This window comes from Syngnathoides biaculeatus, chromosome 8 (assembly GCF_019802595.1).
Source record: "Syngnathoides biaculeatus isolate LvHL_M chromosome 8, ASM1980259v1, whole genome shotgun sequence".
Lineage (NCBI taxonomy): Eukaryota > Metazoa > Chordata > Actinopteri > Syngnathiformes > Syngnathidae > Syngnathoides > Syngnathoides biaculeatus.
The window spans coordinates 25490917-25779274 of NC_084647.1; the positions used below are offsets into that span (position 1 = coordinate 25490917).

A 288358-nucleotide genomic window follows, 5' to 3' on the forward strand; every position below is an offset into this window, starting at 1 on the left:
TTTAATTCGCAAGTCATTAAAATGAGGTAATAATAATAATCACAATTACACTTCAGGTGATTTATTTATATATTCAACTGTGTTTATTATGGTCATTTGCATTAAGGCCTCCCTTTATTTAAGCACTTTATCCAACTGTACGAGAGGGAAACAACTTTAGAAGCGAGGATATTTTTATATTTCATAGATTTTACAACTGTGTTCAGAGTAATGTATAATAAAAAAATAAAAGTAGTGTTTGAAAGTAAAAGGGAATAGTGCAATGGAATCCACTGGCCCTGAGAAGCGTGACGTCGCAGTTGTAAGACACATTATTTTCGGGAATTATTTTTGAACATCCTAATCTCTTCTCTCAGCTTTCTGCAAAGGAATACGGCATATTAATATTTTCACTGGTCACAGAATGGTGGCGTGTTCACAAGGCTTTGTGCTTATAAAATCTGCTTTGGTCACGCTGCAATTATGGGGAACATTACTCTTGTGTCTTCAAATGTTGTGGCATCGGAGTTCAGCCATGTGATAACCGCATGAACATGAAAGATATTGATTATGCGTTGACATTTTCGAAATAAATGCAGAAATATGATTGACTTGCCTGAACGAACTCCTATTCAATCTGCGTGGTGGCATTCATTTATTGCAGTTTGTCGTCCTTTAGTGGAAAACTAGAGTATTACTACATAGGGGGTTAAAAGTCTTGATTTTACTTCAAATTCTAATATGAATGGTAAATCCGTCATACACGATTAAAAAGTGCTAAACCAACATGTATTTTTTCGATTTTTTTATAAGAAGGGTAAAATAAAAATAACATGAGTTTATAGTTGCAAAAATATAATCGATGCAGCAACAGCAATCTTGGATTGAAATTATGTTAAATTTCTTCCCTGCATTTACAGGCATTACATGCTGGGTTTAATCAAAAATAATGTTTTGAGAGCTTCACAAATAAATCAAGGTAAAAAATTATTTTTTATGCTTGAAATTAAAAAAATATATAATTTTTTTAAATGTCAAAACTGATTTTTTTTGCCAAATTTCTGTTAAACGTTGCATGAATTGTGGAAATTTACCTCGTAATTTTCTGTACCTCTGAAACCTCATTTGCAACATGGCGAAACCTACACAAATGGGAAATAATGAGCAAATTTGCCACCGTTCATAAAAAGATAGCTTTATTGCACAAGGTGTTGAGTACTTTTTTTTTTCTCCTGCTGTTTATTTATTTTCATAGAAAAACAAAAAGTTGAGTCAAACACAAGCAAGTGCAAATCGAAGCAAAAGTTTGCCCGTGAAATTGGAAGTGAGGAACCATTTTTGCGTTCTCACGACGCCCTCTTTTTGGCATTTGCCACTTAGTGACCATCAAAAATGTTCACAACATGCAAATGTTCCTTTCCTCGAGTGGGATTCAAACCAAAACAAATTGAGAGAATTAGAACAAAAGGAGACAACGCAACCTGCAAAAGAAGAAACCATATTTTAATTGTGCATGGTCCACCCTGACATGTTTGATTAAATCAAGACTCAGCAATTTCCGTATAATTCTATCTTTTTTTTAATATATATATATATTTTGAAGTTCTCTTCTGTTTCATTACAATAATTTCAGTTTAAAGTTTACATTGTGCCCTGGTATCTAGTGACGATGTTGAAAATAGTACTCATTTATACAAAAACACTTTCCTATGTACACAGGGTTTTGAAATGAAGTTGGACTGTATAGCAGTGGGAAAGAGGAGCCTCTGATTGGTTGAGCTAATGACAAAATATTTAGTGGGGGGAGGAGACGGACTGTCAAGTTGACACTCAAGTCTGTCAGTTCAAACTTTTTCCTTATATGTAAAAAAAAAAAAAAAAAAATATATATATATACATATATATATATATATATATATATAGTTTTTTAAATCCACCCTTTGAACTATTGAATCAATTTCAATTGCACATGGAACGCAATTAAATCACCAAAATCTTTTCCTCCTGTAATTATTGTCAAGATACTAATTCTCCTCTCTACAGTTTTTGCACAATTTGAGTAATAAAACTTTTGTAGCAATGAGATTTCATCATGTCCAATGAAAAGCATGTACAGTATCCATCCATCCGTTTTCTTAGTCACTTATCCTCACAAGGGTTGCGGGAAGGGCTGGAGCCTATCCCAGCTGTCAACAAGCAGGAGGCGGGGTACAGCCTGAACTGATTGCCAGCCAATCACGGGGCCCATGTACAATACTGTATTGCAAAAAGTGTGAATATATTCTTTTTTGTTTTGTTTTGAATCCAAAACAAATCATTTTGGGGCATTATTTAAAAGGTTAACAATGCATTTTGAAAGAAATTACGTATTCGGCCATCATAACGACCAAAATTAAAATTCAATAGCGGGCTAGCAAATGTAAATGCAGGACTTGTGTAAGCCACAATATGCATTTTAACATTAACGCTGCGTTTAAATGTAGGAAAACAAAAACTGCACTTAAATAATGATTACATTCAAATTTATTGGACATAACAGCTCAATTTTTTTTACGCGGCTAAATGTTAAAAACAGACAGTTCTTAAAGATGAAATAGAAATGTATTGTACTTAAAAGCTAAATACAGCTAAACTCTGCTAAGGTACCGTACTGGAATAATAATGATAATAAAAAAAAGTTTAGGCTACTGTAATATTCTGCACAGTTTGGCCATTTCATTCAGTGATTCTTTTGTGTGCCACCAGAGGGAGCCCTCATACCATATGTGGTACTCACGCACCAGGAAGAAATGAATTTCAAACTGTAGGCGTTACTTCTTTTATTGCTTTTAAAGTAAAATATAAAATCATTTTTTCAATTATAATAATTATTAATTTTCGATAGTTACAATATGTCATAAAACAAAAAGTCTTTTGGTTGAGTATTTTGATCCAAATCTGTATTTGTTGTAATTGTTTCGATGGCAAAAACACCCAATAATTTCTATAATAATTATTCAATAATAAAAATTTGAAAAATATTGGAGGTGCATGTTTTTCATTGGACACTGACAATATGCCGCAGACAGTACCATAAACCTATTAACAATTTGTCACAAGCAGGCTGCAAAACACACCCAATTAGCTTTGATGCTTGAACAAGCTACATACAAAAATAAGATCAGTGCAGGATGAAACGTCATTATGGGTTGTAATTTGTTCTGATAATAGGGTAGACCTTGCCGCAAGGAACACTGCATTTACTTTGAACAAACTGACATAGTGGTCACCCTGACCTGGGTGCTGGTTTAGTTTAGCTACTCCATCCAATATCAATGGAACGGAGTCCAAACAGGCTCGTGAAAAGATTGTTTCCGAGGAAACATATAGAAGTGGAAATGTAAAGGCCAAAGCGGTGCAGAAAGTAGTCTGCTTGGGCGGGATGGCATATGGAGTCGGTGAACACACCTTCGGAAGGTACTGTACGACATATCAAAACAGGCTTACTCAGTATACGGTGGGTATAAAAAGTCTACACACCCCTGTTCGAATGACACCAAGATTAATAATTATTTGAATATATACTTGTGCACCTCAACCATGATTGTTTTTTTTTTTTTTTAAACTAAAGAATTAAGCTCCAATTATGTGATTGCACAAGTGCACACACCCTCTTCAAACTGAAAATGTGACTGTTCAGATTAACCAATGACATTTAAGCCCATTTTGAGTAAGAGTCAGCACAAGTCTGCCACCGATTAACCCCAACTCAAGCTAACATGTTCTAGTAGTCTTTTTGGGACTATTTTGTTTTTCAACTTACCATCAGGACCCTGAAGTTTTGTTGCTTACCAACAGAAGCTGGAAACACTGACTTCTATTATGAACTGGACCATAACAACGTTTCCTAAACACATAGGAAAATGTGTTACGGTCCCTTAAAGCCAAGGCTGAACTTTCTGGCCATGATTGTAAAAGGGATGTTTGACAACACTCTTCATTATATACACAACACCATGAACACACTTTTTCTTCAGCTGGAACTGGGTGCTTTGTCCACGTGGAGGGAATTATGAAGAAAATGTACGTAGCAGACCTCTTCTGGAATGCTCACACATTTAAAAAACAAACTAAACATCTCAGTAAAAGCCCGTTTGACCATCTGAACTTTATTTGTGGTTAATCAGAGACGACGGGTCTGTGATGACCCCCATAAAAGCTTAGTTTAAAAGTCATTCAAGTCAATTCTGAACACAGCTAGCCAAACCTCCAGTTAAAAGAGGGTGTGCAGACTTGTGCAACCACAGCATCTCTGAAAGAGTAGAGTGCATCGGTCACAATAATGGTGGAAAAGGTTTTGAGTTTGACCAAATGTATTTGAGTCTCATTTTGTTCCCCAAAAACCTACTGCAGAATTCGAACACGGCCGTGCGGCCATTTTATAACCACCGTACGCTCTGCTAAAGTTGGGAAGTTCTTTGTTTTTCAACAGCAAGCTCACCACAACACGTCCTGCCACCATTCTACTGTGCTTTGTCGTCGTCCGAGCCGCGTCGGCGTGCAGTCGGAATCCCGAGCGGGGACACAAAAAAAACAACCAAAAAAATGGTAGCGCTTCAGCACTCCCAATTTGCCCTCGCGACGCTTGTGGTACCCGTTCAAGTCCCTTGCCTCTTTGTCACGCACGCCTTCTTTTTCTCTCTATCTCCACCTCAGAGCGATTGTCTTGTGATCTTTTCCAATATATTTTCAATTAGAACGGCTTTGATAGTTATTTGTTTTCCCTCAGTAGTCATATAATTGCTATATATTTGAATAGAAATATATATGTACATATTATTTTTCAAAACAAACGTATATCTTTTTCTATTGCGAGAGCCCTGATGTTTATTATGTTTGATCTTCGCAAAAACATTTTGGAGCAACTCTTATTTTTAAACATTTTTTATTTCTATTTTTGGAACTGATTCTTTGTTATGGGATTTTGCTTGAGGAAGAAATGGTGAATAAATAAAAAGTCAATGAAAGAAAGCGCACCACGTGTAAAATGAAACTTAATTTACGGAGAATTTCTTTAATACAATAACAATACTATAAGGCTGTGTTTGGAACCATTTATCTATTCCACACTCTAATTCGGCAAATTTTATTTATCTATTTATTTATTTTAATAGAACCAATTCTCCATTACTAGCTGAAAAGTCAAGGCCTTGTATAAAATACGACACGTTGTCCTTGCCAACTTCTTGTTCGCACAATGTTGGAGCGGGGAGGGGGGAAAGAGCTTCATAGTCGGGCCACAGCCAAAAGTAGTCATTTGCTGGCATCTTGTGCCATCTAGAGACATTTCTAAACCTTTGTTTTGGATTTTCACTCATCAGTCACATCAGTTTTAGAACACAACTGGCACACCGTTAATTATTTATGTCAGTGCTTTCGCATCGTTACGACATACCTTATCAAGGGGCGGAGGTTGAAGAGTAAATATTGAACAAATAATAAATTATAACATAATCTGATTGTTTTCATTGTTTTTGTTTCCGTACTTATATTAAAGACCAAAGCAAATTCAGAAGTTTGTTTCTACATACATGACTCAATTTTGGAGAATTAGTCAGGGTTGTCAACAGTCTCCTCCATCGTTAGTTTCACTTAGCAGGGAATTTCAAGGTATTTACCATACATTGAATAAATTTAAATAAAATCTTTCCATAAACTGAAAATATTGTTTTTTCTTTATAGGCGCAATGCATCATGGAATACATATATTGAGTTTCTAGTGACTGTCGCAGTTCAGTAAATTTCAAAATCCATCGAGGGACTTTTGTGTTCTCCTGAGAGAGCATCAGTCAACCAATTTCTCTTAATCATTGACTACAAATCATGTATCTTGGTTCAACTATCTATGTCTGTAAAAAGGTGACAGAACATTTAAATGCTGTTCCATTAGATGGCAGAAGGTACTTTATGAACCTGGTGACCCCAATTTTTGTGACATATTTACTCAGTGGTGTTTTCTGACATTTTTTTTTTTCTTGAACGTGAAGGCCTGCCCCAGTAAAGGTTGGAAAATCCGACACTGACTTCACTTCATACTGAATATGGGGCACCGTGTGGCGGACGGGGAGAACACAGCCTAGCCGTGTGCCGAGAGGCACACCGTGAGAGTTGTCTGGTGAAATGACAGCTTCCATCGTCATGGGTCTCAACGCGCCGTACGAATATGACGCCGACGGAAGATACAGTACGAATGGAGAAGGCTGCTTGTAGAATGACTACAGCACTGGATTACAGTTGTGGCACCTTGATGAGAGAGTTGCATGGTACCGCTTGCCTTTCTTTCAATTGCAAATAATAAGACCGTTAAAAAATAAATCCAAAATGCAGCTTCTTAAGTTAAAAAAATGGACTGCGAGTTTTCGTATTTAGACGCTCAGCATACAGATTGACTTTTAAAAAGGTCCACCATTGTTGTGTGCCTGCCACACGTGCACATATATTGTATATATTTACACATATACACACACACGCGCGCGGTCTTGAGAATCCTCATATGTGAGATTATATTCCCCCATGCCAGAAATGAGGATTCCCTCACTGACATGTTTTTTTTTTCATGATACATTTTACGTAAAAGACATTTCATGGAGCAAACGTCACCGAGTCGGGTGGCTAATGCATACAGTCAAAGCATCGTGATGTGGCACAATGCTGTGATATGAGCTCCCTTCCACCTCAATAACATAACCGGAGGGAAATTCAAGCAACCGCGTCTTGCAGCACGTGGAGAGGATTTTGTGCATACCTTGGATAAGTGGGGGTCCGAAGCAGAATGTGAAAAAGTGGACAAATAAATGGGGTTTTGGCAAGTGATGGCGTAAAAGAGATAGGGAGAAAAGCAATCAGGCAGAAAGAAAGGCAACCCCTCTGTGCTGCGGAGACCCCCCCCCCCCCCTCAACTCCTTTTTACTGCAGTGTCGATGGGAGCCCGAGTGGCCCCCTGCGGCGCGGCACAGCGCAGCCACCTTGCGGGTGAGGAGCCGGGAGTCAGTGTCTTCTTCACCCCGCATTTGACCACTAATCATTTGAATTAGCCGCAAGCATGTCAGGCTACACCAGTGTGTATGACTTGGAGTAGGCCCCCGCACCTCCATCCCTCTGCTTCTGTAGTCTGCCCAATCCTGATGAGCTGCTCTCCAAAAGAGAGTCTCTAGATCCTCCCATCTTGGAGGAGGAAGAGGAGGAGGCCCCGCCGGGTGTGCCTCCCGTGGCCCCCACGGCCCCACTGGAGGATGATGACGCCCCGGCGGCGGCGGCAGCGGTGGCGGCGGCCGCGGTGGCCGCGCTCTGGGCCCCCGTGGCCGAGGAGCCCGGCATGGTGAGAGTCCTCTGGGGGAGCGTGGAGCTGCTGGAGCTGGCGGACATGCTTCCTCCTCCTCCACCTCCCCCTGCGGCTCCTCCGGCGGACGCGCCAGAGGAGGTGAGGCTGGACAGGCCGGCGTGGCCCATGGTGAGGGCCTGCTGCTTTGCAGAGTCCATAGTCATGTGACGGCCCTGGGTGTGGTACGCCCGCTGGGCCAGGCCGCGGATGGACGCTTCGCGGGGGGGAACCACCGGACACGGGTCACGGTGCTCCGACTGCTTCCGGAAGAAGGGGTCTGACTTCATGTAGAGGGGAATGTTGCAATAGTCACCTGCAGGGGACAAGTCAACAACAAATGAAAAAAATATTTCAGTGGGGTGTGTGCGTGTGATTTATTTGATCTGATTATTTAGAGCGTTGGGAATTAGTTGCAGTGAGTCCTCAGTTTACTTAACACCACTCAACTTTATTTATCGAGCACTTGTAATTGTCCTGAGTAGGGTTGCAGTTGTGCTGGACCCTATCCCAGCTATCTCCAGGCGAATGGCAGAGTACACCCTGAAATGGTCGCCAGCCAATCGCAGAGCATATATAAACAAACAACCACTAACAGATTCACACCTACGGGCACTTTAGAGTCTTCAATTAACCGGTGATGCATGTTTTTGTGATGTGGGAGGGTATAAGGGTACCCAGAGAGAACCTGCACAGGCGCGAGGAGAACACGCAAGTTCCACACTGGTGAGGCCGGATTTGAACGCCAGTCCTCAGAACTGTGAGACGGATATGCAAAACCATTGTTTCAGCTTTTGTTCATATTTTTTTACGTTTTGTACTTTCTTTTTCCTTTTTCCATTTTCTCAACCAACCCTGAAAACACTGCATGGCAGTTCATCCATGTTAATTTGAATAAAATGTAAATATATAGACAACATTCAAAATTTATATCCAGCCCTGCACCTACTCATCTAAATTTTGTATTTTAAATGCAGTCTAGTTTTCTTCTGCTGTGCTGACGTCATTCAATGCATCGTATGTGTCAGTGGGAATTGGGCACGAAAGCAAATTTTGTCACTGAGAGCCGTGGTTATTTTTAAATCATTTCCTTCCTAATTGATGACTCAAAACTAACATGATTATTTGGTGGTTAGCACATCTGCTTCCCAGTTTTGCAGTTTGGTGTTTTTTGTCCCCCACATTACACCACAGACCATGTGGAAACCATGTCCCTTGCTCAAGGGCACAAGATCTGAGAGGAACGTGATTAGCGCCTTTCTTTCTAATGCTCCAACTACAGAGGAGCCTTGAATCAAGAGTTTCATTTTGTTTTTTGACCAAGCTCTTAACTCAAAACACACGTATCGCAAATCATCTTTCCCCATTGTAATAACTGGCCAATCATCACTTCCAGCCCCACATTGTAATTCTTCTGGAATGACAATAATATTATTATTAATTTTTCACATTGGCTAAAGAATATATACCTGTGAGTATTGTAACATTGTCAGTCTCCATGTGTTGGCATATTTTTTGTGTTCAAGTATTTTTTGATTTCCCGAAAACAAAAGTTTGTCAAAATGCTGAGTGTGGGTAGAATAGTCTGGGTACCATTCACCAAGAACTGTGAAAATCAAATAATGGGTCTCAGAAGAAATGTATTCTTTTTCTCACGTTTTTTTTTTTCTGATAGAAAATCTGGTCCAAAAACACTTTCAAATTTGTAAGACGGTATAACTCATTTGTCAAAGTATCTCCTTGACCCTTTCATAGCGTCTGGTACTTGGCGAACCCCTTCTGTGATTGACTGACAGATCTAAACTAAAATAATCCACCACTAAGCTTGTACAGGCCCAAATTCTGAGCGGTCAAAATTACTGTGATGTTCCAAAAAGCGTCGCTTGCCCTAAAACCTCATCTTAAATAGCACAAATGGAACATTATTCGTAAGCAGAGCAGTTTGGGTGGGAGAACAGGTAATCTACTTCTCTAGTAATATATAATAATCAATAATTTTTTTATTGGGAATTTATTTGTTATGGAGTATTTTGTAGGCATTTGAAGTGCTCATGTAATGCTTTTTTGAACAAAAGCTGTCTGTGACTTATCATGTTGGTATTGTAACACTGTAAGATTCATTGGATTCTCCTTGACAGCCCCTTAAGGGTATTTATATTGTGTGCAAGCATTAAGCAAGTGGAGATTCAAAGTGTGCCATTCTCTTCATTTTATGTTTAGCTTGACAGGAAACTTCAACTGGGAGTGGCAATGGCTGGGTTGCACGTGACATAATGCTTGTTCATCCAGGTACTTGACCGCCATTGTTGCAGACAAGCAGTCAGCTGTCCATCGTTATCACGCCAGATTTTCGTTGCGTCTTCGGATGTGGAAATCGCGGAAAAAGAGACATTGGGAAGCGATTTTTCCATGTTCCAAAGATTAGATTGCATGAAGGAGAAGATACAATCGAGTTATCAAAAAAAAAAAACGCAACAAAAGTGGTTTGCAAATATACGATGTGCAGATCTGAACGAAGCTCGAGTACACAAGGCAAATGGTTATTTAAAAGTTTGTTATGATCATTTTGTAAGCGGTAAGCATGTGTAATTCTAGTGTACGGATAGTCTACTTCAGGGAAGTCTTTCAGATCCTCTGAAAGTACGTCGTGGAGAGTATATGGATCGATATCTTCACAGAGTTTAATATTCTGTACATATCTAGCTTTGGTGACATCATCGACACGTAGGTCTGTGGACGTTGCCATGCTGATGTCGTCTGCAACGCCTAGCTTGTCTGTAGAAATAGCGACAATTATCACGTGACTGCAACCCAAGCATAAAAAATTTTAAACTTTTTTTTTCAAAGGATTTTTCACTATTTGCCAAACTGCTGCTTGCTGTGAAGTTAGTTGAGTTGAGCTCTCTGCCAACATGTAGCACTTGTATCTCAATTTTTTTCTCACAAACTCATATGTTAAGATATTAATATATAGTATTTTTCTTTATTTTTACAGTAAAAAGAATAGAAAAACACATACTCTTGGCGCGGTGGGGGATGGGCACGGCTACATTCTTGCCACGATCATAGTCCTGGGGCTTGGGCGGCGAGGCGGTGAAGCGACATATGCCGGGCTCCGAGGGCGTGCTCATGGATGTCATGCTGTCGCCGTTGTCGTTAGTACCCGTGGTCATCTGGTCGGAGGAGCTGTCAGAGATGAAGCACTCGGTGATCTCGAATTTGGCGTGCTGTAGGTGCTCCTCCAGCTTGGCGTGTTCGTACGCCCTGGCCAACTCCTCGTAGGTGGACGAGGCGCTCTCTGTTGACACCATGCTGTTACGACCCTTATCTGCAAAAAGGGAAGACGATCACTCAAGTGTTACATTATGGACGAAAATGTCTGGATGCTGATTTGTGGAATATGGATGATTTTTGATTAATAAAAACGCGCGAAGCACTGAAGCCACAAAACGTGAAGCAGGAAGTGACGAGGGAACCCTGTGTGTTTGTTATCCGGAAAACATACTGAAGATTCCTTGAAGAATTCTAACTGTCCGTTGCTGTGCATTTGTGAATGAATTTACGTGTGCGGGGCTCAAAATTCAGTGCTTGCTTGACGACCTGGCTCTGGATTTTGTAGTATGACCGATTCATTGCTTAAAGTAAAGTACTGTATCTCCAGGAACAGACATTGCTCTTATCTAGACATTTGTTGCTAGACTGGTGAAGTGGCATCGGTGAGTTGTATCAGAGCGTGTTTGGAAGTGCGAGTAAGGATGTTGAGTATCCGCACAAATACATATACTGGTATTGGTATTTGTGTATACATTGCTAACACCTACTTCCCAAAATGATCTGGAATTGGCTCCAGCTCACCCGTGACCCTCATGAGGACATGGAGTATATAAAATGCATTGATGGATGGATAAAAAAAAAAAAAAATCTGTGGGTGAAGTACCATTATACTACACATGAAAAATATTGGAAAGATCATAACAGGAATTTGCTCCATGAAAAATTCCAAGAGTATCTGTCCACTTATGCCCTTTCTGTGACTCTTCCAGTGTGATTGTATCCCTGCTGCAACCAGCTAATGACACTGTGACATGCTAAGCTCAGTGCCTGCTTCTTTGTGACGCGAGCTCGTCTACCTCAGCTGGAATTGGAATCGGTGTTGCAAATAGGACAACATGATGTGCAAATTTATACTTGGAGATCCGTCAATCTTTTTGCAGTTCAGTCACTTAAAAGTGACATCCATGCCCTAAAAGTATTGGTGCTTAGTCTTGGAGCACTGTTGTCAGGACCGAATACTGTGTAGATGTACACTATCGGCCAGATACTGGTACTGGTATCGGTACATCCCCGATTTGATGCCTTGCAATGGCAAGATACTGTTGATTAAAGGTTAGATGTCTAGGACTCATGATGAACAACATGAGGAGGACCGTTCAAATACTAATGCTAATTACACTGGGAACTTGCTTGAGTTGTGATTTTTGCCATTTTCTCCTAGTTAGAGAATAAGTGCAAAAAGTACCAAACCAGTAAACAGTTGAACACATGCATTCGGAACGACTAGAGAAGGTCAAATCAAGTTCACTTGTAAAGGTTATTGTGCATTTTACTGAAATCTCACTACCCTGACCTTGTGTGTGAGAATTAGCGCTGGGTAATGGCAGGTAAGTGTCAGCTGTGTGCCAACCTGTGTCCTGCGAGAGGCTGGCACTGTAACTGTCGCTCTCGGTGACGGTGATGCCGTGCTGCGAGGTGACCGTGCGCCAGTCCGAGGCGAGGACGCGAGCGGGTGTGGAGGCCTGACATTTGGTCAGAGTCCACTGGCTAGAGTAGCGGTTCCTAATGCTGTGGGCGGATTTGACACTCTTCCTCGAAACTGGATCTAGTGGATGAACATAGAGGAGTTTTCAAGTCAGGGCCAAAGATTTGCAAAACAAAACGAACACAAACAAACAAGAAAACAACAACAACAACAACAACACTCTAGACACATCTAGTGGGGTTCAACAAACCAGGAAGACATGTGGGTCATATTGACACTTTCATTATCGCTCACTGCTTCAGTTAGTTCAAGTTTGTCTCAGATGGTGAGAAGGCCCAACGAGGAGAAGGATCACTTACTGGTTCCTGGTCTGATGTCTGACATGTCAATCAAAGGACCAGTGTTCTGGATGAGAGCAGGGTGGTGAACGGACACACCTGCGCAGAAGCTTTGTGGGTTCCCGGTCTGATTGAACTCGGTGTCTGTCACAGGTATGGTGGCCTTGTCCTCGCCTGTCCGAGAGGCAGGAAACAGCTCAGAGAAGCAAGTACTGTGTTTATTATTCCTGTGACACGGACACAGATCCAAGCAAAACAACTCTCTATGTCTCCTTCTGCCTTCCTCTCACCGATCTGCTTGATGCCCTCTTTGTCTTCGATCAGCAGCTGCACTCTCGGGATGTCGATGTGCAAGCGCGGGCCCTGAGGCGGCCCCTTCACTGGGGTGTCAAAGCTTCTGTTGTTTTTACTGCTCCACACATATACACACATATACACACACGCACACAAACATTTGCAGTGTTGGGATTTGACCAAATGTATTTTGGAGCATGATATTGAGAGGGAGGATAGAGGACAAACATTACCTGATCAGCATCTCTGCTAGACTTTTGGCATCTAGAAAAAAACAAAACAGGATATTTATTCAGTAATACGAATGGTGTATGAATTGTGTGACATGGCCTGAATTAAGTGCACTGACAGAATGTTGAAATTGTTTGATTTTACAATAGGGTAGCATGGTTGCCAGACAGTCAAGCGTTTCTGGTTCAAATTTTTGCTGAGGTTCTCCTGTGGGGTTTGGCGTTTGAATTCCAAAACATGCATGTTAGAATCATAAGTGTGAATGCGAGTGAGAATGGCTCTTTGAAGAGAAACATTTAAGAGACAGGTGAAAGATGAAGCAATTTAACAAAGGTCAAATAAGAGGACTGGAAGGCCCAATTCTGCTTACTGTGTTAATTTTCAGTGCCGCAATGACTTCTTTTCGACTTTGGTGAGAAAGAGTCCACATTTGTCTTTTATCATTAGAGTTGGGTTGAAGAAGATGGGCCAAAAAAAACTGGCAACTGGTAAATGTAGATGAGCCAAAGTTGTCCATTTACCAAAAAATATATAATAAAATGGGGAACAGCATTCTCAGGCAGATGATCCTTTGTAATTTTTTTGTTTAGTAAAGGCAAACATTTTGGCAGATTGCATTTTATAAATTGATGGATAATCCAAATTGTATTATGTTGAGAAATAGTGTTAAAATGTTACATGTTCCATCATAGAAGAAAATCCCATTTTTAGCTCACAATATGTCCCTATTTGTTGGTTTTTTTGTCTTTTGAAATACATGTATTACTGTTGCACTGAAAAACTATGTCAAATATACTGTATGTACAGGTACTTCTTAAAAAAATGAAAAAAAAAACAAAACATCAATGTGTCTTGCTACATTTGTGTCAGTTACAGAAAATGACAAATGCTTCAGTAGTTTTTCTCTTTTTTACCTCACAAGGAAGATTTTCGTGGTATGCGATTGAGTGACGCCCAGTCCAGGGCCAAAGTCAACTGGAATGAGCTCCAGCTCACCAGTGACCCAAGTGAGGATGGATGGAATTAAAAATGTCGGAAAGACCCAGCGTACACACGATGACTTGGGCGATATGCGCCAATGACATTTGAAACACGTAAAAGGGTGCAAATTGGTGCCCTTTGCGGCCCTAGGAAATAAAATGTAGAAATGGACAATAAAAACAACTTCACATTCGTCTTCAATTAATTAAATAATTAATGCGATTTGAAAGATTCATTTAAACTACCTTTAACAGTGGGAAAATAGCATTTGTTGCCTGTCCCAGGTTTACAAAGTTGGACTCTATTAAATTAATTCCTTAAGAAATGTTACATAGTTTTTTTTACATATTTGTCTTACCCTTATCCCAACTTAGTTTGTTCACACACACACACTTTAGTTGTGCCCCTAGGTTTTTAGTTAGTCCTGTAAACCTAACACATTAACCACTCTAAAAAAGTTGAGTATTCGACTAGTCACATGGTCCATCGGAGGTTGCATCATTCAGATTGTCTGCAGACCATTGGAAGGCCAAAATGTATTTTATTTACGTTTTATTTATTTTTAATGTGTATTTGATGACATTTCTACTGTTACCGGGTGGGTTAATATCTCTGCAGAGTAATATGATTCGTTAATGTTATCCGCTAATTGTATAAATGTGAATCACTGTAATGTGCCCAACATATTATTAGCATGAATGCCTTCAAGTATTGTTGCTAAAAATCCATTCTTGTTACTTTCAGTGCTGTTTTGCCAAATGAGGAGTTTCAGTACAATAAAACTGCCAAAAAAATGTTTTTTGATGTTTGTAGTGCCAATTGTGTATCCAAAAGGAGACTTGCCAACAAAAACAACAACAAAAAAAGTGATATATTTTGAGACTCACAACAAGCAAATGCCACTGAGTTGAAGGAATGGTCCATAAGGTTGAAATTAGATGGATGTTATTCAATATAGAATCAGGTTTAAATGTAGATTAAACTTGGTTTTGGCTTCTCATGCAACATACGTTCTTCAAACCAATCAGATTTGACGTTTCATGTCTCCAGGGGTTATTTAAAATGAGATTGTATCGTGGGGGTATTAAAACGGGTGGGCGGAAGATTTCTACAACTCTAAACAGGAAGTTACACCGAGCAATACAAACAAACAAAGCATCCTCCTTGGCAAAGGTAAAACTTCATTCCAAAATCTGTTTGAAGTCCGCTCTGGCTTCAGGCTCTTTTGTTCTTATTGCCAACTCATCACACACCCATGTCCTACTTTACTTCTCGTCTCACCTCGAAGTCTCTTCAGCCTCTTTTCTTTGCGTTTCTTGCGTACGATGAAGAGGAGCGCCACGCCAAGGGTGACCAGGATCACGGGGCAGCCAATAGAAAACAGCTTCTTGACGTCGTCGTTCTTTTCCAAAGGGGACTTAATGGGGGGAATTGTGCCTGAGCATAAAAAGAGCAGAGACGATGCTCAAAATAGCCCGTTTGATGTTGGAGGCTAGTCAGCGTGGCCGGCAGTCAACTCACTGCCGTCGTAATCCAGCGTTGCAAACTGAGAGCTCTGGTTCCCGCATCCAGCACTGTTACAGGCTTTCATCTTCAGCTCATACCAGGTGGCCTCACGCAGCTCAGCCAGGAACACGTCTTTGGAGGCGTTGGTCCGCACGTTCTGCCAGGCCCACGTGCCTGAAGCAATGCGGTCACGTTGAGACATTTATCAACATATATACCGTTAACAATCATAACCACAGGGATGGAAGTGACTCACCTTTCGGGCGAAACTCGAGTGTCACGGCGCTGATAGGACAGCCGCCGCTGGCCCAGCCCTGCAGGTTGAGGCGGGCGTGGCTGGAGTTGATATGGGTGAATACAGGCTGGTCCTTATTAAACTGGGGCTCTGAGAAATAACCATCATAGGATGCCGATAAATCACATGCGGGCACCGCTGCAGCAGGACTACATACTACATACTACATACTACTACATTTATGTTAATATTCCCAAAGTACTTCATGTAGAACTCAAAATCACATACAGTTAGGTGCATAAATATTCATTCCCAGGTCAGATATGGCATCAAAGGGAATTGTTTTTTGTTGAAATTGAGATTTTTCTGTTAATGGGTATTGTATACTGTTTTGTTTGAAAAAAAAAAAACAAAAAAAAACCAGTACTTGTTGCAACACTAAGCACAGCCATAATTAGCTGGGGTAAAGACAAAAGATTTTAATGTAGGCATTCTGTTTGTTGTAAATATTAGTAAATATCACCAAGGCCTTTGAGACATTCCCATTACTCTTCCCCAAAATTGAGATTTTCAAATGAACTTCACATTCATTGTTTAAAGTATATGTTGTGGTGTTAAAAAGTAGAAATATACATTGGTTAATTCCCCACGCCTATTTTTTCAAAGTATAAAAACTGAAAGCAGATATGCAAACAACCCCAAATGTACACTTGCTGACAGCCTGGAGAAGGACAGGTCGGACTTTTTTGGCCAATGTTAGTATTTAAGGAGGACATGCTGTACTTTGACCTAGCAACAGGATAAATTTAAGAAGCGCTCTAACAAATATACTTGTCTTTTCTGCAAGGTTTTTTATATCATGATATTTCAATATGACAGAGTGGACATGTTTAGAACGACAAAACTCAACTGCATACATTTAAAAGAAGATGAAAATTATGAAACGTAAGGAAAAATATTCATTTGTTCAATATGATAATGAAAATAGAATATTCATGATGAAAGTGACTCATCTTCTCAAATAATATTGTGGACATCAAAATCACAATTTATGGTTTTGTATCATTTCACCACCTACGACCCACATTATAGTTAGCAGAGCAATGCGTGAAGGATGCCAACATCGTCTACATCCAGTGAAAAAAAACATAAGGGAAGCATTTGAAGAGAATTGTCATTGTACAGTATTGGTTTGCGTGCAAAGGTTTCCAGAGAGAGAATCTATGTGATGTACTACATGACACTAAGCGGTCCATTGGACAACTGGTTAGAAAATTTGCATTACACTTACGAGGACCTGGGTTCAAATCCGGGGTCACCTATGTGGAGTTTACATATTCTCTCTGGGTATTCTGGTTTTCTCCCACATCCAAAACATATGCATGGTAGGTTGATTGAGGACTAAATTCCATGTAGGTGTGAATAGTAATCTTGTTCATTTATATGTGCCCTGAGACTGACTGGCAACCAGTTCAGGGATCCAGCATGCCTGCGACACTCGTGAGGATAAAGGGTACAGAAAATGGATGTGTGAATGAAGAACTGTATAACACAGATGCACAAAGGTTTTAGTCCAACAAGATGAGCATTTGGACAATGTGTAAATAACAGGATAAGGGCCAATACAAGGGAAAAAATGATCCTCACGCAGATTATTTTTGATACAGTTCCTGGACCGTCGTAATTAGAATTATTGACGACGGTATATTGTTTGTGTGTTCTTTGAGGGGTGTCTCACCTCGACCGTGGGTCTTGGCTTCGATGATCTCGCTGATGCGTCCCGCTCCGACGCTGTTCTTCGCCGCCAACTTGACTTTGTACCAGGTGCCGCAGCGCAGGTTGTCCAGTTTGAAGGATCGTTCTGTGGAGCTGATGAAGACATCTTTCCACTCCTCTGTGTTGTCCACGGAATACTGCAGCACAAAACCTACATAGAGTGCGCACAAAAAAAAAAAGTACTGGACATTGACAAGATTTTATGGTCTTAAAAATTCATACAAACTAACTCTGAACATCCTTTGACTTTAACTTAGAAGCAAGTGATAAACGGGTACGTCTACATTCCACTAGATGACAGTATTAATCTGTTCCAGTGACCCCCAACAAAACTCAGTTTGAAGGGCAGCCTAATCTTTCTGCAGGTAGCTTTCAGAAACAAGATCTTACTGATTATCTGTGCTGAAGACCCTGATCAATTTATTTTAATATGTAATGTTAAATTAGCTCTATCAAAGAAGAGCACACTTTCTCCTCTTTGGTGACACTTTGAATGAGTCTGTTAAAAATGATGTTAATGTCTGACTGAAAAGTGATTTGTACTTGTTTTCTTCATCTTTTGTTACCAGGTTCAGTTTTAGTATCATTTGTTGAGATATCAAGCACTGTAAACACACTTAGCAGACACTCCCTCATATTGCTAGGCCCGCAGAAACTAATGAGATCCAATATATGAGTTGCCTTTAAAAAGACAATATTTCTCAATTATGACTAGAATTCCCTGAAGAGTATTCATTTAACGTTATTATTATTATTCTTGCAGTGTTATAAAATATCTCTACGTCAAACTTGGAGCTATATATCCAATATTTTGGTTAGATGGCTACAAAAGAGGGGTAAAAATTTTACCAGTGAGTACATAAAGTTGGGAATTATTAATTGTAGACTGTCTTCCAGTTCTCATCTAATTACATTTTACCACTAGGTACTTTTGAGCTAAGATGTTTATATGAGTAGATTATACTCAAATACATTTACTTTTGAGCAAAGTACCATCGTAAAGTAAAAATACTTTATAATGACTAACATGTCGGACCATCAAGTTTCACCATGAGTGCAGTATAAAAAACAACGAGTTAAATGCTTTCTGGTGACTACCCCTATAAAACTCTCAGACTGAAAAAAAGAAACCAATTGATATAAAAAAAAAAAAAAAAAGGCCATCGATTCATACCCCTGATAGAGCTTCCGCCATTATCGCCTGGTATCCAGGCCAGAGTGATGGAGGAAGTGGAGGTCGTGGACACTGTGAGACGAGGCTGGTCTGGAGGAACTGAACATCAGACACACACAATGAATAGACGAGCAAAAAGCTGGGATAACAAAAACACCAAACGGCAGGAACTGCCGGTTCGCCACCTTGCACTAAAAGATTGACGATGATGGTGTCAAAGCCCAGCGTGTTGGTGGCTGTGCAGGTGTAGTAACCAGAATCTTCTGCTTTGACGGTGCGTAGCACAAGGGTGCCGTTAGCCATGATCAGACGCTGTCCATCTAGAGACACTGGGATAGCTGTGTTGTCACTACCCAAGAGAAACACAATACATTTTACATCGTTGTTAATTTTACAACACTGTTCGAATTTTGCCATAGAGGATTCAAATTATTGCCGTTTCTCACCTGTCTTTGGTCCATTTAATGGTTGGTGTTGGTTCTCCAACAGAGCTACAGGGCAGCCGTACCTCTTTCATCCACGGAGTCGTCACTGTACCCCCAAATGACAGGATCTTTGCAGGGGCTAATGGAACATGGGCAAGAAGATATGATTACTTGATGTGTGGAAGGACAACACACTTAATGTTAAGGTCGCCGAGGTCCACAGCGCACTGATCCACATGGCCAAATCAGACTGAACCGCCGTGCAGTCTGTCAGGTTCTGCAACTAGTTTTCATGACGGCAAAGCCTTAGCCACTACTTTCAGTGCAATTTGAAATTTGAATGGCATTTCAATAGCATTTGCTACTTAGCAGGTGAAACGGCAAATCAAAAATCCGTTTTTGTATCACATGAATTGCAACCATAAAATTATATATACATATATATATATATATATATATATATATATATATATATATACACATATAAATAAAATGTGTTTTAGAATTATACTTAAGTGTGGTGAGTCTCTGTCACCAGAATGTATGAGTGAATAGGATGGTTGCAGTTTTTCTGTGTGCATGGGTGAATTGACAGGTGTGTGGGGTGCGACTGTACTTTATTCGTGATTCTCCACTTAAGTTGCATCACTCTGTGTGCTGTTGGCCTGAAACAAGCCTGAGAAAGCTTTTTTTTTTTAACATTGGCTATATGTGCAGCATTATTTGTCATTGAGGGAAAGGAAGTTTAAATGTTCATGTAAAATATATATCAGAATTCATTTTACTACTACAAGGGATTCTGATCTTAAATTATTTGTAATAATTTACAATTCAGTGTTTGAGGTTAAGATGGCCATCTTATTCCTCCACACGAAACTCATCCAAAACCCCGTTTCAAACTATGCTTGCTGCACTGGGGGCTCTGTCATATTGAACAGTAAAAAGGTCCTTCTCACAACTGTTCCCATCTGAAAGGAAATATGTGTCTTGGGAACTGTGTACTGAATAAATAGATGTAAATATGTCTCCCTGCACTATATACGACGGCTCGTACCTTGTGCTAAACCGTAATGTAATGACATTCCCCAGCAAAGTACAGAATTTGAATAATACAAGACGTGACGGAGAATGAGCAGAGAGGATATGATGGGAAAAAAAATCCATCCAATCCGAGGCCTTGTCACCCTCCCACTTATTTTCTCTCGCTCTTAACGCCAGCACTCTAGTGCACTTATGTTCAGGTTGAATGAAGTATCGAGTGGGCAAGTCTGAGGACACTGCCATTTACAGCTGCTTTTTTACAAACACACACACACACACACACACACACACACACACACACACCTGAGCAAACCTTTACAACAAGCAGTCAAAAAAAGAAAAATTAACATAACAGACAGTAGTCCTTCTTAATCTCAATTCCATTATTTTGCCCACCTTTTAATCCAGCTCCCATTGATTTAATTGGGCTCTTCATTGTCTGGTGTATTAAGGCTTTTCCTATCATGGCATTTTCTCTTAGCATTATGCAAGCCCTCAATCATTTCCCTCAGTTCAGAGCAGTTTATCTGGTGCCCTCTGAACCTTTGAGTCAATAGCGCACCTTGCTAAAATGGATGAAAAAAGCCAGTCGCAGACAGTGGTGGGAAGTGCTGTGGAGAAAAAGATTGCGGTAAATGTGATTCAGCCCCCCTGAGGTAATGCTCAATGGTAAGCCTCCAACAATAAATAACTTATCTACCCCCATTTTTAGATATTTAGACGTGTTTTTTTAAAAATACACAATGTGGAATTATTTTCGTTTCATATTTAGCCTAACAGTAAACTTCAACTTTGAATGTCAGTAAACAGCTTGAAGTCTCTTTTTTGAAGAACTAATCACTAGCTGACAAACTCTTTCTTGTAAAAGTGAGTTGTGTGGAGTTTTTTTGTGTTGATATTTAACAAAAATAAAATTGAAAGCTTTACTCTGAGAGTGTTGTACTCTCTGGTGGTCTTCATCGACTGAACGGTGGCATAAAATAGTTGCAGGTTAAGATTCAAAAGATAAACAGTCAAGTGTTTGGTTTGTATTTGTCGTTTTTTTTGTGAAGTGTGTTTTAATTGCCTATTTTGCTGTTTTGCTGGCGTTGGTTTCATCCATCTCATCTGTCAGTTGATTTAAATGTTAAAGGGTTGACTCTTTGTGCCACTTCTGTCTCTTCGTATTCCCCTCAATTCCTCAGCAGCATCTCAGTCATGCTGCAATCACTAAATAATGTAAATAATTAAATCACGAATAGTGTGTGACTACTGTTTTAAATGAGCTTCATATTCACTTGTCAAAAACTCTGTTTGCTCGTCGAATGACAGGTTGCTGTGCATTATATTGGGAACAATGTCATGATGTTTTGACAGGAACTACATGAGACAGTCGAAGGGATGGAATTTGAGCCAATCGGAATTGAGTATTCCCTACGATCTTGCTATAATCATGTGTGGTCTCGACAAACAAACATTGTAGATGCGCTTTGAAACCTTGCAAACATGAATATTTCCCCACACAATAGTTTCAGTTTACAATACATTTCCAGACATGGAGATTTATCAAATCAAATATCATAACTTTCCGTACTTTCCATTCTTGCCTCAGAAAACCCTGGATGATATTGAGTTATAACTATTGATAAGAGTAACTCTACTGTATTCGGCCAGTGGGCTGGTCAGTTTGTCCAAGGTTGAAACCCTGTATCACACAGTGGGACCTCACCCTTGGCGGCGGGCTCAACTGTGACCTTGTCGCTGAAGTTTCCGCGACCTGCAGTGGTGACGGCTGCAGCCCAGATCAAGTACTGCTGCCTGTGGTTGAGGTGGCTGATGCGGTAGAAGACGAGCTCTGGGTTAGCTTCATATTCGCTGGGCATCTGAGTGAATGGGAGAGGACACAGGGAGGCTGTAAGACACTACGCAAGTGACAAATCCTCTCAACAAAACACGTAAACAGCACAATCCAAAGAATTGCACCAAGATTCCACCTTCAAAGACATAATAGGAATTGCAACTATACAGCAACCACCAGTCAGGTCACACAGACCTTCATGCTATTCCACTCCCGATTTTTTTTTTTGTAAGTGTATGATATTCACTGCATCTGATTGGTCACTGACTTTAATATGATTTTTGGGAGGCTAATGAATCTAATATTTGTGTTACATTTTGATGGATACAGGACCACAGATAAAACTGAGGGGGGTACACACACACACACACACACACACACACACACACACACACACATACATATATACAAAGATATATAATAAAATGTCAGATGGGCAGCATGGTGGATCAACTTGTACAGCGCTGGCCTCACAGTTCTGAGGTCCAGGGCTCAATCCCGGACCCGCCTATGTGGAGTTTGCATGTTCTCCCTGTGCCTGCCTGCATTTCCTCCGGGCACTCCGGTTTCTTCCCACATTCCAAAAACATGCAACTTTAATTGGACACTCTAAATTGCCCCTAGGTGTGATCGTGAGTGTGGCTGTTTGTCTCGATGTCCCCCTGTGATTGGCTGGCAACCAGTTCAGGGTGTACCCCGCCTCCTGCCTGTTGACAGCTGGGATTGGTTCCAGCACACCCCGCGACCCTCGTGAGGATAAGCGACAAAGAAAATGGATGGATAATGTCAGCCTGCATTTAATGGAAAATACTCCACTCTGTTTGGCTCTTAAGTACTGCATGTAAATCTAATTGTGATGTCAGTGGTTCAACAAATTGACAGACTGGTCGCCAGTCAATCACAGGTCACAATTAGATAAACAACCTTTCATATTCACACTCACACCTCTGGAAATTTGTTCAATGAACCTAAAATGCAGGTTTTTAGTTTGCAGGAGGAAGTGGGAGTACTAGGAGATAAAAAACAATGTGCAAGCTCTCGACTGTGATTACTTGAACTAGTTTTTAAACATGTATTGTTTGTTGTGGTATGTAAAATTGCACTACATCACAAAGGTGTTTGACTGTGCTCTAAAATATAAGAACAGCTATGATTCAATTCAGTTGTTGCAAACCACTGCAATCTACAGCATAGGATGCATAAAAATAATGATACAATTCTTAAAAGGTTGTATATGGTCCTTATTTGAAGGTATTTACGTGTATTCAAACAAGATGCCGATGTAGGTAGAAACAATGACTAAATAATAAAATAGAAAGGCAATGAGGGAGAGAGAAATATCTTTTATCACAGTATTTTATGTTGGCATGGTAACAAAATCAGTGAGTAAAATCTGGTGGGGTTCCAAACACCGGGTCATACTGTCACTTTACTAGAGAGGCAGAAATAATGTGAATGACTCAGTGAACATCAGTTTAATGTGAACCAAGCCCTCAAGTCCCTCCTTAAGTCAAAAGCGAAGCCGGGTGGGGGCTGGGGTCGCCGAAGGTAGGCTGAGGCTTTTTTTTTGGGGGGGGGGGGTGAGGGGCATAATCTGACTAAACAGAGGTGTGTGCGTGGAGGGATGAGGCTGTAGGGAAGGAGAGGAGTGGGAGAAAAATAGGTCCTCCCAAGGCAGGGTGGAAACAGAGGAAGACAATGGGGAGAAGGACAAATGAATCCGTCAGATATCAAAAACAGTCAGACACTATTTTGACCAATCTATAACAGCCACAACGCACATAAATCTGCACTTGCACCTAAATAGCAACTGAGAGAGAAAGCACACATACAGTGACATAAATTACCTGGAGGTGGATATGTACATAATTGCAGTGTGTTTAACCCAGCCACGTGTCTGCTGTCTTGTCACATCACTGTTTTCTCCAAAAACACATATACTGGGGCGATATGGTGGTGCAGCTGCAGAGTGTTGGCCTAACAGCTCTCAGGACCGGGGTTCAAAACCAACCCTGGCTGAGGGGAGTTTGCATGTTCTCCCCGTGCCTGTGTGAGGTTTTTTTCTGGGCACTCCGGTTTCCTCTCACATTCCAAAATTCAGAATCAGAATCAGCTTTAGCACAACTATAACTCTTATAAGGAAGACTTCCTATTAATTGAATGTCTATTGTTCTTCATCCCTGTTAGTTTGTTTGTTCTTCTCAGTACTCAACATGAATGTTGTACTAGGGCGGCACTGACTGTCGGATACATATTCCTTGTGTGTTGTTACATACTTGGGCATTAAAAAAACATCCATTAATTGGAAATGCCAAATTGCCCTTGGGTGTGATTGTGAGAGGGTGACAGTACTTGTGAGGATAAGCGGCTAAGAAAATGGATGAGTCTATATATATAATGCTATAATGTTCACTAATGTTTTGTACAGCGCAATTACTTTTTGTCCAATTAACTGGTCGTGCAAACAACCTCTCGGAAACATTTTCCACGAGCATTTAAATGTCACCACACCCACCAGTTTGGCACTAATTTACATTTTCGGCGGTCCAGTTGTTTTCAGCCTCGTCAATAAATTTGAGTCTGCTGGCTTTTTTTCAATTCCTGCAGGATACTTCATTCATGATAACATGCTCACATACATGTATGAGCGGAGGAACCCACAAAGGCACGTTTCCTATCCCTCAAACCTCTGTTCATTAGACATTCCCTTCTGCGTAGCCTTCCCCCTGACTGTAACATCCCTTCCCTTCTTCTCCTTTCGTTTTCCAGACTCTGCTCGCATCCATTCGACAGCACAGTGAACCCCCCCCTACACAAACTTTGTACTTTACAACCTCTCACTGACTTACATTTAATTCAATGACTCTCCTGCCTGTGCATTTGTCTCTATACTTGCAGGTGGAGGGTGAGAGGGAGGTACAGGGGGAGTCATGAATGGAAGGATATCAGATTGGAAACAGTACTAGTCAAAAACAGCAGTGGGGGTCGTGAGTGAGCTGAAACGGATATTAAAATATTCCTTAGGCGTGGGGATAGCGGCGATCTAGGGAACAATAGAGCGAGATAATGAAAAGAAGAACAAAAGTACTCCCCGCGCGGTGTGTATACAAACCCCACTTCATACACCGCCCCACCACCACCCCATCCTTCCTTCCTTCCGTCACTCCAGTCGCACTCATTTACATAATAATCATCCTGAACTCTGCATGGGGGCTTCAGATGGACGCATAGATAGATAGATAGATAGATAGATAGATAGATAGATAGATAGATAGGATAGATAGATAGATAGATAGATAGATAGATAGATAGATAGATAGATAGATAGATAGATAGATAGATAGATAGATAGATAGATAGGATAGATAGATATAGATAGATAGATAGATAGATAGATAGATACTGTTGATGTGTGAATGTTAGTTGCATGTGTGTGTGCGCGTGTTTTTCTACTCTGCTTGATGTACAGATGAGGTTGTCCTGGCAACGTGATGAGACACAGATATGCAAATAAGGCAGGAGGGTGAGCTTGCACACGCGCGCACTGCGGTACGAGCAGTGCTCATTTCACACACACGCCTCGTGCGGAGACTGCAGCAAAAAAGTGCACGAACGCATACACAATCCATGCACATTATAATTGAATCAATTGACCTTTATCTTTGCATCATACGGATTACATACAAGATAAAATGGAGGGGAAAAAAGCATTTCCTCCAAACATATGTCATGCTCTAAAATGGTGTCTTCACCCTTTCATTCCCTTTTAACTCACCGGTTGGCCTGATCCGGGGCTCGAGCAGTAGATGGTGTACTTGCGGATGATTCCATTTGGTTTATGAGGAGGTAACCAGGATACCACAACACTGCTGGCAGAGGAGGGCACAGCTTTGATGCCAGCTGGGGGCCCGGGGTCTGGATCATTGAGAGAGCCAGAGACCGTGTCAACCAACTGATGATTGATAAATGTATGCTTACAAAGAACACAAAAACAAAGAACCATCTCAATGTTTTGCAGAGTTTGTCGTTTCATTAAACAACAGTAATTAAATATGCAGTAATGAAATACATACAATTAGACTCCTGTGCAGATTGATCCTTTTAAGTGTAGTGTCCAAGATAATTTATTCACTCATCTGCAGAGAGTGCCTGACAATTAATAAGGGAGGCCTTCATTTTTATGAGGGCAGCACAGAGGCGCAGTTGTTGAGTGATGGCCAAACAGTTCTGAGGACTGGGGATCAAATCCTGGCCCCGCCTGTGTGAAGTTTGCATGTTGTCAACATGCCTGTGTGGGTTTTCTCCGGGCACTCCGGTTTCCTCCCACATCCCAAAAACAGGTATTAATTGGGGACTCTAAACTACCCCTCGGCGTGATTGCTAGCGTGACTGTTGCCTGTCTCTGTGTGCTCTGGGAATGGCTGGCAACCAGTTCTGGGTGTACCCCGCCTGCTGCCGGATGATAGCTGGGATAGGCTCTAGCACTCCTGCGACCCTTGTGAGGATAAGCAGCTCAGAAAATGGATGGATGGATATAAACAAAGAAAGTTAGTAAGCTCCTTTACTTTGCTCAAGATGAGGTCATTCATATCTCAAGGTACCACTGTTTTTACTCACAGTTTAAGTGTTGTTGAACTATGAATCACAACACGTTTAAACAATACTTTGTACTAACAGTTACAAACGAGCTTTAAGACTGTATCTCTATAAACCCCAGATTTTCTATTGTATTCTACTGACTCGATGGTTCAGGTGTACGAATTGAGATACTCAGTGACTTAAAATGGATGCGAGGGCTCAAAGAGGACCATTATGTACCCAAAGCACTGTCACAAGCACGCCCAAGTAAACACATGTATGCACATTGAAAGGGAGCCTCGCAGAAGGCGGTCGTGAATCTCTGTCATCTCGCCTTTTGCGGCAGAGGGGGGCGGGCTGACGATTGCTCTGTTTGCACAACTCTACTATAAACACTTTCGCTTATGACGCACATGGCACCGAGGGCAAAGGGATCAGAAAGATAACGGTGAACGTATGTGAAGAGGTTGCCCCTGGACACAGTGTCGACCCGCATCAAGGGGAAAAAAAAAACGAGCCGCTCAGCCTAGGCTGTTATAAACACACACTCACGCGGGCCCGTGCACATATTTGAAGAGCTACTGCAGTCAGGATAACACAAAGAAAAGGAAAACGGGAAAACAGAATAAAGGCATTTTTTTGGTCTGAAATGACACTTCTTAAAACTCGCTTATACCCCCGCCTGCCTCCTCCCTTGTCGGGGCCTCAGGGAAAGAGCGGAGAGGCGGATCCGGATGTAATCCACAACCCACTGGTGTAAGCACAAAACTAATTCTCCCTAAGCCACAAAGAATTAATCTCTCTCTTGTACGGGGTGCCAGGCGAGAAGTGCTAACAAACAGTAGTGCATTTTCACACGCTAAGACACACTTACTTGCACATGCATCCCAAAACTGGCAAATGTGCTCGTACACACAGGCACACCTCCAATGGACAGATACACACCCCTAGGCTCATCTCTCACACACACACAGAGCCACACACGCGCACACACTTTTTGGCTTCTTAATTCTCATTAGCACTGGTAATGGCACATCAGAGCACAAAGAGGTTTTAATCAGCTACCTCAGCCTTACAAAGAGCCTTTACCCCCCCCCCCCCCCCGCACAAATGCACCTCCCACACTGCAGCTGAAACATCTTAAACCCTTGGATAAAATTGCTTTATCCATGTATGTGTGAAGATAAAACGCATCAAGAGCATACTCACAGTCTTCGCGTGTTTGGATGTACAGGACATTGCTGCGCACGCCATCGCCAGCCTGTGTGTAGGCCAGGACCTGGATGCTGTAGTTGGTGAACTTCTCCAGGTCCCTGAGCTCCACCTGCTCCTTGGTTGTAGTGATGTTCTGCATTTCACCCCACTCTGAAGAGCACAGGTGACAGACTGATGTCAAGAGAGGACACTGGCCACATAGTCAATTGATTTCAAATCACTGTACTGTGTCGTGAGAGAAGAGAGCTGCAGGATAATTATCCAAATTCACATTGTTGATCCTAACTAAAACAGTTATAGTCATGGCTACAGGTGCCAGTATTTTTGGCCATAACTGTATAAAATGACATATACTTATTTCCAGCTAACTGACATGAAATATGATCAGGCTTTTCCAGTTTAAAATCAACTAGGATTACCAAAAAATATTTTTACGTGCTATCTGCTACAAAAATGAGAGAACGTTTTTTTTTTTAAGCAAGTGTGTACGATAATGTGCAATACAAATGGCACTCATGGAGTACTAATGATTTTAGCCATGACTATATAAATGCTCTTTCTCTTGATGGCAGAAAGTACAATTAACCTGTGTATTCATGCGTTGCTATTTGTACAACAGAATAAGACACAGCTCACACAATGAGTAAGTAGTAGTGAGTAAATATATAAGTAAATTGGAACAAGATTTTCTTTAATACAGTAAATACATGTGATATTTTCTTTGGTGGTACGTCATAAAATATTCATGATGTAGCGGCGACTGGTCAATAGGGTTGCAGGGGTGCCACCCTATAACTCAACTCAGTCACACAAAGAAAAAAAAAAAAATAATAAAAATGAAAAGTTAAAATAAAATGACCTATTTTTAGATGAGGAGGATACATATACTGTATTTAATGATGTGTAAAGCTTCATTCATCTCTGTTGTCTGGTTTTTTAATGAGTCAGTCTGGGGCGCAAAAATCTTTATCAATTACCTTAAGGTTGGAAAACACTGGTTTAAGCAACACACCTCCATCAGGGAAGACGGCCCAAAAGACGACACGGTAGCCCTTTAAAACTCCATGTAGAGTCATCCTGGGGGGTTCGGCCCAAGAGATGACAGCCTCATCCGATGTGACAGAGATGGCGCGCACATTCTGAGGAGGCTGGCTGGGAACTGGGAGAGCAGTGGGAAAAGGACAGGTTGAAGAACTCAGGCATTTTAAGTTTAATGTTATCTTAACAATTAGGAACAGCTTGTTTGGTCATGACTTGAATCAAATGCCCAAAACATTACCTTTCAAGGTTCTCTTTTTATTGAAAGAAAACAGAAATTTTAAAAAGTGTGAGCATCTATTGTACACTATCATGTGGTATTTTCTTTTCAAATCCAACAAAGATGTAACTTAAGAGTGGTGTGTGTGTGTAAATAACTTTAGAATGTCTGCTAGCCTAATGCTAACACAAAACATCATAGACATGCTGACAAAACTGCCATCAGTGTCGCAGTAATAATAACCCTTTAACCAATGGATATTTGAAAACAAACGGAGCCACAACCCATGTAGACAGAGAATCTAACAATACTCACAGGATATATTCTCAATCTTTTGTATAAAAAATGAGTAATGTGTGTACCTGGAACAGATTAATGGCATTTCTATTCACTTAAAGTAAAAAAAAAAAAAAAAAAAAAAAGTTCAGTTATGTGAGTGAAATAATGCATATAGTACATTTCGGCATGTTCCCACTAATACATTATACTTGAGTATGGCGTCATCTTAATGAAAAAAAAAAATTAAAAGGAAGTCTTGGTCAAGGTTTGAGAGTAAATCAAGAGAGTGTGTAACGAGTGACAGATTGAAGTATAATTAGAGAATCCCTAATGGACGTTTCCGCTGCAAAGCAGTGGTGATTCAACAAGCTTGCAAAATGTATCCCAGTTTTTTTCTGAGCACAAGCCTCGCTCTCTTCTAACTTGTCCAGGTGTCCCTTCTGAAGCATTGGCCTTTCAGGGGTTGAATAACGCACAGCGTTGATAATGAACAGAAGTCGACTTGTGCAGGGACGTTTTGAGGGGCAGGAAGAGAGGAAGAGCTCGGACTGAAAGACACGAGATTGGGCCAAGTCCGCCAGGGCCGTTATTCTGGGCAGCTGGCGTGGAGGGCGGAGGTGGGGAGGAGGACGGAGGAAGTGATGAAACTGGGCCTTGCATGAATAGACCTTTGGGCTACAAGTGTAAATAATTTGGATCCAGGTATAAATGGTGAGGGCCGACGAGCGTTTACTTAACACTGGATAAATGAAGGAAAAATGTTGGTGAGGAAGAGTAAAAATTAACCGTGATTATTTGTTGGATTTTTCAAAAGACAACAAAAAATGAAGAAACGCTGCAAAACGTCAGGCATTTTTTTGACTGCAGGGAGGAGGGCTAGAAGAAGAAAGGAGGAAGGGAGGAAGAGAGTGAAAAGCAGAGGAAGGAAAAAAGATGAAAAGAAGAGCAGGGAGACAAAGCGCTCAGCTGCAGATAATTACAGCAGGAAGCAGGCTGAGGGAGAGACGGACCGACAGACAAGCTAATTATAATTATTTTTAGTATGCTTGTTGTTATCACTATTATCATAATGGCCATCAATATCACTGTCGCCACGGTGACAGCCACAGGGAAGCGCTGGAGGGCTTGGCTGCTCTGGACCAATGGGGCTCAGCCAACTGTTCACTGTGTGTGCGCTTACTGTATATGTCTGTGTTTTCATAAGGAGATGGCCTGTTTTGGGGGAAAAAATGTTTTTAATGCAATATATAAACTATGGATGGAATCTGAACAAAGACACCTCTTGTTTAGTGGGAGCAAAAGTCAAAATACTGCAACTACAGGACCCGTGGTGGGTCGCGCGTGATTTTACCTAACAACAACAAAAAAGGTTAAAAAGGAAGCAGCAGTGGCATGATGGTGGTCCCCTTTTAAATCTGAACTTTAGGCTCAATTAGAATTCTTGTGTGTTTCTAGAACACAGGACTACGTACTTTTATACTCGTTATGCATAAAGACCAACAAAAAACTGACCTATTCTGATGGTTTGTTGCTCCAAAGTGGGAGGTGACATCCCACTGATATTCACATGAGCATGAAATAATAATAATCATTTTCAACAGGTGTTTGTGTATTTCTACTTCTTCCTGACTCACAACTAAACCATTTAATTCACTATCGAATCAAATTGAATCACCACGGAAAGAATCAAAATCAAATTCAATCGCAAAGTAAAGATTCAAACACTGAATCGAATTGTGAGGTTCTTAACAATAATCACCTCGAGTGGATATCATTTTTTTTCCTGCTTGCTTGTTGGAGGCGGAAATTTCTGTCTAATTTTGGGTCACCCCTAGCTCTTAAAATTAACATCATGAAAACAGTTATTACTGGACCATTGGTGCATTAGTTGGGTGATATTTTGAACTTCAATTGTGGTATTATGCTAAGGGGAGGCACGCGACAAGAACCATTTGGAAGTTGGTCCAATAAATGTTCAAGACAAGAGCTTATCAATTTATTTTTTAATGTGCTTTCCTACTTCTTATCCATTACGTCGGATGGAAAATAGAGTGGATATAAAAGGTCTGCACACCCCTGTTTAAATGCCAGATTAGGGGTCAGGCTGTGACATAAAAAATGAGACCATGATGAATAATTCCTACACATTATGTGACATTAATTACATTATTATTATATTGAACAACTCAAGTGAAACTGTTTTTTTCAATATTTTCCAAGGGAAGTAAAAATGTGGTTGCACAGTTTTGCACACTATTCTCTTAAAACTGGGACAATACTGTGTTCAGAATTAACGAATCAAATTCAAACTCATGTTCAATGGGAGTCAGCATACATCTGACACAAATTAAAGCGCTTACTATTAACCCCAAATAAAGTTCAGATGTTATAATGGGATTTTCCTGACTTTGTTTTGCTTTCTAGTAAAGACGCTTGAAGATTTTTGTGCTGACACTGACTGCTATTTGCTTAAGGCCTCAGTTCCACCTGAAGGAAAACAGCCCAAAGCATGATGCTGCCGCCATCATGTAGCATGGATGCACCGTGTACTGTCGGTATCATCACCTTTTAGTAATGAGCACTCTTGCGTTTCTGGCTAGCATACATTTTGGAATTACAGGCAAAAAGTTCAACGTTGGCTTTATTGAACTAGAAAACATTTTCCAAGATGTGTTTTGGAGATTTTGCTGTGCTCCAATGTGAGGGGAGTCACGAATGTAGGAGAGTCTGCGTAGATTATTATAGGTAGTGTAAAAAAAAAAAGTTAGAATACACAGTAGTGATAAGATCTGTTGGGCTTTAAAGAACTAAGAAAAAGTATTTGTTTGAGTCAGTGGCAGATGCGACAAATCCACATGATTGAATGATCAGAATTGTACCACGTCTGCTCCACTTTGAGCCAAAACCCTAGTTACAGTCCATCGCTTCCATCTTAAAACACACCTCACCTATTGCAATAATTATTGTTGGATTGAATAATTTCCATTAATCAGTTCAACTTTTAAAAGGTATTTTCAGTAAAGCATCGATCTAATCAGCTAACAAAAAGGAATCAGTTCACTAAAGAGTAGCTTGCACATTACAACATCTAAAGTGAGCAAATGTTTGGCCCTGTTGAGCTGAAATAAAACCATCAATAAGATCTGTTGTAGTTGTTTATTTCCATCTAATCACACAGCTCTTTATCGCCGCACTCCTTTGTGCACCGCTTGGGTACGAAAGCTTTGGTTTACAGCAGGCAACATTCATTCTTGTTAGAATGTAGTGAACGCAGTGATTTTTCAGTGAAAAAAAGATGGAGCAACGTGACACAGTTCAGACGGCGAGAAAGCGACACGGAATGTGCAGTAACTGTGAATCAAAGCTGGTGGATGGGTGACAGTTTACTCTTCCACTTGCTCATGCGGCACCGTGCTGTTAGAAAAGCATCAATTATGGCGGCTGGTCACCAAAGCAGTCCATTTTTACACTTGAAAAAAGCAAACATTTCCTTTTTGTTATTGTGCCGTCGTTTGCAACAGTGCAGAAGTGCACTTTATTATACTGAGAGGTGTTTGGCTTGTAATGTAGCACAGTAAATTGACTGAATGACACTACAAAACAGTATCGATTGTAAAATTGGGCTTTTTTTGTTGACACATTACACTGTGCATGTGCACCCATTGTTATGGTCTATCAATGATGATGGGTCCTTACCGTCTTCAAGTGTGGTCGCGTTGATCTCAGAGCTGGAGGGCCCGGTACCAGCTCTGTTGAAGGCCTGAACCACCACTCCGTACTGTGCAAACTTCTTGAGGTTGTCCAACGTGTACACCTCACTGTCTCCGGTGGCCTTCATCTCCACAATGCTGTATTGGCCATTGCTGCCTGGGCCGTTCTCTCTGTAACCGATTTGGTAACCTCGGATCACTCCGTTTTGGAGTTCCTTTCTGGGAGCCTGTGGGGTGGAATGAAGTGAGGTAAAGCTACAATCTGCGATTCCTGGCCTGGCACCCCCTAGAATTCAGTCTTATAACAAAGCCATTGTCACTTCGATATGACGTAGGCTCGATTTCTGCTTTATTTGTGGTTCAGTCGACCTGTGCCCTGTCCATAAATGGGACTGCATGTTTGTAGGTAAAATACATCATTTTAGAGTGCCACCAAGTGATCCCGTGCAAGAACGTATAGGATAGTCATTCAATATATTAAAAAAAAAAAACTAAAATATTGAAAAATATAGCAAGGTGCGAGAACCTGATTGTCCTAACCAGCATTTTCTCAACTATTCTTGTTAACTTGACTTTCATCACAATAACATCAACTAAAAAAATATTTGTTAATGTGGCTTTTACTACTAGTACTACTTCTATTAGTACTTCTACTGAAGGTACACAATGAGTAGTTTTGCCACCTCTTCAGTCAACAAAAATCATTACCTTCCAAGTAACCCTGATACTCTGAGAGGTCACCGGCTGCAGGATCACATCCATGGGAGGACCATCAGGCTCTGCAAAAACAGAGAGGGCCCCATTTGTCACACAGCCACACTAACATTGTAATGTTCCGCACGTTCCCATGTACTTACGAGCTTCTTCCGTGCTAATGGTGAGCTCCTTACTGGCCTCGCTCTTGCCGATGGCATTGTAGGAGTACATGCGAATGCTGTAGACGGAAGCCGGGTGGAGGTCCACAATGTTGGCCTGATTGTTAGTGGGGGAGATGTTTCGAGTGGCATGCTTCAACTCCCAGTTATCTGAAAAAAAGATGGCAGTTTCCTTTCAATCTACAGATTCAATGATCCCATTTTTCTGCAGTACTTGTACATACCAGTCTTGTTCTTATACTCAATGTCATAGGAAGTGATGACGCTGTTCCCGTCAAACCTCTGCGTCCATCGCAGGTTCATACTGCGATCTTTCACTTCTCGCACCTCCAGCTCTGGAGGGTCTGGGGGCTCTGAGGAATAAGCAGTGTGAATGGAACCAACGGAGATGTAGACACATTTGATGTTCATCTGCACAAACAGGAGCACCTTGCACAGTGAGCTGAATGAGGCCTCGTCCTTCGCCGTACGAGTTGATGGCGTGACAGGAGAAGAAGACTGAGTCCTCACGCTCTGCTGGTTTCAGCTTTGAGTAGACATGTAGACATAGCAGAAATCAAACCAACTGCCTCTGAGGATCTAATGAAGGTGGTGTGGTTAAGATCTACACGGCAATGCAAACATAAAGTCCTTTCGTTTTCTGCTTGCTTTTTTGACTGGGCCAGAGTTGGAAGACGCTTTAGCATCCGTATCAATACTGATTTTTCTGATTTCAAATACTTGCATATCCCCACCAAGACGTATTTTTCCCCATCACTGTTCAGTTACAAGCAACTAGAGGGTTGGAACAAGCGTGCCTAGCAAGAAACGTTTTAAATAAGGAGTGGTTCCAGATAAAGATGCAAACCCATGGGATACTTTTCACTTTGTTAACATTGCAGAATTAGGAACTTGGTTCTCGGTAGAAATTTTCAATATTATCAAATCATGTGCAACATGCCTACCAACAACAGCATGCGCAATCTGCAAAAGTGAACATGCAATTTAGCTCCCGCTATTTGGGATCGTTGTAAACGATGAAAGTCTTGGTAAATCACATGCAACAAGCCCACAAAGTAGCATTCACCATCTGTAGCGTGAGCACGCAATTTTGCGCTATTTATTTGGCATCTGAGTAAATGAGGCCCTTTACGCTGAGATAATACTGACCATTTCTTTAGCTATAAGTGATGTCAAAGCCTCACACTTGAAAAGCATCCACTCAGTGTTTTGATGTCAACTCTATACTGCTCGATCCCTCTAGGGAGGATATTCGCATAGTATTTGAAGACTACCGAGATGTGTTAAATTATTAATTATATTTGGCAATTCATTTCGTTCTTTGCCACATCACCCCAGAAACATCATCTCTCAGCATGCACATGCAATCACTTGGGGAATTGCAAATGCCAGTTATTTTTCTAACAATGTTGAAAAGATTTTCTCCAACTTGAAGAAAACACTTGAAGTGACTGAGTGATTTCGCAACTTGCACCCTCACTTGTGAAAACAAAGTGCAAAGATTTGTCAAGCGAGAGTCACAAAGTCGCCATTGTCTGCATTCACAAGCCGAGCCCTCAACGAGGCCGAGGGTAACCGTTCCTTACCTTGAGAGTGGATAAGACCTCATCAGTCTTCTCGTTGGGGCTTGTGGTAATGGAGTAGCGGGGATTGCGGTCAGGGTCAATGACCGTGTCGCCTCTCTCCCAGCGAATGATGATGGGCCATTCTCCCCTGGCTGTGCAGTTCAGCTCCTTAACGTGACCCTTCTTGGCCATAGTGGTGTTGGGGTGACTTGTGATCATGGCTGGGACTGTAGCGAGGAAGGCAGAAAACAAGGAGACAGGATGAAACGGTGGCAGTGAGCAGTGACGGTAGAATGACGGACAGACAAGAAAGTGAGTGGATAATAAGCAGGGTCTTAAAAGGAGGTGAAGGAGCAGTGAGGGCCAAGGAAGGAGAGTGAGCCTTTAAGCGGTGGAGTCGAGAGTGGCCAAGTTCCAGTGATGAAGAGCAATGATCAATGAGGTAAAGTCAATAAACCTCCTCTCTCATTCTCCGATAGTTAACATCGAGGTCTCGGTGAATGAAGAGGCAAAAGCGATACACTCTGCCTCCCTCTGTACACACAGTCAGTTGCGCACTCAATCTTCTTTCACACACAATATCGACCCGAGGACGGAGGTTCTGGTGTTTTGTTTTCATCACTTATTCATCTCACCCTAGCCTCTTTTGCCACTGAACCAAACAGACAACAGTGAGGGAGGCAGAGGACAGGAACGGTTCAATCAATAGCACTAAAACCCAGAGTAAAGCAAGAGGCGGGTGGGTGTGGAGTGACCCCATGGTAGAACACGTATTCATACACTTGTGCCAGCGTGCCGTGGTGTCAAATGTGCCAGGAATCATCCGTTAACATCTCTTTTCTCAGTGGCGCTGTCAGGTAAGGTCATTGTCCGGCACGATGAATCTAATCTCAGTCACTTGTTCACTTCATAATGGCGGCTTGAGTGCGGCGTGTCGTCCTCCAGCACTCTCCTCATACTTTTTCATTATGCGGGCCGTTACTGACGGCGGGGGCAGGCCGTGCTGATGGATTGCAGATAATGATTATGCTCAAAGTGTTTTTGATTGTCTGTAGACAGATCTCGTGGGTTCAGGGGATCAATTGTTCACTTGCTCGACATTCTTCCAACCGATCCGATACACACACACACACATACATATACACGCACACACACACACACACACACACACACCACACACACACACACACCACACACACACACACACACACACTCACTCACGCAAACTCGTTTTAAATTAGCTGTCTTAGCAGGTTTCTTCCAACCTGTTTGTCTTATTCTTTGCCTTTTGAATCTCGGAAAGAATTGGTTGTCTTTTGTAAGACACATTTGAGGTAGTGAGTTCACTATAGATTTGTCTAACATGTGGTGTGCATAAAATGTCCAACAAAAACACAACCAGAAACAGTTTTTTTAGCTAAAGTGTTGCCTTGAGATACTAGTTTAATTTTATCAGTGACCACACTCGTAAAACAGTTGTCTCTAAAATCATCTCTCTCGACATGAATTCAAATGCCTATAATTATTCTATATAATCTATTTTATAAAATAAAAACAAATAAATAAAAAAGGTAGTGTTTTTAATAAGGAAAAATAGGCACTTCATAAAATTGTATTTTATGAAAACATACAGCTAAATAAATAGACTGATAAGAATGAATCAGTTTTTTTGCTTCAATTCAATAGATGTACTGACACTTCTTGTGTGCGTATTTGGCCACCTTGAATTATCTGTATACATGTGATGTTCCACTGTTTGTGTTCAAACATCCGCTCCTTAATTGGTTATAACAGTGCGACACCGATGCTATTTGTTTGCTAGTCAAAGGCATTTGGATTTTTGCAGCTTGAAGGTAAAACTGGCTTACAAATCAAAGATGTGTTAGTTTTAAATGTGCAAAAACCCCAAATTTTTCATTGATTTACACAAATGGGTCAAAATCATTCTGTGAGAAAGTTTAGGGTCAGTTGAATGCTAAGTGCAAAAAAGGCAAAACACTTAAAAACCACCGGATGAGCTTCCAAGGCGTTTTAAGCGAGCCTGTCTCACCTGTTGCCAAGCCTTACAAATACAGTCAATAAAATATGCGCATAAAGTGGTTTACAACAATACTTAACTGGAGAACTCTATCTTCTAAATGTATGGTGTAACAGTGGATGAAATACCAAAGCTTAGAGTTAATGTTGCCAAAGTGTGCATGTACAGTGAATATAATTTTCAACTAAATGGGAGGGTAGGATGAGCCTAAACCTCACAATATCCCCCTCTCTTTCATATTTTAATGAACGTCCTTCCATGACCCTTTTCCTATTAGTGGGCAAATAGTCCAATGCTTGGCTAATAGTATTTCCCAATGATAGTGACGTATATTTATATATAATTTTACATATCAATGATTAAAATGAAATCTTTTAAACACGAGGAAAAGACATATTAGAATAGTTTGAAAAGGGTCATTCTGAACATTTCCAACCCATATTGACTTGGAAACCTAAACCTAGGGACATCAAAGATTTAAAACAAATGGTAAAAAAAAAAATATGCAAGGGGCCCTTTAAATACACAAAGTGAAATTATCATTGTTTTGTTTTCTTTTTTTTTTTTCCATACAGCGCTCAATGACCGACCACACCTGGAAAAAACATTTAAGTTGGGTCACTTGTATTTCAAGGCACCGCTTTATATACCCGAGTGGGAAATATTCAAATTGCAGGGAGACTTATTGCATTTATTTCATACTTGAGATGTACTTAAAAGTTATCTGAGTCAATATTCCTCAGTCACTTTTCTTTATAATACTGTCAACTGCTGCAGCTGATATGTACTATAGGGAATTTTATGGCTGTATAAAAAATATTGTCTCCAATGGGATACAGGAAAGTGAAGCAGAGTATTACGCGATTGCAGACACCGAGAGAGAGAAAGAGAGAGAAGCTACTCTACTAGCACTGTGGGATTGTCTTAGTCTTCTAAGGGTACTTTTGGGTCTGAGTAATTGAGTTGAGTTTATATAGTTAAGAGTTTATATACTCACTCTTAACAGTGAGCACCATGCTCTTGCTGATATCGGAGCCCACCCCGTTGGAGGCCTGACACAGGTAGAAGCCTCGATCCTCCTCCAGTACGTGACGGATCAGCAGCGAACCGTTGTTCATGATCTGTATCCGGCCCGTCAGAGGCACAGGGTGGTACTGCTGTGGGTTCCCGATACCCGCTGAGCCAAAATACAAAGGATAGAGAAGTGGAAATGTTGGAGTGCTCTCACCTGACATAATAGCACCTTGACTCTTTGGAAAAAGATAGGAAAAGGTTTTTGTTTGGTGAAAGTGTAAAATTGGGGCTTGCAAGTGCCATTACTGTGTGTACAGTGAGTTTGAATGAGCTGGTATATTGCTTTTATAGAGCCCAAGCTGAACTTGACAAAAGATGCAGGTCAAGGGTTTAAACTGTTAGTTTGATTAGTTATTTAAATAATATAGGCTACTGTGTTTTGTTTCCAAGCATACACTGTAAAATGAAGCACGAAAATTGTGAAGACTCAAGCCATTGTGGCTGCTCTCAAACAATGTGGGCATGTCTATTGAATGTGCAGGAAACACAACCTGCTTAACAGTCAGCTTTCAATAAAATACCAGTACTGTACAGGGACCTGTAAAAAAAATAATAAAATAAATAATGCTAGTTTGTCTCGCATCTTTTTTACACCTACAAATAGTGACGTCTGAGTCGTGAAAATCTATTCACTTAAAGCCTATTGTGGCTGGATTGTATTGTGACAATGAGGCGCCACATCACCATGGAGCCCGCCTGACAATTTTTCCCTCTTGCTCTCCTGCTTTCTCTGCGTGACATAAGCAAACTCTTGGCCTAGAACGAGACACTCTGAAGTGGCCAGCAGACTACCTGAAAGCAATGCAATGTGACAATGCAAGGACGCGCACAGGTAACCAGCTAACTGTATATCGCAGCTGCACTGGATAACGACTGCAGCAAATAAATGTGCTTGAGTTCTTATAGAGTAGTGGAGGGGAGACTCATGCTGGACTCCAATGTGTGCCACTTAGCAGCATTTTAACCACCTCCCCAAAATTTGGAAAACTAATAAGACTGTTCAACAAGAGATCTCCACAAAAGATTACTCAACTGTTTTCAGCAATTATCTTCAAACATGCATAATGTATTTTGAAAAAATCTTTGAATGCACTTTACATGGTTTTTAATTGAGCACCTCTCTCTCACTGTCAATCAAACCCAAGCGTTATCATCTTGAGGATAAAATCTCATTAAATGAACCAGGTGCAGCTCATGCTGTGGGCGACAAATGCAAGGGAACGATAAGAACCTGAGCATGTACCTAGTGCACTTTTGGCGTGCTTCCACATGACTTTGGGAGGTGGGTATCCATCAACTGAGCAGTTTAGAATACCAGACTTCCCGTAGATCCCATCCTGGTTGTTGGGCTGCACCACAAAACGGGGAGGCACTGTCGGCAAAAACATAGTTTTCGATTCATCATTTATAGTTTTCGATCCATCATTGATTGATCTCACTTCAGTCAAAAGCATCACTGGTTGTTCCATGTGAATTTATTTCAAGCATTTTTTTGCACACAAAAGGATTGAGGTGATCTTTTTTCTTGCTGTGTCTGTGTTGGTGAACGGGACTATAGAAAAACTAATTAACCAGTTCCACAGAGATCTAGTGGATGGGTCAAGGAAGAACTCAATCAGTTTTGCTGCCTTTTCAGCTATTTTCTCTAAGCACTAAGAATAATAAATAGATTCTTTAAAATGAGGAATAATCAAGGTTAGATGGCTGATTTATTTGACCCAGAGAAAATTCTGGTCAGCGAGAGTGAAAGTATTAAATTTCATTTTCAAACTTGGTGGAAATCTACTCAACTTCTGGTTTTTCCTCACCTGTGACAGTGAGCTGCCTCTCAGTGCTGACAGTGGCAGCGTCGTTGCTGGCGATGCAGGTGTAGTTTCCGTTGTGCTTCAGTGACACCTTGGAGATCTGCAGGGAGCTCATGAACTCTTTGGTGTCGATGGTGATGCCCGACGAAGGCACGATCTCCTGGCCGTCCTTGCGCCACGTGATGCGGATGGGCATGTCGCCGGACGCCACCACGCATGCGATGTACATCAGCTTGCCAATGGAAGTTGGCGGGAAGTCAAATGGCTGGATCAGCGGAGGAACTATGGCGGGATTACAGTGAATGAATGTGAGGGTGAGGAAGGCGGGAAGAGAAATAGTGACATGCGTATAATAGTGACGGCAGTGTGAGATGAAAACAGAGTGGCGTAGAGACAATGCAAGGGCAGGCAACAGGGTGAAATACAGGGCAGGGGAGTGGGAGAAGACAGGCAAACAGAGTAATGGAAATAAAGGGGAGATGAGAATCAAACAGTTTGATGGTTGTTTAAATGAGCAGGGTGAGTAAGAGGTGAAGACAGAGATTCAAAGTCAGATATGAATAAGTGAAGGATGGAGTATAGAAGGAGGATGTGAGGGCAAAATATGGGGAGACGTGCCGATTTGGAGATGTGAGGGCATTGAAAGGACACGAGGTGGAGAGTCAGCGGTGTGCGGGGTGTGCGGGGTACAGGTTTCATAAGAATGGAGCAGAGAAGGGAGAGCAAAAGAAGACAAATACATAGGTGAAGCTCCACCTAACGTTGAGACCCTCAGACCCTTTGTAGACACCACCCCAAAGCTTCCAAAGCATTTTAACCTGCCTATCTATGTGAACTAGCCACTGCGCCTGTGCCCCTCGCCAACCTCGCCACTCCAAACCACCCTGCCCTGATAAAGCCAGCCCATAATAGCTGCTCTAATTAGAGCCCCATCCACAGGGGAAGAATGGTGTTGCTATGGAGACCAATGGAGGTGATTCACAGTTGGAGAGGGTGGCGGTGGAGGGGGTTACATCTGAGACATCTGGGGGATTTAATCTGGACCTCATTAAAATTCATCTAATTAAATCAGAGACATGCCGAGCACACATTCGCACGCAGGTATACTGACACCCGCGCTTTGTGAACGTACGTAGGCAAACACGCAGCCACGCAATTTTTCAACACGTCCGAGAGCTTCGAGGAAGGATGCACGACACGTACACAACGGTGCGGATGTAACGGAGGGCGGAGGGAATAAACACCCCACGCTGAAGGTGGAATGCAAATACATCCACTAAGCATGTTCACATCCTTTTCAATAGCACTCGGGCTCTCTGTAATTGCTGAGTGGATCCAAGAACACACTTGGCCACTCCACCCCGTAATCAGGGGTTATTAGAGGAAATGCATACACGCTTTATTGTCTTCCTTGCTTCCTTCCTTACTTGCAGCCTACCTGCTTTCCATTCATACTGCTATGGCTTACTCATAATTGTTCCTTATATTCTTACATGCAAGAACCTTTTGAATTTTGCTATGTTCCCTCACAGTATTGAAAAGTCGGGTAACAAAAATACTGGGGACCGAATATTTTCTTTGGAATATGTAGAAATTAACTTGGGGAACGTTTGTACAGCTGTCATTGAAAACACTGTATTTTTTTTTTAAATGATAATGCAGTAACTTTATTGAAAATTACGTTTTTTGTTAGTGAAAGAAAGAACTTAAACTTGAAGGACTATTCACAAAATACATCTCAAGTTAAAATCATCACATTAAAAAACATATGTGCAATCATTCCTATGAACTACCTTGAAAAAAAATTGACCTCAATTTCACAGATGGGATTTTGAACCCCTTTGCAAATTTAACAAATAGCCACAAAAATCCAAACAGTATACCACTGTACTACACTGAATACAGCTCAGTATTAATCTTGCTAATTCAGAAGTTGACACTTCATAGGACAGAACTATGGCTTAAAAAAAACTTAAATGAAGCAGTAAAAAAAACCCACCATGTTACATGTAATTAATTTAATGTTAGTTATTCTACAACGGGGCTACATTCAAATATTTCAAAACTGCGTATTTTCCCTTTAATTTGGACAATATATTCCACAAGTAAGAACAATATTGTTAAAAACACTTTCAGAAATCTATCCAAATGTATGGAGAGACTGAGTGTTTTAGCTATTATAAAAAAATTATTGGCAGAGAATATCAGCACTCGCAGAGCTTTTTTCACCTCTAAATGCTACAAGTAATTCTGCTTCAAATACATATGATGCTGGAAGCTTTAGGAGTTATTTTAAAAGAAAAGAAAAAACATGAAAATTTATTGAAAAAATAATAACATACATGCCGCTGCTGTTACACTGACTAATCTTTTTTTTTTTTCACAAATGAAATTTTGTTGGTTTGACTAGTGTTGGCATATACACTGTACTGCCTATATCCATCGATTTTCTGAGCCGCTCATCCTCACAAGGGTTGTGGGAGTGCTGGACCCTATCCCAGCAGACAGGCAGGGCAGGAGGCTGGGTACTCCCTGAACTGGTGGCCAGCCAATCACAGGGCACAAAGAGACAGAGAACATTTGCACTCACAATCACACCTAGGGGCAATTTAGAGTCTCCAATGAATGCATGTTTTTGGGATGTGGGAGGACACCGGACCACCCGGAGAAAACATGCAAACTCCACAGGTGGGGCCGGGTTTTGAACCCCGGTCCTCAGAAAAGTGTGGCTAACGCGCTAACCAGTTGCATCACGGTGCCACCCACTATACTGCATTCTAGAGTTAGTTTTTTTGAGCTGTAGTTTAGTACAGAATTTTTTTTTTCACAAAGTTTAAGTGCGGCCATAGAGGTTCTGCACATTCGGGCTGACCAATTACACACTTCATCTGCAACAAAAAGCATTTTTTAATTTAAAGCAGACATTTTGGCCAAACCAACTATTTTGAATATTTGTGATGTAACATTGTCTCTATGTTGCCTCAGTTAACGTGAAATATGAGTTAAAGTCGTCTACACAGTCCAAAGTGGAAGACTGAAATCAGGTAATTCGAACTGCTCAAGATTGTCTACGTCACAATCAAACAATTCTGCCTTCTTCTCCGCTCCCAAGCCAGGGTGTCAACGTTCCAAACTCGTGTAATCTCTCAAGTGGGTCTTCTACATGGAGGAAACCAATCAGAAGAAAGGGGGTGGTCTCACCCACATATGGACTAAGAGGATACGAAACTAGGTCAAACAGAAGGAGCTGTCAGAGGAGCCTTTTCTATACACTCATATGACAAATCCAAGGTGTTCATTCAAAATCAAATTGAGGCTTTTCTACAAAGTCACTCTGTGGAAGTCTTCCATGCAGCATGCAGCACGTCTTTGGCGTTTCCACATACAGTCACAGGTTACCAATGGCGTTTAGACGTCTATCCAAGAATACAAATATTGTAAATGATAATTGTACAAGTCCAGGTGCTTAAAATAGGCACAATGTGACCATAATTCAATTTTCTTGCCTAATCACACAAAATAACTAGAAACCAAACATGTGGAAGTGAGAAAAAGGAAACTTTTGATAGAAGTAACAAATAGCCAGTCATGATATAAAATAATACATAAGCCAAAATTCAATAATGTTATTGTCAGGAGATCTTGTTTAGCTTTTGGAGTATCCCCAAAATATACACTAGAGCAGTTTATTGTTAAATAAATGACATTTCTTTTTATATGAACTCCTGCTGAACTGTGAGAATAAGCATGCACACTTTGATTCAGAGATATGAGCCTGCCAAAGAAAGGCACGACTCACCTTTGACTGTAATGTATACAGTCTGCTTGATGAAAAGCTGAGGTTGTATGAGCACACTACAGATATACGCCCCCTCATCCATCCCCTTCTGGACATCGGTAAGCTTCAGGGTGCCGTTTTCAAACACCACCTGTAAAGAGTTACGCAATGGTTGTCGTCAGGGTCAAACACAGCCTTTCTAATCCAGTGTAGTGTTCAATTTGAATTTAATAATGATGACTCAAAACAATCACACATCATTGCGACCAGCATTAATTTGAACTATTCAACCAATTTAATTGCATTTGATTGTGTGTACTGTTCATTAATCACCTTCCCCAATGTCATGATAGAATACACAATTTGCCCCCACACCCCAAGACTTAAAAGATCACAACAACTCAAAAATTGGGGAACAAATCTAACTTAAATTATTGAGTTACTCCTTGTGATGCAAAAGACAAAGCAGAAGTTTGGGTGGCCACTTGTTTTTCTCGCTGTAAAACCCACGTTTGTCTTGAAATCTTATCTGAATGTGTCTGACTTCACCTGACGATGGTTGTCGGGTAGCAGAAGCCCCTCCTTGTACCAGTTGATGGAATAATACGGGTAGCCGATCACACGGCAGTTTACAAAAGAGCTGCGTCCTGCCACAGCCGTGATGTTTTTCATCGGCCGAATCCTTGGATTGCCTGATCAACAAAGAGAAGCCAAGGGCAGGGAGACAGACAGATAGCGGAATAGAGAGAGAGATTTGACCAGCAGAAAAGGAGAGGAAAAGAAGATGATTAGTCAATGGCGCCGAACCTAGGTGGGGAATTTTTGGAGGGAGGGAATAACAGGGGAAGGTGATTGTGTTGGGATGGATGAGGGGGATGAGAAGAGAAAAAGAGAAAAAACAATGAGCTTGTTTGAGTCAAGTTTTTTTGACTCCTAATGCTTGGACTCATAGCATTCCTTATATGCACCATCTATTGTACACAAAATCATTCATGCTCACATTCTCACCTGTGGACAATTAAAAGTCTTCCATTAACATAACATGCATGTTTTTGGAATGTGGAAGGTTGCCTTACAATCTGTAAAAACAAAACGTGCAAACGCGATGAGAACATACAAACGCCATACGCCTGAGCTGAGATTCGAAATCAGAAGACAGCCTAAGCACCTGTTCACCGTGTTGTTTGTATCAGGGGTCTCCAATGACACGGAGCCAGGCCTGGAGGTGGGGTTTGAAAGTGAGCGGCTAGTGGCTGGGCCTGCCCTTATGGGGCCCAGCCCGGCAACGGTCGGAAAGGTAATGTGGGGCGGGCCCCGATTCCAATGGGCTCACACCATCTGTGAGAGAGGTCATAGGCGTTGGATGGAGTGTGAGCTAAGCGGTGGCGGAAGGCAGGGACCCTTGGCAATCCAATCCTCTGTGACAAAAGCTGGCTTTAGGGGCATGGAACATCACCTCTCCTTGCAAAGAAGGAGCTCAAGCTGGTGTGTGAGGACGAGAAAATCCGACTAGACATAGACGGGCCTGCCAATACACACAGCTTGGGCTCGGGTACCATTCCTGGTACTAAAAGTGTGGGACTCTCTTCCACTATGGGATTGCCCAAAGTGAGAGGCATGCTTTGGGGTTCACTCCGGTGGACGAGAGGGTAACATCTCTCTGCCTTTGGGTGTTGGGGACAGGTTCTGATTGTCGTCATCCACTCTCACTATCATAAGTCTTAATTTACATGTCACCCCACAAATTTTATTCTAAAAGGTCTTTTTTAAAAAAAAAAAAAAAGAAATTCTCCTCCATCCAACTAGCCATCAATGCTCTTTACCAATGATCCTCACAAGGATCATGGGTGAGCTGGGGCCTATCCCAGGTATCTTCAAGCGAAACACAGGGAACACCCTAAACTGGTCACCAGCCAATCCGAAGGCACGTATAAACAAACAACCATTCACACTCATTCACACATAAAAGCAATTCAGCATCTTTGATCAACCTACTACACATGATTTTTGGATGTGGGAGGAAAACAGAGTACCTCTTCCCAGCATGGGGAGAACACGCAAACTCACACAGAGGATAACGGTAGAACTTTAAGGCAGATGTGGTAACCACTTGCCCAGCGCTCCACCTTTTTCCTTCTCATTCATTAAAACCACGTTGAATCACACAAGTTCTTGAGTAACCAGATCCTACCTGTATAAAGTCACAGACAGATTGAGAAATTTCCGAGACTTATGCCACATCAAGCATCAGTAGTTCTCTTTGAGAACCAGTCCCCAATAATTTGATTCCCAAGAATTGTTTGTCAGTTTTATTGACTGAGGATTTCAGTTGTTATTTCCACTTGGAAAAAAAAGGAAAAAGATGTGCTTGGCTTCTGGTAAAGGCACTTAAAGCGTGTCGTTCTTCGGTGTGATTCGACCGACAGTGGAGAGCACAGCTGGGAGATTTGGCGGAGACACGAAAAAACCAGGAAAGAGCTATCCAGTGAGAAAAATCTACCTAGTCTATTAAAAGACTTGATGTCCTGGAAAAAGTAATGAAAGTTAGAAGCTCTCCTGTCTGTTCTCAGTCAAAACCCAAATATTTTCTTTTTTCACCATCAATAAGAGTGGAACTGGACAGTTGTGATATCTGTGATATCTTTTAAGTATGCAAAAACAGCATTAAGCTTTTAGTGTCTCTTGTCATACTTAGAGAAGAAAATTGTGTACTTTCTTCCTCCTTGCTCACTATCTGTGAAGTAAAATTATGAGTGCATTCCGAATATGATGTATCTTCTGTCAAAGATGAAAATATCAACAAACTAAAAGAAACAACCCCTTTTGTATTATATCATTCCGTCACCCAATGAGTATCAATAAAAGAAACAATAAGGAATCAGTATATATGGAAAAATAATCAGTATCAATAACGGAATCAGAATTCGTGTTTCACTGTTGAATGACCTTCAAATGAATATCTTCATATGCCTGAGCTTTCAAACTCCTGGATTGGATCACTTTACATTGTCCAAGTGTACCAAGAGCTGTGGACGGTGAGTAGATGGGACCAAAAATGTCAACGTTGGCCACTATAGTTCTAGCAATATAAGAGAAAGACAAATAGACTCAAGCAGGAATGTGATTAAGAAAGTTAGAAAATGTCTCGAGTTAACAGAGGGCAATAGTGGCCATCCCTCAGTCATCCTTCACCTGCTGGCTGACATTCTCTTCTCCCAGTTCATCTTATGTACATCTTTGTTTTTGTCTCTCCATCAACCTCTCTTATGCGCCGCCCTGCCTCACATGCCCCCCTCGCTCCCCCTCCTCCATTTCTCAGTGTGTGCCGAGCTTTGAAGTTGCAGCTTTGACGAGCCAAAGATGTATTATTCAGCAGTGCCGTCTCAATGGCGCACACCCTGGCGGACACGTGCGCTCACACACACATATATACAGTATACCAATGTGTGTTCTCAACAATATCCGTAGCTGTTGGCCCCCTAACTGACTGTGTTATGCGTGTCCCATTTCTGTGAGTGAATAAGCAGCGCTTCTTTGGGAAGGTCTACGGTATTGCATGTGTGTCTATGTGCTAAAGTTCTCTGGCAAGGCTGCTCATTGTCACTGCCGAGATTATTACACCATATCTCTCTGGAGAAAACTCGTGTCACAGCGGCACATTTTGCCAAAGGATGGAGAAAAATCACGAGTGTGAGAAAGAAAGAACAGGATACTGAGAGTGAGCCGTATAGAGAGCGACACAAGCGCGTCCATCAGGGTCACTCATCATCCTGATAGCACCGGTCCTGTCACCAGAATTTACCATCAGTCTATCCACACACTGGCACTCCTCTTCTCTCATCACATCCATCTACAGGACAACCATCTGCTTCTTGCTTTTCTTCCTGTCTTACAAACTGCATGTTAACTGAACTTCATCCATCTTAAAATACATTAGAGCACTCCATTAGGTATACCTACATAATCTGATGAAAGGCAGGACATGAGCTCTATTAAAATTTATGCTTTCACAAATTATTATTATTTATTATTGGGGGAAAAGTACAATATTTTGGGAGGAAATTTTCTGAATGACACTGACTACAACAATGAATATTATTGGATTATTATCTGAGAGATTATACATTGTATTGTTGTTGCTGAAACTCTAGTATATATGTCCAAGTATGGTCAATTTCAGAAATTATTACTAAATGATTAGATCACAACATGGACTGTTATTTTCAAAAATTATTAACAAATATAAAAAGTTGAAAATATCTTGGGAGCTAATCTATTAACTTTGTTGGGCACTCCAACTGTCTGAGCTGTCCTATTGAACACCACCTTTTTTTTTTTTTTTTAAATCAGTAGGAGGCTTGTGACATTATGCCGCCACAAGATTGAAAATATATATTAGATACTGCTTTGTTTGAGATATTGGATTTAGATATACTGTGCAAGACGGTGCTGCGGAGTAAATGTTTTTTGTGGACCCGATCAAAGATGTCATTGATGAGATCAGCGCATTAGGACATTAAAACCGATCAAACAATCAGAAAAATATCCCAATTAGCATCAGATTCTGATGAAGCTGATCAAATTGGTTTAAAGTCTCGTGGCTACACTTTGTTTTTGTACGTTCTGTCACCTAGTAGAAGATGATTTAACCATGACTACCTATCATGAGATGAATAGATGAGTAAAGTATTTGCAGTAAATAATTTTCACAGATCACTGCCATTCACGGCTGTTGTATTCAAATACCCATGTTGATACGGAGGACTGGCAGTGAATGAGTTCAGTGAAATTGAATATTTTCCCACAGTTTACTTGATGGGGACATCTCTCACGGCACACTAATGTCACATTGATTGGACTGTTTAATCAAGAGTTTCCTCTAGGGAAAAAAAAACAGCTCAAGAAATGACATTATAAAGAGATCATGTCAGATTTCAGGAAAAACATTAAACATATATAGAAAGAGAGGTAAACAAATAGAAGGGTAGAGGAAAGGATATGAGTGGGGGTGAGGCCATGTGAAGCCTTGATTATGACTGATATTGAAAAGAAGACAGGCACCTCTTACGTTTATGCGCGCTTGGTACTCGGCGCTACCGGCCGAGTTTCGTGCGGCGCACCGATACAATCCACCGTCGCGGATCTGGGGGTTGCTGACGTTGACGTAGCTCACGGTGCTCCCGTCGGAATGCGTATACTGGCTGGCTCGCACGCGGGAAAGGTCACGGGCCACGGGCTCATCGTCCAGGGTCCAGGTGATGGTCGGCGGAGGCGCTCCTTTGGCAGTGCACATCAGGGAAAACGGCTCGCCTGGGACCACCACCTTCTCACTGAAGGAGGCCACAATACGCGGAGTGCCATCTGAAGGAAACAGATCAGTACATCTTTCTGTGTCTCAACATTTGCATACAGTACATTAATGGTCTTGATGAACCTCACCTTCCAGCAGTATGATGGAGAAGTCCTGGGCGGTTTGGGCTTTGCGTGTGGCAAAGCACTGATAAGCGCCCGAGTGTCTTTTCTGGGCCGCCGAAATGAACAAGGTCTCGTTGTGAGCGCCTTGGATGGAGAAGTGTTGGTCGGGCAGAACAGGTTCTGTGTTACGGTACCACGACACGGAATAGTGGGGAGAACCCTGGACAGCACAAGATAGGATGACCGTGCTGCTGATGCCCGTCTTGAGGTTCTTGGGGGACAAGGTTACCCGCAGGGGTTCTAAAGATGGAGAATCCAAAGAAGAGAGAGATAAAAAGGGGATTTGGAATTGTTTAAAGACTTATACTAACTATAATGGTACAAAGAGATACAAGTTTAAAATGTTCAATGACCACTTTTGGAACTCACCTATTGTATTGTAACTGATTTTTCTCTACTGAAATTACTGGAAATGCAATTAATCCATTACAAACACCCCCTCAAAAAAAAGTACAAATATTTTGTTTGTGCTTGTAATACGTTTATTGAAGCGTATTAACATAACTCAACAGAATTAAATGAGACATTGAGAACTGAGATCCGATTGGAAGAGACACTAACATTACGTGTCTCCTGGAATTGTTCGATCAGTTCCGCACAAACTCCCTTTTAGTTGATAGGTTTGAGATTGGTTCATAGGATTTTTATATTGATACATGCTGTAAATAAACCAGTCAAATGCTCATTTTAGATTATGCTGCAGTATGCTAAGAAAATGGATGTTCATAATTTGGACGAGCTATATTTAAACCATGAAACTTTTTTGGCATTTTTTTTTTGAAGAATGCCACCATACAGTGCTCATATCTCAAGTTTGCACTCCCAAGGCCAATCAACAAAAATTGGCCGAATGAGGGTTTGTATATGCATGTGTATGAGTAAGTTCCTTTCAGCTTGTGCCTTTCGGGTCACCACAGAGTGCCATCTCAGATGAACATGCATATATGTTTGGCACAATTTTTACACCGGATGCCCTTCCTGACGCAACCCTTCTCAGGGAGTGGAGGCCCCAGTGGGATATGACCCCACAACCCCTGGTTTACCAAACCAGTGCTCTAACCACTGAGCTAAAGGGCCTCTTGTATATGTATGTGTATATATATATAAAAAAAAGGAAAGTTATGTCACCTGCATCTAAATATTGATAGAGGGGCAGTAGAGAGTAAATACATATTCCTGGGAGGCAGGTGTAGAGTTTACATCATCATGGTACAGTTCAGGAAGATGAGAAAATACATTCAGCAAAGAAGAGGGATAAAGGACAACAGTGGAGTACATTTGACATTATGTGCTCTTTATTTTTGGAATGTGGCTGTTTATTCACAGTGGAGCCTCATTTTCCGCAGGGTATAGTGACTGGAGTGGACCACGAATTATGGACATCTGTGGGTAACTGATGTCCATTACAACTGTATTGGGAAAATAGATACAAGTCCTTATATTTTTGACCCCCCCCCCCCAAAAAAAAAAAAATATTGAATAAGAGGGGGTAAACTGAGAAAGAAAAAAAGAAAGAAACTTAAAGAAACATTATTGGGATTGGATTGACCTCAAAAAAGAAATAAGTGGGGAAAAAATAAAAAACAACATAAAAATATGAAAACAAGGGGCCAAACTGCAAGCATGCGAGGGGTCCAATGTACAGGATTCCAAAAAACCTCTGCTCCACCCTATACTTTGGTACTATACACCAAAGGATGGCTGCCTGAAAGTAATACCCGTTTGACAATTAAAGTTCAAAAGACGATGACACAGAGCTGAAAGTAGGGCTTTTTTTTTTTTTACACCTTTTAGTATCTTTTGTGTCTGCCAGGTTGTTTTGTTTTACGATTACATACTGTGCATCCTCATTGCATTTGTATGAATATGTGTGCGTGCGCGCGTGCCAGTATGTGTACAATAAACAACAATGAAAATCAGACAGTGACATAAAGGGGGAGAAAATGTCAGCGAACAATAAAGCAGCTGGTGTTAGATGCTCTGGGCTCCTGAATATGTGTGTGTCTGGGTGAAAGTGGCAGTATGTACGTGATGACTCTCTTTATAGGCTTATAGTTTTTATAGGCTTATAGTTTGTGTGTGTGTGTGTGTGTGTGTGTGTGTCCTAGCTCTTATATGTCGTGCCACTGCATGTTTGTAGGCAGTGTTGTGATTTGCCTTGGAGCCAGTCTGCCCAGTGTTCGCGGACTTCCCCATTACCACTCCACCCCCCCCCCCCCCCACTTGCCCTCCTGGCTACTCTACAAGTGCGACAGCTCCTTTGCTTGCATCACCTTCTCACATGGACAAAAAGTATCAGTGAATTCAAACATGGCCTCTCTCTAAAGGACAATTTCATTCTAAACTTGCCATAACAGTTTTGTAAGTGGACATTTTCTGTTCCAACATAGCTTTCAGTAAAACAGCATCCAAAAAAGGCACATTTGGATGAGTTACATCTGTACCTTAATCTCATTAACAATCAAAAATGGACTATAGGACAACGAAGATTTTTAGCATCAGTGTGATCTGATGTAATATATGGAGACACACCAGTGGCATGACCTGTTAAAAAGTAACATTTCTATATTTTAATTATAATATAGGGGATGCACTGATGCCACTTTCAGACTGAATATGAGTTCAAGCACTTCCACAAGCAGAGTACTCACCAACACCGAAGCAACTCACAGGGTGGCAGCTTCCATCGCTGCCACAGTTTAGTTCATCCAATTTGTAGAGCACAATTTGCAGTGGCAAACAAAGTGTTGTCATCTATGTTTGCCTTAAAGTATTGGTGTTGTAGTATAGGAATATTATTTCAGACAGAGTACGAGTACAAATGTACACAATTCGCACTAATACTTGAACATCCCTACTGCAATCTATTACCAAGAGTGTTGCTCTAACACAATACTGTAAGGTCCAATTTTTATATTTTGGTAACACTATACCTGGTCCAATCTGAGATGTGTAATAACATGCATTTTAAAGTTAGTTGAATTGTTTTGCCGATTAACGACGCAGAGAGGAATTAAAAGTGTCCTAATTTGCCAGACAGGAGCCTTCAAAATACAATTTTGGTATGACCCACCGATGACGTTGAGGTGACCCGTCACCTCTTTGGAGCCGAAGCTGTTGGTGACCTCACAGATGTAGTTGCCGCTGTCTTCCAGCCTCAAGTCAGAAATCGTGAGGCCTGTGATGCGGCGCGTCCAGCGGGAGTCTGCCGGCAGTGGCCGCCCATCCTTTAACCATCTGATGGTGGGGTTTGGGTACCCTGATGCGATGCAGGGCAGCTCCACACTATGCCCTACCTTCACCTCACCGGATTGGAAACTGTCCAGGACTGACGGGGTGGACTCCGTAGGGTCTGAACGTTTGAAATGGGAAGACAAATAAATGCAAGGTACAATACTTCTTGATCGGAACAAAATGTGCCTGTTGAAGAGGTTGCGTACCCATAACAGAGAGCCTGGCTCCATTGCTCTGCCGAGTCTCACCACTGTACTTGTGCTTTGTGATACAGCGATAGGTGGACAGAGCATCTTCCTTCTGTACCTCTGAGATATACAGAGCTCCAAATGAGGTCAAGAAGAAACGGTTACCTGTGGTAGACAAGAGAAAAGAGAAAATACATTAGTTGTAATCAGATAAAGACTTTCATTCATCCATTTTCCACAGCTTAACCTCTTCAGGGACTGAAGAGTTTTTTTTTGTTCTTTTTTCAATAAGCACACACTATTAGCCTACGCCAGGCGCAAAAGCATTGTATGGGGGAGAAGACCTAGGATAAAAGAAACTAACTGACAGGTGTCCAAGGCAGTAGTATTTTAAATTTGTGGCATCGAAGTAGTGGGGCCCAAATTGTTTCTTTTTTCTTTTTTTCCCAAGGTGCCCCAAATCAGCCCATTTTGAACATGTGGTCACACCTGCTCATACACTACACTGTATAACACACAACAATAATCCAGACAGACTTCTAAATAAATGGCAAAGCACATTTATTTGTAGAGCACAATTCATTCTACCCTTATTGACGGAGCCTAACTGTATGGTTGCCTCGGTTATGTGCTCTCTAGTATCGTCTATATTTTTGTGTTTTTCATTCGACTATGGATTTATCATAAGACTCAAGGGAAATTTGGTAAACAGGGAGTTTACTCCGGACTTGACTTCACCAATTTTTACTCATCCGCTCAACTGCTTACCAGAGTGGTGCTGCGATCTACGGGGCATCGAGGCAACGCCACAGAGAGAAGCAACTAGGAGAGTTTGTGAAGATCCATAAGAGAACATTCCAAATGCCACTTCTGTTGAGCCATTTCACAAATTTACACTCCCGACCCAACAAAATGGACGAGCTTCATTTTCTCAGAAAGACCAGTAAGTAAGGACTTTAGATATTCTGCCCTCCTGTGCTTCAGAGACTTGGCTTTGTGAACCCATCACCGAGGATTATCAGGATGGTTATCAGGAATAACAAAAGGCTGTGGGATATGCTGCTATATCAACAAAATGGTGAAATGACATCATAGAGCTTACCACACACTGTAGCCCGAACTTGGAGTCGCGAGAGTTTTTGAACTGTAAGTCATTGTACTCGCAATGCAGGTTCACTTCATTCATACTTGCGGGTGTCTACATTCCTCCCCTCAAGCCAACACAAATGTCGCGTTGGTAATGCTCACTGAACAATTAAGTGAACTTGAAAAAAAGCAGATCCACTCCTCATTATTTTTGTGAACTTTAAACAAAGCTCAACTCAACCACGAACTCTCCAAAAACAAGCAGCACATTGAGTGTCCAATTGGCGATAACAAAATTCCATAGAACACTGCTCTACAGCAGTATGCTAAAGGATCCATACCCTGCTATCCTTTGTGCAGTTCTGGGCTCAGAGTTCAATACATTCCTTATCAGTCTAATATGAAATGTACTTTGGTTCTACACCATGAATTGTACACAAAGCAGGGCTGTTTTGACATACTGATCTGTCTGATCCAGTGAAAGAATGAATCTACAAGCCCGTGCTCTTCTACCATTAATGACACGTAGATCTGTGTGTAATCTGCATGGTTGTGGGAGGACACATTATAGTTCTGTATTCGCCGGAAAGTTGTACAGCATGAACAATAGAGGCTCCCAGGACTAACCCCTGAAGAACCTCACAGGGCATAACCATTTGGTCTGAGACACAGGTGCCAATATCAACAAAATGAATAAATCAATCAGGAATTGGAAAAGACTCCTTTCATGAACTTGCCCAACAGGTTTATTATAGTTAATAGAGTATAGATTATACACTAGTTATTAAAGTATAATTGTACACTTTGATATTTTAAGCATTTATTATGGAAGCAGAGAAAATGATGTCAAAGTAATGATTTTTTTTTTTTCTAAATCGAGACAGCAGACAGATTTGATTGCGGTAATGGGAGCGCTCAAATGGGAGTGGCATCGTCATGGGTGTATGACTCATGAATGAACATCCTCACTATGGCAACAGTCAAGCTACCCACCCCCATTCACTCTCAACAAGATGCACAAATTAAGTTACATTTATTGTCATATTTTTCAATTAAAAAAGAATTCCCTCAAGGGAAAACAAGTGTATTGATTGCAAGTAAGCATATGAAGGATACTGAACTTGTGTTTTTTTTTTTTTTTTGTGGGATTTTTGTTCTCTTCTTTTTAAGACTCTTGAGAAATGAATAGTTGAATTGGAACAAAAAGAGTCGACCACAGCACTCAACTAAACACATGAGAGCTTTTAAAATGTCCCATCCATCCAGAGAGATTTGCACCACAAAGAAGAAAAGGAGACCAGGGAAGTCATTGTAGGTGTTAATAATTGATACTGTAAGTGTGTAAGTGTGTGTGTGTGCGCATGTGTGGGTGTGTGTGTGTGAGAGAGAGAGAGAGAGAGAGTGAGAGAGAGACAGTAACCGCAGATTAGTGTCATTATCGTTCCAGATTTGGCTGTGATTGTACTTGTCACTAAAAAACTGTATGTGTGTGTATATGTGTGTGTGCGTGTGTGTGTGTATGAAATGGAAGAGGAGGGGAAGAGAGTGACGGGGGGGGGGGAGATGAGGAGAGTGAATTTCAGTGTTTGATTCTTTACGCTTGCCTGACTGCTTTTGTATTCCATCCAACCCCAAAGGGTTATTTTAGATAGTGCACACTTCAAGCTTTCTTGTAAATTGCACATTGTTTGGTTACGCCGATGTGACCGCAAAGTGCGTGAGTGTGTGTGTGTGTATACATGCTGATTGTTGTTTGCCTTGCGTGTTCCTATTTCTCTTTACAAGGCTGACAAGAGAAGAACACAGGTAGAACACAGGTGGACTCAGTCAAAGCAAATACAGTGTTATTAGAGATACACAGTTTTATTCATTTAGCGCAAACACACACACATAAGGAGGTACTCCAGCTTCCTCCGATATTTCAGTAACGTGCAAAAAAAGGTAATTGACGACTAAATTGCCCATGTGAATGGTTGTTTGTTTATGCGCCCTGTAACCGTACACCGGCTCTTACCCAAAGGAGGCCGCATAGACTCCCGCTCATTCACCATCAGGAAGACGAGCACAAAAGAAAATGGATGGAAGGCTTTTTTTTTTCTTTAAATGGGATGGACCTACCACCTGTTGGTTTTACTGAGAAGTCAAAGAGGTAAAGTCGACACATTGGTCATTAGCTCAGTCAGTTGGTCAATTGATCGATCGATCGATCGAGAGATACTGTAGATTGAATTTCAGAAGGACAGACACACACACACACACACACACACACACTTACGAGTGCGTGCATGTTTCTATGTGACTGTTGTACTGAGTGCTAAAAGGACGTTAACTGTAATTTCCAATCCTGCCCTTTAATTCCAACCTGGGTATTAAGCCTTACAAGATAATGTGCACTTGGCAACTGTAACTCTGTATAACACACTGCTATACCCTGTCACAACATGCCTGCAGAGAGAAAGACAGGCAGTGAGGGCGGACGAGGGAGGGGAGGAGTGGAAAATTCAAAGATGGCGACGGATGGGAAGTGAGAGGGAGAGAGAAAGAAAGAAAGAAAGAAAGAGAGAGCAATAGGGGGCAGATTAATGAGGATGAGCTTTTCAGGAGACATAATTTCACCTAAACTGTCTGCATCTGTTCACACTTGCACTCATTCCACACTTGTTTTTAACTTGTATTTTTTTTACTATTCTCAATCATCCACCATTTTGGTCATTATTCAAATCGTGGTTGGTGATGTTTTCCTATGAGGGTAAATATCATAGTGTGCAAAGCTTGTGTGCGTATGTGATTTGTCCAAAACACAACAAAAATCCCAGTTGTTAACAAATTATCAGTTCAACTGAAATTTGATTAGTAGTAGTAGTGAACACAATTTTTAAAAATTGCAAATACAATAAAAATGATAGAGGACTAATATATTGGGAGGAAAAATGTGAAACGAATGAATGTGAAAATTCCTAGACAATCATTATTACCTTTGTAAAGGCAGAATTGTAGACCTTGCTCTAGCTTTGGCTCTCACTGGTGTACCTATTTGATGTGGCCTGTTGTGACTTGAGCAGTAGTATTAATTGATAGCCATCCAGCTCTTTGTGCCTAAGATTTGACATTCTCCTCCCATGCCTACTGGAGGATGTGACCCTACAGGTAAGGAGGGCAGCAGATGGAGATTGATGAAGGGAGTGAGGGGGAAGATAAAGAGCAACATGCCGCCAGGAGTGACAGGAGGACGCAGAGACTAAGTGAGAGTGAGCCACGGGCCTGAGAGAGGCAAACGGGCAAAAGCCATTCGTCCTCGTCTTCCTGTGCTAACATCTCGTGGAGCAGGAATCAATTCCCGCTTAGTCCGCAGACGCCTCTGGGACTGTTGCTGTTGTTGTAGAGTTCGTCTTTCCCATGAGGCTATGCATCACAGTTTGCTTTCCTCTAATAGTTTATCATTCCACCAGGGTTTGTGAGGAGATTTTTGAGCTTCAGCCCAGCGTGCCCTCCCAATTTCAATATTCAATATTTCCTGACTCCAGACTTAACCTTTTTTTTGTCTTGTCTTCATGCCACTCCCCCCCCTTTGCCCACTACCGCTTTCGACGTCTGCCGTTTTCCATTCTCGTTTGTTCTTCTTTAGTAGGAGGGTTTGTAAGTAATGGAGTTTGGTTCAGCTGATTGGCCCGAGGCGATGAGTCAAGCCAAGTGCAGAGAGAAGCCCCCGCTGGATATCTGTATGTTTATGTTCACACACACACAGATGCACACACACACACACACACACACACACACGCTAAGATAGAAAGACAATTGAGTAGAAAAAGGAGAGGAAAAGGGATTGGGGAACCCTGGAGCATCACTTGTCTTCCCTAAAGTTCCCAATGAGAGACAAAGGAACCATTTCTTAAAACATAGGTGAGGGGAGATGGATGGGATGGATGGGGCGAGAAATGGGTGCTGCTAAATATAGATTACTCTATTTGCTGTTTTCAAAGATTTGCTGCCAAGACAAGGGAGACATACGGCGAGGAAGTAGAAAATGGTCACGTTAATGAAAGGATACAATGAATATTGCTAGCACGCAAGCTCCAGCCAAAGAAATTAAGAGGTAAAATCTATTTATTTTAAGCTTACAAACTAGTCGACGGACAGAAGACCAAAATAGATGAAACGGTGCGTGCAGGCGAGCGAGGAAAAAAAGGGAGAGGAAATGGCGTAAGTTGGTGAGGGTGGGGGGTGTTGGCAGTCCTGCCATGCAAATGAGGGCGGCGCTGCAGCAATGCTAACTCACAGTAATTCACACTGTTAGACTCATCACTTATTAATGCTCTAAGGCCCCCAAACTCCTCCCTTGCTTCTGCTTCCCTGATTTTTTTTCCTCTGCATCCCTTCTATCCATTCCCTTGCTTTTGGCAGGATCTCTTGATTTTTTTTTTTTTGGTCCGCTTGCTGTTGCTAGGGCCCACGCGCCCGCATGACAACAGCTGGGTAGGGGGCGCTGCAGTGGCACGGCGCTATGTGTGCCAGTGTGTGTTCCACAAGCTTGGCGACAGACTGTGCGACAAAGTACACTTCGTGTGTGGTTCAAACTGAATCAATCGTTTAAATATTGGTGATAGGCATCCAAGGAGGGATGAAAAACTGCTGAATTGCTCCATAATTGACTACCAGGCCTGGATTAGAAGAACAAAAGAGGGGCTGAGGGCATCTTTTCTGCTTTGCCTAGTAATAAAAACATTTTTCAATTTTGATGTCACAGCGGACCACTAGCTTAAGACACAAATGCACATGAGCACCCATGCAGTGTCCGTCTCCTGATTTCTCATGACACAATCTTACACCCACTGTCTGGCAATCCACATTTGCAGAGTGCACAAACAAATTGTCAGAGTGTGTGTTGCAGTGCAGAACTTGCACTCAGTAGGATGGTGCAACGATAAGCAGACAGTGGAGAAACTCCTACAGGGTCTTTATTTGTTTTCTCTCACATTTGACTTCTTATTGTGGATTTTTTTCTTTCTTTTACACCTTTTGTCTTTCTGCGCAACATAACAGTGTTATGGAACTATAACAATTCAAATTGATGGTAAAAGAATAGATTGTGTGCATTTACTCAGCTCACAGTGAGCATTTGTTGACTCAAAAGTGCAAAAAGATTGCACATCTTTGTTTTGGAAATATGACAGCTATGTTTACCACTGCTGGACTGGTCTGTTACTAAATTGCATTCATGTTCACATGCTCAAACCCAACCACAAATATATAGATACTTCATTTTGAGAAAAATGGTGAGAAAAATATATAAACCTGCTCGCATGAATAAAGGGAGTCACCAGGATTGCATCTTCCAATGAGAGATGGTGGGGGGAACATTTCCACTCATGTAAACATTTTTGAAATACCCGAAACAAAAATAATTACAACTTACAAAATAGTCAGTAGTGATATTTTGGAGTATTTGATTGACACTAGAAGTCACAAGAAGGAGCCATGCCACATTCAGTAAGATGTGTATATCCATGCATGTGGGTAATATTTGTGCACTGTGACAATTGGTGCTTGCCTCTGTCGGTGCAATTTTTCATGTCTGCTGTCTCAAGCTTCAAACGCAATGCTATGCATGCTGAGCAGACAACGTACATATCAAATTGCCACACACTTAAGATGAGTTAAATCAAACAAAACTTGGCTTTTGTTGTGGCATGGATTTATTTTCTGTACCTCAGTAATATAATTATTTGCTTTTTCCATGGACACTGAACCATTCCATCATTTTAGAGGTGCTAGTAATGCTCTTCCAAAAGTTGAATCCTCAAACCATCAGCGCTAGCTAGCTATGGCCAAAACCCTCTTTAATATAAGGCAGTATCCTCCACTTTTATACCTGTCAACAGTGGCATCTGTTAGCGAGTGAAAACACAATTTAGCACCTGAATCTTGTGATATCATTCCCCAGAGTCCCCTGTTGTTTTTTTTTACGTAAGGCTACAAACCCATATGAATGAGACAAAGAAAATAAGAAGCAGATAAGGCTGGTTACATCAAATCTGCTCCATGTGATGACTGAAATGTAAGATTACAGGAGGCGGAACAACAACTGAAATGTACTAGCATTGAAATACATTGGAATAAAAACATTCACAGAACAGTCTTTGAAAACTGGATTAAGACTCATTGTTTTGTTTATTTTGGATCTTTTTTTATTATACTTTGTAGCCCTCTGCAGGCCACTGAAATCTTTTTAAAACACACCAGGCAGAGCCTTTAATCTGACAGTACTCTCACCTCCCAGTAATCACGCACAACAAGGAGGCCCTATGAGAGCATATAAAAAACAAAACTCTAATCTGGGGAAGTATGTTAACAGTTTAATTAAATATATATTTTACAACAAATATATTTTGTGTCTACAGTCATCAAATGGCACCTTAAAGAGGGTTTTTGCTTTTGTGAAAAGCCTGCACGTTAAGTAAAATTGTTATGTGCATTGGCGAAGTGCTCTCCGATTCTGAAGATGTTACTGAGTTTTTAACAATGCTGGTAATTTTTGAAGTAACAAATTTCATTCAGCCTGAATCACAGAATGAGTGAACGTGCAAAGCGGTGTACGAGAAATGGCACTCACTGACACATTCGAGGTCTGCAGTCATTCAGCACCAGGGACAGCGACGTCATTGCCTCGGATTGTAACCCTGTACGATACTGAATTGGGAGTACTTAAATTAAAAACATACCGGCTAGCTGGAATATTAGCCACACTGGAAATAATTGCAGTCACGAGAAACAAATTAAGATGATGTACAGTATATATACATCTATCCATTTTATTTGCCGCTTATCCTCACTAGGGTCGGGGCCCTATCCCAGATGTCAACGGGCAGGAGGCAGGGGGAAACCCTGAACTGGTTGCCAGCCAATTGCAGGGGACATGGAGACAAACAGCCGCACTCACAATCACATATAGGGGCAATTTAGAGTGTCCAATTAATGTTGCACATTTTTGGGATGTGGGAGGAAACCGGAGTGCCCAAAGAAAACTCACACTCCACGCAGGCGCGTCCGGGATTGAATCTGGGACCTGAGAACTGTGAGGCCAAAGCTTTACCAGCTGAGACACCTACGTACCTACATATACATATATATATATATATATATATATATATATATATATATATAAGTAAGTAGGTTTCTTTCGGCTTGTCCCTTTCGGGGTCGCCACAGCGTGTCATCTCAGATGAACGCACAAAGAGAGAGAGAGAGCGACTGTCAGAATAATGAGACGCAAACTCATAATTATAATGTACTAAATCAGAATTACAACATAATTATTACAAGATAATATCTCATGAATATGACTTAGGTCAATCGCCAATTACAAAGTTTGGGATTCAAAAATCATACAGTCCGTCTCCAAGCAGGAATTTAAGTCCTGGTAGTTCTTTTCTTTTTTTCTTTTGTCGCTACAGGGGTCAGAAAAGTTCCTTAATACATGAGATTGACCCTCTTGCTAAGTTGGCAGCACTGACTGTGAGTTTGTAAATAAGCACTTCTCTATTGTCAGCCAAGTTGTTTGAGTCAGCAATGCACATCAGTGGATAAAAAAATAACTTTCTTTCGGCTTGTCCCGTTAGGGGTCGCCTCAGCGTGTCATCTCAGATGAACGCTCATATTTGTTTGGCACAGTTTTTATGCCGGATGGCCTTCCTGACGCAACCCCTCTTGGGGAGTAGAGCCCCCAGTGAGAATTGAGCTCAACCACTGAGCTATTGGGCCCCAGGGGATGAAAATATAACATTAAAAAAAAAAAAATCATTTTGACGAATAAAATTGAGAATATTGATTAAAGGTGAACCTGTGTAGTTTTTATGGTTAATGTTTTATTAAGCTGACATTGTGATGTGAAAACAAATTAAGTTAGTTATTTCCGATGAGGAAAAACTCTTGAAGTAAACCAGCATCACAACTGATTGTTTGACTTGGGATGTTTTCACTCTACTTAGATAAAATAGAAACTGAAAATAGTTGGTTGGGAGCTGTGCTCTCTCCTGCTTCGCTCCTTCTCGCTATTAATTTACTTGCTAATTACCAAGGGTCCATTATGGCTGATTTCAAAGAGGCACTAGGAAGGCCTAAAAGCTATTTCATTTGTGCTGCTCATAACCAACCCCCCCCTTGCATTAATGTGCATGTGCGCATGTACCCACCCAGCCATGCACACGTACACACACATACACACACACACACACGTACACACACACACACACACACATACACACACACACACACACACACACACTCTTATGAAACATGAGTAGTGCAACAGTGAGTTAATTCAGGCCCAACATGTAATTAACACCTCCACCCTCCATGTGCATTTGCATGCGTGTGCATGCCTGTGAATCTAGCTAATATGTCAGTAAGGGAGAGATATAAAAAACATTTGAATAAAAGGTGGATTCTAATAAAATACACACCTCCCCCGACTATAGAACCCCCCCCTCCCCACCCTCTGCCATCTCCTCGCAACCAACCCCCACATTAACAACCCATTACAAGGGCAGATGAATGAAAATGAACAGAGCTGCTGTAATTCCCCCGCGTGTCAAATCAATAGCGGTGCCTTCCTCGCCATCCCCTCCGACCTTCCCTCCGCCGCTATCATTTCCTTATTTTGCTCTCATCTGTTCTGTTGTAGGGCCGTGAAGGAGAGGCGCATGTTTGACAAAGGGAAATTGACACCTCGTGACAACAAGCTCAAACCTTCCTCCTCCTCCTTCTCCCCCCTCGCTCTGGTATGAAATGAACATTTGCTCCTATCTCCATTCTATTCACATTCAAAACAGTCTATAAAAGACGAGCGGTGCAGGGAACAAGTCGGCTGCAGAAAGAGCCACCAGGACAATAATATTACTGCCACTTTTTTGACACTCTATGGCGGACAAAGGCCTGTATGGGGACTCGGAAGGTCTTATGTCCCAATAACAGAAGGACATTAAATAAGTTGTGGCCATTGAACAAAAGAAGAAAATAGAGAATACATGATAATAGATACAACTCTTTCTCCTTTCCTCTCTCCGTTGGCATGTTTTTCAGGTGCAGCACGATCCGAGGTAAGCAGAGGCCTAATTCTCTCATTAAAAAGGCATGTTTCACTGTCAAATGCCAGCTGCCCACCCCCGCCAAGTGCACCCATGGCCCCTGTTCTCATACACGAGTTCCCTCAAACCTCCACCTCTCCTCGGAGGGCTGGTGTTTTCCTTCTTGAACACACTTTTTTATTATCCCTAGGTAACCTTTCATCCTCATTGAAAATGAAGAAAGGATGAAGGAATACAAAGCGCGAATTTGAAAGTCAAACACAATCATGCCCGGATTGCTGATTGATTTGTTCGGATTCCAAAACCAGCTTCCATTTGGAAATAATGGTCTTCCACATACCATGACCAACTCCAATGTCAAATTGATCACCTCCTCCAAGAGAGCTGTGTTTCCATATTCAGGTTGCTACAGTATTTGGCTACTTGTTAACATACTAATGCTTAACATGTGGGCATTGCAACAATAAGTATAGTTGTACAAGTAAGATGTAAGACACTTTATTTATCGTACCTGGCTTTTTTGCAACACGTTAATATCTTGCGATGCTGTATACCAGCAGACCAAATGTATGCATGATAGCATTTTATCAACTGTCTTTAGAAATAGCAGTTTTAATACAGAGCAAGATGTAAAACTTAACCAATCCACCGTAATGTTTCACTACAAGCTACATGTTGGCATACAACTCCAAGCATGTAAACATTGTACGAATACAAATAAAGATAGTAACTGATGAAAGGTTAAAATAAAAATAAAAAAAAAACTCATGAGTCTGCCTTTGTGCTTTTTGTACTTGTAAATTTTTCTTGTTACATTATTATTGTAATAGCATATCATTTTTTTAACGTTTACGGAAAGGAAGACAAAAACAACTGATTGAACAAATGTAATGTAAAGAAAATTCATTTTAGCCAGCACATTGCTATTTTTTAAATTGATTTGGGGACAGTAAATGATGTACTGTAGATAATCATTCTCTGAGGCCAGAGATAAAGTCGCATACCACTTCTTATATAACTATAAAATACATATAGAACCGTTAACTGTCCTACAAGCTAACAGCTCTTAACTAAATTGTGTTCTCAATCTCAACTTTAAGTGATGGACGTAGGGAAGTGGAAAGAGAAATAACTCCTTGTAGATTTGACTCTTTAATCACGTTTCACTTTTGAACAGAGATTACTGTTTTGTGTTTGCCAGTCTCGTCACATTAATAATTAATGCAGAATTATTCAAGTGTTTTCTATTCTATTCTATTCTACTATTATGATTGTTGACTTAGCTGTAGTGTACTGAAATGTGGAGGGGGCCGATTACTACACGACTGCTGTTACACAATAATTTGTCATGACATTGTTTTGACATTCGCTACCACTTGTACTCTATTGTAGTGTATGAAATGCGCCATATATATAGATTTGCTTTGTTTTGCTTAATGCCATAATAAAAGAAGCCTTGTATCTAAATGAAATATCTGGATTTATGAGTGACTTTAGTGATTTTCTTTTTTTCACATTCATCTGTTAAGGCAACAGGCCCATTAATATATAATATCTAAAGTTCTATATATTATTATATTATTATTATATTATAATTAAACAGCATGAACTGTTCATCTGGTTTTGATCTGGACTATCCCTTGGAGCATACTGGTTAAAAATGTCGGCTACGTACAGTGACCTTAATTGGGAGGTACATAAATATTAAAAACTAGGATGGGTTTAGTGGAATATTTTGCACGGCAAGGAAAATGTGCTGAAAGTTCAAAGTACAAGAGCAGCAAGGGTGACAAAAAAAATAATAATCCTCTTTGCTTTCTATCCTCTTTTCTTAAGACTGTCAGTGTGTATTGTATCATTTCTAAGTCCCACAAACACACCACCAGACACACAAAAAACCCTCTCCCCCCTCGATACACACACAAACATATTTGTGGGACTTGTCAACATGCAGTTTATTGTGTCGCTTTTGCTTTTAATTATTTAGCCTCATATTTTATAGATGCATACATGCTCGCCAGTCATGAGAAGGCTAACAGGACAAAGCTAATGCATGATAAACACAATGCACACACATCGCAAACATTGCCTACAGAGTGACCTTGATTTAGCTGAGTGGGGAAAAATAACAAAAAAGAACAGCAACAACAACAAACTCAGACACACGTCTGTTTTTGCATGTTTGTCATTCATTATGTAGAGGAACGTATTGTGCTGTGGGAAAATCTTCAGGAAGCAAAGACTCAACAGCTATTGTAATCAAAACCATCATCCAGTTGAACATTTCTGCATAAGCATTATGTTGATGTCTTGTCTCAGAATAAACAGCCCAAACCCGGATGTAATTTCAGTCGGTTCCAGGGGAATGCTTCGTCTCTACGTAAAACATGGTGGCGTCATCATTGACGCACGGTGGACATAAATATGGCAGGTCCCAACAGTGCTCATATGTGACAGAGATGTTGCTTTTAACTACTGGGTGATGCACATGACAGCGCACCACAACAATGAAAATTTATCGAGTCTGAAAAAACAAACATGTCCATTCCAACGATAAGTTAATATAGGACAACACTGTGGGGCAGCTGTAAAGCGTTGGCCTCACAGTTCTGAGGATCGCGGTTCAAGATCAGCGTGGCAGTTCTTTTGAGTATAATAAATCACTCGAATCAGTTCCTTAAAAAGATTTGTTCAAAAGATTTCTTCACTCAATTGTTCAGTTATTTTTAATAAAATAATTTAAGTGCTCCCTCATTCCGTTAACGATCCATCCCTGAGGTTCAGTTCAGGGTGTACCTCACCTGCTGCCTGATGATAGCTGGGATAGGCTCCAGCACGGCCACAACCCTTGTGAGGATATGTGGTTCAGATAATGGATTATCAATATTATTATTATTATTACATTTTAAAAGGCTTTAATAATTGCATTAGATACACAAAGGGAATGATATACACACGTAAGAACATACATTTATTAATAATTAATGTGTGCTGCTTTTTTGTGTGCTTGACTGACTCAAAATTAGCCGTTAGCTTGAGGAAATGTCTGCTAGTGCAAGCTACCCACCCGAGGATGTCAGAACTTATGGTTACAATCACTAATGAGTACGCTCACTCAGCAGTATGCTGTTCCTCTGGCTAACAAATCACTCATTGTACTAGTACATCACGCCTTAGCAGATCACACATTGATGAATTACTCTTCAGTTCCTCAGTACACCAGTATCCCATTTTGCTGAACAAGTTACTCAGTTCACTTAAGCCCCTCCCCTGAATGGATCACACTTCAGTTCCTCAGTACAACCAGTTCCGTGAACGAATCACACAGTTCACTTTGAGTTCCTCCTCTGCCTGCACAGCCCTGCCTGATGCTGGCTCCTCATTGGTCATTCGGTAAAGTGAGCGACATCGCTGGTGTCACTACAAATCAGTTCCACCTGGCCTGCGTGTTGGCTGCTCATTGGTCATTCATCCATCCATTTTTTACCACTTCTCCGGTCAGGTCGTGGGGGAAGTAGCTTCAGCAGGGATACCCAGACTTCCCTTCCCCCAGCCACTTCTTCCAGCTCTTCCGGAGGCATCCCGAGGTCTTCCCAGGCCAACTGAGAGACATAGTCTCTCCAGCGTGTCCTGGGTCGTCTCCGGGGTGTCTTTCCGATGGGACATGCCTGGAACACCTCAGCGGGGAGGGATCCGGATCAGATGCCCCAGCCACGCCCCTCTCAATGCGGAGGAGCAGCAGCTCCACACTGAGACCCTCTTGGATGACCGAGTTTCTCACCCTCAGTAAGGGAGAGCCCGGACGCCCTGCGAAGGAAAGTTGTTTCGGCCGCTTGTATCTGGGATGTTGTTCTATAGGTCACGACCCACAGCTCGTGCCTATAGATGAGGGTAGGAACATAGATCGATTGGTAAATTGAGAGCTTCGCCTTTCGACTTAGCTTCCTCTTCACCGCAAAGGACCAATACAAGGTCTGCATTACTGCAGACACTGCACCGATCCGTCTATTGATCTACCACTCTGTTCTTCCCTCACTTGTGAACAAGACCCCAAGATACTTGAACTCCTCCACTTGGGGCAGGATCTCATCCCCAACACGGAGAGGGCATGCCACCCTTTTCTGACTGAGGACCACGGTCTCTGATTTGGAGGTGCTGATTCTCATCCCAGCTGCATCACACTCGACTGTAAACTGCTCCAGTGAGCGTTGGAGATCACGGCTTGATGAAGCCAACCGAACCACATCATCTGCAAAAAGCAGAGATGCGATGCTGAGGCCACCAAACCACACACTCTTAGCTTAGCCTTGGCTGCACTTAGAAATTCTGTCCATAAAAGTTGTGAACAAAATCCGTGACAAAGGGCAGCCTTGGCGGAGTCCAACTCTCACCGGAAACAAGTCCAACTTATTACCGCCAATGCACACCAAACTCTGACAGCGGTTGTACAGGAATCGAACAGCCCGTATCAGGGGGCTCGGGACCCCATACTCCCGAAGAACCCCCCACAAGACTCCTCGCGGGACACGGTTGAACACCTTCTCCAAGTCCACAAAACACATGTGGATTGGTTGGGCGAACTCCCATGCACCCTCGACGGCTCATTGGTCATTCACCAAATATTCAGAAGTGAGTGACAGAAGACTTCAACAGTTCGGTTTCCACTCTCAGGCGACTCGCTCGCCTCATGCCAGTAGACGTAAAAAGAAGGAATAATTTCATAAAGTAATTCAATTTAATTTGTTTACTAAAAAGATTTGTTCTTCTGAACGAATCGTCCATGAACGTAACACACCTCTAATCAATATGCAGTATGAGAATGAGACTTTGTGTGAATCATTGCTTAAGCACGTACAGTATCATAACATGTATAGTTTAAGTACTTTTTCACGTGCAAATGTGCACACGTGCAGTTAAAAATGAGCTTCTTTGGGAGATGAGTTTAGAAATGCCTGGATGAAAATGTTTGGGTTGTGTCAGACAAACAAGTTATGCAAGTGACGCGCTGTGGTGGAGAGTCCTGACAGTGAAACGCTGAAAGTCACTTCTTTAGTGAGATGTAAGCTACAAGGTCATTTGATGCATGCTAATTGTTGGAGACGGAATGCTGATTGTTTCTGCAGAGTAATGCTAGCCTCATGTACTGTACAGTAAATTTCCTTGTTGTTTTCCTACTGGATGAGTGTTAAATGAGTAGCTAATTTTAGCTTCTATTTTTCACTTACTGTCGGTATTTATGACATACAGTAGCTAATCTTTATTTTGTATTTTTTGGTTGTTTCAGTTTGTATTCATTTGCAAGGCAAGAGGATAACTGCCCTTTCATTGTGAAATGTTCCCATTTTAATTTGTCTGGTGTGACAAGTTAGTTGAGCCTTTCTAGAATTCCCAGACGGATGTGGAAATTCATTAAAATTCAAAATGATTTCAAAATAATTTTTTTTTTTTTTTTTTATAAAAGTTACATAGTTTTTACATCTACTGTGGTCTGCAAGTTGCAACTCCAAACAAATGAAAACATGAATCATAGCATTGTTGAATCGTGCAATTTTTATGACATTTGAGATTGCTTAAATGATTCTACGTACACGTATTTTGTGTCACTATAACAATCAACAAGTGTTATTATTTTCCCAAATCTAGCTATAATAATGCGCTTTGAATGTGTTCCTATTGAATTCTCTCACCCCAAGCCACCTGGGTAATGTAGTAGATGTATAGAACTCATGCACGTGACGTCATCATTTTCACGGCGCCATATTGCCGGTCAAAAAGAGCTGCTCGACAGTGTGGAGGACATTGAACCGTAGCAGAATATACACAATGACTGAAACTTGCTGTGCTCTGGTTGTTACAGCAGATGAGGCATATATTCGAAGAGATCATTCTATGGAATACCATCTGAAAAGACGAGAAAAGATCGATCGATTTTGGCAATTAAATGTGATGGATGGTGCCCAACCAAATATACACGCGTAGTGATCGTGTAGTGATCACTTCATTTTAGGTAGGAATTATTCTTAATCTCAAATTACCAAGAAGTATTTATAATCCCATGTTGGCTCATTTGACAACAATCCGTAAAAAAAAAAAAAAAAAAAAAAACAGGGAGCCACCTCTAACGTACACGGAAGCGTGTTGTGGCCACATATTAAACTTCGGTAAACCTCTCCCCGACAGATGTTTTTTTTTAATATGCATTATTCTCAAATGTATATTTGTAAAAAAGGCGTCGGTCACAGTGGTGTTTACGTAGGTGAATGTGTGACTTCAACATGCTTCCGTGTACGGGGGCTGAAGCCTATCCCAGCGGTTTATTTTCCTTTTTTAAATACGCATTGGACTCATTTGAGAACAATATTTTATATATATTTTTAATATAGTTTTTATATTAAAAAAATGGATGTCACAGAGATGTTTACTGAAGTTTAACATGTGGCCACAAAACGTTTCGTGTACAGAGCAGACAACTCGCTGTCTTTTTTTTTCCAATCATAGTTAATGAATGCAAGGTTCTGTAAATCCAGTGCTCATTTATTTAAATATTGGTATTTGTATTGAAAAAATCTGAGTGGCTCCATCACTATCCTTGTGCAGATCCAGTTGTCCAAGACAAGTGCAAGTGGGTTAACAGTCCACTTTCTTATCGGCGAAAACATCGACTTCAGCATTAAATATGGGTCCTCTATGCCAAGTGTCTCTCATTTTTCCATATACCTTCGTTTATTATCACCTTCTAAATGTTTAACAGTATCGGACAAAACTCTCGGGGGCATGCTATAAGATATATTTTCGTGCTGTCTCCAACAGACTTAGCATTAAAGAATGCTTTGCTAGACCGTCAATATGGCCAGTCACTTGACTTCGGCGACGTAGGTGCATGAGCTCTACTGAAACATTTACCAACACAGCACAAACTGTATCTGTGTGAGCATATGAAAATATATATAGTACATAATATCACATGGGAGATCCATCTATATATCTTGTCAACTCTTCCAAATTGACACAAGGGCAAAGAAACTTGAAAGTTTGGATTCATTACTACTAAATTTGTTCCTGGAAAAAAAAAAAAACATTGACAGTATTTTCAATTTTTTTCCTCTTCTTTTTTTAACATGCTCTCCATCAAAGTTTACGCATTAGTCAAAACTGTATACAACCAGTCTGATAAAAAAAAATCACTTAAAAAAAGGTATTTTCATCTTCAACATCTGCTTTATACTTTATTCCTTATCAATGTCACCGACATTGGCAAGTCTCAGAAAAACTCCATGCTCCAAGATTTACATCAAACCTCGGAATAATGAATAATGCCTCTTTACCGTTTGTGAACTCCGATTTAGTGTTTTAAAGATCCTAACATGCATATTTTTGGAATGTGGGAGGAATATTAACATATGTTGACCTCAGCATATCAAATTGGTTTTAGCATGTTTCTTAACCACAAGGTGAAGTTTATTGCTTCTGGTTTTCTGGATGCGGCACTCGTGGAAAAAAAGTTTGGACCTCTCTGGTTGAGACGGAATGCCTGTTTATAACTATTTGTTGTGAAATTTAAAACACTTTAACACCCTGACGCCAGCATTTTAAGAATTTTAAGCATGCATAGGAACCCTCCCAATGCTGCTGGTTGTTGCAGCTCACTTGTGATAAATTTGCCTTCGCCCTTTTGCAGCGCCGTGTTGCCATGATGTGCCACAGCATGTTAGCAGTGCCACGGTGACATGTACACAGTGTCGGGGAGCGGGAGGTCACCGGGGAGAACGGCCAGCGCTCGCATGGTTGCACCTTGCGTGGCAGGCGGACGCAAGAGAGGAAGGGGAGGAAGGGGAAGGCAGGACGCTTTTCTCTTTACTGTGCTCCTTGCCTTGGCTCACTTTGGTTAGGCATGGCTACGCCGCTGTTGCTGGGCATCTTGGCAACACAGACCCAAAAAGAGGATGAAAGGGGAGGAGTTGAGGAAGGAGGATGTAATGAGGGGTGATGGGGAACGAAGGGGCTCCAGACACAGATGTTGCCAATTGGGAGTGGAGCAGTGGTGACATGCTAAAAGCAGCTACAGACGAGGAAGACGAAGCCTGAGGGTCCAGGAGGGCCTGAGGAGAAAGCGGCGGTGAGGCGAAGGGGTGGGGGACTCGATGGCGTAGCGCAGATTTGCCTTCCTTCCTGCCTGACTGTTTCTATGTCTCTTCTGCCTCATTGCCCCCCTACACTCTGTCCCACTTTAGCCCAATGTCACAGGCAGTGCAAGGGGGAGGGGACAGAAAAAGCGAGAGGGCTAATTGAAGGAGACCAACGAGGAACTAAACCAGAGAGAAGAAAAATAAAAGGTTTTGATGGCAACAATGAGGATGAGGGAAGCTTGTTCCGCACGTTTAAGTATGCGCAAACAATCCCTTAACAGGGAATTCTTTTGTCTTAATGCCATGCAAACACACTTAGCATATGTGGAGTCGAACATGCAACCAAGCACAAACGTCCCATTGCTTATACATGTTGGCTTGTGAGTGCTCGCATACGCATACAGAGCGGCCAGCCAGGCGTGTTTTGAGGTCATGTCAGATGATCCAGCATCCCGTGGCGGCCTGATAGGGACTCGTGGAGATAAACACTGTGAGCAAACCATGAGCTCATGTCCCCTTCCCTGTCTCTAGGCTTTGTTTTGTCGTGTCTTCAGGAAACGTCGGGCATCCTCTTTACCATTACAGATGGCCGCCTCTGTCTAAACAAACAATTTGGCTCTAGCCCTTAACAGTCCAATAGCAAACGTGAATCAAAGTTATTAAGAAAGCAAGGATGCGGAGGGTGCGGAGGGTGCATTTGCTGTGAGGAGAAACAATTATGGGTGATGCCAATGAAGGATTGAAGTGTTTATATAATGGATGAGCGCAGTTCCACAGAGGCCGGTGACATCTGCTGTAACATGGCTAATGCTCTGCCTCCTTATACAAGAGTCAGGCATGGAGACAAAGAGCAAAAGCGCAAAGCCCAAGTTGTCCTAATACTCAGAAATGACATTTCTGCTTACAAAGATAACAGCTTAAACTCAGCCTAGTCAAACTTGTGGGCTAAAAACTGCCACCCTCCTTAATGTGTCCCCTGGAGAGAGAAATCGAACATGCTGTCAAAAAAAAGAAAATGACAACAGCAGGCTGAAACCAAATCAAACTGCAAGTACAACTATCAATTCATGGTTCTACAAGGCCACAATTTATGCCACCAAGCCTTCACAGGTTTATGATATATACAAGCATGTACGCATTTATACTGCAGTAAAAAGTGTGCATCAATGGATGATGACTTACAAATATACTGTATAAACATGGTCTGTCGTTATTTTCCACCATATCGCATCACTGTCCAAACCCTGTACGGTTTGCCAACTCTTCTGTAAATAGCGGGAGGTTTCAAAGGGCCAGATATGGTGCTTTGGTGTCACTTGGAATTTGCTGTGTGCATGCTCAATACAGGTTAACTTCTATATGTCAGTTTGCAGTTTGGAGAGCAGAGGGCATCTTGCGAAGATGGAGGAAGGCAACATTTGCTGCTTGATTTTAATGGGCCAGCAACTGAAGCCGAAACCGAAAATCAGCATAATGAGGGAGAGCGAGCTACGCAAAGGAAGGAGGCATGCGTGGAGGAAGAGAGGATGACATGAAATCGGGTGAACGGGGAGAAAGGAGCTGAGATTGTTATGAAGGTGGAGCGCTGAAGATATAAAAGATGAGCAAGAAAAACGAGAGTGAGATTCCGCCGCATCTCTGATTTGCTGAGCTGAGATTCTGCAGAACAACAGAGCGGTGGGGAGGGGAGGAGGATGAAAAACGGAGGAAGAGAGACGTGGCCAAAAAGACACAGAAATCAGGTGTTTTCTGTTTCCAGAAGCTATTTATTTTGAGGAAGCTGGCTGACCTTGCCATTTCCTGTGTTCTCCACTCAATCATCTTTGTTTATGTTGGGTTACAAGAGCTCGGATACAGTCATATTCACAAGTGTGAAGCAAAGTGTTGAAGCCCTGAAAATATGGAATTCATTTAATGCTAATACAAAAAGGGTGGCACTTCACTGCAGCGCCAACTCTATTTGGAAACTGTTCACTATCACAATGAAAGAGAGTGCGGCTGTGTGATCTATTTAAATCAGTCGGTCTGGTTTAAATCAAATATTTTTGTCCCATTAGTAATTTTTACTTGAATTTTTTCATTCTTTTCAGTGATTTTTTTTCCAGACGATTCCAGCTATTACTTGCGGTCCAAAAATATTTAGTCAAATTAATTTCTAACTCATATTCCAGCTGTTATGATGAATTTATGCCATGCTCTTGACCAACATCTATTAGTAAAAAAGTCGATGAGTGAATAAAATCTCTTGCTTTAGTAACATGTGCTAGAATCTACAAGAGTTTAGTTCATTCTGTAAAACTCACCTCAGTTCAAAACACTCATATCTCATATCATATCATTGTGATAAATGGAAATATTAATCTTTTCTAGCCCCTACCTCAAAAAAATGGGAATGTATCTTATTATGATGAAAAATAGAACTCCATATCATATGAAAAAAACAGAAATATTATAAATAAGTACAATGAAAGGGAACTGAACATTTTTTGTCAAACTGCAGAAATTGAATGAGCTTTGTGCTGCTCCTTCTGGTGGTCCAGCTTTAGTTCTCTGGAAGCAGTAGAAAACAGACTGGTGGCTATAGTTTTCATTGACATGTCGTGAATTCTTTCAGTGCATCAGTACGGCACTAATATCAATCATTCTTAAAAGATGAAGAATTCATGACAGTAAGTATGTTATACTGTCTGTCCATGTGTTGCTGCATTGTTTGTGTTCATCCCGTTGCTTTAAGGGTCAAAGGACTGTAAATTAGCAGAGATGTTATTTAGCTTTAAGATAGCCAGTGTAGTTGTTATAAATACACAAAGTGTAATTCTATTTATGTTTGGTTTGACAGTTAATTTCAATTGGGAGTACAATTAAACAGCTTAAAGAGTTGTTCACTATCTGCCAAAGTGCTGCTTGCTTTAAAGTGCGGTGAGTTACTGCCACCATACAGCATTCGTATCTCAAGTCTATGGTCACGTCAAAGTTAAAAGTCAGTCGAACAATGGCTTGTATTGTGAAAAACTCAAATCACTCGTATAAAGACACCACAGGATATGAAGCTCGTAAAAAAAAAAAAAAAATTGCCCATTGTCTTGCTCAATTACACAATCAATGTCAGATGAAGAAAGATCAATCGACAATTATGATCCATCTTTAACTGTATACGTCACGAAGAAAAAGGTTTGAAGCACTGGTTTAAGCGGCAAGTAGGCAAGTTAAAACGTACAGAAAAGGTTGAATGATGCATTATTTCCTCAGCAATATTTATAATGGATGTGCCCTATAAATTCTAACCGTGTGTGGAAGGAAAAAAAACAAATTGGAGAAAATGCAAAGAGGTTGAGATTCAGAGGGGGATGCAGAGCGGGTGGGTGGCTGTGCACTTGCGGAAGAGAGGGGATGTGACAGAGTGGGTGACAGTGGGAGAGAGTGGAGCGCTGTGTGTGTCAGGACCGTGTGCGTTTGCTCTGCTCGTGTCCCCAGGCGCAGGCAAACATTAGCTGCATTAAGTGAGCTGACAGGTCCCTCCCTATTACCAGTGCTGGTGGCCCAGGGAAGACAGAAACAGACACAGAGTGGAGACATGGAAGACGCTCCGCTTCTGTTTGTGTACATATAACACCGCATATTTGCAATGACAGCACCTTGCTTGCTGACCACAGGTTCACAACACCCGGGTTCGACTTGGCAAAAACACCAAAGTGTTTACTCCAGCTATGCTGCACACGTTGCAAATTCCCCTGATGTGCAGAAAGACACTCTCCATTCATCACATGCACACTGACAGCGCTGCCGCCCTGCTTCCTATACGAATGCGAACGTACGCGTGTGCGCAGGTGTTTGTGTGCGGTGCGGGTGCTCGTATGTGGTGTATCATGACATCTCTGCTTAAATATTGATTGTTGTCTTGTATGGGGTTCAGGGTTAAAGAGCAGCTGCTGCCTCCACTCTTTAATAATTTAGCTGCACCAGCAGCCCTAAAACACACACACACACAACATTAGTCCCTGAGGTTGCATTCATCATATTACACACACTGCTCATCTATTTCATCCTGATGGGCTCTCCTTCTTCTTTATGTTGCGCCAGCACAATCCCACAGCACGGCACACGGAAATAAAAAGCTTATACTGTCTCTATTGGCTCAGAGAACCATGGGAACTGATCCCCCAACATGTTAATGTTGCGTAAATGTCATTTGCAGCAACTCATCATGAAAAGAACACCAAAACTACAGTGAAACAAGGGGGTGGCACTGCAGCATCATGCTATGTGGCTGTTTTTCTTGCACTGTAACTGGGGTCTTAGTCTAGAGCGAAAGAATTATGAACAGTTGAAAAGAGCAGTCAGTGTGAGGGCAAAAGTGGCCTTCTGTTAAAAAGCAGAACAATTTGAGGAAAAGCTTAACAGAACAGCAAAATTTTATGTCTATTTTTTCAGCTACAAATGGGCTCTTAGGCATGGTAGCGGGAGTTATTAACAGTTCCAAGTACCAGTCAGTATTAGCAAAAAAACCTTCTGGCTTCACCTAGAAAGCAGAAAAATGTCATAAAAAGTCGAGTAGAAAAGGTAAACTTCACCTGTATTCAGTGTTACTGAGTGGTCTTTTAAATGGTGGCAGGTGTGTGCCCCACTTCCATTTGAGCTTGAACGTGACATTGCCACATTGCCAGTTACAGGGTGTGCACTCACGATGTCAGTTCTTTACTTTTACATCCATTCTCAGAGATGTCCTTAGTTTTTATTTAACTTATCTGAGGATTTCTTTTTTTTTCATCTCACAAAAAGAAACGGCACTTTAACTGGGGTGTGTAGACTTTTAGATTCACTGTAAAAATTAATTTGGCTTCAATGTCAAATAAAAAATATTCAATTTATATTAGATCCATTTATTTTTTATATCGCTTATCCTGTTCACTGACAAAGTAGGGGATGACCAATGTACTACAAGTAACAGTGAATAATTCACAATATGTCTCCTTTAATAAATTGTGTGTGTGGAGTGGGGGGAGAAATGACGTGAAATTACAGTGAGAAATAAAACCACCTTCTGTGAAGCCAAAGTCATAAACACAGGATGACTCTATAGCCCTGGCCTGTTATACAGAAGATCCGATTATCCTTTGTGTCTGTTATCCCGACTGTTATGACAATAAAGACAATTTGATCTTATCATACATGAGTTTAGGGGCAAACATCCATTGCAGAAGCAGGAGGTCAATTCCCTACACGCTCAGTGGCGGTGCTCAAAGTGAACATCACGTTGTGGCAAGGCCTTTGACCCCCACTGACAATAACCAGGAGAATGGGATGTAGAGGGAGTGAGATGGGTTGACAGAAGAAGACATGTAGCTTAATGTGGTAGTAGTACTAGAGAACCAGTGTGTGGGAGAAAAGAAGAGGTGATTTGGTGAAAGACAGCCAAAGCAATAGATGCTCTTGACCTCTAGGCTATGGAGCTTGTCGCTATAGTGAAGAGTGGAGAGGGGGGGAAGGAGAGAAGGATGTTAGTGAAGATGTTTTTCCTCAAATGCGACATCTGTGTGCTGCAGTGTGAGTGTGTGCGTGTGTTTGTGTGTAATCTCCCCGGGCAGATCCCTCTTTAACTGAAGCGGGGAAGAATGGAGAAGAAAAGGAAAAGCCATCTTTATCCAAATCCAATTGCAGCCGCAAAGAAGGAGGGGGGAGGAGAGGACGTTGTAATTTGTCTGAGGGATTACAAGTGAGTGCTGGCAGACCATGACGGCTGACTGTGTGTGTGTCTGCGTGTGTGCGTGCGTGCCTGTGCCATGACTTAACCCATAAGAAAATTGGTGACAGAATTCATGCAACAGAATTGGAGCAGAGAATTGTGAATATTTCTACGCAGAAACACTTGTGTGACTCAGTCCCTAATAATGCCTGCAGGTTGGCTCAGAGGGCACAGGATACCAATTATTGCATATTTGTGTCTCTTCGAAATTGGAGCTACTTCAACTCAACAATCATTCCATTGGTTTATGGAATACAACAACATACCCTGAGGATGGCACTTTGTGACTTTGAGGCTTTGAGATGATTAGTTGACTTGTCGACGAGTCAACTCTACTGCTCTACGTAGACATTTCTTGAAGTCAACTAATCGCTAATCATGGTTTTGGCAACCGGTCTTCCAAATTTAGGAGGATTTTCATCTCAAACGTCAGATGCTATCATCGTCGGATTATAACGTGGTGTATAGCAACGATATGTAGGGTCAACAAGGCAATAGTAAATAAGATGTCAGAGTGTAAAGAAATACGCTTGAGGGGGATGACAATAGCCTGTCTAGATTTGGCTATCCCACTCGCTGCATGGGTAGTCTTTAAATATCCAGACCTCAATAAATGGTATTTGTTTGAAACTGGACTAAATTCAGTTTACCTAATTTTACAGTTTCTGTCAGTCAAAGCCACGGTCCTCATGGTCCATTGGCCAGACTGCACAGAAACCTGGATAAAAACAATGTTTCTAAAAGTATGTGTATGTTGTATTTAAATATGCAAGGTATATAATTATTTTTGTTGTGTCTTTATTTTTAGAGTAAACTCCACAGAGAGTGAGTGTAAATAAACAGCTGAATGTACGTTTACGGATGATAGAACAGGTACTAGGTAAAGGTATCGGGCGCTACTGTAACCAAGTGCATTCAGGTGCTTTTACAATGTAGGAACTTCAATACACACACTGCGCTGTTCAGAATAGTAATGTTTTTTCTTTGATTCTAATGTTTTATGATCGTAAGCAGTCAAAATCGAAATCATGATTAAATTTGGATCAAATTGTCCTTCCCTGCGATGCATGAGCTAGCGCTGCACAGTTTTGCATTGTTTGATGGTCTAAAATGTGTATGATAAAATGAGAGCGTCCAGTACATGTATACCAAGTGGCTCGTGCACTTAATATTAAGCATAAATCGGTCACATTTAAGTGGATATAATTCAGATTTTATTGATTTCTTCCAACCTCAACAAGCTGACATTCACACACGATGAAAGGTTAAGTGGCCTTGCAACAACCAGAAATAAAGCCATCCCGGTCCGCTCACTCACATTTTTACATTTTACGAGGCGTCGAGATTACCGCGGGGACCGAGACAGTTTCAGAAGTAAGAGACTGAGAAGAAACAAAAGGAATTTATAGCAGAGGGGGAGAAACGGGCTTTAGGCCATTGTTTGGGTGCCACACTTTGATGTGATGCGATTCCATGACACACGAGAACTCAAATACTGTATGTGCCCGGAGCGGCGGAAGCGTTTCGGACTGTGGAGTCAGACAAGCGTCAGTGTGAAGCGACATCAGTGTCTTTCCACGTCTGGGTGAGTGATAGTGATACAAGGCAGCCTGTCCCTCACACAAACACTCACTCATGCCTAAAGGCTCTATGCAGCTATTTTGCTGTGACACATAGCATACTCTGCAAATCACATTACATACACAGCAGACCCTTACCCAGAAAGTGAGAGACCGCAGTGACACACATACAAACGATCACTCGCACATGCCCATTTGCTGCCGCCCGTGTTGGCAAATGCTGACACATTCTTCCAGGCATTTAAGACTGTCAGGTTACATTGAACGGATACCATACTCAAGCTCATTGGGAGAGGTGCAATATTGTCTCACAGTATTCTCAGGGGATATGCAACAAAATGGTTGCACCTTTTTACGGCGATGCAATAGAAGACGTGATACATTTAATAAGGTGATACGTGGGTTTTACTTTGAGGTAGGTTCTTCAGTTGATTGCAGTCTGAATGCAGCGGACAAATGAATATAACTAATGAAGTAGCAAGGTACAAGGAACAACTTAGTAAAAACCTACATGGTCCTTTTCTTGAGGTGACGGGCTTTTCAGTCAGATCCCATGCAATGTCCTTACAGCATGAATGTACAACCGTCATAATAAATAAGTGTAACGTGCCAAATCCTACCAACAGCTATACAGCAGGCATGAATCAGTCACATTTTAATATGACTTGTAAAAGAAGAGTTGACAGTGAAAAGGCAAGAAGAAGACTGAAAAATAAGTGCACATCCTCCCACGCAGAGTTGCCTTGATTCATAATGGTTTTGAAGCTCTTACACCATCACAGAGAATGCATAACTTGTCCAAGGCCAATATAATACACGTGTTTAAACTGTAATCAGTGACTACAGCACCTGCATGGGCCTCATACATTTTAAACAAGTGCTCGATTCAGTTAATTCCCTTGAACAAAATGGAAGAAGCTTTCGCAGTGCTTGCTTTACTTGTCAAGGTTTGTTAGTATTCAATGATGAAAGCTGACGTTTTGCATGGCAACGCTTTTGGGATTTTCATTTTCACAATTCAACCAAAGATTCCCTTATTATAAATGCCAATAAACAATGAGATCCATGTTGTCTTTTGCAGATCCTGTTGCTGAATCTCCCACCAAGCCACAGGTGGTCTTCGCAAATCGCGGCAGAGATTCTAAGTGCTTTTTTATGTTCAGCTCACCCCTACCAGCCCTCTATCAGACATCAGGATGAAGAACCGAGAGAGGGAACAACATAGTGGGAAGACGAAGAATGGAAGCCCCCCCCCCCACGACCACCACCACCACCACCACCACAGCACTTAAAGTAAGTCTGCATTATTAATGAAGAGACAAAGCGAAACATTTATTTATCACTGAGGAATAACAGGGCTCGTCTCAGTAGAGCTGTGATAGAGATAAAAAAAGGAAAGAACGGGAGGGTCAGGAGAGAGACTCAGTGTGGAACGAAGAAAATCCAAGGGGGTCTGAGTTCTGTGTACATATGTAGGGAAAAGTGAAGGCTAAAATGTTCCTGCATTGTCTATCCGATCAGTAGTGGGATTTCCACCAGACTCAGCGATCAAGACCAGCCCAAAGAATTATTTGTGAGTCCTAGACAGGCCGCTGAGCAACAATGTGTGCTAGACCTCAAACTTCACTCACTACCTGGAAGTTATGTCCATCTCTAGACATGCGCCACCCATGTCTTCCTTGCAAACATATTAATCTTCTGCTCATTACAGACAGTCATGATTCACCCAAGCATATTTTTTATGCTGGATGGCTTTTCTAACACAGGAGTCCTATTCAATAGATTGGAAATTTGGTGAAAAATGTAAATGTATAAAATTAGCTAATCCAGGGTCACATACTGTAAAAATTACACAGATGCTGCTATTATAGGTCAGTGTGCCTCACCAATTGTTTTAAGGTGTTATTTAGGGTCAAATTACGACTATGTCTTGCCCTAAACCCCAATAAATACACTTTTCATTGTCCTACAATCTTAAAACCAGAACTGAGGCACTGGTGGGAAAATCCCCATATTAAGACAATGACTCAGTGATAATGGCTCTCCAAAGTTTATAATTGGCAACCATAGAAACGTTACAAGTTACAACGGAAGTTTTAAGACTGCTTTCAGTAACAGGAGCATACAAAGTGTTTGTAGTTAAAATACAGCTAGCATGAACGTCGGTCGCTGCAGTGATTAGGCAGCCGGGGAGTGCATGAGTGGATCAAAGCGTGTTTTCCTTTAATACTGCACATTGCTCAGCTGTGACTGATGGGTTTGTGGGTGATTTGACATGTGCATGTGGCTGAAAATTAATGCATGAAGTTTTATGGACGTAGGTATACATTGCATGTGTGCGTGTGTGTGTGTGTCGTGGGTGTTAGAGGATAAGCACTCAATAACAGCTGACACTGAGTCACCCTTTGCACTTGCTCACACAAAGGACTATGATTATATTACTACTATGGCTACTGCCTAACCCCCTGCCAACCCCTATGCCCCACCCCGCCCAGCGACATCACACCCTATACTGCCAAGCGCTGTGTGCACTCAACAGCTAAGATAATGATCATCATTGTGCTTAACACAACAGTCTCATGCAAGTGTGCCACATGTGTCGTCACCATCATGTCCTCTACTCTTTGTTCATTCTGCAGCATTTTGTCATTTTAGTTAGTGAGTTGTATAACATTTTTTTACATAAATCCAACATAATTTTTGAATCAATAATTTTCATAGAGTGGGAAGCAGCAGTGACAACAATATGTTTCTTATTTACAGTATGTCTGCCCCTATTTTATCTCTCCGAGCAAACTGATGGCTGTAATCAAATCACTGTTATCCACTAAAATAAAATGTTACTTCATACGTAGATCCTCTTATACACTCATAGGCATTTCATGGACCACTTTAACTAATTAACGAAATTAACAAATCAGCCATTAGAACAAAAATCTCTGATTCATCTTTATTTACCCCACCAAAGGGAAAAGGGTTTGAACATTTGGATGAGACACACTAGCTGATGCACATGCCTGACATTACAACATTAAAATGATCATACTGAAAGACCAGATAATAATGCCAATAAAAGCAGCAGCACTTAAGTACCGTAAACAGTGTGTGTGAGGAGTCTAATCACGTGTTGTTCACAAGTTCGCTGTAGAGATGACCTTAAGTGATGATCTGCCATTTTATTTTGTTTGAAACTTCATTTTTGATTGATGCAAATTGTAACATTGCATAAGGATAACATTGTTTAATCCAGCCATCCATTATCTGAGGCACCTTTCCTCTCGCAAGGCTATCTTCGGGCAGGAGGCGGGCTACACCCTGAACTGGTTGCCAGTCAATAGCAGTGCACAAAGAAACAAACAACCATTCACAATCACAATCACACCTAAGGGCCATTTATAGTCTCCAACTAATGCATGTTTTTAGTATGAGGGAGGAAACCGGAGTGCCCAGAGAAAACCCACGCAGGCATGGGGAGAACAAGAGAACTCCGCATAAGCAGGCCCAGGATTTGAAGCCTGGTCCTCAGAACTGTCTAGCAGAAACTCTAACTAGTCATCGACTGTGCGGCCACATTGTTTGATATTATTTTTTTAAAATGCCTTTGAACAAATCGAACACTATAGAAGTTTCCCTGATCTGCAGTTGCGTAAGCGCATCTGCCCATGTTTGAAAAAAGTGAAATAGGTGATAGAAAGGGAAAATGTGGCGTGCAACAGTATAGTGATGTGGACCCTTTTTTTCATTACTTCTTCATTTTTTCTGCTCTGTGCTAAAACTTTAATGTGTTTTCCCACTCAAGTACTCAAGGAAACTAGTCAGAAATGGCTTGAGTTGCAGAAACACCAGAGTGGTCTCATTGTGGTGGCATTGTAAGAGAAACAGATTTAAGTGGTTAGCGGCTGGCTGACTGCGTACGTTGGTGTGTAAGTGCGTGGATAGCGAGTGAGTGAAGCTGTGGACAAATGTCACAAATAATACCAAAACCATCTGCTCAGTTCTTGAGTGGAACAAACACGCAGACACTTTGTCTTGGTGTGGAAAGTTAAGGTGACCACCTTGTGTGCTCGTAATTGTTTAACAGTCTGAAAGCCCCCCCAGAGCCTCATTGAGGCTTGCTGGTGATCGATCAAATGTTGCGCCCCATGACAGCTACGGTGTCCATGCACACGTCTCAAGGTGTGGCTGGCAAGATGGACAAACGACTTCAAACGAAAAGAGAGCATGAGTGAGAGAAAAGAGGAGTACCTCCCCTGGCTGCTGCCATGCGGCTTTAGCCATCTGGTGGCAGAGTCTAAATTAATTAGCTCTCCTCATTACTAGTGTGTAAGAGGCCTGCAGTCTGAACCATGCAGGCACCAGCTCTGAGAGTTTCTTTGAAAAACCTTCTCAGCCCAGTTTGAAACTATTATTTGGTATTTCTGTGCAGCGTATATGGATAAATGATTCAACTGCATCACCTCCATAATACAAAGTCATTAATTGCAAGCACTAGATCAAAAATATCACATTTGACAAAGTTAAACAGTTTGGACTAACAATACAGTGGTACTTTTAGATTCAACTTTATTCCACTCTATTGCCATGCTTGTAACTGAAAATAACTCGTAATTCCAATATCATATCTTTTCCCATTGAAATCATTTTGAAATGCTATTAAGGACATCACCACTCTAAATTGCTCCTAAGTGTGATTGTGAGTGCGGCTGTTTGTCTCCATGTGCTCTGTGTTTGGCTGGCAACCAGTTCACGGTGTACCCCGCCTCCTGGCTGTTGACAGCTGGGATAGGCTCCAGCACACCCCACGACCTTTGTGAGGATGAGTGGCAAAAGATAATGGATGGATGGATTAAGGACATTACACACTTTGGTTATCAACTGTTTGAGGTCCTGCCATCTGCAAGACAGTATAGATGTGCAAAAGCAAGGACCAACAGAGTGAGGAACATTTTGTTTCCGAGAGCTCTCCCCACCCAGAACAACATCTTTCCTCTACCTCCACTACTAATGCAAAGGCAAGCTGATTTCAACATCTTGAGGAATACTTTTTATGCATTCCATTTTGCACATGTATTTTTTCATCCATCCATCCATGCATCCATTTTCTACCACTTATCTGAGGTCAGATTAAGTTTACGGCCATGCTACCCTGAGAACGCCCGATCTCGTCAGATCTCGGAAGCTAAGCGGGTTTTGCCCTGGTTAGTACTTGGATGGGAGACTGCTTGGGAATACCAGGTGCTGTAAGCTTCTCTCCCCAGCTAAATGCAGAGGGGTTGCATCAGGAAGGGCATCTGGTGTAAAACTGTAAGATCTTCAGTAAGATGACACGCTGTCGTGACCCCTAACAGGACAAACTAAAAGGAAAAGAAGAATAGCTGAGGTCAGATTAAGGGAGCAGTAGGTTTAGCAGGGATGCCCAGACTTCCCTCTACCCAGCCACTTCAACCAACTTTTCTGGCAAGATGTAATCCATCAAGCATGTCCCGGGTCATTCCTGTGGGTTCCCCCCCGTAGGGACGTGCCCAGAACACATCACCAGGGAGGCGTCTGGGAGGCATTTGAATCAGATCTCCCAGCCACCTCATATGGCTCCTGTCAATGCGGAGGAGCAGTGGCTCTACTCTGAGCTCCTCCCAGAAGGTCGAGCTTCTCACGCTATCGCTAAGGGAGAGCCTGGACACACTGCAAAGGAAACTCACGTCAACTGCTTGTATCTGGGATCTTGTTCTTTCAGTCATGACCCACAGCTCGTGACCATAGGTGAGGGTACAGACCGATACAAAGTCCGCATCACTGCAGATGCTGCACCGATTGCCTGTCGATCTCTCGTTTCATTCTTTTGCTCTTCACATCTGCCCTTTTGGCTCTTTTTATTCTTTAATGCTTATTGTCCTCTGAAATTACACAGAAATTCCAACGATACAGTTTGATACAAAAACATTTTGCTTGTTAAAGTTGTTGTCAAGTGTCATGAAATGGATGATTTTTAGTATGTTATTGATGAAAACACAGCAGCCGGTATGGACCCATCGGTTTTTTCACCACAAAACATGATTTTGACGTATATGGCTTTTTGTAACTTCTGCCATGAAAATCCTCTGAGGGATTTGCTTTCGACAAGAAGCAGGAAGTGATGTTGCAGGCAGGTGCGCGCTCAAGTGGACTCGTCTATTTCTATCAGTTTTACCTGCAGGAAGATAGCTCATTGTTCCTTCGTATTGGCCAAAATGCCAGCTTGTTACATTGGTGGATATTGCTTGAACACTCGGGAAGATGGATTTACCCTTCATATATTTCCAAGAAACCCAGTTTGTCGTGAAAAAGGGATTGCACAGGTGCAAAGGATGAGAGCTTTGTGGGTTCCAAATGACAGGTCGGCGTGTATACAGCGACTAAAAAAAAACCTAATAGTTTGGGGCAGACCACGTAATCCTTCTCTTATAACGTAACAAGAGATCCGCGTACGTATGACAGGGGTGTTAAATGTGTCAATTTGCGTGTCGGACGGCCTCTGCGTTGGCTAGCTGCCGAAGGCTGCCACATCTGCTTCCAGGCGAAGGCTGCCACGTCACGCCTCACGGACGAGCACGGCTTCGGCTGGGCTGGCTCATACATACTGTCTGGGAGTCTGTCGCCGCCGCATCCGCCGGTCATCGCTTCGGTGCCATGTCCGCTGATCACGGCTTTGGATGGGGTGGCTCATTTTCGGTGCCGAGTTGGCTTATCAAGGCGCCGAGCCGGGGCGCTTTACAGTGTTGTCGTCGCATGCAGCTGAGTGCGCCATTGCCAGCAGTGTTGTTCATAGCCACCACCGTCCACAGCGTTGTTCATAGCAGTTACTAGTTACTTATAGCATAAGCACTCATAGCAGTTAGTTAGTTACTAGCAGCAGCGATAAACATTGGCGCACTCAGCCGCAAGCAACGACAACGCCGTAAAGTGGCCCGGCCCAACGCCACGATGAGCCACCTTGCTGCCACCCCGGCCGAAGCCGTTATCGGTTTGTCGCAACCGGGCCACAGCGTTGTTATCGCTCGCGGCTCAGTACGCTACATACTGTCATACTGTCGGGGAGTCTGTTGTTAGTTAGAAGTGATCTGCATATCATCTAAATATGGCTCGAAACAATAGGGTAATATTGTCCCTGTCTGAAGGGGCGTATCCCACAGTAGAGGCCACAGCGTCAATATGGCGACCAGTTGGATGTCGAATGAAACTTGCGCAACTTTGCGCATGGATGACACGCTCTTCGCTCATATTTATTTACAATTTAAGTTATATGATACGTGCACTATGGAGATGACACTTCAGTCTGTGATTGGTCAACAAATATTTGTCACTTCTTTGCTCAAGGAAATGGGAAGAAAGTATAAAAGGCCCATTCTAAAAATATTTTTACAAAGGTGCATATTATGTGGTTGAAGTTTAAATGTCTTTATCAGACAGAAACAAGCATTACATTGAAGAACCCTGAGGGATCACGCTTATGTTAAGAAACACAGTCCCAACACTCCTTTCCTCTCTGCCCTCTTATCCCACATTTTCTTCTCCTTGGGGAGTGCGCTATGTCACCATGGAGATGACAGATGGGGCCCAACATCATTGGGATAGGGAGACTGAGAATAGGAGGTGCTTCAAATTCATTTTTTACATCACTTGCTATTAGAATATTAATGCTAAAAGCAATCGGGCAACCCTTCATTAAATTAACTGGAGATGCAAGGAAGGTGGAGGGGGACGGGGGGCAGTGGGAGCCACATTCTGTTAAATGGGCCCTAAAATTTGTGAAGCAAAAACATCTCCATTAAGAAAGCCCACGCCTCCACTCACTTTAGGTCTCTTTTCGAATCTACTCTCCCCACTCCATACCTCTTTTGCCTCTTCCACAGATCCCCCTCACCACCCAAAAAAAATAAATGATTTGCCCACGTGAGTCTTCTCTCAACCTCTTTGAGAAATATGCATTTCTGCACTGTCCCTTTTAAGTGGCCCTGCAAAATTTAAATATATTCTGGTGACGGAATACATCTTTAGTCCCCTTATCCATCTCTCTGGAGAGTAAACGGCTGTCATCACTCTCACTATCACTCTTTTCTGAGAAGACAAATTTCTCTCATCACTTACTCTTCATACATTCATGTTCACACACACACGGATGAGTTGATGGCAGAATGGTGACTCCTGCACAGCAACACATTGCGTATATGCAGCACCACTCTTCTTATTAGTGGAACGCGTTGTCGACTTTTAGAATGCAAACACTTGTCACAAAACCATAGAAAGAAGTTTACCACTGTAAAATGTGAAAACAACAAACCAGTGAACCACATCTTTGATGACAAGGGACATCTTGCTCAGCAGAGCGTCAAGCGATGTGACTCAATGGCACTGAACTGTTGAGCAGTATCCAGAGTTCTTGAACTAGTTTTCCTGAGGAAATGCTGCAACCCGGAACTTTAGTCTCAGGTGAACGCCGCCACAACATTGCAGATGTAATGCTCTATCAAAAAGGCCAAGTCATATCACGTGGGTAAAGAAGGCAACGTGATTCAACTTGATTATTTTCAGAAGTGGAAGAAACCCGGTGTACCCTAGGAAAACCCACACAACTACGGAAAGAACATGCAAACGGCACACAAGAAATTGAAAACCAGCACCCCTTAAACTTTGAGGCAGAATTGTTTGACTTGGAGTTTCCACTGGAATACTGTTTTAGTTACGGTCCAGATAATATTTTCCATGAAATAAAAGGGACGAGTGTCAAGATGACAGCATAAGCGATGCAAAGTATTGGTTTTATAATAAAGACCCCATCAGTGTTTATGACCACTATTCAATGAGCTTCACTTTTGATCGTTTTTTTTTTTTTTTTTGAATGGAAGAAAGCATGTAATTTAATCTGAACAATCTGAGAGAGATTCCCAGAATCCCAATCACATGTCAGTTTTCTGGGACCAGTTACTCAGTGACTCCGGTTTACCATCTCAAATAACCTCACATGGAAGGAATATTAGCTCAATCCCATACGAAGCTCCATAATTGCCGTGTTTGTCTGTATATGGAGAGGAGGATTGGTGGTATGGAAGCAGGAAGGCAAGCAATGGAATAACTATCAGCCTGTTTTGCCCTCAACAGAAATAAACAAGGCACTCACTTGTCAGCCTGTAAAAGAGAGGAGCTCACTGTTTATGCAAACGCGTACACACACAAAACACATACACACACAAATACTCACAGATAGCAAATGTGGAGTAGGGTGGCTGTCACAAAGGATGGAGGTGCTTGACGAGGGACACAATTGAATAAAAATGTTTGTGAGGCACCAGCTATTTACATTTATCACTCACATTGTACACATGTGACTTCAGTTTACAGTACACACCGAATCAGAGCAAGCTTGGCAAGTTAAGAGCCCATGCTTTTATTTCTGTGTAAAAATGACAAGTGCAGTGACATATTGTGACCGGTCCAGAAAACGTACTACAAATGTACTGTACAGTAGTAGTGAGAAGAGTTTATTTTCCTCAAGAGATGAAAAATACTGGACAGTAGGAAAACATGCCATGGTGAATCAGGTTAGAGGCTGTCATTATGCTTTTTTCCCCCCTCTTTCCATTCTTTGTGCTGAAGTGCTTCTAATGTTGTTTAAGTGAGCCGAGCTGCTCCAGTGCATTTTACCTCGTGGAGAGGCGGCATCTGACATACATTGTATTTTCTACTTGGCAGCAGTGATGTAGTCAACAAGAATGAATGATCTGCAGTGCAAGTACTCAACTGTCAGCCTGCACACGAGAGCCTTTCCCGTGTGTGTAAATGCACGTGTGTATGTGTGTGTGTGTACGTGCGTGTACGTGCACGCCTGTGTATGAGTTCAAATCCAGAAAAGAATGCATCAAGGCTACAGTGTCTTTCATTTGAAATGTATATGAGGTTGAAATGACATCCTTTTATTCCTCTAGGCATCCCACATCCATTGTCTTATGGACGCCTTAGTCAGCTCAGCTGCGATACAAAAAAATTAAAAATAATCACAGCTCATCTGCCCTTTGTTTCTGTCAAACACCAAAACAAACATTATACTGTACAGTATTGTGAGTCTCAGGTCAGTTGGATGTGTATACTGGTTAAAAAAAAGGGGATACCGTATTTTCACTGTATTTTCAATACATTTTCTCTGTGTCTCATTACGTGTTCGTTTTAGCAAACAGTACCGACCAAAACATACAGTATACTATCGGTTACTTAGCAACAATATTAATCAGTTTGCATTGTGTAAACCAACCACTCATCAAATTAGTGAATTCATTATATGTTAATTTAAATAAAGAAATACCTATGTGAAAGGGCGGCACGGTGGATCACCTGGTAAAGTGTTGGGCTCACAGTTCTGAGGATCCGGGATGGATTTCGGCCCTGCTTGTGTGGAGTTTGCATGCTCTCCTCATGCCTGTGTGGGTTTTCTCCGGGCACTCCGGTTTCCTCCCAACATCCCAAAAACATGCAACATTAATTGGAGACTCTAAATTGCCCCTAGGTGTGATTGTGAGTGTGACTGTTTGTCTCTATGTGCCCTGCAATTGGCTGGCAACCAGTTCAGGGTGTACCATGCCTTCTACCCGTTGACAGGTGGGATAGGCTCCAGCACTCCCCGTGATCCTCGTGAGGATAGGCGGCAAAGAAAATGGATGGATGCATGTGTGAAAGCAGACTGTTCATATGGTTTTGACCTTGTCATATTGAATATTTAGTACAGAAAGCTAAGGTACCAACCACAGCACTTGCCTAAATGAAACATCTGTTTAGATTTGCTGTCAAGATGTTTGTTCACAGCAACAGAAACATACTTTCATCATGATAAAATAGATATGTCTCCAATATATATATATATATATATATATATATATATATATAAACTGTATATTTTTTAAGGATTTATCATCAGAAACTAAAATTGTTATTTTCAAACAAGGTCTCTAGTGAGACAGAGTAAGAGAGGAGAGGAATAGAAAATTTGCTTAGCCGTGGGCATTGTAAGACACTGGCTATGCACATGAACAAAGCATTTTCCAAATAGCAAGAACAAACGTACATAGAGTAAGAGCAGATTGGGGGGACATAAGAAGTCACCTATACGCTGATGAAGTGTATGCATTTGGAAGATGCTTTTATCCACAAGCAGGAGTAGCGGATGTGGATAGTAAGAGTGGGGAATATCTTCTCTTCTCTTCTCATTTCTTTCGCTATATGAACTGTATATTTCCATACAGTATACAGTATTTATAATTATTTCAAAGGGAAATGAATACAGTAAGAAATGAGATAGAAGAAAGTCTAGCTAAAACCAAAAATTACGCAACCCAAAGCAATATTTTGCATAGGAAATAACATATATCCAATTAATCTGTTCCAGACAAAGTCATTGCGAATAATAAATTTTATAGTGAGCAATTATAGCTTTGCATGCAAAAACCGAATATATATGAATGACAAATGAAGTGTATAAATGAACACACATCAAGTTACCCCTTGAATTCTATCGTACCTCTTGACTGTTGTAACTCAGATCGTTCTCTGTTACTGTGTGAAATTATTTCAACAGATGCGAATAGATATTACACAGTCATCTTTTTAAAAAAGTGTTAACCTTCTGGTCTACTCGTCAACATTCGGACAAGTTGGGGCAATATTTCCGTGACATCCTAGCAAAAATCAGGTCTTCAAAACAAAAGCATGGCAGGGTGAAAACATTTTCACCAGATTTTATTCGGCTCTATGGTAGTATTTACCACTCAAAACAATTTTAATCTTGTTTATTGAGTGTACTAAGAGTAACAAATGGCAAATTTATAGGAAATTTACAGGAAACTAAAACTGAGGTTCAACTGTACTTCAAAGGTGAACATTTGGACAGTATACATTTTGTGACACCAATCCAAGAATTTTGACACATCTCATATAATAATTCAGCAGTAAGAGCTAAAGCACAGCAGAGCAAGCCAATGCTAACAAACAATATTTTTAGCTGTGTGATAAACAGTTGTTTATGTCACCCATACGCCATCGGCTCAGCAAGCTTGGAATCCAGATCCTGCACTAGAAGTAGCACCTGGTTTTGCAAATGTAAAATGGGCAAAAGTCCCATCCCCAACTAGTAGCCAGATCTGAGTATTTCAGCATTTCCAGTTGCTTTTGCTGTCTGTGTAACTGTAACTGGAGGATTGCTTTGACAGCACTGTTGTTTGTTTGTCCAAAAATGCAGGGGGAAAATAACCCTTCCTGTTTTTAGAATGTCATTGTCATGTAAATTTGAAACCCTAAAACTGTCTACTAGATTAGAGCAGATTACAGTTTACAGTTACGCATGTGTCTGTATGTGAGTCAATTAGACCTGCCTGTCTTATGGGAGTCCTCAAGGCAGCCTATATATCTTGGCAAGCCCATTGATTAGCTATTAACAAAGCATAGAAATGCAATTGCTCATTGGGGAGGTCAGAAAGGCCTCAGTCCCTCTCACGCAAACATACACGCAATCACACACGAGTGGAGGCAGCTATGCAGTTTAAATTGCTGAGGTCAGAACAAGTGGTCATGAGAGAGCAAGGCGAGGGCAAAAAAACGAGAGTGCGCTACCCTGTAAGAGAGAGAGGGAGCGATGAGTCAGGTAAGGCACATTAGGAATACATTGCTGTATTTGCTTCGTTTTTTCATCCATTAATTCCAGGCTCTTCACTGCGCTGTCGCCCACCTCCCACTCTCCACCTCCTCGTCTACTTCCTGCACGCCTCCTCCTCCCCCAGCCCTCCCTCGCTCGCATGCACATCTTCAGGTCACGGGTCATTAAGTACGCTCCAGAGGGGATGTGTTGGAACAGGATATCTCTCATATTGCCCTGCCCCCTAAACCTCACTAAAAATCCAAACCCGAACAAATACATGTATGACTGTAAGGCACTTGTTAAAAATGCACTTGGAGCCCAAGCAAACAAATGCTTGGCTTGCAGGTGAACTTTTTCCTTGGATATTAAAGTTCCAGTTTGCGTGACCCTCTACTGTGGTCCAATAAAGAACGATTGTACTGTGACATACAACAACTGCTTTTGCCTGTGACTCAGGCTCACAGAAGACAAAGAAATAAGCAGAACATAAGCAAACCTGTCAGATTTGTATTATTTTCCCTTCGATTGTCTATGAAGCAGATGGCTGGAATCATTTCATATTATCAGATGTAATATAATAACATACAGTATCAGCCACGTGACATAGTGACACTAAAAGAACAATCATAACTATAATAATAAAGAATCAGTTGAGTGTGGAGTCATAATAACAATGCCTGGTGCAGGTGTTGGGAAAAAACGAACCAGAAATATATTTGTCAGATATCATTTGAACGCATTTCCCTTTTTGCTTGGAGGAAAAAATATATATACATTGAGACACAGAGGAACATGGTTTCATGAGAATTTCATGGTAAATATTACGAAATGAACACTGGGTGAGTGCACCGTAAACTAAAACATGTACATTTACTTTATTATTGCAGAATTTTCCAATTCAACTGAAATATCCTGTGTGGGCCCTGGATCTTGTTTTGGTGCTGTCTATCTTCCCCTGGAACTAGCTTAACGAACTTAGCCAAGGTGGAGGGAATTACAGTGAAGAAACTAAGTATTTGAACACCCTGTTATATTGCATGTTCTCCCACTTAGAAATCATGGAGGGGTCTGAAATGTTCATCGTAGGTGCATGACCACTGTGAGAGAGATAATCTAAAAAGATAAATACAGAAATCACAATGTATGATTTTTTTCAATGATTTATTTGTGTGATACAGCTGCAAATAAGTATTTGAACCCCTGAGAAAACCAATGTTCATATTTGGTACAGTAGCCTTTGTTTGCTATTACAGAGGTCAAACGTTTCCTGTAGTTGTTCACCAGGTTTGCACACACTGCAGGACAGATATATGCAGGCCCACTCCTCCACACAGATCTTCACTAGATCAGACAGGTTTCTGGGCTGTCAATGAGAAACACAGAGTTTCAGCTGCCTCCAAAGATTTTCTATTGAGTTTAGGTCTGGGGATTGGCTATGGCACACCGCAACCTTGGTATGCTTCTTATGGAGCCACTCCTTGGTTTTCCTGGCTGTGTGCTTAGGGTCATTGTCATGTTGAAAGACCCAGCCACGACCTTTCTTCAATGCTCTGACTGAGAGAAAGAGGTTGTTCCCCAAAATCTCACAATACATGGCCGCGGTCATCCTCTCATTAATACAGTGCAGTCGTCCTCTCCCATGTGCAGAAAAACACCCCCAAAGCATGATGCTACAACCCCCATGTTTCACAGTAGGGATGGTGTTCTTGGGATGGACTCATCATTCATCTTCCTCCAAACACAGTTAGTGGAATTATTATCTGTATCATCCAAATGGTCATTGGCAAACTTAAGACGGGTCTTGACATGTGCTGGTTGAAGCAGGGGAACCTTCCGTGCCATGCATGATTTCAAAGCATGACGTCTTAGCCTATTACCAACAATCACCTTGAAAACGGTGGTCCCAGCTCTTTTCAAGTCATTGACTAAGTCCTGTCGTGTAGTCCTGGGCTGATTCCTCACCTTTCTAAGGATCATTGAGACCCCACAAGGTCATATCTTTCATGGTGCTCCACTCCAATCGAGATTGACTTTCATGTTTAGCTTCTTCCATTTTCTAATAATTGCTGCAACAGTGGACCTTTTTTCACCAAGCTGCTTGGCAATTTCTTCGTAGCCCTTTCCAGCCGTGTGGAGTTGTACAATTTTGTCTCTGGTGTCTTTGGACAGCTCTTAGGTCTTGGCCATGTTACAAGTTTGAGTCTTGCTGATTGTATGCGGTGGACAGGTGTCTTTATGCAGCTAACGACCTCACACAGGTGCATCAGATTCAGGATAATACATGGAGTGGAGGTGGACTTTAAAAAGGCGGACTAACAGGTCTTTGAGGCTCAGAATTCTAGCAGATAAACAGGTGTGCAAATGCTTATTTGCAGCTGTGTCACACAAATCATTAAAAAATCATACATCGTGATTTCTGGATTTTTCTTTAGATTATCGCTCTCACAGTGGACATGCACCTACGATAAAAATTTCAGACCCTTCCATGATGTCTAAGTGCGAGAATTTGCAATACAGCAGGGTGTTCAAATACTTATTTTCTCCACTGTATTAGCAGTTCAAAGTACCACTCAGCAAACCTTCAAGCTTCCGTAAGAAAGCAAAGAAATCTCAAGAAAAGCCCACTAAAACAATTGAACATTATTCATGGTTAATTAGAGGCACCTAAAATGGTGGCAGGTTTCCGCTGATTCCCATTTAACATGATTTTTGAATGTGACGATTAATTCAAAATAGCCAGATTCAGTGTTATAAGAAGGTTGTGCACACCAGTCAAACTGCACTCTCATCTCAATTTTATTAACTTGCCTTCTCCAAAATTTGTTTCAATTGAGTTATATATGTATATTATATATTTTTTTTAAACAAGCATTTCAAAAGGGGGGTATAGACTATTTGCTCTGTACCTCATAGTCCCTGGTTGTCCAGACACGGAAATGTCTTTTAACGCTGACCAACAGCGCAGCATTTGAAAGGTCACATGCACTTGACAAAAAACGTCAAAGACTCCTCCAAACGACCGTTGACACGATCAGCCATTGTGAACACACAACGCCGCCATATTTGTTGTACTCTGCCACACAACGTTAGATTGTCGGGCGAAGTCAGCGGAATAATTAGAATAACACATCCTTTCTATTCTACATGATGTATGTCATCTTCCCTGATTGGCTGCGCTCCCTCACGGACGCCACATCCCCCAATCCTCCAACCGTTGTCACCCTCAAACCCCTTTCTTACAAGTGACGTCTTTTTTTAGGCAAGTCATGATCTCCATTAGTGATGGATTTGCGTATTGAGCTGATTGTACAAAGCCCCCACCTCCATCATGGATTTTCATTCTAATTAGGTCCTCTGGCTTAAGGAGGAGCAGGAGGGAGGTGGGGTACAGCAGTGGTACACGCATTGAGGCTGGGGAACAGGGTGTTGGCGAGGACATCGCGGCAGCTGATGAGTAATGCACGACGTCGGCTGTGCACTTGGTGAAATATCTGACAGAGATTGGGCTAGCGTGTACTTACACTACTATCATTAGCGCATGTGTTCAGCCAGCCAGGCAGGCACATAAACACAAGCAGTAATGATCTCTTGCATTAAAAGACGAGGGCCGCGCACTGTAAAAGTGTGCCTGCGGGCAGGTCAGAAACAAACAGGAAAGCTCCTTGACGTTGGGCGGCCTCTGCACCCGCCGTACCACCACCCCATACGCACCTTGACCGTGTGCAGCTTATGAATAACTAACTAGCAAAGAGGAAAGGGAGTCATCTTCTCTGAGTAAGGCCAAATGAATTTGCCCAAGCACTATGCAAATGTTCCCTGGGCTAACGAGACTGCCTGCATGATTGGAGTGCCATTGAAATTCTGCTCGTGCGCAGCCCCCCTCTCACACTTCCTCTCTCTTATCTCGCTCCATCGCTTCCGCCATTTCAATCTGCACACACAACATCCATGTTCCCATCCGTCCTTCTTTGTACCTGTGCCTGTTGTCTATCTACCTGGATGCAGTGTGGGGAAGATTTCTTTGGAAATGTAGTTGGTTACAATTTCAAGTTAGCTCATTGAAAATGTAATAGTCGTGTCACTCTTTCAGTTAAAGTAATATAACATTGGGCGGCACAGAGGCTCAGCTACAAAGCGTTGGCCTCAGAGTTCTGAGGTCTCAAGTTCAATCGCGAACGTGCCTATGTGGAGTTTGCATGTCCTCCAAATGCATGCGTGGGTTTTTTCCGGTTTCCTCCCACATCCCAAAAACATGCAAGATTAATTGAGCACTCTAAATTGCTCCTAGCTGTGATTGTAAGTGTGACTCTTTGTCTCCATGTGCCCTGCGATTGGCTGGCAACCAGTTCAGGGTGCACCCTGCCCCCTGCCCGTTGACAGCTGGGATAGGCTCCAGCACTCCTTGCGACCCTTGTGAGCATAAGCAGCTAAGAAAAAGGATGGATGGATAATATAACATTCCAGTTAATTACATTTTTATTACATTTTTCCCCCCATCTATTTAACTTTCGTCTGTATGTCTATAGTCATCGCTATCTGCTTGATTCTCATTTTATCTTCGTACCTGCATGTGTGTGAAGCTACAGTATTTTGTTGTCCTCATATCTACCCTTCTGGTTCTAACGCTGTCTACCAACCCATCTTGCAATCACTCAACAGCGATCCCACATTCATTGCAGGGGATATGTTACAGACTCATCTGGTTAAACTTGATGTAGACATAAAATTAACTGCTGTGAACACATTTAAAGTTATTAACACCGCAATAGTTGAAAACATTAACATATATGAACAGAAAAACAATCCAACCATAAAATGTATAGACAATACTGTGTATATTTTAGTGTGGGCTGTGCCTTGAAGTTGAGTCTGCGTGAGTGTCGGCCGTGAGCTGTAGCCAACAGCAGCTCTTTAAATGAGTGTGCTTATTGGTGTTTATGTTTTTTATTGATCTCCTGGGGTTCAAATAAACAACTGAAAAGTGCATCAGAGAATGTGGGTCTCCCTTCCCGTATGCAACGGCATCACATAAATTGTCTGTAGCAAAAAAACATGAAAACAAACCACATATTTAGGCAATACAGCAGAAATTCAGCTATATCTACATTAGCATGTACAGCTTCTATAGATTCATCCAGCCCATCCATGATGTTGCCTCTGGGAGCTACATATCATCCTTTCAACACAAATACGGATTGCGGCCTGATCAGTGGCTGGACAGCAGTCTATATCTCCCATTCAAATACACACCCGACCCGCGTGCACACCCACTCACACAAACAAACACACACACACACACACACACACACTCAAACAGAGCGCACTCAAAGTCACTCTGCACCTGTTCTCTCTGTAAAATATCCAAACAGAAGTGCTGAATAAATAACCCCAGCTAACACGCATCATTGCCAGATTTACAGACACACGCGCACACAAACACACACACGCAGACCACATCCCATAATCAGAGATCAATAAGTAAACACCACCCATCTCCCATCCACAGCAACCCGACTGCCCTCGTCCCCGCGTCCGAGGTGAGGAACAAACTGCTCCCATCCTAAAGGCAAACACACAGAGAAGCTTACTGGTCAAACACTTGCACAGATAAATGGAGAAGCTCCAAAGGAGGAAGAGAGACGGAGGGTGGGGTGCGATGGGGTGGGCATTAAGCTCTCGTCGGATGCATCTTTAATGAAAAGACAAGGTCCCTTTCAAGCCCCAAGCTGCCTCTTTCTCCCTTGAGGGGGCAGGGGACAGCAAAAAAAAAAAAAAAAAAAACGCACACATACGTACACCTCTCTCATGGTCTCTCCCTCAAACGGCAGTCAGTCCATCATCGTTCCATTCTATGCCCACTTTTCCACCTGCATAATTTAACATGTAGCACGCTTTCGTACCACTTTGTCTTTCTTTTCTGCTGATTTTGCCATTTTCCTTACTGCACCTATCTGTTGTTAACGTTAACGTGTCTGACGGAGTGGAAGTGAAAAGATGATGTTTTGTCACTTTATCTTCTAATAGGTGCCATTCCAAGAGGGGGTAGTACACTGAAAGGGGTCGGCTGAAGTTAAAAAGAGTGGAAGGCAAGAGTACATGAGGCCTCTGCAGAGTGGCCACAAAATGGAGACTGGGAAAGAAGCCGCGGCAGCTGTGGTGATGCTACACTCCAACACAATCTGAGAGGATCTGTGTGTGTGTGTTTGTGTGTGCATGTAGATGGATAAAACAAGGCCAATCAATGAATGCAAAATCACGCACCCACCCACCACACTTCTCTGCACTGTTCGCATCCGCAACTCTCTCTTCACTCCATCAGCCAATCAATGCTGATGTAGAGTCCATAACTTAGCAAAAATCAATCCATTTACATAACCATCAGTTGCCTCCCCCTCCCGCTTCTTGTCTTCTACTGATGATTTTGTCACGCAGGAGCAGCAATGTTGTACACCCGCACTGTTTGAGTAGACAAGGAGGTGACAGTGCTTCATCGATTCGTAATGGATTTAATTTTTCATGACCAACACTGTGTGACTATTATTTTACAATCAATTATTATCAAGGCAATACCTCGACAGCAAAAATGTTAATCCATAATTTTGGAATCCACCTTGAAATGTACTTGGAATGTGTTCACTCAATGGAATGAATAACCACTGTGGATGAGGTAAATAAAATAGTATGCATAGCAGACTGGGCTCTCCTAATGGCTAAAATTAACCAATTGAATTAGACCCCTTCAGATAAACAAAAATATTCATTTTTATTTAAAAAAAACTACATAGGCAAACAATACTGTTTTTAATCATGTGTAATTCTCTTTTTTATATTTACTGCAACTAGGAGAAGAATTAAACAGCATTTTTCTGCGAAGAATTATTCACTATCTGCAAAACTCCTACTTGTAAATTTTGTTCACAAGTCAAAGCAAAATATAATTTGAGGAAATTATGAATTGAGCTCATACCATGAAAATCTTGTAAATTGGGTCCCTTGTACGTCAAAATATTACTGTACCACTGCAATATTTTGCCTCAAATGTGCACTTCAATCCTATCCATCCATTTTCTGAATCACTTATCCTCACTAGATCTTTTTAATGTTTTCACCTAGGAGACCCTCATTACTGCCGGAACAATTTACACGACGTTGATAACACTGCAACTAATAATTGAAAAGGTGGATAATTAATACGCGGTGAGTTCTAATGTGACCTATAGCCACTGTGGACCGATATGGACGCATGAGGTTCAGTTTACAACACTCCCTTGCTCCCCGCATTACCCGTTTATCAGCATCCTGATGAAAATCATCACTGCAAGATTAAAAATATGCCTAATAATACTGTAATACAAACAAAGCAGTACATATCTTTAAAAAATGAATTTACCCAACAGTATCTAACGTGAATGAAATTAAGTGTGAATAAATATGCACTGGCCGGTACATGCAGCGCGTGTGTGTGTGTGTGTGTTGTGGTGACGCACTGATATAAATCAAGCAACGATGCATCCTCGCACCTTCCTCATTCCGCCTGCCAATTCGTATTCGTTACTATGGTGACCAGATGATACTCACACTCGTTTTTAAAGTTGGAGGAGGAGATGGTTGCTAATAACTAAATCACATACACAGATGAACATAGTTCCTTCAGGCACATGCTTCAAGACTTCCCAGCTGACAGCACACAAATGATAACTTTCTAACCAGCAAACCATCAATTACAGCACGAGAAAGCAAGAGGGAAAACCACCACGGCGAGGGAGTAGTGACAAAGATGGCGGGCACCTCTATCTGTTGACTCCCCTCCTCACACACACACACACACACACACTCACATACATTGTGAACACGGTGAATTCTCCAACGCAAACAGATTTGGCTGTCAAAAAGTGACATATGACACCCAGGCGGGGTCATCTCGCAGTGAGGGCAGCTGTCAGCAAATACCCACCTGCCTCTTCATCAAAGCCCATTCAAAGTCAGCTTTATTGACCAACACGGCCACTCGTGTGACGCCTGTCATCCTGTCAAATCCACACCTTGGGATACATGGACCTCTTAATAGATGGCAAACCAGTGGAGCATCTCGGGTGCAAGTGAAAAACACAAACCTGGTCATGATGGATGGATGGATGGATGGGTGGAAGGTGTGTGGTGGAAAGTCATGTGATAGCCTAATTCTATGTGTTCAACAAAGGGCTGACACGGGCCATCGGGCTGTATAAGAGAAACAAGAATGGGAAGGTCAAAGATGGACTGAGAACAAAGAAGAAGAATTGATAACAGATGTAGAAAACCAAGAACATAAATCCCGTACCACTCTACTACTACTACTACTCATGAGCGATTTTAACTGCTCATCCTGACGTCCTTGCGGGGAAAGCTTTCACTGGCTAACGGCTAATGTTGAGTCAGTCAAGCGCGTGAAAACAAGCGCACACACAGGACATGGCTTGGACGATGTCTCCATGATCTAAACAGATGACATGTAAAGTCATGAGAGCACAGGAGACCGACATGTGAGTTGGATTCGGCAGTGCGAGGCAAACTGAAGGGACAGCAACACCCAGTCAAAGGAGTGGGATTGTGTGGATGTTGACGGGTAGAAGAGAGGAAGGTGAAGTTTAGTTTTTTTCCCTAAATTTTCCCTCTTTTCCAGTTTACAATAGTGTATTTCACAACAATGCATAATCTAATCCTTCAGTGGACATGTTGAGTAAATGTGGACCTCAGGTTGTCATTAAGTGAATGAGGAAGCATTTGAATGACTGTGAAAAAGAACGGAATGATTCTGAGAATTAATATTTTGAAGAAAATTATTCAGTGCACTCAAAAGAACTGCCATGACCATTATTATTCCTGGTCTGTATGACAACACTTGGACAAGTTGGGGTGACATTGTTTTAACAACTTGTCAAAAATGAGGCTTTCAGAATCAGAGCATGCCAGTGTAATAACAGTTTTATCTCGTTTTTTTGCCCTATAGTGACCCTTGTGAGGAAATGAAAGGATATAGGGAATGGATGAATGGTTGGAAAGAATTCAGCCATTACATTTAAACTATATTTTGCTTATTTATTGAGCGCAACTGTGCAATTGTTAAAGAAGCTGCTGTGAAAAAGCAAGAAAGAGTGGTGAAATTGTGATTTTATTGTACGTTTTGTTTTCAAGGTGTGACTGCTGACAGGATGTGTTGCGCAGATGTTGCCTGAGTGTAGCAGAGCAGACCGGGAGGGTTATTACTTTGAGTTGTTAAAAAAAAAGCCTGCATTGTGGAATACGCCTTGCCATCTGCTGAACCGTTTATACACAACTGACAAACCGCTTCGATTTGGGTAAATGGCTGAGTCAAGCCACACAGTTGTGGAAATTTAGGCGAAAAAAAATTATCAAAAACTAAATCGTACAAAAGGCATTGAAAATGAGATTGTTCTGTGTCAACATTTTGGCTGTGGGGAGATTCTGTCGCTTTGCTCCTGCAGGGCAAAGTGCAGCACAGACACAACAAACCCTTGCACACAAACACACGGACAAGCCACATGCAGCATTTACGCTCACTCCGCGACTAACAGTGAGAGACTCCATTTCAACTCCATTTTAACATGTGGCTGTAAAACAATATACCAATAAACTTGGTAAACATTAACATTAATATCCTCATGCAAACAATTCCAAAACAATATCCTCAATTGCTTCAAGACGCGAGTAATCAACGTTCAGTTTTCGTTCGTTCGTCAGAATGTAGAGGTCACTCACAAATCTCCATTGTAGCTCATCCCAAAAGCATTTGATGGGGTTGAGGTAAGGCCGGTCCGGCTCCTCCACACCAAACTCAGCCCTACCAAACATCTATGGACTTTGCTTTGTATGTGATACAATTTTTCACCCTATTGAAAGTGTGGCATCTGGAGCAAAACATAAATGAATTCATTCATAAATGTGACTCAATTCATTTGTCCAAAATCTGTGTCAAATTTCTTGTCCATAATGTGAAGGAAATCTTGCCTTATGTGTTGTCTCAAGGAAATAATTGAGTTCTGAATAGGAATGATTACGAATCTACAATTGTATTCTTCATATTCTTCCAATTAATGCATTACTATTCCACATTAATTCATCCATTTTCTTAGTCGCTTATCCTCACAAGGATCGTGGCGAGTGCTGGAGCCTATCCCAGCTGTCAATGGGCAGGGTTACACCCTGAACTGGTTGCCAGCCAATCGCAGGGCACATCGAGAAAGAGAACAATCACACCGAGGGGGAATTTAGAGTGTCCAATTAATCTTGCATGTTTTTGGGATGTAGGAGGAAACCGGAGTGCTCGGACAAAACCCACGCAGGTACGGGGAGAACATGGAAACTCCACACAGGCAGTAGGGCTGGGATTTGAACCACGGTCCTCAGAACTGTGAGGCTAACGCTCGACAGTTCCGCCACCGTGCCCCACTCTAATTCATCATGGTTGAATGTTAATTGCCGTACACTGTTGTACGACAACACTAAGGGACACTTATGTTTATCCAGCAAGCCAGAGAGTAAAATAAACTGTGTGTGCCTGTGTGTATGGCCATGTTTTTTACGTGTTCATATGTTTATGTGTTAGTGAATATGTCCAACAGCAGATCAATAACATACTCCCACAGAGCTCTTACCACACAAAGCAACGATACAGAGGCTACAACAGGTGCACGCACACACACACACACACACACACACGCAGACACACACGCACAGAGGTTCTCACCACTCTCACACTGAAGAATCCGTGACAAGAGAGAGGGGAATCCAACAGCAAGCTTTATCGATCCAGACTGGAAACCCCCCTCAGGCCACACACACACACACACACACACACACACACACACACACACACACACTGGCTCACACACATAAATGTTTACACCCACTGACCCAACAGTGCTTTGCTGTGCTGGATCAATGAGTGCTTCGAGTGAAGGACAGAAACAGCACCATACAGAAAGTCATATCCACGCACACATGCAAGTGCACATTAAAACACTATTGCGAGATGAATGGGATGCTCGGTATCAGAGCTAGAGATAAAGGGTGAGCCGGGAGTCCAACATATCATCTGACCTAAACAGTTTCATCTGACACCCAACAATTTGGCATTGCTGCACAGAGCAAATGTTAACTGTGCCCCACACACACTTACACACACACATACGCAGTGTGGAGGAGGCCTTCACACGGATATTGTCCGACAGAGTGTGAGGGCCGCGTATGCTCACTTTGTGGTGACCGTGATGAGCAGCTAAAAGGATCTATCACTCATCAAATTACATTCCCATTTGAGTCCACGCACACACACACACATCCACACGCACCCCCACATGCCCACACACACACATAATATATCTAAAGCTTGATTTATCCTCAGAACATGGCTATTAACAGCAGCAGCATCCGTTAACAAGTGAGGAGCCAGCAACATGGCAGGCAAAGGCCATTTCATCTTCTTTTTGACTGAGTGGTTCATTTTTTAAATCCTGCCCTCCATCTTCCTGCTCTGACAACACGGGATACACCAGTGACACAGGAGAAATTCATTACAGGAACCAAAGAGTGTGAACATCTCATTTCAGTGACAGGGTTTGATGAAACATCCCATTTTGTAATTGCTGATCCTATTCTCTCTTTCTCCGCGAGTAAACACTGTTTGACGCCATCGCTACTTGAATGATGCTCAAGCACACCAGGCAAATCTGTAGTGGTCGTCACGATGGACTAACGCTGTAAAAGTAACAGGATCGGCTCCCTTACCTGGCACAATGGAAACGGTATCTTTCTCCCAGGACACCACACTGACGTACTCCTGGACAGCAGAGGGGATGAGGCACTTGAAGACAGCGACATTACCTCGCATGGAGCGCTGGTCAGCCACACGGACTGTATATGGCTCTCGGAAAACTAGTGTGAAATAAGGGAAAAGGACACCATAGACTTTAATAAGACAAGATAATTCTCTATTAGCTTAACAGCGACGATATTCACAATAGACATCAGAAAAGATTTTATTCACGAAGCGAAAATTTACTAATGACATCTACGTATATTTGATAGTGTAAATTGTGGCAAGGTGTACGTTTTTAAGAAATTAACTTTTGACTTTCTGGAATCCAATATCTAAGAAAATCAAAAGTATGAACTCTTAAATCTACTTTTTTTCTTTTTGTTTTTTTTTTTAGCAAACTTGGCAGAAAAAATTGTGTGACTTCATTTGTGTTGCATCTGTCTATCATATTCATAATACATTATTCGACAATTATATATTAGGTAATGAATTTTGCATTATTAAAGTAACTACATGTGCACATGAGGTGGTGATTTTGTTGTTGGTGGGTAAGTGATGTGGGAGTCAGTGAATGAGAGTGTAGAGTTGGCTGTTGTGAGCTCAGGTGAACGGCTAACCATTAGGTTAACTGGCGAGGACTCAGGTGTGGCAGTGTGTATGAATGTACTTATTACGTCTTGATTTTGTTACCGTTTGTTCAATAAACCGACTGAAAGTACACTAACTGGCGTCTTTGCCCTTGGCCATGTTATAACATGTTTAAACCAGCAGTGCTATCGGCAGGCTATATTGAATTAAGTAACATTGATAACTTGTGTTGGTGATTGTAGACAGGCTGCTAACTGCTTTGAAGAAGACACATGGCAGATTGTTATCTTCTTTTTCAAATGTGGAATCACCACAAACTGTGAACATTGTCTGTCTTTTACACACACTTTCCCTTGAGCTCGCCAGCATCGCAAGAACTTATTTCAATACAGAGTGATGAGTAAATCTGCAGTAACATTATTGTCTATGTGGAAAATTAATCATGAAGTTTTGCTGCATAAATTTTGCTTTGATTTTTTTCTTTAATATACAGCATATCAAAATTCTTTATTTCATTAGATTAATTGTTTCAGGACAAAACTATATTATATTTGAACTGTTTGTACAATTATGGTGTATATCCCCCAATAAAAATATGACCAAGTAATCCAATAAAATTGGGATGTATTTTACTATAATTTCAAAGTGACATCCCAGGTGTTCTGTTCAATGTTTTTTCACAAAGAATATACACAGTGTTGAAATGTTTTCTACTTATTTTGTAATGTGCATTAGGTATTGCGTGAATATAAAGCACACAGCAAAAATGTACAGTTACTCAAAATGTATGATTTTAGCAAGACATGTTGATGTTATTGTCAAAATGATTGAATCAGAAAAAGAAACTGAAAATTTTATTGTGTGTCTCGTGATGTGTGGCTATGGATCATCTTCGCTTAGTTAAAAAAATGCAATTAAATACCAGTTTCTCTCAGTTCATTAAACTAACACTAAATACGAACAAACATTTGAAAGGACAAGTTCAGGGCTGTCTTCATGTAGAAAAATCATCGACAAAAGAGCTGGTGTTGCTGCTTTGCCACATCTAAAATCCTACGACTTGATGTCGCTATGATTGTAAGGCGAACTGACTGGGAGCTGCGTTAAAGGGGATGCACAATGAATGGCCTTTAGCATTTCAAAGAACAACAGCGCAGATGCTTTGAGACGGCGAGGGGCGCGGCGCGGCTCACGGCTGCCGCGACTGTCACATGCAGGCATCGGGCTTCAAAAACACGCGGCCTGCACTTGGCACGGCGGGCGTGGGGCGGTGAGTTGGTGCCAGGGTGGCGGGGATTAAGACACGGCTTAATGATGAAAACAGTAGCCTGTAGCTAACCAAATTATCTCCGCAGTTAACGCTATCACATTCTGAGCCGCCTGAAATGTGAAATACTGAATCATGAAACTGGAAGTCCTTCACATTAATAAACAAGATTAGTAGTAGTAGTAGTGGAGAATTAAAAATGTTGGTACTGCACTAAATTGTCCCTTGGTTTGAATGGGAATGATGTTGGTTGTTTGTCTTTATGTTTCCTGCAGACGCTAGTCAGAGCACGTATAGACAAACCAAAAAAAGTGGATAGGCAATTGAGAAAATGGAAATATGGATTTATAATTTTGCTTTAGGAAGAGACAGGTGGATGCTCGCTTGAAGCGAAATGAGCGCTGTTCTCAAATTCAAATTGTGCAGGCCAACCCACCATCCATATGAAGGGTCAACGATATTTCCTCCCAACAATTTAGACATGGACACAAAAACAAGTTCGATGAGTAATATGTAAGATGAGGAAAACACTATTACAGAAATGAAATGGGGCCCAAGAAAGGCTGATGCTGGCGTGTGTTTCTGGCATCCCAATCTATCAATGCTATTCAACCAGCGAGGCCTCCCTCCAAAATGAGGACAGTAATGGCTTAACAATGCAAATCTCTCTCTCTCTCTTTCTTTTGCCCTCTCTTTCTCTTTCTCTCTCTCTCTCTCTCTCTCTCTCTCTCTCTCTCTCTCTCTCTCTCACTCACACTCACAAAAACATAGGGAGAGGCCCCGCCCACCGGAGTGTTCTCACTCTCCCCCAGCTCTCCAGTGATATAATTAACGCCTAGCCTGAAGGCCAGTTTCCTTGGTCATTAATAATGCTTTATGCCCACAACTACTGTCACTGGAACCCAATGGAACCAAAGGGAATGTCCTTGCCAAATGTTTGAGAGTCTTTCACCTCAAAGTAACTCCACTATTTAACCTCTTTAACTCTGTTCTACTTTTGGGGGGCTAAATCAACAAACTTGTAACAGAACCACAAAACAATGTCACGAGCCGTAGAGGAGTTGTTTGAATTGAAAAATTGTTCTTCAATGCTTTAAAGGATATTCCTATTTGTATAAAAGTCTGTTTTTACATGCCTGGGCCTGTGAACTTTTATCTACGTGTACTCTGCCGTCCAGACTTGTGAAACACCCAATACGTGTAACTAGGGACTGAGTGTGCAAACACCAAAGAGGTGTGTTTGAGGCTAGGTGCAAATAATAGAGGATGGACGTTTCCTGCGAGTTGTGAATGTCATTAAAATCCATAAGAAAACTATTGCACAATTTAACGAGGTAAATTCCAAAGATAGCAGATTTGTTGTCCGCTAGTCACTTTGACTGCTCCAGGTAACTCACACTAACACTTTGAGGTAGACTTGCTTTTATTATTATTATTATTATTCTTTATGAAATAAATCCAATAAAGGGGCATGGTGTAACAACTGGTTAGATTGTTGGCTTCATCGTTCTAAGGACCAGCCTGTGTGGAGTTTGCATGTTCTCCCCGTTCCTGGGTGAGTTTCATCCAGGCACTCCGGTTTCCTTCCACATTTCAAAAACATGCATTAATTGGAGACACTAATTGGCCCGAGGTGTGATTGTGAGTGTGAATGGTTGTTCATTTCTATGAGCCCTGCGATTAGCTGGGATGGGCTCCGGGACTCCCACAATAAGCTGCTCAGAAAATAGATAATAATTTAATAAAAATACTATGCTTATGACTGAATGCATTTTTCGAGTTTCATCATTCAAAAAGGGTGGGTGGGGGTTTTATATAGATCAACAGTGCCTAACCGTCTTTGGGTCATAAACTGGATGATTCACATCATTACATTTTGATCTCCGGTATATAAGCAAATGAAGACACAAATGAATAAATATCAAACTCAACATTGAGCTATTAAGATGGCTAGTTGCTGTAATAGTGCACTGCGATTTCCAAAAAGGCTTGCGTTTTGATGCCGCCCACGAGCACTATGTTTGAATCGAGATTGCTTATCGTACCTGTAGGTGAAAAAGTCACCTCGCGCCAATATTCTTCACCGATGAATGTAACAGCTAAATGATGGTAATAGGAGACTCCCAGAGCCTCTTTGATCAGCTCAATAAAATGTCAGTCTTTCGACATACATTTGATAGCTTTTCTGTGGCATACAAAATGGCGACCCCTGTTGTAACCATTCACTCACATTTGAAAAATATACGGATGTGGTCCACCAGTCATAGCCGCAGATATAAAGTTACGGGTGTGGTCCATCAGTCATGCCCACAGATATAAAGTTGCGGGTGTGTGTTCTGATTGTAATTACGAGTGTACCCCTTTAAGAGTGGAGGGGGTGGTTTCAGGTAAACTAGGATGTAGAAGTAGGCTGAGCAGAGACCATGTGCTTCCATGTTAAAAAAAAAAGACGTCAGGCTGTAGTTCACTGCACTGGATCGGATTTCATGTGCGCTGAGAGTGTGGGACAGGTGTGCAATTACACAGTGGTGCATCTTATTTTTGTGCATCTTATTTTTGTGTAGTCTTGAGTCAAGACTACACAAAATAAGTGACATCTTCTACTCGTAACAAATTTTAGGCCCGTGATTTTTCGTGCTTGACTGTGCAGATTTGTAAGTGCGATGGCGCACGGGCCCGCCTGTCAAATCACAGTGATTGTGTAACTGAAGTCAAACTTCAAGTGCAGTATAGTACATATAGCAGAAGTTCACCTTCATGGCATACTGCATAAGCCAAATTTGACAGGTAACGCCCATTTAGAGGTGCTTCACCCAAACGGCGAATCTGGCATGAAGGTGCGGAAGTGACAGACTTAAGAGAATGGGAGAAGTTGCGGAGCCAGAAAAATGCACTGTTTGTCTTTTATGACTTAAGCACCTGAAAGAATATGGGCCTAAATGACTAGCAGCCTTAAAGGTACCATACGTTCCATAGCACTGTTTATCCCCAAGACGTGAGAAAAAAAAACAGTTGAAATGAAATGTTAATTAAATGTTGATTAATGGTCTTATCAATTACAGTAAAAGTGTCCTGTATTTTGGCTATTTAGACTTCATTGAGTGCATCTCTGATGAGGTTATGTCCATTTCACTGACAAAAAAACAGTAGAAAGCAGAAAACGGCTATTGCTGTTTGACCCATTTTGTCTATGCTTTGTCTATATTTAGCAAAGACCACCCCCTTTGCTGTGATTGGTTTGCCTTTTTGTAGAAGACCCACTTGTGAGAGCAGACGTTTACAATCTGTTTACAACACTCGCTCAGAGCAGAGAGGCAGGGTAAGATCTTCGATAGTAATCGATAGTATCCTCGAGAATTTTGAATGATCTGATTTCAGACCAATCCATCCATTTTTTTGGAGCCGCTTATCCTCAGTCCTGGAGCCAACCCAGCTAACTTCAGGCAGGAGGGAAGGTACACCGGTACAACTGATTGTCAGCCAGTCGCAGCCGTAGAGACAATATTACAGACATATTACATCCCACACAATCGGAAAAAAATGGTGTGGCAAACTACAAGCCCTTCAACACATCCTCTGGAGAGCAGATCACTTTTTTGGTTTAAGTTGGCAGACACATGGCCCACTAATGTGAGCTGACGGCTCATTTGTAAACAATTCAAAGCTAAAGGACATATTACTGCAATCAAGTGTTGAGCCCAGCTCTTCATCTAAAGCTGCCACTGCCTTTCACTGATACCATCTACATACAGATCAATAGCGCCGATCGACTGAGTAGCTTCAGCTGCCGCGGCACGGCTAATTCTTTCAATCATTTATTTACTCTCTGATTGACCCGGCTGCCACTCGTCAACAGAAAGGAAAATTCCAGATCCCCTTCTGAATTCATCATGAAAAAAAAAAATCAGCTTGACAGCGTTTAAATATTTTGGCGCAATGACGCCAGCCACCAGTCAATGTCACTCCAGGATTGGACTTTTTCTGTCACAAACCTCTGAGAATATTGTTTAATTTCAAAGAAAGAATGTTATTTTTGTATGAATGTCAAAGTACTGTTATCCACTAGCTGCAACCGTGGGATATTCTCGAGTAAATGAATGCAAAGATGCAAATGGAAGCCCGGCTGATTTGTGTGTAAATTGCACTCCCCCTCATCGTACGCACCGCAGAATCATTAGGATGTTACTGATGCCTGACTATATGCGGCCCCGTTGCCTAGGAACGCGCTAAAACATGGCTCTGGTGCACGGGGCGCACTGGGAGGCAAGTCCTGTATCACTGTCACTTCAATAATTAACGCCAGGGAAACCAAATACTGCATTTACTTATTCATAAAGAGGAAAACACAGCAAAAACACGGGGAAGAAAGAAGAAATAAAAATGATATACACAGGGAAATGAACGGGTGCGGGTTATTTTACTAAATGAACGAGAAAGCAGTTGCCGTCATTGTGTATCGTTTTCAGGGCGCAAGCTCCTGCCTGCTGTATTAGTAAATTAATGTGGGCTAAAGAAGAGATGGGGAGGACAGATGGAGAGGAAAAATGATCTTAACACCTGCTGTCTTGGACTGAGCCTGGCTGGGTTTTGTATTTTGGTTGGGACAAAAGGGAAATGGGGTGAGTTCACTGAACAGGTGTCCTCATTCCATTTTATTAAGTGCCTGTAAGAAGGTGCATGGTGTACAAAACATGAAACCTTGTCTCAAAAGCAGCATAATAGGTGTGTTTACATTAATGATGAAAATTGGATCCTGTCTTTCTGTACTTTAAATATATAATGTAAAAGGACAGATTTCATTCCTGTCAGTCCTGCAGCTACTGACTCAGTGAGGCTGTTACACCAACATTTCATCTCCTGAATCTTCACGTTAATGGGAAATAGAATTTCTCCTCACTCATACTTTGATATTTCCACCACTGACAAGTGATTATGGTTTGTAAAAATGTCCTCCCTAATCCTCTTAAAGGAAAACGAGGTGGTTGCCATGTGCTTACATTTTGGAGAGGGTCCATGAGGCAACACAGGCCAGAGGTCTGAGGTTCAAGCAGCATGGTATATGTGAATGAGGCAAATATCCATGAGACATCTATTTCATATAACACTTAATTAAAAACAATCAGATATGCAATTTATTAACAATGAAATAAACATAAAAGTGTTGTTAGACTTCAAATACAATGTGCCCTTGCCCATTCACAGTTCAGCGTTCGTGGCCCGCATATTTTCGGATTTTGCTCTCCAAGGTTTTTTTTTTTTTTAATGTACCATATTTTCATAATTATTGAGGTCTTAAATTGTCTTCTAAATAGACGAGGCGTCACAATAGATATGACGCCTTACAATGAGGTGCGCCTTATGTGTACACTTGAGCTCCAACATTTGCAAATGATGCTCTGTGACTTGTCCAATAAAGTAAACTTAAACACATTGGTTACACTTTTAGAATGTAGGCTGGCAGAAGTTTTAGCGTGTACGTAATCTAACATATGATGGCGCTCACGAGGCCGTGAGGAACAATGGCATTTACATCTGCATGGAAAAGAAGCTTACATTCCCCCACACAATGCCTGTGCTGGCAAGTCATTACTTGAGAAAACATTCATTTTAAACACTATTTATATGCTCCCAGCATATGTTGGGGCAGATTTTGCGTCACTTGTTTCTTGTGTCATTCGTTTATTTTCTTTATTATTTGCTAGTTATGCTATTCTGTTTGCTGTGTTGTGATCATTTTAGTTTCGATGTGACACCGTGAGTGTGTACAACATCGTCGGTAATGACCTGCCTACGCTGTTAGCACGTGTGTGCAAATGTAAGCTTCTTCTACTTACAGATGTAAAAAACAAAAACATTATTTCTCTCAACCTTGTGAGCGCCATCATATGGTATCTTACATACACACTAAAACATGTGTTAGCATACATGCTAAGAGTGTAACATACATATTAACAACATAGTGTAGCATACATGTAAGAGTGTGTGTTCACGTGCACTTCTTTGGACAACTCACACAACAGTTGTGCACATAAGGCATGCTGTGTATTTTAGATGAAATTTAAAACTTTTACGTGCATTTTGTGGTTGCAAAATTATGGTACATATCATGTTTAGGTATATTAATAGTGCATCCATTATTGGCAGATTTTTATCATTCGCTGGGGTTGAAGGATCGTAATCCCAGCGAATAACATGGGGAACACTGTATTATGGTTGCAAGGAAGTAGTTCAGAGGTATTTTCTGATGTGGGCAGTATAAGCAGCTGTTGGGGTGATATTCACTTGTCGAATAAACTCATGTTAAACCAGAGTCAGCACACAACTTCCATAATTTCAAGTGATTCTCGTGAACCCCAAATAAAGTTCAGTTGTTCAAGTAGGCTTTTCCTGACTTTTTCACGGTAACCCTACATGAAGTTGAGTTATTCTAATAGGTTTTTGCTCTGACTTTCTGAAACTTTTCTGTGAACCAAAATGTTCAAACTTGGTCTTGGACAATAACCCTTCCTCCCATATACAAGCATGACCTTCTTTTTCTTTGTCTTTTTCTTGCTAACCCTACCATACCCTGCATATGGAAGAGAGACTGCATATGGAAGAGAGAAGACTATCGTGTATTAAATATCCACCCAGTACTTGTCTGAAATTCCGTCAGCTCTTTCATTTGTCGGCCTCTTGACAGCCTCCCTGACCAGTTTTCTTCTCATCTTTTCATAGATTTTGGAAGGACATTCAGTTCTGTTGTGCCGTATTTTCTCTCTTCACTGCGTTCCACAGATTTAATGCCTTGGAAATTCTTCTGGTCCCTTGTCTCGACTGATACCTTTGAACAAAGAAATTCCTTGGTTGTTGTGGTCGCGCTCGCTACAGACATTTGTGTTTTAAGATGTGACTACAAAAATGCAAGGAAAAGCCAAGTTGAACTTTATTTGAGGGTTGATTTAGAGGCACTTTAAATGGTGGCAGGTGTTAGTTGAGTCCTATTTAAAATGAATTTGAGCATTTTTGGTTTATTCAGTTCACGTAATAATAGGTTATAGGTTTTGTTTTTATTTTTAGTTTGTTAGTTTAAAAAGCATACTTATCTATTTTTGCTTCCCCTCTCAAAATCTTTATACAAAGTATATTGGACAGGTCATAAATCACATTAATGGTGGAAATAATAATGAGCTAATTTATCTCACTCTCATTTTCCGTAACACAAAAAAAAAATAGACATTTGAATACAGATGTCAAGTCTTGATACGTATGTACTGTCGGTTGACACAGTATGGAGAGATTCGAGACATCATCGTAATCATCATCATTGAGTTTTACAGATTTGGAAAGAAGGCTTTGTTTACAGTGAACAGTAATTTGGTTGAGTATAAAATTAATTTCAAAAGACTTTGAATGATTATCTACATCTTACGATGACTATATAGTAGTTTAATTGGACCGTACGTCCACTTTCAAAGTTCGATATTAACATTGAAATATACTCAATCTATATGTCAGAGATGAAATGTGAGATTAATATGCAGAAAAAGGTTAACAAGAAAATAAAACAAGAATGACAGGGAAACAGGCAGCCCACACATTGACTTAATGAAGAGTCATTCAGGCAAGTGCTATTATTGGACCAGCAGCAGCACACGTGGAAATAGGTGTGAAAAAGGGGGGAGGGGATGGTGAGAGCTATGATGAGAAGGAACAGAGGAATGTGGAACAAGAGAACGACAAGAGGAAGAAGGCAGTGAGGGCAGGGCTGCTTTTTGTCTTCTTTTTGGCTGTGTCAGTCTGCCGTACCACCAGAGCCACGCCTAAGCTCATGGGTCTCCCATGGCAACCGCATGCCTGTCCATCTACGCAAGCTCGGAGGTAATGAGGTGCACACTCATGCACGTGTACCCTGCTTACGGAGCTGTAGAGACGCAGTCGTCTCAGCATTTAATTGATTAATAGTTGCAGCTATTGGCGCAAGGGAAGGTCATCACAACATGGAGGCTTGCGAGAAGGTCACACAGAAGGGACTGCCCCCATCTTGGGAACACGAGGGTCATATGGACACGTTCATACTCACATACGTGCATTTTGTAGCCTGACTGGGAAGTGCTGAGTGCCTCTTCGGGCAGGATTCATCATTACACTCCAAATCATTTTTCTTCTTATTTTCACGATTGTGGTTGCATCGTTCCATGTCTGCATCTGACTCTGTCAAACTGTCCTTGCCAAAACACCTCGACAAAGAGCTGGCAGCAACACACCAAGAGCCAGCTTGACGAAAATGGCTCTCTCTCTGTGTGTATGAGTGTTTTTGTGCGAGTGTGTAGTGTGTGTGTGTGGTTAGGGGACTTTCCAGTCGATGGACAGATGGAGAGACTGGGAGACTGGGAGGCAGGAGGCGTGCTGGCATGAGTTACTGTTTGTGTGAGTGTGTTTGTGTGCATGTGTGCATGTGTGTGTGTGTCACACCTTCCTTCTCTATCTATGACCTTGACAGCAAGTGCACACAGGTCACCAACACCCAGTTTTACACCCAATACAAAAGTTTGGTTTATTGGAATGGTACACATTTTGGGGGGTATTCATCAAAAGCTGTGAAAGCTACCACTTCAAGATTTTGGCTCCATTCCGTTGCAATCCTAACCATTGTGCGACAGAACCAAAAGAGTGGCGCTAAAACACGTTGCAGATTGAGAATTGTAACTTCCATGTCTTTTTTTTTTTTTACACATTTGCTGCTGTGGATGTTTATTGGTTTGAAGCTGAGATAAGCACAATTTTTGAGTAGAAGATAATGAGTAGGTAGTGAATCTGCGTTTGTCATGTCAATTATGAGGGAGATACATTGGCAGTCAGTCAAGTTAAGGCACATCACATTCAAAGAGAGTATTTTCAGGATATGTATGGTATGCATAGAGAATGTGTGTCACAAGTAAAGATGACACAGTTCAGAAAGTGAAGATCTCACATTTCATCTCTGACATGTAAAAAGCCTGAGCCATTTAACCAGTCATGGGATGATTCCTAGTTGTATATCAGTAAACAAATTATTTTGCCATTAAATGCCCATTTTCATCCTTGTTTTTATTTTTATATTGTTTAAGTTGTCACGAAATAAATAAATAGTTACTGTTCTGCTTGACATCTCTTTTCAGAAAAACACAATTTGCTCTCCTTTATGGTGAGAAATTGTTTTTTTTTTTTTTTTTTTTTGGTGAAACCAAGACATGTTTTGTTGTTGATTAGATCAGAAATAATCTAGAAACAAACTTTGCCGGCTCTTTTCGTATATAGGTAAGGTGCATATATTGTGGCAGAACATGGGTGTTGAAAGATCTATTAGAATGCTCTTGAACATCTGACAATATTGGGAACTCCACTTTGAAAAGGGTTGGCCTTGAATGAGTTAATAGGCAGCAGGGGAAAGTCTACCACCAGAAACTTGTTCCTCTGGGCCTGTTGTGTTGAAAGCGATTGACTCTGTCGAGGTTAACTGAATGGAATAGTGAAAACAGCTTGAAAATGAAATAGGTTAATTCAGGTTGAGGATTCTTCTGAGTATATTCTGGTGGCAATAGAGGCTGCCTGTGTCCTTATAATTTCATAAGTGAGTCAAGATGCACCATTTTGCATCCATTTTGCCATCACTGAAATGAGTTGTAATACACACACAGCACAATTTTAGTCCAAAGTCAATACCTGGAAAGAACACCATGTTCTACTTGGTTTGTAGTAAATTATACTGTAGTTGTTGAGTGAAGGGGCTACATTGGAAAGACGTTTAACTTTGACAACTTTCTGAATGAAAGCTCTTGAAATGGCATTCAAATGATGATGATGTCAGTGTTCATCGTGTTCACCCTCACCTGATTTGATGTGAATGCTGGGGCTCCGGATTTTTCCCGCCTGGTTCTCTGCGGTGCAGAAGTACTCGTTGTCGTGGATGATGCTGTTATAGGCGGAGGGAGAGAAGGGGTACAGCTGGAGGGTGCCATTGGCGTGCACGTGGCGGATGTGGGGCACGTCGTAAATGTCGTCTCCGGCGGCCAGGTACCAGCGCAGGACGGCATGGGGGGCGCCGCCCGCGGGGCAGGGCAGGGACACCCCCACCGAGCTGGAGAAGGTCACCCGCTGCAGGGAGGCGTTCACAAAGTACAGCCGTGTAGAGACAACATCTTCACTGTTGACTGTTTGGATGAGACAAGACAGGACAGATACATTACGAGTTGAGAGGGACGAAACAAAGTCTAACTGTCAAAAACATTTAGAAAACAACAGCTGAGTTTCTGACAATAGATACATCTGCACTAATAATAGTGTCAATCCACTCGGCTGTCAAAGAGTTATTCATTTACCAATTATGAGGTGTGTCACCAAATATTTATTCATATTTCTATTTCAACTCCAAACTACAATTTTTCTCCTTCATTGTGGGACAGACAATGAACCAGCACGTCTCCAAAAAGATTCTGTGAAGTTTAGTGAGAAGAAGAGAGTGAGTTCCTGGCAGAGAAGAACATCGCCGTGCTGGAGCAACCTCACTACTCGCCGAAAGACTTCCTGAACTATAATTTTCTGACCCGCAATTGGCATTTAAGGTATCGGCAACGTCACTACGCCATGGGCACTTTTGCCACTCATGTATGTATTCAGGTCATCGTTACGGGATATCTACAAATATGTCACATATATATAAATATATATATATATGTATATGGGCGGCAAGGTGACTCATCTGGAAAGTGTTGGCCTCACAGTTCTGAGGTCCCGGGTTCAAACCCTGACCTGCCTGTATGGAGTTTGCATGTTTTCTCCGTGCCTGCATGAGTTTCCTCCGGGCACTCCGGTTTCCTCCCACATCCCAAAAACATGCAACATCAATTGGACATTCTAAATTGCCCCTAGGTGTGATTGTGAGTGCGACTGTTGTTGGGTTCCATGTGCCCTGTGATTGTTTGGCAACCAGTTCAAGGTGTACCCCGCCTCCTCCCCGTTGAAAGCTGGGATAGGTTCCAGCACTCCCGCGACCCGCGTGAGGATAAGCGGCAAAGAAAATATGTGTAGATATATACACTTAGGTAAGTATATTTTTAAGAGGTGAATACATTCCCTAACCCCCCAGTGGGAATTCAATGATAGAAAAGTTTTAAGAGTGACTGTGATCTTTTGCATAGCAAGCTAGGGTATAGGTTATAATGTCCACAGGCATCAAGGCCCACATTTTGTGCCAAACTGCCTTCATTTATCTCATTCTTTATGCATTTCTGTAATATTTGATATCTTTTTGGTGTACATAGGAAGCCCTCCAGAATTCTACCTCTTGAACAGGATGGACGCACCTTTTAAGAAGGTATTTCTTGATGATGAGCTAATAGGAGAATTGTGGCAAGGTAGGTGGGTGGGGGGTCGAAGAGGGAGCCAAAGAAGTGCTGAGCTAAGCTCGGCTGGGAGCCACAACGGGGACCCCCCCACCCACAAGCCAGAGAATTCTCCTCACAGACCAAGATACTGAATTAATCCCTTTGTGCCAACAATGCCTGGATTAGCGCTATCTTTTCAATTCTCAATGTCCCGAGAGAGAATAGGGTGCTGGCTATCAATGGAGATTGAAAGACTCTATATCATGTCATTTAGGAGCTAATTTCCAAGGCTCGTCGCAATCAAAGGGTATCATTAATAACCAGTGATTAAATGAAAGGCTGAAGATCTTGATACCAGGAATGAGGATGAATGGTTTTGGTACAAGAGGCACATGTTCCACACAACTTACTGTCACTATCCCGTGCAAACCTTGTATTTCTATTTTATGACAGCTGTGATGAATTAACACTTTAATAAGATTAGCCATTATCTTCCACAGTTTGGTCCAGAGGTAAAGAACCAATGACAGCATGTTTTATGTTTATAGCAAGTATTGGCATAAGCTACCGGGAGTGTCTTTCAAAACACCTACAGTGGATATAAAAAAAAAAAAAAAAAGTCTACACAGCCCTGTTAAAAAGCCAGACCAAGATATATCACTTCAAAACCATTTCTACCATTAGGGTCACGCGGCCCATAAGCATGGCTGATATAGTATGCCTATATATATATATATATATATATATATATATATATATATATATATATTTTTTTTTTTTAATTTATTCATTTAAAATGGTGATGTGGCTGTGTTCACAACCAACCAATTACATTTAAACTCGTGTTAAACAGGAGTCAACACAATGGTTGCAAAATAAATTTCAGATGTTTTTGTGGGCTTTGGCTGACCTTTTGCTTTTTCACAGAAGCCTGAAGATTTTATATTAAAGGTTTTGTGTTACTGTTATTTCAAACTGTTCATATTTGTACCTTTTAGGTACATTGTTTAGAATAAAAAGTATATTTTTATTGTCCTCATCTGGGCCAGGTATCATGCTCAAGTCGATTAAATGTGAAAATTTTAAACACTGCTGGCTAATATACGACAGAGGATCATACAGGAGCAATCTGAAGATGCCATACAAATATTTCCCTTATGGACCGTGACCAAAGGATGTGGGATAACGCTGGGCATTCACACTATGAAAAAACAAGAGCAAATAGGGCAAAAACAAAAAACAAAGCATGTGAAATTATTTAGAATAATGGCGTGTACTAATGTAAAGCATTGTGATTTTATTTTCCCTTCACAAATCTACTCTTTATATTTTCTGCCATCCCTCCGACAATGATGAATTTGTATGCCAGACGCAGAATGCTAAATCCATATAATCTCCTTTTACACATTTGCCGCACACAAAGTCCATCCAGTCAGTAATCGCACTAGCGCTGGTGGTTTGTGTCCGACCTCCCCACGCCTCATGTATACGTTAGTGTCTGTCAAGCGGAACGGAATATTGTTGACAACACACAAGAGACTTGTCTCACTTGTAAAGGTGTTGGCATGTGACACAGGTCTAACAGATATTGGGGTTCATGTGCAGGGTCACGCTATGATTAGCAACGCGTGAGACAGCAAGTGTATGTGAGTACGAGTACACAGGCAGGTAGTGAGATTACCTCATCAACCCTCCAAACTTCAATTCCTCGCAGGCTGATCTGAAGTTTCAGTACCAAGGAGAGCTCCATCACGTTCTTGTCGTTGGGGAACGCAAATATACACACTTGTAAGGGAAAATAGAGTATTACACTGAGGTGACCAAAGTATGGCACGTATGGCACGTATAAGCGTTGTCCTCACAGTTCCAAGGTCTTGGGTTCAATCCCGGGCCCGCCTGAGTGGAGTTTGCATGTTCTCCCCGTGCCTGCATGAATTTTCTCCGGCACTCCAGTTTCCTCCCACATCCCCAAAATATGCAACCTTAATTGGACACTCTAAATTGCCCCAAGGTGTGATTGTAAGTGCGACTGTATGTCTCGATATGCCCTGCGATTGCGACTGTTTGTCTCGATGTGCCCTACGATTGGGTGGCAACCAGTTCAGGGTCCTACCCATTGATAGCTAGGATAGGCTCTAGGCCCCCTTGGGAGGATGAGCAGCTAAGAAAATGGATGGAAGGAAAAACATTTGATGCATACTTTCAGTTGTGTCAGTACAAAGGCACCCTCTTAAAATATTGGAATATTCCCCAAGTCATATATTATCGATGAGGTCAAATAAATTTATTTTTAGATAGTTACAACAAGCAAATGGCACTGATTCGGAGGAAAAACTAATTTTCTTTTTGACTGTGTTCATTCGGATCATGAAACAATTGGGTAATTACTTCATTGTAAATAATCATGAAATGTATGCATAAAATAAATGTTACATGTGTTTAAAAGCTTGATCTTACTAAATGACTGGTTAATTATTTTCAGCACATTCCCTTGAGTCTGGATGCAGACCTTTGAGGGGAATGTGGAGTTTGCATTGCAGTGATTTCATGTGAAACTTTCAAAGTGCACCACAAATTTGGGAAATCGTACTGAAGATGTAATTAGCTAATCGGCCAATTGAATAAAATGCTACTGATAGTTTCTTGCAGATGTGCATTCTTTTTCATTTACTTGTCAAAGATGACACAAGTCCCTGGATTTTTTAATGACTAAAACAACATAACCCAGATTTTTCCGCTGAGATGTAATTCATTTTTCAAACTAGATAAACTCCCTCAGATTTGTCAGGCCGCTGCAGTTATGATACGCTTTCAAATGCCATAATCTGTTCAAATCTAAACAAACCTTGAACCATCCGGTGATGGCATCCAAAACAGCCCAAAATAGAAAATCGGGCCGCTTAATCGGAGGGCAAAAACCTCTGCAAAGCAACAGCTTATGATGGGGAAGGCTAATCGCTTTGTCCTACGCTATGAATCCAGGTCAGTGAGTTGACACACACTCGCACACACGGAAGGGAGGCCTCCGCCGATTACGGCCTCCAGGGAAAGTGCCAACATAACGACAACATAAACCACGTGCCTCCTTGCAGTAAACTTTCAAAAACATCAAATAAAAAGCACAATGGCGATTTAGAGCTCAGGTCAGACATGAAACCAACGTCCCTCTCCTCTTTTCTCATCAAGGCTTGCCACAAAGACTTTCTTGCGGGATTTGTGTGGGTCAGGTTTTTATTGCCCACCAGTAGAGCTCCAATATGTGGGTTGGGGAACTGGCCAAGAACCAAACCTGTACAAGCAGTGTGAAAGGCATGAAGGTGTGCCACTACTAAGTACGGTATTAGAAGAACTTTTATACCATTACACCGACTTGAAGCAAAATTAGAGCAACATATTGAGTTGGTGTTCTGGACTTTCTCCAAGATTCACGGAAGTCGCATGTCATTTTATCTTAAAATGAAATCAAATCACAGTCTCTGGTGTAGTTCATCCAAAGAGTATTTCTTGAAGTGGGGTCATGCCCATCAAGTTCAGGTGCCCCGAGATGTCATTTCCTTGATGTAATTAATTGTGCATGTGTGTGTGTGTGTGTGGTGTGTGTGTGTGTGTGTGTGTGTGTATGTTTATAGGATTGCTTAATCTCTTTCTGTTTATTCCAAGTTCCACATTAATTGTCAGTCTAACTGAGCAAAATAATGCATGGACAGTCAGTTGACAACATGAGAAAAAATATACAACTGACATCATTCATTCATTCATTAAAGTCGACTTAAATAGTCAGCATTCAGGCATTGACCACAAAAAAATGTAAGTTCTTCAACCTCGATTAGCCAGACATTACTTACACTGACTCATTAGTTGTTTAGAACATATGTGGGATTTTTTTTTTTTTTTTTTTTTTGTCCATGCGGTGTACAGTAGTTGCAGCTTGGAAATAATAGATTCAGGAAGGTTTGTAGATTTTGCATATTTAAAACCCATTCGTGGGCAGCGTCCCATTTTTGGGACATCACGATTTTTACACTTTATATCCTTCAGTATATCAAAATATTGTGTGCATAAAGTGTTTTAATCTGGAGGATAACTCATCAATCAAAGTTATCAGTTAGATTTTTGGGACGAGATTATAAATTAGTAAAGTTATCATATAACTTAACCATAAATGAAAAAGAAGTGTTATTTCCTTGATTGTAGCCTGTTAGGAGACTTTTATCTTAATAAGGCAAAAAATTGCCACCCTGCCCATGAATGGGTTAAGGTTCCATTTGAGAGATTGATCATAAAGTGGATAACCCAAATCACAATTAATATTGCTGACAAAGCAACATGATTCACAATACACAATATATGACTACACAATATGTTAAATTTTGACATTTGACCTCACGTCTTTTCATTACCCTGGGGTCTCCATAACATCTCCTCCATTAGATTAGAAGCACTCACAGACTGTGTTTTGATTGCTTTCTTCCATCATTACAACAAAGGTCACAGACATTGGATGTGAAGTACCCAGCAGGTTAGCCTTTACCCTTTAAGATTTTATTTTAAACTTCAATTTCTTTCAGCTTCTTTTTTTGGGAGGTAAATTTTTTTCATCCTGAACACAAATATATTTGCACTTTTTCCCCCTATTTTTGCAGTGGATATGAAAATGGAATATGAATATGTATGCTGGAGAAGCAAGGATATTGCCTATGGTGAACTGTTATGCATAATGCAGCCTTTTGTCTCATCTGCATTCATTCACACACACACACACACACTCACACACTTATACAGTGACATTCATCACATGCATTGAAAACTGCTATAAATCCCCCTCCCTCGCGCTTCCTTTCTTTCAAACGTATACGCAAAGTCCAACAAATACATTTATAATAATAATAACATATATATAACATGTAAAAGAAAGTCGGTCGGCAGCAATAGTAGCACATGAAAGCGTGCAGGTCAAATAGTAGCGAATGCATTGAAGTCAAACAACAAAACAAATGGACATAAAATGCCAAAAACAAAATGGGTGGGTAGGTGGTGGGGGTGGGGGTGCTCATTGACAACACAGTGGCTCCTGATAAAGATATCCATTAAGGTTGGGTGGCAATGCTGGAAATCATTTCTAATCTGTCATTTGCCTCCATGGGAAGATGTAGTAGGGATACAGAGACACACACACACGCACACACACACACACACACACACACACATTTGCAGAGGGTGGTAAACAACCCCTGTAAAGACTTTATGCAGTGTCAGTAAAACATTAGGCAGCCAGTTCAGCATTTTAAAAAATTCACAACTCCCACTTCAAAAGGATGATTTCTGCTGCTGAACTGTATATCTGATTTGTAGAAGCGTAGATTCAATTTTTTTTATTATTATTGTTATCCCCGCAGCTTTGTCAGAGACGTGGTCATAAATTGCTTCCCGGTGAGCAGAACAGGAAAACACAAAGAGGTGCCGCTAGTTAGATGTTTGTCAAGATGTGTCAGTCTCTGTTTAAGAGGATACAACCTGTTACACAAGAAGTGTGGCCAAGGCTGAGTGGTTGACAACGTTGCCTGACACCATGAGGATCTTGGCTCAAACCCACAGCTTTAGTCCCTTGAGCAAGACACGGAAACTACGAGTCGACTGTGTCAAATTAGAAAAAAAATAATAATCAAATGAAATGACATTTGCAAGATATTTTGTCAAAGACAGATGTGAACTGAGATCTTTCTCAGCGTTAATAGGTTACAAACTATCATAGTACCCCCAGATAGATTGGATTGGACACTACGGGCCTGATTTAGTAAGATCCCAAATGGCAGATGCTAAATTCACATTCATCCATCTGTCCATCTATCCATTTTCTTAGCCGCTTATCCTCACAAGGGTCATGGGAGCCTATCGCAGCTATCAGCAGGCTGGAGGCGGGGTACACCGTGAACTGGTTGCCAGCCAATCGCAGGGTACATAGAGACAGACAACAGTCGTACTCACAATCACGCCTAGGGCCAATTTAGAGTGTCCAATTCTTCTTCTTTTGGTTTATCCTATTAGGGGTCGCCACAGTGTGCCATCTTAGATGAACGCATATTTGTTTGGCACAGTTTTACGCCAGATGCCCTTCCTGATGCAACCACTCTCTCTCACTCACAATCACACCTAGGGGTAATTTAGAGTGTCCAATTAATGTTACATGTTTTTGGGATGTAGGAGGAAACCGGAGTGCCGAGAGAAAACTCACACAAGCACGGGGAAAACATGCAAAGTCCACACAGGTGGGGCTGGGATTTAACCAGGTTCCTCAGAACTGCGAGGCTAACGCTTTACAACTGCTCCACCGTGCCACTAATTTCACTTATTATAGCTTGTGCACGTTGTTGGTTGGTATGTTGTGCGTACTCTGTTAAGACTGTGTGTGCAAGTGTCAACTAGTGGTTTAGCAGTGGAAACTACTTTAGTTAAAAGGACGTGCCGCAAAAGCAATGGTAGAAGATGGATCAGAAATCACTCACTGACAAAAAGAAGAAAATTTTGAACGAAGTTATGAGAAAATGTTACCTGCGTGCGGTTACACAAAATCTTTGAAACTTCTACAGCTACGTCATGATGACACCTAAACACAGGGCCATGTTTATTTTGTATTTACTTCTAACACGACACCTCCTATTCTGTGTGGAAGCCATTCAATTTAAGAGTCTTTTTTTCTGGAATATGATCAGTCCATAAAAAGACAACATTAACAACAAAACATTATACAAACACATGCATGTGTTGTGGTTGACAGCAATACTGTCAACAAGAACTATGTTTATGTTGGATGTAAATGTATGGACTAAATCACAGTTTGCAGTCATTGTCGCCCAAAAATGCACGAGAGATGAAAACAGTGAGCTCGTAACATTGAAGTGAGTGCATGATACCCACCTCTCAAAATATCCTCCTCACATTTATTTCACCCATGTCCCTTCCTTTGTGAGGTTGTGAATCGCGGGCAAACAATTCAACACTTTGTGAATTCTGCTGCACAATGAGAGCAAGACCCCTCATCAAATGAGCCAAATATGAGATCACTACGAACACTTGGCTGAGATGATATTGCTCACAGCCAGTCAGAATGAAGCTGTTTTGAATGAATGTTTTTATTTTAATTTAAAGTAAGAACATGAGTGATGCAATCGGAGCAAGTCTTATTTACATGTCGTATATTAACAAGAAATATGGTTGTCTAAACTCTCTGATAAAAATTTATATATATATATATTTTTTTTTATTATTATTATTTTTTTTTTTAAAGGACATTCTGGGCATTTCCAATCCTCATGGGGGTCGCGGGAGTGCTGGAGCCCATCCCAACTATCGGGTACACCCTGAACTGGTTGCCAGCCAATCGGCTTGGCACATAGAGACGAACAGCAGTCACGCTCACAATCACATCTAGGGGCAATATATATATATATATATATATATATATATATATATATATATATATATATACGTGTTGTGTGTTTGTTTGGGTGTGTGTGTGTGTGTGTTAGAAGGAACTTGACAGCAAAAAGTGGGTTTGATGTTCTTGAGAATTAAAGCAAAATGTGTGGCATTTAAAAGGCCCATTGTATAGCTCCTGCTGCTGCAGCTGTCAGCTTCCACTCAGAAGAGAAGCAGTTCGCCACTTGACGTGTCACTCTCAGGGTAACTCGTCACTCAAGTAAACTCGCCTCTGCTTTCCTGGTCAAGTGTTGTCGCGCTGCGTTTGGCAGTTAAACTGTGCCGAACACTCACGCACGTATACACAAGCGCGCTCGCTCGCGCACACTGTTGTCCGGCTGACCGCGTCATCCGGTCTCCTACTCCGTCTGAACATTTTGTTTGTCTTGAAACAAAATAAGCATGCACGAGAGGCTGCATGTTGTGTTTCGTTTCAGGCCACACACTCAAATAATAATTTTGTTCATTGAAACAAAAACCTTTATGGTCTCTTGTGAAATTTATGTGAGGTGGGTGGGTGGCGTCAATAAAATTCTCATCTGCTACGTAATAATAGCAAAGTTTGTTTCTGTTGTTGGATTTAAATAGAAGTTGCTATATAAACCACTAGAAAGCGTCAGTGGTCAAATCCGGTCGAGCCTCTTCTGCAGCCTCCGAGTCACAACGACGTGATTCATCTCGCAATGAAGTGTTTTGTGAACACGCGTGCGCAAAAAACACGGCAGGTGCGCTGAACTCGCGTGCACAAATCCCTTAGAAAGGAAGGTGAACGCTTTTCAACTGTAAACGAATATACATTGCAGCAGCGAATTCTATATGCAACAAATGTAGAATACCATACAGTTGACAAAACACACAATATGAATCAGTCGCAACACTGCGAATGTTCAATTTAGTCATTCATATCGTCTGCCATGTAAAACTGGATGGTACGGAATGGTGTTTATTGATTAAATAATTCTGCCAAAGAGCAGATCGCCCCATACGCACGCAAATTTTCATCTCATCACAGCAGGCAGGATTTACATTCCAGAATGTTGCTTTTCACCCATTTCAGAATCCGCAGTACAAAACGCTTAACATGTCTGAAATGTACACGTGAGGCTCTCCCGTGGCCTGTCAGGCCCGAACGTATGCAACCCTGCTGCTTTTAAGTACATAAATATCATTTTAAACAGACGAAGGTGAAGGGATGTATGTACTCAGACTGAATTGATACTATTTTCAAAAGGATATTTGCAATACAGAGACAAACAGAAAACGGCGTGCCACTCTCGAGGCGCGGCCCATGAGAAAGAAAATACGCAGTACTGGTGCAAGCATGTTAATAGATCTGCCTTTGCTCTTTGTGATTAAGTTACGCAAACGGAAAAAAAACACGCACGGAATGCACCTGGGATCATATAGTCTACGCAGTGGACTCGTGCAAAATGAGTGGAACAGTAGCGTTGGGGTTTAAAAAAAAAAAAAACTACACACGTAGAAGTTTGTTTCCCACTGCGTAATCTCAATCTCTCCCATTTTAGGCCATTTTAGGATCCAGTGGCTGTTTGACGCCTCCAGCCCTCCTCCACACACATACACACACATACACCCAAACACGCGCGCGCACTTTGCCTATCTCGGGCAGTTACGTGTTGGGGGTGATGTACAATGTGTATGATCTAAACACACCTTGTAATCCAATAAAAAGAAACAAACGACTCTGCAGCCTGCGTGAGAAAGGGCACTGCCAAGGCCAAAGATGAGGAACCACAAAGCATGCATCCTCCACCTACCATTCTTTCGACGACATTTTGCTTTTCTTTCAAATGCAATGTCATTTTAAACACAGATGCGTAGTGACAAAACCTGGAGATACTGATCGTATTAATTCAATTAACGTGTGGCTCCATTTCCCCCGCGAGATCACAAGCCTTCAGAGGCCTGCATTATCACTTAAATTTAATTTTTTTAAGACAAGCGAGGAGCACGAAGCGTCCATCTCCAGATTTTGGAGCGAAGCCAATCAGTGGAATCTAGAGCCATAGAAAATGGAGGCTGAATAATTAGAGCAGGGCAGGTAACGACTGCATCTGCATGCATTCACTTCTGTACTCGTGTTTGTTGTTCAACAAAATACAGGGTTAAAACAAAAGGATCGTTTTAAAAGTTTCCCATGGGGCACATTATCTCCCAAAATGAATTCAATTCTCCCAGAATAGCTCCAACATGTCCCCATCAAAACGCAATGACCCCTATGGTGTTGCTGCACGGACGAGCTTGCAATCACAGCCTTTTGCGCACCATTTCGCACCCTTTGCATTGAAAGTAACTGTTAAAATGTCGTTTTTATGTTGGAAATAATGTCTCAATGAACAACCCCCCCCCCGCGCGCGCGCCATTTCTCTCACCCTCCCAACCTTAGAGATGGGTTTTTTTCCCCCCCCTTCAAAGTTAAAAAATACACTAAAGTCTTTTGCCCCGCTGGACTTTGACGCGTAAACACCCAAAAGGTGAGCACAGCACGGAGCAGGGGTGACCAATGACACTGTGCGTCCTCCAGGTTGATTACTATCAGCCTCCTCCTGCTTATTCAAAGCCTCCACATTCACAACACCCTCTTGTATTCACCAGGAAAAAAATGCAAATGGTCGCTGTGTTTTTTTTTTATCAAACCAACGAGATGAACGTTAGTTGATTTGGTTTTTCCCTTTTTTTTTTTTTCTTTTTTTTGTTGTTGCGCCATTTGGTCATTTTACGCACTCCAAACGAAGTGCATATTGATTTTGGTGTTCTTAACACGCTTCGCTCGCCAGCTTGACTTCATGTCGTCAAATAAATCAATATGTGAAACAAAAAGCTGCTGGATGTAACTGAGCATCCAAACAATGACACCCCACGAAAGTTCTAAATATATAAAGACGATGTGTTCTACAGTGTTTTATCAATCCAGATCAACATCCTTTGTCGAAGAGATCACAACATTAACGTGCTCGGACAACTTCAGCATGCATATAGAAAAGATGCAGACAAAACACTTGAAGAGACAGACTGCGTTTGCATAGCCTACCTTCTTGCAAAGAATACAGCAGAAGTAAAGTTACAAGCCACATGCCATTCAAAGCAGTTATAGTTCACAGGAATGTGGTGCAGTCCCCCTCCAAAAGAAGATCTGCCAGGCAGGCGAGGCTCCGCGCTGGACTGGGGTGGACTGGCTTTTTATTTTTTTATATTTTTCACTATTTTTTTTTTTTTTTTTTTTTTTTGCCTTGATGCCTTCCCCCGACATGCAGATCTCTCCAGCCCTGGTCCCGCACACTCTCAGGCACCGCGAAACCAAGCCCGGAGAAAGTACCGCCTTTGCTGCCAGTTCTCTCCTCCCCTTACCGGGACGGAGCGCTGTCGCCCCACCCCCGGTATCCTAATCTAGACTTGATGGAGGAGAAGCGCTCATCGCTGACAGAACGCAAACGCGTATAAAGATGCTTTACGCGCACTTGACGCATGCGTTCATCCAACTCCGAGTGCCAGCTCTACCATTACAAGTCATTTAAAAGTTGTTGCTCTCTGTTTCATGATGTGTTATTGTCACATTCCCACTTTTTCTAAGCAACGGTGCTAGACTCAGGTGCGTCAAAGGAGCTCGGAATACAATGGAAAGCGTTTCAGAAAAGAGTTGCAAACAGGTGCTTTCATGCATTTCTGGGTTCCCGACAAGGAGACACATGAACTGCGTGCATTCCTTTCAGTCAGCTGCCCTTAACTCACTTCAGCACAAGCAGTACAGAAAATCATATCCATGAATGTTCATTTTTCAGGTTTGTTTTTTTCATCGTTGGTGTTGCAATCCAGGGAAGACCAATGTGGTGTTCAAGTGTTTAATATCGACATTTATCTGTTTCCGACCTTGTTAAATCATTGATAACTATTTGGAGAAATCATAAACATGCACGTTCAGATTCTTCACAGAGAAATAGATTTAGCTTCATTTAAATACACCGCGGCACGGTGGATCAGCTGTTAAAGGATTGGCCTCACAGTTCTGAGGTCCCGGGTTCAATCCCGGACCCGCCTTTGTGGAGTTTGCATGTTCTCCCTCTCCCTGCATGGGTTTCCTCCGGGCACTCCGGTTTCCTCGCACATCCCAAAAACATGCAACATAAATTGGACACTCTAAATTGGCCCTAGGTGTGATTGTGAGTGCAGTTGTTTGTCTCAATGTGCCCTGCGATTGGCTAGCAACCAGTTCAGGGTGAACACCACCTCCTGCCCATTGACAGCTGGGATAGGCTCGAGCACACCTCGCGATCCTCGTCGGGATAAGCGGCAAAGAAAATGGATGGATGGATGGATGTAATATAAACATTAACTATGTTAAAGGTAATTTAACCACAATTGATACATTTCAGAAGTGTGCCTTAATCAATACCCAAGAAGTGGGGGTTGAACGACTGCAGATTTTTTGTAGTCGACCTTAATGGGATGAAAATTGATTAGAAATAGATTAATAAATGATGTCGATATTTTTTTCTGCACAGAGGTCTCCAACCTTTTTCTGCCACTGACCACGTTCACATAAATATATATATTGATGGAACAGCATATAGACAAATATCCATCCATCCATCCATCCAATTTCTGACCCAGTTATCCTCACAAAGGTTGCAGGAGTGCTGGAGCTTAGCCCAGCTGTCAGAGGGCAGGAGGCGGAGTACACCCTGAACTGGTTGCCAGCCAATCGCAGGGAACATAGAGACGAACAGCAGTCACACCCACAATCACACCTTGGGGCAATTTAGGGTCTCCAATTAATGCAGGTTTTTGGGATGTGGGAGGAAACTGGAGAGGCACGGGGAGAACATGCAAACTCTACAAGGAAAAGGCGGGGATTTGAACCCAGGTCCTCAGAATTGTGAGGCCAATGCTCTACAGCTGCATCATCGTGCTGCCTAGAGACAAATAAAGACATTGATTGGTTTTGAAAAAAACAAAAAACAAATATACATTTCATCTTTATGGTGCGGGTAGTTTTCGTAATTGATGGGAGCCGTGTGCATATATTCCTAGCATAGTGTGTTGTGAGAGGGACGATCGTAGCCCAGCTTAAAATATATATTATTTATATATTTCTCTGTTTGAAAGTTTCTCTTTCACTTGTGCTTTTATTATATTTGAAGGAAGAAATTGATGTTTTTCTAATGACAATGCTACCATGCAGTCTCATTTTTGTCAAAATACTTCCCACACACTTGTAGCTCAGTAGTGCTGCCCTATGCCGTACTGTGACAGGTGCTATGACACAAATTCATGAAGCAACACAATTGTCTTGATGCTGGCACTTGTTGTGATTGGAATAAAGTTGTTGCTACCACACAGTTATATACGTACAATTTTGGCGACAATGACGGAGAGTCACTTCATACCATGACCCAATCCGCTGGTCCTGGTGATATTAATATGTTAAGACGAGCTGCAATCTCCATAGCTGCAACAAAGTGATAATAATATTCTCATCCACAACCATCATATTTTTTGTATTACCTGAGCTGCACAGAGGTAAGAAGGCGGGGTCGCCTTGTTGGGTTGACATTTCGCTAATTCAGACAGCATTATAAGTGAGGCGATGGCAGCAGAGAAGTGAGTCAAAAGTCTTTTGAATTAGCCGATTGGTAGATGAGATGCCAAAAACCTTTAGTTCTAGATTTAAATATGGATGTTAAGTCCCATATTTTCCCGACTACACGTCACTCCGGAGTACAAGTCGCGACACCCATAAAATCCATAAAAACGAAGATAAAAATATGTATAAGTTGCACTGGAGTAGAAGTTGAATTTTTGGGGGAAATATATTTGATAAAATCCAACACCAAGTACAGACATCCATCCCTTCATTTTCTTAGTTGCGTATCCTCACAAGGGTCGTGGGGACTGCTGGAGCCTATCCCACCTGTCAACAGGCAAGAGGCGGGGTACACCCTGAACTGGTTGCCAGCCAATCGCACGGCACATCGAGACAGAAAGCCACACTAACAATCACACCTAGGAGCAATTTAGAGTGTCCAGTTAATGTTGCATGTTTTTGGGTTGTGGCAGGAAACCGGAGTGCCCGGAGAAAACCCACGCAGGCACAGGAAGAACATACAAACTCCACACAGGCAGCTCCGGGATTGAACCCGGGACCTCAGAACTGTGGGACCAACGCTTTACCATCTGAACCAACCTTGCCGCCAAGAACAGACATGTCATTTAAAATTTAAATGAAGAACAATTTAAAATAAAAATAGAATAGAGGCAACAACAGGCTGAACAGTATGCTTACGTTAACGACACAACTGAGAACGTGCCTGGTATATTAACATAACATATTAAGAGTACCAAAACCATCCATGACACTCCAAATATCCAGTAACTAAAACCCAATGAAATCTTCATCCTAGGTGTCACTTTTAAACAAGTCCGCCAACTCCAGAGGTAGATGACGCGCCGCTTCTTCTGCTAGGTCGCTTACATCAGACTCACCATCGGTTGCAGTTACAACGAGCCTATTCCAGCCTTTCTGAATCCCGACAGGATGGTTTTGGTTGTCACGGAAGCCCATACTTTGTCGACCCATCCAATGACTGTGCTGAAAGTTGCCAGGCGGATACACCCGGAAGCTGTGCTCTCTCAATGATGCAGAGAGAGTTTGTCCTTGTGAGGTTGCCGTAGTCCACAGGCTTCGAGTCGAACACCGATCGCGTCGGAACAACTATGTAATTATGGAAACACTTTTGACAAAGGTCGCTCAAAATAGTGGAGCACCAAAGTTTTCAACAAGAATGGACAGCCTTTGTGGAGACGGAAGGTTCTGCTGCGTGTCTACATTCACAGTTGGGTAGTATGACAAAGCATTCGTCCTCAATGTTGCCAATAAACATTTTGCCAACTTCGCATAAAACCAAAATAATCAAATCAATAAAAGACATGCCTTTGTCAGCAAGAACCTTTCACCATTGCACCATCATGATGGCAAATCAAATTGAATTACGTTCACGATAAACGGACAGAAGTCTCAATGCCTGCATGAAGCTTCATCTGACGACGTATGACAAGTTGCATTCATGGTAAGAAGTACTTTTGCTATTCATTGGTTAACAACCTCTTAACAATGTTATTTAAAATAATCTGCAAAATATGATTTTCTCTTCAATGGCATATTAATACAGTCCGTCTCAGTTATAAGTTACAGATACACGGGCCCAGAGTGCCTTCTTACGTTTGTCAGTGTGAAAATAACCAATAAGCGACTCGAAAAATGGAAGGATGGATGGGTGGATGTAATAACGTGTTAATAATTTCACATATAAGTCGCTCTGGACAATAAGTCACACCCCCGGCCAAACTATGAAAAAACCTTCGACTTATAGTCCGAAAAATACGGTAGTAAAGTTGACTTATCCACTCGTTGGCTATTCAGTTTAACCGCCAAAGAAGTTGCTCTCAGTTCCAAAAATGTTGTTGAGCTCTGCTTTAAGGTGAAATGTCCCTGCGGTCTTTAATTTTGAATTAGCCAAAGATAGTGGGGTTGAAAAAATAGTCTCTATTGTAAAATGTCTAAAGTCTATTCACTTTCCTGTAGAGTTACAAACAATAAAACGATGCGACAGGATATCCGTTCGTATAGGCAAGAGACAACAGTACAACAATACAAAATTCACCAGGATTCCTCAGACAACTTCCGAGGTAGGGCTGTGGAACGGATATGGCGAGGGTAGGAATGGGTTTCCTGAGGATTTATGGTTTTCATCTCAGAAAACAAGTTGAGAAATCTCACACTGTGAAGAACTGTACATGGAATGAGATTCCTTGTGTAGCCTCCACTATCACTTTCTGTGTTTATCTCTCAGATGAAAAGTGATGTTTGAGATGCAGAACCCACTACGCACACATGCACACACGCAAACGGGCGCACACACAAAGACAAAATCCTGCTTGTAGAAGAGAGCTGAGGCAAGCTTTGGCTTCTCTCACTCCCACTGAAAAGCCGGCCGAGAGTGGCAGGAAAAGCAACACACTGTGCCTCCACTCTTTATTATGTAACAGGTGGAATACGCACTCAGACTCACACACATACACCCACGTACCATCATTGTCCAACAGACCACCAACTGTGCGCACAAACATAACACGGAGCAGTACAAGCATACACCAATGTTTCCACCAAGTCAAACAGTTCTTGTTCATAGCATTCTAGCTCGCATTGGCTGAGAAGCTGTGCTGATAGCAACTATTCACGCTCACATTCTCAGCCATGGGCAATTTACAGTCTTCGAATTGGCGAACTGATTGGTTGTGGATTGTGGGAAATATCCAGGGTACCCAAAGACTCAGACAAGCACGAAGATAGCATCCAAGTGTGGTATGCTAGTAAGGTCATTGACTCTATTACCTTATTTAAAGGGGAAATCCAGTGATTTGCAAGAACAGTGTATCCAATAGGTCATGTAATATGTAGCCAATTTTTAGAATGTGATGTTAAATCCTCTCTCATTGAGTAGTGTTTTGAGAAGATTTTTAATCGACAATTACGAATTTTCAGGACGCTGCCATTTTCGCAAGTCACATGACCTACGTGCGCGGATCTGACGTGTACAGTGCTGCAACAAAGGCTCGATTACATTGTGCCCAGAGCTGATTTCTCAGATTTATCCTCATCTGATGAGGAACTAGCAGTATCGGTTGATCAGGAAGACGGAGGAATAGTTTCATACAGAATTGAACCTGTGACTGTAATTAACATTGAATATTCAGATGGTTCTTCATGCGGAATGACGTGGAGTGACTACACAGACGCCTACGCACGACATAATTTCTTAAACAAAGGCCCCCGGGAGCTCCGGGCTGGCAGCCGCAGATGGTTCTGCGGATGGGAATGACCTGGAGTCTGACAAGCGAGCTCCGGCAGCGAAGGCCATTAGCCCCAGACACCGAAGCTAAGCTAAAGGCTTCTTCCGTCGCCGCCAAAGCTCGGCTAATGGCGTCCCCGGCCTCCAAAGGCGTGCCGCGAGCCGAGCTTTGACGTCTGGGGCGGCCATTAGCCGAGCTTCGGTGGCGGCGGAGGCCGTTAGCCTAGCTTCGGCATCCGGGGCTAACTGCCTCCACTGCTTGGAAGCTCGGCTCACGGCCCGCCGCCGGATCACGCTCGTCAGACTCCGCGTCATTCCCGTCCGAAGAACCATCCACGGCTGCTGGCCCGGAGGTCCCCTGGGCCTTTGTTTACGCAGTTATGTCACGCGCAGGCCTCCAAGTAGTCAGACTCCGCATCATTCCACCTGAAGAACCATCCGAATATTCAACATTAATTACAGCCACAGGTTCGAATCTGTATGGAAGCATTCCTCCATCTTCCCGATCAACCGATACTGCTATTTCTTCATCAGATGAGGATAAATACGAGAAGTCGGCATTGGCCATAAATGGTGTCCCATGTAATCGAGTCTTTGTTGCAGCACGGTACACGTCACATCCGAACACGTAGGTCATGTGACTCGCGAAGATGGCAGCGCCCCTTAAAATTTGTAATTGTTTAAAATCTTATCAAAACACTATTAAATGAGAGAGGACTTAAAGGGCCACTGTCATGAAATGGATGATTTTTAATATGTTATTAATGAAAAACCGGCAACCAATATGGACCCATGCGTTTTTTCACCACAAAACATGATTTTGACGTATACAGCTTTTTGTAACTCCCGCCATGAAGATCCTCTCGAGGGAAGCAGGAAGTGACATCAACGAGAGAAGCACCCCCAAGTGTTTCCATTAGTTAGAAGAACGCAGCCAACAATGCCTCACTCAGCCGCTTGTGACGACAACGCAGTAAAGCGCCCCGGCTCGACGGTGTTGTTTATCACGTACTGTGGTGGCTATGAACAACCCCCTAAAGCAGCACGGCTTGGCTCCATTACAAGCCACCATGGCGCCGAAAATGAGCCGCACTGGCTGAGGCACCGCGTTCCCCGATCATGGCTTCAGCGAAGGCTGCGCGTCGGGCTTGCGGACGGCGGCGGCTCTGAAGAACGCAGCCGACAATGCCTCACTCACTGCGTGCGGAGACAATGCAGCACCTCGGCACCGAAAATGACCCACACCGGCCGGCTGCGATGAGTCGCGACGGCTCATCTCCACCGCAGAAGTGGATCGGACGGGGAGGCGGTTTGGCCGTGATCACATATCATCTGAATATGGCTCGAAACAATAGTGTAGTATTGCCCCGGTAACTTCACGCAGTTGTGTGGTGTTCTCCTTTTCGAAAAGAGCTTCCGTGTCAGAAGGGGGGTGTTTGTCTCCCATAGTAGGGTGCACCGCATGTTTTCATTGGCGAATGTCCGGGTGACGTCACGGACAGAGGATGCAGCCAATATGGCGACCACTTGGATATCGCAGAACGACACTTCTGCAACTTTGCGCATGGATGACGTGCTCTCCGCTCACATTTATTTTTTCTTATAGACATTGAAGTGAATAATGTTATATGTATTTTTCATTACAATATATATTTTAGAATGTTTATAGGGATCACACTTGACCTTTAACATCACATTGTCAAAATAGCGTACATATTACATGACCTATTGGATACACTGTTCATGCAAAGCACTGGATTTCCCCTTTAACTAAGTGGAAATACAATGATTAGTTAATCATTAAATTGTTGTTTTTTTCAAATACAGAAATCAGTGTTCTCCCGTTATTCGTGGAGGTTACATTTCTTACACCCCCGCAAATAACGTAAATTTGTGAGTAATGGATGCAGTATTAATATACCCATGTATGATATGTACCATATTTTTGCAACCATAAGATGCACTAAAAACTCTTGATTTTTTTCCAAAATGGACAGCATACCTTATGTGCACAATTACTGTGGGACTTGTCCAATAAAGTACTCTTGAACACAATGGTTACATTAATTGCATGTATGCCAGCAGGCGTTTTAGCATGTAAGTAAGCTACCATATAATGGCACTTACAAGGCAGAGAGGAATAAATAAATTAATAATAAATAATTGCTTTTTACATCTGTAAGAAGAAGAGATTTACATTGGCTCACACACTACCTGTGTAGGTAAGTCATTACTGATGATGATGACATTCACGGTGTCACATCGAAACTAAAATTGACACACCACAGCAAACAGAATAGTATAAATACCAAACAATAAAACAAAAGAATGACTTGAGAAATAATTGAGATAAAATATCCACTTTAAATCCAATTTACATTCTCCTAGCATGCTTTGGGGCACTTTAGTTTAAAGTGCGGTAATCCCCAAACTGTTTCCACCGAGGAAGTGTCCAAATGCTTTTGGTATGCTGAAACCTTTAAAGTTCTTTTCACTGGAGCTCAGGAGCTAATAGTTTGAACAATTCCGACTTTGTGGGAACAGTTTGGACTTGGCCTTTTCCTGTTCCAACATGACTGTGCATCAGTGCACAAATCAAGGTTCCTAAAGACGTGGATGAGAGAGAGTATGATGTGGATGAACCTAACCAGGTTGCACATTCCTGACCTCATCCATGCAGATTACCCAACATACTGTAGACTGTAGAACAAAGAGAGCCAGGCCTTCTCAGCCAACATCAGTGTGTTACCGCACAAATGTGCTTCTGGAAAAGTTATCATAAATTTGTCATGTCCTGCTTCACAGTACCATGTGCGAAGCCCGGATCGCGGTTTTGCACCCTTTATCTTTCTCCTCCCTTCTTTTTCCAATCAGCCCTCATCAACACCAATATTGAAGCCAACCTGTTTCCAGAGATCGTCCCCAAAGAGCTTCCCAGCTTCTCCTCTCGGTACCACTTTACACAAGTAGGCCACATCACTTCTTATGCTCCTGTAAACTCTTGTGTCTCCTTGTTCCCAGTACTCCTCAGTGTTTCTGGCCCACATCTTTACCGGCCACCAAGCCAGCCGTCTGTTCTATTCACTTCCTGCCACCTGACCGTGCTGCCGCCTGCCCACATACCCCATAACACCTCCCTAACCTTTCCAAAATAAACTGTTTATCATATTACATGTGGTTCTGACTGCTCTTGGGTCCAGCTTCTCTCATTCTGTGACAAAATTCCCATAAACACACTCCTAAATGTCATGGGTAAAAAACACCTTGTCAGAAGAGTTTATGCCAGGACATCTGCAGAGGGTTGTTGGATGTCCTATTAAACCCTATTGATTAAGAATTGGATGCAATGGAAATTCATATATGAGTTAAGGAAGGTGAATGAATACTTTTGGCAATAGAGTGTATTTTACTGGGATGGGAGAATCTCTCTACATGTTCTGAACGCCTGTTTCTCTGCCACATTGTGTTACGCTTGTACAGAGTGCCTTTACCTGTTCGCAGTTCTCATTATAGACCAGTGCAATGTCAATTGTGCAAAGGGAGCAGCAGTGGCGAATTGTGGGGTCTATGTTGCTTGAGCTTTGATAATAATCAAGACAGTAATTACAGTAGAGTACAGTATGTGGCACCTCAAAATTTTCCCCATAAAACATAAGTGGTCACGGGTTTTCCATTGCAGGGATTTGATGTGTGCACGAGAGTCATTAGGCGGGTGTGCAGATATGAACCACGGACTATCTTTTTTACGTGACTGTTCAGTTGTACTCAGCCATGTCACTCGGTGTGAGGCGGGACTAATTTGGGACTTGTATATTAAGACTTTAGACTTTAAGGGGAAATCCCTTTAGACTTTAATAGTATGCGCACATACTGGATGTGCCTGACACCTCTGCAAAATACCACCAACCATTTGTCTAATATGTCAATCCTGTCAACAAACATTGGTTTACTGTGCCAAACCTGTCAACAAACATTGGTTTTCTTAAGCATAAATGGCAACCATTGCCCCAACAAAGAGGATTGTTCCAGGTGAATAATTTGGAACCACTAACTGCTGAAGTGAACCAATGGATAGGAATAAGGTTGGAGGGGAAAAAAACTCTATCCCTTTTCCAGGCTACTGAAGAAAAATGCAATCCCATTAAAGAGAGGCAAATCCTCCAGTTTGAGGTGAGAGAGGCAGACACGCTTATTTTCAAATCCGAGGGTAATATAATGTGAAGAGTATCATGCTCTCCCTTTCCCTGCCTCATTGACAACACCTTCAACTACACCCAGCAGGAAGGCAGGATGTGTACGGCCAAAGGCTGCAAGCGGCGGCATGCTGGTCAAAGAGGTGACGTGAGCGAGCCTGACAGCACCAAGCAAGTTGTATACTCTCTGTCAAGCAGTGATCATCATAGGGTTTGACATGGGAGCTGAGAAAAGGCAAGCCTATCCAGTAAGTGTCACTGAGGAATGGTGGGGCCCAGGATGGGTTTACAACACACAGACAGACACACAAAAAAAGACAGTGACTCATCTCCATCAGTGGCACCATGGCTGGTTGCCTGGAGATAGGGATGCAGATAGAAGAAGGGAGGGGAAATGCTGCTTGAGCAGGGCAGGGTGGGTAAGACGTGAGCGTGATGAGACAAGTTAATGTGGATGTTAATGCTCAGACAATCAGTGCTTCCCCCTCAGGCCCTCACAACACGCTAGGATCATATTAGCGCTAATGTCAGCAGCATTATTGCACACACCGCCCATTGACACCTCAACAAGGTCAGAATTAGGCAGAGGGCAAATGTGGCAGCTGCGTAGCTCCTTGCAAAGTCACATGGCACGGAACAAAGTGCGTATGATGGCCATGCAACGCTATAAAACGAGGCTATGTTCGAAACCCCCTCACCCACCGTTTGTGTCGAGGAGGAGGAAGTGCTTCTTTTTACCAAATCTGCATGGCACCGCCATTGAACGAGCCTCCGCATTGGGCAAATATGAATGGCACACACTTTGCTGCAGTGCATTAACGGGCGGGCGGGTGGCGAGCGGCGAAGCTTTAAGCAAGCATGCGTGACGCTTGTGGCGTAGGGGTGAGTGTGTACAGCAGAAAAGATACAGGGGAAGGCGTGTTAACTCATTCAAATGAGATGGGGTGCGTAATGAGGGGAAGGGGTGAGGGGGGTTATTTTTTTTCAAAAAAGGGTGGCGGAGTATCCTGAGCTGCAGGAGCGATGGGTAGAAATTTGGGGGAAGAAAAAAAATGGAGAAGGGGGATGACACCAATCGTAAATGGAGAAAACGCCCACACACGTGCGCAAGCGCACACAGACACACAAAACATGCCAGGGCAATACCATCTCTTCCAAGATGGCTGCCGGCATGGAGTGGTTGGTATGTGGAACTGTGACACATAAACACACTTTCTCATTTCACACATATTCAAGCAAAAAGCACACTGACAAAACTTGTGAATTGGTGGATATTATATCACTCAGAGAAAAATGACTATATCTTGTGTGGGATTAGGAATATACAGTAAAATCCACCAATCAAGTAAATGCTATAAAATGAAAGGTTAAAACACAAATAATTAGGTGACTTCATTATGACTTTGAAGAACATTTTAGGTATTTGTTTTTATTCAAAATAATTTCCTTATCAACAACACAGTGGCTGACTCGTTAGCACAACGACCTCAAAATTGTGAGATTGCTTTAGCCTTTTTGTTTGGAGTTTGCATCTTCTACCTGTGTTTGTGTGGGTTTTCTCCAGGTACTCCAGCTTCATCCCACATTCCAAAAACGAGCATGTTCAGTTATATATATATATATATATATATATATATATATATATTATATATATATATATATATATACACACACACACACACAAAAGATTTAAGTTTTACAAGTAAATTGGATTATTCTGGTGGTATTTTGCAAAAGTGCCTGTATAAAATTGAACAGACAACTAAATGAGCTGACCAAGCAAAAGAAACCAATTATAATGCAGCATTTTTACACCACTGTAAAATACAAGTTTTAAAAAATAGATAATAAAATTATATAGAGTTAATCAAATCTGAGGGTTTTAATTTTGAATGTCTGATCCAATTCTTGTGTTAAAACTCATTGGATTGTACAGGTGTACCTAATGTTGAGGTCATGTACGTGTGTGTACAGAATATATGCATATGTAGGACAAGAAGTAAATTTTTTAAAAATTGTATACTTCTAGACAATTGTAATTTTTTTGTCTATGTGGTAATGTTTGGAAAAAATGATCAGCAGAACAAAATTATAGAAGAATAATTGAAAAATTAAAAAAAATTAGGAAATCAAAAGTTAAACACAATCACCAAATACTCATGCCACCTCCCACCTCCTCAAAAAAAAAAAAAAGTTCCCTTGTTTTCATTTTTTGTTTCCGACTGATGTTATTGACGTTTGAAACGGTGAGATTTTGCCTTCTTGCTCAACTGTTACTCATCATATTGATTTTTTTAAATGTGATGTGGACAGTCATAGATATCTGTTCGGGTTGAAAGTGACATCATCATTGTTCTGGTCTGTTTGCGTGGTGAAAAAACATAAACAAAAAAGCGAGACCGCATGGGAGAGCAGCAAAGAGAGAGAGAGCGAAAGAGCAGATGAGAAGGGAAGATGTTGAAGAGCTCGGCTGAGGGCAAAGCTGCTATCCTCAGCCACTCTTCTCTGATCTTATCACTTTCCCACGCTTTGACACACCTTACCGGCTGACCTCCACAATACACAAATACAAACAAGCACACACACAGCAACACAATGTTGCTGGTGCAATGCTTAAATGGTGATGCAACTAATGATCTGTTTTTTGTTTTTTCAATTAACTAGATAGATTATTTCCCAAAAAGATATTCTAACTATATGATCACAGTAAGGAAATAATTGAATACATTTAGTGGTGTTAAAAAAAAAAAACAAGATTGGATCTAAAAAATATTTAATTTTAGGAAAATTGAAAAAAAAATAACCCAATGACAGATACATTTATTCCAAAATTTTGATTATTTCATAGGATTATGGCGGGAGAGAGACGCTGGTTGCTGTTTTGAGACCTCCGCCACTTTCAAACTAGTTTAGAAGTGCAACAAGTTGATAAATGGCCACAATATAGCTCAAAGGCCAGCAGGGAACATTTTTGGCAGACCAAAATGACACAGACCACTTATTGGCCATGTCGGTGTCCCAGAAGCAACAAATTTAAAAGGCACTCAGTGGGAAAGGCAGGTGACTGCTTCGATCATGTACAGTGTTCCCTCATTATTCCAAACATGCACTTTAAACGCTATTTACATCCTCCCGGCATGCTGGGAGGATGTAAATACCGTGTGTCTCTTTGTATGTGTGTGTGTGTGTGTGTCATAGTGTGTTCAAGTGTTCTTCATTGGACTAGCCACAGATTTTGGATTCCAGTGTGCACATAAGGCGCACCACATTATAAGACCTCCAAGTGCACATTATGGTCGTGAAAATGGAAAAAAAACGGAGCAAAATCTGGGTTGTCAAAGTCATCTCGACTACTGGTGGGCAGCAGATTACAGGTGAGCAGATTTCAATACTGACTGAAAAAAATCGAGATCATACTTTTGGCCATAATCATTCAGCCCTGCATATAATTTTCCATTTCACATGCTATTTCTTGTTACAGTATTAAGAAATTAAATGACATTCTAAATGAAGACACTTCACTGGTATCATAAATATCTACAAAGTGTAGTGGAAAATAAAAAGACATGCTCCAAAAATACACATGTGACTTTTTGGTGGAATAATCGTAAACAGTATCTGAACACATGTTCATCTCAGTAAATTAGCATGTCATGAAAAAGGTGGTTTATCTCTTGAGTTTTGTATTTTGACTCAGTTTATATATAGTGGTTATACAAACTTTACTAACACTCGTTGAAATGCCAAGCTTTTGTTGATCCATTTTTTTAAATCAATCAAAATAAATCATTTCAAAACTTTTTCTACTATTAATGTGACCTACATATAAGATGTTGAACTTGGGTGAAAAAAGGATATTAGCTGGATTTCTAAATTTGAAGTTGGTTCCTTCCTAACATTTATGTGTCGCTTAATACATTCAACATCTGAAACCTAATTAGATACCTTTTGCCACATTTCCTAATTAACATGTACCAGCCTAGTGGATCAAATTTCGTCGCCAATGTTACATGTGCTTTGCGGTTCCGCTGGGACTACAACCAGGGTCATGACCCGCAGCACCTCAACACAAAAATGTGACCAGTTCAACAAATATAAGACTTGCTGATCTGATGAGAAAAATGGTTCAAACTTAAGAGTAGCAAGTAGTAGGATGTCTGCGACATCGGACAATGTTCCCTGCTCTGCAACACTCTCTTTTACTTAGTTTACCTTACACCCCCTCCCCCGCTCTTAAAGACACTCATAATTACAAATGTTACAGTACTTACGCAGCCCATTAATGTGTTATATAATGACAGCGTCCACCACCGCTGCTTTAGTTAGCAACACAGTCTGGGAAACGTAGAGCAAAGATGAGCTAGACATGCTGCTTATGTTTACTTCCGATATCAATGGAGAAAGTTAAAAAAGAAATGCTGTTGTTTTAAAATGCAATAACTGTCGGAGTATGTGAATAATCAAAGAAAAAGTGGTTAAACTGGATGAGATTTTCTCTTTTCCAAGTACGAATGGTCTGGTCTGAAGCCAAAGTAGATGAGAGTAGGATGAGATGGTGTGTAATTTTAAAATTCCACCTGGGCACAGCTTGATCCAGGATGAAAGCAGAGACAATACAGTGCACAAAAAGATAATTCTGTTTTTTTAAATATAGGAGGCAACATAACATTAACCTTAAAACGGTTTGGGAGCAACATCATCATATTAAAATGGTTTGGGAGCATCATCATCATCATCACCCCCCCCCCCCCAGCTTGCGAGAGACTGGCTGCTTGAAAAGTAGATCTTGGGGTAAAAAGTCTGGGCACCCCGGCTTTACAATAATGTGACTCAACTAAAAGTAAATAGTACCGGTACTCCAAAAAATTACTTTAGAGTAAAAAGTACACAGTGGAATTATTCCATGACTACTGAGTAAATATTGAGTAATGTCTGATTCGTTTTTACAAAAGCATACATTCAATTTAAAAAAATGAATAAAGAAATTAAATGTCATTGTGCAAATTCAGATGTTTTTTTTGTGGGTATGAATGTGAGTGTATGCACAGTCAAAACTACCAAAAAAAAAAAAAAACCATCTGTTATTGCATAGTGTTTTGTCAAGTTATAAGTGATCTGAAATACCCACGTTTGGGCAGACAGTGCCATAAAAATACTGCAAAACATAAAAACAGTTGTTTTTGTTCATCTAAGTGTACACAACAATATCGCACCATAGAGTATGGTAACGATGATCTTCCCAACATGGCCACTACGAACGCAGAACGATCACCGGGGAAGACTTATCTAGTGTCTGCTAAGGCCAATGAAAGACACTGTGTGAGGTTATGTGACTTTATTAGTCATTTGACTGGTGCAAATAACGCCGGATGCAAAAGTCAAAGTCTCGCACGCAAAATAGTTGATTAATAAGCAATAATTGATAAATAAAAGTTGCAAGCAACAGTGAGATAATTGTAATGGAGTAAAGATATGGTTACTTCTTAACAGTAACAGTCATATTCACAATTACATCTGTGTGTGGATGGTGAATGTGTGAAATGACTCCAACTGTCAGCATTCAATGAGTACAAAACAGCCTATGACGTCAGCGATGGCGAACCAACCTATTCAGCAAAGACTTACCAAGTCAATACGATTCAAGTAAATGGTGTATTTTGAGCTCAAAATGGTGAAAGGTGACTCATTTGCATGTATGTATTTGAAAACTGGCCATCAGCACATTAAAAATATTGCATATGTACCAAACAAGTTTTGAAATTTTGGCCAATAATTTCAATCTTGGTTTCCTCTCACTTGAACACTTGCTCCCATATGCGTTGGTCAGTTTCAGTTGTATTTTTCTTTTTAAGATCGGGCTTCTGTCTAGCCTCCCTAGCTGACACCGCGGATATACGAAGAATACGGGAGATTGTTGTCACATGTACGAAACAACCAAAAACGGAAGGACGTCTCTCCAAAACTGACAAAAAGATGAGAAAATTCATCAGGGAGGCTGCCATGAGGCCAAAAGCAACATTGAAGGAGCTGCAGGTGGTTCTTGGACCGCCAAGTATTTTTAGATTGTATTTGGAGTTTAAAGTTTGACATATGGCATAATGTATTGTCTCAAAAGAAAACTTCATTAATCATCTCACTGAAGAGAGTTGTCAACTTTCTCTGTACAAGCACACTTCAGAACTGTCAAGAGCAGAAAAAGAAGTGTCGGTTTTGCTTTGGGCTGGCTGAAAAACACGAGGTCACATCCTTCAGCCGATTGTGTTTCCCTCACTCACTCTGATGCTGTTTGTCTGTTCTGTCAGCACAGCTGCCAGTCTAAATGGCTCTGGGAAGATGAAGCGTTCAGCGCTCTCACACCTGTCCAGTAGTGTGTGTGCCTGCGTCTGTGTGTTTACCGAGTGATGTTATCAGCGCTAAATGGCTTCTCCTGCTTACCTCAACTGAAGCCCTTATGGAAAGCAGCTGATCATCTGATGAAGCCTCAGGGAACTAACAGGTAAAATGGTAGGGCAAGACGTAAACTCTTCCCGTCCTGTCCTTTTGTTTTATTCCACACGTTAATGGTGCAGGAAGGATCCACAAAGGGCAGCCTGACTGACATTTGTCTCTCTACCTGAAAGTGTCACGTAACAGTGGAAAGCAGAATTTAGCTTGGAAAAAAACTGATTTTCACCTATTATTAAACATAGACATAAGAATACGACCGACATATGAATTAATTCAAATTAATAATTTAATTAATTTAAAGACCTACCATACTTACCATTTTTACACTTTTTACATTAATGGCCTAGAAGTACTTTTCATCCATTTATTGACCGTAATAATAATGGAGTTTTGAAGTTATGAACATTTAACTAGTTTCCGCACTGGCTTTCATACTTTTTGTTTGTCATTAATTGAAGAGGCTAAATAGCCCTTAAGTGGGAATGTGAGGTCTAATGTTTTTTTGTTTATATGCTCCCCTTCGAATGGCAGGTGACCAATTCTGGGCTCACCACTCGTCCAGTCAAGATGACATAAGTGTGTCACGTAACATCCATATTTATTTGTGGTAGATGTGGAAGATTTAGTTTTCTCATTCTGTTTACAGCGGGCCCTTTGTCTTTTTTTATCTCTCTTCCCTTCTAGAAATTCTGTTCTGTTCGACTGATTGACTCTGATCCTCAATAAAACTTCAAGTAAAATACAAAGAAATCACAGAGAAAGCTCAAAACTCCACCCGCAACAATAAGAAGCGCTAAAGAAAATTATTGGATGGTTTATACATACAAGCGCTTCACATGCAAATATTGAGGCTTAGTGTAAATGTGAAGAAACACAAGTTTGAGGAATCCGCTTCCTGTTTGCCTATTATCCACGCCCACTCGGGTAAAATCGCACCAATGGAAAACGGGGTACATGTCAGGTGACGTCAAACTAAAGGACGCCGGAATTCAATTCAGACGACAAATAGGTTGGAAACATATTAAATATATATACTCAAAGACACACATACACATTCAAACAGAATCGCCAGCCTGGCTGTCTTTTTCTGACAATAACGCTGACGTGCACCTTCCTGTAGTGTCCCAAAGCACTTCACGGTCGTTTCACTTGACTTGAGTGAGCAAAAGCGACTTCCTGTCCAAAGAGGAATCTTGAAGTCACTTCGTTCCCACGCTGCTCCTAGGGCGACCTCTTGTGTTCAGAAATATTACTACATTTCCAGCCACATACACTACCGAAGTCATTTGTTGTATTTTTTTCCCACCTGGAAACGAGGTTAAATATTCATCCATCCATTTTCTGAGCCGCTCGGTGGCCCAAAACCTCCACCATGGCTTGCAACCATCATTTGAAACCCGAGTTTTGCGTTTGCGCAACGTTGCCATTCAAAGAGGACATTTTCAGCATTCACAAGACTGAACATTTTCATATGTAATCGGATTCGTGTAAAATGTGATGGAACTTGAGAAAAAAACAACAGATGTATCTACATTTGGGACATCCTGCGTATTGTTGGGTTCAAACATGTATAAAAAACACATCATGGTTCCATAAATGTTTTATTTATTTTTTACAAATATTCTGATACTCCACTGGACAGTCACCAGTACATCCCATCGTCTCTTGTTCACATCACTTCAGTCTTCATCGTTGTGTCGTGACTAGCAACATCAAACACAGTCACATCTTGACATCAATACAAACATATTTGTGTCTTTGTTTAATTGCGATAAGCAAATATATGTACAGTATATATTTTTGTACCAGTATGCAGACATCCATTTAACCCACTCAAATCCCCCTTCTGCTGTCGGCCGCATCATGCAAAGGATTGATAACTTACCTTACTTACACAGTGACGAAACTTTCTCCCTGTCAAGAAAAAAAAAACGCAACCATTCATTATATTACACACACAACTATGTCCAAGTTTAATCAGTTTTATATATTTTCACATATTGATACTTTTACTCACTCTCTACGTGGGGTGTTGCCCATTCGGCAATAGACTATAAACTAATGCTGAGGGCATCACGTCCTCCAAGGGAGGCGACAGTAAATAATTAGTACATGACAACAAATACTGTTTACTTAAAATGGAAAAGCTGCTTTAAAAATTAAGAAATTCAATTTGACTACGTAGAATAACACAATGTAGATCCATCCATCTATGTTCTTAGCCGCTTATCCTCACAAGGGCCACGGGGAGTGGTGGAGCCTATCCCAGCTGTCAAGGAGCAGGAGGCAGGGTATACCCTGAACTGGTTGCCGGCCACTCACAGGGCACATAGAGACAAACATTCGAACTCACAATCACACCTTGGGGCAATTTAGAGTCTCCAATTAATTTTGCATGTTTTTGGGTTGTGGGAGGAAACGGCCAGCACGGGGAGAACATGCAAAGTCCACACAGGCGGGGCCGGGATTGAACCTGGGTCCTCAGAACTGTGAGGCCATTGCTTTCCCAGCTGATCCACCGTCCCGCCCAACGTTGATATCAACATCTTTTTGATTTGTCGTAATTACATATTGAGATAGCTAAATCTAAGCTAATTACAGATTGAGAAAGCTAAAATTCACTTTTGCTTTGAACTAAAAGTGCATTACGTTTTGTTTTGTTTTGTTTTCTGAAAAGTGATGATTCGTGGGGATGTGAGGCCAGCCGTGGACCAAGTGTCGACTTACCTGTCAGCAAAAGGATAGAAAGGAATACGATGACTCCGGTAATGGCCAGGCCGACTGTGCGCAGTGTTTCATAGTCTGCAAAAGCAAATAGTCCAGTTTCACCAGGAGTGTTGCAAACTTACAGCAATTTTCCAACATGGAAACTTTCCGTGGGATTTTATGATAATTAAAGGTGTTAAAATCAGGGAAAAAAACTCAAGGATGACTCTGAATACAGAACTAAATTGGCTAAATTACAAGTAAGTTTTATGCTAGTTAAATAACTAAAAATAATTTGGTCTAATTCCAAATTAAAACAACCAGTTTCAACATAAACACTATCCTAAAATTAGGAAAACTAATGTGATATAATTACAATTTATTGTACATAAATGTTAACAACTATGTTTCAATAAAATTCGAACCACAAACAGCTAAAGAGTAATTGCAAATGTCTGTAAACATTCTAAAATAGATATTGTAATGAAAAATACACGTAACATTATTCACTTCAATGTCTATACGAAAAAATAAATATGAGCAGAGAGCGCGTCATCCATCTGCAAAGTTTCGGAGGTTTCATTCGACATTCAAGAGGTTGCCATATTGGCTGCATCTTCTGTCCCTGATGTCACGCTGGGACATTCGCCATTGAAAACACACTGCACCACCTACTATGGGAGACGAACAACAGAGATTTTTGGATTTTTCCAACGCCCCTTCTGACACGGAAGCTCTTTTCGAAGAACAGAACATCTCACAACCGAGTGAAGTGACTGGGGCAATATTACCTTAACGTTTCGAGCCATATTTAGATGATATGCGGATTACGGTCAAACCACCTCTCCGTCGGATCGACCTCCGCGGCGGTGTTAAACAAGGCCGCCCTAGAGCGAAGACAACAGCACAGCCAATCCGCCTCCCCATCCAATCCACCTCCGCGGCGGTGTTAACAATGCCGCCCGTGAGCGACAACGACGGCGTGGCCAAACCACCTCCCCGTCCGATCCACCTCTGTGTCGGTGATAAACAACGCCGCCCGTGACCGACGACGACACCGCGGCCAAACCGCCTCCCCATCTGATCCACCTCCGTGGTGGAAATGAGCCACCGCGGCCCGGCACCGATCACGGCTTCGGCAGGGGTGGCATATCCACACATTTAGCACCCCTGACTTACAGATTGTGCCCCCCCCCCACTATTATTTTTTTTTTGTACCTGTCATTTTGAACCCACAAAGCTCTCGTCCTTTGCATCTGTGCAATCCATTTTTCACGACGAACGGGTCCTTTTGGAAAAGTATGTAGAGCGAATCCATCCTCCCGAGTGTTCGAGCAATATCCAGCAATGGAACAAATTGGCATTTTGGCTAACACGAAGGAACAAATAGCTACCTTTCAGCAAGTAAAACTAATATAAACATATGAGCCCGCCTGAGTGTGCTACTTCCCAGCACGTCACTTCCCGCTTCTTCTCAGAAACAAATCCCTCAAGAGGATTTTCATGGCGGGAGCAATATGCATCAAAATCATGTTTTGTGGTGAAAAAACGGATGGGTCCATACCGGCTGCCGTTTTGTCATTAATAACGTATTAAAAATCATGCATTTCATGACAGTGGCACTTTAAAATTTAATAATAATATAATTTATATAATATATAATAATTAATAATTTATCATATTTAATAATACAACCAGCAGTATTAATACGTCAAATATAAAAAATCACCTTCATTTGTCAGCAAGATGTAAAAAAAAAACATCCTATTCAAATAAACCTTGTTTAAAAAATAACAGTGCCTCAAATATATCCATCCATCCATTTTCTGAGCTGCTTATCCTCACTAGGGTCACAGGAGTACTGGAGCCAACCCAGCTGTCATCGGGCAGGAGGGAGGGTACACCCTGAACTGGTTGCCAGTCAATTGCAGAGCACATGGAGGCAGACAACAGTCCCACTCACAATCACACCACGGGGCAATTTAGAGTGTCCTATTAATGTTGCATGTTTATGGAACATTTCATTGTTTTTAAATCTTTTGGACATTTTGATCAGGTGCAGATCGTTCAACAATATGATAGCAAGAAAAACGAGATTATTTAATATGTCCATTTTCCAAGCCGCTTATCCTCACAAGGGTCACGGGAAGACTGGACCATATCCAGGTTAACTTCAGGCAAAAGGCAGACTACGCCCTGAGCTATCTACTTATGATGAAACTAAATGTTTTTTTTATTATTTTTTTTATATATGATTTTGGCCATCTTAATTGCACATGGACATTAACCATAAAAATTACTGCAAATGTTCTGCCACTTTGCAACCCTTGTAACCTGCCAATTTACTCGAGTTGCACTTTCATTGTTCTCGTTACAAACGCTTCCTCTCCTCCTCCATCTGGCTGGTTTCCACAGTTGCCTCTCATCATAACCCCCCCCCCCAGTACTAGTTCACTTCATTTGCCCTTATCTTAGCTGTGAGAAATGTACACCTTGTGCCCGTACCAAACATAATATTACTCCTCCACTGCTCCTTAGAAGGAGCTTAACATTCGTAGTTTCCCATTCGGGCAGCGATTATCCATGTTTGCAGATGGCTCTCACTTACCATAATTAAAGTCTGCATCGAGGTCAATTTCGGCACCTGAGGCAGGACAGTGAATAAACACCAGTGAGATCATTTCTCTGTAAACATCCCAGCATTTACAGCAAGCGAATAATAAAATGTTATGTAAAAACATGTTTATTGACTATTCACAAATTTAATCGACTTTAAATATATAGGGTGTCCCAAAAAATGTATAAAATAACTGCAAAATTGATATTTATTATAACCGGAAAAATTTTGTCAACATGTAAAAGAAGTTACAAATATTATTGAAAGTGTGTATAGAGAGGCCCCGTACCTCAGTGGTTAGAGCACTGGCTTGGTAAACCAGGGGTTGTGGGTTTGTATCCCACTGGGGCCTCCACTCCCCGAGAAGGGTTGCGTCAGGAAGGGCATCCAGAGTAAAAAATTGTGCCAATCATAGATATGCGCTGTGGCGACCCCGAAAGGGACAAGCCGAAAGAGACACACACATTGAAAGTGTGTATACATATTTTGAGGGCAACCTGTATGTATATACAGATATAAATATATATATATATATATATATATATATATATATATATATATATTATATATATATATATATATATTATATATATATATATATATATATATATATATATGAGTTGATAGCAAAATACAATACTGTAACCTGTACACAGGTGAGCAGTTGAGAACGAATTAAATAAAATGTTACCCATACCTGGATTAGCATATAAAAATAAAACGAAATGAAAATAAAACTTAACACAAATATGAAGGAGTAGTTGTTCTATACCACTGCGCATAAATGCTAATTTGATATTGACCTGCAGTGTGTAGTGTATAGCCTTATGTTTTGCAGTGTGATAAAAGTTGAGTCAAAGTCAATTCATTGATGACATCATTGATATGGTTTCAGCACAGTAACAACCTTTTTAGCGCCAGGGACTATTTCAAGTCATAATTTGTGAAAAATTAAAACAAATGACGATAAATATAAGTCACCATTGCAATGAATGTGGTTGCTGTAATAATTGGGTGCCCTTTGCACTTTTCTCTTCTAATCTTGTCTTCTATAAAATGGCCTCTTGCAAGACAAGGAATTTTAGCCAGGCTTACTTACTTTAAAAAAAAAAAAAAAAAACAACAGTTAACAATCTGTTTCACTGCTTTCATTTCACATGTGATTTTATTGAACAAAAGATAGCATAAGGATTGGTAAATCAAAAGTCCTCTAATTAGGCCGCTCTATTCATGTAACCTGCAAATATTAAGAACTGCAGACTTTCATGCTTAAACTGTGTCAAGCCAGTGTCGATCAAGTGTGCCATGTCGTCTATTTCCCCTCCCCACGCATGCACTCTTCAATCAGGCAATGGACACGTGACCTACCTTTCGGCGACGACATTTTTTCCTCTTGTGTTTACGTAACGATTGGGTCAAACTGCGGAGACAATGCGCATGACAGGTGACAGCGGCTGGCGATCCTTTCGCACTTTGCAGTTCATTGGTGATGAATTAAAGACATACAGTAACTCAAAGCGCATCGCGTTAGGTCATGTTTGTTCAGTAAAATGATGATGTGTAAATGATGTGGGTGTGCTTTGAAGGGTCTTTGCATGAAATGAATTGAGACTGGTTGAATTTTGGAATGGATCCAGTTGAGGGGAGCAGCTTTCGAAACTCACAGTTTGCTTCCCGGCTGCATTTTAAAAAGCAGTTATCGGCTGTGTCCAAATTACTCTTTATCGTGGTTACGCCATTTTTTTGTGTGCTGCCTAACTAGTGAGTGCTCTATATATGTTTAAAGTTTCCCCAAAATTTTTTATATTGTTTTTTTTTTATATAAAAGCTCTTAACTTTTCTGCAAAGAAAAACAAGATTACAGGTATTTGTTTATAGAATCCTCTCTTGCACTATATTGTGCAACCATACTTGGGAAGGAGGGAGTAGTAACGATTCCACTGGGGCCTCCACTCCCTGAGAAGGGTTGCGTCAGGAAGGGCATCCGGCGTAAAAATTGTGCCAAACATATGTGCGTTCATCTGAGATGACACGCTGTGGCGACCCCGAAAGGGACAAGCCGAAAGTTATGGATGGATGGAATTGAGTTGAAATCTTCAATTAAAACTTTAAGGGCCTCTTTTTGTTTTTGATGTCCCCCCCTTACATGCACACACACACACACACACACACACTCGAGAGCTCAATGAAGCTACTCATGCTGACCTTCAATTATTAACTACACTGATTAAAATGTTACTTTTGAAGCCGATGTGGCTTGTGGTTTTCATCACGCTCATCCGTCATTGGCCTGAGCTTTATCCTCGAGGGCATTCTTGACAGTTATTCATTAATAAATCCAAGCCACGACGTTCATTAACCTTGAACCTTTGCGCAACTGGATGCCAGGGGGGAATTGAGGTAAAGTTTTCTGTCTGAAAGAAAACTAATTCCTCACTCTTTCTTTGAAAGAATTGAGGGATTTTCTTCTTTGTCTGGTGGGTGAGCTGATCTTTATCCTAAGGGACTTCGAGCGAGAGGCAGGTTACGCCCTCAAATGGTCTCCAGTCAGTCGCAAGTCAGAACCGAGAACCATTAACACTAAACTACCTGGATGCTCAAATGTTAGGGGAGACACATGTGTCTGTATAATAATCCATCTATCTATTTTCTATCGCTTCTCCGGGGCGGTTCATGGGGGATGTACTTCAGCAGGGATACCCAGACTTGCCTTTCTCCAGCCACTTCTTCCAGCTCTTCCGGAGGGACCCCGAGGCGTTCCCAAGCCAGCTGAGAGACATAGTCTCTCCAGCATGTCCTGGGCCGTCCCTTTTCGGTGGGACATACCTGAAACACCTCACCAGGAAGGCGTCAGGGAGGTATCTGGATCAGATGTCTCAGCCACCTCATCTGGTTCATCTCAATGCAGAGGAGCAGTGGGTCGACACTGAGCCCCTCCCGGATGACCGAGTTTCTCACCCTATCACTAAGGGAGAGACGGGACGCCCTGCGGAGGAAACTCATTTTGGTCGCTTGTTTCCGGGTTCTTGTTCTTTCGGTCATGACCCACAGCCTGTGCCCATAGGTGAGGGTAAGAACATAGATCGACTGGTGAATTGAGAGCTTCCCCTTTCGACTTAGCTCCCTCTTCACCACAACGGACCGATACAAAGTCCACATCACTGCAGACGTTGCACTGATCCATCTGTCTCCCGCTCCATTCTTCCTTCCCTTGTGAACAAGACCCCAAGATACTTAAACTCCTCCACTTGGGACAGGATATAATAATTATTACTACAAATATGTATTAACTACGTCCTTGGAAAACTTTGATTGCTTTAACGGAAATGCCGAATTCACAAGCTGATCTCGTCTTTGTCTTCCACTTCGAATTTGTGCTTAGCAATAATGTACATTTTCTGTTAACGTTTATTTAAGGAAGCAAACAGTCTCACCTGCGCTGCAAACGTCTTGTGTTCAGGTACGTGCCGCGTCATGTGTGTGCTTCAGGGGCAGGGTAAGTTCCTATGGTCCACTTCCTAGTGATCACACAAGTAGTTTCCACGCCTACAGCTACTCAAGTTATGCATTTACAGTGTCATAAAGTTTGCACTCTGCTGCCAATAAAGAGCGACCCAAATGTAGCCTTTGGAATTCTAGCAGGAAAGCACATATTTTAAGAACTTACAACCATTGTATTACTATTACGATTAGTAGTAGTAGCACAAATAGTATCACTAATATTAGTAAGGTAAGGCAGGGTACACACATACTGGCCTAGCAGGCCTTATTTTAGCATGATTCCTCTTTTCCGATTAAAGTCAGCTGCGGTACGATTCTTGGGGGCGACGACCGTAAATGTTAAATCTGGTCAATGTTTCTGATTGTAACTCTCTATGTCTTTGGTCAACAACGACACCGGTGGCGCCGCAGAGTGCTGGATTGTGATTTGCAATCAGGAAACAACCTGAAGCTACCGGTGTTGCGAGACAGAAGCAGTTGGTTACGTTGAGTTGCTCGTCAGTTATTCACAACAATGAAAGTGACAAGGAGAAGAATTTGCTACAGAAAAGTAGTTGCTAGGTTAACTCACAAGTAGCCTAGCTTCTTCTATTATACCTCCTTCTTTCCCCATGCTACCTCTCACAGGTCTTGGTTACACAACAGCAGACATCTCGTTTGTGGGAGGACATTCAAAAGTCATGACCAGAGGTGACAAGTTCAGTATTGTACTGAAGTAGATTTTTCTGCTATCTAGAAGAAAATTTGACATTAATGACCACTGTGCAAAATGTTTACATATTTAGAAGTGTGATTTTTGGATTGAGTGTCTTTAATTTTTATTTTATTTATTGTTCTGAACAAATTCTATACAGTATAACATACTGAGAGTGAACAAGAGCAATGCATAGGACAAAAATACCTGTATTGCACAAACTACTAATATATATATATAAACACCTGTAATAAAATCTACTGTGAAGCGGGACTGCGAAGCAAGAGGCGTGATATAGTGGAGGATTACTCTATCTGTATTGTGTGACAATAAATTCCAGGGACTCATCATTCCAGGATTGGGACTCATCGCTCCCACGACATGTGCATCCCGGGACCCGCATACTGTCAAATGTGATCTGTCAGAAAATCAGGAATAAATCCAAATAGGAATACATAACTGCTTCAGCTTTGGGACTTACCCTGCTGTTTGCACCAGAAGCAAGATATTGCTCCATTGAAAGCTAATTGCAGTCTCGAAGAGTTTTGTTTCAAAATGAACACCTGGCTTCCCTGTGGGTCTTCAGACCGATTTATTTTTTAATGTATGCCAAAAGCACGACATGTTGCCACACATCAAGGCCTCGTGCTGCGAATGGACAAACACGTGTGTCTCTTCAAAACAGGTCGTCACACTTCACATGAGTGAACCTCTCATGGGTGATGTTTTGTTTTGGTTACCTTTAGGATAAGTACAAAAGTAATAGATTATCTATAGGCGGGCTATCAATTGATGGTGCATTATATGTTCTCTTGAGGACAAATGGAGGAAAGAGGAACAATGATTTTTATTTTTTTTTATTTTATTTTATTTTTTTTAAGGGTACGGCAGTGAGACAGCTGAGGCAGTCGCTCCACAATGTTGTACATATACTGCAGTGTGGATATGAGCAGGTCCCTTATACACTTAAATACTGACAGGTATCCACAAGTATGTGTTCGCAATGACCCACATTCCCATCGTACAAACTGTTAATTGTCTGTAAGATATCCATACTTTTAAATACTTCATATATTTTTTAATTGTACAGCAAACATTTCCAAGGACAATTGACAACAGAAAAAAAACAGCAAATCCAGTGAGACATGACACTTATAAAGAGTTTACAAATGCTTATGAATAGTAAATTATTATGAAGCCTTAATAAAGGGTTGACAGTTTTCACCGATAAGGTGTGTGCTCAATATTTTGATTATACTTCTGTGATTGTTGCTTCTTCATTAGTTCCCAAATTTACAGCTAATCACACAACCGATTTCTATGAAACTTTGTGGGAGGGCAGCAGATGTCACAGTGTGTCAGAACCAGGAAGCCAATCGCAGCCGATCAGTCATGCCCACCCCAGTCAGTCAGCCAGTTGCAGTCCACCTGTCATCGGCAGACTCTTAAAAGTCTCCCGGTCTGGATTATAACGTTAAATCCTCTGTGTTGGGAATTTGCCGTGTGTCAAGACTTGGCCAAAAGTGTTGCCATCTTTACCTTGAAAAAGTAACTTAATGACTGATTACTTGAGCTTAAAACTAACTTAGTTACTTTACTGATTATACTTGATTTCAAATGGAACTAAGTTAGAAAAAAACATTACTTTTTACTCTTTTCAGGAGCAGCCAAGTGGCAGGAATATCACTGATCCACAGTATGAAAATAAAAATAAAAAAAGTAGTAATTTAGTGCAGACTTCAGAAGCTAACGCAGTACAGCAAGTAGCTAAATGTAAACAAGTACACCGTTCCCAGTACACTTCAAGACTTAACTAATAGATGGATCCCAAATGTGATCCATGAAAGCAACTGTGTGTGTGTGTGTGTGTGTGTGTGTGTGTGTGTGTGTGTGTGTGTGTGTGTGTGTGTGTGTGTGTGTGTGTGTGTGTGTTGTTGTGTGTGTGTGTGTGTGTGTGTGTGTGTGTGTGTGTGTGTGTGTGCATAAACTTGAAAGGGAGTGGCAGGCGAACGCACACACACAAACTCACATCATTGCCCCCACCACAGTGATTCTGATCCAAAGAGCGAGAAAGTTCAAAGTCCGGACTCTGGTTCTCACTTTTTATTGTAGATAAAAGCTAAGTATTATAAGTCCTTTAGTGAGTCAGTCCTTACCCTCCATGACCAATTGATGAGCGCTCACTCCAGTATGAATAATACTCCTACAATGCATTGCACATTTCACACGCCGGTAAAACTGAATTCTTAATAGGTAAATAAAAAAGTAACAATAAAATGCACTCTTTACCCAGGAAAATAACAGTGGGGCAACAGTGAAATTATACATTTTTTTGCAATATTATAGTATCACACAATCACTGTGCATTGTGTAATGAATGCAATAACTTCCCAATTGCTTTCTTGTTGTGTAAAAGATGAGCAGTCTTGGTTAAGTGTCTGCACAGCAGGGCTGCTATTTGTTTGACTCACCATCTATGAATTTGAATTTTCATACATGATGCAAAAGTAACTACGGTTGGTTTGAGGAAGTAACTATTATAATTACTTTTCGACGAAAAGAAACACATTACCTTTCTTGATACTCAAAATTTTGTGGTTTTTTTTGGGGGGGGGACCTACTAGTGCAAAAATCAAAGCAGTAGAGCTTAATGTGGTGCTGTTTATTAAGGCTTAATAATGTGTTACTAACCCATTTATAAACAATTCATAAGCCCTTTCATAGTTGTAAAGTGCTACGTAAAAGGCTAAATGCTAAAAAGCAGTGGCTGGAGTACAGAACAAAGAGAACCACACCATACAGAGACACTTTCTAGCTTAAAAGAACATCTTGTGTCAAAAGTGCAATGAGCCGAGACACCATAGACAGCGTTCCAGAAAAAAAGAATTAAAAAAAGAGATGTCTACATGAAGGCACAAGAAGAGACAAGAGCACTGAGGACTGCTACGGTCACGACAAAGCACAAAGGGGTTAAAGTTTATCTTCAAGGCATATTATTTATGTACACACTTTATTATTACCCTTACCTTGTTGTGTCACCACTTATAATAGTAATAGCTATGATGCAGTGGATTCAAATAAAATCAGAAGGCAGTGTGAGCTGACGGCCGAGGAGCTGCCTCAGTTTTCCGCTGGAGTCTCTTTGGCAGCTGCTGCGGCTAAGCAAAAGTGAAAAAAAAAAAAAAAAAAAACGGTGCTTTAAGTCTCCGAAGTGAACCTAATTTTGGGATGTGTGGATGTTGAAAGTGAGTGGGAGCTGAAAAAGTATAGCTCACCCTTTGAGACGATGAGGTTTTCCTCCTGCGCCTCCTCGTCTCCTGGGGCTCTGCAGAGTGTGTGTGAGAGAGAGAGAGGAAGTGTCCACTGGTTGCCATGGTAACCAGATGTGTTAAGTAGCATGACTAAAAGCCTGTTTTTTTTGTTCTTCAGAAGGGCAGAACAGCATACCTGGGTTTTTGGTTGATACTGCAGCGGCACCGTCGACCTTGAAACAAGGAAGTCATTAGCAGTGCTGTGCGGTGGTTATTTGTCGCATGCTGGTCAAATGTTTCACCACACACAGAATACAGAAGTGCCTTGACTAACAACTACTTAATTTTGTGACGCCCCTCAAAGAATATATAGCTGTGAGTATTGTAATGTTTACATGTGTTGCACCACTCTTTATGTTGTTATATGTCTGAAGAACATGGTTAACAACAATACATTTATTGATTGGAAATGGATCGATATCACTTTCTTTTGTACCTTCTTCAATATTTATGAGGATTACATTAGAAAAACAATACAAAAAAAATCCTCTCACTTCTACAGGTATACAAAATTACCCTGGCAAAGCTAAATTTTTGATTGACATGGTCAGTGGGGCGCCGGGGGGTTTAACCCAAAACAAATATTAACAGTCTATACTAAATCCAATAACTAGTTCCCAGGTAACTGTATTCAGGAATATATGGAAAAAATTCAACGGTCACACACAGACAACCAGATGCCCACGGTGGTCTACTTACTGAGAATGAGCAGAATTCCCAATGTGAACAGCACCACAGCTAAAGCCAGTCCACAAATCCTCAGACTCTCATAGTCTACACAGATAGTCAGTAAGACGCAAAATAGCACAGAAGCAAATGTTTCATTTGAACAATTGATGGTGTTTGAGTTTTGTGACATTAGTTGCAGGTGGCAAAGAAACTATACTTACCATAGACAAAAGGGTTTTCCTCCTTTTCAGGTTCATCTATGAAGACACATTCACCTATTTTTTTAATGCACTTATAGTGACAACATCCATTTTTTTCTCCTTCAATTTCACAGCATTTGCAGATGTTTGCTTTGAGCGGACTCACCCTGAACGTCGACGTCCGCTACAGCTGACAGTCATGCACACAAGGCCCGGATGAAACACAATAAAAGGAGCCTCAGTGTGGTGCTTGACAAGTTCATGAAGGTGGCATCAGACGTGTCGCGCTGACATCACTGTGCCACTTTCACACGATCAGTGTGTGAAAGTTGTCAGTGAAGATTTCGTTTATGCACGCCTGTGACTTTGTTTTGTGGGTTTCAGATGAGGGGCCAGGATTACAACACAGGAATTAATGAATTTTACACTCTCAGATGCACTACTGAAATGCATGTTTCAGTTTATTATTTGCACATCGAAATGAATTTCAGGAGTGTGTGCACGTTTCACTACAGGGTGAGTAGGTAAAAAATTATTACTATATGATCACATTTTAGCCTGATGTTTGGAAGGAAGCTCTAGAAGCCTATAGAAACATTTGAAGTTAAAAATGTGTTTCAAAAGTGGTTTATTTTGATTTTTTAAAAAAATGCAAGCAGCATGGGACAGGACTCAAACGTAAGACTTCGAGGCAGTGACATGGTTTTCAAAGTGGTTCAATTCCAGGCAGATGCCAACATGGGCAAAGGGACAAAAACGCATGTCAGAAGGCAAGGTCCAAAAACATCAATCGTCAGATACAAACAGGACAAAAACTTGAAACATGAAAACAAGACTTGGCTGTGGTGGCACAGGATTGCTTGAAGGTTCTTTTACATTCTTTTACATTTTCTAATGTATTTGTAAACTTATTTTCCTAATAATTCCATTTACTTATAATAACACCAATAACATTATTTAATGAGAAAAATGAATACATTTATTTTAACTAACCAATGTTGGGAAAAACAAATACAAACTTCATACAACTAAAAGTTTAATATGACAAGAAAATATTTCCTGGTAATTTTAAATTATATTATTAGACTAATAGAATGCTGATTTATTAAAATATCAAATTAGATAAATTCAAAAGATTAAAAACAAAAATCAATCAATCAATAAAACTTAGTAAAAACAAATCTGTTTTAATACATTTAAGGAAAAAGAATGTATAATTTATGAACCAGTTCATAAAATAAAAATCTGTTAAATTATCATTAATAAACATAAGTATGCTCATTTTAAAAATATATTATTTTAACATATAAATTAATCATCAATCAAATTCAAATGTATTTATTGATTATTTGATTTAAAATGTTCTAAATTAATGTATAAACAACTTAAAATTAAAAAAAATGTAAGATGAACTAATTAATGAACAATTATCACTATATTTTAATGAATCAATCTTACGACAAACAATTTACTGTATATTAATGCAACAGATAGAGCTGTGATACTGTGTGTGTGTGTGTGTGTGTGTGGTGTGTGTGTGTGTGTGTGTGTGGTGTGTGTGTGTGTGTGTGGTGTGTGTGTGTGTGTAGTGAGTAAGGGGGCACTTACCAGCCACACACACGAGGAGTGAGGAGAGGAAGAGAGAAGTAGTTTCCATGGCAACTGTTGATAAAGACCAATAAAAATGAGGGAGGGTGAGGGGAGCCAAATTGAACGTTAAAGAGAAAATGTGTCACATCTGTGTTGCATTTTGGGAAGAGAGTTCCCTTGTGCTTTCATCACCGCGGTGCAAATTACAATAAAAATTGGCATAAAATGGCAATATACAGGAGTTCACTGAATGGATCACCCATCATCGTTACAAAAAAGCAGAATATGATTGTTTTCAAATGTTTATAAGCTGCATTTTCTGTTTTTAAAAGCTTTCAATCATGTGAAGCACATTGTGTTGCCATGTGTATGAAATGTGCAATATCCTGTAAATACATTTGCTTTGCTTTGCCTTACAAGTGATGAGATAACAAACCTCATTCAATTTAAAAATGTTTTTCTGATTAAAATGCCCTTAGCTACAGTATGATATTTTAAAGAAAATCAGATCTTGCACCCCGAGTGATGTCTCCTATTGTTTTACTTTCCTTTAATGTATTATAGACGAAGCTCGCGGGAAGGAATTTCCACTTATGGTTGTATTACAATTTAACAGGATTTATTTGAGAGATGAGTTATCCGGAAAGAATTTTGGTCTGTAGAGCAGTACAGACCTCCACCAGGGCAAGAAGCAAATCCTGTCCCTTCACAAATAACATAGAAATTTATTTTTCACTGTTTCAGCGCATTTAATCCCAAAATCCCAAAAAACAAATGCTCGTCACCACAAGAACACCATCCCTACAGTGAAGCATTGTGGTTGCAACATCAAGATTTGGGGCTGTTTTTCTTCAGATGTAACTTTGAAGAACTGAATTAGCAATCACGGTAAGCACAAAACTTTACAAGTGTAGTTAGTCGTATTTGTAAGTTGTCCGCGACGCACATTTATTTTTAAAATATTTTAACAGTAATCTTCTGTAATAACGATCCATGTTGAGGGCACCTTCAACCACTGTATGTTCTCCCTTTACAGGAATCAATGAAACCTCACACCTCCCAGCGCACGCCACGCGACCTTGGCCTCTTTTCATGTCGGCTTCATGCACATACTGTACGCCACTCACGTCTCACACATATCCCAACTCGTTACAAAAATGCAATCTTTCCAATAACGCTGAGTTCGTTTTAGTGGCAGTCCTGCTTGTTGTCTGTCGGTGCCCTTTTGTCTGAGTACTTTTAAGTCATTCCATCTAACAAGATGTTTGTCTCGCCTTAATTCTATTAGGGACATTTTGGGGTCATTTCGCAACAGTGGCAGGAGCATTCCTGCCCACTTGTTGTCTGAAAGACAATACAGTATGTGATTCGGAAGGAATTTGCATCATCCATCCGTCCATCCATTTTCTTTGCCGCTTATCCTCACAAAGGTCACAGGAGTGCTGGAGCCTATCCCAGCTGTCAACGGGCACACCCTGAACTGGTTGCCAGCCAATCGCTGGGCACAAGGAGACAAACAACAGCCACACTCACAATCACACCTTCGGGCAATTTAGAGTGTCCAATTACTGTTGCATGTTTTGGGGATGTGGTAGGACCACCGGTGTGCCCGGAGAAAACCCACACAAGCACAGGGAGAAAATGCAAACTCCACACAGACGGGGCCAGAATTGAACCCGAGTCCTCAGAACTGTGAGCCAACACTTTATAGCTGATTCACCGTGCCACCCGAATTTGCATCATTTGCTATTTATTGCCACAGGCGTTTCTTCCACACACAAAAATTGTGCATAATACAACTCAGTGCTTAGTTTACATTATTTATGCTTAAATGTAATGGAAAACACCATTGACATGGTAACGAATAGTATAAATGTGGCGTAAATTGCATTTATAGCCGCTCCTCTTGACATTCCTTATTTTTATCAAATGATTGTTTTCTTATCACTGTGGCTCCAATACTCATTAATAATGAGTGTCATACATTTGATTTCAGCTGCTTTATTTATTTAATCTAATGAGAATGGATCCAAAGCTTGTCATCAAACATTCTGCCTTTTCAAATATAAAAATGCTCGCTTTTGATTGACACTGGCAGGCAGCTATTTATTTCCAACAAGCATCACAGTGGTTGTAAAACTGCACTCCATCACACTGAAAGGCTCTTGTCATGGAAAATCACATCATACAAACAGCTCTCACTGTCATGATGCAGCTATGAATAAATAAATATTTCTGTGGCAGACAAAAGTCATAATTGTAAATGTAAAGGTCACAATTAATATACAGATTTAATTTGACGCAAAAGTGCATCACTCTATATGCTAATGATTAAAAATACATCCAAGTAAGCATCTGGTGTGATTAAAATGTTTAATTAGATGTTGAAGGTTTTGGAATGTTTTTAATGGAGATATTTTTTAAATATCTATGATTATTTGCTTTTCAGTCACAGTTTTTTTTTCTATAATAACGATTTAGAAAATATGCATGAGAGACCCACACCATGCCAGTGACATCGAAAACCAATTACATTCCTAAAAAAAAAAACTTTACGTACTTGTGACATTTTTGTTTGGAGGACTGGCGTGGGATTTTTTTTTCTTTTTTTGGTGGTCATGTAATGTACCTTACAGGGTCAAATTATTGCATAGACAGAGACCACACCCACTGTAATGTCAATTAATTGCACCAATGTCATATTTGCATCAGCAGCTTGCAGTGGAAAAATACACATCCAGACCTTCTGCTTCGTGCCATGCATGGCGTAACTGTATTCTCTTAACATAAACGTAAGTGGGTCATTTGCATAGGCCACACGTGAGCAATAGAGGACTTCCATTCGGCCGAGATGACGTCACCGCGGCAACAATCCGCACGGTCTTTCACGTCCTTTTTTTTTTTTATCACCATGGCAACTGTCCGGCTGGAAAGTGGGGTACCGGTGGAGTCCACTCACGGGGCGTGGCTGGCGGCGAATGACAAACGTGACGAACATCGATTTTGAAATGAGAATAATGTAGATGAAATGGCACGCACAAAAACAAAAAGGATGTGTAGATGCGAAGGCAAGACGCCACCCGTCACGCGCGCATTCAACCTGTTGGTCGTCTGATGGCGGAGTGGAATGCGTTCGTTACCCAGCCACCACCTCATTCGAATGTCAGAGCCTCGCGGTGTGAAAATACACTCGCCTCATGTGAAATATGAGCCAGAGATATACATTTTTTTTAAATGCGCGCGCACTGAGGCACACACAGGGCGTGCACCACTTTTTTTTCTACGGTGAGGAAAACAAAATGCAAATTATACATCAAAATTATCTTTTTGCATTGCAGTTACATATCAGCGATAAACCTAACGATGAGCAACTTACCTCTTGTTGGTTCAGCAGGTCAACAAATGGATAATCCACCCACTGAAATCTCAACTGCTCCTCAGTTTCTCATCTGTGTGTGCGCGCGCGTGCACGCCGGACCGGAGCAAGAGCTCGGAGGAGGAAGAGGAGGCGGAGAAGCTGGGATGGAAAACAATATGATCTCCTGGAATTCCGCACCCCCGTTCTCTCCTTGGTTCTGGCTCCTGAGGTCGAGAGATTTTTTTTTTTTTTTTTTTTTTTATGTGAGCAGCAACACAGAGACAGATTCCCTGGTTCACGTTTCATTTATTCATATGTAGACAATGCTGTGATTCTGCACCATCAATCAAATAGTGGTCATAAATAGGAAAAACAGGAACACTTACAATTAGTCAGTGCGCATACAGAGAGGACACAAACCATGAAGGTGGCCTTTAAATTTCTGAAGTCTGAGATGTACTCAAGAAAGGCATACAGTATCTTCTATTGCTCAAGTGGAACCTCTACAGTGCAATCAGAAATGCATTCTTCCTATAGCAAATAAAGATCAAATTAATTCAAATGGAAGTAAAATATTACAGCTTGGCAAGTTTAAAAACAGGCTCAAGATAAAAGGATAATGGATTTAATTTGCGGTAAACTTTAACAGAACTGCACTGAGGGAGGGATTGTTTTGCATAGAAGTGCTACCACCCTGAATCATTACATTTTGGAAATAGGGTACTGAACACTGGAAAGAGAACGTCATAGGCCAGATTTGAGCCAGCGTCCTCAGACCTCTGATGCAGATGTGCTAACCAGCAATGCGCCATGTCACCACAGAAGTTGTCTTGGTTTAAAAAGTTTTCCAACAAAAAGGTCATTTTAATAATGTTGTCATGCTGCATTCTAAAATATTTCGGGGGGGGGGGGGGGAGAGAACTTACTGCCACAGGCAATTTATAGTCTTGAATGAACCTACCATGAATGTTTTGGGGACGTGGGAAGAAATCTGTGTACCCAGTAAAAACCCAGACTGATGGGAAAAACATGGAAACTCCCAAAAGGTCAGATTTGAAGTCTGTTACCTTTACAACAAGTTCAGAAATTGAGCAACTCAAAAAGTAAAGGGGTCAACTTCTTTACCACGGGTACAAGTGTGCACTGTAAATTAACACTTCATGACAGATGTTTATTTCAGGCATCCGAGAGGAAACTGACCCAGGGTCCAACCAATAAAACTGAAGATGACAATCTAAACTGTGGATAGTGTCATTTTGCTTTGGAGAACACCAATCTATATTCTTGAGTATCTAGAAGAAACCACTCTCATAATAATACCAAAATAACCCGCCTAGAGTTGCAGTCAAAATGCAAAAAGTCACTCTCCTGGAAGAATGATAAAATGGCATTTAGCCTGCTTTAGTTCAACGGCACAGCTGAACTGGGTGATTCTACTGTAGAGGATCCACTGGACTGGAAAGTGAAGAAAACCCTCCTGAACAGAACAAACAAGGAGGACGGCCAGCCATCTTGAAAGCTTGTGTTACATCAAGGTAAATATGGCAGAAGCAGAAAGTGATGCTAGACAAGTCAGTGCATCATTGAAACAGTCACACAGCTGAAAACGTGACAGATGATGTGGTGGCGGCTGGTTCCCCCACCACCTTGAGTCTGTCAGTCTTCTGTTTTACATTGAGTATCCTCTATTTGCTTGAAGACGGCTTCACAGCGCAGTGCTCAATGGAGGTAAACAAGTGCCACTAGGGCCTCACATGCTGGGAGAGATAAGGATACCAATCAGAATTATACATTTGCCATGAATATTTGAATACAGCTCCGTATAATGCAGTGCTAACCACAATAGAACTATTGTATCTGGCTCTACCTGACAAAAGAACTTTTTAAATTATGTAGTTTTTTTTTTTTTTTTTAAGCGAACTTGTTGGATTTCATGAAATTGGAAATGGTAATCAAAACAGCAGAACACGTTACATCAGTCCATCTCAGATGAACTTGAACAAAACAGAAGCTCACTGGCATGGTTGATATGGAACTTTCATTATCCATGGTAGAGTTTTAACTTGCATTTGTTGCTAGTAAATTAACTGGCAGTGGTATTCCAAAGTGTTACACACTGATTTCAGTTTTTAGTGCAGCTCCAGCTGTGAGATCAAAGGTCATGGGTATTTAATTTTCAGGCTTGCTGCTCATGTGTAGCAATTTCCTCAGATTCTCTGTAGATTTTGATAACCTTACAGACTGTAGATGTAATCCCTAAATTAGCCATTAACCTCTGCACCTGTGAAATGTTGCAAACAGTTAACCACTTCCCGTAAAAAAGTTCGTAGTGTCCAGGTTTTAAAGGGTGTGAATATTGAAGTATTGTTTGCGTGTATGAATTTACACAAATTTTTTGCTTTGTCATAATGGGATATTTATTTTAAGACGACTCAAATCCACTTTAGAATAAGAGGAAGTGTGGAAGACAAGCTGTGAATTCCCTTTTGGCAGCACCATTTAATTGAAAAGGAAAAAAAAAAATTTTCATGCCAAGATTTTTTTCATTTTTAATCATACCACTTTCCTTCAAAATAGAATTGGAATTGAGTTTGATTCATTTATGAATTTAAACTTAACGGGGGGGGCAGTTTTTGGAGTGAAGTCTTAAAATTAGCACCTCAGATTATAGTTTTTAAATACACAAACATCAGAAGACTTCATATTTTGCATAACAGGCCATTAATAAATCATACACATGTATTCTAATTAGCATTAAAAATGTTCCAAAGCCTAACAGTACTATTTCAAAACATTACCAAATGTTAAAGGGGAAATCCAGTGCTTGCATTAACAGTGTATCCAATAGGTCATGTAATATGTACCCTATTTTGACAATGTGATGTTAAATCTCATTTAATAGTGTTGAGTTTTTGTTTTTAAAAAAAAAAAAAAAAAAAAAAAGCGGCGGAGGCAGCTCGCTCCGGACGCCGAAGCTAGGCTAAAGGCCTTTGCCACCTAATCCACACTGGGCATAATGGTGTCCCATGTAGTCAAGCCTTTGTTGCTGTATGGTACACATCACATACGCCCACGTACATCATGTGACTCTCGAAAATGGCAGCGCGCCTGAAAATTTGTAATTTGACAAAAATCTTCCCAAAACACTATTAAATGAGAGGATTTAGCATCACATTGTCAAAATAGGGTACATATTACATGACCTATTGGATACACTGGATTTCTCCTTTAAATACAGCTTATCACAACATTTGAAATGATAATGAGTCTTAGACATCTTACGGAATTTGAGAGTCTCACCTGCATGTTGGTGTAGATCCAAGGCAGAAAACGGCTCACCCTGGTGTAAACTCCTGGCTTGTTGATCTCGGCGCAACCCGCCCCCCAGCTGGTGATGCCCACCAGGTACCACACATCATCAATCTGACACACTAGCGGTCCTCCACTGTCACCCTGGACAACAAAAATGAGTTTGAGCGCAAAAGCCAACAAAGCCATGCCCATTAACAGACTGTCTGCCTATGATCACATTGTTTGAGGTTACTTTTCCAAGCCCTGCAAAACCAATCTACTATGTAAAACCTGTTGAAACTAAAGATGTAACTTCAGAAATGACAAGTGCTAAAGGCATTTTACAGACACTAGTGACATCTGCGCCAATTAATGCAGCAGCAGTTCCTCGTCAACTCACTGCACATGTATACACAAATGTTTTTAAACGTGTGGAAAATAATTCCCATGAAGCAGTCCAACAGAGGTCATGAGAGTCTGTTGGCGATTATCTTGAAAAGTAACTTACTTTACTGATTACTTGATTTAAGAAGTAACTCAATTACAAATTTTGCTTTATTTACTTTGAGCAGCTATTGAACTAAAACTTATTTTACTCAATTCACAAAAATGGCAGAGTCTGCCTTTGTATGACTTGTGTAAATCCGGCCCTGCAACTGACCTGACAGGAATCTCTTCCTCCCTCCAAGTGTCCGGCACAGACCATGTTATCTGTCACTGCGCCGCCGTACACCCGAGGGTTGTTGCACACTTGCGTACTGATGATGTCCACAGTTACCTCCATCAGATCATTGGATACTACACCTGTGGTGAAAAAAAATAAAATAAAAAAAATGCAATGTCACCAACGGCAAAGAACTTAAAGTGCATCAAGTTGGACCAATGTGTGTCATTGGTGTACCTCACTGGATTTAATTCTAGGGAGCGTAGAAGGATCAAGACTTTGAAAGCAGAACGATAGTAAGAGAAGTTACCGTGAAGTGGACTCATTTCAAAGACTAAGTACTACAGTACTATGTTTGGGTACAGAGCTAAGAAGGGAATTTACTGAAGATGTATGCATCAGTCAGACCATTGAGAAACACGTTGGACAGGTTAATTCAGACGCAAGAGTGGCCCCTTGTTCTGGTCTGACTGCATTCTCGTTGCCCAACGCCATCATGCAAGTCATTCACAACAGGGGGAAAAAAAAAAAAAATTAAAAAAAAAAAAGTGTTTTCTTCGCTTACTAGATCCTGACTCAGTGGTGCCAAATCCTGACGTCCAACAAGCTGTGCCAGGGAGGAATTGCTGTGCGTTAACAGGCAGGCACGCCGGGTGAACATCATCTGACAGGACGGATGGAAATGTTACATGTGCTCATAGCATGGCAGACTCATTAATAATGTTCAAAGTATTTTGTTTACATTTCAATAACTAAATTCCACTGCCGTGTGAGGGTTGCAAAAACAAAAGTCCACACATTACATGGCCAAGTTTATGGAGGAAAGACTTTTGAAAGTTAGAAATGACAGTATCAGAAAAAAAATTAAAAAAAAAAAAGCTTTATGCCAACTGCAAAAGTTTTGATACAGTAGGCTGATGTTCATAATTTTTAATTTTAAAACATAAGCTTTTTCAAAGCAAAGCAAATTTGTATAGCACATTTCATACACAGGGTCACGCAATTTGTATGATTTAAAGAGTTGCATTAAAATACAAATCTGAAAAAGTACAACTTAAACAGCTTTTACTGCAAGAAATAAGTGGAAGTACTCTAAAACACATGAGAAAGTCATGGGAGGGAAAAAAAAAAAAAAAAAAGTTTAAGCCCCCCCCCGGCAAAAAAAAATACACCATTACCTATAAATTGTATTTCACTGCCAGTTAGAGACAACGGAATTTGCAATAAACTTTCGTCACATGAACTACATTTACATAAATAGAAGTACTGTACTTTATTATAGAATAACCCAAGAATGAAACTTGCTTTTGTTTTTCAATAAATAGCTGTAATTTCACACTCTGGTGACTAAATGCTTATCTGAACGTCACAGCACCCTCCACTTGAGTCATGCAGATGTATATTATTTTGAAATCTTTGCCAACTGTGCAGGTTCTAATAAATGTTAGCTCCAAAGAACTTTAACAAGGAAACAGTCTTAACATGGTCAGTATAAGCATTTTTGGCCCAAAGTTTGGTATGCCAAATAGGGAACAAAAATGCTTTTGTGGAAGTGAAGAGCTTAACCAACCATTAAAGTTAACCTCAGCTGCAAGTTTGAGAAGAGCGATGTCTTGATCGTTTGTCCTGTTGTTGTAGTTTGGATTGAGGATGATCTTCTCCACTATGAAGGGTTCAGGGAGATTGCTCAGAGACAGCGTGCCTGCGTACACTCGCCAGAACTGTGGCAAAAGCATAGAGGGGTTGCTCCTGTAGGAGAACGACCAGAGTAGTTATTTTGGGGGGGAGGGGGATAACTAGATGGCCGCAAAGTGGTGGGTTCACCTCGGGAAGCAGTGAGCAGCAGTCAGCACAAAATCAGGAGCGATCAGGACCCCTCCGCACACGTGGAAGCCTCGAAACTGCAGTGATAGCTGCCATGGCCACTGACCCCTTTGTGCAGCGGTCCCCCCTACGATGCGAGATGTAGTCTGCGTCTTGCCGCACTCTGAAGAGACATTGTGGAAATTTGGCTTTGTAATGGCTTGTATATAATAGAGTCTCTGGCGGGGACAGCACAACCAAGTAAAATTGTATTTGTCTGAAAACATGTCTGCTAGCAAGCAGATCTGCACTTCCACACGAAAGTGGGGCTAATTTACATGACCACAAAAGCAGCTTGTTCTCAGAATTACAGGATCATCATAGGACGGGTGAAGATTCAGAGGCAGTTTCAAGTCCTATTGCAAAAATTTCAATTTTGACAATCCAAAAGGTTTGAGATTGCTCATTGATGCCACAATATGGCAAGAAAACACTTTTGTTTTTTTTTTAAATTATGGCCTTACTAAAATGTAGATCCTCTCCTCACTTTAATTGCTCCTTGGGGCCAACATTAGCTGGCACCAAAGCAATACTTTTGTTAAAAATGGCTTTGGCCTACGCATCAAAAGAGCCAGATTTATAAAAGTAAGTATTTGCTGTATAGCCCAAAGCCATGTCTAATAAAAATAGATTTGTTGCGATCCTTTGACATTCATATGCACTTACAAATCTGTCCAGTTGAGCGTCAATTAGTTTTTTTTGGCCCTACACAATTCCACCTTAATAGAAGCAACTGCGCATTCCCAAACTGTCACAAAACAGTAATCATTCATAGACAAACAGTGGACATGCAATGCTTATATTTTGGTATAAAATGTACATTTGTTTGTTAGTAGATGATCCTAAAATAATGAGAAACCTGGTTGTTATTCAAGAATGTGAAGCTAAGATGAATGCTAGTGACAGAAACTAAGTATTCTGCCTCCAAGGATCACTACAGTGTTGAACTGGCACATAGAAAGTGTGTGTATATTCATACGTGTCACATGATTGTAGGCACAGATGGCGGATGCTTACCAACGCACTCCAGGGTGACAGTGTTTTGATCCGGACAGGAGGAACTGTCGTTATGTCACAATGAAAGAAATTACACGGGAACTTTTACCAGTATTTCAGTTTCCTTTTAAAACGCAATCATGTGTTAAATATTGTAAGGTATGGGTCCACAAAACATTTCAAAATTACAGTGGTACCTTCAAGAGATCATGACACTAGTCTAACTTCATTTTGGTCAAATTAAATATCCCATTGAGCTCAATTATGTTGGGAATAATTAGTATAAAAGTTCAAACCATATAGTCGGCATCTTAACTCAATGTTTTTCCCCGAAGGGCTTCAATTTGTATCTTCCATGACTGTCATTGTGCATTTATCTATATTACCTGAGTTTTTTTTTTTTTTATATCTTGATCAACAAGAATGAAAACAAAAAATCTACTGATGTTAGTCACCCACATAACTAGTATGAACAACTGAAAACCCTTTGTCAAGGTACCACTGTTCTAATTTCAAGCTGTTAAAAAAAAGTTGAATAATTTACCTGACTTCAACCTGACCCTGGATGGAGTCAGACAATCTATTGGTCACTCTGAGTCCAAGGGAGTCCTGGGATGTGATACTTGTGTTGCGATAAGACCTGAAGACAAAGGGCAAAGCTAATGCTATGGTAACTATGAATGCCAAGTCAAGAAAGAGCGGCGAGTCTTTACTTTCTAAACCCAAGTTGGGCGCACACCTGGTCACCAAGGCTCTGGTTCCAACCACTGAAGCAGATTGGAAGGAAGCGGCCATCTTGGGAGGTCCTGACCTCCAGTCTGTTTCTCCCTGAAAACCTCACTGAAGGGGGAGCATAGTTTTAAAAAAAAAAAAAGGGGTGGGGAGGCAAGTCCCCCCCCCCACCACCACCCTTTTATATTACAGAGCCGGCTCATGTATTGTATGTTCACAGACTAGATCCTGTGTGTTCCATCTGGTATTCTATTACAGTAATTACTCGCACACTCACCACAGTCCATTTCGTCAGAGCCCAGCTCACAGTCCCTGATACCATCGCACTCTATGGTAGTATTGGGGCAGTTGTCAATAATCAGGACAGCCGGGGTGTCGTTAATAGATTCATTTTCCCCGTCATTGTTGATAAACCCTTGGGATAACACCCTGGCGCCATATTGGACTGGGATTAGCGAGAAAGGAAAATGTACTGTGTCAAGAATTATGTGAAAGAATTTAGTAACAAAACCTGGAAAAATTCCAAATTTGAAGGAACCATACAACATTGTTGTGAGAACAAGTTGGGATATGTCACTTTGGAAAGCCCAATGAAGCAACAATATCCATAAAAACATTTCCTCCAAGGACACTCCAGTGAAAACAAGAGCAAATTAATATGAATGCCAACCTCCAAGCCAGATGGCAACAGCCAGCAGGACAGCGAGGGTAAAGGCGACGCATGACCCTCCATAACAATGGGCATTATTCTTACAGCACCCCCTCGTCTTCCTCCTAGGAGCTGCAGGGAAACATTACAAAACATCTCTAGCCAGCCGCACCACTTATTCTCACTAGGGTCAGAGGAGAGCTGGAGCCTATCCCAGCTGACATTGGGTGAGAGGGAATCCAGATTCTGCCCATGTTCCAAAATCATGCATGTTATTCTTGACACTGAAGTGATTGCACTTGTCAAGCTGGTTGACAATAATGGCACAGTCCATAATTTGCTAAGGCTTTGTCTCCCTGTGGTGCATCTGCGCCTGGCATATCGTTAGCAGATTGTCGCCGTCTAGACTTTCATTGCTATAGCTGTGTGTGGTGCAGGAAAATATTCAATTGATCGATAATTTACCATAATAAATTGTGTTATTCTGTGACAGGCAGAACAATTAAGACCATCTTAATCAGTGCTCCAATTAATCCAAGAGTTTTAAAATGGACAGTTGTCTACATGCAGACTGTGATTGAGTGATGGATGACCAATCCGGGCTGGATCGTGCCGCTCACCCTGGATTGACACCAGATCATGTACTTTACGAATGAGGAAAAAGTGGTACAGGAAACTGATACGTTTAAAACATTAAGTACAGTTAATGATACAAGTATGAAGTACCACAATACTCTAAATTATCCCCCACTCCCAAAGAGAAGTAGAGTATCCAGGAACTCACACAAGCTTGATTGCGTTACTTGGGGAGCAGCCACAGGCGGTGCATACTGAGGAATGTAATGGGGTTGGTCGGCGGGGATCTGGGCCGGGCCCACGCCGTACACCACCTCTTCATAAGACTTGAGTGGCGGCTGTGTGTGCACAGCGACAGAGTAGTAAGGAGGAGGCGGATCGTTCTGCAGGAAGCACAACTGTTGTTAGCCATTGTCCACCATGCAAAACAAACTTAAAAGTCCAGGTCCACACCCAGGTGGTAATTATCTGAAAACAAAGAATTCTCAGATCCTAGCAACAGCATTAAGAACATGTCCTTTTTTGGGTGGGGGGGTGGCATGGTCATCGCTAGCTGCTCAGCACATCACATCCCTTTTTGAGTTAGCAGTCAGTGGGGTATTCAGTAAATCCATCCCAAGCTTTCCGCTTGAAAGTCAGTCAGGTGTCCAAAGCCTTAGCCAATAGCAAATATGTCATTTAAAGGACAACACAAGCCTTGTGACTCGAGTGAGCAGAGGCCAGGGGGGGGGGGGGGGGTGACGGAGTAAAGCAACAGCCCACAGACAATACAGTGGCACCTTGAGATGAGAGTTTAATGATCCGCAAAAATGCTGTTTTCTAACTGAAATGACATTTTACAGTGCCAGTTTCAGCCTATCAAAGAGAGTTGCAATGACTTGAGAAAAATAGCACTCAATGTACTTTATGAAAACAATGATTATTGTATTTGATTGGGGTCAGGACAAGATTGCTGTACATAGTATAGATGACTCAGATCCTCACAGACTAAAGAACATAAAAACATGTAACTGCTAAATACATTGCTAAACCGTTTGAAAAAAAAAAAACTATGGAAAAAGTAGTGTTGAAAGGAAGAGGAAAAAAAGAAGGCTTTTGCAACTTCCATTCCCATTCAAACGAGAATTCACCTAGCTTGTTGAGTCCATTTCTCTCTCAACACTCAAAACAGATTCCACTGGAAGAATCAATTACGTCAAGGTTGAAACTGAAACATTTGAGTAATAAGGGTGAGTGACACTTCAGTGAGTGCCGAACAAGGACAACCTGCTAAACTCGTTTGGGTTCAGGATTTATGCTTTGCAGTGTCGCCTGACTTGATGCCAAATGTGCTCATCGCTTTCTAAACTGGGGGGAAAAAATTAAAAAAAAAAAAATAAAAAATAAAGACAAGCTTTGAGAATGGAGACTTCATTTAAAAAAAAAAAAAAAAAAAAAAAAAAAAACATTTTGCAACACCTTTTCTGAGTAAGTGGTCAAGTTTCTATAAAGACAGGCAGGAAATGAGCACTAAGTTGTCAAAATGAAATCGGCATAGGAGCAGGATTATCATATTTCCGATCTGTTGTACACAACACAATTATTCGGGAAAATGACTGTCAAGTCAGTTTTACGCCACAGAAAGAAAAGGCTACAGTTTCACCCTGAATCAAAATAGAAGGCACTCAAGTTTAATACACAATCACCGATTCAACTAATGAATTCAACCCAACAATCAAAATTGCAATATACATTGGGAGATCTGTAACCATCTTTTCAGTTAGATTCAATATCCCTGAGAATAAACATCTCCCCCCCCCTACAGAGCAACAAAAATACTTTTAGGGAAGATAAACTGGAAATAAAACCATATTTCTATTATTCCATAAAGGGTTAACATAACATGAGTTTTACTCATTCCTACACCTTTTGAACATGTAAACTTTGCTGGACAATGGTATTTTATTTTGTGTCATAATACAGCTTCTGTTGTGAATTTGTAAAAAATAAATAAAATGTACAGGTATCCAGTACAAGTAAATATGACAAATCAGCTTTAGTAAATTAACATGGATTTCAGGTAAGTAAAAGTTTGAATAAACTGTATGGCAGTATATATATATATATATATATATATATATATATATATATAAAAATAAATAAATAAACACAAGTGAACAAAGGAGTACCCGAACGGATGAAAAATCCAGAACCTACCGGGTTAAGATTTGCCATCGGAATTAGTGATTGCAAGGCAAGTGGAGGGTTGAGGTGTCACCGTAGGGGTGGAGCATGTTCACATCCTCAAGTGCAAAAATGCTGTTTTGACACATCTGTCGTCAAGGCTCTTTACTTCTCCCTGCTGTGTTAGTCAGTGACCTTCATCTAAACACCTCATTCTGCATCCCCCCCCCCGCTAATTTGGGTGTGCCCAGCAGTTCACACACCTGCCCGACCGGTTTCCTTCCAGCCACAGATCCCCACTGCTGCTTCAGGAAAGTGAAACTATTGTGTAGCTCAAGTGACAACAGTTGAATTGTCAAGGGGCCTTCCCCCCCAACCCTCTTCCTCAAGTTCCAGATGTGCATTTTTGGGGTCATTTTACAAAAACAAAATTAAATGCCAAATGTGTTTGGGGCAATCTGGAATTGTTTAGGAGAAATATAATGCCAAAAAAAGAAATGAAAATTTTATATAAGCCATTAACATAAATTTTCAGTGAGCTTGAGGCCTACACAAGATGTCTTTGGGCAATCAGGTGTGTCACTCCAAATTATTCAAAATGTCACTGTCCAAAGTGTTTGTGTGTGTCTCTGGATGTTCAATTCCCAAGAGTTGCATTCAATGAAAAACTGCCAAGTTTCACACTGAAGTAAATTAAAACAAGATCATCACATTCCAAAACTCAAACATGGTTTCATCCAGCACCTTTTCCCCAGAAGTATTTAGGAGATTTTTTTTTTTTTTTAAAGTTAAATTTAGAAACCAAGGGTGAACATTTTGTCTGTGATTCTAAAAGCTATGTTTGGCACAAAGATAACATGAGACCTTACCTACAGTGAAGTACGGTAGTGGCACCATCCTGCTGTAAGATTTGTTTTCTTCAGCTGGAAATGGGACCTTGGACAAGGTGGCTGTATTATAAGCAGTTCTAAATACCTGTCCAGTACTACTGCAAAACCTTCAGGGTTCTGCTGCAAAGACAACAATTTTTTTTGGAGAAGCCTGCTGGAGAGGCTGAAACTCATTTAGGGTTAATCAAAGGCACGTTAAAAGGTCGCAGGTGTGCTGACTGCATTTAACAAGATGGCTTCATTCTGAGGCAGCACAGTGGAACAACTGATTCGCTTATTGGCCTCACGGTTCTCCGGAACAGTGTTCAAATCCGAGCCCCGTCATCCATTTTCTGAGTGCTGCATTGTCTTTCTTTTTATTTTTAATGTCCGCTCTGTAAAAGAGATGCAATTTTCAGTTTATAGGTCACATTAATACCCTACCCCACATTAATAACCTAACCTAACCCTAATGTTAACAAACAACCATTGACGCTCACATTCGCACTTCAAGGAACCAAAAATCGGGCATTTTAGAAAGCGGTCCAACTGCACTTTACTTTCCCAGAAAATACATGGATAAATAAATCTTGCTTACATTGCACAGTAATCTCTCAATATAACATTTTGTTGTCTGATTTGAAAATGCTTTCATATGTGCTTATAAATTACCTTCTAACTAACGAACTAACTAAAAGCTTTAAAAATGGATAGTATCTTATACTTAAGTGGTATAAAATACAGCCATCAGGGGGTAGCATAGCTTAAATAATATAGTTTCTCATGCCTAGAAAACTGGGAAGGTTACTGACCTTAGAACTTAGTACTCATTTACTTAAGTTACCAAGTTACTTCTTAGTACTCCCTCAGGCCTGTTGAAGAGCCCGTTTTTAAAGTTAGGATTTCAGAGAATATTTTATGATTTCTAACTGAAAACAATGGAGTAACTTGTCAGAACAAACATTTGGGAGTTTTGTTTAAAACGTGTTTTTTTTTAAATGAAAAGTACAGTAAATGCCTTCAAATGAATTATTACATGATAGAAAAGTGTTGACTTTTGATGTTACACTTTACACATTAACAGACTTATGAACAGCTTCTTAGTGGTTGCTATAACGTGTGAAACAAAAGAATCAAAAACAAAACAATCATTTACTCATTGAGAAAACTTGTAATATCTGTATCAACCTTCAATATATTCTGAATAGATTCCCTGCCATATTAAAATTTTACACAAAATATAGTACTGTTTTCGGTCATTATGACTGTGATACTTCATATATAATAAACAGTACTGTATTGCATAAAGTGCATCTCTGTAATACGGAAGCGTATTGCTGCTACACCCAAAAATAAAAAGTCACTATCACATTGTAATGTTAGTTCCCTATTAAATTTTAATTATTTCCACTTACAGCAGACAAAAATCCACAGTTCATCATCACATGAAATTAGAATTTTACATAAACAGAATCAGTGTATAAGTGTATAATGTGAATTGTGATGTTTTAATTGAACAAACATTTTGTTGAGATTCAAACACTTTCAGATTCACGTGTAAATACAACACGGTGCCTCGAGATATGAGTTTGATTCAATCTGCCACCACACTCATAATTCCAAACACTCAAATCATCTTTCCCCATTGAAATGAATAGCAATTCCAGCAGAACCAAAAAAAACAAACAAAAAAATAGCATGTTTTTAATATGAAAAATAGCTACGTTCTTGAAAATGATTTTTTTGAAACAACAAAGTCATAATGTCAATAAATAGAATGTGAAAAAAAAATAACAGTTAATGTTGACAGCTTGTTTAGGTTTCTGGTTTAACAATATTGTTTTTTTTTTGTGATTAATAGAATTAAAAGTATTGGTTGAGTATGTTTATTTGGAAGATCGAAACCTTTCAACTCACCCGAAAGACAAAGATTAGGAGAAACTGGAATCCTGAAGTTCAAAACTGAAAAGAGTTTCTGTGCAATTAGTGACCAGAAGCGCTTTACAGGCCTGCGATGCCAAAGAACGGGAAAATAAGTGTCCGTGGAATTTTAGGTACAATGAGCCTATATGTTTTATATTTTTAAAAAAAGTTTAATGCATATTATATTGAGTCATTTGATCTAGAGAGTACTTTAAACTGGATGACAATAAATTGGTAAATGTTTTGATCGTAAATGTCAGCTCGTATCTCAAAAAACCCGTAAGTTGAGTCACTTGTATCTCAAGGCAACGCAAAGTGAGATCACATTGTTGCCTTCTTCCCGCAGCCATGTTCCATTCCACGACGTCCTTGAATCAATATAAACAAATAGGATAGAAAACATATTAAATGTGAGGTAAAGTGAGTCACATAAAATACTGTATTTACAATCAAGGGACAGTTATTGCTGAAAGAACTAAAACAAAAAAGCTGTTTAAAAAATCTCCAATTTACTCATTTTATGACTAACCTGAGATAAAAGCATAAGCACTTGTTGACTTAGTTTGCTTCCACTTCTCAGCAGTTTCCCTTTCCGTGTGGTGTTTGCAGAAATACAGATGTCAAGTAACCAAATAGAGAAGAAAAACAGGAGAGGTGAGAAACAGAACGGGAAGCTGAGGTTGCTCACATTTAATGTCAAACGACTTTCTTATAAATCAAGCGGCGATAGCAGACAGGAAAAAAAAAGAAGCAAAGATTCTCTTGCCGGATGGACAAATGCTGTTTAAATGAGAGAAGTGGCAGTGAAGATATATTTTTTTAAATGTTCAGCATTTATATTGAAAGGTTCTTTAAAATCTTTAAATCAACCATAAACGAATGACCTGATTCATCAAGGCTCTTTTAGAATATGAGTTTAAATGTTTTAAGTCATATTTGAGAGAAAAATAAAATCTTCTTTTACCGGCAGCACCTTACATCTATGTGCATTTGCACAATATATATGATGCATTTCCTTAAATAATTAGTGGAAACTGATAACAAATACCATCATCAAGTTTAAAAAAAAAAAGAAAAAAAGATCTTCACTATGGTGTGGTGCAAGGGTTGTGACCTCGCTGAGGTAGATCTATTCCACACAGATTGTGCAAATGGCAAATTCATGTGCAGTAGTTAAATATGAATCATATCCCTCTTCAAAGAGGCAGAGACCTCACACAATTTGAAGTTAGGTTATTATTTGGTTGTTAGTCACCATCATAATGGATTTGGAGCAAACGGTTTGAATTGAAGACGTTTCATAAACTATGGCACTTTCTACTGTATTTACTTGCTGAATCTTCATCGATATACAAACCTCACTTTCTGGGATGTTTTTACAGGACACGAAGCCTAGTTTCATGGGGGCACCCATCTTGGAAATGCGAATTTGGCCCAGTTGTTGCACTGAAAAATCAGGAAAAAGTGTAATATCGGACAGTCCCTACATGTCAAAATTGGAATTTCACAAAAGATGCCTTCTCCTGAATCCCTTTCTACATTAAATAAAAAATAACAAAACTGAAGTTTTTAGTTCTCAATGACTGATATTATATGTTATTTATATAAAAGTTAGAAACGATCTTTTTAAATCTCGCTAAAAAATTATCCTGAGCGATGATCCGGGGTGTGTGAGAGTGATTTTACTTCCCTGATTTTCTCAGAAAAACATTGGGGCCAATGATTGTAACCATTAAAACAGTTCAACATTTACAATCCCAAATCCTGCTGCTGTCTGATCACGAAGCTTGCAACTGGATGTGTCAAGTGTTTGAACAACAGGCTTCACAAGTCATTTAGCACAATAAAAATGACAAGTAGGATATTATCAGATAAGAACACGGGTAACTTAGATTCTTTTATTTGTTCTTTGGATTTTTCTGACAGTCTGGATTCTCCGTGGGACTAAGCTTCCCCGACAGGTCAGTCAGTCTTGGTACTATGATGTCACTTTTTTTTCCTTTTTTTTTTACATACTGTACATGTTAGTCTGGCGCACCTTCCTTGGTGGCCTGTTCCTTTGAATATTGATGTAAAAGATTTAGGGGAAGAAATATTTCCTTTCCTTTCATAAACATTGGTCAGTAGTAATCGATGGTAAACGTGGGTTAAAGGTTGCATCGTGCCATGTTAAACAACCTTTCCTCTAAAGAAAAAAACGGAATCTGAAAAAGGTCAACTAGGTAAAATTTGCATCCCAGACTGTTACTACATCACCAAATCAGACAACACAGATGAACAAAAAACGTTTTATCATAATTAACCGTATAATAATTATCCTGCATATCTAAAAAGGTATAAATACTGCATATCTTCTATCTACTTTATTCAAATGTCTTAGATCAAACCTTCAATTTCATCATCATTGTTCTATTTTAGATCGATTGTATTGGTGTGTAGAGCCAAACTTCTATAATGTACTCCCTGAAACTGACGAAATACTTGTAGACACAACGTCGGTACATCATGGCCTGTCATGAAACTCGATATTGACAAATGGGCTGAACTAGGGAAGGGCTAAAGTTGTTAAATGTCTTGTCACAGGCAAAGTTTTCTGTGAAAGCCCTTTGGAGAAGTGCTTGACGTCACGAACGTTGCTGAAAAGCCAATATGATGAGAGGAAAAACAAAAGAGGAAGGTAGTCATGTTGAGACCCGAAAGAGAACATCACAACAGGAAATGTGTCATGTGACGATGAAGGGGGACTGTTAGTGGTGGGTTGAGCTTTTTTTTTTTTTTTTTAAGTCATCTTCATAATCCTCCTTCATCTTCTTATGTCTCGCAGACGAACACCAACACACCAGAGCAGCTGAGTCTCAGTAATGTCTCTTTGGTTCCATCGTTCTGGACAGTGCACGGAATAAGGGACTTATTCAGAAGCAGTTGGATGATGCCACTTTGTAGCTCTATGATGATATTTGTTGTACCGGGAACATCAATGAGAAACAAGACACTTGGGATCGCTCTTTTGTTCATATCGATCGTCAACGGTGTCTCAGGTAACAAAACCTTTGTTGAATTGTCTAATATTTGACTTTCATATATGTATAGGATTTTATTTCAGTGGCTGTTTATTTATTTATTTTAAGTTGAGTGGCATCATAATCAATGACTATTCCAGCATATGGAATAAATATACTTTATTTTATGGATGCACTGTTCTTACTGGCAAAGGGTTTTGCCTATCACTGTAGCACAGTTATTGTGAATGTAAATCTATTTTCTGTAAAATTTCATTCGATTATAAATAATTGTTAGATGTCTCAATTGAGATATCCACATTTGAATAATTTCCATAGTGTAACCAAAAACATGTACGAAAGATACACGGGGACAAAATGAAAATGTAAACTTAAAAAAATTCTTGTGCCATCAGAAAGTTTTTCTCGTGCGCATCCAAAAAAAGGTTTTGTTCAACAGGTGAACATTCTAGCGCGCATGAGAAGCTGTATACAGTTATAATGGAAACTCACACTCTTACGGAATGATAAGTGAGACGTTCCCTATGATGTTATTCTCTGTTATGTTTTCATATATACAATATATCATGTTATTTGTGTGTAATACAGGATTGCGAGTCCCTCGGGTTGACAACCTATCTGTGGATATTGAGGACGATGAGGTGATTGCCCTTTGGAGCCAAACCCAAAACGCATCATCTGACATCCAGTACAATGTGCAAATGGCAAAGTAAGTTTTTAACTATAATAATATGAACAAAGTTAATTAACAGCTCACTCACAAAGCTCTGAGTATTTTGGAAATACTGAAGTGTCTTATTGTGAGGCCTGTCCGTTTATTGACAGGTGTGACTTGTGTTGTCAGGCTTGCTGATGAATGGGCCATGGTGCTCAGCTGCACAGGGATCACAAAGACCTACTGTGACCTAAGTGGACTCATACACGACTATGCCGCTGGCTACAAGGTCAGGGTTCAGGCAGTACACAAAAACCACACATCGCAGTGGGCGATGAAGAAATTCCTCCCAAATACAAGTAAGCAACAATCAACGTTGTGTTGTAAGTTATCTTGTGTTGTGTTGTGATGTGTTGTGTTGTGTTGTGTTGTGTTGTGTTGGTTTAGCATAGCTGTCCCAACCAAGCTAAGTGTCAGAAACCACAACAGCTCCCGAGTGAAACGTACCGTCGTGTTACGCTTATGTTATTTTGAGTTATGACATTATGTTATGCTAATATTCTTCCCAAAAAATCAGGTTGGTAATGTTGTGTCGTGCTATGTCATGTTGTCTATGTTACGTTTGGCAAATCAGTGGCCTGTTACTTTTTTGGTGGTACGTTGCTCCATGTGATACTGAATAACGTTAACTTATGTTTTCATGTTACGTTTCAACCATTTATAACCGTTTATTTTGTACTGTGCTATGTTTTTCTTAAATGAGTTCCCTGGTGGCGGCACGGTGGTTCAGCTGGAAAGCGTTGGCCTGACAGTTCTGAGGACTGGGGTTCAATCCCAGCCCTTCCTGTGTGGAGTTTTTTATATTCTCTGCGTGTCTCTGTGGGTTTTCTCCGGTAAATCCGGTTTCCTCCCACAACCCATGGCTGGCAACCCATGGGCTGGTGTACCCCGCCTCCTGCCTTTTGACAGCTGGGATAGGCTCCAGCACTCCCCGTGACCCTCGCGAGGATAAGCGGCGAAGAAAATGGAGGGAGTTCCCTGATCTCTTCTTTTCCGGCACTTAGGCTGGGTTTTAATGTTAACACTTAACATTTAAGCTCAGTGTTTGGACTAAAAATGGGTCTCTATAGGCAATACTGTTATTTTTACGTACATACCGCTGATAAACTTTCTGAGCTTTGCTCAAAGGTGAACACAAAATGTACTTAATAGGTTTTAAGATTTTGTGGAGGGTTAGGTCATGGCCCAAAGAAGTATGGATTGACTGGATCAAGATTTTTTTTTTTGTGTCATTTTCCCTGATCATTCAAGTATAATTTAACTTTGTAAAGTTTCAGTCATAATAAAAGTTATGTTTTGTCATGAAATTTGTTTATGGCACTCACGTTTTTGCCTGTTTAGTTGTTGTGAATTCTTACTTAAGGCCCAACTTTTCTTACAGGCAACCTGCAGCCTCCATCCTTCACATTATACGCGACCTCTAGTACGATAACGATTCACGTCCACCAAAAACCCATCCTCAAAAAGCTCTTTCCCTTCGGGGTTACGTACGTCATTCACCTCAAGGAAAGAAGCAGAAACAGCAAAGAGGATGTGAAAGTAGGTTTTGAGGAAAGAAATAAATGGCCGATCAAGTGATGAACTGACAATCTAAATAATAATATTTCTCGTTGTAATCTTACAGGAGACAATCGTGTACCTGACAGATGCCATGGATCAGCGGTCTACAACCTTTAATTTTCTCCAGTGGGGGGTGGAGTACTGCGTCAAAATCATGGTGGAGGGAAACGCTGCTTTGTCCAGGAGCGATTTGTCCCCAGAACAGTGTCTAATACCTCCAGAGCAAGGTGGGCAAAAAAATTGTGGCAAAGGAGATTAGTTGCATTTTTTTCCCATGGCAAACAAAGTGAATCACTCTCACCACCATAAAAAATTTATTAAACTGTATAGTCAATGTTATGGGTGACATTGGTAAGGATACATTTACAAGGATAAAGAGAATTTAAACCCTTTCTAATAAAACTAAATCAAATTTAAATGAACGGCATCTCTCTATTTTTTGACCTTTTGCACAGTTACCTCGCTAGTCAAGAAACTCAGCGGATATCTTTAGCCGCAATATGACCAAAGAATATTTTGAAACATTGAAAGACAACTATTTGTATTTCCTTCCAGAATGGTTCATTATTTCGGTGTCATCCCTGACTACTCTGGGCGTGTTGACGACTGCTGCCATTTTGGCCGTCGGCCTCCTTTGCCACCTGAGACGTCCAGCGAAAACGCCTGCCGCGTTGGTATGCAAACACAACACACTCTCTTGGATTCACATCTAATGCACTGATGCCAGGTGATCACATTTAGGGGTCTGAAAAACGGGTGAGGGGAGAGAGACGCTTGCAAAAAAAAAAAAAAAAAAACTGACAAGATAGTGTGAATGATTAGACAATGCACTAAACTATAACCCTATACAAATATTGTGATCACACATAACTAATTTGAGAGGCATAATGTCTTGCAATGGCAAAGCACTCCAGATCGGATTATGAAGCGGTTTAAGATTCACACTTCAACTTAGTGGTTCCCCTACATTAGGTCACATGAGAGAACTCCCAGTGATTGGACAGGAACTGCAGAGGTGGCAAAAGACCATTTTTCACCATTTCATTGTTCCTGATTTTTTTTGGGGACGAGGTGAAAACAGTGCCAAGTAAAGTAACTTCGACTTGGGCATGCACCCCCCTCTGTATTACATACAGTAATTTTTATAGAATGTTCCCTTCCGTGGAGCTCAGTGAGCGACAATTGCGAGGTATAGTTAGTAAGGTAGCTATGGCTACACACCGAAAACGCATCTTTCCCTGATATGTTCGGCTGGCGTGGCCGTGTCAGTGTGCCACGTTGTTGGCCATGAGTGCTACACATTGCGGTGAGACAGGCGTAAATGACAGGAAGGGAAAAGCCCAGCAACAACCTGTTGAGATATATTCCAACCACTGGTGGCTTTCAGCGGATATAGTTTTGCAGCTAAAACGTGTAGGCATAAGAAAGATGCGTGACAAAGTCGTAAACCCCTTCACGATTTTGAAGACCCTTTTATGTACAGTGAAGAAAATAAGTATTTGAACACCCTGCTATATTGCAAGTTTTCCCACTTAGAAATCATGGAGGGTTCTGAAATTTTCATCGTATGTCCATGTCCACTGTGAGGGAGATAATCTAAAAAGTAAAATGCAGAAATCACAATAAGAAGCATTTTAAGGTTCTAGTCAGTCTCCAGACTTAAACCCAATAGAAAATCTTTGGAGGGAGCTGAAACTTTGTGTATCTCAGTGACCTGCCTGAGCTAGAGAAGATCTGTGTGGAGGAGTGGGCCAAAATCCCTCCTGCAGTGTATGCAAGCCTGGTGAACAACTCCAGGAATCATTTGACATCTCTAATTGCAAACAAAGGCTACGGTACCAAATATTAACATTGGTTTTCTCAGGTGTTGAAGTCCTTATTTGCAGCTGCATCAGACAAATAATTTGTTATAAAATCATACATTGTGATTTCTGGATTTTTCTTTTTAGATTATCACTCACAGTGGACTTGCACCTACGATGAAAATTTCAGACCCCTCCATGATTTCTCAGTGGGAGAACTTGCAATATAGCAGGGTGTTCAAATACTTATTTTCTTCACTATATTTGTCAAAATTTGTTAGGGTTGTTGAAAACACACTTCTTTGTGGCGTGTCAAATGTAGAAAACATGTATTTTGATTTTAGAGAAACTTCAAGGAAAGGTGGTATAAAGGTTCTGATAATTGATTTTCTGAAGCAGCTCCTTGACCTGCGTTAAGTTCCCTTCTATTCTCCGTCAGAGGGTATGATTTAAAAAAAAGGAAGAGGAGAATTTTGGACAAAGACAGATCTCTGGTTACCTTAGCTGACATGTTGTACTGGTCACAATCTGAAATCTGTCTCCTCTCTTAATAGAAATCCCCTGCGCATTGGTGGCGCCCACTCACTGTCAGAGAAGGGCTTATGGAAGTGGTCACAGACAAAGGTTGGTTCCTGTCTGGGGATGGCGCCTCAGTGAAAAACTCCACAGAAACCCCTGAAAACAAGGCTGGACTTTTGGAGGAACACGACAGGAGGACAAGCCTGGACAGTGGCTTTAGCGTGGAGTGCAATGCTGCGGAACGACATAAAACAACTGCCCCGGGGGGACAAGAGGACAGTGGCTGTGGGAGCATGGGGGTTACGGTGTATCCCCAGCAGGTTGAAACGGTTCAGAAAAGTAGTGAGGATAGCGGAGTGGGACTCTGGAGCCGATTGGAATCCTCTAGCGTGAACACGATTAGCCAGGAGAGCCCATCCCTCAAAGAATTTGACAGTTATTGCAAGCAGAGCCCTGTACTGCATGGTCACCACCACGAGGGATCCAAGCAGATCCATCCATGTCCAGTCTTGGCCAAAGTGGTCTCGGGCTACCAGGCAGGGCCTCAGTCCTGTATCTGCTCAGGTGTGGCTAAGTGCTCCTGGTGCCTCCAACGCATCGTCTACGAGGCCAAAACCATCCACCAGCACGGAAGCGCGCTGAGCAAAGAGTTTTCAAATGATCCAAGGAGGACACGGATAGACACAACTGAGGCTTTCCCTCTACTAACAGCTCTGACACAAGAGATGGACCTCAACATGAACAGTTTGGCCATCTCGCTTTGTGACGTGCAGCTGGATAACAACTGACTCACTAGGGACACACTTCAAAATAAGTTGACCAAAAAAAAAAAAAAAACAGACAGACTGTCACATCTGCAGAAAAGGAAATGGGCCAGAAGTGAAACCGTTGAGGAAATTTACACCGGCATGATCGACGTCATTTGATCCGTGCACTTTCCTAAACTAAACTCTCTAAAGTGTTTTGAGAGTGGATTTTGCTCAAGGCCAATGCAATGTCAGAGATGGACAACATTATTCATATTTATTGTACATAATGCTTACATACTGATGCGATCAAAGTTAGCCTGTTTTGACATTTGGCAGCTGTGTATACCTCTCAAATATCAACAGAAATGTGTTGTTATGGGACAGAGGTAACAGAAATATTCAAGAGGGAGCTTGAAACGCTCCAGATTATTATTATTATTATACACGTTTTAGTGCATAATTTGATATAGACGATTATCATATGGCCGTTATAGGTCCAGGTCAAAACTGTACCAGAACATACAACGTGCGCATGGAAAGTGAATAGTATGTAAGGGTTACTTCTGAAAGATTGGCATGATACTGTCTTTCTCTGTTTAAATATTTATTATACGGTCTTCAACATAAACTGTGAATTTTTTTTTTTTTAAAAAACCCTCCATGTATTGTATTTACCGATATAACACAAACAAAACCACAACTTGCTGAACCCATGCAAACACTTCACTGGGGAAAGAAAAAGGGTTTCAGCTGAGCAAGTGAGAGAAAATCATTTCCTCTTTCAAGAAACAGCTCGTGTTTTAATGGAAGTCGACTACACTCTATGCACTGTATGAAACACGTTTTATTATTCATGCTAATTAATAGTTTATAGCTGTCCAATAAAAACATATCTCCACAAAGTATTTATTTATTTTTATTGTTCTAATCAGCTATTTTCTGAGCTGCTTATCCTCAGAAGGATCCCAGGAGTTATCCAATGAAACACAACATGAGCAAAAATATACAATTTGCTGTTTTGGGAATAAAACTAAAAATATTTTGGAGATAATGTATGTTGGTGAAGAGTAACAATATGCAAGTTTCATTCTGCAGTAATTGTCATGATCCTGGATTCCAGCCAGGGCTGGGCGTGGCCGTCTAATCGGAAGGGTCACACCTGCGCCTCATGACCTCCGATTAGACCCAGTACATATAGGACCCGGGGGACGACAGAGACTCTGCTAGATCGTTGCCTCTCATGCCTCGTTCCCGCACTACCGTACTCCTGACGTCTACCTCCCGTGTACCGACCAACGCCTGTCTCCCGACCTACCCCGTAAGCCTGCCGTTACTGATCTTGCTGCTTGTTTGGACTGACTCCCTGGTAACCGACATTGGAACGAATAAAGGCTTATTCCGCACTGCTTACCTCTCACCTGAGTCGTGCATTTGGGTCCACCCCCGAGTCTCGTCCGTGACAGTAATAAAATACATTTGCGGGTAGATATTAGAAACACACTAATGGGAATGTCACCAGTGGTGTCTTGATACTGTATATGAGTTTAATTTATTCCAAGAACATGTTATCTCAAAACACTTGTAGCTCAAACACTCTTTCCACTTGAAATTAACGGAAATACCATTAATCCTTTTTAACATTCACCCCAAAAAAAATCTCGAAAAAAAAAATCAGAAAAATAGTATTTTTGGACATTTGAATTGATAAAACATTCATCCATCCATTTTCTTAGCCGCTTATCCTCACGAGGGTCACGGGAGTGCTGGAGCCAACCCCAGCTGTCAATGGGCAGGGTACACCCTGAAGTGGTTGCCAGCCAATCGCAGGGCACATACAGACAAACAGCTGCTCTCACAATCATCCCTAGGGACAATTAAGAGTGTCCAATTAATGTTGCATGTTATTGGGTTGCGAGAGGAAACGGGATTGCCCGGGGAAAACCCACACATGCACGGGGAGAACATGCAAATTTCACACAGGCGGGTCTGGGATTGAACCCGGGACCACAGAACTGTGAGGCCAACACTTTCCAACTGAGTCACCATGCTGCCTAAAACTTTCAGTAATGACAAAATTAAAGAGAATTAAAAAAAAAAAAAAGAAAACTTACCTGGTGCTTAAAGTGTTATTGCATCATGCCGCTGACACTGTACTATAGCCTGGCTATGGCATTTTTTTTTATAGGGTTATTATTGGGCTGGCCGCCTTTCCAAAGTCCAAGAAACGATATTGTTTTAAATACACTACAGCCAAATTTAGTTTGGCAACCAACTCCAACTGGGACTAGCAATAAACAAGCTGAAGTCTTTTTTAAAGAATTATTATCCAGCATCTGCCATATTGCTGCTTGTTGTGAAGAGAGATGAGTTGCGTTCACTGCCACCATACAGCACACACATCTTAAGTTTGCGCTCAGAAGTCCAAGCTAAAAATCTGCCAAAATTCGGATCACTTGTATCTCAAACATCACTATGTGTATTTTTTTTTCTTTACAATTTACGACAGTATGAATGAAGCTTTTATATATACGCTTTTTTTTAGAAAAGTTACATTTTTGTGCATATTGAAGTCGCTGGGGGATAAAACGCTGAAGACAGAAAGGCTTGACCTTTAGAGAGGTGTTGTCATTGTTATCAGACGAGACATCAGAAACATTTTTCTGAATCATATTATGAGAAAACCAATGAGTCACTGAAACTTCTGCATGCAAAAAATATAAAAATGAGAGCAGATGTGTGAGATTCGCTTTTGCCAGGTTATCTCATGAAACTCATTGCTAGATTTGCGCTCTCCAATTTTTTCAAACGGAACACATTAGATTATCACTAATGTGGTTGTTTCATTCTGTTTTATTTGTCATATTTTCCACACAGTGAGGGAGTGTTAATACACTCATATCTGCGGTTCACAACGACATCACCGATCTCTTTAACTCGTGACATCACACAGAGTCCAGGCACATTTGAAGAGAAATTCCCTTTCATCACCCTTCAAACAATCATTTTATAAATTATACATATATTATATAATTTGATATATATGAGTATACATACACACAATTGTATTTTTTTCCCTTTCTTGGTAATGAAAATGGGAAGTCATTTTTTGAAGCCGCTGATGGTGAAAGGAGGTGGGGAGGACTTTTTTATGCCGACCTTGCTGTGGAGAAAAAAAATGATACACTTAGTTGTCTCAATGGAGAAGCAAATAACGTAATAACACCCCACAACATAATATCAGCCCATAACATTAATACATTTCTTCTTGTTAAAATGTAATGGCCCCATTATGTAATAACTGGACAAGAATGTAACAAAAAACCCCAAACCTGTGACATCCGCTACATTTAGAGATAGATTGAAAGGCTCAGGAGCTCCAGAGAGGACAAGAGATCGTGCTAGCCATTAAGTCAAATAGACAAATACGTGACAAGAGAGGGCGAATGATAGACAGACAGCTATGGAGAGTCTGGATTTTTACAATTATAATACAAAATAAAGTTGAATAAAGTGACATTAGAATTTCAATACATTACCAGCTCAATTATTTCTTTTGCTGAGGTTTTTATTTTTAATAAAGTAAATGGAGCATGAGTCTGTGGGATTAACATTAATAACTTTAATGGCCAAAAATGAGTATGTCATGGGCTGTTATGTCTTCTATGCTTACGTATAAGATAATTTGATGTATGTACCATCGTAATATTAAACTACTTACGTGAGCACTCTGTCTGTCAATGAGCGTTCTAAAGAGAAAAAAGAAGGTTTTAATGTTAAAGAAAACTAAGAGTAAAGGTTTTCCTGCTTTCTCACCTTTTTTCTTGCAGCACTTTTTGCACGTTTTGCACCTGTACTTGTAGCAGAACTGCACAATGGCGATGGTGAAAAGGATGGCCAGGATGCCAAACCCCACGGCCACCCCCACCGCTGTGGCGTTTACCCGACTGCCTGATAAAACAAACCCACAGAGATGAGGTCATGATAAATCATGCATGCACAAAAGAATGACTTCAGAGGATCATATTCTTAACTGTAAGCCTTTTCAAATTAACGTCATAATCTTTCCCAACCACCTTCCTCAAGTAGATGAAAATAGGTACTGTGATTATAATTGTACCTTTTTGGGGGGGGAGCGTTGAGGGGGAGAAATGATGCCCGGTACGACCACACTTATTACATATACCAGAAACTTATTGTCCATGCTGTAAGCATAATGACTATTAGTGAAACTTAGATGGGGGACCTTCTCGGGCACGTCCTGCATCTCTTCCTGTAGACCTCAGCGTTCCCTGGAACGCTATGGCGCATTCCAGTGCTACACACAAGGCAAAGGCAAATCTAAATTTACACTTGTCTTAATACTGTAAACACTAATGGAAAACGAGTGTCTGGAAATCCGCCATTTTGCACGGGCATGAATAGTGAAAAGCGATAGATAGGGCGTTTACTAAAATTGCATCCATTTAAGTGTGGCATTTTACCACTTGTTGTAAACAAGTTTCCAACTCAGAATGAAAGACGATCTTGTGCAACACACATACAGTGTTTTTAAATCCATTCGTGGGTAGCGTATCATTTTTGGGACATCATGATTTTCACGCATTATATCCGTCAGTATATCAAAATATTTAAGTGTTTTAATCTGAAGCCATAATTTGGTATCAGGAGAGGACAACTCATCGGTCAAAGTTAGCACGGAGTTATTTCCCTTTCCTTCCTGACCCAACATGGCTGCCTCAAGTACACATGGAGCCTTTTCCAAGAGAAGAATGGGAGAAAGGCCAGTATGCAACAAAGTTTGTCTTCAAAATACTAACCCATTAGTATTATTAATGCGTTAGTGTCGTTCTAGAATAAGAATTAATTCATAAACATATCTCTAGTATGAACCACTTCACAGAACTGATAATATACCCGTCCCGGTTTTGGGACGCTGCCGCAAGAGGGTGCATCTTTTTTGGCCTTTGTTTTATGCATTAAATGAAAAAGAAGTGTTGTTTCCTTGATGTGGCCTGTTGGGAAACTTTTATCTCAATAAGGCAAAAAAAATTGCCACCCTGCCGGTGAATCAGTTAGCAATCTAATAGATTTTGACACGATCACACCACAATGAGTGTTTATTGCAGAGAAATGTCTACTTTGCCTCAGATCTTGTCAATTGTCTGCACGTTCATTTCATTTTAAACTCTACTTTTAACTAACATACATAAATTGTAATACACCACTTAAATTCTTGAACATTATTCTAAGAATTTGTGTATAAAATAAAAAAACAACGATGATAATACTAGAGCCTGACCTCCTAACCGAGGCAAACCACAACAGACGGCAACCCCCATCTGCAGTTCTGTAAATAAACGCCCCTGGCAACTATTTGCGGAAACATTGCTTTTGGATGACACACTTGTCTACCTCCGTTTATTACAGCAGAGACCACAATTACATTGGGATAGTTAGGCTATACTGTGCAAAGGTATAGGATATATTTGAATACATAATCATGCTACCCCTCTGACAATGTCAATCAAAACTGAGCATTACAATCCTTGTAAAGGTAGAATTCTTCTGAACATTATCAAGATGACGACTTGAGTGACAGTATAAAAACTATTCAAAGTGAATGCAAAAATACAGTAGAGCCCGTCAGTACATCCAGGTAATGTAGGGCGAAACAGAGTCAAAATATGTCGACACACCTCACAACAAAAGACTAGTAATCAGCACATCTTACCATTATTTCCCATAGCGGATGACCTTGTGAGCCCCCGCCTGTTGACTCTTCTTACTAGACTTGAGAAAAGCGTCCAATAACTGACGGATCGATTTTTAATGATCAAACTGAATATTCCCTCCTGCACTTTCGTCCTACATCTTACATCTGTGTGCTCACGTTCCCCATAGCAGGGATTCTTTAAAACCGGTCCATCTCGCCTTGTTGTTGTCTTCCTCCCTTTCATGCGGTAATGTGAAAAGTGTCGTCCTTGTCGTCACTGACAGCCCTTTCTTTACAATTCACTCTCAGTTAAGAAGTACTTTGATACTACATGAAGTCTCAACAATTGTTTCACTCATTTGAGCTCTCACGTGATCAGAAACTCTACACGATGGTGTTGGCAAAAAATTTGCTACCTCAATCTTTAAATAAATGACGTTTGCCAGGGCTCTAAGAAAATAAGAAGTATCTTGGGACACATGGAAAAGTGGGTAATTTTTCTCATTCTATGTGGATGAGATAAATTCATTCACTGCCATTGACGGATGTTGAATTCAAATATCCATGTTAACATGGAGGCTTGGCAGTGATAATAATCATTTTAATTATTGTAAATTCAGGATTTGACCAAACCCCACATTAACTTGCAAACGTAACATATTTTCCAGACTTTAAGTCATGGTTCATTCATATTCATGGTTTGGAGTGCTACGATTTCTTCTTCTTTTCCTTTCGGTTTGTCCCATTAGGGGGCGCCACAGCGTGCCATCTTAGATGAATGCGTATTTGTTTGGCACAGTTTTACGCCGGACGCCCTTCCTGACCCAACCCCTCTGCATTTCACTGGGGAGAGAAGCGTACAGCACCTGGTATTGCCATGCGGTCTCCCATCCAAGTACTAACCAGGGCCAAACCCGCTTAGTTTCCGAGCTCTGACGAGATCGGGCGTTCTCAGGGTAGCATGGCTGTAAGTCCTGGAGTGCTACGATTTATACTCCTTAATTATTTTTACAGCCATCAGAGGGCATTCTAGCCTTGTTTGGCAGGATGTGCTACTCCTATTGAACCTCTACCATTGAAAATATAAAATGTTAATGTCAGATTATCAAGACAACTGAGAAAATCATTCTGCAGATTGCAACGTGCAAGTAGTGAAAATGTGCAGCCGGAAAGGATAATCGAGCAGCAGAAAAAAATTTTGAAGTGAGTGAGAAACTTGGGAAGGACTGGTGAAAAGTGGAGGATACAATAACTGCAATGAAGAAAACCAAAATAACTAATCACAGGCTAAAAGCTTGACGGGCACAGTAAGAGGAACAAGTTCACAAATAAGTGCTTGAACGGCGTGCTGCCGGAAGAAGTTCGTTAGCCGTGCAGTTACGTCTCCAGGCCCTGGTAGTTGCCAAAGTGATGAATATACTGAAAATGCTTTTTGGGGAGGACCTTGATGGTGTTACTGCTCATGCAACGCAACCACCTCTCTGCCAGCATTATTGCTAGCCAAGGTACACAGTTTCTATGAGTTTGTTAAAAAGTAGTTAATTGAGCATGACGTGACACCGGCTCATATTCTATAACTTGCCTTTCAAGATTAAATGTCTGCTAATGGTCTCTTGATTTTATTTAAAAAAAATTCCACCAAAAATGCAACAAAGGGAATTGTGACATTGTATTGTTTTTCTTCTTCATTATGCATTTTTTCTTTTGGCTGATGCGACTTATACTCTGGAGCGACTCATAGTCCAGAAAATACGGTAAATTTTCTCAAGACTTTCAAAATCCAGCCACTTCATATGAACAATATACTGTTCAGTAAAATCATCAGTGTGGTGTGCAGTTATGACCAGCGACAACCATTACGTCAATTATCTTATTCTACATCAGCATTTTTATGACAACTTCACACCCATAAACACAGATAAAACAAATCTTTGCAAAGTCAGGTTGAAGTACATTTCCAGGAAAGGAATACCACATTCTTAGTCATAATGTTTGTGCTTTACAATGATGTATATGATATAATGATGGACTAACAGTGTCGGCGATTGGATGATGAGCGTAGAAGTAAATCTTCCATGACTCCGCTGATAGTGTGTTTCTTTCAGCTTGTCCCTTTAGGGGTGACCACAGCATGTCATCGCAGATGAACGCATATATATGTTTGGCACAATTTTTACACCGGATGCCCTTCCTGACACAACCCTTCTCAGGGAGTGGAGGCCCCAGTGGGATACGAACCCACAACCTCTGGTTTACCAAACCAGTGCTCTGACCACTGAGCTACTGGGCCCATGACTCTGCTGATAGTAGCACTTGATAATGAGATAATTCAATTCTAAATATCCATCCATCCATTTTCTGAGCCGCTTATCATCACAAGGGTCGCAGGAGTGCCGGAGCCGATCCCAGCTGTCAACGGGCAGGAGGCGGGGTACACCCTGAACTGGTTGCCAGCCAATCACAGGGCACATAGAAACAAACAACCATTTGCACTCCCCATCACACATAGGGGAAATTTAAAACCATGCCAACTAATAACACTCAAATAAAATCACTAGGTACATTATGTGAATTGAGGCTTCAGAATGCTGACAAAATCAAGATAACACGGTGGGCCTGTCCTCTGAATGGGCTGAAACCACAAGGCCCGCTTAACTAGCGACTTACAATGAAATACTGCAACGATGACCTGGAAAAATGGATGCTACTGTCATGAGCCGGCCGCTCCAGCACGAGCTGTGCGGGTGCCCGCGTGGGTGCCCGCGTGGGCCGTGACAGCTACTTCATCTAGCATCTTTCTTATGCCTAGGCATCTAACTATATTTTTAAGCCTCGAAAACATATCCGCCTTAAGCCAGTTGTCGCGGAGCTTTTCAACACTGCAATGATAGAATACTTGAGAGTGGCCACACCAATGCGTCGCCCAGATCCACATACTAGCGGTCCCACCTCACACATCCACTTTGCCTTCGTGACATTCGCACGGTAACGAGTAACAACGAGGCACTCTAAAGCGGCCGCAACAGCCCAAAGTCCTGGTCGACAAGCTATCTGTAAAGTCAGAATTGAGAAAAAAAACCGTTAACAACTGCATAGATTACTTGCCCGGATGTAGGCATCGCTAGCTAGCTAATGCATGTCGCAATTGTGCCAATGCGAACAAAGGCGCTGAAGTTCCTATATAATTGGGGAGGGGGAACTCGTGCTGAACGCCAAAGTCACTGTCACTGGGTGCCGTTTTAAACAAAAAAACTGAAACGGTGAAAAACATCCATTCATCCATTATCTGAGGCACTTATCCTCGCAATGGTCATGGGAGTGCTGAAGCCTATCCAAGCTATCTTTGGAGAGGAGACAGGGTACACCCTGAACTGGTTGCCAGCCAATCACATGACGCATAGAAACACAACCATTCACACTCACATTCACACCTCAGGGAAATTTAGAGTGCCCAATGAATGGATGTTTTTGGGTTGTGGGAGAGAACTGGAATGGCCAGGCAAAACCCAGACATGCACGGGGAGAACATGCAAACTCCACACAGGTGGGGTTAGGTTAGATTAGATTTGAACCCCGGTTCTCAGAAGTGGGAGGCAGAAGCTCGAACTAGTCGTGCACCGTGCCACTAATGGTGAAAAACAGGCTAAGCGCTATATCTCCACAAGTCACTGCTATATAGTAGTTTTCAGTGTTTGGACTTTCGCCCCCCAAACCAATTATCTTTAACTCTGAGTTGGAATACTTTAGTAACCTTTGCAAATACTCTAAATATCACCAAAAAATACTGAGTGGGCCTTACTTGAAGTTGGTCTGTGGTGGTGGTTGACAGCTGCATTCTTCTGAATTGTATGGTGGAACCTTTTGTGAATATACACCGCAATAGTGACTTAAGGGTGGGACACAAAATGCATTCTTTTGAGTGGAAAGTATGGTTAAATGAGCTTTTAATCATTAACCAGTGCTGTCCTCAAGGTAAGCCGCACTTCCTCTTGCAGCTATGAGGACAATAGTCCGATTACACAAAGGCAGGTTCAGGCATACAGATGTATGTCAAACAGTTTAAGAGGTGATGTGCGTGTGCGTGTGCGTGTGCGTGCGTGTGTGTGTGTGTGTGTGTGTGTGTGTGTGTGTGGTGTGTGTGTGTGTGTGTGTGTTTGTGTGTGTGTGTGTGTCAGTGAAAAAGCACATACGTTGGAAGAAGCACTTCAGAGTAACTCTTCAGAAAGAACTGGGTATACTTTTCCTCACAGATTCAAGCGTTGGATACTGATTGAAAAAGGAGTCGCATTGTTAAAGCCATAACAGGTATGAGTGCATATAAAGCAGAGAAATGTATTTTGGGTTCTTGTTTATTTCGGGGGTGTCATTGAATATTAAACAACCAATTTTGTCGTTCATTGAGGATTTTCTTGACAAAGGGCTTTTGCAGTTTGGCAGCTGTAGCAAATTCCCGTGACTTTTGTTCTTAGTTGTTGTGTTTGTGATATTTTATAAATCAATGCCAGTCATGCCGACCAGTATGTGTGATGAGCAGCAGTTCTACGGACCAGGTTCAAATCTCAACCCTGCCTGTGTGAAATTTGCATGTTCTCCCTGTGTCTGTGTTGGTTTTCTTCAGGTACTCCGGTTTCCTCACACATCCCAAAGACATACATGGTTGGTTAGTTGAAGACTCCAAATTGCCCATAGGTGTGAATGTGAGTCTGAAGTGTTGTTTGCTTCTATGTGCCCTGCAACTGGCTGGCAACCAGTTCAGGGTGTTGGTGCAGGTCTCAGTTAGGCGTCTGTTCAACATTCAGTGGTGCCAAATTCAATTTCAATGACGTTTGGACTTTGTGTAAAATGTAAATAAAAATAAATTGCAAAGTTTTTCAAATACATCAAATTCAAGATTTCATGTTTAAATTGATAAACTTTGTTTTTATTTTTAACAATTTTTGGCAAATATTGACTCATTTTGAAGTTGATGCCTGCAATGTGATGTTTTGTTATTTACTTTCAAATATTCAATACAATGAATTTCTTTTGTTTTTTTTCACTCATTTTTTTTCTTATTTAGCTATTGTGCCTTTCAAGGTTACCAGGTGGGCAAGTTTGAAAATATTTTCTTTGTTATTTTTTTTTTTTTTTTGCTGCTGCTCCACAATCTGAAATAAGTAAGTTTCTTTCGGCGTCGCCACAGCGTGTCATCTCAAATGAACGCACATATGTTTGGCACAATTTTTACACCGGATGCCCTTCCTGACGCAACCCTTCTCAGGGAGTGGAGGCCCCAGTGGGATACGAACCCACAACCCCTGGTTTATCAAACCAGTGCTCTAACCACTGAGCTACGGGGCCTCACTCCACAATCTGAAATCAAGTAGGTTTAAAACTATTTTTTTTTTTTTATCTTTAACAACTCCTGAAGTTTCTTGAACATATCACAAAAAGTTAAACATTTGTCTATTTACAAGCTGCTGTCACCCCTGAAGTTTGCAAAACATGTTTTCTTTTTTATTTTTAAGTCTGTATTTTAAGAAGCATCATGCTTTGTAACCTTTAAAACGGTAAATCGTACAACATCAGTTTTCCTATTAAAAGGACCTGGGTTAACATTTTTTTTATTGAAATCCTGGAGTCACTGGAGGTTAACAAGCTTGACACACTGAACACAATCACAACAAGTTTTTATAGCAGGGTGTAAATTTCTTAACCATATTCTGTTGCACACATATCAAATAACCAACGTGTATCTACATGAATCCAGGAGTTAGACTTGAGTCCAAAAGTTTGGTGGCTTCAACAGTTCTGGTAAAGAAGTGCGGTGTTCATGACAATGACTCTTTCTCTCCAGGTCTTATTAGTCATTCGCTCACATGCCCAGGCAAGTTTTTTTTTTTTTTGTACTATCACCACCCCTATTGTTGATAATGACCTAGTGAGCACAATGCTTTGTAAGAGTTTATTGAAGGAGAAGACGACTGACAAATAAAGGCGCTTATCACTAGCTTGAATAAGGGTGTGCGTGTGGGGGAGGGGGGGTCAAATAATTGAAATGAATATATTATGGCGGAACGGTGGAAAAACTTGTTAGAGCATCAGCATCACACTTATGGGGATCAGGGTTCCAATCCTGGACCCGCCTGTGTGGAATTGGCATGTCCTCCCCATGCCTGCATGGGTTTTCTTCGGGTACTCCGGTTTCCTCCCACATCCCAAAAACATCCACAAATTTGAGACTCTAAGTTGCCCTTGGGTGCGAGTGTGAATTGTTGTTTGTTTCTATATCCCCTGTGATTGGCTGGCAACCAGTCCTGGGTGTATTCCCCCTCCTGCCTGTTGATAGCTGGCATAGGTTCTAGCACTCCCGCGACCCTTGTGAGGATAAGTGGCTTAGACAATGGATGGATGCATGTAATATTATCATCAAAATAATACAAATTATATTTCTATCAATCTTTAGTTGAGCAGGATATATTGTATATTGTTGAAGATGATGAAAAAGGATTCGTTATTGCTGCTCTAATTCATTTTTAGACTTGTAACTTCCGGTCTAGGGGAGCTCAGATGTCTCTCATTAAATGTGTGGCAAGCACATTGGGTCCAAGCCTTATATAAAAGGGATTGCCAAGAAGGAGCGTCACAATCCACTGCCCTAACAGGTTTAAAAGGAAATCCCACTCACCATTCGTACAGTAAATTGTGTCAGTTGACTCTCTCGGTCTCTCTCTAAAGACTTTAATGAACGCAGTGAAGTCTCTTCAAAAAATACTTTTTGAGAGAACAATTACTGAGAGGATTTGTTTTGTTTTCCCTACTTGCCTTCTTCAACATCAAGATTATGGCCTTGATATGGAAGCTGTCATTCACAGTAGCCGCCATAGTTTGTGTGACGTCAGATGTTTGCATATTTGGGAAAGCTGGGTTGTATGATTTTGCCTCGTGTGATACCTCAATGCACTAACTCCAATGTACTAATGCTCTCATCTGTGATCTGAATTTACAGAATCCAGTTCTTAGTAAATGCTCACCTTGCATGAGTCACAGTTTTTGAAATCGAAAAGGGATTATCTTTGGAATTTTATGCTTTAATCTGGAAAAACATCATCACGTGCATTTGCATATTATTCAGAGCACATTGAAAAATAATCCCAACTTTCACAAATCTGATAATGCTTTGTATTTAGACAATTATTTAACAATATTTTTCTCTGTGAGCAGTTCAACTGACTTTTACGCAGTCTCAAATATGGTTCTGCAATTTACAGTAAACACCTTCAGTAGCATTGGAGCATTGCAAACTACAACAACAATAATAGACAGATTGTCTGAATACTTCTGCGTGAGATTGTTCACAGGCACTTAATGTCGGGAGCATTTTTCCAGCACCTCGTGAGCATTATTGTGCTGAACGTGGTGTGAGACGTGGCACAGTCTGAGTCATGCAGTTGACGGCTGATTTCACAGTCAAAACCGTACAGGCAACAAAACATGCCTAAGGCTCAAAGTGTGTTTACCGTGTTTGTGTGTTCATATGTGTGTGTGTGTGTGTGTTATTTTGTGCGCATTTAGTGCAAAGTGCGGGATGTCAATTGTGCCAAAAAGTGTCAACACTCTGTAATGACGACATCAGTGGATATTTAGGTATTGTACAGTTTTGAAATGTTGGCGCTGGAGCAGAGGATGAAGTGCAAAAAGACAAAGAGGAATAGACATTTCATTTGTCCACAGTGCTGGAGGTGGGGGGGGGGGGAGGCATGAAACGTTTGGTGTAGGTGGATGTGTGGGAGGGACTAAAGTGAGAAAGGTGCACAGGTACGGATTGAGAGAAAGCGGCTTCAAGTGTCAGGTTACCTGGAATAGTTTTTGTTTTGTTTGCTAGCAGGGCTCGGTCACAGGTCTGTCTTTTTCTGAATCTGCGGAACTTCGAAACCCGATGCTACACGACACTTTACGACAGGCCAGAGGTTGCTGAGAAGCCGAAGTCAAGATACCCTTCCAGTGAGATTAGGGTTAGGGTTAGGGTTAGATTAAATTAAATTAAAAATCAAAGCAGATGTTTTGAGTTGAAACCAGAAAAAGGAGAGGAAGGAGACGCAGCATTTTTGTTGGACTGTGAGGTTCTGGAGGTGCTACATCCCAAGACATTTTGTGGACTTTTGTCATCCTAGTTGAACATAGACTGATAACTGCATCATGTGGGTGAGTAAAGAGTTACAAGTGGAAATTCTTTGAGGAGAACATGTAGCATTTATCCAGTTTGTTTACCAACACAAAACCACAAAAAGGCTGATTGGTTTTTATGTCCTCAAGTCCTTAACAGACTCTAAACTGCAAATAGTGATTCAAAGCAGCAGTGGAAGATACAATCCACCTGTCAATCAACTAAGTTGTTGGTCATTAGTTACGTTTAAGCAGAGGTTTGAATATGGTGCCTTTGAACTGCTATTAAACAGTTCTCCATACAAAGTGTCTTTAGTCGCAGCTCAGTCGTTTGTTGTGAGTGGTTTTCCCCAAATATTTGCTTATGGTGCCCTTGTATGCTTTGAAAAACTTGTCTGAAATTAGTGTGTTTTCATAGAGGCGAGCACACAGTGGGTTTTCCTTTTATTAAACATGGTAGTCTGTAGTGGTTATGTTTTCAGAGATGTTTGCAGATAGTACTATTGCATTATGATATACTATATGGAGGTGCCTTGAGATACAATGTGACAGACCCTATCTATGAGTTTTTTGAGATACAGGTTATTCTTCTGGCAAGTTTTTTATTGTGACTTATAAGCAAAAATTCATGATAATTGCATTGTATTGCTGCAGTGCAATCAACTCAACATTGTTGAAGCAGTTTGGTAGAGGGAACAATTCTCCCAAACAGAGTCTTCAAGCAGTATATTGGCTACCCCAGTTGAACCTTGCTGTCAAACTTAAGATAAAACATGAAAAAAATTACACATCATGTACTTAACTAATCGCATAGCTTTGCCTTAAAGTTTGCCAGAGTAATGCTAACAGAATGAGGAACCCAGAGGCAGGCAAACAAACAGCACCTGTGTTATGATGTTATAAACTTTAAGTAACTGATATTTGAATATATGTAGTGGAATAAGACAAATAATAGAGCAATACAAAGGCATATACAGTATTAATTGTCTTCTGCAAACAATGACTAATATTACTGTAACTGGTGTGCACACCAGAAGAATTAGTACAATGTCCATCAAACTAAATTACATACATTCAATGTAATTATTTTACCATGGTAAGGTTTTACAGTTTTTTCTTTTTCTTTTATTTTCTTATTTTTATTCTTAAGAAACATTACATTTTTGGGGATAGAAGCTGTCATGGATTTATGACCTTTCCATTGATTTAAATGGGGAAAGGCGATTTGAGAAACGAGTTGTTCCATTAGGATCGTGCTGACGGGATGAATTAAAACTCAGATTTCAACCCATCCCGACTGTAAATTGTAAGGATCACTTGACACTGCACAAGCTTGATAAGAGATTATAAATGACACAAAAATTTGCTAGCACCCGGCCTGGCATCTTGTCCCAATCCCCCAGGGGACCCTGAATGAGACATGAGAATGTGCCAAATATGTACAGTGTACTGTAAATACTAAAAATGTGCACAGTGTGTGAAATAAGAGGCTCGACTCCTGTGTTTCTGACCTGGCCCGCCTGGCTGGCAGGCCACAGAGAAAAGAGCGGCAGCCCCTCGCTACCCTACAGCCGATTCCTCTCCCCCAAAACAACCATTGCCCAGCAAGGAGAACAGGGGCCAGAAGGTGGCCAGGAGTCGCTGCCTCCCTCCCAAAAACCAGCCGGGGACCCCCCACAGCACGAGGGAGAGAGCAGCGCCCTGGGAAAAAGGAAGAGGAAGACACAAGCCCAGGACGCAGCAGCATGGCCCCCAAACCACCACACGGAGACCAGTAACAGAGCCCCAGAGGGGGACCAGTGGGAACCTTTCCAGCATAGAGGCAGAGCCCCAGATCGCACCTCTCGAAGGATAGCGGCTCAAGTACTTACAAGTGAACCTGTGGCGTGCACAGGGGTCTAAAATGAGAAGATATGATTTAGTCAAATTAAATTACATTTTATGTTTTTGTATGACAATTTCCTGAGAAAACAGAATCCAATTATCCATTTTTTTTTATTACGTTTGAGAGATATTTTCTGACATAATACACATTGTGACAAGACATTGCCAATGGTGAATGTTGATTGTTTATCAATCTCTCATTGTTTTCTTTTCCTAGCAACTGCTAGATTCACAAGATTTAGATTTACAAATATAAATACATTTATATTTGGACGCTCTATACCTTTAAAATCACTCAGCAGACAAAAATTAGGAGAGATTGGAATCCTACAGTTCAAAACTGAGCAAGTTTTTTGTGCAACTCATGACCAGAAGCACTGTGCGGGTCTACAAATGCCAAAGAGCATGAAAATAAGTGACACTTTGGTTCACCTCTCTACTTCATTGCAAAATCTCATCGGCCCTTCTGATTCTTTTTGCTGATGAGAGTGGTTTGCATCTTGTGGTAAGTCCATATTTGATTTTGAATAGTCCATCTTATGTCAACTATAATGCATAATGTGTAATGTATGGCGTACACTGAACTGGATTAGCTGTATATTACAGAATTTTGTCATTCAGTATGTATTTCTTCAAATTTCTACCAAGTAATCATTGTCAGTAGACACTGAGAGGTCTTTTTCCCATTTTGCGATTGGTAAGTGTATTGAAATAGTACTTGAGTAATTTTTCTAAAGTTTTGAAAGGAGTTTTTTTTGTGTTTCGTGGGAGTAGCTCTACCATTTTATAATAATAATGAAAAATTTTCGTTCCAAAGTATTCACGTGTTGAGAATCTTTTTAGGAATGTTGTTCTTACTGAAGGAAGCTCCCACATCTAACTTGAAATTCTTGGTATGAGGTTTCACATGACACTTCTCATTAATTTCAAAACACATGCACATAGCTGGTGAAGGCATTGGCTTTTAAACAATAGCAAATGGCTAATGCCACACAGCTGCACCTAACTTAACTCACCCTTGCATTGTATTTTGTTTCTACACTTGTGCTCAACATTCCTTGTTGTTCTGTTGGCAGATCGCTCAGTCTCCTGAAGAAAGTACAACACCGTTGAACCCAACACACATAGGTAAGGTGACTCACTGGTCCACTGTGGAGGAATATTTTTCTGGTCCGTCTTCATTTATCTTTCACCTCCCTTCCAGTGGTTCCGCGGCCAGGACGCCACAGAAGGCCCATGACGGCTCCAAAAACACAGAAAGAGAGGGCATCTAAGACCAAGAAGGTGTTGTTAACGGTTGGAGCAGTTGTGGTGTTGCTAGGGATCCTGGTCACCGCAGCATATTTCAGTAAGTCATGGGCTGTAGTGCTTTTTAAAGAGAGGACAAGGTCACAATCATTTCTCTTACCATTTGTCTACCACGGGGTAGAGTTTTATTCAGTTCACTATGGAACAGGTTGGAATAGGATACCCTAATCTGGTTTGTGTTTCCTACCGCAAAATGAAGTGATAGGAGCAGTGTAACCCATCCATCCATTTTCTACCGCTTTTCCGGGTCGGGTTGCGGGGAAAGTAGCTTCAGAAGGGATACCCAGACTTCCCTTTCCCAAGCCACTTCTTCCAGCTCTTCCGGAGGGATCCCGAGGTGTTTCCAAGCAACCCGAGAGACATAGTCTCTCCAGGGTGTCCTGGGTCGTAGCCGGGGTCTCCTTCCAATGTGACATGCCTGAAACACCTCACCGGGGAGGCGTCAAGGAGGTATCTGAATCAGATGCCCCAACCACCTCACCTGGCTCCTCCCAATGCGGAGGAGCAGTGGCTCAACACTGAGCCCCTCACGGATGACCGAGCTTCTCACCCTATCTCGAAGGGAGAGCCCGGACACCCTGCGGACAAAACTCATTTCGGCTGCTTGTATCCAGGATCTTGTTCTTTTGGTCACGACCCACAGGAAATAAAGATTGCAAAATCAGAAGTGTTCTTTCTTCTTTTTCTTTCGGCCTGTCCCGTTAGGGGTCGCCACACGTGTCATCTTTTTCCATTTAAGCCTCTCTTGTGCATCCTCCTCTCTAACACCCACTGTCCTCATGTCCTCCCTCACAACATCCATCAACCTTTTCTTTAGTCTTCCTCTTGCTCTTTTGCCTGGCAGCCCCATCCTCAGCACTCTACCTACTCTACCAACATGCTCACTCTCTCGCCTCTGAACATGTCCAAACCTTCAAAGTCTGCTCTCTCTCACCTTGTCTCTAAAGCATCCAACTTTGGCTGTCCCTCTAATGAGCTCATTTCTAATCCTATCCAACCTGTTCACACCAAACAAGAACCTCAGCATCTTCATTTCTGCTACCTCAAGTTCTGCTTCCTGTTGTTTCTTCAGTGCCACCGTCTCTAATCCGTACATCATGGCCGGCCTCACCGCTGTTTTATAAACTTTTCCCTTCATCCTAGCAGAGACTCTTCTGTCACATAACACACCAGACACCTTCCGCCAGCTGTTCCAACCTGCCCGGACCCGTTTATTCACTTCCTTACCGCATTCACCATTGCTCTATTGTTGACCCCAAGTATTTGAAGTCGTCCACCTTCGCTATCTCTTCTCTCTGGAGCGTCACTCTTCCTCCTCCGCCCCTCTCATTCACGCACATATATTCTGTTTTACTACAGCTAATCTTCATTCCTCTCTCCTTTCCAGTGCGTACCTCCATCTTTCTAACTTTTCCTCCGCCTGTTCCCTGCAGCCCCATGCAAGATATCACCTCGTGGGGTGTCAATGATCCTTAGAAAGGTGAGGAATCAGCCCAGGACTGCACGACAGGACTTGGTCAATGACCTCAAAAGAGCTGGGACCACCGTTTCCAAGGTGACTGTTTTTAATACACTAAGACGTCATGGTTTGAAATCATGCATGGCATGGAAGGTTCCCCTGCTTAAACCAGCACATGTCAAGGCCCGTCTTGAGTTTGCCAATGACCATTTGGATGATACAGGGGAGTCACGGGAGAAGGTTTTGTGGTCAGATTAGACCAAAATGGAACTTTTTGGTCATACTTCCACTCACCATGTTAGGAGGAAGAGAAATGATGAGTTCCAAACCCAAGAACACCATCCCTACTGTGATGTATGTGGGTGGTAGCATCAAGCTTTGGGGGTGTTTTTCCTGCACATGGGACAGGACAACTCCACTGTATGAAGGAGAGGATGACCGCAGCTATGTATTGTGAGATTTTGGGGAACAACCTCTTTCCCTCAGTCAGAGCATTGAAGGTGGGTCGTGGCTTGGTCTTTAAACATGACAATGACCCGAAGCACACAGCCGGGAAAACCAAGGAGTGGCTCTTTAAGTGGCATGTCAAGGTTCTGGCGTGGCCTAGCCATTCTCCAGAAATAAACCTAAAAGAAAGTCTGTGGCGGGAGATGAAACTCAGTGTCTCTCAGCAACAGCCCAGAAACCTGTCTAATCTAGAGAAGATCTGTGTGGAGGAGTGGGGCAAAATCCCTCCTGCAGTGTGTGCAAACCTGGTGAACAACTACAGGAAACGTTTGACCTCTGTAATTGCAAACAAAGGCTACTGTACCAAATATTAACTTTGGTTTTCTCATGTGTTCAAATACTTATTTACAGCTGTATAACACAAATAAATCCTTAAAAAAAATCACACATTGTCTTTTTACATTATCTCTCTCACAATGGACATGCACCTATGATTAAAATTTCAGTCCCACCATGATTTCTAAGTGGGAGAACTTGCAATATAGCAGGGTGTTGAAACACTTATTTTCTTCACTGTAGCTACACCCTTTCAGTATCAAACCTCTAGCTACTTGTGGATTCCAGTCGAAAGGGATCTTTAACATGGAGATCTCACTGCACTCAAAGAAGCCTAGAATCTTGATAGCCCTTCAATCACATCCAATGTCACGACCCATCGGAACGGGAGTAGGACCCAAATGCAGGACTCGGACGATGCAAGGTAGTTCAAGGAGAAATGTTTATTATTTGCCGAAGTCGGGGATCGAACAGGCAGTCCGGTGCAGCAGCGGTAGTTGGGACGTCGGGCAAAGAGAGCAATCAACGCAGGCAGAAGTATCAAAGGAGTCAGGCTTACAAGGGTGGTCAGAGAACGGGCGAAGGTCAGTACACACAGGTTCGATCAGGGATACCGGAGCACACGAACAGGACATGAAGATCAACGAACTGGCGGGGACCAATCGTCATCGCCGTGATATAAATACACGGACTAATCAGCCCGCATGAGACGCAGGTGTGCGCCCCAAATCAGCGCACCCGTGCAGGCACCTGCACAGCTCGTGCTGGAGCGGCAGGATCATGACAGTACCCCCCCCCCCTCAAAGGCACGGCTCCCAGATGTGCCTAAATGAAAAAACACAGACAATAATTAACACAGGTAGGGGTGGGCGGAAGGGGGGGTCCGGAGGAGGGCACCACCCACCCCGAACCCCAGTCTGGTGGCCATCCAGGCCACCAAACGCAAGGTGTCCGGGTGGACAGGTCAGGAGGATGACCCAAACACCAGGGTCCCCACGGAGCGATTCGGGCGGACGACCTCTGTGAGGAACCAAACGACGAAGCAGGAACAGGGCCGAGGCAGGCAACTGCTCTGGATGAGAACCTCCCACGCCGCGGTTGCGAGACGACCAGAGCACGGACAAGAAGCGGCTGTGGAGACGTTGCCACTTCCTGGACAGCGGTGGCGAATCCGTTTCCAGGGCAACGTGTACGAGAGTCGGCAGAGAGTCAGTCGAAACTGACACGTGGGCATGTCTCGGGAGCGGGTCAGTTCCAACTGCCGCGTGAACTCTGCTCGCAACAGCCAAAACCTCGACGTGGGAATGGCGAGGAGGCGGATCAGTTTCCACAGCTACGTGCGCTTGGCGAGGTGGTGAGTCCGTTCCCACTGCAGCGTTCGCTTGGCGAGGGGGCGGGTCGGTTTCCACAGCAACGTGAACGAGAGTAGGCAGAGAGTCAGTCAAAACTGACACATGGGCATGTCTCGGGAGCGGGTCAGTTCCAACTGCCTCGTGAACCTGCATCAGGAGTGAGTCCGTCACAGTTGTGACGTCAGCGTAGCTCAGCTGGTTCGCCAATCCTTGCCGGACATGGGCCGTGAGAGCCGCCAATTCGGCGCTCTGCCGCTCTATCTGCGCCCGCATTTCGCGGCCGAACGCCTCGTGATTTGGCGGCTCCTCCTCCCTCTGGGCTGGAAGCTTCGCCACCAGCAGCGGGTCTGCCGGTTTCGCCGTTGCCGGCGAGGAGTGGGAGGACGATGTCTTAGTTGCCGCGCAGCGGAAGGCACGAGGGAGCACTCGGCCACGGCGTCTCCTCTGGCCGCCACGCGGAGGTCCCGGGTAGATGGGCAAGCGGGTTCCCTCATACGGATTGCTGTACTTGGACCTACCGGGCGAAGACGCTCGGGTGCTGGAAACGCGGGGAGGTGAAACAAACTGACTGGGATGAAAGATCGGACAAGCAGATTCATAATCAGAATAATCGGAGTCGTACTCCGGCAGCCGGTCATACAAATCACGGTCCTCCTCATATTCCGAAAAGTCAGAGTCCAGAAAAATATGAGGAGCCGGACGGGTCGTGTTCGGGACGTATTCATACCTCGCTGGCGGAGCGTAAGACACGGAAGCGGAGGAGGGCCGGGAGCCTACCCGGATTGGACAGGCTTGGTCCTCCGGCAGACGGTCTACCTTCCATCGGTCCCGGCGACGCCGGGTCCTTCCTGCTGGGTCCTGTTGTGGTCAGTTCGTTCTGTCACGTCCCATCGGAATGGGAGTAGGACCCAAATGCAGGACTCGGACGATGCAAGGTAGTTCAAGGAGAAATGTTTTTTATATGCCGAGGTCGGGAATCGAGCAGGCAATCCGGTGCAGCAGCGGTAGTTGGGACGTCGGGCGAAGAGAGCAGGTGAGCGGGCAGGCAGGAGTCGTTACACAGGGGAACAATCAACGCAGGCAGAAGTATCAAAGGAGTCAGGCTTACAAGGGTGGTCGGAGAACGGGCGAAGGTCGGTACACACAGGTTCGGTCAGGGAAACGAGAGTGCTGGAAAGGGGCATGAAGCTCAACGAACTGGCGGGGACCAATCGTCATCGGGGTAATATAAATACACAGACTAATCAGCCCGCATGAGACGCAGGTGTGCGCCCCAATCAGCGCACCCGTGCAGGCACCCGCACAGCTCGTGCTGGAGCGGCAGGATCATGACATCCAAAGGCTGGGAAATCCAGACAAGTGGGATGGAAGGACAGTTACATTCTTCATCTGCCATCATAGTCTGTGAATCATTGAGGTGCCAGGTCTTCCGCCTGTTCTACTATTGACTACTACTACTACCACTATATTACTGATGGTACCATTTGAGTTGTACTTCTGAATGGTGCCATCCACCTACCCAGAAAGGCAAATCACAAGGTGGAAGCCGCTGTGCTCAAAGGCGAGCCAACCATGACATGTTATTGTTGTCTATTCCGACCCTCCTGATGGGTTCAGCTCAGGATTCTGACTGATTATGCAATAGCAAGCTGTCAATAAAGTGATACACGCACATCACCTATTTTGGTCCACTTGACAACTTTTGCATACCATACTGAATCAAATTGAACTGGACCGCTTGGTAGAAAGGGGGGTATTGTACATCGCACTGTCAAATCAAGTCCTCCTTTTCAGAATCATTTGTCTCTTCTTCCTTCCAGTAAAGCAGCTGATTGACAGCAAGTACTTCTTTTGCACAAAGTCGTTTAAGTTCATCCCGCTAGATAAAGCGTGCGATGGAACAGATGATTGCAGTGGAGGGGAAGATGAACAAACATGTTTGTCAAGGTTCAAGGTTAACACCACCTTTCCAGGTAGATCCAAGGAGTTACCATCATCTAAATTTTTATGAGCGCAACTTTAAGGAAAAAATGTATCCCTCCTGACTATTCCTCTTTGCAGTGCGCCTCATGACCCATCAGAGTGTTCTCCAGGTATACGATCCCAGCTCAGGATGGAGGAGCGTGTGTAGCGAAGGCTGGACCGAGCAACACACGGAAATGACGTGCAGGCAGCTGGGCTACACAAAGTCAGTTTTATGAACAGTGTCAAAATATTTCGGAGTTAGCTTGCCTCATATCTGATCTCTAATATCTCTGCCCTTTTTCCATTGGCAGTAAACCTCAAAGCACCAAAGTCCCGGTCAACACATTATTATCTAACCTGACATCTGGACCATTTGCTGCACTCAAATCGGGGACAGCAAACACGCCCGTTCAACATGCTGCAGTTGATCAGTGAGTTCCCCAGTGTCGCGTTATGAATGAACTTTGGGACACCTACAGAAATTCACAATGGAAGATTTGTCTAGATGAGAATTAGAGAGGTCGGGCTCACAATCACGGATCTAGTTCGTCTCAAAATTCTTTATTTGGGTTGAGTTCTTTCAACCCAAACCCATAGTGATTTACAATACTCTGATAATGCCCCTGTGATTGACTGGTGAACAGTCCAAGGTGTCGTCTGGATTTCAAACCTCAAACAACATAGGCTGCAGCCACTGCCAAGACCCTTAACAGGTGACATGGTATCAAAAAATGTAAGGACTGCTTTGTGTACAGGGTTACGATCATTGTGAAACATGAAAACATGCCCCTCGTCAAACTATTCCCAAAGTTGCTAGTGTAGAATTATAGAAAATGTCTTCGAACAGGGGTGCCCGCCAGTCGCAATCTACCTGTCGATCGCCGAGGCAGTTTTGGTTGATCGCGTGACTATGTAACAAAAAAAAAAAAAAAAAGTGCGGCAGGATATCATCCATCTCATCACTCATCAGAGAAAGCCCTTTGCTACCCAACAGCTAATTACCCCCAAAAACGACCATTGCTTAGCAAGCAGGACAGAGGCCAAAAAGGTGGGCAGGAGGCGCTGCCCCAAACCATAAGCTGCAAGTCAGCCAAGGACCCTACAAAGCACAAGGGAGAGAGCGGCAGCCTGAGAAAAAGGAAGAGGAAGACACAGGCCCAGGACACAGCAGCATGGGCCCCAAACCTCCACGTGGAGACAAGGAAGAGAGCCCCAGAGGGGGACCAGTGGGAACCTCCCCGGCATTGAGCCAGAGCCCCACATTGCAGCTCAAGTACATGCAAGTGACGCTGTGCCGTGCACTTGTGTCAAAAATGATATTGATAATATTATTAGAACAAAAATCTGTATTATAATACTGAGTCCATATCTTTTCTTCCTTCTGGTCAGATTAACTAAATGAACGCTCTTGCATTTGATAAAAATGGCCTTTTCACGAGGTCTTGAATTTCACTTCCTGTCACATGAAGATACTGTAATTAAACCAAAAAGACAAAGTGCTAGATGTATCTTTATTTTCTATTCTGGAACAGGCAAGATGACAGAATCACAAGTTTGAACCCTTATTGCTGAATTGGTAGATTTAAATTGTAAGTTATCCATTCGGTGGCTTGGTGGTGCAAATGGTTAGAGCGTTGGCCTCACACTACTGATGATTAGGGTTGAAATCCTGCCCCACCTGTGTGAGCCTGCATGTTCTCCCCGTACCTGCGTAGGTTTTTTCCGGGCACTCCGGTTTCACCCCACAACCTTAAATATGCATTAATTGGAGACTCTAAATTGTCCGTAGGTGTCATTGTGAGTGCGGCTGTTGTCTGTCTCTAAGTGGCCCCACCTCTTGATATCTGGGATAGACTCCGGCACTCCCGCGACCACTGTGAGGGTAAGCGGCGCAGAAAATGGATGGATAGATGGATTATTATCCATATGGTGATATGTTTGTTACTCTGAAATGAGACATTCAATAAACATTTGACTCTGTGCTTTTGAAAGAGTCAATAAACTAAAACAGGAAGCAATATCGTTTTTTTGGACCTCGAAACCATATTTTCTCGAGTTATTTTTGTACTGCTCTCTCTTTCGGCATCTGACTCTGTGTTGATTTCCCTCTTTTCTATCTGTCACACAAACAAGTTTCAGTTTCTCAACGACAAAACAGTTTTCAGTATTCGTTCCGTTTCTTTTTCAAGGCCTTTTGTCTGTGTAGCTTCTCACTTAACTACGCCTCGGTAATCCCCAAAGGTTCAATCAAGGTAATTTGACTTGCCTTTTGCTTGTTGAAGATCTTTCTAGTTGCCTTGATTTTACCATTTCAGATTCTCAAGGTGTGTTATCTTCAATGATTTCACATCTTATTTTTGTATCATGCAAAAATCTTTTTTTCATTTTTGGTTAACACTGACTGTGGTTGAGTTACAGAATAGCTTATAAGTATTTTTCTCCCTTCTTTCAGGAGTGCATGCAGATCCGGAGCTGTGGTTTCTTTAGCCTGTTCAGGTAGGTATTATTTTTAGAAAAGTAGGCACAGAAAGTCGTGATGCTCATACCATCTACTCCATGGGAGCTTAAGGGAACTAGATGACATAGCTGTGGGACCAGTTTGACTCTAACAGGCCCAATCATGCCACTGTTGACTGCAAAAGCCTTGAAGCAAACATACATGAGCATTTCTTGGAATTGTTCATTAGAATCTAAAGAGTTCCCAGATTAAAAAATAAACCAGTTCAACCAGGTCTGTCAGAAAAACAATTAACGTACCGTAATTTCCGGCCTATAAACCGTGACTTTTTTTCACAGGCTTTCAACCCTGCGGCATATGCGGTGATGTGGCTAATTTGTGCTTTTTTTTTTCTTCTGACGGCCGCAAGGGGGCACTCGAGTGGAAAACATAAGAGTGAGACCTGTGGAATATATGTGCCAAGGAAGTGACTTTTACCGGTCCGGCCCACTGACTTAAAAGAAGACTGGATAGTTTATACACATCTAGCAGTGTGTTGATTGGTTGAAGCCAGTTGGCCGCCATCTTGGTACTCCCAAAACGTGTGGAGGACATGGTTTACAGGTTGGATTATGGCGGGGTTTTTCCCTCAAAGTTTGGCATGTAGAATTAAAACTGGTCGTGTGAACTTGACATTTTTTCAGTTCTGGTAACATGAAGGACTTTTAATTCGAGTTGGTATGCCACATATTATCATAACATGGGAAAAAACTAAGCATTTTTTGTCATAAAAACATTAAATTTTAAGACAATCAGTTAGATATATTTTTGGAAATAAGGACTCACTATGGGAAAACACATTCTAAACGCATTGTTCATTTGTTGTCAATGCAACGTCTTATTTCAGACAGAAAATTTAAACGTGTTTCCTCGCATTTGAAAATCAAATTCAATTTGCAGATTTCTGTATTATGAAATTCACCCAAAAATTCACAGAAAATGTGTTTTCCTGCTTATCCACTGATGAAGTTTGGGAAAATATTTACATCGCTTTGTGGCGAAAAACCGGCCTATAAAGGTGAAGCAGAGAGTGAACAGTGAACAACAACATCCGTAAACAAAACTTTGTTCAAGTGAATTCAGCTCATCAGAAAATAAAAAACCCTTTACAAAGAAACTTTAACAATGTCAAAGTAAATCTTTATAACTTACCTGTGGAATGTTTTCTCACAGCCACAAAACCTTCGCTGCATAGGTCGGCATGGTTGTTTTGGGAGTATCAAGATGGTGGATATCTGCTTTCGCCGACTTCAGTTTTGGTGGCCAATGAGCCATCCAGTCTTTTTTTTTTTTTTTTTTAGATCAGTGGTCTGGCCCTGTTAATGCTGCACTAGCGTGTTACTGCCGTGTCTCAGTGATATTTAACAGTATGTTTTTTTTAACCGGCCCTGTTAGCGTGGCGGGAATTACGGTAGTTTGTTCAAAGTACACAATGTGTTCTAGTGTTCATAATGATGAAAGCAGGCCTCACTACAAGGGTGTAGGAATAAGAGTACTGCATGTCATTTCCCCTAGCCAATTGGCAAAGAAAAACGATTACAATAATATTTTACAATCATTACAAATAATGAAAAATATTGCACGGTCAATTAAATTTATACTCTAATAAGTGCTTGAAAACAAACTTGACAAACATTAAATACAAATGTATTTTACTTTAATTTAAATAAAATTGAACTGTACTTCACAAATGTACAGTTCATTTAATTCAGTAATTCTCCACTCGTGGTAAATCACTGTGGTAAATAGTTGCCCGAAAAAATGTATTAGCCACTTCTAAGGGGAGAGACTGGGAACCAAACCTCCACTATCACCTTTGTGAAAGTCATTTGGGAAAATGTTTTGTCGGGTTGTCTTTGAGTAATCAAGCAAAACTAAAGCCGAGCCTGCTAGTACAGAACAAGCAAAACTAAAGCCGAGCCTGCTAGTACAGAACAACACACGATTAATTTCTTTGTCAAAGAAAAGTTCTGCTCCATTATTTTGAGGAACAGAAAAGTCACTTCATGAGCCAGACCTTCCAGGATCATGTAAATTGTGTCTGACATTCCACCAGGTTTATTTTTGAATTAACATGCGTGTTGAAATGTAAATTATGATGGGCATTCTGTCTCGCTGCAAAGCAATTTACCTCAAGCCACTACTGGAGAAAGTTTTGCTACCCGGATGTACAGTGACATCATGGTGAAAAGGTCTTTAGAAGGTTAAAGAATGGCGTTTTCTCATCAGATTGTGGACAGGGGGACACTCAGAACCGTATTGTTGGTGGTACTGATGCTACCATCGAGGATTGGCCATGGCAGGTGAGCCTCCAGCAGGGCGGCCAGCACACATGTGGAGGCTCCTTAGTGTCGCCACGTTGGGTCGTCACTGCAGCCCACTGCTTCACCGCGTTAGTACTTTTGTTGTCCTTTCTCTTTTGTTCTTGGGCAGCTGGTTGTCGTAGTCAGCCCAGCTTATCCTCCTTTCCTTGTGCGCCCCGCAGCAGTAAAAAGGAGCTGAGTCGCTGGAAAGTGGTTTCGGGCCGGACCTACATGAGCACACTGGGAGGTTCCTCTGTGGACCGGATCATCCTCAACGGAAACTACGACCCAGCTCGCAATGATTATGACATAGCACTAATGAGGCTCACCAGTCCAATCACAGTGGGAGGTCGGTGCAAACAGTAAAGGCATAACCCCCAAAAATGTTCATTTAAAAACGGCAAAATGGCCTGAAGTCTATGTAATATATGGTATGTCTGCGCTATAGCGGCAAATATATTATTACATTCACTATATCCCTGCCGTCTCTCGTAGGCCACAATATTAGGTACACCTATCGCCATCTAAGGCAGGGGTGGGCAAGGCTCACATTTGATTCTCAAAAAGTGTAATATAACAAATATTACTGGAATCTTAAAACTGGAAATGTTCTGTTGCAACTGGCCTTACTTTTCTCACAACTGATGAAGTGAGAGCCAATTTGAAACCACAAATCAATTAAAATAATTTGCTGTTCAACTTATTGGAGAAAGATGTTGCATTTTTTTTTTCAGGTGTTATCAAAGGTGAAGACATTTTGCATTTTTGTTTGGACTTTAGCAGGAAACATGAGGTAGACGCACGTATGATTTGAGCTACTGAAAAGTATAACTGACTAACTTTTTTTGTGATTTTTAAGTTAGTTGAAGAAACTAATGAATGCATAAAAGGAATACATTTCCCATTTGGCACCAGGGTACAGTGTCATATTGTCAAGGTGTACCTAAAAATTGTTTGGAAACAGTAGATCACATATTTGCCAATTCTTTTTAAAACTAAACAAAACTTCAGAATGACTTAAAACAATTCCAATAAGGTCTTGAAATGATTGTCGTCAAGATCACATTTCTGTACTGCTGTGTTCCAGCGAGCCAGATGCCGGTTTGTCTACCCCCAAAATCCTACAACCTTGCTCCTTCAGCATCGATGGTGGTGACCGGTTGGGGCTATCTGGAGGAAAACGGTGAAAGAATTCATCTGAATGAAGATGGCATCTAAAACAGACACGCAAGGTGTTGTCATTGCTCAACATGCGTACTCTCTTGTGTTCAGGAAACATCTCTCCATCGCTGCAGAAAGCCAACATCCCTCTCATCGAAAGAACCAAGTGTGCCAGCCCCACTGTGTATGGCAGCGCCATCACCGATAGGATGATCTGTGCTGGTTTTCTGGAGGGGAAAGTGGACGCATGTCAGGTAAGCACGGCATGAACGCATGCAGAACGAAGACTTTTGGGGGAGTCACTTCAAATGTTGAAAGCCAATGATGTACCTCAGGGTGACAGCGGCGGGCCCTTGGTGCACTTCACCTCGTCCAAGTGGTACCTGTTCGGGGTGGTGAGCTGGGGCGTGGGCTGCGCCAGGGAGAGGCGTCCTGGCGTCTACAGCAACGTGGAGGAGATGCTCAACTGGATTCACACAGTCATCGAGGTAAAGTGATGATCACAAAAGTGTTAAAGACAACGCTGACAACATTAGGAGTTCAATAAAAGTCGATATTGAGAAATTTGACCTCTAATTTGGGTCTTGAGCTGAAAGTAATGTATCAGTTTGATACATGAGCGATACGGACTAAAACTATCACAAAGGCATTAAATAAAGTTGGTTGTGGTGTACGTCTGCGTCACACTATGTACTTAGTTTCTAATATTATGTACGTTAATGCAGTGTATCCCAACATATATTGAGTCAACGCACCTTTTACCTTGGGAAAAAAAATGTCATACAAATTACCCAATAACTTCTGAAATAATGAAGACCTTGTGTTAATTTGATCACAAAGGTAATTCTTAGAGTGTAATCGGAGCCCGTTCATTTGAACACAAATGGATTCTGTTGTATGAATGGCGACAGGATGAGACAGTTTCTTGGTATCTCCTGCCAACTTGTGGTAGAGTATTTAATTATTCTGCCTGAGATAACGAATGTCGATGGCACATCAAGAAAGAATGCAGCCCTATGGGGGCACAAACCAGTGCAATCTGTAGGCCGGTCCCAAGCCCGGATAAATGCAGAGGGTTGCGTCAGGAAGGGCATCCGGCGTAAAAACTGTGCCAAACAAATATGAGCGTTCATCTAAAGAATCCCATACCGGATCGGTCGTGGCCCGGGTTAACAACGCCCGCCCCCGGCACTGCTAACCTGCAGGGCGTCGGTGGAAATTCAGCTACTGTGGGTCGAAGACAAAGAAGAGGAGGAAACCGGATCCAGCGTCAGAAGAAAAATAGGAATGCACAGAGCCTACAACTGAGTGTAGGGACTTTGAATGTTGGGACTATGAGAGGAAAAGCACAGGAGTTGGTTGACATGATGATTAGGAGAAAGGTTGATATTCTGTGCATCCAAGAGAGCAGGTGGAAAGGTAGTAAGGCTAGAAGTTTGGGAGCAGGGTTTAAATTATTCTACCACGGAGTAGATGGGAAGAGAAATGGAGTAGGGGTTATTTTAAAGGAAGAACTGGCTAAGAATGTCTTGGAGGTGAAAAGAGTATCAGATCGAGTGATGAGACTAACATTTGAAATTGAGGGTGTTATGTATAATGTGGTTAGCGGCTATGCACCACAGGTAGGATGTGACCTAGAGTTGAAAGAGAAATTCTGGAAGGAGCTAGATGAAGTAGTTCTGAGCATCCCAGACAGCGAGAGAGTTGTGATTGGTGCAGATTGTAACGGACATATTGGTAAAGGAAACAGGGGCGATGAAGAAGTGATGGGTAAGTACGGCATCCAGGAAAGGAACTTTGAAGGGCAGATGGTGGTGGACTTTGCAAAAAGGATGGAGATGGCTGTAGTGAACACTTATTTCCAGAAGAGGGAGGAACATATAGTGACCTACAAGAGCGGAGGTAGAACCACGCAGGTAGATTATATTTTGTGCAGACGATGTAATCTGAAGGAGGTTACTGACTGTAAAGTAGTGGTAGGGGAGAGTGTAGCTCGACAGCATAGGATGGTAGTATGTAGGATGATTCTGGTGGTGGGTCGGAAGATTAAGAAGACAAAGGTAGAGCAGAGAACCATGTGGTGGAAGCTGAGAAAGGAAGAATGTTGTGCGGCCTTCCGGAAGAGGTGAGACAGGCTCTCGATGGACAACCGAAGCTCCCGGAAGACTGGACGACGACAGCCAAGGTGATCAGAGAGACAGGCAGGAGAGTACTTGGTGTGTCATCTGGTAGGAAAGGGGAGAAGGAGACTTGGTGGTGGAACCCCAAAATACAGGGAGTCATACAAGGAAAGAGATTAGCGAAGAAGAAGTGGGATACTGAGAGGACTGAGGAGAGGCGAAAGGAGTACATCGAGATGCGACGTAGGGCAAAGGTAGAGGTGGCAAAGGCTAAACAAGAGGCATATGAAGACATGTACACCACGTTGGACACGAAAGAAGGAGAAAAGGATCTCAACAGGTTGGCCAGACAGAGGGATAGAGATGGGAAGGATGTGCAGCAGGTAAGGGTGATTAAGGATAGAGATGGAAATGTGTTGACCGTTGGCGGTAGTGTGCTAAATAGATGGAAAGAATACTTTGAGAAGTTGATGAATGAAGAAAATGAGAGAGAAGGAAGCGTTGAAGAGGCAAGTGTGAAGGACCAGGAAGTGGAAATGATTACTAAGGGGGAAGTCAGAAAGGCACTACAAAGGATGAAAAATGGAAAGGCAGTTGGTCCTGATGACATACCGGTAGAGGTATGGAAGCAATTTGGAGAGATGGCTGTGGAGTTTTTGACCAACTTATTCAACAGAATACTAGCGGGCGAAAAGATGCCTGAAGAATGGAGGAAAAGTGTTCTAGTTCCCATTTTTAAGAACAAAGGGGATGTTCAGAGCTGTGGGAACTATAGAGGAATAAAGTTGATGACCCACACAATGAAGTTATGGGAAAGAGTAGTGGAGGCTAGACTCAGGACAGAAGTAAGTATCTGCGAGCAACAGTATGGTTTCATGCCTAGAAAGAGTACCACAGATGCATTATTTGCCTTGAGGATGCTCGTGGAAAAGTACAGAGAAGTTCAGAAGGAGCTACATTGTGTCTTTGTGGATCTAGAGAAAGCCTATGACAGAGTACCAAGAGAGGAACTGTGGTACTGCATGCGTAAGTCTGGTGTGGCAGAGAAGTATGTTAAAATAGTACAGGACATGTATAATGGCAGCAGAACAATGGTGAGGTGTGCCTTAGGTGTGACAGAGGAATTTAAGGTGGAGGTGGGACTGCATCAGGGATCAGCTCTGAGCCCCTTCCTGTTTGCAGTGGTAATGGATAGGCTGACAGGTGAGGTTAGACTGGAATCCCCTTGGACCATGATGTTCGCAGATGATATTGTCATATGCAGTGAAAGCAGGGAGCATGCAGAGGAACAATTGGAAAGATGGAGACATGCACTGGAAAGGAGAGGAATGAAGATTAGCCGAAGTAAAACAGAATATATGTGCGTGAATGAGAAAAGTAGAGGGGGAAAAGTGAGGCTACAGGGAGAAGAGATAGCGAGGGTGGAGGACTTCAAATACTTGGGGTCAACAATACAGAGCAATGGAGAGTGTGGTCAGGAAGTGAAGAAACGGGTCCAAGCAGGTTGGAACAGCTGGCGAAAGGTGTCTGGTGTGTTATGTGACAGAAGAGTGTCTGCTAGGATGAAGGGCAAAGTTTACAAAACAGTGGTGAGGCCGGCCATGATGTACGGATTAGAGACGGTGGCACTGAAGAAACAACAGGAAGCTGAACTGGAGGTGGCAGAAATGAAGATGTTGAGGTTCTCGCTCGGAGTGAGCATGTTGGATAGGATTAGAAATGAGCTCATTAGAGGGACAGCCAAAGCTGGATGTTTTGGAGACAAGATTCGAGAGAGCAGACTTCGATGGTTTGGACATGTTCAGAGGCGAGAGAGTGAGTATATTGGTAGAAGGATGCTGAGGATGGAGCTTCCAGGCAAAAGAGCGAGAGGAAGACCAAAGAGAAGGTTTATGGATGTTGTGAGGGAAGACATGAGGGCAGTTGGGGTTAGAGAGGAAGATGCAGGAGATAGGCTAAGATGGCAAAAGATGACACGCTGTGGCGACCCCTAACGGGACAAGCCGAAAGGAAAAGAAGAAGAAGAAGACGAAGATGGCACATCAAGAAAGATATGTTATTTGTTGTAAAGTTGTAATATTTCCATATTCACACATTAATGCCTCACTCTTGTACCATATATAGTAATTAATGGACCTTGTTTTTCCTCTCAATACCAATTCAGTCATTTTTTTATTTACCCGACAGAAAAACCCATGATGATCCCCATTTTGACAACCAATATGTAGGACCACGCTGCAAGTTAAGATGCGGATTTCACAGGGGTAACAGATGAACTACAGCAAAACATCAATGTGGAAAAAGGATGCACATGACTTCATGCGGATTTTGGGTTATTGTTTCTGATCGGGTAAGGTTGTTTCATTGGGTTGGATGAGATTTTAATAGAAGATATTGTGTGAAGTGAACGAAGCAAAACAATAACAATTTGAACTAACGGTCTGCATGAATCTCATCCAGGTGTTCAATGTACGTTTACTGAATTGTCAAATGGGTTGTTCCAGAAAATTGGAGACAATTTAGGGACAGTTTCTTTAAAAATAAAAATAAAAAAATCATTAATTTTAACCCCCCTTCCCAAGAAAAACAAGTACTGTAATAAATCAACCCATTTCATTTATTCAGGTCACCCACCAACATTACACTTTCAATGCAATTTTATTTGTGAAATTATATATTTTGGTGCAATAATGTTACAAATACTTGGGCACATAAAAAAACATTTCAAATTTAAATCCTAAATCTCTTGCAATCATATACATTATATCGGATGACTAATTTTAACTGTCACACTACAGTAACAGTTGACGCCAATGTGACAGAACAGATGCTAGCTGTAACTTAGCTTTATAAAATAAAATGTTTTAACAATTCTAAGGGTGCCATAGAAACATTTTTATTTATTTATTTTGGAAACAAAACAAACTGCTTTAAAACTAATTGTATCTGATTTACTTAATTGGGGGTGGCACGGTGGATGACTAAATAAAATGTAGGAATCGTTTTCTAAAACAGATGTTTACATTTTGTCCTCTGAAATCTGTAATTTACATGTACGGGCATGTTTGCCTTGTGTGCTTGGGTTACAATGGTGGTGAAAAAAATGTCCTCCAATTCTGGAATGGCTCATCTATCTTTAATGACTTGCTATGTCCAGTACGGGCAATGATCATATCATGCACAGCTGTAAAATGGTACTAAGTCTAAAATTACAGGGAAATGTCTTTATTATTGCACTGGTTTAAAGCATTGATGGTGCCAATTCAGTTACTCATCAAAAATGACATGACAGAATAATTTCAAACGAGCACTTTAATTTAGAAAAGAGAATTGTGTTTGTGCAAATGATTCAAGTCAACAGAATTTGAATTCAATGAAGCATGGACTCACTAGGCTTTTATGTTTTCAGACATTTTTTTTTTTGTTTGAGCACATCCAGTTTAAGTTGCACTCCATTTTTAGAATTAAAATAATTATAGAATGACAGAGGTAGTTGATCAAATAAGCAAGTGGGTGTAATAAACTTTTGGATATTAAATAATCAATTTCATGTTGTTACTATCGTGGCACAGTGGGTTACTGGTAAGCACACCCGACTCACAGTTCTGAGAACTGGGGTTCAAATCTGGCCCCACCTGTGTAGCGTTTGCATGTTCTCGTGCCTGAGTGAGTTTTCTCTGGGCACTCCTGTTTCCTCGCACATTCCAAAAACATGCATTGTACTGTAGGTTCACTGAAGACTCTAAATTGCCCATAGGTATGAGGGAGTGCGAATGGTTGTTTGCTTAAATGTGCCTTGCGATTCGCTGGCGACCAGTTCAGGGTTTACGCCGCCTTCTGCCTGCAGTTAACTTGGATAGGTTGCAGCACGCCCAGGACACCCGTGAGGATAAGCAGTGTAGAAAATGGAAAATGGATGGATGTTGACATAATTTTTGCTCTACATATTTTGCATTTGTATAATTTTATAAATACAGTTATGTGAAGAAAGACTTGCCAAAACTGCAATAAACCCACTCTATAAACACTTCATTTATAATACACTGCTTTTAGTCAATATTCTCTACATCAGGGGTGCCCAGACTTTTTTAATCCAAGATGTACTTTTCCCCCAGCCTCTCGTGAGCTACTGACAGGGGTGGGGTGTTGGGGGGCTGAATGATGCTCCCTAAAAGTTTTAAGGTTAATGTCATGTTGCCTTTTATATTTAAAATACAGAATTAGCTTTTTGTGCATTATATTGTTTGTGCTTTCTTCCTCGATCAGGCTGTGCCAAGGTGGGATTTTAACATTACACACCATCGCATCCTGCACTTTCTACTTTGGCTGCAGACCAGACCTCTCCCTCAAAAAAGGGAAAATCTCTTCCAGTTTCACTTTTTCTTCGATTATGCACATGCTCCGACAGTAATTGGATCTTAAGACAACAGCATTTCTTTATTAACTTTTGCCATTATTATTAAGAGTAAACATAGGCAGGATCTTTAGCTCGTTTTTGCTCTACGTTGCCCAGACTGTGTTGCTAACTAAAGCACTGGCGATGGGCGCTGTCATTATAAACCACATTGATGGGGTGCATAAGTACTGAAACATTTGTAATTATGAGTGTACCCCTTTAAGAGCTGAGGGGGACGGTGCAAGGTAAACGAGGAATAAGTCTGTGGCAGAGAAGCAGGTCGTTGCTGCCTAAAAGAAACCAGTGGCTTCTCCTTTTCATTTTTTACAGTACATATGTGAATTGTGCCATTGGATGTAACAACCAGTCATCCCTCACTAGGGATCGCAAAAAAACGCTTACTTACATAATCGGTTTTAACCGAACACCTGTAGCAAAAAAACGATTAACCGGTTTTAAAATCGGTACAATAGTGGTGTTTACATAATTCACCCGCGGGACCTCGAGTTGGGGTGCGGGGTTCCGCACGGACTGTTTTTGTTGTTGCTCTTCCGGAGTGACGAGTTCACAGAGTTCCCGCCGTTATGCGAGTCGTGTTTTGATGTCTGCCAATAAAACAAGTTTTGTTCCTGTGTCCGACACTCCGCCATGACTCCTTTTCTCCGGCGCTACACCATCGATCGTTAATTTTCTCCGCGGTAATGGGGTATATATTTGTATACAATATTGACAAACAAGCTTGTTGAATGTGGCTTTCAACAACGCACTTGTGTAAGTTAAATTTTTGTAAAAATGTTTTAATGTTAACATTCTTGAAAAAAGTGGAAATGATATTGAAAAAATAGCGCAATGTGCAATACCGGAAGCGGAAGAAATTATTGGAAATTTTAACTGATTTCGAAAGTCCGATTACGGTGTGGTTTTAAACAATCGAAAACCGGTTATAACCGATTAACTGTAACCGTTTGCGATCCCTATCCCTCAATCATTGAATCACATTACAAAATCCCACAAACTGAATAGCTGTATGTTATACTTTGAATTGAACCACATCAGCGGTGCGCAATTGCGCACGCGCGCAGTTTGAACAGAATATTGGCTGACGCCTTTTTTTTTTTTTGGCATGCTGTCTCGCGATCGACTAAGACTGCCTTGCGATCGACGCATTAGGCACCCCAGGTCTACATGTTACAATAATTATTTGTCTTTGAGAATTTTCAAATTTAAAAAAAAAACCCTATTACTTGCTAAGAGGTGCTCTAAAATATTACCGTTACAAAAACAATATAGCTCAGTTGTTGATTATACTTCTCCAAACTGCGTCAATCAAGACAGCGTTGGATTTATAAACATTGCAAGAACGACTCGATACAGCAACATTATGACTTTAAATAGATCACAATAGTGTACTAAAATTATGAAACATTACATAATATAATATATATGTTATGCGAGTATATATGTTCTATTAGGTTCCATTGACACACCCTTGACACACCCTGGCCCACTGGTAACAGGACAATATGCAAGACAAACTATGAACAATAAAGGAGCCAGATGATTATTCCAGGTTTGTATTTCAGTGTAAATAGAAACCCAGAGATTGCATCCAGCTACCTTTTATTGTGTATCCAAAAGATCAGTCTCACCTTGAACCTTTTTTCTCCTCAGGGGTCCAATTGACACACATTGTTTTGACTTTTGAAGGAAAAAAAAAACCCCGAATCCAAGTTTTTATTCAACATTTTAATTAGAGAATATCTCCTGTCTTATCAAGTCATTAAAAGAGATGAAACTAAGAGCTTTAAATAAGATACTTTGTGGCATAGGAATTATGTATAGTAGTAGTCACCTTGACATGCAGCTTAGAGGCTGTCAGAACAACAAAGATGCATCTGTTTGGAGTTATTTTGTGAAGAATCAACATAAAGAACATGAGTTTTTTTTTATGAGGGAAGGAATTGTAGTTATCTCCTTGAACGCCGGCCAGGACCTTTAAAAGGATCATCCTGGATTGAGGAAAAACAAAAACAGAGATTAACTTTCTGACTGTGGGAAAGTGAGAAAAGGGAAGCGTATTGCCATGAGATGAAATGCACTTTATAAAAGAAAAAAATGAAGCACAAGTTTACCTCATCATCACTGTCATCAAAACTCACTCCTCTGGAAATTTGGCTCTGGCCCTGAGAACTGGGCCGGAAACATGACGACATGGATGCAGCTCTGAGGTGATGAAGAGTAGAAACGAAGTTTAACCTGCTGTTTCAAATGTCATGCTTGGAATATTAGGTGAGCAGCAATTAATTCATATTTTATCACTATTTCTCCCCGATCACGAATTTTTAAAAAAATTCCTAGCACGAGACCCAAATAAGCTCAAACAAACCCAACGTACTTGGGAGAAGGCCGAGCTTTCACAACAGAAGTGTCTTCGTCAGAGTCGTCAATAGTTATCTGAAGAAGTGAATAGAGACAATATTAAGAAGGGTAGAAAAAAAAAAAAGAACTGTAACTATAGAGTGTCTCCTTTACATCATCTGTTGCATAGGAAGTGGTCGCAGCGCTCCGACTAGACCTTTGGGACGGACCTTGAAGTGCTGAACAATGACCAAAGGAGGTCAAATGGTGCCCTTTGTGCGTGCATACACAGACATTTTTCATTCTTACACACAACCTCACACACACCTTGCATGATGCTTCTGCTTTGGCTTGTCACTGAGGGTTTCTTGGAAGCACCTCGTGCGGAGGATTTCGGCTCAGAGGCTTTAGCACCTGGATGTTGATTAAAGCAGATTAATATAGCTCATTTTGTAAGCTCCTGTTGACATTTTATTTTTTGGGAATAAGTCATTCTTATTACCACTATGTATCTTTGCATTGTTTTGGGGAAATAATACATTATGGTAAAAGATCCCCAAACTAGACATCTTGAATACATCAAATCTCATTTAAATAGACACAAAAAGAAGAAACATTTGAAGTTCAGCTATATTTTATTACATACTGTTGAGCCATCAAGTCTCTATACCACTTGTTCTCAAAAACTAAGATTTCAAACATCAACAGTGTGCAAGTATCTGCAGCTTGTTGAAGACTTCATAACTTTCATTAATATCGAAGGCTAAAGTTACCACTGCCCTGAAAATGAAAAATCTGATTCTCTGAGTTGAGATTTTCACTTCGACAACACTTCCTTAATACCATTGCTACTTTCCTTCCTTCCATTGTTACATGCCACAAACTTTCCATCATCCCAATCCACAAGAAACCTGCATTCTCGGGAATGAATGACTATAGACCTGTCACCTTTATATCTGTGGTCTTGAAGTCCTTTAAATGCATTTAAATGCAGGACCCCGGCTGGACCCTATGCACTTAGCCCACCAAGCAAACCAACTCCCGTATCAACCATCAAGACCTTTAGGTCCTGGAAACTACAGTTTGTCAGGACCTGAAGTGAGAGACCAGCATCAACTCCATGCTAGCCAAGCTTATCACTCGTTTGGGAACACTAGCTTCCTTTTATCCATCCATCCATTTTCTGAGGCGCTTATCCTCAAGAGAGTCGCGGGAGTGCTGGATCCAATCCCAGCTGCCATTGGGTAGGAGGCAGGGTACACCGTGAACTGGTTGCCAGCCAATCGCAAGGCACATGGAGAAAGAAAACATTCGCACTCATAATCACACTTAGGGGCAATTTAGAGTCTCCAATTAATGTATGTTTTTTGGGATGTGGGAGGAAAAAGGAGTGCCCGGAAAAAACCCGCGCAGGGATGGGGAGAACATGCAAACTCCACACAGACAGGGCCGGGATTTGAACCCCGATCATCAGAACTCTGAGGCCAACATTCTACAGCAGCGTCACCATGCCACGTAGCTGTCTTTTATTACGTTTATATTCGTTTGGATAGTCGAAATAGTCGACTTAGACATACGATGCTGGCTACAAAGAGCCTTAATAAACATGTAGTGTATTTCCATACTTAGCGTACTTGGATCCACTGGGGTTCGTTTAACTTTTGATTTTCCTTCACTGCTGATAGCACTGCTGTCTTTCTTTGGGCCCATGGCAAAGAATATAATACAAAAATAACAAAAAACAATCTTTGAGAAGTACTCGCAAAGGTACGTGCTCACGCTCTGAGGATGCACTGGCTTGAGTATGAGTGACTGCTTGACTCAAAGTGGGTAGCGGTTCGTCTCGGCACCGCCGTGTTGCGTTCAGGATCACTGGGCTTGAGTCAACTACCCGGTCAACATGGCCAGTTGCTGGGACAGCGAGAATTGATGCGAAAACTGATGCATTTTTTTAAATGCCAATTATTTTGGTCGAACATCGATTTGTACAACAACCGAGATGTTCGAACTCTGAGGTTCAACTGTAAAGGCACCCAGCTACCCACTCTGGATTACCTGCATGCCGCACAGGACTAAGACATGCTAAATTATCTTTTTTTTTTTCACTTTGGTGTCTCTGATAAAGCAACATATCTTGAATAAACCTTTGGAGCCATCAGCTGAGGACTCACCTCTCCCTCGTCCTCGGCCTCTGCCCCCACGTCCTCGACTTCCTCCTCTGACTGGTGCAGCATTTTGGTCGGAGTCCACGTCGCTAGATGGGTCTGACATGTTGACATCCGGTGAAGTCTCTCCACGCTCCAAGCGGTGTGCCTTGGCTCTATTGATTGCCTAAAACAGGATGAACGCGTGTGATGAATGAAATGTCACAGGCCTGCCATCACTGGTCAGTCAGCTCACAAACCTCTTTAATTTCATTTTCTTCTTCTGTTGTGTTCTTTTTGGACTCTCTAATTCGCTTGATCTGAACCACACGAAAACAGACATTGGTTACCTCCCTGTTACCGTACATACTTCCCGTTCGACACCCTGCTGCTAACCTCGGTGTCGATCTCTTGCTCTGTGATTACGCTCCGACCCTGGAGATGGCGCTGTGTCTTCTCAAGCTGGTAGATGATCAGCTCCTCAATGGCGTCCTTCTCGTCTTTGTCTACAAACTCCTGAATGGCTTTGCCCATGCCGTGCTCTGTCAGGAGGGACAGCTGCACCTTCTGTGGGAACGTGGAAGACACAATGTTCAGTAAAGATACAAGACAGGAGTCCGTGTGTGCGTTTGTGTCCATGTTGCACCTGCTCGGTCGCTTCAAAGTACTGTTTCACCAGGTCTTCCACTCTCAGCCCTTCAACTGCAGTTGTTTTTACTGCTCTGCTGTAGTCAACACTCAGTTCATCTAAAAAGAATACATTTATATACAAATGAGAGTGTGTCACCATCAAAATTAACACAGAAAAGGTTTGCCAAAATGAACACGTTATCAAAAATGATCAGGCAGTCAATTCTATTTCCCTCCAAGCCCGTAAGTGTCACTAATTTTCATAAGTGGTGACAAACTACAGTAGGGAAATAAGCCTTTTCGTTATGCTTTTTTTCCCTCATCCTGAATTCATACCAATACCATACCAATTTTACCCCTTTAATTTCCTTAGTTAATTATAGTACATATTTCTCCAGAATGTGGCATTTATTTACTCTACATTGGCATACCAAGAACATATTAAATGGCATTCATTCATTTGTGATTTTTTTTCCCCAAAATAAATGCATTTCGTTTTTCACAATAATATTCACACTGTATTTTCTTTTACACTCCATCAGCATCACAGATGCCATCTCTGTTGTGTTTACAATGTCAAGAAAAGAGAATAGAAAATGGATTGATGGAGAGTTGATAATGGAAATGGATCATCTAACGTTGGCTCCCACCCCTATGTATAGTATTTAGTTGAACCTTTGATTTGCTCCTTCTCCCTGCATCGTAAAAAGTGAATGAGGTCTTTTGGGTTAGCCACACGGTCCACATATTTCTGACTGAAACGGGATGTGTTGAAGGTCTCAAATCCGCCGGTGTAATCCACCTAAGGAGAAGATCAAATGTGAGATCTGGCAGTAATGTGACTGGATCCAAGCTTTTTGAGGTGTTTCAAGCTCACCCTGAGGCGAATGAGGGGTTTCTCTGGGGTGAGCAGACATCCCAAACGCTCCCGCTCTGCTTCTTCTAGCATCTCATTAACCTGTAAAACATCAGTGCAAAGAAATGTGACAATGAGCTGTAAAACCTAAAAATAGTAATGGTGGATAAGTGTTTCCAAAGCTTCACTGCCGAAGCACATATTTATATTAGAAAAATCTGACAACGTACCACCAAACACAAACGTAAAAAAAATATTGTATACACAGAGGTGCCCTGAGATACAAATGCCCCAACTTACCAGTTTTTCAAGTCAAGTGAAGTTTATTTGTCTAGCCCTCAACCACAAAAGGGTCTTAAAGGGCTTCAAAGGCCCAAATTTGGAAATCTTCTCCTAATCAAAATCTCCACATTGGGCAAGGAAAAGAGAGAAAAGAAAAATGGAAAAAAAGGCCATCATTTGGATGATTTTTATGCTTTGTGAGCAAATCTTTGAGATATGAGCACTATATTGTTGAGGTAGTGACCTCAACTCAAATCACTTCATAGCAATTTGGAAGAAAGTGAACTGTTCGTCAAAACAGAGGCTTCAGACGATCTATGGCCACACCTAGTTAAAGTTTATTGTCGGATTAAAACTACAACAATTGGGTGCTATGTATTTAAACTAACCACATACACTATATTGCTAAAAGTATTCACTTACCCATCCAAATAATCGGATTCAGATGTTCTAAACCATTCCGTGCACATGGAAACCATTTTTAAAAACATTTGTGAAAGACTGGGTTGCTCTCGGGAGCTTATTGAATTCCAGCGTGGAATTACGAAAGGAAATTTCCTCACTTTTAAATATTCCAGTTATAAGAAAATGGTAGCGTATGAAAACCACAGCAACACAGCCATGAAGCAGTAGGCCACATAAGCTGATGGAGCACAATCAGTGGATGTTGAGGTGAATAGTGCGAAGAAGTCGCCAATTTACTGCCAAGTGACTCGCTACAGACCTCCCAACTTCATGTGGCCTTCACATTAGATCAAGAACCATGCTTAGAGCTTCATGAAATGTGTTTCCATGGCTGAGCAGCCAGATCAAAGCCCTACATCACCAACTGCAATGCAAAGCCCGGATGCAGCAGTGTAAAGGACACCGCCAGTGGACTTTAGAGCAGTGGCGATGCCTTCTCTCATGCTAATCCACCTGGCAACCTGATGGATGAGGCTGGTTTTGGCGGTTGCCATGCAAACGATCCTTTTACTGAAGGCACTGTGCCAGGTGTGAGGTTTGATGTAGGGGGATTTATGGTGCGAGTTGTTCTTTTTTTTTTCCAGGAGTTGGTTTGGAGATTTTGGACAATTCCATGCTCTCGAGTTTGTAGGAAAGGTTGTTGGAAACCTTGTGGACTGGACAGTCTTCCCTGAAGAGTTGATGCTGTTATAGCCACAAACGGTGGATAAACATCATATTAAACCATATCAAATAGGAAAGGGATGTCATTTAAGTTCATATGTGGGTCAAGGGAGGTGAGCGAATACTTTTGGAAATATAATGTAGATTTGTCAGAGGAAAGTCTTTTTAGCTTGATGCTAAAAAACAATACAAAAGGCCATAGACAGTCTAACAAATAGCATCGGTGTTATGACCCGTTAGGCAACAGATGTTTGAACAACTAGTACTACTGTGGCTTACTAAAGAGTTGTGACTGGTAAATCTGTAAATATCTATAATACTGGCCTCATGTGGCCATGGAACACAAACCTGAAAGAGAATGTCCATTGCACTGAAGCAAAAAAAAAAAGGTGAAAAGAAACATTTAAATAAAGAATAATACCATGGAATGTGATTCTCACTACTGAAAAATACACTACAAACTGTTTTTTTAGGTGTGAGGGCCAGGGGAGTAGGATGGAATGAATACGGGAAAATGATTTGCGATGCAAGTCTTGTGAGCATGGCCGTGGAATAAGTTAAACTCCACTCTAGAGACAGGTAAATTGCATTGCTAACCACTACACCATTGTTGGGAATGACTGGATATGACAGCGAGTACCTTAGCGTGGCAAAGGTTCTCCACCTTCTTTATGACATTGGGTGTATCGACTGTGAACGCATCCTGGTAGTCAGCAAGCACCACGTCCTGTATGAAGAACTGACGCACAGTCTTTAGGGGGATCTTCTGCAGGTTCATTTTACGCCCTTTCACCCTCAGCAACCCTATATGCCTGCACTCAAAGAGAGCAGTTTGATTCCTATGGCCTTCAAACACAACCTCCAATGATGGGATCTGTGTGTGTCCGTTACTTCTTGGTCGCCTCTCCAGGAGACAGCGAGGTGGCAACTGAGCTGCCAGGCTGCGTCACGTAGAAGAGCTGCTGCTCATTTCTGGTTGGTGCTATCAGACACTCGTGCTCGTGACCCCACACCACCAAGTCCAGAAATTCATCCAGGAACTGCTCGGGAATGTAGTTTGTGGCACCGTGCTTACTCCTGGAAGGAGAAATACCAAATGCAGAGAGCATGATCTACTGTTGGAACCAAATAGAGAATCTTGAAAAAAAATGTGTTACTGTGGCATAAGAAATAGTATCATGATGGTCTAAATTTAAATTAGCCTGAATTAGGAAGGAAGTTTCCGAGGTCCAATTAGGTACACATGCACAAAATAAGTGACAATTCAAAAGGTGTATCAAAAGTGCTTCTTTTTAAAAAGAAAAATATATTTTGTTCTGACGTATCCAAGATCATTACGTTATTGTGGTTTTACATATTTTAAATAATTTACATTTAAAAATTTAAAAACCCAATTATAAGTTTTAAAAACCACTTGGATCACGTTTAAGACCTCTCATCTCATAGGTATGACCACTCAACTTTACAACAATATTATAAAGCACATTTTTGATGACTAAAATACTGTATTAAAACATTATCATAGCAATTTCAGATCAATTACGTCCTTGTCGCATTCTTTATCAAATTTTACATCCAAGTATATTGTGTCTCTGGCATTTGTAAGAAATTTGAACAGTGAATTAGGTAATAATTGTCATTTTTTAAGGACAATTTGAGAACATAATGAAGTCCTCCCCCCCCCAAAAAAATATGACACCATGATTGAATGTATAAAAATAGATATACAGTGAATACATACATATATACAACAAAAATTTAATATACTGTACTTTTGTTTGATTATACAATAAGAGTATCTCATTATTTTTACTTGGTGATTGGCTATGAGAAATCATATGGGTTTAATCCTTTATCGTAGTAAGCTGTGCGGCAAATTGCAAATATGCCCCCTTGCTCTACATCAGGGATTCTCAAAGTGTGATATGAGGGTTTCCTCATGTGGTTCAAGGGACAAAAAAAAAAAAAAAAAAATCACTGAATGAAATGTTCAAACTAAATAGTGTTACAGTGACTTTTTTCTTTTTAATGCAGTTCAGTACAATTATTCAGTACATTTCAGTTTTATTAAAATTTCAAGAACAAGACAGTTGCATTTAATTTTTTAGAATGACTTATTTTCAAATATTTATTCAGGTATAATATTTATTGAATGTGTTTAAATTAATCAATATCTAAGTACAGGTTTTCCTTTATTTTTTCTAAATTTAAGCACAGTGATCAGCAGTCCATACCGCTGCAGTCTCTTGTCTAGGTTCGCTAAATTGTGCAGGTGTAACGAATGAAACGGTTCCACACCTGTTCTGGTGGATGGCAAAAAGGTTAAACCATTCCTCCTGGTCTTCTTTGGGACGCAACATCATTACGTGATTGTTGACAAACATCCTGTACAGACGCTCATCTGGGATGGAACCTATACATACAAATACCCCACATACAGTACATTCATGTAAACTATTTAATACAATGTGGTTTTGGCCCAAATGGGCCACGTGCACATACCAAGGCCATATAATGCCAACTTGCTGTTGCCTTTCTGCAAGAGGATGGGGCTGATTTCAATCTTCTCCACAGACTGAGAGTGACCAAAGTGGTTCACAAGACCCGACGCACTGAGCAGGTCCAGTGCACACAAACCCTCAGCCTTTAAGAGAAGAACACAGCATTAGCCAACATATTCATGCTAATCTTGTGAGTACGGCTAACCCCCACATATTTGTTTGGCATTTGCAAATTTGCCCATTTACGGATTTTTAGGGGAGAATTTATCCTGTTATTTGCTGAAAACTCACTCTATTTTTATGTGGTCAGGCCAAAGCCATATCTAATGTAAAAATATTAATTTTGCATCATCTTGTGGCAAAGAAGTTAGAGTTGTGCCTTGAGAAATGAGCCCCTTAATTGAAATTTAAAATTAAGTATAACACAAAGAATGACACCGCGTCCATTTAAAACATCTGTGACAGTGTTATAGCCCTTTAAGCAACGGGTATTTCAACACAAAGTGACATGTAGACAGATAATATAACAATACTCATGGGCATGCATTTGTTATCCTCTGTGAAGGATAACTAACATTAGTTTGGCGACGAGGACTGACCCGTCTTCATGTACCGTATATATTTATGTCTGTAATACACTGGCCCCAAGTTGGCAACGCACGCACATCAGATGGAACAGCACAATATTGTATTCTCAATCAGGGAAAAAAAACCTTTGGCAAAAACGGTTGAATACTTCACTTTAGAACGAATTAATGGCATTTTCCGTCATTTCAAAGAGGAGAGATGATTTGAGACCTTAGTGTTTTGAGTTAAAAGTGTGGTCACAGAATGCATTCAACTTGTATCTGAAAGCACCTCTTTATGTTCAAATTGAGTGGAATAGCTTAATTTAGTTGGGAGACAGCTTTGTCTCATGAAAAAAGCACTCCGTCACCATCTTGTGGCATCTATAGGAAATTACAAACTGTACGAAAAAGGGACTTACTCCTGTCGGGTCGTCGTGGTTTCCATGAATGCTAAACACAGGTATGGAGATGTTTAAATTTTCATCCTGATAATTAACCCAGGGGAACCTGAATATACAACGAGAAAAACATGACATGGCATACAGTAAAAAGTACGTAGAGTAGAAGCTAACACACAGAAGGACTTACTGTGTGGTGTTAAAGTTAACCGTCTGGTCACTGAGTATGTTGAAGTGTATGGGCGAGTCTCCCATGCAGTACTTTCTCAGCATGGTGATGCAGGTGTGGAGGCATCGGCGCGTGGGCTTGTTTTCATGGAACAGATCACCTCCCAACAGGATGAAATCCACCTGTCAGTAAATAAGGATGGACAAGCCAAATACATTTACAATGTTTTCTAAAAATGTGTGCCTGTCATGTAGCTAATAAAGGCTGGTAAGGTAGTCTTGGTGTCTTAGTACTGGGGTATTTTTTTAAGAACCTGTACAGTACAGACAAAGCGTATCGCCAAAGATTGGTATCAGGTGTTGGTGCATCCCCACTAAAAAAAGTGTTGAAAAGTGTGACTCAGAACACTGATTAATCTTCCCAAAAAATCTTCCTTGTCGACTTAATTGCCAGGTCGGTGTCATCTGACATTGAGACTGAGTAATTCTATTGTATTTCGCTTTAGTCCTGGTTAAAAGAATACTTTGTCGAAACTAATAGGAAAGCGAGCACACATTAAAAGTTAGTCGATGAGGGTAGAGTGTTTCTTTTAATGCCAGAGTTATCCACAGATTTCACCAAGAAACACCTCTAAATGGGAAAAGTATTATCGAAATTCCTCTCTTGCACACACATTCCACTGAGCCCGGCTGGAAAACTGACAGCCAATCGGCGTTTACCATCCCTGCAGTGCTTCCTGTTCTGACCCCCCATTGGTAAAGGATAGGTTTCACCGAACAGAAAACATCCACTATCTGGCAATCTGTGGCTGATTTTTGTGAGAAATAATTGCCAACAAACAAAACAAAAATAGCATGATGTACTATGTTCCAGCCTGTGCGCTTGAGCCAGAATACACACAGGTGGAACTTGACGTGTTGGACAGGGGGCGTGGCACTGACGATGAACAACAATCCCATTATTTGGACCCCGGGGATTTGTTTGATGGTTTTCTGAGAAGTTGGTTTAGATGGAGAGAATAAGCATGGGTGGCCAGACCTTTTTACCCCAAGATCTACTTTTCAAGCAGCCAGCCTCTCGTGATCGATCGGTGACAGGGGGGTGAGTTGGGGGACGTTGCACGCGCGCATCACCGTAAATAGGAGGCCAGCTTGGTAGAATGCGCCTTTATGTGCGTGCGCTCGATGTAGTGGCCACACCGGAATCAAGCGACGAGGTGGATGATAGTTTAACATCTTCTTTTTTATTGTTTTGGCATGCCATCACACAATCGACCATAACTGCCTCTCGATCGCATTGAGCACCCCTGATATACAGTGTATAGCCCATCTTGTGTGGTAAATAGCATTCAAAAAACATTCCCTGAAGAAGATGGTATTTACAAAGGATAACATGAAGCCATATGTTGTGGGCTCGGTGCAGGTGGCCGTGTGTGTTGATGTGTGGATGAGACAAGCGTTTTAGTGAGAGAAAAAGAAAGTTTGATTAACGCCAACTGGGAAGTGTTGTGTGCCAAGAGCCAATAAAGCCAGAATAACAGTGAGTCGATGCTCTGTGTTATTACTACTCCTGCCATTGAGCAAACAAAACAAAAATAATCTACAATGTTCAAGCCTATGCGTTTGAGCCAGAATACACACAGGCTGAACTTGATGTGTTGGAGAGGGGGCGTGACGCTGACGCCGACCGTACCGCCTCATAAAGTATGTTGTTGCTTATAAAGTACCGGCACGAGAGGCTACAGCTAAGCGGCTAATAACCAGTAATGGTTAGATGCGTGCAAATTTCCCCTGCTGATGAACGAGCCTCAACTGTGACAGCCACAGCATTTATCCTGTTAGGTTGACCCCACGGGAGGTTAAAGAAGGTCAAATTTGGGGGGGTTTTCACAGTTTTGTTCCAGTTTGGTGCAAAACACGTCAGCATCTTGGATTAACTAGAACGAATGGTCTGTAATGCTCAGCACTGGCGACGTCAGGGGCGGGGTCAAGGATGTTTCTTCTGGGTCTGGCTGTGAAAGCTGGCACATATCCAGATTTTGCTTGGATTTCAAAAATGTTCTTTATTTTCAATTTTTTTTTTCCAATTCATGTCCAAAATATACGTAACAATAATATTCCTTCACATTGGAGGGTTTATTGTACATGTGAATTTTGGGCAAAGTCTTCCTTTAAGTGCTGGAATTCATTATTTGTATTTCAATTATTTTATCAATCCATTTTCTGAGCCTCTTATCCTCACACGGGCCGCAGAAGTGCTGGACCCTATCCCAGCTATCATCGGGCAGGAGGCGGGGTACACCCTTAACTGGTTCCCAGCCAAGGGTACATGGAGAGACAACAGTTGCACTCACAATGGCATCAAGAAGCAATTTAGAATGTAGTGTCTCCTATTAATGCATGTTTTGGGGATGTGGGAAGAAACCGGAGTGCCTGGTGGATAAAATATCAAGAACCACTTGTAGCAAATCTGTAGGTTTCATCTTTCCAGTTTGAACACTGTAACAACTAAAATCTTATAAAAAAAATGTCTTATTCCTTATCAGTTCATCAAAGTCCCATAAAAGCACAGCCATGAACCTCCCAGTTCAAATGTTTTGCCTGCTTTATGCCAAAAAGCATCCTTTATGTGTGGTGTAAATTCTTCAATTTGTAGCTGCTGAGGTGAAGTTGTTGCTAGCATTGCTGTTTATAGTTTTTTTTTTAAATTAATACCCTGGGTTCTGAGAAATGTTAAGTTTATAATTAATTTTATTGATTTATATTTGTTTTCCTTATTTTGTTTGCAATTTGAAAATGTTGATAATGAAAAAAGGAAACCAACAGGTCATTTATTAAGTGAAATGTCTTTTCTCTTTCACAAAACAAAAATTTTGTTTATCTGAATATTCAATTATTTGAAAAAAAATGTCAATAGAATAGAGCAGGGGTTGGGAACTGATTGAGCCATATCTGGCTCTTTTGGTGGTTACATATGGCTCGCGGAGCCCTCATATTGACATATTGTACATGTGATTTGTGTCGTGCAGAGAAGGTTTGTCCTACTGGGGTTGCCGTAACTTTTTCATGGTAGTCTATGTCCACAGGCGCAGAGGGGTCGAATGCCGATCGTGTCGGAACAAGTAATTATGGAAACGCTTTGGACATAAGGTCGCTCAAAGAAAAAAAAAATGAGGCGTACTGAAGTTTTCAACAAGAATGTTCAGCCTTTGTGGAGAGGGAGGGTTCCTCTGTGTGTTTAAATTCACACATGGGAAGTATGCCAAAGCATTCGTACTCGACGTTGCCAATATACATTTTTGCCAACTTCGCATAAAGACATGATAATCAAACGAATAAAAGATGTGCCTTTGTCGGTAAGAACTGTTCACGATCGTTTCATCATGATGGCAAATCAAATTTATTTGGTTCACGATTGACGGATGGAAGTCTCAACTCCTGCGTCAAGGTTAATCTTACGATGTATGAAACAAACTCCAAAGCCATCAGCAAAACCGTGCAGGACTAGACGTCGCATTAATGGTAAGAAGTACTTTTGTCATCATAGGTGAGCAACAGCGTAACAATGTTATTTAAAATAATTCAGGGACTTATTGTACTCTAAAAGTGTTGGTCTTATATTAATGCGCAAATACATTTGCATTTAGTTTTTAAAATACTCTATGGCTCTTTTGAAATTCCATTTTAAAAAATTTGGCCTTAATGGCTCTCTCAGTCGAAAAGGTTCCCAACCCCTGGGATAGAGTGATAAATGTGCATTGGCTGCTAGAGTAGAAAATATGAATATGTCCAGTTACCTGATTTGTCTTGGCACATTTCAGGATCTCATCAAATGTGTTATAGGAGTCACTGCCACGGATGGCATCTTTCTCAAGGTATCCGAGGTGAATATCGGTGGCAATCAGGATCCTAAAGGTGTCATCATCATCCCTAGAGGGAGGAAAAAAAAGTTCAAATCATGGCAGTGCACATGACGCATTGGGACTCAAGAATACTACTGAAAGACCAACACACATTACATCCATCCATTATCTAAGTTGCTTATCCTTACATGAGTCGTGGGAGGCCTGGAACCTAACAGGCTGTCATTGGGCAAGAGGCAGGGTACATCCTGAACCGGTTGCCAGCCAATCGCAGGGCACATGGAGACAGACAGCAGTCCCACTCACTAACAAACCTACAGGAAATTTTGAGTCTCCAATTCATACCTGTTTTTTGGATGTGGGAGGAAACTGTAGAAAACCCACACAGGCACGGGAGAACATGCAAACTCCACATAGGCGAGGCCGGGATTTTAACCTCGGTCCTCAGAACCGTGAGGCAGACATACTTGAACCAATCACCCCTGTTCCGCCCCATTACATTACAGAATATGTATTTTATTGGCATCCTATGCTTTCATCAGACTTACAAAGTGTTGTTTGATGACATGACGACAGCAAAATGAGCCGTTCACACGAGACTGAAGACCTTTGCTGCATAGAATACAAAAAAAAAAAACAGAACATTCGAACATAAATGGATCTCATATCCAATACATCGGTTAATAAAATGACACTTCAGACCACGTAGTAGCCAAATAAATATCACAGCACAACACTATTGTACTGGTTATGTATTATGACGTCTATTTATAAATTTGTAATTATATTATGTTTGTTCAACAGACTGATATCTGTGGAAGAAAGGCAGCTGAACACACTTCTGTCCATTATGGACAAACCAGAGCATCTACTGCACTGCACCATCTCCAGGGATAGGAGCAGGTTCAATGAGAAGACTACTTATTCCCCACTTTCAGACCGCACGGGAACTATGACTTCTAGTTTTGTTTTGGTTTTATATTCGAAGTCGTGCCTGCCCTCTAATACAAATATATTTAGTTGTTGTAGCTAAAGTATGGCTTAACTTCATAAATACAGTAGTAGCAAACATTAGCTTTCTAGCGTTTATACTACTCACTGCTCTAGTTTCATTTTTTAATACTCACCAGGACGCTTCAAATTGCTAGCGCTAGCTTTATGTTATTTATTAGAGAAATAGTCTCGGGTCCTAGAATTATCGTGCTCAAGGTTCGATAGCTCTGCTAAAATTGCTCTTATCCTACAACATTTTACCACTCTTTAAAAAAAAAAAAAAAAAAAAAAAAGCAAACGTAAAATTCCCGGCAAGTCTCTCAAAGCCTCCCTCCACCTCTCCATACTACTTGCTCATGGGTATTGTAGTTCGATACTCAAGAATTGCCGGTGTTACACAGAAAATATTCGTTGGACCAAACTACACTTCCGCCAAACTACAAAAGTGCGTTTGTTTTAGTATAAGAGCGTACCGTTGCTGCTCCCACGAAAATGTGCAAACAAATGCACTCACCACCGCGTTCGACGGGCTACGCTTGTATTAATATCACAACAACCTTTTGGAACTCAATGGTTTGTACGCCCCGCTATTTGTTTTCTCTCTTTCTGAGGAAAGATGTGTTAGCATCTGGGAACAGCTCTTCAGTGTTATTTATTTTTAATACCACAGATTACTTTATGACATTTCTTTCTTCTTGCAACGGGCGTATGTCAATGGAGCCTGCGTCAAAAACATCTGCTGTTGCTGTACAGTCCGCGCGAGAGGTAGTTTGGCTGAATTTGGTCTTTTGAACTCTTCAAAAGAGCTAAAGTCATCATCTTGCTCGTTGTCGATGTTTGTCGTTTATTTCCAGTCTATCATATTGCAATGTGTTTGACTGAGGATTCACTGTGTTAGGCAACTTAATTCCGGATTGTTGTGTTGATACCGATTTGATGTTATTATGATTGCAGGTGTTGCATCCATTTCCTAAAGAAACTGTTGGTGACTGTCCGTCATTGCCCTTCTGTAAGGAATACTCTGCACACCGGCCATGCATCACCCCACCAAGTGACCCTAATGATTCCAATAGAGCTCGATTGCCCAACAATGTCTATCCAGAGACCAACAGAGCAGGTTGTTTGGACTTTTTATTGATTTCTTAATTGATTTGATGACTGGCGGCACAGAATTTCTGCATGAAAACATTTCCACTGATGCCCTGTAGTGTGTTTCAGTGCTCCATGGTAACTGCAACATGAAGCCACACTGCTTAAATTGACATCTGCTTCCCCCCCACCCGCCACTTGCGCCTGTGCAGCCATTCAGTTGGCGTTGAGGCATATCCAGGAGAAGATCAGGAGGTTGGAGCTGGAGAATAACCGCAGACAGACTACCGGACACCCCGTGAGGAGAGACACGCCGCGTCCGCACGCCGTTAGAATGACAAAGATGACTTCAACTTCTCAGATGGATGCATGGAGAGTAACGGATAATCAGTCCAACTGCAACCAAGGTGAGAGAACAACAATTCCATTTGGGTCACTGATGCCTGACTTTGGTGCAGGCACTTTTATATATTGTCTATACAAACACAATATTAATGTTCAAACTGTGTTTAAAGTTACAGTGTCTAACCCTTGACTTGAACTTTGTAAACATGCTTCTAAGAATGTGAAAAATGAAAATCTTTCTCAATGTCATATCGTACTGTTCTATTTTTCTGCAGCGTTAGTGACCCAGCTTGCGGCTGCAGAGTCTCGCTGCTTGAGCCTGGAGCGTCAGCTCGATCACATGAAGAAGATGTTGCACAACGCTAAGGGAGAGAAGAAGAGCCTGCTCAAACAGCAAGTTAGTAGGAGGGGATGAAAAGGGCACCCGAAACGTACCATTTGACCTCTTGGAATATCACAGATTTTAAAGCATTCAGGTTTTCTTTTTTTTTTTGGGTGTAGACAGGCAATTCCAAAATTACATTTGTATTATGTGCCATGAAATGCCAGGCAGCTCTGAGATCTGCTGAAAGAGATCATTTGATGAAATAAACATTGAACAGTACATGAAAGAGACTGGAAAGTCATGCTTAGCAGGATGCTAATTGCTAATCTATGTAAAAAAAATAAATAAATACACGACTACGATGGATGCCCGTTGAATGGGAAATGAATTAGTACGTCACTGCTTACATTACTTAACAACATGGGCAAGGTTAAAAGGTTAGAATTAAATAACCCATTATCCCTTTTCTTAGCTGCTTATCCTCAAGGGTTACGGGAGTGCTGGAGCCAATCCCAGCTGTCATCGGGCTGAACTGATTGCCAGGGCACATGGAGACAGACAGCAGTCACAATCACAAGGGGGAAATTTGCAATGTTTCACTAATTGTGGCCACATAAACTATAAATCTATCATGTGAATGGCATGCAAGGGACAATATGTGTACAAAAAGTACTTTTGACAAAATAGAAACCTTTTTCATACATTTAGCACCTTCATCAAACTCTTCGATGAACTCAAAATGATTACTGTGGGTTTTAATCACACCAAAACATGAACATTAGCCAATTCTCTCTATACATAATATTTGTTCAGTTGTTCAAATTATGCCTCTATAAAGGGAGTAACGTGGTTTAAAAGTTAGGGTAGGAATGCATAAAAGTAGACAGACATTTACAAACACAAAAAAAAAAAAAAAGACAGCGCCAATGTTAAATATTTTCATTGGATGTAAAATTTACTTTTAAGTTGATTTTGTTGTTTGCAATTGAAGAAGTTTTGTTTGACTCTTTTTGGCGCAATTATGATTCCATCGAATTTAGTTTTACTGTGTTGATATTTTTCATCCTCATGGATGATTCAATGTCATTCAAAAAACAGTTACCGGCTGCATTTAAACTGACCTTAATATCAAAACCTGTTTTATTCTATTCATTTTCTCCAATAGCATTATTAGCATGGCCAGGTGTTTCTCTTCAACCATGCAATTCCAGTTGAATATTTTGTCGGTTTGTGTTCAGGTGACTATGGGGGCGTCAAGGTCTACGCAGGAAAAAGCAGATACGGCGTATGCACACATCCAGCTGCAGAAAATGCTGCGACTGGAGCAGGAATATCTCAGACTGACACAAACTCAGGCCCAAGCTGAGGTATGGAGAACAGAAATCATTTACAAGCACATCCTGACACTTATACTGTAAAGTAATCTGGTGCCGCACAGTACTCTATCGCTACTTACTTCTTAAGTACAGCTGCACAATCTAATGAGATCCCAAACAAGAGTTTTGACCAAATTCTGCCTTTAATCTTTATACACCATAGCAAGAATATCAGATATTATAGGACTTTGATGTTAAGTCAATTAAAATATATTGCAAATGAAATTAAACAAATGTACCTAAAAAAACATTTTAAACAAGGAATAATTGCCCAATCCCAAGTGTCATCCCTATAAACATTTTAAAATATATATTGTAATGAAAAATACATCATACAAATTATTCACTTCAATGTCGATACGAAAAAATAAATGTGAGCGGAGAGCGCGTCATCCATGCGCAAAGTTGCAGAAGTGTCATTCTACGATATCCAGGTGGTCACCATATTGGCTGGATCCTCCATCCGTGACGTCACCCGGACATTCGCCAATGAAAACACGCGGTGCGCCCTCACTATGGGAGACAAATGCGCCCCTTCTGACACGGAAGCTCTTTTTGAAAAGAGAGAACACCACACAACCGAGTGAAGTTACCAGGGCAATATTACACTATTGTTTCGAGCCCTCGCGGCAATATTACAGTATTGTTTCGAGCCATATTCAGATGATAATGGATTAAGGCCAAACCACATCCCCATTCAATCTTCCGTGGCGGAGATGAGCCATCGCGGATGAGCTGGCCGGTGTGGCTGCTTCAGGGGGGTGTTCACAGACGCCGCAGTACTGAGCAACACAGTCGAGCCGGGGCAGTTTTTGCACGCACGTGGCTGAGAGAGGCATTTTCGGCTGGGTTCTTCAGAGCCGCCCCCGTCCGCAAAGCGCAACGCACAGCCTTCGCGGAAGCCGTGACCGCCGAACGCGGCGCCTCAGCTGGTGTGGCTGATTTTCGGCGTCATGGTGGCATATAATGGAGCCGAGCCGTCTTGCTTTAGGAGGGTGTTCATAGACGCCGCAGTACGCGATGAACAACACAATCGAGCCGGGGCACTTTACTGTGCACACGCGGCTGAGTGAGGCATTCTCGGCTGGGTTCTTCAGAGCCGCCCCCATCCGCAAAGCCCGACGCGCAGCCTTCGCGGAAGCCGTGACCGTCGAACACGGAGCCTCAGCCGGTGCGGCTGATTTTCGGCGCCATGGGGGCTTATAATGGAGCCGAGCCGTGCTGCTTTTTGGGGGATGTTCATAGCCGCCGTCAAGCCGTGGCGCATTACTGCGCGCACGCGGCTGAGTGAGGCATTCTTGGCTGGGTTCTTCAGATTTGCCGCCATCTGCACAGCCGCCCGACGCGCACATCGACATATTTCGTACGCGTATCTTTTGTTACGTTATGAGAGACCGATTATGTGGTCTGCCCCAAACTATTATTTTTTTTTTTAGTAGCTGTATACACACCTACCTGTCATTCGGAACCCATGAAGTGCTCGTCCTCTGCACCCGTGCAATCCATTTTTCACGATGAACCGGGTCTCTTGCAAACTTATGAAGGGTAAATCCATTCTCGCGAGTGTTCAAGCAATGTCCAGCAATGCAATGAGCTGGCATTTTGGCTAACAGGAAGGAACAACGAGGTACCTTCCCGGAGGTAAAACTAATGGAAAGAAACAAGTCCACATGGGGGCGCTGCTGTCCTTTACGTAACTTCCTGCTTCTTCTCGAAAAAAATCCCTCCAGAGGATTTTCATGGCGGGAGTTACAAAAAGCTGTATACGTCAAAATCATGTTTAGTGGTGAAAAAATACATGGCCACATATTGGCTGACGTTTTTTCATTAATAAAATACTAAAAATCATCCATTTCACAACAGTAGCCCTTTAAGTACTACATAACTAAATAACAGAACTGTACTCAGGTAGGAATTCTTTTGTGTACCAATAAAGGAAGCCGAGGTACCACAATTTCACCATCACCGTCATAAAGTTAACAGAGGGACAAACAAAATCCTTATACGACACAGATTTTGATTCAGTTTTAAAAATCATAAATACAGTATATGCGTGTACGTACGTAAATCGATAGAGATACAATTCTTCAACATTGATTAAATTATATATGTACTGTATAGCAGTTTGATGTGCTTGTTCCTAGTTTTTTTTTTTTTTTTTTCCCCTTGCTGACTTGTTGCCTTGGCAATGCATCCCTGCATGCTGAACACATTTTGAGTGCAAATGAAATATGCAAACATCACAAACATGCAAATATGACATGCAACTCAAGCCTGTTGGATTCTATTTCTGCTCGATGTACATCCTTGCGGCATTTGCATCTTTCCACACACCAATGACGTTGAGGACTTAATTATAAATCAAAGCTTTTTTTTTTTTTTTTTACTTTTTAATCTTATCTTTGACACAGTCTTGTCGTTTGATATGCTTGCATCTCTACAGAACATATTGCTCAATTATTGTAGGATATTATTGTATTGCTACAACATAGACAATAAAGAGCTATTCTATAGTATAGAAAAAATATTTTTATCCATCCATCCAATTTCTGAGCTGCTTATCCTCACAAGGGTCACGGGAGTGCCGGACCCAGTCCCAGCTATCATCGGGCAGGAGGCGGGGTGCACTTTGATTTGGTTTTCAGCCAATTGCAGGGCATATAGAAACAAATAAACATTCACACTCACAACCACACTTTGTGGCAATATAGAGTCCAATTAATGTTGCATGTTTTTGGGATGTTGGAGGAAACCGGAGTGCCCCGAGAAAACTCATGCAGGCACAAGGGGAACATGCAAACTCACACAGGTGGGTCTAGGGTTCAACCCAGGACCTCAGAACTGTGTGGCCAACGCTTTCCAGCTGATCCACCGTGCCACCTTATTATAATATTATGTAATTAAAGTATTGGCTTGCGCTAGAGTAATGATTCCAAAAAACACACCTCAGTAACAGGATTGACATCATTTCAGGTGAAGATTCATGAACTGGAGCTGAAACTGCAGGAAGAGGAGCACCAGAGGAAGCTGGTCCAAGATAAAGCAAACCAGGTACGAGTACTCGGCCACAGAAACGCTCCATGCTCACTTTTGACGTGAGCGTCAAGCTGTTCTTCCCGTCCGTTCCTCAGCTGCAGTCAGGTTTGGAGGTCAGCAAGATTCTGCTGCAGTCGGCCTCGCCGCCGCGTTGGAGCACCGCACACCCCAAAAAGAAGGAGAACCTTTTCAAGGTACAGTGAATAGAGAAACTCTACACATCCCTGATCAAGTGCCTGTTAATGTGATGAAAAAGATAAATCATTAAAATTTTATCCATTGTATAGTTGAACTATTTTTTTAAGTCTGTTTGCGAGGGAAGTAAAAATAAACAACTGAGATAATGTGATTGCACATGCGCACATACCCTCATAACTGGGGACGTGGTTGTGCTCAGAATTAACAGATCCATCACATTCAAATGTTAAGTAGACGTCAGCACATACCTGCCACCATTTGAAGTCTCTGTGATGAACTCCAAATAAAAATCAAGATGTCTTATTTCATTACTAAAATGAACTTTTAAACTCCTGCTCCAAATTGTCCATAGAGTTGTGAAAGCGACCATGAATGCTTGTGTATCGATTAGTACCAAAGTCGACCAAAGTCAACAACAATGGGCTCCACCTCAACTGTGAGGATGAGCGGATTAGAAAATGAATGAATGGGTGTTCAAAAGCTTCATATTTTTCAGCCCTAATAACGTTGTACCAAAGTCATTTTTGAATGTTTTCACAACCATCCATCAATCCATTTTCTTCACTGCTTATCCTCACGAGGGTCACGAAGAGTGCTGGAGCCTATCCCTGCTGTCAATGGGCAGGAGGCGGAGTACACCCTGAACTGGTTGCCAGCCAATCGCAGGGCCCATGGAGACAAACAGCCGCACTTACAATCACAACTAGGGGCAATTTAGAGTGTCCGAAACCGGAGTACCCAGACAAAACCCATGCAGGCACGGGGAGAACATGCAAACTCCACACAGGCTGGTCCAGGATTGAACCTGGGACCTCAGAACTGTGAGCCCACTGCTTTACCAGCTGATCCACCATGCCGCCATGTTTTCACAATATAATAAAAAAAAAACATAACAAATCCTACAAACAAGAAGATTCCAGTTGCTGAGATTGAACCTTTCTGTAAGAAAAAAAAAATGTATCAATCACTTTTGTTCTCCTTGATATTGTGACACCAAGTTCAAAATTACTTAAGCAATTAGGCTGAGAGTTTTTTGGTTTTGCTAACCATCCTTTTTTTTTTTTTTAAATGTAGACACAGTCTTCCTACCGGGAACCTCACTACAGACTGAACCTGGGAGATGTCCCCTTTGTGGCCGGAACGGTAGCTACGAGCCCCCATGAGTTTCCATCCTGTCTTTCATCTTCTTAACATTATCTTCAACTGTTCCAGTCCATAGGAAGCAGCCACTCGGTGCGGGCCAATGTGCAGTCGGTTTTGTCTCTTCTGAAGCGCCACCAGCCTCAGCTGTGCAACAGCCGCGTCCTCGCCAGAAACAAGAACGCCGTCCGCTCGGGCTCGACGAACCGCCGCCACTCCGACACTTCGTCCAGCGCCTCCTCCTCCGCGAGCGAGGAGCTCTCAGAGCTTCTGCATGCGTTGCAGGATGAACTGAGGGTGATGAGCTTGTGAGTATTTTGATTTTGGTTTTATGGTGGGGTTGATTAATTTTTTTTCCCCACTTCTTGTATTAAAAAAATATATATTTTAATATTAAAAAGAAAAATATACACTGTAATGGCGGCACAGTGGGTCAGCTGGTAAAGCGTTGGCCTCACAGTTTTGAGGTCTCTTGTTCAATCCCGGACCCACCTGTGTGTTGCATGTTCTCCCTGTGCCTGCATGGGTTTTCTCTGTTTTCCTCCCACATTCCAAAAACATGCAACATTAATTGGACACTCTAAATTGCCCATATGTGTGATTATGAGTGTGGCTGTTTGTCTCTATGTGGCCTGTGATTGGCTAGCGACCAGTTCGGGGTGTACCCCGCCTCCTGCCCGTTGACAGCTGGGATAGCCTCCAGCACTCCCCGTGACCCTCGTGAGGATAAGTGTTGAAGAAAATGGATGGATGGATGGATGGATATACCGTAATTCCCAACCGACAGAGCGCACCTGGTTACAAGACTCACCGAGTCCATTTGTAAAAGAAATACCATTTGGTACATACATACACCGCAGCTGTGTAAAAACCCCAAGAAGAAAGACGGTACAGAGTTTAACGCTAGGGCGGCATTAATGCTAGCGCCGTGCTAACGCTAAAAGAGCTGGTTAAAATAAAACTTACCGGTAAATATCACTGAGACACACCAGCAGCACAGCAGCAACATGCTAGCACAGCGCTAATGCTAGCACAGTGGTAACAGGGCCGGTAAAAGTCATTTCCTCGGCGCATATATTCAACCCGTCTCATTCTTACCTTTTCCGCTCGAGTGCTCCCTTGCACAAATTAGCCGCATAAATTGTAGGGTTGAAAGCGTGTGAAATTACGGTAGTCATACATCTGGGTACAAAGCTTTTTTTTTTTTTTCTTTGCGACTTGCAGTAAAAAAATATTAGTGAGAATAAGTATTTTTGTAATGTTTATATATTTTTTTGTTTTCCACATGCAGTGTGTATACATATGTTGAGTAATAATGCATAACGTGAAAAAAGGATAAAAAAATAAGTCAGAAAAGACCTCCTAGAACATCTGAACTTAATTTGAGGTGAATCAGTGGCAGGTGTGTGCTGACTCTCACTGAACATGATTTTGAATGCGATTGGTCACTCTGCACACAACCACATCCCCAATTATGAGGGTGTGGACACTAGTGCAACCACTTTATCCGCTACAAGCTTTTTCATTGTTCGTTTCAGAGGGCAAGATGAGCTGATGCGCCAGCTGGAGCGCGGCGTTTCTCTTCCGGAAAGAAAGCAGCTGGAGCGCGAGCAGGAGACGCTGCTCCTCAAAATGGAGTGCAAAGGAGAGCAGATACGGAAGCTCTACAAGCACAAAATTCAGGTGGGCGCGCACACGACCCTGAGGTCCACACATGCTCCTTTATTTAATGACATGGGTTCTTTTTTTTTTTCATGTTGTCTCTAGATGAAGAAATTAAAAAAGGAGGCATGCAGGAATCTGCCCGCGGCGAGCGCAGTCAAACCAGGAGAGAAAAGCAGGCGCAATCTGACACTGCTCAGGGACATGAAAGCCCTGCAGACCTCTTTGAGGACCTGAGACCTCGGTCCCATCCATCCTGCTTTGGACCTTTATTAACTACACTATTTATTGTGACTTTGGTTCAATGTTTGCTATCAACATTATACAGTCCATATAAAAAGTTTACACTCCCTTGTTCAAAGGCCAGATGTGGGTCTGGTATTTTAACAGGCGTGTTTCGACTTTTTATATTCACTTCAGATCATACCTCAGCGTAAAACAAATGATAGTTAGTTTTAGTTTTCCTCACATTTTTATAAACTAAGGATTTTTTTTTTTAAAGATTTTATTGGATTGAGATTGTGTGTAGGTGTTATTGGATCTAAACATATTGTATGTTGAATAAAAAGGCATGAGTGAGCATAATTACAACAGTGCTATTTTGGTGCTATGGGAAGTAGCCTGATCAACTGCTATCGTGAAAAACTACAGATTACCTAAACTGCACTTGCGGCCTAATTACTCATTGAAGTGAATGTTTAAAAAAAAAAAAAAAAAAAAATGCTGTCGCTTACAATAACTAAATTTATATTTAAAAAAAAAAAAAAGATATTTCACATTGTGTGTAATCTATTACACTTGTTTTTTTATTATATGCCTTCCAGAGAAAAGAGTGAATGAATAATAAATTGGTCATTAACTAAAGTGGCTCAAATAAAAAATAAAAAAAGGAGGAGGGGGGATAAGTGGTACCAAAATTCATGACTACAAGACGTGATCTCAAGTGCAGACATCTGTACGTTGGTGTGTAATTATACGCCTGTCTTGTTTGTGTTTTCTCAGCTGGGATTGAATTGGGACGCCAAAAGAACTCAAACCCATTTGGGGTTCCTGCAATGTTTCAGGTGGACGTCAAAGTACAGTACTCGAGGTCGGTTACGGGGGCCAACTCGGTGGGTGTGGCGTCCTGAGGCTTGGGCAGGACTGATTTGTTGGTGTAGATGTCGTCCACTGGGAGAAGGAACGTGACTGTTTTCGCCTTGGCTCTGCAGAGGAGAACAATTGAGGAGACTGCAAGCTGAAGGGACACTTTATTAGGGACACCTGAAGCTGAACAGAAATGTCACAAAAACCCTAAATTTGTTTCCGCACATTTTTGATTATGGAATGTTTCATACTTGCATTTTCCGATGGGGTGATATAGTTCCTGTTTGATTCAATCAGAGGAAGCTGAAGTCACAAGGGACCATCTTTATGGGATGGGCGAAGGCATCCATCCATCCATTTTCTTTGCCACTTATCCTCACAAGGGTCACGGGGAGTGCTGGAGCCTATCCCAGCTGTCATTGGGCAGGAGGCGGGGTACACCCTGAACTGGTCGCCAGCCAATCGCAGGGCACACAGCGACAAACAATCGCACCTCGGGGTAATTTAGAGTGTCCAATTAATGTTGCAGGTTTTTGGGATGTGGGAGGAAACCAGAGTGCCCGGAGAAAACCCCCGCAGGCACGGGAGAGAACATGCAAACTCCACACAGGCGATGCTGGGATTGAATCCGGGTCCTCCGAACTGTGAGGCCAATGTTTTACCAGCAGATCCACCGTGCCGACTGGGCAAAGACAACGGTTGTCAAATAAAGCAGGGATTCTAAATGTGAAACCTGAGCTCCCTCTCGTGGTATGCCCAAAAAAATCACTGCAGTACAGTTCGGTTGTATTGAACTTTAAAATTCAAAAAGTTCACATTTCATCTTTAAGAACCCTTCAGGCATTTAGAAAAGAAATTACGCAACATATTCTGATTGAGTGATTAGAAATATGCTTTTGATTGTCCTATATTTAACCCTAGAGAACCCAAGACATCCAAATCCTCTTTTAAATATGTGACCCCATGGGTTCTCTAGGGTTAAGCACAATGTTGATGTACAATAATATTGTATTCATTTACACTACTAACAACTTTTAAATATTCAGTTTAACTCAAACGAGAGACCCCAAATCCATGGGACAATTCATTAGGTACACCTGAAGTTGAAGTCGAACCTCAGTGGACATTTTGTTAGCGACGCCTAAAACGAGACGTCCGTGGAGATTTCATCAGAAGTAAAACAAAGCCCATTTATCATCACGCAGACATCAAATGAATGAAACATTCATAATAAAAGTGATTGAGCAGGTTTTTGATGATTTTACATCAGCAAGTGTTGTATAACTTACACCCAGAAACATTTCAGAACGATCGAGTGATCATTTTTCACAAACAGAGCATAATTCCCGTGATTTCCAAAACTGAGAAAGTTGGTTGAATTTTTTCAATTTTGAGGAGACAAGAACAAAAAAAAAAAAAAAGGATCTTGGTGGAAGGCAATCACAGAGTGAAGAAAGCCAAAAGCATGGACCACAATTCTATGTTGGAAAAGTAGTGAATTGTCGCCCTGTTAACTTTTGACCCAAGGTATGTGCTTCCCAAGGGAGGATTTTTCAGGAAGACTGATCCTTACATCATTGTACAGTAAACAGGTACCTAATGAAAGGACCATTGAGTGAAAACAAGAACAGCCCTCTTTTGTTTACCTGGTCTTGTGCACGTATTCCTGCAGAGATGTCTTTTTCCTCGCCGGGTCACTGGAGACCGAGTGATCAATGTCGCAGTTCCCATCGCAGACCTCCTCCTGCACCCGCCCCCATCCGAAGTGGCTCAGTCGCCCCGCGAGGTCTGCTGTCCCCTCAGACTGTGTCACGCCAGGCGGGCTGGAGTTCATGGAGTACCTCCGCACCGTCATGACGGTGTTGTCTGGGGAATGGGAACACAATGACATACCTACAAATAATATTTTAACATTACTTCCATATAAATCGAAGCGCTGTATATTTAATAATCAATGTGGGTATATTCTTGACTGGCTGGACAGATGTTGTAGCGATACCTTTACATTCCTCAAATTGTCTCTTTAGAATAGGCGCAGATGCGTTCCTCCTGATTGAGTTTTCCTGCTCTTCCTCTAAAAACACTTCCGGTGTCTGCTCCTGTTCTTGGTCCCCCTGATCCTTCGGGAGGGCCCGTTTCTGGGCGTCCAGCTTCCTGATTTCCTCCCGCATCTCCATAATGACCCGAGCCAGGCTGCGGGTGCCCTCCATGGAGTCGCTGCTACGCTGCCAGAACCAGGGCTTCCCGAAGAGCGCCGGGGGTTGTCGATGCGGGTCGTGCAAGGCGGGTTCTCGTTGCTGGCTGTTGCTTAACATGGTGTCCTTCTCTCGACAACGTGTGCAATCTCAGTGCAGATCTAGGCTGTGACTACTTTGGAGTCGCCGCCTACACAGCTGATCTGTCGCCGCGGAACAGATCCGCCACTCACCCTGGGGAGGATATTTTATTCATCAGCACCTGGGTCCGGTTTCTGGAAAACTACGCAGGGGTCCCGCATGGCACGTGGAGACCTGAATCCACACGGTCAATGCGGGCTTTGTGGTTCTGAATGCAACACATGGGGCAACTGCCATCAGTCGAGGTACTGTAGGTACTCTCGGGATAAACTCAATGTCATTTCATGCCCTATCATCATCTATTGCGGGTGGGTCTAGAACATGGCCCCCTTGATATAGAGGGATTAAATGCACAATACCATTCCGTATTACATTACATTACATTACCCGTGCTGAATGGCGCTGACTCCAAGCAACCCGAGCCACACATTAGGCAGTCTGTGGACGTCTGCGAGAAACACAATCGGTCTGATGGTCGCACACCACATCCGTGATGACGATGGTGGCTGGAGTTAGGGGACAGATTAGCGTGCGGAACAGACAGCAGGTCAGTGTGAAGAGATTGAAATGGAGGATTGCATTAGCGTATTATCATCAATGCACTCCACTCTGCAACCTTGACACCTGATCACTTCGATGCGGCACATAACTTCACTCTATTCGAGCCAATCTAAAGTGTGTCACTACTGTGCTAAGTAAGTCTACATATTTTCTAGCGAGCTGGAATCTGTTCCTGTTGATTTTGGCCATGGTACGCCCTGGACTGGCGATTACGATTCAGAAATATGGGAGGAAGCCAGAATATGGAATGCCAGAAGATGGTGGCAACTCAAAATAGGGAGGATTAGAAAAGAAGCGACAACCATAAAGCTTTCATATGCGCAATCATGATTCCATGTTACATAAATGAATACATTTTTCAACAAAGACAAATCACCACATGGGGCAGACCACTCAAACATGTTTGCAAACTCGTGTCACATTTTATGGGCAGACAAATGCATGTTTAAAGGTAAACAGTATACAGTAATTATTTCATTTTGTTAAATGTCACAAAAAGAGGATTTCTTTGAGAATTTTTGATTATTTTCTTCAAAGTGCCACTGTAATGAAATACATAATTTTTAGTATGTTATTAATGAAAAAAAAAAAACCGCAGCCGACATGGACCCATGCGTTTTTTCACCACAAAATATGTTTTTGACGTATACAGCTTTTTGTAACTCCCGCAATGAAAATCCTCTCGAGGGATTTGTTTTCGAGAAGAAGCAGGAAGTGACGTAAAGGACAGAAGCGTCCCCAAGTGGACTCGTTTCTTTCCATTAGTTTTACCTCCGGGAAGGTAGCTCGTTGTTCCTTCGTGTTAGCCAAAATGCCGGCTCGTTGCATTGCTGGACCTTGCTTGAACACTCAAGAGAATGGATTTACCCTTCATAAGTTTGCAAGAGACCCGGTTCGTCGTGAAAAATGGATTGCACGGGTGCACAGGACGAGAGCTTCCTTGGTTCCAAATGACAGGTAGGTGTGTATACAGCGACGCAAAAAAAAAAAATAATTAGTTTGGGGCGGACCATGTAATCGGTCTCTCATAACGTAACAAAATATCCGCATACGAAATGTGTCGATGTGCGCGTTGGTCGGCGTCGGGCTGCTGCGTTGCGTCGCTTCACGAGTGAAGGCTGCGCTTCGGACCTGCGGACGGCGGCTGCTCTGAAGAACGCTGCCACGATGCAGCAACGACAACGCAGTAAAGTGCCCCGGCTCGACTGTGTTGTTCATCACGTACTGTGGCGGCTATGAACAACCCCCTAAAGTACCCCAACTTGGCTCCATTATAAGCCACCACAGCGCCGAAAATGAGCCACACCGGCTGAGGCGCCGCATTCCCTGGGTCGGCTTCGGCAAAGGCTGCGCGTCGGGCTTGTGGACGGTGGTGGCTCATAAGAACGCAGCCGACAATCCCTCACTCAGCCGCGTTTGCCGACTACGCAGTAAAGCGCCCTGGCTCGATTCAGCCCATGTCAGTGCAGGACTTGTCTCACTGTGAATACTGACACTTTCTTACCAGCTTCAACCGGTATCTTTACAACGTCTTTAGCTTATTTTGTGGGGTTGATTTGCACATGTCAGAACAAAACACGTTCACCTATGGGACATTACTATGTTTATACTTGCATATAATATTTTGAACAGATGAACGTGGAACCTTCAAGCATCTGGAAATTGCACCCAAGGATGAGCCAGACTTGTGGACCTCAATGATTCTTTTGCAGATTTCCTGGAAGATTTCTTTTGATTTTCCCATGATTTCAAACAAGGAACCAGACTGACCTGAAACAGGAGTTGAGTCTGATTTGACTTCAGACAGTGACACAAAAAATGAAATGTGTGTTCTTGCACAGTATATGTAAACGTCTGGGTTCAACTTCAACTGTACATGTCAAATCATGATCTACACACTCAATATGCAACTATTTTTTATGGATTCAACACTTCAAAAACTCTCCATTGGTCGCAGTGTAAAGTTTGTCTGTGCCCAGCTATTGGCTGGAAACCAGTCCGGGTGTTATGGTGCCTCTTACAACAGTCAACGGGGATGGGCTCCCTAACGAGGAAATTGTGATAGAAAATGAATGGAAGTTTGTCTGAATCAATACAATAATCACACAATGATGACTATTTAACATTAACAAAATTTTATTGAAATGTTATACATAAAATTTTAGCTTTTTAAATCTTTTTTTTCAAGTCACCTAAACAAATATTCATATGTATATTTTATTTAAAAAAGGAAACATTTCAAATGTTTTAAATATTAATATTTCTTATATACAATTCAAAACAGTAAATAATAACAGTAACAATGCATTTAAAAATGTAACAAAACAATTTTTTGTTTTCTTTTTTTTATTGGTTCTGCTTGAACATGAGCTAGCTGATATTTGGAGTCATGTTAGCTAGGATACAAATTAGCACTGTGGAGCTGCTCTACATTCGAACACCAAGCAGAGTCGCATTCAGCTTTTCACATGCCGGATCAAAAAGAAAAGTTCTTTCTTCACATTAGCTTCAAAAGTTTTTTTTTTTTTTTTTTTTTTAAATGGAGATTTTCCTTCTTTAAAAAAAAAAAAAAAAGGACGCATGGAGAAGCTGAATGCACATCCAGCTCGGTAAGGTCACTGAATCTATAGGACAAGACTGTGGAGAGAAGGCCCGTGTGTGCGTGTGTGTCTTTAAGTAACATGTTTTTGCTTGCAGGTTTTTCCAGGGCTGCCTTTGTAGAACCAAAAATAAACGGAACCTACCGGTGCATCAGCTAATGCGACATTCAATGACAGGACAACAGACTAGCACAAGCACAGTCTACACACTTCTTCTTTCCTTGTCTTCTTCTACTACCACTTGCTGCACTCACAAACAAGCACAAGAGTCTGTCCTGGGAGCGTGAACTTCCTGTCAAATCTTTCAGCCGTTCAGAAGCCGCTGAGACGCTCCGTTCCTGGCTGTCTTGAGTGAGGAATCTGGACACAAGGAAGAACAAGGACGAATTGGAAAGATTGATTGGGTTGTGCATTTGCACCAAAAGTTCCAGGAAACGTTTTAGTTTTACAGGTATGCTTTGATATATGCTAACAAAATGTTTTTAACGAGATTTTTCATAAGAAAATGTTTGTAATGTCTTTTTTTTTAAATAAGAAAACAGGAATCTACAATATTGCACCTCATAAGATATCCAGTAATGACACAATGAACTAAAAAAATGATGACATACTTCTGCAATTTTTCTCGTGTGCACACCTTGGCGCAGTATATTACAGTGTGTGTGTGTATATATATACATATATATCCAGCCATCCATTTTCTTAGCCGCTTATCCCCACATGAGTCACGGGGGCGCTGGAGCCTATCCCAGCTGTCTATGGGGAGGAGGCCGGGTACACCCTGAACTGGTTGCCAGCCAATCGTAGGTCACATCAAGACAAACATCCGCACTCACAATCACACCCAGGGGCAATCTAGAGTGTCCAACTAATGTTGTATATTTTTGGGATGTTGGAGAAAACCGGACGTCCCGGAGAGATCCCATGCAGGCACGGGGAGGACATGTAAACTCCACACAGGGAGGGCCGGGATCGAACCTTGGACCTCAGAACTGTGAAGCCAACACTTGACAGCTGTCCACTATGCTGCCTGTTAAAGTACCGTAATTTCGGTCCTAGAAGCCGCAACTTTTTGCACACGCTTTCAACCCTGCGGCTTATGCAGTGATGTGGCTAATTTGTGCATTTTTTCTCACAGCCGCAAGGGGGCACACGAGCAGAAAAGGTAAGAGTGAGACTGGTGGAATATAATGTGCCGACGAAGTGACTTTTACCAGTATGTTTTTTTTTTTTAAACCGGCCCTGTAAGTACCACGCTAACGCGTTGCTGGTGTGTTATTGCCGCGTTGTTGTTGTTTTTTTTTTTTTTAAATGGCCCTGTTAGTGCTGTCCTGCCGTGTTGCTACTGTGTAATAGTCGCGGCTGTTCTTTTTTTTTTTTTTTTTTATTTAAACCAGTACAGTTCGTGCCGTGTTGTTGCAATGTCAAGCTAAGCTAAGGTATGAAAAGTCTATCTGTGTACCATTTTTCTTTGTAAATATGTTGTGTTTCAATGTGGGTTTCAATGTGGGCACTCGCGACTTTTACACATATGCGGCTTATGTATGTACCAAATGGTATTTCCTTTCCAAATGTACTGGGTGAGGCTTATAATCAGGTGCGCTCTGTCGGCCGGAAATTACAGTAATTGAAGACACTAAATTGTCCGTTAGCGCGAATGTGACTTTGGTTGTCCACAGTACATGAAGCTCTGCGATTGGCTGGTGACCCATCCAGTGTGCGCCCCACCTCACACTCATGTGTCGGCTGACAAACCCTAATGACCCTAATGACGAAAAGCGTTAGGAAATAATGACTAATTGAGACCGTAGGTCCAACACAATGGTTCTTTAAATGTTCCTAGCTGCGGGATGAAGTTCCAGTTGTGGAAAATGCCTTGAAATGCCAGAGAAGTGGGAAGTGAGTGAATATGAGCGTGATGACATACCAGTCTTAGACAAAGTGGAAAGAAAGCTGTTAGAGTGAGAGGTGCAGCTGGAAGCAAAAACACCTTTTTGCAGCTGCGAGTTGGAAGAAAAGTACACGGACAACAGTAACAGAAATAAAGATGAGAAGAATGGATTTTGCGTCAGAAATTGCTGCACGATACAAGACCAGACCTGCTCGTTCATGATGGTGCACAGTTCGCTGAGCATGTCCCTGTAGTGAGCTCTCATCTCTTCCTGGTACTCCAGCTGGTCCTCCTTGATCAGACGTTCATTCACATCCAACGCCTGGCCGCACGCTTCTGCAAACTGTCTGGATATATTGAAAAAAAAAAAGTACCTGACAATATTAATATACAGTATATTTAAAAACAAACAATTTAATGTCTAATAAAGCAAATTCGCCCCCAAATGATTTGGCAAAACAATAAAATGGTCTTCCACGAAAGGGCACAAGGTACTTTTAGCCCATGTATCCATATTTTATTATTCATACAACAGAAATATAAATTTTAAAAAATGAGTAAAACAGATAAACTGGCCCAGATTTCACACAAATTTTGAGAGTAAACTGTAAAAGATTATCATTATGTTACTATGCCATTTGAAACCACATATTTACATGCACTATGTAAAAAGATATATTCACTGTTCTTCCTCACTCTCTGACATGAAATCAGACATTTTATTACTGTTTTAGGTGAATTCAAATTCCAAAAATGATTTAGATCAGCTAAATTCTAGAAAAATTAGAAGAATTTTTCTTTTGACAATATCAGATTTACTTTACATACAAGTCAGACGTTAACGTACACTTACATTACTGTGTCTTTAAACAATTTGGGAAAACCCAGATGATGATGTCACATATCTGGAAGCGTCTAATGGGCTTATTGAGTTAATTACAGACACCCGAGGCTGTATTTAAAAGCACAATCAAAACTAAATTCACCTTTGTGTAATGAACATGGGAAAGTCAAAAGAAATCAGCAAAGATATCAGGAAGAGAATTATAGATTTGCACAAGTGTGGTTCATCGTTGGGTGCAATTTCTCGATGCCTGAAGGTGCCCCATTTAACTGTTCACATAATAATACAAAACCTGTGGGACTCTCCAGCCATCACAGCAGTCATAAAGGAGAAGAGTTCTGGTTTCCAGAGATGAATGTGCTTTGCACCAAATTGCGCGCGTCAATGCAAGAACTAAAGCAAAAGCAATGGAAATAAACGAAAAACATATCAAGCCACTTATTTTGTTCAGGTATTGTATTTGATTTGTGGTAAAAGATTGAGCAATTTTCCGGTTCTGTCTCTGAGCCATATCACTGTCTAGAGTTGCACATTTTGTCACCGCACTGAAAATAAAAGCCATTAATTCTATCATCGGTTGTGCATGATTAAAATGCGGTAAACTGGAGCAAGTTGCCCTCCTAAAAAATAATAGTTTTACTGAGTAAATTCTTGTGACTTTTCTTCAGTCTAGCAGGAGTAACACTATTGATGGGCTGCAATTTTTTTTTTACTTATCAAGCCAAACCTCCGACAGGTGTGCCACAATTTGGTAGGATTTTGGTCATACACATTTTGCGCTTTTATGTGTACGAATGTGAGTGAAGGTGCTGCATTTTAGCCTGGGTTGCATGTGGAAGTTACGGAGAGTCTTCGGTGCATGTACAGCACACTTTTTTTTCTAGTGTATTTATTTACAAAATCAAATGTGTAAGCTATTTATTTTTTAGATGGAATGTAGTAAGTAGTGTAATCCTACCTGAAGATCTCCTTTAGTAGTTTAACTTGGTTGTCCGGATACTTCTTGGCATTCTTCTCCTCTAAAAAGGCCCTGGCATACGCCATCGGGCCTGCATTGACCTGGGAAGTAACAATCACATAAGTCCGGTGCCAAAACAACCCATCGTGTGCTATACATGTACTGTATGTGTTTTGGAAGAGGCGGGGAAGACGGACTTTGGCACTGACGCTCCCTTGCAGTTTGAGCTGCAGTCGGATCATGTCCACCTCCTCCATGCTGCACAGCTGATTTAGCTCTGACACTTTACGAGACATCTCGTCGATGGCCACTTCGATGGGGTTCATCTCCGTACTCTGCTGCTCCGTCACCTGGATGCGCTTTTTGAGGTACGGGAAGCTGGAACTCGCTGAGGAGAGGCAGAGAAAGAAGCGCCACGTATCGAAAATGATGCTTCAGCAGATGACGTAGACTACACTGAGAAAAAAAATATCAGCAATTTCGATACGAGAATGGTTTGATTGACACATTCAGTGAGAAGAGTTCAAATATTTTCATTTGTCTTTGCACTACTGTATACACGACGAACTTCATCCACAATAACAGTCCTACAAAACTGAGGACAAAAGTGTTTTGCCCCCTTTTTTTAATACAGCTTTTTGTATGGGAACTCATCAGAAAGTGTCTGAGAGACTCTTTAACCACAGAACATTTAAATACTATCACATTAAATACTGATTTGTAATTGTAGTTGGTTGGTTGATTAGCTGATGAGCTAGTGGGCTGGTTATTTAGCTGCTTGATACAATGGTTAGTTGGTTGATTAATTAGTAGGGTAGTTGATAAGACAGTTGGTTAGTTAAAGTGAAAATATTTTTCCAAACCAACTTTTATAGTATTTGGGATGTAATGGGTACTAGCGAAGATCTCTGGCTACCTCGCCACATCCAAGCCAGCGCTGTCTTAGCCAAATGCGGATGAAGTGTATCCAAAACTGGGTCAAACTGCTGTGAAAGGGGCCTTTTCTAGACACTCATATGAAAAAACAAGATTATTTTTTTTAACACTGTTATACAAAGTCCATGTTACAGAGTCACTCGAGGAGGACTAAATAGGTAAAATATGGGACCTTTAAGATGATGAGGAACCTGGTAAGTTGGTTGAAGGGGTTGTTAGTTTGTAAGTTAGTTGGTAAGTTAGTGTGTTGGTTAATTAAATCGTGGTTTGTTTGTTAGTTGGCTGGTAAATTGTTTGGTAAGATTCTTGATTGGCTAGTTGCTTTTGTTGCTACACTGGTTGACAAGTTGGGTAGCTAGTCTATGAATTGATTAGCAAGTTAGTCAAGTCAATTGGTCAGATGATTAGTTAAGATGATTACAGTAGTTAGATGGGCTTTGGTTGGGGAGGTAAATTGATAACTTGATTGGTTATTTGATTTATCAATTAGTACTCTAAGTCAGGTGGTTACTTAAGCTCATTTGTTAGATGGATGGTTGGTTGGTTGGTTGGTGAGTTAGCATGCTGGTAAGTTGATCGATTGGTTAGTTAGTTGGGTGGTTAGGCAGTTAGGCAGACTGTTCATTGTTTAGTTATTTATTTTGCAGGAATGCACAAAACTACAGAAGAAACATCAGCCATATTTATTAAAATGGGACGTGGTTTTGGGACAAGGGAGAGTCTGCTCAAAGTGGGGTCAAGCGGGACAGTGAATCACCAATTTTGGAATGCTTATTACCAGCCTTAATAGGCCTAAATTATCAATGTGATTTCCTGTTGAACAGGTTTAGGGATGTTTAACACTTTGGTTTCTCTTTAGTACACTGCTTAAATTTTGTAACCTTTATTGGTCCTGTAACGGGGAAATGTGCAAAAATATTTGAATGATGTCGTTGGAATCGGTGTACTTAATGTTGTGACCCGTGAGTGTACGTTGCAAATCGGGAAAGCGCTCACTGGTCAAAATAGTCCGCCTCTTGCACTGCTCCTCCACGTCGCCATGTTTCTTCCCAGAGAGGGTGAATGGCGTCTCGAACACAAACCGGTTGATGTTGTGATGCCTCTCGAAATCTGTCCTTTTGTCCTGCTGTTCTTTCTCGTCAAAGTATGGCAACACGTACGTCACCTGAATGTACGCAAACTTTGGGTCCAGGTCTTTGGGGTTGACCTATTGGAGAAGAACTGACCTATGAAGCTCTCTGTTATTTTCTACTTTACAAATCATTTAGATGAGATACCTTATTGGAATCCTGGATCATTTTGACATTATCGGCTCCGAATTTGTCGGAGTAGAGTTTAAGCAATCTCTGGGAGATCTCAGACAGACCAGTCAGCTTCGGCTCTTTGTAGATGAACTCCTTGCTCTCCTCCTCCTCAAAGAAACCCTACCGGTACACAGAGACACACACGCACAACACTAACTGTGTTACATTACAGTACATGACATTTTTGCTGTTGTGTTACAATCTGGGAAATGATGTTAAAAGTCCAAAAATAAATTGGGTTTCTTGATAGTCACTTTCTGTCCGCTCTTGTTGTTGAGGAGGGTAAACCGACTTTTAGATTAAAGGGAGTCATATGGAACACAGCAAACTTTAGATAAACCTTCAAATGGGTGAGTTTTATATAGAGTTAATAGTTGCAAAAGGAGAGGAGAGGAGCAACGTTGTTCGCAAGCAAACAAAACAAAGAGACTGTAAGACTTACCGCAATCTTGTTATAGAATGTAATAAAAAAGGAAGAAAAGAGCAAACAGAGAAATTAAAGACACTAACTCTATATTATAGAATAATGCTGAGCATTTTAAGATGCTCGAATCTTGTAATGAAGATCATAAAAAAGCTGTATAAAACAAATTTGCACTATAATACAGTGGACGTCGTGTGTGGGAACTGCATTGTATCAAAAAAGGGTTTGAAATATTTTTATTTTTTTTCTGTGGCAGATGAGAAGGAGAGATGAGATCAATCAAGCAATGGAAAGTGAATTGTGTTTTGACTATTTTGGTTGCCTTATAGATCTACTTGAGAGAGCTCTCGCTCAGTATAATGCAGAATATTGTGAGAACACTTGAAATGACCACAATAACATTCATCACTGCTCCAATCTTATTTTACAGATTTTCCTGATCCAAAGAGTGTCACAAGCTGGTCTGTTGGTTATCTTCAACTCACTAAAATTGAGAGTTGGCCAAAATACTCTCACTCTGTACTTAAGTAGTCGTACCAGATACAGTGTTTTGGGTAAAAGTAGAAACAATGATTTAACTCCTTTACTTATGTAAACGTAAAACAAAGTAAAGTGTAAAAAATTGGAGACAGAACAGATCCAGGTGAAAAAGATTTGATTTTTTTTTAAATGTCATGTCATGTTTATGTATACTAACGCACTTCATAAACCAAATTTAACAATAAAAGAACACTTTCACTTGATGGCACTCAAAGTAGTAATTCCTCACTTGTCCATAGAAAGCTACACGGTAGTAGCGTCCAAATAGCCGTTTCTCCGAGTTCACCACCTCTGTAACCTTCAGGTAAGAGCGGTGGATGTCGTAGTACAGCTCTGACAATCTCTGCGGACAGAAAAAAAAAAAAACATTAAACTGATCACTTCATTAGTTGTTCCTAAAGGGGAATTCCAGCGCTTTGCATGAACAATGTATCCAATAGGTCATGTAATACAGTATGTACTCTATTTTGACAATGTGATGTTAAATCCTCTCTCATTTAACAGTGTTTTGAGAAGATTATTATTGATGATTACTAATTTTCAGGGGCGCTGCCATTTTCGCGAGTCACATGACTTATACGTGCGTGGATGTGCCCGAATGTGATGTGTACCTTGCTGCAACAAAGGCTCGATTACATTGTGCCCAGAGCTGATTTCTCAGATTTATCCTCATCTGATGAAGAAATAGCAGTACCGGTTGATCGGGAAGACGGAGGAATACTTCCATACAGATTTGAACCTGTGGCTGTAAATATTGTTCAATATTTGGATGGTTCTTGGGGCGGAATGACGCCTGAGTCTGACTGCTCTGAGGGCTACGCGCGGGACGTAAGTGTGTAAACACAGCCGCGGATGGTTCTTCTGACAGGAATGGCGCGGAGTCTGACGAGCGAGCTACGGCGGCAGGCCGCGACGCCGAAGCTCGGCTCGCTCGTCAGACTTGAGTCAATCTGATCCGAAGAACCATTTGCAGCTGCTGGCAGGAGCTCCGGGGGCCTTTGTTGCTGAGCTTCGGCTCGCAGACTCCGCGTCATTCCTGTCCGAAGAACCACCCGGGGGCCTTTGTTGATGCACATACGTCCCATGCGTAGCCCTCAGAGTAGTCAGACTGCGGCGCCATTCCACCCGAAGAACGATCCAAATATTGAACATTATTTAGAGCCACAGGTGAAAATCTGTATGGAAGTATTCCTCTGTCTTCCAGATCAACCGATACTGCTATTTCTTCATCATATGAGGATAAATCTGAGAAATCAGCGCTGGGCATAATGTAATCGAGCCTTTGGTGCGCACCTTACATGTCACATCCACGCACGTAAGTCATGTGACTCGCGAAAATGGCAGCACCCCTGAAAATTCGTAATTGGCGATAATAATCTTCTCAAAACACTATTAAATGAGAGAGGATTTAACATCACATTGTCAAAATAAGAGTACATATTACATGACCTATTGGATAGATTGTTCACGCAAAGCACTGGAATTCCCCTTTAAAATAGCTCCAAAATATTAACTGGAAATTCCTTTAAAAAATTAAATATAACTGAACTATATCCAACAAAGGTACTGCACTGGATTTAAAAAACAATGACGACACAGGAACATTATGCACATTTTGAAAAGTGAATGCAGGGATTATTCACATACCACTAGATGGAGCCCGCGTGTCACTAAATCACTGCAATCATTATACTGTACCTTGAAGTCTCGCCTCTTCTCAAAAACAACAATGACAGGTTTGTTGATGTCAGCGATGAGTTCATGTCTCTCCGATTTCCACAGGTAGTCCACACACAGCTCCAGCTGCTCCACCAAGGTGTCCTACACACAACATAGAATTACATTAACAGCAAAACAACGTTCGTAGATGTGAGCATAAGGTTCATACAATACCTCAGTATAGGGCGTGTCTTGTGTACCCGTGTCTTCCTTCATGGCTCCCTCTTCCTTGACATTAGGACTGATGCACATGAATGCAGCCCAGCCCAGAGAAAACGATGCTGGGGTTGTGGAAATGATGAAAAGGATCTTAGGGTGGGTTTATGGTTCATTGAAACATTGTCCAGTCGCACGTGGGAGAAGCATTCATGGAAACTTGTGTGCTTTGGTTAAATACATAACATGTAATTGTCTTTGTTCTATCTTTAGTTTAACTGAGAAAGGCAATTAATTGCTTGAAGTGTCTTTTTAAGAACTGTTAACTATTTTCCCAAACTTCTGCTTGTTGTCAATTGAGCTGAACCACTATGGAGCACTCGTTTCACAATTCTTTGCTTACAAGTCATGAGAAAAAAAAAATCAGCTGAGTGAGGACATACGTACGTTAACTTAAGACATAAATAGTGCTTTGCTGAAATCTTTTTTTTGGAGGGCCTGGGGAAATTACTTGTAGATTTTCTGTATTCATGGTAATGCTTGGTCCTGAGCCCACTGTGAACACTGGGGGTAAACATTAGCTTCACAGATGCCATGTACAATCATACACAACACATGGTAGTGTATTCTGGATCAGGTCGGGATCTATTCATAGTGCAGCACTTCTCAGTTCACACGGACGACGTAATCAGTGTTTAACTGAGGCAGGGCATTGCATGCATTCCTTGTATTTGCTCTCAGTATTAACAGTAAAGCCACTGTAACTGACTGCACCAAACGTCTTTGAAAGCATCGCCAGTCACCTGTTAAACATCATCACACTTCTTCCCATCATCCCTTGTGTCACCATCACAAAATCCTGACCCAAACATTACCCAGGCGCACACACTCACTGTCTTGGGCTCGGGAGGTGGTTAGTAAGGAGCTACATTTAAAGACGGGACTTTCTTCAGGAGACACGCTGGATATCCGGGTCTTGTCTGCTCTCCAGTAGCCTGTTTGGTAGGAGGAGGGGGAGGGGAGGAGGAGGAGGATGCAGGTTTACATTTTTTTTTAATGTCCACAAGCAGATAGTTGGCTTGTGTTCATCACATGCAGGCAGGGCATGGAGAACTAGGTCAGACATAAGACATGAAGAAGAAGACACAGGGATGAGGTGACATGCAATATGTTAGTCTCTTTATTCTACAGGAAGTCAGCAGAAGGAATCACAGAGCTGTGCCAGCAAGGGAATCCATTTTCATTCTCTGTGGCATTCATTCTCTTTCAAAGGCATTCAAATGTGTTCAATGCAAGCATACAGGACAAGTGACCACCGCTCTTTCCGCAATGATGACTCGATTGCACGACCTTGCAGTGTGGGTGTTAGCAAAGAAAGAGAAAATGGTTGCTTGATAATGATCATTTCTAGGTTAGATGTGACTGTGTCGGAAAAGATGCAGACTAGAGAAATGTTATATGAACAAAACTATTGAGACATACTGGATCCCTTAGCTGTCCTTTAAGAGTAATTTTTCAACATTGTGATTCATTTATGCACAACTGGTTGTGTTTGGTGTGGAACCGCTTGAGGGCCCTGACCTCAACCTCATCAAACCTCACCATATATCTCACAAAATGTCTTCCTGAAGAGTGGTATCTTTTCAACTCCACTAGCTGTTTGCTGTCCCAATACTTTTAAACATATGGTGTGCATCAGCATACACAGAAAAACCATGCGAAAAGACGGCGCTTGCAGGAGCATGTGCACACTCACCTCTTCTCTTAAGCGACTCTGCAATCAGGGCAGAGATGTGAATGTAGCACATGGCGGCCTAAAAAAAAAAAAGGATACATTCATCAGTATTAAATGCTATTTGACTCATTTCTATCCATGAAATTACTATGACGGTTGTCCTAATTACAGTTGCGGGAGTGCTGGATCCTATCCCAGATAACTTTGGGCGAGAGGCGGCGTACCCCCTGGACTGGTCGTCTGGTAATCAAGGGGTGCATGTTATAGAACATGCATTGCCACTTATATTATATATCCCAAGGGAAATTTTTCAAAACAAGAATATTTGTGGTTGAGGAGCACATTTGATTTTTTTTTTTTTTTTTTTTATAAATTGGACAAACAGGCCAGGATGAGGTCATTTAAATTTAAAATGACGACATAAAATTGTTTATTTTATTTAACCAAACCAACTTTTTCTAGTATCTGGGATTAATATTGTCTCATGGTGCCTCAGTAAACATTTGAAATATGAATTAAAATCAACCAGACATTCCTGAGTTCCAGGTCTTTTTCTGCCAAGAGGCCTAAAAATCTGCTCATTTGAATTTCTCAAGCTTATGGATGTGACTAACGAAGTTCTTTTCCTGTCCTAGTAAAAACATTCCAAGTCCCCACATTCAGTCCTGGGTCTGTGCTTTCCACTTTTCGTTCTGCTGAAAAACCCGTTTCCAACTCTTCTTTGTTTTCAACCCACAGTAGCTGAACATTATGAAATAGAGAAAACCTATGCAAGAGAACATGCAACTCCACGAATGACCAAAGTGCCAAAGGTCTCTTGAAAGTACCTCGGAGAGATCCCCATTGCGGACGTGGACCTTGGCCATGCTCTCCAGCCAGGTGCGGCGCAGCTCGGGTGTGCTGGCATACGAGTTGGCCAAACTGTATTGAAGGTCCACCAACATTTCCGGATCCTTCTCGTGCTCCTTCATCTGAGCTGTGGCCATCAGCACTGTCCTGACCCGCTTGGTCAGGTCTTTGACCTCTGCCGGGAAGGGAGAATTCTACAGGACAAAACAAAGTACATTTTTAGTACACTCATCGGATGGCAGTGACAGAATTGGGGACACGTGCACAAATGTATTATGATACAGTGCGAGAGGTCCAACCAAAAAAAAATCTTTTTACAAACAGAAGACTTCCACCATGGCCAGACAATTCATATATCCATCTGTTTTCTGAACTGCTTATCCTGACTAGGTTTGCGGACGTGCTAGAGCCTACGCCAAGAATTTTCAGGTGAGATCCGAGGTACACCCGGAACTGATTGGCAGCCAATCACAAGCCACATATAAACAAACAACCATCTGCACTCACATTCATTCTTACGGGCAATGAGGCCCACCTGAGAGCAGGACTGTGGATGGGAAACCAACCACACCGAGGGTGACCCAGGGTGGTCTATTGGCCTCATAGAAGTGCAAGAAAACCAGCTATTTGATGTAGTTTGCACCAAAAACACTGAACCACGAGGAATTGTTTCACATACCACACTTTAAAAATCCATCCATCCTTTTCTTTGCCGCTTATCATCACAAGGGTCGCGGGGAGTGCTGGAGCCTATCGCAACTGTCAACGGACAGAAGGCGGGATACACCCTGAACTGGTTGCCAGCTAATTGCAGGGCACATAGAAACAAACAGCCGCATTCACAATCACACTTAGGCGCAATTTAGAGTGTCCAATTAATGTGGCATGTTTTTGTGATGTGGGAGGAAACCGGAGTGCCCAGAGAAAACCCACGCAGGCATGGGGAAAACATGCAAACTCCACACAGGGGAGGTCCATGATTGAACCCGGGAATTCATAACTGTGAGGCCAACGTTTTCCAGCTCAGCACCGTGCTGCCACTTTAAAAATCACTGCCCTAATATATTCAACCTGACCGGCTTCACCTTGAGTGGCGCATCTCCGTTGGCAAAATTATTCACAATGGCCAGGGACTGTTGAAATCTGGAGCCTCCAATGCCAGCATCGGCTATCAACTGGCTCACTGCCTTGATCACCTAAAGCGGGCAAGAAAAGACAAAAGGTTTATTGACAGTTGTGCGCAATGGGAAGAATGGAGGGATTTTCTCGGTGCCCTTACCTGAAGATGTGAGCGCACTATCGACTTGCCCTTGGTAAATTCAAAGTTTTTTCTCATGACAAAATAGAGCAGGGCCGCCGCCTCCGTCTGCGTGGAGGTGGAGCGATGGTTGCAGCATTTGAGGATCTCATAGCACAGGCAGCCACAGAGGTCTGCCTTGCCTTGGAAGAAAGCACTGGGGAACTAACAGGGAGGGAGGAAAAATTATATCGGAAGTGTTTCACAGTGGATTCATTGACTGATATACGAGACCTTTTGTACAAAGAGCCTGAGGGCAGCGAATATGTGGCGAAGGGTGGTAGTTGATTGGTTGATCTGAAAGAAGAGCAAGTAGGTGTCCAGCACCTTCTTCATCAGTGGGTTCTGGCCATCATCCAGCAGCAGCTGCTTCTGAAATGATATGCGAGAACATTTTCAACATGTTAGGGAAACATGTTTTATTGTTGCGTAGTACTACCGCCATTAACCTAAACAAGTTCTTAAGGAAATTGTAAAATAACAACTAAATACAAAAATTCAGGAATGAGTAAAATGAAATACAGTCCATTTATTTTCATTGAGCAGACACCCGCTTGTCATGGTTAGACACATTATAATAGCATTGTAAAATATATATATATAGGGGAAAACCAAAAAAAAATGCACCATTCATAAAAATAGAACGCGCCTTGTAAGACTGGGACCATTTTTCTTTAGTGAAATCAGAATCCCCCCCGACCCCCCAAAAAAACAAAAAACTAAGTTTGAACATCTCTGTGATTTTCAGTTAGAGAGTCTGGTGTCATTTCAGGATGTGGGCTTTTAAAAAGACCACACACACCTTGTGATGGTGAACAAAGAGCTCCAGAACATCCAGCACAGTGAGCGCCACCTCAGTGGACAAGTTAGCCTCAACATCAGTGGGACTCAGACTGTCCCCATCCTGGATATTGCTATCTGAAAGTCAGTCAAAGAGAGCAGAATTTAGCAACGTCAATGAAATGTTCTCAATAGTTTGGGGAGAAATGACTAACCGGACTCCATCATCTGCAGAAGTTTGGGATTGGTCAGGGCGTTCTTGCCCCGGATGATGGGCATGGTTTGGGAACGAGCTTGTCTGTGGCCCTCCCCACCGGAAGAAGCCATCCTGTTGGCGAAATAAGCAGTTCGCGTTGATAGGATTGCAGTGATCTGTAACCTGCCAAACACTCACTGGACTTTTATTAGGTACGCCAGGACAATTCAATGAAATGAAATACAATCAAAAATGAGTTTTTTTATACCCTATAATAGTCTAATAAAACAAGGCACAGCAATAGATCACAAAAAAGCACAGGGGACATGCTGAGAACAATTACACACGAATACAATAAGGTGGTCACATCACTGATGAATAAATGTATATTTTAGCCTGATTTTGCTTGCAGTACAATTTGTATCTGAGGTTTTGTTGTAATTTAAAAGACGATTTTATATGTTAAAGAAGCTGTGTCATTGTGGCTCAAGCGGCTGGTTACCATTGTGGCAGGAGGCTTGAGGGCTGGGAGGGGTGGTTAGGGACCTTCACGGTGCCATTGGCGTGCGTGGACTGGGCCAGCTTTAGCGCCGCTGCTAGCTTCCTGTTCACGAGCCAATCACATCACACCTAACATTAGTAGGGCTTAGTTGAGTGTCATGTTAAGTGTGCAGTGTGTAAAAAAAAAAAAAAACATCTGTCTAGTGCAACTAGGGTATGGAATCTGCAGATTTTCGCAAAACACTTTACACATACTGCATTAAGGTGGAAAAAATGTCAAGTTTGACCCACAGTAGAGTCTAATGTGTAACTTTAGTTCAAAGGACTCGAGTATGTTAGTGGTGAGAAGTTGCCTGACAATGACATTAATAGACGGCACCGCAGGGGAAGGCTGAAAATCAGTTGAAGTGTATTGCAGATCAACAACAAAAATGCTTAAAATGTATGGTGCTACTGGTTGATGTCTCAATGACACCAGACCACACGCCATTGTAAAAAGAAAAAAATAGTGGCTTGGTAAAACTGAATGGAAATACAAATAGTGCAGCAAGCCATGAGGTAGGAGGAAACAGGCAACACACACATACCGGCCACGTGAGATACACCTCATTTCTCATTTAAGAATAACAAATTAGTTGAAGTAGCGAACGACACAGCTAAACCCAAATGGACTGGGCTGTGCAACTAGATTTCATGAGGTGCCTATCGTCAGGAAATACACTATATAGTAATTTGAAATTTGAATTGCAGATGACCATATGTTACACTTTATAGTAATACTTTACAGTATAATTTCCCATGCATTTGGCTAAAAAGGGAAGTCTGGAGAGTTTCTGACATTGAAATCTGCGAGTGCAGTCAATTAAAATTGACAGTCATTGCCAAGAGATTTTCAAATATCCCTGTATGATTTGTAAAGCGACATAGGCCATTGAAATTCACTTCGTAATGGAGTAGTAAAGAATGTGGCACCTCAAAAGAGTGTCTCCTGATAAAGGCACAACTTTTGATGCAACTCAGTGCTTGTGTATCTAATGTTGTGGCCAGTGACTATACGTACAGTATGCAGCTATCACATGCAAATGAGGAAATGATCACTTTATGCAAAGACAATCAATCAATGCACAGTCACGTGTACAATGAGGCATGCTTGTGGCACAAGTATAGAACATACAGTGATGTATGTCTATATTGTGCACGTGTAAGTAACATCAATTTAGTCATTGGTTGAATTAATTAACTGAATGGTTAGTTAGGCTGGAAACACAGCCAGTGTAATTCATCCCTGGGCAACTTCAACTGGTGGGTGCACACAGTCGGCCTAACATCAAACAAGGCGAACAGCGAGGCAGACACAGGGCGTGTATCCCCCTTGGCTCGCTATCACAGATGAATGTTAAGTAGCTCGCAGCCCCCCAGATGGGCTTCGTTACATCTGAGCGTGAGCTCGGCTTCCAGCTATCTTTACTCGCTTAATGCTCGTGGTGCGGTATAAGCCGCATGTTCTTTCGGTCTCGCTGAGAGTGGGAGCTAATTTAATTAGCTGTGGTGGAACTAGAAGATGGAGGGAGAAGTGCCAGTGGCTCGGTTCCAGTAGTCTTGCACACATGCAGTCAGGAAAACAACCCCCACAGTTTGCTTGCCAAATACTACACTACAATATCCAGCTGTGATTTCCACACAACAGCAAGACGCCCTTCCCCGTTTTCATCGCTCATTTCTCATCTCAAGCGTGCAGACGCATACACGATACACATCAGTGCTCCTGCTTCACCCGTGTTTGCATGCGCTTCATGAATTATACATGCTTCTGCCATTATGAGTATGTATGTCGACTTAATAAGACGACGGCATGTGTGCAGCGTGGTTGCAATTAAAAAGGAGCGGCCCTCCTGTTTGTCGTACCTGGCGATGTGGCGCTTGCCCATGAAACGGAAGTGCTGCAGACAGAGCCTGAGTAGAGGCATAACAAAGAAGAAAATGCAGAAAAACTTGTGATGAATCAAAAGGACAATTCTTGACCCAAACCAAAAGCCGAAACTGTGGAACTGAAAGAAATGATCATTAAAAAAAAATGCAACACGAAGTGATCGAGAGTCATTCAAATATAAAAATACATTCAATCCCCCAATTACTAATGTTAAATTATGACAATTATTAGTAAATTGCATTCATGGCTATGGCTGGAGAGCTGCCAAACAATAGCAGTTCACTTTCACAACCAACTGGATGTCGAAATTTGAAAAATGTCAAGAATGTTACCGCGGGTCTGCAGTACACAGTATTATATAATGGGATTTTTAAAAATGTGCAAACTGTTAATTTCACAACAGAATTATACTAATAGTGAAGAAAAGAGAAGCCCTTACTCTAATATTTTAAAGAAGTCTGAGATCTCTTGATGGATGGCCCGATGCCAGTAGGAAACTAACACATCTGGAAGAAAAAAAAAAAGACAGGACAAGGCAAATGGGAAGACATGTGGTTTATACAGTTACAGCCAGAACATACAGTAATCCCTCATTATATTGTAATATGTATAGTATAGTATAGTATAGTATAGTATAGTATATATCTTTTGGTAGATTCAGTGAATCACATATTTTTTTTAAAAGATTAGTGTTGTGCAGTTACCCCCCTGCACATCTCAGGTAGTTACAGTAGATTATGAATTATTTGATTTTAATGTGGCATTGACCCATAAGGTCAAATGGGCTCTTACTCTTTGGAGAAAAAGAAACTTTATTAAGTAATCTTAATGTATATATCTGGTGACTAGTCAAATTTCTTAAGGATAGAAAGAATGTGACCAGAATGCCAATGTTTAACGCACAAGCCACAGTCTGATTTTTATGATACCAATTCACAAATATCAAGCTTAGCCCGTCATAGAGCAAATACACACACTCATAACAGGAACACCAACAAATAAATAAATCGTGTTGCTTGATTTTCTTTAATGCCGAGACCCTCACTGTGATGCATACTGCCAATAGAGTTTGTGCACCTATGTCACAGAAGTCACGTGACTGGCCATATTGACGGTCGAGCAAAGCATTCTTCAATGTTAAAATGGTTGGAGACGGCATGAAAATATGTCTGATAGCATGACTCCCAGAGTTTTGTCCGATACCATTAAACATTTAGAAGGTGATAATAATCGAAGGTACGTGGAAAAATGAGAGACACTTGGCATAGAGGACACATATTAAATGTCGAAGTCGATATTTTCGGCGATAAGAAATTGGACTATTATCCCGCTTGCGCTTATCTTGGACAACTGGATCTACACATGTATCTGGGGAGTAAGTTTTCAAGATTTACACGGAAGAGTATGAAAGCGTAGAAAAGTCTGGGCGGTACAAATACTTCGTTGCTGGATCTGTTCTCAATCAAGAATAAATCCCACATAGTCATGGAGCCACTCAGATTTTTTTCAATACAAATACCAATATTTAAATAAATGACCCCTAGTTTTACACAAACTCACATTCATTAACTATGATTGGAAAAAAATATATAAAAGACAGCAAGTCGGCTCCTCCTCACACAAAGTGTGTTGCGGCGACACGTTAAACTTTGATAAACTTCTCCGTGACAGACGTTTTTAAATATGCATTGTTCTCAAATGAGTCCAATGCATATTTAAAAAATGAAAATAAACCGCTGGGATAAGGGTTCAGCCCCCGTACATGGAAGCGTGTTGCAGCCACATGTTAACCTACATAAACATCACTGAGACAGACGGTTTATTTTCTTTTTTTAAATACGCATTGGACTCATTTGAGAACAATGCATATTTAAAAAAAAAAACGTCTGTCGGGGAGAGGTTTACAGAAGTTTAACTTGTGGCCGCAACACGCTTTGTTCATGTTGGAGACGACTCTGTCTTTTTTTTTTCTTATTTAACGCACTGTTGGATTATAAATACTTTTTGGGAATTTTAGATTGAGAAGAATAATTCCAACCTGAAATGAAGTGATCGCTACACAATCGTGTGTATTTGGTTGGGCACCATCCATCACGTTTAATTGCCAAAATCCATCGATCTTTTCTGGTCTTTTCAGCTGGTATTCCATAGAATGATCTGTAAGAATATCTGTCTTGTCTTTTGTAACAACCAACAGCACAACAAGTCTCGTGCATTGTGTATACTCTGCTCCGGTTGTATGTCCCCACACTGTTGAGCAGCTCTTTTTGACCAGCAATAAGGCACCGTTAAAATTGTGATGTTACGTGCACAAGCTCTATTGGTTTAGCTACAAATTCACACATCGTTAGCATTGTTCGCATGGGTTGACGTTTATGTCACGTAAGCAGAAAACTCCTGCCTTTAAAGGCATGAACTGTACAGTACTTGTGTAGTGTGTGGATGGCAACCTCAAGTGGACAAACTGCACCGCTGTGAAATACAAGAACTGCATCTTAATCATGACAATTGTGTGTGTGTTTTTTTTTAAACTTAATCCCTGTAATAAATGAAGTATTACTGTATAACTAATACTAGAGTTGATCTGATCACGACATCGGAAAACGTGTCCATCGTAATTTTCAGATGATTGGCATGATCTGAATAAGGTCACCTTTTTCATTTTCTTAATTTCTGGTTACCAACTGACAAAATAATAATATACACTACTCTTTTCATCCTAATGCACTGTAGAGGTTTTAGGATTGGATTGAGATTGGTAGATACTCAAAATTCAAAACTCAAAAGTGACTTTATTTGAGTGGAAAAAAAATGTTATTGGGATCCCTAGCTAATATTTTTCGTTACCATTTGTTTCAAATTGGTATGAGAGAAGGATGAAAAAAGTAAAATTATAGTATATACAACCTCAAACAGAATTAAGTGTTAATATGAGAGAACAGCGGTTATGTCATTGTTTGGTAAACTCACTATAGCATTATTATTGTTTTATTTTCACCGTCTCTCAAACTCTTTTGCACTAAAGCAAACACATCACAATCATGTAAAGAAACCCCAACACGTCAGCAAACAGTCCAAACTGAAATGGTTCATGACTAATCAATAATGACAGTTCTTCTTACCTTCAGATATAGTTTTCATTATGTGCAGGAAGCACATAAGGAGGCTGCGTGTCTCGGCCTGGTCCAGCTTGTCACAGCGAGACCCGTAGCCAATGAGTGACTGAGGTCGAGCAAACTGAACAGGAGGAAATACAGCAATAAAGTCAAATACAGTGGTACCTCTATTTTCAAAATTAATTTGTTCCGGAAGTCGTTTCATAACGTCAATGTTTTGTAAGTGGAAGCGTTTCCCGCACTGCACATACTGAAACCATAATGATGAACTGGAGAGGCATTAGGCTGGTTGGCATTTTGCCATTAATGCCTCAATACATTGCACCTGATGGAAGCTCACAGCAAAATATCATGCTGCAGTGTGGATAAAAGTGCAGATTGACAGACAAATAAAATCTTTGTCAGATGTACTGTAAATACACTGAAAATCATCATAACAAATGTTTCTCACCTTCTCACATCCATCCATCTTTTCACTGTTCCTGTCACTGTTGCTGGGGTTGGAGTCCACACTGATCAGAGAGCCCCGAGAGTCGGCCTGGATGCCTGTCGCAACTCCTAAAGATGAGAAAGCTAGTGGATGGAATTTTATGGGAAATCAGTGACCTCATTTCGTTTCGTTTTACTTTCAAGAAAATGTCAAGCCAGACGCTACCTGTGATGGAGTTGAGCACCTCTTTGGAGAAAGAGGCATCCACTGAGTTACCATGGCGAGTAACAGGCAGCGTCCCTCCAGTAACACCTCCCCCAACGCTGAGGTCGTCTCGAGAACCCTGAGAATCAGAAGACGGCTTAATGTAAAGTGAACCTCATCTTACAGTTTTTTTATTCATGCATACTGTATGTGTTTGTCCAGTGTACGGTACCTGATCACTGGCGGTCAGGTAAATGGGGAAAAGGTCCCTGAGGAAGAAGCGAGGCATGTTGTCCAGGATCAGACCATACAGAGGCAGGTAAAGTGATGCAATTCTTGCTTGCTTCTCCTGGAAATAATGATATACATATAAAAAAAAAAAACACTTGATCTGATTGTTCCAAAAACATCATTGCTAATAATCATACTGTGACCAATTTTGGAAGCACATAATTAGAAACAGCAGGGCAACTGTCTACTGTGCTACCATTTGGAACTGCAACAAATGTTGCAGATGATGTATTGGGTTTCATTTGGTTGGAGCACAATTTGTTTAAGTCTTCTACAGTACTTCATTGCATTCCAGAAAACTCAAAAGTCAGGCGGCACAGTGGAGAGCTGCTCAGGACATCTGTCTCAGAGTTCTGAGGACCTGGGTTCTAATGCAGCCTCACCTGTGTGGAGTTTGCATGTTCTCTCGGTACCTGCATGGATTTTGTCCACGTACTCCTTTAACCTCTCACATTCCCAAAAATATGGATTGCAGGGTAATTGAAGACACTAAATTCTTCCATAGGTATGAATGTGAGTGTGAATGGTTATATATTTGTATGCGCCCTGCAACTGGCTAATGACCAGTTCAGGGTGTACCGTGCCTCTCGCCCAGTGTCAGCTGAGATACGCTCCAGCATAGTGAGGACAACCGGTACAGAAAATGGATGGATGAAGAACAGTCGATGTGGACCGACTATCATGAGATGAAGATATCAATTAAAGTTTCCCATGATGGATCCAAAATCTCTAAAGATAAATATTTTTAGCTGTATATTTTGGTACTGTAATCAATACAATATTAAGTTATTCAGCAGAGTTGTTTAAGTTATTTGGTAAATGTTTTTTTTTAAAGCATATTGACTATAATATAACGCTAAAAGGGCATATTTATATTGGACATTCACCAAACTCCAACCGGGATATTTCATACTTCCAGCAGCCTTGAAATAAGCATCTGTTTTGTGTTTGTTAGATGAGGTATGCACAAAATGGAAAATTTGGACATGAACCCATTACCTTACCAACGCAGTACCGCTATGGGAATGTGAATCTGGGAATAGTGTGGGAGCGTGACACCCAGAATAGAATTTGTGCGGTCAGAAATCGTTAATAAAGGAGCTAGGAGAGGGCCTGGCTCACAATCTCAGTTCAGGTTTTTCCCAAAACTATTTGATGGGGTTGAGGTTAGGTTCTGTATCACTCTTCCAGAACATCATCATCTCATCAGTCAAACTTTATTTACCTCCCTTCGTGTATTGGGGCAGAGTCAGTAAGGGTCTTTCGGAATCTGTTCCCACAAAGTCAGAAGTACACAAATGTCGAAAAGTTCTGATTGTGCTGTAGAGTTAGAAAGGACTAGCCCAAAACATGTGATGTCTCTCTACCTTGGTGGCATAGCGGGCATCCAGGGAGTGTTTGGCCATGAGGGTCTTCAGAGTGGCCAAAGCAAGGTGCCTGAGGTCCTGCTCATCTTGCAAGGCCAGCCCAAGTTCTCGTAATAAGAGACCCGTGAGGAAGTGCTTCCTGCAGAACTCTCCCGTCAGGTTGTACTCTGGCACCAAGGCTTCAATAAAGCACACACATTTGCTTTTCATTAGGGGCGCCGTTACAAAGCAAACGTGCTATTCGATAAAGTAAATATTTCCCTCAACTGTAATGTTTTGGACACACAAACACGAGTGCACATATTTACCATGAGTGCTTTGTGGCTCTGAGGATGCATGGTCTGATATGGACACATACATCAAGAAAGAGGTGACAGGGTAGGAAAGAGAGAGGCACCTCATTACCTTAACAGACAAATGATCGTGAGGGTGTGACTCTCAATATAAATGGAAAACAGCCCCTCTATTACCTGTGATGTGGGCAGAGGGCAGAGGCAGGCTGAGGGGGATGTAGTGTTCGTGGTTACACACCTCTCTCAGAAACTCAAACTTCAGCTCGCACAGCACCTATAAAAAAAAAAACGAAAACAAGATGGATTAGATTGAAAGCACAAACAAATGTTTTGGTTTTTTTTAAGGCAAGCATTCTCTGTTGCGCTGTCACCTTGCTGTCAGTTGCAGTGATCATGTTAATGTAGTTGCTGATCAATTTAAAGGTGAAACCTCGGTCCATCAGTGTGAAGCAACGCTATGGAGACATAATTCACGGCACAACAGTTATTGAAGCAAATCACTTCCAAACTGGAACACTCCGTGGTCACAGTCAAATGAGATCTAATAGAAGTGCAGTATCAAAGATGACCACATTTCCAGCTCTACAGGTTGTGCAGATATATAGGTACCTAGTGTATCTAGCTTACGTAGGCTGGAGCCAATCCTAACTGACTAGTGGGCAAATATAAAGAAACTTGTCACTTCATTCTCACATTCGTACCATTACTGAGAGGGAAGCGAACCCATCTTGGTTGTAAGGCGAAATGGTGAGTGTAAAACTGCAATTTTGTGTCCAGTGAGATTCTGTTCATTTGCTGACTACTAGGCTGTACGTTTTGATCCAATGCAGAGCAGACCCATCCATATCTCTTTTATACTAAAAACGTCAATTGCAATGAAGTCGGGATGTTGTGTCCAATGTAATTAAACAGAAAGCAAAGATTTTCAAATCATTCTCAACCCATATTAAAATTCACTACTCTACGATTGCAAGATATTTGTTTATACTGATGAAAGGTATCAGTTTAAATGCAAATATTCTCTCATTTTGAATTCAATACCTGTCACGTGTTCCAAAAAAGCTACGACAGGGGCAACAAAAGACTGGGAAAGTTAAAGAAAGTAAAAAAAAAAATCTTTGCAAAATTCAATTTGGAACATTTTAATTGAAAATAGGTGTGTGTCATGATAGGATATAAAAAGAGCATCCCCAAAAGGCTCAGTTATTCACAAGATAGGATGGGATGAACAAATTCATGAGCAAATAGTCCAGTGATTAAGGATATTTCTCAATCTATAATAGCAAGGAATTTAGGAATTTCATCAGCTATGGACCAAATCATCATCAAAAGATTCAGATAATTTGGAGACACCTCTGCACGTACGTAAGCGGCACGGCAACATTGAATGCTCATTACTTTTGATTCCTCAGGTAGCACTGCAATAACAACCTGGATCGTTGTGTAAAGGATATTGTCAGGTTAGCTCAGAAACACTGCAGAAAATCATTGTCAGTTAACAGTTTGTTGCTACTTTCAATTATGCAAGTTAAAACTCTACCATGCAAAGCGTCAGTCATACATCAGCAACAAGCAGAAACACTGCCAGCTTCGTTGTGCTCGAGCTTATCTGAGTTGGACTGACGCAAAGTGGAAAAGTTTGCTGCGGTCCACATTGCAAATTATTTTTGGAACTCATTAAGGTTGTAATCTCTGGGCCAAAGTGGAAACAGACCATTGGGATTGTAATCAGCACAAACTTCAGAAGTCTGCATTTGTGATGGTATGGGGGTGTGTTAGTGCTCATAGCATGGCTAACTTGTATGTCTGTGATGGCACCATTAATGCTGAAAGGTTCATTCAGGTTCTGCAGCAACGTATGATGCTTTCCAAGCAACTTCTGTTTTAGCAACGTCCCTCCTTATTTCAGCAAGACAATCTCAAGCCACAATCTACATGTATTACAACAATTTAGCTTAGTAGTAAAACTAAATCGAGTACTAAGCTGCCCTGAGAACAGTCCAGACATGTCTCCCATTGACAATGTGTGGTGCACTAGAAAGCGCAAAATATGACAGCGAAGACACCGGACTGTTGAGCAACTAAAGCTGTATATCAAGCAGGAATGTGATGGAATTCCACATACAAAGCTTGAACAATTCAAATGTACGAGTTCCCAAACACTCTTTGAGTGTTGTTAAAAGGAAAGGTAACGTAACAACAGTAAACAGTGGTGTCGAAACTTTTTTTGCAAGGTGTTGAAAGCCTCCTATTCAAAATGAGTCATTATTTTGAAGAAAAAAAATTAGTAGCTTGAAAATGAAATATCTTGACTTTTTAGTGGACACGAATGTAGGTTGAAAATGATCATTAAATCATTGTATTCACTTTCACACGAGGTCCCAACTTTATTGAAATTGGACTTTGTCACTGAATAAAAAACAAAGAAGGATCCTGGCACAATGAAAGAATTTCGTGTCTGACTCGAAGTTCTGAGGTCCAGGATTGTAAAGTAAGCTCTGGAATTTCTGCATAGCATTTGCATGTTTGCCCCGGGCTTGTGTGTTTCCTTCTCCAGCTACGTCGGCTTCTTTCCACATTAAAAAACTATCGATTTTAGATTAATTGAAGATACAAAATTGTCGAAATGAGTGTGCAAGCTTGTTTATGTGTCGACCTGTTTTTTTTTTTTCCACTGATTTTGCCTTATTCCTTTTTTACTGATTTTTCCAATTTTTTCAAACATCAGAGAATATTAAGTCTTAGAAGATCATCCTATAACAGTGGTTTCATCAAGTCATTAGGTTCCAAGACAGGTTGGATCCTTAAATACTGAATGTGTTCAATAAGTTACGACTAAAACTCTTCATGTTTGAGGGGAATGCCGACTTCTCCTGAGTCATGATGCTGAGAATGGTGACACGACACAATGGAGCCAAAACAAGAACTACCCAAGACTGACAAATACAAAAACCAACATACAAATAAACAGCCAATGTCGTTTTTGCATTTAAAAGTGGGTTAAAAAGTTTGTAAGAAGTATTTTCCAACGCAAGTTTTTTTTTTCCAAGCACAATTACACCCCCCCCCAAAAAAAAAAAAAACCAAAACAAGTGTATCTTCTTCTTCCTTTTTTTTAAATCACGTATAATCATGTGGATCATCTGGATTGGGATTCTCGGATCACACCACGCACATGACGACAAAAACAATTAAATGGTTGATTTATTTTAAACATTTTTGTGGCGAGTTTTGCAGATAAAAATCTTTTAAGAGTGGAAAAATATATGTCTATTAGCCCTTAGCAGGCAGAGACTCCAAATTAAAATAAAATTATGAAAATCAATTAAGTAATATCCCACCTTGACAAAAGCTGCCACAGCCGAGTTGGCACTACGTGACTCTTCTACTAGGTCTTTGTTCTTCCAGAAGATGTGTTCCGACACAGTTTCGACCAGAGTCTCCACTCGGCTCTGGTAGGACGAGGGGAAACGCTGCGGCCTGGGGAGCTGACATCAAAGAACGGTATACTGTATCACTAAGCTACAGCCCCCGCGACCCGACCTCGGATAAGCGGTAAAAGACGGATAGTGTGCCAAAAAGTCATGTAACACACAATGTCTGCACATCTGAATCTGAGTACGGCAGCTTACCTTTACTTTGTCGGCGTCAACCAAATGTTGGGCCATAGACTTAACAATCAGTTCGAAGAAGAACCATGAAAACTGAAAATAGAGGTCAACACACAATTTTGTAGTTAATAATGCCTCCCATACAGTCTTTAAAAATTGCACAATTAAACACTTGATTAAGCTATGAAAGACAAACCTTTAATACATTCCTAACTGCTGCTTGCTCGTTACTCTTCAGGTCAAAGGTCATGCCTTTTGCCAACTCCTCATGCACTGTTCTGAAGCCATGGGCCTCTGACTTGAACACGTACTACACACAAACACAAGGAAGACACATAAAACACATGCTCGATTAATAGGATTCAACAGATCATCGTCAATCCATCCGGCTCTCTCTTGATGGAAGAAACGTGAGTGCTCGACTTGCATGTTCAATCCACCTTCACTAGTCAAGCACAGCTAGTCTAGGTGTTTTGGAATTTGAAAAACCTACGGCATCATTTAAGTTGCGTGTATGGAACCATTTTGTTTTCCCTGTAAAATGGAGTTATGATGGATGTACGTTAGTTGACAAAACCATTAAAGTATGCAGGCAATATGGCACAAGAACACTGTACTACAGTGGATATAAATCAAGCATGGGCACCCATTTGAAGCCTTCTGGTGTGTCAGTGACCACTAGGATACAAGACGAAGCCTGCTCAACAACCGTTTTATCACTGCAGCATTTAAGCAGCTCTTTGCTGCAGAAAGTGGCTGTGCACATGTTATTACAAAAGCCAGTAGGGTGCTTATCGCTGCAGACAGGTAGCCATATTGGGTTTTAAAAAACAACACATTTAAACGTGATGAATGTGCTTTAGCCACATGGCGAAATCTCAACAATTACAAACAATCGCTATCCATCAATTAAACATGAGGCTTGTCCATAATGGAAAAAAAAAAAATCTGATGCATGTGAGCTAGTACTGAACACTAGAGTCATTCAGGAAGGTGATTTGAAAAGAGTACTGTACACCATTCTCCCATTAATTACACCCCTCCCCAACCTTTCTTTTCAGAGAAGACACACAGAGAAGTGAATATCGTGCCAATCTGTTACCATAGCAACTACAGATCCATTTAGCTCCGTGAGCCCTCCCTGCCATTTGTCTCTGCCATTAGCTCTTCCAAGTTCCGTAGCAGTTTTACGACATTGCGGCCAACATGAAACAGCTCTTGTGGTTCCTCCTGCTCACCCCGCTAATTCCCTTTCAGATTTTTTTTGCCCCATCTCAAAACAAACAAGCCTTGTGTTTTTCATTGACACGTCTCAATGTCCCACTCAATTAGCTTCTTTTCTTTTTCCTCCACTTTCTGTGCATGCGTGTTTGCATACATCTTTGGGCGCATGGCCACCGGCACGCTCCTGCCAGCTCCTTCAAACAAATATCTACACATGCAAACACATAAAGGCCCTTTGTGTGTTTTATTTGCTCTTATGCAAATGTAATCATCTGGAAAGTTGTTTGTCAGCCATGTGGAATACAAAATCATAATCGCAATCATCAAATGATCTGCACATGTGAGGCACACCTGCTACCAAGGATCATTACATGCATCCCACGCATGCCACATGCAAGTGTGAAGCTTACCTTAATATAGGAGTGCAGATAGTGATCAAGGTTTTCCTCATGGCACTTGGAAACAATGTGGACCAGCACTCTGAAAAAAGAACATTTTATCGCACCAGCACACAGAACCGTTTCACATGAAATACACAACAGGGATTCAATAGAAAAATTATAGTTAAAGCAACTCAGGGCACAAGCAATGAGCCCAATAAACTCTACCATGGAACAAAATATTGACATGATGAGGAACAAAAACCTGTTTTTCTTTTTGCATATGCCCATTCCACTTAGCCTATGAGCCAGTAATCATTGAGGTGTATGCAATTCTGCCTGGCAACAAGGGGATGTGGACAGAAAAAAAAGAATCTGAGCAATTTTGTCATCTGCGTTGCTGCTAGATGGCAACAATTGTATTTCATCACCATCATAGAGCATGATCTGCACCTAAAGAGGGCTATGCACATATTGATAATCATGCTGAATTTGAGCATTTTTCCCTATAATTTCTGGTGGTGGATGTGTGTGGTCATCTCGAATAAACTGCACACTGTAAGAAGAGCAAGCACAAACATTATTTTTGTTGTTGTGTGCGGGGTGTCTCACATTTTAAAAATGTGTGTGCGCACGTGTGTGTGTGTGTGTGCGCGCGCAAACCCACACGTAGTGTGCATTGGTGTAAGGCTGTCAGCTAAATATGCCTCAAAAAAGACTTCAGTGTCACCGTTTACCTGGTGGTGGCAGTAGTGACCTCATCATTGTCATTCTGAGTCAGGACCTTGAAGAGTTGGTTGAAAAGCACTGGCAGAAATCTGATGATCACTGGGATTCTCTCCATACTCAGGAGACCCTGGAGGATGGTGGAAAAGGAGTAAGTAGACACGAACAAAGGTGAATAAAATAAATAGACTTGAAAACCAGTTCAGAGGCAGAAAGGAAAATGAAGGCTGACATACTTTAAAGCCTCAGTGATTAAGCTCGGAGAACTTTTGATGTTTTGTTTTTAGGGAATAAAAAGGGGGGATTGAAAGTGTTTTTTTTCTCCTCTAACCTTCAGGCAGTTGATGAAATTGGAGGTAGGAGGTAGTGAGAGGTCCCGCTCTCGTTTCTGGCACTGCTGGAAGAAGCGGTTCAGGTGGGGGTCCTGCCGCCAGGCAGAGAGGAATCAAGGAGAATCGGTTCCAAGTCAGAGACAGGACTTGTTCTTTTTTAAGTAACTATAAAATTGTAATGAGTATTTCCAACTAAAAAGCACTATATGCTAAATCATGTGTGATTCAGTTTGGCTCAAAAAGACATTGGGCCAGCCATGTGCCAGTGAGTACAAAGAAATGAATGTTACCTGAGTGTACACAGTTGACACGACATTGGTTGATACTTTAAAGATGGCCTTTGCGCCATCGACCCATTTTACATCAGCTCCATTCTGTTAATACAAAGACATTACGATCATGATTCACTCGGGGTTCACCTAAATTCTAAGTGCTATAACAGAATCGCTATTGGAAATGTTACCCACTCCCCGCACTTGACAACTTTACAATTCCCACACCACTCCAGTTTCCAATTTTCAGTGCTATCATGATGGAAAAAAAGTAAATGTTGGCAACCCCAACCCGAATGAATGCCATAAACTCTCATTTCTTTCTGACAATGTACTAGCCAAATTTCTATGTCAGTGTGTGCCATAGTGACAAACGTGTCGATTAGGTTTCAAATATTTAACTCATTTGTGCTTACTAAAATAATATTGTGCAAATCTGATGTGGAACGTCACTTGAAGTTTTCAAGTGTTACATTTTTTACATATATTATTCTTGTGCCATGTCCTGGATTAATGTCCAGAGAAGCAGGAAGAGAATTGCACCACATTTTATAGAATATCGTCAAATTATTAGAATTAAACTTCAAATCAAGTCATACCACAAATGAAAGGTCTTGATGAAGATCTTCCAGATCTTTACCTATTTTGTCAACAAGCCTTCAATGATGACTTGATGAGCAATAGCATGTCTGTGATCAAATTTACAGAATGATTTTAGCTCTCTAGCCTCATATTCAAGAATGTATTTTAATTTAACCCAAATGCCATCTCTTCTCTGTGCTATTGTGCCTCCAAGTCTCATGTGGCTAAGGAAGGGGGACGGTTTACCTGTTCTAATGAGGGAATGGTCTTTCTTCTGAACATTTTCATGTTATTAAGCCAATATTAAAAAAAATCATCTTCTAAAGTGCCTCTTGCCTTGCTGTTGCCGGCCTCTTTGATGGCCAGGTAACCAGGAGGCAGGTTACTGGAGACAGAGATGTTGAACTCCTGAGATGACAGACGACCTTCTTTAAGAAGAGGCAGCCAAGAGTATCCCACTAAAAAGTCAGGAAATATTATAGTCAAATCACCGCAACCATGCAACTCCATGCAAAACATACTGACGACGCTCACCAGGAGTCTCAAGGGCTTCTTTCCTCTTAGCGTTTGTCTTAGCGTTTATGTCACATGTCACATGGTAAAATGAAAAAAGCAGATGGTGCTTTTCGTGAAGTTGGGTCGGAAGCTCGATCTTCACCTGTTTTGGTTTAGAAGAAACATGTTATGGGTTTCTTACTGAAAGCTTGATATATTTCCATGTAGTGAACCCACCTCATCGTAAAAATCGGGGTTCTGAGAATGATGCAGGACAGTAGAACAGGCAGCTGAGGTTAACACTGGACCCCCTGGCTTGCCATAAATGCACTAGCCAGACAAATCATTCCACAGTCAACTATCTTTTCATGGCAAGGAGAAAATGTGGACTTGTTTTGGACACCGTATCACCTTTAAAGGTTTGGCAGTTTCTTCGTCTGAGCTGCGGAACTCCACGTAGACGGCAAGATTACGAGCCTGTACACAAAAAAAAAAAAAGCAGCGTTAACATTAGTAATGGTATTAACTGCTTAGCAGAAGACGAGCCTTTATATAACTAGACAAATTGGTGAGAGTCATCCAGTAGATAATGACTGCAGTGATTCAAATGTTTCAACTGGCAACACTTTGGAAACAGTCAGAAATATCTCTTTTCTAAAAATGGTTTTCCACCATGCTGCCCATTCACTGCATGAACATCATTTCATACAATTGTGACACTCTTGCTACCACGACACACAGTATGTACTCTTTAAAGCTTTCTGACTACCAATGTGTTGGCATTTGCTTTCCTCGTAATCGATGTGACAAGACGTGACGAAAACCTTAATCTTTATCTGAAGCCATGCAACGGTACCATCTACAGGGATCTGTCAATCATTACAGTTGTTTACAATTCAAAATTTCACAGAAAAGCCAGGTGATACGCTAATCCATATCTACCTGATACAAAATGTACTTGACAAATAAATATCTCCGTAGCAGTAAAAAGATTCTAATTGGCAAATTTAAACATCTGCAGTGGGTGAATGAGTTTAAAAAGGTTGATATTAACAGCCTCAGTGATACAAACAAAAACAAAAATCAAACTGCCAAGTTTGTGATAGAAACTACTCAAACATCCTACCAATCATTAAAGGTCATGTTGAATAATCATCTATATGGAACAAATGAGGTTGGGAAATTTTTAATGACTGTTCTCAGCTCCCAGCTGTTCATTTGTAAAAGTAAGGCTATTTCCTTCGTCACAACAATAAGGGAACTTCAACAATTGAAACAGAACGGATGGCTAGAGTGACGATAACTCCTTTACCTTGGCGAAGCTCTTCTGACTATCGTATTTGAGATGCTTGGGGTAAACGTAGACGTGGTTTCTGTAGACACGGTATGGCTGAGTGAACTTGGTGGTGTCCTGGATGAACTCCTCCACCTCAACCGTGGGCTGCTGTTTGCTCAGGTCCTCAAACGGCTTCACAGGGATGTAGGAGGACGTCACGCAGTCTACAAGCACCAACAACAAAAAGGGACTCGTGAAGAGAGAGAAGTACAGAAGAGAGGAAATGTGGTCTGAAATACTCAAGCATACTTGGAAGCTCCAGGGGAACATAGTCTACTGTGATGTCCAGAGTCCCGGGAATGGTCTGCAACTTGCTGGTCTTCTCAGCCCTGATTGGATGAACATGCTGTCAGAACTCATGTAGTCTTAGAGATGACTGACTATAATGGATACCTTCTGTACTCTGAAACAAGCTTGATAAGGTCTTCTGTGGAAATTTTGTTGCTCTCCTGTTTGAAGAGTGGTGAGAAACGAGAATCTCGGTCGAGTGCCCCCTGGTTGTCCTTGAAAAGAGACCTGATGGACATGGACCGATGATACAATTCAAGTATGGTAGGATACATCCTGTTTCGATGTACAGTGGTCCCTTGACTTCTATGTTTTACATATGTGATGAATCTCATAACTCAAAACACTTGGATCTTAAATTATTTTTACTCAGAAAAAAGGACTGCTTGACAAAACTGAAAACACAGTAAAATCACTATTAAATACAATTACAGTAGGATTTGCAACATGATTTCATGCTTCATTCCCATTTACATTGTGTTCCTTCTTGTGTACACACAGCTTGGCCTTCAGGAGGCAGTAAAATATAGCCATAGGTAAAAGATGAAGAGGAGTTTCACGATTAATTGACTTAGAGATATGTTGTGTAGTAATAGCAGTGGTTTTTCGCAGAGGCTAAAAAAATACATCCCCGAGTATAGTATATTTTCTGTCTACATGTATTGCAGCAGAGTTTGTTTTCAAATATCCATTACTTAATTGGTTACAAGTATCACAACATGGACTCAGTTTAGTTAGACCTTCTATGGCATTTTGTATTACACGTTAGCATTAACCTAGTGGACTTTTCTAATTTATGTGGTTTGGAAAAATACATAACAATTATTTGTTTTATATTAAGCTTCATTAAGGAATGACTATAAACATTGTAAAGCAACCACTTTTTGAAGAACGCATAATCTGCTTCTTGTGAACTTCTCTGCCATCATTAAGTGCTTGTATCTCAAAAATATTTGCTCACCACTGAGGATTTAAAAAAAAAAAGACCTTGTGTCTTCAAAAAAAACTCAGTTGGGTCAATCTTGAGTTAAGTACCAATGTACATAGATATATCAAGTGTTCATGGATGGTACTAACCTGATGGACCACGCGAATGGCATTCGGTACTTTCCCAGTTTTCCACAGAACTGTTTGTTGGATTTTAATATCTTTTGGACAATCTGTAGACATGATCATATGATGACAGACACAAGGAAATATTAGCAAGTTGTACCTGATCATATATGTGGACATGAGACAAGTAAAATAATTTTTCAAACAAAAAACACTTTCTGACCTTGCCGGAGTCTGTGTTTTTAATGTATGGCTCAGTCCCGCAAGCAATATTCCCCATGAGCACCTTTTCTACCCTGGCCACCATCACTATGTCCGTGTGAGGGTTGGTCACCGAAAATATTGCCTGCAAAGGCATAGGATTAATTTCTGCTTTTGTGTGAACAGTTACTGTGACAGCCACATTCTAATTGATACCTGTTTGGGAAAGCACAGCCATTGTTCCAGATCTGTGCTCGGGTGAATTTCTCCCGACTTCTTCTCCCCAGCATCGCACATGCCATTCTCCTGGGCTCCGGAGGGAGTCCCTCCGAGCATCTGACGCACTGCCTCATGGTTGAGGTCCACGTGGAAGTCAGCAGAAACCTTCCTGCCATCTCGAATATCCAACAGTGATAACGACACAAAGAAAGGTTCGATCTGGTGGAATATTTGAAACAAAAAAAAAATTGTCATTTTTCTGTCATTATTGGATGATGAAGTAGAATTTTTAAAAAATGTTCCTTACATTTGTCACGGGTCCTGTTTCATTTTCACTGATGCAGCCCTGAAGCATGAAGTTGAGTGATCGACATGTCACCATAAATCTTCTGCCCAGTTTCTCCTCAAAAGGACGCACTGTGGAGTTGTCACTTGATGAGTGCTCCGCTCGTGGGCTCCTCAGGACCTGTGGTTGAAAGATTCCGGCTAACTGGGTTACATTATATTAGGTACCCCTCCTATCCATTGTTGTCTTGGACTGAGGATCACAATTTCCACACAGCTCATCCAACATAATACATTTCTGTAGGTGAAGCTAATGTGGTATAAAGGGCTATGACTTGAGGCTTAAACATGCAATCCATGGAGCTATTGTCAATAATCGAAAGACAGGAGATTAATAGAACAGGTGTCTAGCCATAGGCACGGCAATACATACAGGAGTGTCAGGGTCAAGCGAGAAGAGATTCAACCGCTCCTCCCTCCGAGCACAACGAATTCCCTCATCTGTCTCTGAGATGTACTGCATAAGAGGAGAAGACAAATGATAATTATAAGACAGAAAACCAAAAACCACATGGCTCGTGCACACTCGAAACAGACATGCTTCTAAAATCTGCATGATGACCATTATATTGCCAAGAGAGCTTTACGTAAAAATAGAAACAATTGTGATGACTTCATAAACATAGCAATTAGTCAAGATCCAAGCAATAATTAGGAGATGTTTGGTGATGTTATCTGTCATGACTTCATTTCCTATCCTTAGTGGTGGGTCGCTCTCTGAAGGTTGTGAGGAGATAAAGTTGAGTTCATGCAAACACTGTGGATAAATGCCAAGACTATATATCCAGTACTCAGCTGTCTTGTTTGACCACAGCTAAAACAACCAAAGGAGACTACAATAACTGATTATTACAAAATTACAAGGCTCAAATCTGAGTTGTATGGTTTTTTTTGGTATACAGTACTTTGTAAAAATTGCAACGGATAAAAATAATAACCTGAACCCTTTAGTCGATCAACAAATTGTTGGAAGACATCAATGGAGCGCATTAGGGTCACATTGAAATTTAAGGAGGTAAGATTGCAAAAAAGTCAGAACATTGAGAAAATAACCTTTTGTTTTATTTGGAATAAAGTCATATCATGCAAAAAAAAAAGTTTTTTTAAATTATAAATGGTATTTTTACATGACAGTAATGGGACTAAAGCAGGGATATTGTGTTATGTGAATCAAGAACCATTTTTCTCACAAAATGGTTGTAATACAATGAGAACAAACTCAGAGTACAGTGGACCCCTGCATACTTGCGGTTTGGCACCCATGGATTCTTCTATTCACGGATGGCTTTTTTGTCATCCATTCATCCATTTTCTTCCATTTATTTGCGGTCGGGTCACTGGGGAAGCAGCCTAAGCATTGAAACCCAAACATCTCTCGCCCTTACCAACTCATCCAACTGTTCTGGGGGGATGCCAGGGCGTTTCTGGGTCATCCCATGGGGCTTCTCCCACAGAGGTGTCTGAGGGACATCCTTACCATATTTCCAAACCACCTTATCTCTCGATGGGAGGAGCAGCGGCTTCACTTTGAGCTCCTCCTCAATGACCAAGCTTCTCATCCGGACACCCCGGGGAGGAAACTCGTTTCTTGTATCCACAAGCTTGTTTTTACAGTCATGACTCACAGATCAAAAGGTAAATAGAGAGATTTTACTTTTGACTCAGCTCTTTCTAGACCACGGCAGACCAAGAAAAAGCATAATTGCATATGCTACACTGATCCTCCTGTCCATCTTCTGGACCATTCTTCCCACACCCAGGAACAAGATCCTGAGATACATGAACTCCTCCACTTGGTGCAGGACCTCTGTGACCTGGAGAGGCCAATCCACCCTTTCCTGACTGAGGATCACTGCCTCTTGACACTCGGCAGCTCAGATGCTCAAACGAAAGTTTAAGGTCACATCTTGATGAAGCTATCAGAACCACGTCCTTTCCGAAAAACAGAGAAGCAAATCTGACGCATCCAAGCCAGATGCCTTCAACACCTCGTCTCCGCCTAAAATTTCTGCCCATCACGGAAATTGTTGACAAACGGTTATTGGGGTCATTGGAATGCCCCATATCAAGGGGCCCAGTAGTCACAGAGCACCCACCACAGTATTCCCCGAGGGACATGGTCAAAAGCCTTCTCCAAGTCCATAAAACATGTAGACTGATTGGGCAAACGCTCATGAACACCCTCGGCCACTTCTGTGGATGGAGAGCTGGTCCACTGTTCCACAGTCACAAAAACCACACTTCCAGACAGACCGTTCACTCCAGAACCGTTGAACAGACCCACCAGGGAGGCTGAAGAGTGTGTCCCCTTTCTTTAAAAATTGGGATCACCACTCGGTCTGTCAACCCAGACATACTGTCCCTGATGTCCATGCGATGTGTCAATGGGGACAGCCCCACAACATTCAGATCCTTTAGGAACTCAGGGCAAATCTCAATCCTCCCCTGGACCATGTCACCTAGGAACTTTTCAGCCACCTTGATGACTTCTAATCCGGAGAGAGGAGAGCCCACCTCCTAGCACCTAGATACCGCTTTCTCAGTGAAAGGCATTTCGGTAGATTTCAAGAGATCGACTCACAATGTCCAGAGTTGAGGCCAGCAGTGCCCCATGCTCAAAATACACAGTTTTGATAGAGGAATCCTGAGATGCCAAATGGCGGCCTAGAATTTTCTCGAAACCGTCTGGAGGTTCTCCATGGCCTCACTGAACTCTTTCCATGTGTTTTTTCCTCAGCGACAATCTTAGCATTCCCTCAAAATACATTTGTGACTACCAAATCGGATAGGCATCAACCCCAATCTTCGGAGCACAGAACACCCCTCATGTTCCAATCGAGGGGGTCATTATTCCCAATTACACCCTTCCAAGTCTCACTGTCATTCCTCGTGTTAGCGTTAAAGTTCCCATGCAGAAAAAGAGAATCCTCAGCAGGGGTGTTCTTCTGGACCCTCTCTAAGGACTCCAAGAATGGTGGGTACTTCGAGGTGTTGTTTGCCGCATAGACACAGAAAACAATAAGGACTTGGGATACACTTTCATCAAGTGGGGTTAACCATAATGTACAGACATCGAGCTGGGCGACTATAAGTTCACCCGTACCTGATCAGCGCATCTCTCTGTGGACAAAATCAGAGTAGAAGAGAGTCCAATCCCTTTCAATAAGACTGGTGCCAGAGCCAAAGCTTGGTGTTGAGGGGATCCTGGCTATATCCAGTTAGAATTTTTCCACCATCAGGTTGGGCTCTTCCCTTGCCAGAAAGGTGACGTTCCACGCCCCTCGCTCAGCTGGCTTCTATTACCAAGGAGTGGACTGCCCCTACTTCGGCTGCTGCTCAGCTCAAACTGCATACCACGCCCTAGGCCCTTCCCACATTGGAAGAGGGAGACATGTTGCCTTTTCGGGCTGTGTCCAACTGAGCCCCATGTGTTGGAGCAGGCCAGGCCACCAGGCGCTAGTCATTGCGCCCCACCTCTGGGTTGGCACCAAAAAGGGGCCCTGGTGACCAATGTCTGAGTGAGGGAAACAAGTTCCAATATTTGTAGTCATCATAAGGGGTCTTTCAGCGGGCTTTTTCTGGTCACTTATTTAGGACCTCTTTGCCATGGGCAACCCTGCCAGGGGCAAAAAGCCTCAGACAACAGCTTCTCAAATCATTGGGACACCGGGTCCTGATTCCCCGTGAATAGCAGAGGTCCTCTGTACTGCATTATCAGAAAAAAATAGTAATGTTACACAAATCCCTTTGCCAGTCAGTATGTAATGGGAATAATGCTGCAGTATTATGAAGAAAAAAATATAGGAATATTTTAAGTACTTACTTATCAAAAAAAAAAAACTTACATTAACATTATGAAAGTAGTCTTTCTTCTCCTAACATTATTAATTACGTCAAAATAATTGGCTACATATTTTTCATTTTCATTTAAGTCCTAATGTTTCCCTGTAGCTATCAATTCAAATTTTGAACAGAATATTACAATACAATGTATTTTAGGTCCTAAAATGTCTCTTTTGGGCATGATAGAGACAAAAAGAGTACTATTGTTTGGGGGGAAAAAAGACTCAACCTTAGCTAGCTCAGGATTAATGCCGTTTTCCGTCGAATCTTCATTCTCCTGCAAACAACTGTCGCTCAACGACATGTCGAACACATCTGGGGGAATAACAAACACCACCTTATGATGCATTTTAATACTGTATAACAGTTCCAGCAGCACACTGACAAAAATAAATGGTACGTATATCAGACTCAAGGAAAAAAACATGACTGAATGTGTCACATTGGAGTATAAAACAGTCAAAAAAGGTTTGCTACAGATGAATTATGTACATGCAGTATTTCTTTCATGCTGAACATAATGATGTACACTCCCGGCTTTACAGGCTAAAAGACCCGTAACGCATGAGGGCTGAGAGTAACACATCACTGTTTATAATCCTCACCCTGGCGATGGTCGGAGAGGTCCAGACTTTTGCGATCCGGAGTCGGGCCATCATGAGGTGTGATCTGCAAGATGCGCGTCAAGGTGATGATCCATTCCTCCATGTCCTGCTCACTCTCCGCGGCCAGCACGAAGTATGTGACCTCGTTCATTTTCAGTTCAAAGGCGTGCTTCCTCAAGCGGTTGTTCTATGAGGATCATTTGGTGATATGTCATCCATAACTATCAAATCTTGATCAAATTAGTAAGATTCGGAGCATACCTGCACCACACCGGTACATGAGTCAAGGAAGATGCACCCTTTAGGTTCCTTGGAGATCTTCTCATCTTTGTAGAAGTT

General features: G+C 41.5%; 9 protein-coding genes, 2 long non-coding RNA genes, 1 other non-coding gene and 2 pseudogenes across 29 annotated transcripts in view; 4 read left to right on the top strand and 10 right to left on the bottom strand.

The window, feature by feature from the left end:
• Window positions 1-1893: 1893 nt before the first annotated feature.
• Window positions 1894-127308, bottom strand: dscaml1 (Down syndrome cell adhesion molecule like 1). Of its 2 annotated transcripts, XM_061827580.1 has the most exons (35): window positions 126825-127308; window positions 114803-115123; window positions 103066-103212; window positions 53024-53170; window positions 52657-52935; window positions 49548-49823; window positions 49170-49469; window positions 44658-44800; window positions 44130-44259; window positions 40334-40612; window positions 39769-39897; window positions 38449-38628; window positions 35435-35640; window positions 34278-34374; window positions 34073-34201; window positions 33831-33998; window positions 33682-33752; window positions 32960-33200; window positions 28739-28885; window positions 27721-27876; window positions 25709-25848; window positions 21805-21958; window positions 19077-19194; window positions 18816-18979; window positions 18631-18729; window positions 17419-17607; window positions 15702-15830; window positions 15461-15619; window positions 15221-15376; window positions 12961-12991; window positions 12724-12842; window positions 12455-12607; window positions 12021-12215; window positions 10356-10664; window positions 1894-7652 (listed from the first exon to the last, which is right to left on the bottom strand). In XM_061827580.1, exons 1-35 carry the CDS (start codon window positions 126865-126867, stop codon window positions 7069-7071), a joined length of 6288 nt encoding a protein of 2095 aa, XP_061683564.1. In that variant the 5' UTR covers window positions 126868-127308; the 3' UTR covers window positions 1894-7068. The 2 variants fall into 2 exon arrangements, 1 of the variants encoding a protein (XP_061683564.1); XR_009796095.1 differs by lacking the exons at window positions 1894-7652; window positions 10356-10664; window positions 12021-12215; ... (21 more) ...; window positions 39769-39897; window positions 40334-40612 and having other exon boundaries at window positions 44147-44259; window positions 49177-49469.
• LOC133505403 (5S ribosomal RNA) lies at window positions 83752-83870 on the top strand (annotated as a pseudogene).
• A 17553-nt stretch (window positions 127309-144861) lies between the features above and the next one.
• LOC133504879 (uncharacterized) lies at window positions 144862-152804 on the bottom strand. Of its 2 annotated transcripts, XR_009796097.1 has the most exons (7): window positions 152675-152804; window positions 152037-152120; window positions 149971-150022; window positions 148594-148629; window positions 146007-146081; window positions 145165-145193; window positions 144862-144982 (listed from the first exon to the last, which is right to left on the bottom strand). It is a non-coding gene; the product is annotated as an uncharacterized LOC133504879 (long non-coding RNA). The 2 variants fall into 2 exon arrangements; XR_009796096.1 differs by lacking the exons at window positions 152037-152120; window positions 152675-152804 and having other exon boundaries at window positions 149971-152022.
• A 280-nt stretch (window positions 152805-153084) lies between these two features.
• fxyd6 (FXYD domain containing ion transport regulator 6) lies at window positions 153085-162131 on the bottom strand. 4 transcript variants are annotated; one of them, XR_009796090.1, is made up of 9 exons: window positions 161944-162131; window positions 158586-158639; window positions 157144-157167; window positions 156999-157034; window positions 156808-156882; window positions 156245-156281; window positions 156073-156122; window positions 155824-155955; window positions 153085-153215 (listed from the first exon to the last, which is right to left on the bottom strand). XR_009796090.1 is itself a non-coding variant. In XM_061827509.1 (8 exons), exons 2-8 carry the CDS (start codon window positions 158632-158634, stop codon window positions 155918-155920), a joined length of 300 nt encoding a protein of 99 aa, XP_061683493.1. In that variant the 5' UTR covers window positions 158635-158639; window positions 161944-162100; the 3' UTR covers window positions 153562-155917. The 4 variants fall into 4 exon arrangements, 2 of the variants coding, with proteins under 2 accessions (XP_061683493.1, XP_061683492.1); XR_009796091.1 differs by lacking the exon at window positions 153085-153215 and adding an exon at window positions 153436-153537; XM_061827509.1 differs by lacking the exon at window positions 153085-153215 and having other exon boundaries at window positions 153562-155946; window positions 161944-162100.
• Window positions 162132-162215: 84 nt separating this feature from the next.
• Window positions 162216-173929, bottom strand: tmprss13a (transmembrane serine protease 13a). 6 transcript variants are annotated; one of them, XM_061827505.1, is made up of 13 exons: window positions 173733-173929; window positions 170905-171079; window positions 170142-170252; window positions 169749-169799; window positions 169453-169579; window positions 169284-169379; window positions 168761-168804; window positions 167705-167867; window positions 167451-167629; window positions 166446-166544; window positions 165878-166020; window positions 165226-165378; window positions 162216-163682 (listed from the first exon to the last, which is right to left on the bottom strand). In XM_061827505.1, exons 1-13 carry the CDS (start codon window positions 173754-173756, stop codon window positions 163668-163670), a joined length of 1380 nt encoding a protein of 459 aa, XP_061683489.1. In that variant the 5' UTR covers window positions 173757-173929; the 3' UTR covers window positions 162216-163667. The 6 variants fall into 6 exon arrangements, with proteins under 6 accessions (XP_061683489.1, XP_061683491.1, XP_061683490.1 ...); XM_061827507.1 differs by having other exon boundaries at window positions 169749-169900; window positions 170905-171034; window positions 173729-173929; XM_061827506.1 differs by having other exon boundaries at window positions 169749-169900; window positions 173729-173929.
• A 4547-nt stretch (window positions 173930-178476) lies between these two features.
• Window positions 178477-187957, top strand: il10ra (interleukin 10 receptor, alpha). Its single transcript, XM_061828391.1, has 8 exons — window positions 178477-178689; window positions 179260-179380; window positions 179516-179685; window positions 180768-180925; window positions 181011-181173; window positions 181502-181620; window positions 183303-185334; window positions 187844-187957. The coding sequence occupies exons 1-7, from the start codon at window positions 178578-178580 to the stop codon at window positions 184053-184055; spliced, it is 1596 nt and encodes a 531-aa protein (XP_061684375.1). The 5' UTR covers window positions 178477-178577; the 3' UTR covers window positions 184056-185334; window positions 187844-187957.
• A 2626-nt stretch (window positions 187958-190583) lies between these two features.
• On the bottom strand, window positions 190584-190702 carry LOC133505456 (5S ribosomal RNA; annotated as a pseudogene).
• Window positions 190703-193919: 3217 nt separating this feature from the next.
• On the top strand, window positions 193920-219704 carry tmprss4a (transmembrane serine protease 4a). 4 transcript variants are annotated; one of them, XR_009796206.1, is made up of 15 exons: window positions 197562-197913; window positions 200835-200886; window positions 200963-201106; window positions 206481-206633; window positions 206722-206848; window positions 206937-207056; window positions 209078-209121; window positions 211352-211514; window positions 211608-211774; window positions 212513-212608; window positions 212698-212840; window positions 212922-213074; window positions 216894-217056; window positions 218822-218888; window positions 218973-219704. XR_009796206.1 is itself a non-coding variant. In XM_061828405.1 (13 exons), exons 3-13 carry the CDS (start codon window positions 200995-200997, stop codon window positions 216903-216905), a joined length of 1290 nt encoding a protein of 429 aa, XP_061684389.1. In that variant the 5' UTR covers window positions 193920-194034; window positions 200835-200886; window positions 200963-200994; the 3' UTR covers window positions 216906-219704. The 4 variants fall into 4 exon arrangements, 2 of the variants coding, with proteins under 2 accessions (XP_061684389.1, XP_061684388.1); XR_009796205.1 differs by having other exon boundaries at window positions 216894-218888; XM_061828405.1 differs by lacking the exon at window positions 197562-197913 and adding an exon at window positions 193920-194034 and having other exon boundaries at window positions 216894-219704.
• trnai-gau (transfer RNA isoleucine (anticodon GAU)) lies at window positions 194997-195069 on the bottom strand. The gene has a single exon. It is a non-coding gene; the product is annotated as a tRNA-Ile (tRNA).
• A 1125-nt stretch (window positions 219705-220829) lies between the features above and the next one.
• mre11a (MRE11 homolog A, double strand break repair nuclease) lies at window positions 220830-235281 on the bottom strand. 2 transcript variants are annotated; one of them, XM_061827925.1, is made up of 20 exons: window positions 235127-235281; window positions 234548-234611; window positions 233934-234066; window positions 230159-230319; window positions 229990-230077; window positions 229003-229144; window positions 228799-228913; window positions 227392-227577; window positions 227141-227312; window positions 225112-225192; window positions 224910-225036; window positions 224251-224351; window positions 224001-224171; window positions 223865-223924; window positions 223632-223791; window positions 221788-221874; window positions 221635-221699; window positions 221498-221556; window positions 221235-221325; window positions 220830-221111 (listed from the first exon to the last, which is right to left on the bottom strand). In XM_061827925.1, the coding sequence occupies exons 2-20, from the start codon at window positions 234565-234567 to the stop codon at window positions 221070-221072; spliced, it is 2061 nt and encodes a 686-aa protein (XP_061683909.1). In that variant the 5' UTR covers window positions 234568-234611; window positions 235127-235281; the 3' UTR covers window positions 220830-221069. The 2 variants fall into 2 exon arrangements, with proteins under 2 accessions (XP_061683909.1, XP_061683910.1); XM_061827926.1 differs by lacking the exons at window positions 234548-234611; window positions 235127-235281 and adding an exon at window positions 234188-234323.
• A 132-nt stretch (window positions 235282-235413) lies between these two features.
• On the top strand, window positions 235414-244726 carry cep57 (centrosomal protein 57). Of its 2 annotated transcripts, none has more exons than XM_061827928.1 (11): window positions 235414-235565; window positions 235947-236109; window positions 236294-236488; window positions 236702-236823; window positions 237990-238118; window positions 241101-241178; window positions 241259-241357; window positions 242436-242504; window positions 242574-242809; window positions 244040-244184; window positions 244269-244726. In XM_061827928.1, the coding sequence occupies exons 1-11, from the start codon at window positions 235485-235487 to the stop codon at window positions 244398-244400; spliced, it is 1449 nt and encodes a 482-aa protein (XP_061683912.1). In that variant the 5' UTR covers window positions 235414-235484; the 3' UTR covers window positions 244401-244726. The 2 variants fall into 2 exon arrangements, with proteins under 2 accessions (XP_061683912.1, XP_061683911.1); XM_061827927.1 differs by lacking the exon at window positions 235414-235565 and adding an exon at window positions 235572-235757.
• LOC133505056 (uncharacterized) lies at window positions 236337-244043 on the bottom strand. The gene is made up of 5 exons (XR_009796142.1): window positions 243600-244043; window positions 241216-241399; window positions 241073-241127; window positions 236684-236788; window positions 236337-236477 (listed from the first exon to the last, which is right to left on the bottom strand). It is a non-coding gene; the product is annotated as an uncharacterized LOC133505056 (long non-coding RNA).
• A 256-nt stretch (window positions 244727-244982) lies between the features above and the next one.
• On the bottom strand, window positions 244983-248381 carry LOC133505055 (uncharacterized). 2 transcript variants are annotated; one of them, XM_061827929.1, is made up of 4 exons: window positions 247973-248381; window positions 247249-247678; window positions 246896-247115; window positions 244983-245368 (listed from the first exon to the last, which is right to left on the bottom strand). In XM_061827929.1, exons 2-4 carry the CDS (start codon window positions 247562-247564, stop codon window positions 245224-245226), a joined length of 681 nt encoding a protein of 226 aa, XP_061683913.1. In that variant the 5' UTR covers window positions 247565-247678; window positions 247973-248381; the 3' UTR covers window positions 244983-245223. The 2 variants fall into 2 exon arrangements, with proteins under 2 accessions (XP_061683913.1, XP_061683915.1); XM_061827931.1 differs by having other exon boundaries at window positions 247249-247793.
• A 2325-nt stretch (window positions 248382-250706) lies between these two features.
• Window positions 250707-288358, bottom strand: part of dock10 (dedicator of cytokinesis 10) — a 55622-nt gene continuing 17970 nt past the window's right edge. The window contains exons 7-57 of one of the 2 annotated variants that reach the window (XM_061826766.1): window positions 288281-288358; window positions 288020-288206; window positions 287644-287729; window positions 283945-284028; window positions 283534-283692; window positions 283224-283445; window positions 283030-283152; window positions 282831-282913; window positions 281859-281981; window positions 281715-281794; window positions 281442-281629; window positions 280541-280606; window positions 280367-280459; window positions 280169-280292; window positions 279971-280092; window positions 279071-279154; window positions 278780-278872; window positions 278460-278578; window positions 277753-277822; window positions 276315-276428; window positions 276140-276211; window positions 275849-275995; window positions 272879-272962; window positions 272685-272781; window positions 272523-272555; window positions 272215-272393; window positions 270789-270905; window positions 270578-270695; window positions 270374-270495; window positions 269929-270043; window positions 267246-267312; window positions 266782-266829; window positions 264878-264979; window positions 264395-264507; window positions 264202-264317; window positions 263634-263771; window positions 263382-263564; window positions 263188-263298; window positions 262081-262296; window positions 261275-261332; window positions 260412-260513; window positions 259537-259643; window positions 259342-259464; window positions 257873-257986; window positions 256653-256799; window positions 256372-256582; window positions 254637-254827; window positions 254440-254540; window positions 252846-252984; window positions 252674-252746; window positions 250707-251106 (exon numbers count right to left, since the gene is read on the bottom strand). The exon at window positions 288281-288358 is cut by the window's right edge and continues 57 nt beyond it. In XM_061826766.1, the coding sequence (XP_061682750.1) occupies window positions 251051-251106; window positions 252674-252746; window positions 252846-252984; window positions 254440-254540; window positions 254637-254827; window positions 256372-256582; window positions 256653-256799; window positions 257873-257986; window positions 259342-259464; window positions 259537-259643; window positions 260412-260513; window positions 261275-261332; window positions 262081-262296; window positions 263188-263298; window positions 263382-263564; window positions 263634-263771; window positions 264202-264317; window positions 264395-264507; window positions 264878-264979; window positions 266782-266829; window positions 267246-267312; window positions 269929-270043; window positions 270374-270495; window positions 270578-270695; window positions 270789-270905; window positions 272215-272393; window positions 272523-272555; window positions 272685-272781; window positions 272879-272962; window positions 275849-275995; window positions 276140-276211; window positions 276315-276428; window positions 277753-277822; window positions 278460-278578; window positions 278780-278872; window positions 279071-279154; window positions 279971-280092; window positions 280169-280292; window positions 280367-280459; window positions 280541-280606; window positions 281442-281629; window positions 281715-281794; window positions 281859-281981; window positions 282831-282913; window positions 283030-283152; window positions 283224-283445; window positions 283534-283692; window positions 283945-284028; window positions 287644-287729; window positions 288020-288206; window positions 288281-288358 (5898 nt within the window). In that variant the 3' untranslated portion in view covers window positions 250707-251050. The remainder of the gene's footprint in view (window positions 251107-252673; window positions 252747-252845; window positions 252985-254439; window positions 254541-254636; window positions 254828-256371; window positions 256583-256652; window positions 256800-257872; window positions 257987-259341; window positions 259465-259536; window positions 259644-260411; window positions 260514-261274; window positions 261333-262080; window positions 262297-263187; window positions 263299-263381; window positions 263565-263633; window positions 263772-264201; window positions 264318-264394; window positions 264508-264877; window positions 264980-266781; window positions 266830-267245; window positions 267313-269928; window positions 270044-270373; window positions 270496-270577; window positions 270696-270788; window positions 270906-272214; window positions 272394-272522; window positions 272556-272684; window positions 272782-272878; window positions 272963-275848; window positions 275996-276139; window positions 276212-276314; window positions 276429-277752; window positions 277823-278459; window positions 278579-278779; window positions 278873-279070; window positions 279155-279970; window positions 280093-280168; window positions 280293-280366; window positions 280460-280540; window positions 280607-281441; window positions 281630-281714; window positions 281795-281858; window positions 281982-282830; window positions 282914-283029; window positions 283153-283223; window positions 283446-283533; window positions 283693-283944; window positions 284029-287643; window positions 287730-288019; window positions 288207-288280) is intronic. The other variant, XM_061826765.1, reaches the window with a different exon arrangement.

Coding starts and splice junctions, on each gene's coding strand:
- dscaml1 (XM_061827580.1), bottom strand. CDS start 126,867: ATGTGGCTTGTAACTTTACTTCTGCTGTATTCTTTGCAAGAAG. Junction 40,613..44,129: donor TGTATACATTACAGTCAAAG/GTGAGTCGTGCC, acceptor ATCCCGCCATAG/TTCCTCCGCTGATCCAGCCA. Junction 17,608..18,630: donor TGGCGGAAGCTCTATCAGGG/GTATGAATCGAT, acceptor CACTCTATGTAG/GTTTTGTGCTGCAGTATTCC.
- fxyd6 (XM_061827508.1), bottom strand. CDS start 158,634: ATGGAAACTACTTCTCTCTTCCTCTCCTCACTCCTCGTGTGTGTGGCT. Junction 156,883..156,998: donor GGAAAACCCTTTTGTCTATG/GTAAGTATAGTT, acceptor CTATCTGTGTAG/ACTATGAGAGTCTGAGGATT. Junction 156,123..156,244: donor AGTATCAACCAAAAACCCAG/GTATGCTGTTCT, acceptor CACACTCTGCAG/AGCCCCAGGAGACGAGGAGG.
- tmprss13a (XM_061827501.1), bottom strand. CDS start 173,756: ATGGTGCCACTACCGTACTTCACT. Junction 169,380..169,452: donor GCCCAACTTGGGTTTAGAAA/GTAAAGACTCGC, acceptor CTTTGTCTTCAG/GTCTTATCGCAACACAAGTA. Junction 168,805..169,283: donor CAGGGTCAGGTTGAAGTCAG/GTAAATTATTCA, acceptor ACATAACGACAG/TTCCTCCTGTCCGGATCAAA.
- il10ra (XM_061828391.1), top strand. CDS start 178,578: ATGATGCCACTTTGTAGCTCTATGATGATATTTGTTGTACCGGGAACA. Junction 179,381..179,515: donor TACAATGTGCAAATGGCAAA/GTAAGTTTTTAA, acceptor TTGTGTTGTCAG/GCTTGCTGATGAATGGGCCA. Junction 181,174..181,501: donor TCTAATACCTCCAGAGCAAG/GTGGGCAAAAAA, acceptor ATTTCCTTCCAG/AATGGTTCATTATTTCGGTG.
- tmprss4a (XM_061828404.1), top strand. Junction 211,775..212,512: donor CAGTCCAATCACAGTGGGAG/GTCGGTGCAAAC, acceptor GCTGTGTTCCAG/CGAGCCAGATGCCGGTTTGT. Junction 212,609..212,697: donor GGGCTATCTGGAGGAAAACG/GTGAAAGAATTC, acceptor TCTTGTGTTCAG/GAAACATCTCTCCATCGCTG.
- mre11a (XM_061827925.1), bottom strand. CDS start 234,567: ATGTCATCAAACAACACTTT. Junction 228,914..229,002: donor GTTGGCATTATATGGCCTTG/GTATGTGCACGT, acceptor TTGTATGTATAG/GTTCCATCCCAGATGAGCGT. Junction 224,172..224,250: donor ACTTTGAAGCGACCGAGCAG/GTGCAACATGGA, acceptor ACGTTCCCACAG/AAGGTGCAGCTGTCCCTCCT.
- cep57 (XM_061827927.1), top strand. CDS start 235,671: ATGACATTTCTTTCTTCTTGCAACGGGCGTATGTCAATGGAGCCTGCG. Junction 236,110..236,293: donor TCCAGAGACCAACAGAGCAG/GTTGTTTGGACT, acceptor GCGCCTGTGCAG/CCATTCAGTTGGCGTTGAGG. Junction 241,358..242,435: donor AGAAGGAGAACCTTTTCAAG/GTACAGTGAATA, acceptor TTTTAAATGTAG/ACACAGTCTTCCTACCGGGA.
- LOC133505055 (XM_061827929.1), bottom strand. CDS start 247,564: ATGTTAAGCAACAGCCAGCAACGAGAACCCGCCTTGCACGACCCGCAT. Junction 247,116..247,248: donor ACAATTTGAGGAATGTAAAG/GTATCGCTACAA, acceptor CCCATTCCCCAG/ACAACACCGTCATGACGGTG. Junction 245,369..246,895: donor GAATACGTGCACAAGACCAG/GTAAACAAAAGA, acceptor TCTCCTCTGCAG/AGCCAAGGCGAAAACAGTCA.